We start from the raw sequence: 256,239 nt of genomic DNA, 5'->3' as shown, positions 1-256,239 counted from the left end.
TATTAAGATGAATACGATATATACAGCAGATTTGTAATTGTAGACACAAAGTGGATCATTTTAGGTTTGCAAGTTCCAAATCTAGTATTACCATCTGATGTTTACTTGATGGTCGATGTCAGATAAATCTTGTGATCTCCATTCAGTTCCTAGTGAAAAAGTTGTCCAAATCAAGAGTCAGAATGGAGGTAAAAAATGGTGGTGGTATTCTTTCATGCTCCACGTGTGACCAGAATGAGATACCTTCATCCCTACTGTAGATTGTGTAGATATTCAAAAATATATGATCCTAATATGGTCAGAGCTCTAGCCTGAAACTCAAGAGACCTGGGTTCAATTCCCTGCTCTGCTAGAGAACCTATGCCAGTATAGCTACTTAGTGTAGACACACACAGTGTACGCCAACAAGAGGAGTTCTGCCAGCATAGTAATACCTCCTCTCCAAACTTTATCAGCTATGCTGCCAGCAGCAGCAGCATGTTTTTGTCAGCATAGCTGTGACAACACTGGGGGCTTTGCCAGCATCGCTATGTCACTTGGGGGAGTGATATTTTTTCAGCATAATTTTGTAGTATAGACCATGAGTTAGCCCTGGCCTATACTTAACATTTAGATTGAGTTAGGGTATGTCTACACTACGAAATTAGGTCGAATTTATAGAAGTCGTTTTTTTAGAAATCGGTTTTACATATTCGAGTGTGTGTGTCCCCACAGAAAATGCTCTAAGTGCATTAAGTGCATTAACTCGGCGGAGTGCTTCCACAGTACCTAGGCTAGAGTCGACTTCCGGAGCGTTGCACTGTGGGTAGCTATCCCACAGTTCCCGCAGTCTCCGCTGCCCATTGGAATTCTGGGTTGAGATCCCAATGCCTGATGGGGCTAAAACATTGTCGCGGATGGTTCTGGGTACATATCGTCAGGCCCCCGTTCCCTCCCTCCCTGCGTGAAAGCAAGGGCAGACAATCGTTTCGCACCTTTTTTCCTGAGTTACCTGTGCAGACGCCATACCACGACAAGCGTGGAGCCCGCTCAGGTAACCGTCACCCTATGTCTTCTGGGTGCTGGCAGACGTGGTACTGCATTGCTACACAGCAGCATTAACCCCTTGCCTTGTGGCAGCAGACGGTACAGTACGACTGGTAGCCGTCATTGTCATGTCTGAGGTGCTCCTTGCAACGTCTGCTAGGAGCGCCTGGGCAGACATGGGCGCAGGGACTAATTTTGGAGTGACTTGACCAGATCATTCTCTTTAGTCCTGCAGTCAGTCCTATTGAACCGTCTTATGGTGAGCAGACAGGCGATACGGATTGCTAGCAGTCCTATTGCATCATCTTCTGCCGGGCAGCCGTGAGATGTGGATGGCATGCAGTCCTTCTGCACTGTCTGCTGCCAGCCAAAGATGTAAAAGATAGATGGAGTGGATAAAACAAGAAATAGACCAGATTTGTTTTGTACTCAAACAAAGGCTTCCCCCCCGTCTAGGGGACTCATTCCTCTAGGTCACACTGCAGTCACTCACAGAGAAGGTGCAGCGAGGTAAATCTAGCCATGTATCAATCAGAGGCCAGACTAACCTCCTTGTTCCAATAAGAACAATAACTTAGGTGCACCATTTCTTATTGGAACCCTCCGTGAAGTCCTGCCTGAAATACTCCTTGATGTAAAGCCACCCCCTTTGTTGATTTTAGCTCCCTGAAGCCAACCCAGTAAGCCATGTCGTCAGTCGCCCCTCCCTCCGTCAGAGCAACGGCAGACAATCGTTCCGCGCCTTTTTTCTGTGCGGACGCCATACCAAGGCAAGCATGGAGGCCACTCAGATCACTTTGGCAATTCGGAGCACATTAAACACCACACGCATTATATGCAGCACCAGAACCTGGCAGAGCGATACCGGGCGAGGAGGCGATGTCAGCGCGGTCACGTGAGTGATCAGAACATGGACACAGATTTCTCTGAAAGCATGAGCCCTGCCAATGCATGCATCATGGTGCTAATGGGGCAGGTTCATGCTGTGGAACGCCGATTCTGGGCTCGGGAAGCAAGCACAGACTGGTGGGACCACATAGTGTTGCAGGTCTGGGACGATTCCCAGTGGCTGCGAAACTTTCGCATGCGTAAGGGCACTTTCATGGAACTTTGTGACTTGCTTTCCCCTGCCCTGAAGTGCATGAATACCAAGATGAGAGCAGCCCTCACAGTTGAGAAGCGAGTGACGATAGCGCTGTGGAAGCTTGCAATGCCAGACAGCTACCGGTCAGTTGGGAATCAATTTGGAGTGAGCAAATCTACTGTGGGGGCTGCTGTGATGCAAGTAGCCCACGCAATCAAAGATCTGCTGATATCAAGGGTAGTGACCCTGGGAAATGTGCAGGTCATAGTGGATGGCTTTGCTGCAGTGGGATTCCCTAACTGTGGTGGGGCCATAGACGGAACCCATATCCCTATCTTGGCACCGGAGCACCAAGCCGGTGAGTACATAAACTGCAAGGGGTACTTTTCAATAGTGCTGCAAGCTCTGGTGGATCACAAGGGACGTTTCACCAAAATCAACGTGGGATGGCTGGGAAAGGTACATGACTCTCGCATCTTCAGGAACTCTGGTCTGTTTCAAAAGCTGCAGGAAGGGACTTTATTCCTAGACCAGAAAATAACTGTTGGGGACGTTGAAATGCGTATATGTATCCTTGGGGACCCAGCCTACCCCTTAATGCCATGGCTCATGAAGCCGTACACAGGCAGCCTGGACAGTAGTCAGGAGCTGTTCAGCTAGAGGCTGAGCAAGTGCAGAATGGTGGTAGAATATGCATTTGGATGTTTAAAGGCGCGCTGGCGCAGTTTACTGACTCGCTTAGACCTCAGCGAAACCAATATTCCCACTGTTATTACTGCTTGCTGTGTGCTCCACAATATCTGTGAGAGTAAGGGGGAGACGTTTATGGCGGGGTGGAAGGTTGAGGCAAATCGCCAGGCTGCTGGTTACGCGCAGCCAGACACCAGGGTGCTTAGAAGAGCACAGGAGGGTGCGGCACGCATCAGAGAAGGTTTGAAAACCAGTTTCATGACTGGCCAGGCTACAGTGTGAAAGTTCTCTTTGTTTCTCCTTGATGAAACCCCCCACCCCTTGGTTCACTCTACTTTCCTGTAAGCTAACCACCCACCCCTCCTCCCTTCGATCATTGCTTGCAGAGGCAATAAAGTCATTGTTGCTTCACATTCATGCATTCTTTATTCATTCATCACACAAATAGGGGGAGTACTTGTGGCACCTTAGAGACTAACCAGTTTATTTGAGCATGAGCTTTCGTGAGCTACAGCTCACTTCATCGGATGCATAGCTGGTTAGTCTCTAAGGTGCCACAAGTACTCCTTTTCTTTTTACGAATACAGACTAACACGGCTGTTACTCTGAAACAAATAGGGGGATGACTACCAAGGTAGCCCAGGAGGGGTGGTGGAGGAGGGAAGGAAAATGCCACACAGCACTTTAAAAGTTTACAACTTTAAAATTTATTGAATGCCAGCCTTCTTTTTTTTGGGCAATCCTCTGTAGCGGAGTGGCTGGTTGGCCGGTGGCCCCCCCACCGCATTCTTGGGCGTCTGGGTGTGGAGGCTATGGAACTTGGGGAGGAGGGCGGTTGGTTACACAGGGGCTGTAGTGGCAGTCTATGCTCCAGCTGCCTTTGCTGCAGCTCAACCATACACTGGAGCATACTGGTTTGGTCCTCCAGCAGCCTCAGCATTGAATCCTGCCTCCTCTCATCATGCTGCTGCCACATTTGAGCTTCAGCCCTGTCTTCAGCCCGCCACTTACTCTCTTCAGCCCGCCACCTCTCCTTCCAGTCATTTTGTGCTTTCCTGCACTCTGACATTATTTGCCTCCATGCATTCGTCTGTGGTCTGTCAGTGTGGGAGGACAGCATGAGCTCAGAGAACATTTCATCACGAGTGCGGTTTTTTTTCTTTCTAATCTTCACTAGCCTCTGGGAAGGAGAAGATCCTGTGATCATTGAAACACATGCAGCTGGTGGAGAAAAAAAAAGGGACAGCGGTATTTAAAAAGACACATTTTATAAAACAGCGGCTACACTCTTTCAGGGTAAACCTTGCTGTTAACATTACATACATAGAACATGTGCTTTCGTTACAAGGTCGCATTTTGCCTCCCGCCATCGCGTGGCTACCCCCTCAACCCTCCCCCTTCCCCGTGGCTAACAGCGGGGAACATTTCTGTTCAGCCATAGGCAAACAGCCCAGCAGGAACGGGCTCCTCTGAGTGTCCCCTGAAGAAAAGCACCCTATTTCAACCAGGTGACCATGAATGATATCTCACTCTCCTGAGGATAACACAGAGAGATAAAGAACGGCTGTTGTTTGAACGCCAGCAATGCTTTGTTGTACAATGATTCCCGAGTACGTGTTAGTGGCCTGGAGTGGTAAAGTGTCCTACCATGAAGGACGCAATAAGGCTGCCCTCCCCAGAAACCTTTTGCAAAGGCTTTGGGAGTACATCCAAGAGAGCCACGAATGCCAGGGCAAAGTAATCCTTTCACATGCTTGCTTTTAAACCATGTATAGTATTTTAAAAGGTACACTCACCGGAGGTCCCTTCTCCGCCTGCCGGGTCCAGGAGGCAGCCTTGGGTGGGTTTGGGGGGTACTGGCTCCAGGTCCAGGGTGAGAAACAGTTCCTGGCTGTCGGGAAAAGCGGTTTCTCCGCTTGCTTGCTGTGAGCTATCTACAACCTCATCATCATCATCTTCTTCGTCCCCAAAACCTGCTTCCGTGTTGCCTCCATCTCCGTTGAAGGAGTCAAACAACACGGCTGGGGTAGTGGTGGCTGAACCCCCTAAAATCGCATGCAGCTCATCACAGAAGCGGCATGTTTGGGGCTCTGACCCGGAGCGGCCATTCGCCTCTCTGGTTTTCTAGTAGGCTTTCCTCAGCTCCTTAAGTTTCACGTGGCACTGGTTCGGGTCCCTGTTATGGCCTCTGTCCTTCATGCCCTGGGAGATTTTGACAAAGGTTTTGGCATTTCGAAAACTGGAACGGAGTTCTGATAGCACGGATTCCTCTCCCCATACAGCGATCAGATCCCGTACCTCCCGTTCAGTCCATGCTGGAGCTCTTTTGCGATTCTGGGACTCCATCATGGTCACCTCTGCTGATGAGCTCTGCATGGTCACCTGCAGGTTGCCACGCTGGCCAAACAGGAAATGAGATTCAAAAGTTCACAGTTCTTTTCCTGTCTACCTGGCCAGTGCATCTGAGTTGAGAGTGCTGTCCAGAGCGGTCATAATGGAGCACTCTGGGATAGCTCCCGGAGGCCAATACCGTCGAATTGTGTCCACAGTACCCCAAATTCGACCCGGCAAGGCCGATTTAAGCGCTAATCCACTTGTCGGGGTGGAGTAAGGAAATCGATTTTAAGAGCCCTTTAAGTCGAAATAAAGGGCTTCACCATGTGGACGGGTGCAGATTTACATCGATTTAACTCTGCTAAATTCGACCTAAAGTCCTAGTGTAGACCAGGGCTTAGCTAGGTCACTTGGGTGTAAAAAATTTACACCCGAGTGGGGTAGTTAAACTGACCCGACCCCCTGTGTAGATGTGGTTCCTAGTTACTGCCGCTAGGAGGTGGATACCTACATAGACAGAAAAAACCCTTTCATCAATGTAGGAAGTCTAGGCAAGTAGGCTCTATCTGAACTTCAATAATTACCATGTTTAAACATACTGGTAGCCAAAATATATTGTATGTTTTTTCTTGTCTATTTGGACAGAAAATAATGCTCTAACTATGTTAGAGAACCACATTGTAGCCTAGTGATATATACAAACATGATTAAAAATAATTTCTTCCTGTCCACACAGGCAAAAATAGCCACATTTTAAAACATGGTTTGGACACCCATGTATCACTACTATAATTAATAATGGCAATTTTTGGAGCGCACACAGGGTCCTAGAAGAGAAAAATAGAAAGTTGCCATTTCCAATCACACTACCAATGAAAAGACAAATGTCTTTTGTTCCATGTCCCCCTTCTCCCTCCACTCCAGCACTGGCCTCCCCACCCACACCACACAGTTATCAATGCTAGATTTGAACAGAAAAAATATTTCAATGCTGTCTTCTAGATCAACAAAATGCCATCTCCACTCTTTAAAGACACTAAAGTATTTGGGTTTTGTATAATGTCTGGGTTTTTTACAGCTCTTTTTAGTTATACAGTATTTTAAAAATTGACGCATCTCAAGTGCCTTTTGAGGGAAGTACATTGTAAATATTTTTAGAACCACTGATAGGGTGAAAAAGCAAGGAAAGGGTTAAGGGCTACTTGTCTGTCACATGACTCACCAGGGGATTTAAGGAAGGGGTGTGTCTTCTTTCAGAAAGGCAAGGGGGAAAGCCTCCTCCTGGTGTTCAGGGGAATCACATTGTTTTTATGTAACTCATGACTTTCTGTGTTTGAACAGTAAATTGGGTCCTGAGGCCTACCATGTATTAGAGGTGAACCCTTTCCCACAAAACAACCTGCCCCTGCTGGCAGGGATGAGTCAAGCTCCTAAAATGCTAAAGGAATGCTTAGTACAATCCCCATTTAGTCAAAGTATTTGTGGAAGGTGTCCAAACAACTGGGTAATTGGTGTGTGACTGGGAAAATGACTCATGAGCAATGTGGTGTATTACCGTAATTTAGATATGAGAGGTTTTTAGCTGTTGAGGGAGGGGACAGGAGCTCAGATAAATGTAGCTATTCTGAATGTGTGAAAAGGTATTTTTAGGGTGGCTCTCGTTTGACTGTAAAATATATTGATATTGCCACCCTTTCTTCTGCACTGCTGCCTGCAGAGCTTGGCCCTCAGTCAGCAGCCACCACTCTCCAGCCACCCAGCAACCAAGGCAGCAGCACAAAATTAGGGTGGCATGGTATGGTATTGCCACCCTTTGTTCTGCACTGCTGCTGGTGGGGTGCTACCTTCAGAGCTGGGTGCCCGGCCAACACCTGCCACTCTCCGGCTGTCCGACTCTGAAGGCAGCGCAGAAGTAAGGGTAGCAATACCGCAACCCACCTAAAATAACCTGGCAACCCCCCTGCAACTTCCTTTTGGGTCAGGACCCCCAATTTGAGAAATGCTGGTCTCCCCCAGGAAACCTGTATAGAAAAGGGTAAAAGCACACAGAAGACCAGATTTCACAGGAGGAGACCAGATTTCACGGTCTGTGACACATTTTTCATGGCCGTGAATTTGGTGTAGGGCCCTAAGTATCTGGTTTCACCCACATAGTTATTATTGAGGCATTTAGTGCACTGGATGAAATATACCACATATTTTGATAGGCATGTGTGGGACCCATGGATCAAGAAAGCTGTGTTGGGGGATGAGGTTGTTGATCATTGTAGCAGTGAAGATGTGTCTGCAGGTTTTACATCTGTTGTTCTGGTAGGGTCTGGTGCTGCTTTGAGCTGATATGTTCTGGTCTGTGGGGAGCTTGCTTCTGATGATGAGCTTCGGGAGTTGGTTGAAGGCCAGAAGTGGGGGTCAGGCAAGATTTCTTTAAGGATTGGGACCCCATAGAGTATGGGTCATAACTGTTTGATGATACCCCATATGGGTTCCAGTGTGGGGCAGTAGGTAACAAGTAGGGTTCTAATGTCGGAGGGGGTTTTCTTTTGGTATTGAAGCAGGTTCTCACAGGATATTTGGGTGGCCCGTTCCAGTTATACTTAGCAAATTAAAAAATAATAATAATCAAAGCCGGTCTGATGAAATGTTAATATCAAGCATTCATCCTTTCAAGCATATGCTCCTCACACGGATATCAGAGACCAGAGATACCATTGAGACTATATATCATCTGTTCAAGCATTTATCAGAACTTACAAAGAAATGATAAAGAAAAGGATCATTACATAAATAACTAAGGGCTTGTCTACACTTAAAATGTTTCAGTGGCACAGCTGTGCCACTATAGTACTTCAGTGACACTATCTAGGCTGATGGGAGGCGTTCTCCCATCAGTGTAGGTAATCCACCTCCCCGAGAGGCAGTAACTAGGCTGATGGAAGAATTTTGTTTGTTGGCCTTGAGCTGTCTACACGGAGACCTAGGTTGGTTTAATTATGCTGCTCAGGCTTTTTCATATCCTTGATGAAAGTAGTGAAACCAACCTAATTTTCTTGTATAGACCAGGCCTTAGGTCAGGGGTGGCCAACCTGAGCTTGAGAAGGAGGTAGAATTTACCAATGTACATTGCCAAAGAGCCACAGTAATATGTCAGCAGCCCCCCATCAGCTCCTGCCCTCCAGCCTCTAGTGCCTCCTGCGCACCGGCAGCCCCACCAGTCAGCGCCTCCCGCCTGCCTCAATCAGCTATTTCGCATGCACAGGAGGCTCTGTGGGGGAGGAGTGAGGGCAAGGCAGGCTCGGGGGAAGGGGCAGGGGCCTTGGGGGAAGGGACGGAGTGGGGGCAGGGACTGGGGCAGAGCAGCGGGTTGAGCAGCGAGCACCACCCAGCTCATTGGAAAGTTAGTATCTGTAGCTCCAGCCCTGGAGTCAGCACCTATGCAAGGAGCCGCATATTAACCGCTGAAGAGCCGCATGTGGCTCCAGAGCCAGAGGTTGACTACCCCTGCCTTAGGTTATCATCAGCTCACTTACGTAGGCAGCATGTACAAAGGTGTTCTGTGTTGAAGTGAAAGGTTTTATTTAGCTGAATGTTTTCTTTAAAAGTCATGAACAAGAAAGAATCTTTTGTCTGTGATTATATCAAATACTGTTGAATGTGTGTGATTTTTAAGACCTGGACCCTTATTCAAATAATAATTGGATATGAATGTTTAGCTGTTGATTACTGCACAAGGAAAGAAAGTATTATATGTATAGTAATACTTTAGAGAGAAAAGGCACTAATTGTATGCACTGCTTAAAAAGAAATAGGGAAAAAGTGGTTCTTTGTATGTAAGATGTCATTTACTATTGCAAGAAGAACCAACATCTGTAACAGAACACACAGTCATAGTTAAAATAATCCGTGTGCAGAAAAGTTGCAGATGGAGCTTCAAAAGTGAAGAGGTAATCTTTGTCTCACCTTTATGGGCCTGATTCTCCTTTCACTTACACTAGTTATCTCCCAGTGCCTTTGATAAAGTTACCCCTGATTAAAGATATGGGAAAGGAAATTCAAGTCTTGTATGCTTAAAAGTAAAGAGTTCCCCATTTTTTGGTTTAGATTCTGCCTTCAGTTACACTGATTGTACATTGCACTGCCATCACTGGAGTTGCTCAAGAGTAATTCAAGGTAAAATGTCTCTAAGGGCCTGATTTTCAGTGAAAGATCATTGACTTCAATGAATTACTCCTGATTTACATCAATGGAGAGAAGAATTAGCCCTTTTGTCCTTGTTGCTTTCCTGCTAACCCAGTCCTCACTTTTCTAAGTGCAGTGGAACCAACAATGAACACCTTCCTTTAAAATGTATTGTTTCTGTGGGTATCCATTCATTTTGAGTTTATATGAAAGTTTCCTGGTCAGTCTCAATGATGATTCTAACACCTATTTTTCCTTGGCTGGAAAAATGTAGTAGGTCAGATTTTGCATTGACCTGCACCCCATGCAACTCCACTGATCACTCTTCATACATAGACTCCTTCCCTTTGTGGGTATCAGATCTTGGGACATCCACAAGGTTAAGGAGATTATTAGTATTCATTTGTATTATAGTAGTGTCTAGAAACCCCAAATGAGATTTGGGGCTCTATAGTGCTAGATGCTGCATAAGCACAGTGTTTGTGTTGTGTAAACCTGAAGGGTTTGCAATCTAAATGGATGACAGACTACGGTTGGGAAGGGAAATGGGCATAGAGAAGTAAAGTAACTTGGCCAAAGTCACACATCAAGTCACTAGCGGAGTCAGAAATAGAACACAGATCTTCTGACAGTCAGGTTTCCACCCTATCCAGTGGCCCACACTGTCTATTCTGCAGGAGGTGACCTGGGGGCAACTCTGTTCCCCAAAAAAGACTAGAAGGAATCCCACAAGTTGAAACTTGTTTCTTGGCTGCTATATTGGTTTCTCCAAATATGGGTGCGTTTCACTCGTGTCAGAAGGTTGCATACACTTTTGTCTGCTTAAATATCCTGAGTATTTAGCATAAAAATAATTTTAGACATTCAGATTGACTTGCTGGTGCATAGTCCAATTTTCAGCACTCCCATCAATTTCTTATGAAGTGAACTCTTGAAAAGGTAATGTTGCTGACTAGGGGAATTGAGAAACTTTTTATGCACAATACCTCAAATTTCTAGAATTTCAAATATAATTTGTCACCAGTTCTAGATACTTTTTTACCCAAGCTCAGAAGCACAGCACACTTTAATTCAATTTAAAAAAATCTGCTGGCAGTGAAATATCTCTCCTCTTAGTATTTTTTGTAAAAGCTTTTGATAGAGTTCAAATGTCAAAGTGTGAAATTGCAAAGTAGCAATATAGTGTAATATAGTAAGTTAAAACTTATCACAAACTTTGTTATATGGTAAAAATTAGCAAAAAGTGGAACTGCTGCCAGCTCCTGTTCAAATAAATGGAAGGAGAAGGTGGAATAATTCACTTGGATAGGTGGGATCACTGTAACAAACAAATAAACAAATGTAGAAGATCATTAAGTTTGGAACATAAACAGGCAAAAGAAAAATAATTATATATGTAGTATTGGTGACATTCACTCACTGAGTTGTGAGGATATTTTAATGTAGGCTTTTAAAAGATTGCAAAAACTGTGGGAGCAGTGTACTCTGTTTGTGCAATGCACAGAGAGCATAAATAGAAATCAGATAAAATCCCATGCTGAGCTATTTTTGACTAACTGGAGTAAAACTGGAGTGGAAGATGGCAGTCTTGACGCAGCCCACTTTAAGTGAGAATTCATGATGAATGCCATCAACTTGGTGACCAAACATCTCTCAGCGATTTCCCAGTCATCAGAGCAGCAACTCAACAAATCCTAAAGTTCCTGCTCTACATCAGCAATACGAAAGAAGAAGAGTTAAACTGAATTTACACAAACAGGCTCTGATCCCACAAGTGCTTAAGCACATGCTTAGCTTTATTTACATGTGAGAATCCTATAGGACTTAATCTAGTAAAGTGCTGAGAATGCTTATTGTGATCCAGCAAAAGCAAGCAAGCATGTGCTTAATTTTAAATAGGCATTGGGACTACTCGTGTACTTCAAATTTAAGAATGTGCTTAACTTGTAGAGCAGGGATAGAGCGCTCAGTGTAACCCACTGGTCAGTGTGCATGATGCATCCCTCTTAACATATGTGTGATCCACTGAAAATATGTCAGGTACAGCCCCCAGCTAAAACACCTACCTCTGTGACTCAAGTTGTGGAGTCCTGTATTTTTAGCTCCAGAGGTGCTAGATTCAATCCCCAGTGGCAGCCACAATGGCTACTATCAAATCAGCATCTTGGAGGATCAAGACCATAGTTCCTCTGAATGGAAACCAAAGCTGCTATTGTTCTTATGAAAAGAAAGTTAAATATTGTTGCTTTGAGTGAGGTTTGATCTATACTTAAAAGATTGCCATCATAGCTTTTTTGGTTAGGAATATATTAAAAAAAAAATCACATTCCTAACCAACATTTATATGCCAGCAAAAGCTCTAGTGCAGATACAGTTATACTGGCAAAAAAGTCCTTTTGCTGGTATAGCTTATTTTGTTTGGGGTATAAACCAACATACCCTTTTTACTGTAGACAAGGCATGAGATATGCTTCACCAGCATGGCAAAATTACATCAATAACCCCATTCTATTTTACACTAAAAAGCAACTGCTACACACTGCTCACTACTAGTGATCTGCTACATAAGGTCATTTCATATATGTGAAGCTTAAGTGATCAGTTCCAACACTTATTTGGATGCATCAACTACTTTAATTCTTATTTCCTTCTACAAACTTTTCCTCTTTGTTCAGTCAAGCCTCCCTTGAGTCTTTGACGCACAGCAGGAGGAGTCCAATCTCACCACCCAGGAGCTGCCTGAAAGTAGGTGAAACTCCAAGATACCTGGCACATATGTAATGGGTAATTATTTTTTGGTTCTGTATAAAAACAGATATTTAATTCAGATAAAGATCAGATAGATATGACTTCACTGTGCTTTATAAATATTGTGGAATGCTCAAATACAAATAACACAAACTGAAGATGTAGACTAATCCTGAGCATTTATCTTGGAATGATGTCCAAATTACCTCAGATTGTTTGCAAGAACAGAAGTGCCTTTGTGGCAAAATGCTATTTCAGAGTATGAAAATCCTCCCAGGCATCAAGAAGAGCATATTTATGCTAACAGACATACTATTACTAACACCGTACATGATACTGAAAAGCTCACTAGAATTCATTGAGACTGTAGCAACTACTGCTGAAATGCTCTTTTGCAAGGCAATTCATTTCAGTAGTCATATTTTCATTCCAGTCATAGAAACAGTTACTGGCAAAATGAACACATATCAAGGTCAGCTGTATAGCCCAGTGGATCTGTAATGGGGCAGGTACCTTTCAACTATAGGTTGCCAGTTTGAATTGAGTCCAAGTCTGTAGGGACTGGAAGTTGTTACTACAGAATGACAGTACATTGAGCTAAGAGAAATGAGTTGGTGGAAAGCAGCTGATTACCACAGGCAACATCACCAAAGAGGTAGAAGGAGCAATTGAGCATGGTGACTGAACTACATTATCCCTGGGGAGTCAATCCCTTCATTTCAGCATTGTGAGATTTTATGGGGTAGTTAGCTTTGCTGCTGCCCCTACTATGTGCACAATACATATCTATGGAAAATTTTAGTCACCACAATAATCACATTCACAAAATTTTAAAAAATATATATGTTCATGCATTTGATACTGTTCTGGACAAGTGAGATCCCTCCATTTTCAAGTGACTTTCTATTGATACTCTGCTGTACCTGTTCTAACTTCTTTGTATTCTGTTTTGTTGAAATATTTATTTTTTTAAATATAATTTAATTTTTAAGTCTGGTTTATGTTACATGATAGATATGTACATTACATATGCAACATGGACAACACTTCTGTAGTTCATAATCCATAGCAGAGTAGGAGACAAGGTATTAAACATGTATTGTCAAAGTAATACAAAAGGGCATCTCATTGGGGTAGGTTTTATTTTACATTATAGTTCAATTTATAATTACTTACACTGTCTCAGGTCTCAGTTTAGCAAGGAATTTAAACACATGCTTAATTCAGGCATTTAAGCAATCCCAATGAAGTCAATGGAACTGGGCACATGCTTAAAGTTAGATATGTGCTTAAGCTCCTTGCTGAATTAGCATCCAAAGCAGAAAAGAGTTTTCCTGCTACATTTGTTTTGAGATACAATTGATAAAATGTATGGGGTTGTTGCTATATTTTGTAGCTCATGAAACATATCAGACATTTGTTAAATATCTGAGGAAAAATAAGACTTCATATAATACTGTAACAAAAACAAACAGAAAAATAATGTCTGACGTTATAACAGGCCACTCTACATATTTCTAGATATTACTCAGAAAATACATTAGACTTTTGGAATGACTTCTTTAGTCTTTTTATAATCACATAGTGAAGAGCCCAAGGACTGAGCACTCACATATCCCATTTACTCCAATGGGAGTTGTGGTTGCTCAGCACCTCTAGGACCAGGCCCTTTATATGTGCAAATCTATGCCCAGTGAACAGATCTTACTCTCTATATCAAAAATTTTCTTCTGATAGGTACAGAAGATCATTCCCAAACCTCTCAAGCAGGTCAGATAGATTACTAAATGTGTTTGCTGTATTTTTCATTAATGTAAGTTACACCCTGCTTTGATGACATGTTCCAATGTGTAATAGTTGTCAAACTGGTTCTGTAAAGTAGGTCACCATGTATAGTTGTCCTGAGTGTCTGATGGAATATCTGTTAAAGGAAGCTTACAAGAAGTGGAAATTTGGACAGATGACTAGGGAGCAGTATAAAGATATTGCTAGAGCATGCAGGGGTGTAATCAGGAAGGCCAAGGCACAATTGGAGTTGCAGCTAGCAAGGGACGTGAAGGGTAACAAGAAGGGTTTCTACAGGTATGTTAGCAACAAGAAGAAGGTCACAGAAAGTGTGGGACCCTTACTGAATGGGGGAGGCAACATTGTGACAGATGATGTGGAAAAAGCTGATGTACTCAATGCTTTTTTTTGCCTCAATCTTCACAGACAAGGTCAGCTCCCAGATGCTGCACTGGGCAATACAGTAGGGGGAGGAGGTGAGCAGCCCTCAGTGGTGAAAGAACAGGTTAAGGACTATTTAGAAAAGCTGGGCATGCACAAGTTCATGGGTCCAGATCTAATGCATCCAAGGATGCTGACGGAGTTGGCTGATGTGATTGCAGCGCCATTAAACATTATCTTTGAAAACTTGTGGCAACCAGGGGAGGTCCCAGATGATTGGAAAAAGGCAAATATAATGCCCATATTTAAAAAGGGGAAGAAAGAGAACCCGGGGAATTAAAGACCGGTCAGCCTCACTTCAGTCCCTGGCAAAATCATGGAGCAGGTCCTCAAGGAATCCATTTTGAAGCACTTGGAGGAGAGGAAGGTGATCAGGAACAGTCAACATGGATTCACCAAGGGCAAGATATGCCTGACCAACCTGATTGCCTTCTATGATGAGATAACTGGCTCCGTGAATATGGGGAAAGCAGTGGGTGTGATATATCTTGATTTTAGCAAAGCTTTTGATATGGTCTCCCACAGTATTCTTGCCAGCAAGTTAAAGAAGTATGGATTGGATGAATGGACTATAAGGTGGATAGAAAGCTGGCTAGATTGTTGGGCTCAACGGATAGTGATCAACGGCTTGATGTCTAGTTGGCAGCCAGTATCAAGCGGAGTGCCCCAGGCGTCGGTCCTGGGGCCAGTTTTGTTCAACATCTTTATTAATGATCTGGATGATGGAATGAATTGCACCCTCAGCAAGTTCATAGATGACACTAAGATGGGAGGAGAGGTAGATGTGCTGGAGGGTAGAGATAGGGTCCAGAGTGACCTAGACAAATTGGAGGATTGGGCCAAAAGAAATCTGATGAGGTTCAACAAGGACAAATGCAGAGTCCTGCACTTAGGAAGGAAGAATCCCATGCACCTCTACAGGCTGGGAACCGACTGGCTAAGCAGCAGTTCTGCAGAAAAGGACCTGGGGATTACAGTGGACGAGAAGCTGGATTTGAGTCAACAGTGTGCCCTTGTTGCCCAGAAGGCTAACGGCATATTGGGCTGCATTAGCAGGAGCATTGCCAGCAGATCGAGAGAAGTGATTATTCCCCTCTATTTGGCGCTGGTGAGGCCACATCTGGAGTACTGCGTCCAGTTTTGGGCCCCCCTGCTACAGAAAGGATGTGGACAAATTGGAAAGAGTCCAATGGAGGGCAATGAAAATGATTAGGGGGCTGGGGCACATGACTTACGAGGAGAGGCTGAGAGAACTGGTCTTATTTAGTCTGCAGAAGAGAAGAGTGAGGGGGGATTTGATAGCAGCCTTCAGCTACCTGAAGGGGGTTCCAAAGAGGATGGAGTTAGGCTGTTCTCAGTGGTGGCAAATGACAGAACAAGAAGCAATGGTCTCAAGTTGCAGTGCGCGAGGTCTAGGTTGGATATTAGGAAACACTATTTCACTAGGAGGGTGATGAAGCACTGGAATGGGTTACCTAGGGAGGTGGTGGAATCTTCATCCTTAGAGGTTTCCATAGCCCGGCTTGATAAAGCCCTGGCTGGGATGATTTAGTTGGTGTTGGTTCTGCTTTGAGCAGGGGATTGGACTAGATGTTCTCCTGAGGTCTCTTCCAACCCTAAATTCTATGATTCTATGATTACATGCCCTGTAACTGGAATCAATTTTGACACAAACCCACAGGATACCTGGTCCTACTAGAGTCAGTGGCAAAACTCCCTTTGACTTCCATGGGAGCAGGATTTGAACCAATGTGTTCATGTTTGAGATAAAACAAAAAACAGCTCCAGAAGGGCTAGGTGGTCTAATGAATGAGTTCAGCTGGTGAAAAACTAAGTTCAAATACAACCATTGGTTAGTGACAAGTGAAAAGTCAGTTTGAAGGCTCTTACTGGGCCAGAACCTAATAAGTACTGAGCATCTCCTGGGTGCACTAAGCAACCTCAGCACCCACTGGCTTTAAGAGAGCTGAAGCTGCACAGCATTTTGTAAGATTATCTCTCTAATCCCCACTCTATTACCCGTCATGAGAGGCCCAGGATCAGAATGGCAAAGATGTTACACAAAAGCAGCAATATGCAAAATTGGCATAGCTGTATGGAGACACTTGAATTGCTCCTGTGAGTTGTTAGCCCCTTACATTCACAAAATTAATTCATAAATACTTTTAAATGATATATGCCTAATAATAAACCTGCTGAGCCAAATTAACTTGGCCAATCTAGGTTCTGATTTTCAGAGATGCTGAGCAACACCAGCTTCCAGTGAAGTGAATGAAAGCTTCGGGTGCTCTGCACCATTGAAAAACTGTCAGTGCAGATTTAAGCTGTCAGTCTAAAAAGTGCAAGGAAATCTGCTTTTCAAAGAATTCCCAACTCTATAGATGAAGAGAAAAGATAATTAAACCAGTTAAATATGTACACACAACTTGAGAAATAATTAGACAAAATCAGATTTCATTTTAATATATTTTTAAAGCCTATAATTTTTCTACTTTAGGACTTCGTGACAAAGTGCATTGTGCTACTTGGTCCCCAGTAAGAAAAAGATAACTTGACCTCTCCCCCTTCCTCTTCCCATACACAAATGCATACTATTAGTAATAAATGTATTCTGATAGTGTCCAAAGGCCTCAGAGTGGCTGCTTGATAGAGGAGGCTTATGGAGGAAAATTGATTTAAGAAAGGTGGTCTTAGATTTGGAGTGAACCACAGGCCAGAGAGATTTAGTTTCCTTTCTCCAGTAACCACTAACACTGGAACAGTCCTTACTGACTGGCTGGCCAGATTTTCAGTTGGGACGAAGAGCCAAGTTACCAACCAGATTCTGGCCATAAGTGGTCAGTAGGGCATTGCCCTGGCACAAGGCAACCCACTGCTGGTATTAAGATAGTGGAGCTGGCCTCAGCACCAGCAGTCTGAGGATCAGAAAGCCAAAACCAGCTCCCTCACTTCACTTCAGTCAACAGAGCTCAGACACAAGAGAGAATCTATAGCTTCAATGGAGATAATCATTTGTTCACTGGGGGACTAGGTAGCACTTTGCACCAAAGCATGTATTTATATTATCTTTATATCTGTATATTTGTATAATACGTTACATGTTTTTGTATTATCTTTACATTTCAACTGAATATAAAATTGACCAAAACTTATTTCCTCTAATAAATGTTACTTTGGCACAGATGGAGATGAGGGCTCATTTCAGAAAGCTGTTTTTACTTGGGAGTTAGTGTACTTTGGCCTGCAATCAAACAGAATTCTTGGAACTGATACTTTACATTCTTAACATATTACTTGCATTCAGCTCTTTGATCATTGTTTCAAAGTTCTTTGGTCTTTCAAACCAAACAGTAGTGTCATCCCAAAATTTTGAGTACGTTTAGTTTTTTGTACTTTTGTGCCCTCCTTTTCTTATTCAAATTTTGAATGTCTTTCTGACAAGATTCAGTGAGACAGTATCTCTTTGCCTAACCTCCCCACTTATAGAGTCACAGATACTAAGGTCAGAAGGGACCATTATGATCATCTAGTCTGACCTCCTGCACAATGCAGGCCACAGAATTTCACCCACCCACTCCTGCGAAAAACCTCTCACCTATGTCTGAGCTATTGAAGTCCTCAAATCGTGGTTTAAAGACTTCAAGGAGCAGAGAATCCTCCAGCAAGTGACCCATGCCCCATGCTACAGAAGAAGGCGAAAAACCTCCAGGGACTCTTCCAATCTGCCCTGGAGGAAAATTCCAAATATGGCGATCAGCTAAACCCTGAGCATATGGGCAAGATTCACCAGCCAGATACAACAGCCAGATACAACAGAAAATTCTTTCCTGGGTAACTCAGATCCCACCCCATCTAATATCCCATCACAGGCCATTGTTCATTTCCCTCTCATTAGCGTATTGTCACTATATTATATGCTTCAGGATTTCTTTTTAAAGTGTTTAATTTGTTTGGTGCTTCTTAACAAACAAACCATTCAGGATGATACTGGCATGATATGAGGAAAGATTAATATTGCTAATATTCTGCAGAAAAGGACGTGGGGATTACAGTGGACAAGAAGCTGAATATGAGTTAACAGTGTGCCCTTGATGCCCAGAAGGCTAATGGCATATTGGGCTGAATTAGTAGGAACATTGCCAGCAGATCAAGAGAAGTGATTATTCCCCTCTATTCGGCACTGGTGAGACCACATCTGGAGTACTGCGTCCAGTTTTGGGCCCCCCACTACAGAAAGGATGTGGACACATTGGAGAGAGTCCAGCGGAGGGCAACGAAAATGATTAGGGGGCTGGGGCACATGACTTATGAGGAGAGGCTGAGGGAACTGGGCTTATTTAGCCTTCAAAAGAGAAGAGTAGGGGGGGATTTGATAGCAGCCTTCAACTACCTGAAGGGGGGTTCCAAAGAAGATGGAGTTAGGCTGTTCTCAGTGGTGGCAGATGACAGAACAAGAAGCAATAGTCTCAAGTTGTAGTGGGGGAGGTCTAGGTTGGCTATTAGGAAAAACAATTTCACTAGGAGGTTGGTGAAGCACTGGAATGGGTTACCTAGGGAGGTGGTGGAATCTGCATCTTTAGAGGTTTTTAAGGCCCAGCTTGACAAAGCCCTGACTGGGATAATTTACCTGGGGTTGGTCCTGCTTTGAGCAGGGGGTTGGACTAGATGACCTCCTGAGGTCTCCCAACCCTAATCTTCTATGATTCTATAAACAATAAATGAAGTCTCTTCATCCTGCTCCCATTAAAGTCCACATTTAACCTTCATTGACTTCAATGGGAGCAGGACTGGAACTTAAGTGGGTATAAAATGATCATCTACCAGAATTTAAAGTATCACCAACAAAAGGAAAAGAATTGTTGAGGGTGACCTTATAGAGTAAAACAAAGAGTTACAATAATGATGAAACAGAGCATAGGAAAAATTAAGATGAGTGTTTAGAAAAAATGTCCTAACAGGGAGATTTACTTGCAAAATAGTCTCTTTAAGCAAGCAGTTTAAGAAATTGAGACCTCACTTGCCCATCACTATAATATGTATTATATGAAAAACAGATACATATATATTTCAAGGCAGATTGGACAAAAGATTCGAGGTGTAATCCTGGCCCCACTGAAGTCAATGACTATGACAAAACTCACACTGATTTTAGTGAGGCCAGGATTTTCCCTTAGAACTATACTGGAGGGGATGATGGGGGGCCATCCTTTCTGGCAGCAAGGAAAGGACAAGCTGACCCAATAATTTTTCCCATCTTTAGTTTCTATGATTCAGTCATAATTAACACCCAGTAGCACCTCCACAAGTAAAACCAGGTTATACAATAATACAATAAAGGAAGATATACACTAAGCTGACATTAATTTAAATAGGAGTAGGATCAGGCTCAAAAAGATGTAATTTTTGTAATAAAATACTGGTGGAAATTAATTTCCACTTCAGTCCATCTTCCAGTAGTGTAAGGAAAAAGGGAGGGAGGAAATATAAATATAGTTTTTCTACTTCACATCCTTCCACGGTGCACAGTACTGCATCTATTTCCACTTAATCTGTCTTTTATAATCTACAAAAGCTATACACATGCAATTGTTGTATTTTTCAGGTTTCTTCAGAATGGATTCACTGCCTACATATGAGAAATTACTTCTTTTGAAGAGATGTCTTTGGATCCCTTTTGCTTTCCGCTTCCCAAAAACCCTTCGTTGGCTGGACTTGCCCATCCAGCTGAAGAGGACTCATTTAGTTTCTGTAGGAACTCAATAAACCACCTCTGAGTTAGCTGGAGGGTATTACTACAGAGCAGAGCCCAGTGTGCTAGAAAAGCCAGCAAATATTGTACCTGTAGCCTTTGAAAGTCACCCACTCAAAACAGTTACTAAGCCCTTTCGTGTCCTAAGCATGTTCTGCTTGCTTGTAGTAGTGTCAGCTCTGAACGTGAGTCATGACCTCTCACATGCTCCCAGACCAGCGGGACACGTATTGAGCTAAGACCTAAACTTAACAACAAACTTTGTGATTTGTCAGATTTTTAACTGTTAGCAATATTGCCAACACTTGGTTAACAGAAGTTCAGAGGTCTTTCATCTTAAAGTTGTAACATGAAACCTTTACTCTTATCAAGATTGTACATCCTATACTGGAACATTTTGTTGCCATGGGTTCCAATGAAACTACATAGGCAGACTGGAACATGTCATCCCTGTCAGCCACACCTCCAAATTCAAGATGTGTCCTCATATTTGATCTCTGCCTGATTAAAGTAATCCTCTGCTAGGGTAGAATGTCAGCTATTTTTCCACTGAAACAGGTGCATGAAATGTTATAGCTCAGAGATCCATATCACCTACACAAGTTAGGCCAACTATGAGCTCCTGTAATTGCTTGTTTTCTTAGTCCATATTTGTGATCCAGGACAGGAGGCAGACCCTATCTGTAAATGGAAATAGCAAAGGCACAACCGGCCATGTTCTGAGTCATAATTCTAAAACATGATGGTGCTGCACTACCAAATTGTCGAAAACCTGAGGGAAGACCTAATTTGAATAAAATGAAAACCTCAGACTCATTCTGGTACTTGCTGCAGTATGACTTCTGAACTCTTTTGGCTATCTGTACTAGATTGTAAGAACTTTGAAGCAGGGATCCCCTGATGCCAATTCATGAAGGCAGTGGAGTTTCAAAATAAGGTGAACACAAGGCCGGCTTAACAGGTGGGCACTGTGGTCAGGGGAGCGCTGTGGTCAAGAAGCAAGGAGTGGGGTGGGCCTGGGATTCAAGACCATGAAAGGGAGCTCGGGGAAAGAGTGGGGGAGGCAGTGGGGCCCAGAGGTGATGGGGGGGATTCCTCTGCCACTTTGGCCTTAGCCCCTCTACTTTTACAAAGGTTCCGGTGCCCTTGGGCTCCCCACAGTGACTTGTCTGCCTGGGCAGGTGCTGCGGCTCTTACCACAGCCTGGCTCCAGCTTCTGGCCTAGACAAGGGGTGGGGCGTTGGGGGAGAGGAGGAGCAGAGGGCGGGGCCCCATAGTGATGGGGTTGTGGGGGGCTCAAAAGTTCTTTTTGCCCAGGGCCTCCATTAACCTTAATGCACCTCTGGGCATTATACATCCAGAATGTACACTTGTTCTGAGGTCCTGAAGCAGGTGAGAGGCAAACCAGTTGAAAGTCCCTGGGTGAAGATAAAAGGGGAAAAAACTGGGGCAATGTCATGGTAGGGGTTTACTATGGACCTCCAAATCAAAAGGAGGAGGCGAATGAGGCATTTCTAGAACAAATAATAGAAATATCCAAAACACAAAGCATGGGAGTATTGGAGGACTTCCACTACGCAGACATCTATTGGAAAAGTAATACAGCAAAACACAAAATTTCCAGAAGGTTCTTAGAATGTGTTGGGGACTTCTTGTTTCAGAAGGTGGGTGAAGTAAACAGGGGGACAGCCATTTTAGACTTGATTCTGAATAGCAGTGAGGAAGTGATTGTGAATTTGAAGGAGCAAGGCAACTTGGATGAAAGTGATCATAAAATGATAGGCTTCAAGGTTCTAAGGACAGGAAGGAGTGAGAGAAGCAGAATAAGGCCAATGGATTTCAAAAAAGTAGTCTTTAACAAACTCAGAGAACTGGTAGGTAGGTAGGGTCCCACCAGAAGAGAATCCAAGGAACAAAAGAATTCAGGAGAGCTGGCAGTTTCTCAAAGAAAATATTAACAGCACAGGAGCAAACTATCCCAATGAGAAGAAAAGGAAGGAAGACTAGTAAGAGGCCAATACAGCTGCATCAGGAGCTCTTTAATGACCTGAAAATCAAAAAGAAATCCTATAAAAAGTGGAACCATGGACAACTTGCTGAGGATGAGCACAAAAGTATAGCACAAGATGTAGGGAGAAAATCAGAAAGGCTAAGGCTCCTAGCAAGGGACATAAAAGACAATAAGAAGAGGTTCTATAAGTACATTAGGAGCAAGAGAAGAAAGAAAAATGTAGGTCCACTACTTAGCTGGGAAGAAAAGATAATAATGGATGACATCAAGAAAGCTGAGGTGTTTAATGCCTATTTTGTTTCAGTCTTCACAAGGTAAATTCTGACCAGATACTCAACAGAATATTAACAACAATGGGGAAGGTTAAAGAATATTTAGCTAAATTAGATGTATTCAAGTTAGCAGCACCTGAGGAAATTCACCCTAAGGATATGTAAGAAACTAACTGAAGCAATCTTGGAATCATTAGCATGATTATCTTCAAGAACTGATGGAAGACAGAGAAGACTCCAGAGAACTGGAGAAGGGCAAACATAGTATCTATCTTCAAAAAGAGGAACAAGAGGACCCAGGGAATTATAGACAAGTCAGCCTAAGTTTTATGTCTGGAAAACTACTGGAACATGTTCTTAAACAATCAATTTGCAAGCACCTAGAGGATAACAGAGTGATAAATAATAACCTACACAGACTGGTTAAGAACAAATCATGCCAAACCAATGTAACTTCTTTCTTTAACAGGGTTAATGGCCTAGTGGATGTGGGGAAGCAGTACATCCAGTATAACTTAATTTTAGTAAAGATTTTGTTGCAGTCCCACATGACTTTCTCATAAGCAAACTAGGGAAATGTGTGTGACATTGCATTTCATATTCCTTATGAAAATATGCTTATGATATGAATGACATAACTGAGATATACTTTATGCAAAATGGCGCATGTGAGATATCATTGGATAATCACATTCAGTAAATCATAACCTTTCCAATTTGTATGCCTATATAATTTCTGTATCTGAAATTAGGAATATTGACTATGTATCTGTATTTCAACTATGATACTTTGGGTGATGCCCACTGCTAACACTTCAGGTACAACAATGGAAAAGCCAGACAGGGCGGATAGCCCATTAGTGAGGACAATGGACTGTGAAAAGCCTGGCCTTCCAATGGATGCTCCATACTGCCACTTACTCATGGAAACTGTGGTCCGGTGGTCTTGTCAGCTGATACTAAAACATTACCTGGGACTTCTAGTAACTTTCCACTATGAGGGAAGGGGGGTAGGGTCAAGTTTGGGAAACAAAGGATTCCCGCCTTATGTAAATCCTATTTCAGGGTGGGGAGGAAGGCAACCAGGACTTCTCCTCTCCATGGCTGTCTGCCCAAGAAGAAAGACTGCAAAAGGGAAGGCAAGGGAGGAGTCCAGACTGAGAGAGGGGTCCAGTCTGAAAAGGTATGCAACTGGAACTCTGAACCACAGAAACTTTGCAAACTGCCTGCAACAATATCTAGGGTGAGAAGTACTATCTGTAACCAATTTCTTTAGTGAAACTAGCTTAGTTTGCGTGTTTAATTTCATTTGCTTAGTAATCTGCTTCGTTCTGTTTGTTACCCCCTTTACCACTTAAAATCTGCCTTTTATAGTTAAAAATTTGTTTTGTTTATTATTAAACCCAGTTTCTGTCATTTCTAACTGTGGGGGTAAGAAGTGTGCACACCTCTCTCCACATTGAGGGAGGGGGTGAATTTCATAATATATCTTTGGGTCTGCACTCCAAGGGAGGTGGACATCTGAGTGCTTGAGCAAGTCCTTTAAACTGAGTCTTCTCAGAGGTGATCTACAGCTGGGTGTGGCCCTGCCTGTGTGTGTGTTAGAGGAGCTTTTAAGAGCCTGGCTCAGCAAGAGAGGTTAAAGAGGGCCCATGTTGGCAGAACAGATAGACTCAGTGGTATCTCAGCACATCAGGTGGTTTCCCAAGGATTCCAACTCATCACAATGTAGTCTAGATGAAATTACTATAATATGGGTGTGATCCTAAGAGCACCCCAGTGCCAGAGGGAAAGGGGCTTCCTGGTATCAGCTGATGAGTTTCAGCTGACCTAACCAATTCAGCATACCCCAACTCCCTATGGGTTTATCTGGATCTAAAAGGTGTCATGTAGTATGTAATTGTAAAACTAATAACTCCTTGATCATTAATATTCTTGTGTGATGTATGTATGCAGTGTGTATTAAGTTATGGATACATGCTGAAATTACAACTAAAATGTATTTAAACCAGGCATACCATGAGGAGAACAGGTCTGCCCTCGACAAAGGAATGTGTTTGTGTCTCTGCCCAGCCCAGTCGTCAAGCAGAGACAATGAAGGTCAAGCTAACAAATGCGGGAGGAACAGCTTCCAGTAGGGAAGAGAAACTTTATCTGGGATATAAAGACTGGGGGTCTGAACCTCATGTGATAAGCAACTGAATCTACTGACTACATATAATCTTACTGTATTATAAAAGTTTATCAAGTGAGGTGTTTTATGAAAGCCTATGACACAGTGATGATTAATTTCATTGTAAAATATATGTATTAACACTATATAAGGAATTATGGATATTCATTGATATTAGGTTTTACAGTCTGTGTCCATACAAAGGGAGAAACTGGTCTCTCCCAGAGAGGAGAGAATATCACAGCTATTTACTTGTCTCCCATTTAAATTAAGCATGGGGTAATCAAAACAATGGAAGCCCCACTTACATACAGCATACAGGGTAACAGGAAGTCCACAGGGATAGAAAAAAGGAGTGAGGTCACCCTGCCTCTTGAAATAAGGTCATTGAACTTTGGAAGATATAAGAAAGAAAGAAGCCATCTATGGCATCCATCACTAGACAGACACAAAGGAACAGAGTACTTGCAAGCTGAGAAAGATGAGTCTTTCAACCAAGGGAGAGTTGAGGTCTCTGGCAACTGGATGTAAATGAGAAACCTGCTTAGGCAAACATATTTCATCTATGAAGACAAGGGAAACCAATCCTTTGTGCTTCTGTGGAAAGTCTTAACTGAGAGAAAGTCAGCCAGGGCTGGAAAGAAGAAAGATTGGCAAGAAATCTGGGTAGAACAAAGACTGTAGCTAGTTTAGTCTTAGCCACTAGAAAGGATATTTTGTTTTATTTCTCTTTCTGTCTTCATTCCTCATACCTGAACTCACTTAGTCCTATGTATATTTTGTTAATACATTTGTTTTATTTTCACTATAAACCAACTCAATGCTGTGTTTGAAGGTTTTACCGCAGTTAATAAGCTGTAATGTGCTTTTGTTTCTTTAAAGGAGCAACAAACCTTATTATTTCTCTGAGTGGTCCAGGTGAGGGCTGGACACTTCATGGCATATGGTTTTGGGAAAATCCAGTAATGGGAGCATGTTGGGGTCACCTTGCTGGTTGTAACCAAGGCTGGTGGAAGCCAAAGTGAGGGTGTGGAAATCTAGATGGGCTACTGGGGTCAGAGCTGTCTAGCACACATACACTCAGGGTGTGACCTGCACAGTTGTAGGCTGTCTATGAGTGTCCCATGCTGTGACCTAAATTAACAAAGCATGGTGAGGAACCCAGGGTTGCTGTCCAGTGATGACACAATCCCTTACTGCTCTGGATTGCACCCCAAAGTATGACGGTAAATGCACAACTGGTTGAAAAACTGTACTCAGAGTAGTTATTAATAGGGCTCCGTGTCTGTCATGGAGATCGCAGAAGTTACAGATTCTGTGACTTTCCGTGACCTCCGTGACTTCTGCAGTGGCCCATGTGGCTGGCCCCAGGGCCACCCAAGCAGCTGGCCTCAGGGACATCCACACCAGCTACTGCTGGAGCGGCTCTGCAGCCAGGCGCTTGGGTGGCCCCGCAGCCAGTCGTGTCGGCTGGAGCTGCCTTGGGGACAGCTGCATTGGCTGCTGCTTGGGCGGCCCCGAACAGTTGGCCCTGGGGACCACCCAAGCAGCAACTGGTGCAGCTGGCCCCAGAGATCAACTGAGCAGTGGTCCCAGGGGCGGCAGGAGCAGTCGCAGCTCTGCGGCCCCTAGCAAAGGTCCGGGGACAGCCGGAGTACCAGGGGGAGCAGGGTAGCCCTGAGGGGTGGCTGGAGCAGCTGCTGCTTAGTGGCCGCCAGCAGCTGGTGCCGCTGGCCCTGACATACCCCCCAGAGCAGCGCCCCCTCAGGGGCACCCCATAGAGCAGCAGCCTCCTGGTCCTTCCCAGCAGCACTCCCCCAGCAGTGGCCCCCTGTGTTGCCCCAGAGCAGCGGCTCCCCCAGGTCCCCCCAGAGAAGCAGTGCTCCCCAGCTAAGATTTAGTCAGGGGTATTTATAGTAAAAGTCATGGACAGGTCACAGGCAGAATTTTTGTTTATTGCCCATGACCTTCCATGACTTTTATTAAAAATACCCATGACTAAATCGTAGCCTTAGTTATTAGTGGTTCATTATCAAACTGTGAGGACATTATTTAGTGGTGTTCTGCACTAGTAAATGTTTTCATTAATGATTGGGATAAGGGGGCTAAAAGTATGCTTATAAAATTTATGGATGACACCCAGCTGGGAGGGGTTGTAAGCACTTTGGAGGACAGCATTAGAATTCAGAAGGACATTGATAAATTGGAGAACTGGAAATCAACAAGATGGAATTTAATAAAGACAAATGTAAAGGACTACACTTCGGAAGGAAAAAAATCAAATGCACAAATACAAAATTGGAAGTAACTGGCTAGACAGTAATACTGCAGAAAAAGATCTGGGGTTGTAATGGATCAAAACTTAATATGAGCCAGAAATGTGATGCAGCTGCAAAAATGGCAAATATTGTTCTGGGGTGCATGAACTGGAGTGTTGTATGTAAGACATAGGAGGAAATTTTTCTGCTCTACTTGGAATTGGTGAGGCTTCAGCTGGAGAACTCTCCAATTTTGGGTGCCACACTTTAGGAAAGATGTGGACAAATTGGAGCGAGTTCAGAGGAGAGCAACTAAAATGACTTAGAAAATATGACCTCTGAGGAAAGGTTAAAGAACAGGACATGTTTAGCCTTGAGAAAAGAAGACTGAGGGAGGGACATAAGTCTTTGAATAGATTATGGGCTGTTACAAAGATGATGCTGATCAATTGTTCTCCATGTCCACTGAAGGTAGAACAAGAAGTACTGTAATGGGCTTAATCTGCAGATTTACCTTAGATATTAAGAAAAACTTAAGGATAGTTAAGTACTGTAATAGATTAACAACGTGATCTTGTAGAATCCCCATTGTTGGATGTTTTTAAGAACAAGCTGTCAGGGATGGTCTTTCTAGGTATATATGTCCTGCCTCAGCATGGGAAGATGGACTAGATGACCTTGAGGTCAAGCTCTCTTTCGGCCCTATAGTTTATAAATTGCAACTACTTATCTAGGTGCCTGTAAAACCCTCATTAACATGGTATTTGAGCACCTTGTGACAGGTTGGATCACAGAAAGCCCCTTTGGGACTGCCACCTGATGTGTCTAGTGTGGAAGTAGATAAAGGGAATTTGGATGCAGGCCTCTGAAATGAGCAGGAGTCAGGCTAACTCTAGCTTTAATAACGCGAGATTTGTAGAAGCAGGGATAGTGCGAAGCGAGTGGGAAAAGAACTGTGAAAAAGGCTGTTGTGACCTTGTATTAGATAAGAATAGAATGTAGACTATAAGAGAAATTGGTGAGAAAAATAAGATCTAATGAAGGAATATGTATAAACAATATGCGGCTGTTGCTGATTGTCTGTAATAAAGGTATAAATGCTTGCTCTAATTGTTTATCTTTAGAGAGACCTGCCTAGGTGGGGGAAACCCTGTGTCCCAGTGCACTCTCTCCCTCTGTGCAATTGCTTGAGATAATAAAGTGTATCTGACTTGCTGCACCCAACCTGAGAGTGAGAACTGTGTTTTTCTGCGACACTAGACTACCTCTGAGACTGTTTCCCTGCCAGTTTAGGACTTCAGTACCTTGCCTTGTTTGAGCCAGACATGCTTGCCTGCTGCAAACACAGATCCAAGCCTGAACCACGTCCCCCACAAGCTGCAGGCTTAACTGAAAACAGTTTAAGTGCTCCTGTCTCCAGCACTCAGATACCCAGCTCCCAATGGGGTCCAAACCCCAAATAAATCTGTTTTACCCTATATAAAGCTTATACAAGGTAAACTCATAAATTGTTCGCCCTCTATAACACTGATAGAGAGATATGCACAGCTGTTCCCCTTCCCCCAGTATTAATAAATACTCTGGGTTAATTAATTAGTAAAAAGTGATTTTATTAAATATAAAAATCCAAGTAATAACAGACAGAATAAAGTAAATTACCAAGCAAAACAAAACAAAAACACGCAAGTCTAAGCCTAATACAGTAAGAAACTAAATGCAGGTAAAGCTCACCCTCAGATGTTCCAATAAGCTACTTTGACAGACTAGACTCCTTTCTAGTTTGTCCAGTCCTTTCCCCTGGTACAGTCCTTGTTCCAGCTCAGGTATTAGCTAGGGGATTTCTCATGACTGCAGCCCCCTTTGTTCTGTTCCACCCCCTTATATAGCTTTGGCACAAGGTGGAAATCTTTTGTCTCTTTGGGTCCCCAGGTTTAAGATGGATTCCAGTACCAGGTGACATGGTCACATGACCTGTGAGACCCCAAGCCTTCATTCTTCCCAGCCTGACTCACAGGAAGGCTTGCAAGTGAACAGAGCCATCTACAGTCAGTTGTCCTAGTTGATGGGAGCCATCAAGATTCCAAACCACCATTAATGGCCCACACTTTGCATAATTATAATAGGCCCTCACAGTTAGATTTCATATTTCTAGTTTCAGATGCAAGAACGATACATTTATACAAATAGAATGACCACACACAGTAGATTATAAGCTTTCTAATGATACCTTACAAGAGACCTTTTGCATGAAGCACATTCCAGTTACATTATATTCACACTCATTAGCATATTTTCATAAAATCATATGGAGTGCAACATCACACACCTCATAATTTTTTAATATATTTATACTCACAGCACCCCTAGAAAGTTCTATTAACTCCCTTTTTACAAAGAACTGAGGATCAGGAAGACAACTTACCCAAGGTTACAAATGATATCTGTGGCAGAGCAGGGAATCAAATCTTGGTCTCCAAAGTCCTATGCTAGTGTTCCATCTAGTGGTCTACCTTTCCTCTCCTACATGCACAAAATATATATTGACAGGTTTCAGAGTAACAGCCGTGTTAGTCTGTATTCGCAAAAAGAAAAGGAGTACTTGTGGCACCTTAGAGACTAACCAATTTATTTGAGCATGAGCTTTCGTGAGCTACAGCTCACTTCATCGGATGCATACTGTGGAAATCGCAGAAGACATTATATACACAGAGACCATGAAACAATACCTCCTCTCACCCCACTCTCCTGCTGGTAATAGCTTATCTAAAGTGATCATCAAGTTGGGCCATTTCCAGCACAAATCCAGGTTTTCTCACCCTCCGCCCCCCACCACACAAACTCACTCTCCTGCTGGTAATAGCCCATCCAAAGTGACCACTCTCTTTACAATGTGTATGATAATCAAGGTGGGCCATTTCCAGCACAAATCCAGGTTTTCTCACCCCCCCACCCCCCTCCAAAAACCACACACACAAACTCACTCTCCTGCTGGTAATAGCTTATCCAAAGTGAGCACTCTCCTTACAATGTGTATGAAAATCAAGGTGGGCCATTTCCAGCACAAATCCAGGTTTTCTCACCCCCCCACCCCCATACACACACAAACTCACTCTCCTGCTGGTAATAGCTCATCCAAAGTGACCACTCTCCCTACAATGTGCATGATAATCAAGGTGGGCCATTTCCAGCACAAATCCAGGTTTTCTCACCCCCACCCCACCCCCCCCACACAAACTCACTCTCCTGCTGGCAATAGCTCATCCAAACTGACCACTCTCCCCACACTGTGCATGACAATCAAGGTGGGCCACTTCCAGCATAAATCCAAGTTTAACCAGAACGTCTGGGGGGGGGGGGGTAGGAAAAAACAAGGGGAAATAGGCTACCTTGCATAATGACTTAGCCACTCCCAGTCTCTATTTAAGCCTAAATTAATAGTATCCAATTTGCAAATGAATTCCAATTCAGCAGTTTCTCGCTGGAGTCTGGATTTGAAGTTTTTTTGTTGTAAGATAGCGACCTTCATGTCTGTGATTGCGTGACCAGAGAGACTGAAGTGTTCTCCGACTGGTTTATGAATGTTATAATTCTTGACATCTGATTTGTGTCCATTTATTCTTTTACGTAGAGACTGTCCAGTTTGACCAATGTACATCGCAGAGGGGCACTGCTGGCACATGATGGCATATATCACATTGGTTAGTCATTTTTGTATTCCAGGTGAATTCCCTTTGGTTCAGGACTGCTCTTCAAGAAGGCGCACTAATACAGGCTAAGAAATGTCTTCTCTGCCAGTGGCGCCATTATATTCCAGATAATAGAGTCTGTATCTGCCCTGTCACTCCCCCATCCCTGTTCCTTTCCTACAGTATTTTAAATCAGGGGTATACAGTACAATCTGTGGTCCAATCCTGACAGGTGCACAATGCCCACACATCTCAATGTGCTGAGGGCATCTAGCTCCTTACAGAAGGGGGCCCTCATTTGTGGAGGGCAGGAGCGAGGTGAGCTTCCTTTGGGGCTGGTGAAACACTTCCCTCTGAGGGAAAATGGGGGCAGTTCTGCTCCTGTCTTGACCTGGAACAGCAGTCCCAACCCTGGAAAGATCTCAACTTCCTCAGTTCCCCAGAGCCCTTGGCTCCCATTCTGCACCCCAGCCAGAAGGAAACTTCTGGACTCCCCTGGATCTCCCCCTCCTCAGCCCCAGCCGAAGACACCTCCCTCAGACCCTCCCCTCCCCACCCTCCAGCAGGAGACACCTCCCCGAACCCCTCCCCTTCAGCCTCCAGCCAAGAGACACCTCCCCCGGACACCCCCACCCCCCAGCTCCCAGCCGGGAGACACCTCCCCGGACCCCCCCCTCAGCCCCCAGCCAGGAGACACCTCCCCGGACCCTCCTCAGCCGGGAGACACCTCCCCCGGACCCCGCCCTCAGCCCCCCGCCGGGAGACACCTCCCCCGGACACCCCCCCACCCCAGCCAGGAGACACCTCCCCCGGACACCCCCCCGCAGCCCCCAGCCGGGAGACACCTCCCCCGGACACCCCCAGGCCCCGCCCCGGAGACACCTCTCACAGACCCCCCCGAGCCGGGAGACACCTCCCCGGTCCCGGTCCCGGTCCCCTCCCCAGTCGGGAGACTCCTCCCCCGGACACCCTCCCGCCCTTAGCCCCCAGACACTTCCCCTGCTCTGGACCTTCCTCCCCTCCCTCCTCTCACCTATAAGCCCCGCCCCCTCAGTCCCCTCCCCTAGGCTGTGGGTTACTATAGCAACGGGAGGCGCAGCCGCCACCAGCCGAGCCGACCTGCCGCTGCGGGGCCCGGTACCCGGTGAGGTGCGCGGAGGGGAGGGAGGGTAGGCGCGCAGGGCTTCCCCCCACCCCCGCCTGTCGCGAGCAGTTCACCCAGGAGGGGAGCGGGGAAAATCACCTCCTGGCCCCGACCCCCGCCCGCTCCGGGGCCCCTCCTGCTCCCAGAGTTTCCCTGTTTCCTTTCCAGTCATTTCCTGGCTCCTCTCCTCAGCTCCAGACGCCGCGAGGCGTCCCGCTAACTCCGGGGCCTCTTTTATTTAGGTGCCTTTATTCTTTTTTCTAAAGCCATCAATTGTCGGGTTTTTTTAGTCCCTGCCCGCCCCCCCGGCCCCAAAGACAACTGCTTCAAAGGCTCTTTTCCTGTTTAAATAAAAATGTGCATATGTGTTGGAGGGAAACAAATTTGGATAATGCACACATTTAGTTTTCAAAATTCCCCAAAATTATTGTAAAGAAAACATAAGAACGGCCATACTGGGTCAGACCAAAGGTCCATCCAGACCAGTGTCCTGTCTTCCGACTGTGGCCAGTGCCAGGTGCCCCAGAGGGCATGAACAGAACAGGTAATCATCACGTGATCCATCCCCATCGCCCATTCCCAGCTTCTGGCAAACAGAGGCTAGGGACACCATCCCTGCCCATCCTGGCCAATAATCATTGCTCCACCTATCCTCCATGAACTTATCTAGTTGTTGTTGTTTTTAACCCTGTTATAGTCTTGGCCTTCACAACATCCTCTGGCACAGAGTTCCACAGACTGTGTGTTGTGTGAAGAAATACTTCCTTTTGTTTGTTTTAAACCTGCTGCCTATTAATTTCATTGGGTTACCCCTGGTTCTTGTATTTTGAGAAGGAATAAATAACACTTCCTTATTTACTTTCTCCACACCAGTCATGGTTTTCTAGACCTCAATCATATCCGCCCCTTAGTCTTCTCTTTTCCAAGCTGAAAAGTCCCAGTCTTATTAATCTCTCCTCGTTTGGAAGCTGTTCCATACCCCTAATCATTTTTTAAAAATGCGAGAAACAATGATCGCAAAGTTATTAAAATCGCCCATACAGTTTCCTGTCAAACATGGTAATTTTCTGTGGGGAATAAGGCTGCTATTTCTGCTGTTGCGTCCCACCCACTTTTAGCTAAGAACTAAAGCAGAGACCTTTTTAGCTCGGTTGCTCTGTACCTCCTCCTCAAAGACAAAATCTATGGTAACATGGATTGCACAGATGTACAACACCTTCAAAGGCTATTTGTATTATTCAACCTTTTTATGGCCAGAAGAACACAGCTGCTTTAATGGAAACATGCAAACTAACTGTAATCACTGTGAAGTCAGCATTTAAAAATGTAGAATAAAGTGAGTAGTTCAGCATGATACAGAGTATGACAGGTGTAGAAATGGAATCTAGTTTAAACTCAGGGAAGACGCTCATGCAGTTTGGCTAATGAGAACTCTAGCAGCAATTTAGAAGCCAGATTTTTATTTCTTAGAGATTGGAGGCAATATCCTTATATTTTGTAAATTTAAGCTCTGTACACTTTATAATCCATGAAAGATTATCACTTTCAAATCCAAATTTATGCTTGCAGAACTTGGCATATATTTTACTGACTTGCATGACTTGTGTTGAAAAATCAGAATGGATCTTTTCAAATGCATTGTAAATCAAAATGCAATAGTGTCTTAGGGGAAATTACACCCAAAATATACAGTACTACAAAATTTAAAGACATCCCTGAAATTAAACTTCAAAGATGTACTGAAATTCCTCACTTTAAAAGATATTACATGTTTTGATGCCAGTTCTTCAAGGTGTTGCGTACCTTCAATTCCACTGAAATCAATGAGTTGAAGGCAATCAGTACGGTCCAGGAGTTATTCAGCACCATTTGTGAGAGTGCTCTTTGCTTGGTCTTTTATTTTTGTCATTTGATGACAGATTATTATTGCACCAAATCAACTTTTCCAGAGGCAGCACTTCCTTTTACTGACGGACATAAGTTTTGATCTGTATAATTAGGTTGAGATAAGATAAATTGACTTGGTAATGTCAATTGGAATTTGCATTTAAGCATTGTGTTTGCTTTCCCTATTGCATGGTCCTAAGGCCTTGTCTACACTGCCACTTTACAGCGCTGCAACTTTCTCACTCAGTGTAGGTGCCCAGGCCCTGTCTCATGCCTAAACTCCACTGCAATTCCCTCATGTATCTCAGCTGCAGGGCCCAATCTGTCAGGCAGTCACAGAGCATGCCTGATCCCACATAAAATGGGGGTGGGGAAGGGGAAAGCATATCCTCCATTATAACTTTTAGTCTAATGGGTAGGGTACTTACACAGGATGTGGGAAATCGTGGTTCAGGCCCCTCTGACTGATAAGAAAGGATTTGAATGAAGGTTTCCCACCTCACAGATGAGTGCCTTAACCACTGGACTATAGTTATTTTTGCTCTCTTTCTGGCTAAGTGCATATTTAATTATTTTTATCCAGTGGAACACCTTAGAGAGAAACCCACTTCAGAATATCCCAGAGCCCAGTGGTTATGGTACTCACCTCAGAGGTGAGAAAACCATCTTCAAATCCCTTCTCTGCATGTGGAGGAGGGAATTGAACCAGGGTCTCCCACATCCTGGGTGAGTTCCCCAGCCACTGAATTAAAAGTTATAAGGGAGTCTTTCTCCTTCACGCATCACCACATGGCCATTTTCCATGGAATTGGGTTTTCCACTGCTGTTCTGGCAAGAGATAGCTTTGGTGCCTGTCACGGGAGAGGGTTCGTGGCTATAGATCCCAAATGGGATCCAGCCTGGACTGTTTGGCACGTAACTCCAGGAGAGAGTCGGGGCTTAGAACACTAGCTATTCATTAGCTTAGGCAGCTCCTTGTCTAGTGTGCTGGCTTTGTGGATCCCATTGTTAGGTGCTTATCTCTGCTCATGCATTTTATAAGGAGCCTACGCACTTAAGTCAGAGTCTCTGGCATCCACTGGATGGCTAGGTGCTTAAAAGTTAGGTGTTGCAATGCCAAAGTCCCTTTGTGGATTTTGGCCTTGGCCCCTAATAGCACCTAGAATCCAAGAGCAGATGAGGTACTAAAGTCAGTCCTAAATTGTGAGCCTTTAGGGCAGAGGATGAGACACATCTTTGATCATGAGGGCAAGAATCACTTGGCCATCCCTTCAAGCTTCTTCCCAAGTCTATTAGAATCACCTCTATTTTGTTCAGACTGACTTTCAGTTAAATTGCTGCCATGCATATTCCAGCCAGGATCAGGCACTGACAAAGCACCCACATTGCATCACCTGAGTTAGCTGAAATTACAAAAGTGAGCTGAATTTCATCCTTACACTGACAGCACTGCAGCCCAAGTCATCTCATAGTTCCCCACAGTGATATCTTACACCAACCTTGAAAAAAGAGGCATCAAGGTAGAGCTTTACAGAACCCCACATGAAAGAACCATCAGAGCACTCATTTGAGGGAAGCTGGTACTTTACTTATTACTTCTTTTGTTCTATTCTTTTAGGTATATAGGTCCAACTGACATGATGCAATTAGACACATGTTCTCCCATAACCTCTAAAACCTCAGGAAGTTAAACTGGCTACAACTCCTCTAGTGAGAGCACTGTCAGCAGAATTGCACAGTCCAACTTATTACAGTAAAGAGCTTTCAAAGGTGTGATGCTAAAGTTCAAAGCATGGTGATGCTAAAGATGAAGCAAATTTTCTTGTCTTCCACCATTGCTTCTGCATTCTTCATCTTTAGCATCACAATGCCATACAACTTTGAAAACTCTTTATTATAATCATTGGACTGAGTGCAATTGTGCTGACAGTACTCTAACCTGTTGGCCATACATTTCTACTCCTGACAGTCATCAATAAACCAAGTTTACCTATGAGGATCATGAAGAAAGAGAAGATGCTTAAGAATCATCATATAAATAGTTCAGGAAAAAATATCATAATGTCCTACCAGCCATTAGACAAATTGAGTCACCAGCTGCAGAGCATAGAGAATTCTGCCCTGATGATGACACTGTCTGAAAAAGGTGTAATTTCCACCCTGCTGTCACCACACATTACCAAAGACAAGATCCACATTATGCCCTGCTCTATGCATGACACCTGAAATTACCTGACAAAATACACATTTAGGATTTTGTGTTTCTCCTGCTATAGTGGCTGATATTACATCCAAAGCAGTGTGAGGAATACTTTTTTGATATTACATCCAAAGCAATGTCAAGGTCACATAGATGCCGACGCCATGGGTGCTCCGAGGCTGGAGCCAAGCTCCCCTCACCCACCGTCCCACCTCCTCCTCCTCCACTGAGCGCACTGTGTCCATGCTTCTCTGCCTACCTCCCAGCGCTTCCCGCCCTCCCAGTGCTTTAGCACACTCCGTAATGTGTGGGAGGAGCGGGAATGTAGTGTGCTCAGGGAAAGAGGCAGAGCCGGGGTGAGGATTTGGGGAAGGAGTTGGAATATTGGCAGGCAGGGTGCAGAGTTGAGGCAGGGACTTTGGGGAAGGGGTTGGAATGGGGGTGGGTCCTCATGGAAGGGATGGAGGGGGGGCAGAGAGGGGGTTGAGCACCCACGGGAAACAGGGGAATTCAGCCCCTATGGTGGGTCAGGCAGACAAAGAAAATGTAATGCAGGAAGGAGAACACAGGGGCAGGCATTTGGAAGGAGAAGAGAATTTTTGACTACAGGACCAGTCAAAGCTGAGAAACTGGCTGTAGGAGAGAGAGACTCTGGGCCAGGAGCAGATTTACCATGAAAGAAACCATGTGGTGGCATGGGGCCCCCAATAGGGGCCCCCCAAAATGCAGGACAAATCTCATCTGACAAACTGCCCCTGAGTCCCGGACGGTGGTGCAGCAGGGCTCAGGCAGGTAGGCTGCCTGCATGCCGTGGCCAGTGGCTCCACACTGCTCCCGGAAGCGGACAGCTGCTGGCATATCTCTGTGTGACCCTGGCAGCGGTGGGGGGAGGCTCTGCACGCTGCCCCAGCTCCAGGCGGCACACGGAAACCCATTTCCCCCAAGAGGCACGCAGAGATGTGCCAACAGCATGAAGGCAGCTCCCTGCCCACTCTGCCTCCCTCCCTCCAATAGCCTCCGGGCTGCCCAAGAAGCAGCTGATGCCGCTGGCCCCAGGGGCTGCCGGAGCAACAGTGGTCCCAGAGCAGCAGCGGTCCCAGGGGCCACCCTGGAGGCCATCGGAGCAGCAGCCCCCGGGGGCCTCGGAGAGCAGTCAGCCCCTGCCACCAGAGCAGCGGAATCCCAGGGTTCCCCAGAGCAGTGGTACTCCGGGCTCCAAGAGCTACTAAGTTTTAGTCGGGGTATTTATAGTAAAAGTCATGGACAGGTCACAAGCCATGAATTTTTGTTTATTGCCCGTGACCTGTCCATGACTTTTACTATAAATACCCATGAAGATATCTTAGTCTTACATATGAGAGAATGAGATCTACTCGTTCTAAAATCTACTAGTTCTACTAGTTCTAAAATCTTAAAGATGATAAGAAACAACCAGTTCAATTCACTATCTACAGTTAATAATTCCATTATTTAATAAATTAGATAGTTTTAATTGCAAAACATATTTTGATAAATGTAGCACATTTTTAATATAATTTGAATTTCCATCCAAATAGAGCTTGCCACAAATCACAAGTTAAAAAAATATCATCTAGTAAATAAGAAATGTATCATTCACCATTTTCTACATAATAAAAAATGTAAAAATTAAGACTCTGTATAAATATATGTTTAGCTCTATAATTGCTTAAATTAATGGAGATAAATATAGCATATTGTCCTGGTGAGCAAAAAGAAGCACCAAATTTAGTGTAAAGGCCATATTTAGTTGCAAATCCAACCAATGATAATCACCCTTTCTTCAGGTTTCCTGCTTGCTGATTTAAATCATGATTAAAATCAGTTATTTAAATCACTTTGATTTCAAGCAGTACACCCATGCTGAATGCAATTGTGCATGGCCATCTTTGAAAAGCAGGTATTGTTTTTTGTCTGTATCTGTATTTCACAGTTACTTATCCAAATTCTATGAATTATTTAATTTTGTAATTTCTACCTAAGATTACAGGTCTAGAGGGGATATAACTTAGAGAAACTAGTTATTGATGAGTAACCTATTTTTTCTCCATCTTAATTCAAGTCTTAAAAGCTAATGTGGGTGAGGTAACACAGCTACAACAACACTTTTAAAAGACACATTTTTTTAAAAGTGTTTTTTACCAGATACTTACTTTAAACTGGTTATAAAAGAAAAAGGCCGTGAAAATAGCAACTGAGGCAATATTGAATAGTTGTGAACAATAGCCTTATTGTTTTAGGCATTTGTAAATGCCAATGGAAGAAGACAAACGGAACCATGCTGCAAGAGTCATTCAGAGGTGCTGGAAAAGATGTATTGTGAGTGTGAAGCACTATTTTATGTTTAATCATTTTTTTAATCCTTAAACACTTAAGTAACAATTTTGATATTTTTCTCCTCTATAAACCAAAATGGTGATGAAAAGTTTGCCAGGAGCAGGAACTCCAGTGGTGTGAATCCCCCTTCCAGTACAGCTGTCCCCACACATAGGGCTGATGCTGGCCATAAAACTTAATAGAGAGTTAACGATCCACAGAAGCCTGCATATACAGTATATTACAAATTATATGTAATTTTATATTGTCAAAAGCAGGTAGAATTCCATAGCTGCCACAAGAAAAAAAAATCACATCACATTACCAAAGGGTGGTGGTGTATTAATATAGGTGGAATGTGTGGGCTTCCTTCAGGGGTGTTTTGGTCTTTTTATTCTGTGTTCTGCACAGTCTACAGTAGCGCATAACATGCAGTGAGGCACTGATTACAATAGCTTTAGGAACAGAGGGACAGCCCTCATCAGGAGGGTGGGTGACTACTGTATTACTGGGGAAAGTTGCCATTTAAAGAGTTATAAGTTGTTAATGATGGGATGATGGTAAAGAGAAGCAAAGGAGGAAGTTGGACAGAAATGGGAAGTATAAAAGGCACTTAGATACCACGGTGATAACCTAGTTCACAGAGAAAGAAATGGACAGACTTTTAAAAAGTTATTGTAAAGATAATCCCCTAAATCCAAAGCTGAGGAATAAAAGGTGGTGTCGTTGGGAGTCTTACCAAAGAGATCTTTTCAAAGGTAACTATGGTAAATTAGGAGATTTAGATGCTCTCCTTTAAAATTTCCCCTAGTATATGGCAGCAATTCCGTGCTTTTAATTTGTATCTATATGCATTTCTTTCTCTGAAAGCTCTCTCACTTTTAACTCACTCTGACTTAATACCAAAATAAACAATATAAATTTAGTTTTTCAAATATGTACTTTGTTACACACATTTGACTGAATTCAGCAGTGCTGTAACACTATTAACTTCACTCTTAAGGGCTGGGATGAGTACACCAGGCACAAGTTTAACTCTGTGAGGCCATTTGATGGATTGTGCCCCACACTGTCCTAAATTCTGTGTGATTTGGCATGGGGAAACCCTGAATAGTGTCATAACTATGTTCAAAATCTGGAAAAACTCCAGGGACAATAGTTTTTCTTGGTATATTTATACTTCTCTACAGAATGTCCGAGTCTTTCGATACTACAAAGAACTGATAGGCTTTAGAGGAGTTGGGGACCCTCATCTTCTGATGAAATGCATTGACCCTAGAGAGGTGAGCGCTGTATTTACTGATGTATTTTCATTGCTATATCTGTGTACATGTTACACACATACTGTACAATATAGTTCAGGGTGTTAGTGTTTTAATTTTAGTTTGTCTCAGTGTCGTTTATTTCGGGCATAGTATTGGGAGACAAGGATCATTACAGCATTATAAATCAAATACAGTTTTTGACTGTTCCATCATTTGAATTCCAAGATTTACTGATGTAGGATACTTTGTGGATTGAACACAACCGAAACTATGTGCCAGAAAAGAAATATATAGTAGTTACAAAAGAAAGTATCAGTAAATAACAAAAGTAAAAGCATATCCAAGCTAGAATTAGAGGGAAAAAGGAAAGGAGAAGGCTGAGCCCATAGAAGTCAGTTGTTTTCTAGGAATTGAGGACACCAACTCATTTCATGTAGAGAGGCCATTTAATAGCTAACAGATGGTAAAAGACATTTCGGGTCCAATCTGACTCATACTGTTTCAGGCCAAGCCTTGATTATTTTCAGAGCATGTTGTAAAAATCATCTTTCTACAAAAACCTTTGTGCAATAAATTGCCCCAAGGAATTAGTCACATATGAAATGCTGACTGGATAAAAACAGTGGCCCATCTAGACCAGTATCTAATGCTTGAGTGGATGTGCAAAAAAAACGTGCAGTAGGCAGTTATAGAAAAACCCAACCCTCAGGAAAGTTTCTTCCTCTCCCTCAATAGCTAGAGGCTGACTTGTGGTCAGATGTCTGAGAGTTTTTTTTCGCTTCCAGAACTCTTGCTTACTTTAAAAAAAATATTTATTGTTGTCACTCCGAATATTCGCATTATCCATATAAATGCCTTATTCCTCCTTGGAAGAAATACTAAAACAAGAACAAAAGTGAAAGACAAAATCTGCTCCCTCACCCTAAAAAAACAATTAAACAAAAAACAGTAATATAATGAAGAAGCGAGGAAGAGAGTCAATTATAGACAAAAAGAAAAGGAGTACTTGTAGCACCTTAGAGACTAACCAATTTATTTGAGCATGAGCTTTCGTGAGCTACAGCTCACTTCACCTGCTGAGTGGGGTGGGAGGAGGTATTGTTTCATGGTCTCTGTGTATATAATGTCTTCTGCAGTTTCCACAGTATGCATCCGATGAAGTGAGCTGTAGCTCACAAAAGCTCATGATCAAATAAATTGGTTAGTCTCTAAGGTGCCACAAGTACTCCTTTTCTTTTTGCGAATACAGACTAACACGGCTGTTACTCTGAAACCTGTCAATTATAGACATCACTCTGTGAACCCTACTTATTGTTTCTTGTCCTCAGATGCTATGGTGATGGATATCTTAAGTACATATGGAGAAAATTTAATGAAAGCCATTGCTCTCCCACCTTCACTTGTTTGCTTCTTGCATGCCACAGTATGATGTCCACACCATACTGCAGAGAGCAGAATGAGGCCCATTATTCTGCCTTTTAAACTTTTTACATACTTCAATTTATAGATGAAAGTCTTTTTCATCTAGAAAACATGGCACTTCCATAAGAATAAAATATCAACCTATTTATATTGTTTGCATCCCTATTAATATGATATTGGACTTATGTCAGAGAAGAATCTAAACACATCTTTATGTATGACAAACAAAGTTATTTAACTGTCCATTACTGTATCTTTCTGTCTTGATTTCTCAGGACTATGGAAGCTTTGTGGATTAATGTCTTTTTCTTCTTGCAGGCAGAGTTACTAGATGCTGCAGCAGGTGTTTATATCCGATTCAGACTAGGTGGTGTAAGTAGCGTTTTAAAGAATATTGAAATATTGACATTCATTCTATATCTAGGTAACCACAACTTAATGGACTTATATTAATTGTATTCTAACAAACTAGCAAGGTTAGTATTTTTTAACCAGGGTTCCTGAAATTAGCCTCCTAAATCCATTCTTAAGCACCTGACTAAATGATCTGAATTTTCAGTTGGATTTGTGGGTGCTCTCGCTGCTATGGAGGTGCAGGGGTGCCGTCCTGGCCTTATTGATGTCAAGGGGAGTTTTTCCAGTGGTTTCAATGGGACCAGAATTTCACCCCAAGACTTTATTTAAGTGACTTAATTGAAAATTTTGACCCAAGAGTCTGCTTAGATTTTGGCTTTAAGTATTTGCCTATTGGTATTATACAGCTGAACAGTCACTCTGGAATAGCACAAGCCCTGTGTAAGAGTCTCCTGCTTTCAAAATATCTAATACAGGATTGTAAATCTATTGCTACAGCACTTGAAATAGCTGGAGAGAAGCTAATTTATTGCTAGGTTTTAGAGTAGTGAAGTGAGCTGTAGCTCACGAAAGCTTATGCTCAAATAAATTGGTTAGTCTCTAAGGTGCCACAAGTACTCCTTTTCTTTTTGTGATTTATTGCTAACATTCTTCCCTGCTGTCTGGCTAACAATTTCTAGTAAATTGTATTTGGCAGACTTCTACCCTGTAATTATTTGGTTTCTGCTCCTGACCTACTCTTCCCTGGCTAATACCAACTTATGAATAATACAACATTAGTAAACCTCACCTTGATGACATATGATATTAATAAAACAGTTTGCTCTCTGGTGGAAGGCACAGTGTAGAGCTCAAGGTCCTGAGCTGATTTATTACTTACAGGATTATCCAGTTCAGTGAAAGTAAACATGGAGGTGGATGAAGTTTTTAGATTGGAATTATGGAGCCAACATATTCTTTTCTTTACTTACCAAACATTGGCACCATGACAAAATATAAATTTGAAAAATGGTTATTTTAATCAGAACTGTCCTAACATTTTAAGCTGTAGTATTTGCAATATATTTACAAGACAGTCCAACATGACCTTATATTTCTAGGTTTCCATCTCTCATGCTAGAGACACATACACGATTATCTTGCATCATAACATTTTCCATCTAAAAAGTAATATTAGCACAGGGAGAGAATGTATGCTTCAATTACCTATTACTCCTCTTTAAAAGTTCTTTAACTCCCTCACAGGTTGTCAGTCTTTCTCCATCCCCTCCATGTCAGTCTTCACAATGGGCATTCAGGAGTTCTAGGAAGAAAAATCATGGGTTAGACAGAATTTTTCCCTTTCTCATCTATTTACTACTAAGAGATTTAGACTATGGAAACAAGGCTGCTAATCTATATACTTCAACTGAGAACATACCAGATGGACCAGGACTTGTCAATGAAATTACAGCACCTCTGACTGAGAGAGTGGGTTGCTTGAAACCAAACCAACAAAAAAACCCTCTCAGTTCTTTAAAATCTATTTAGCCATCCACACAGCAAAATTAGTTTCACTGCAGAAATTATTACAGGTTATAATCTAATTTATTAATGTATTTTCTCATCTTTAGATCATCAGTAAGGTCCATTACGTAAAAGTATTAATTTGCATGTACCTAGCACCTTTTATCTGAGGTTACCAAATTGCTTTTCAGACTAACTAATCCTCAGAATAGGCATCTGAGAGAGAGGTAAATTATTATCTCTATTTTACAGACAGGAAAACTGATTAAAAGAAAGGTTATATGACTTATTAAATTCACACAAAGAGTTTGCAGTATATCTGGAAGTAAAACCCACAAATACAGATTCACAGTCCCTGTTATAGCTACTGTGCACGCTTAACTTTTCATTTAAAAATATTTTTTCTCTTCCCAATAAACTTCCCTCATTCAGTTCAGAAAAATAAACATTATAAGAGAAACAATAAATGCCCATAAATGTTGTGTATGCTTGTGACAACACACCAAAGACCTTGCACTCACTTAGAGTCAATGGAAAAACTCCCACTGATTTTACTGAGTTGAGGACTGGATCTTTAATTTCACTCAGAATTGTAATCAGCCAATCAAATCTAATTTCAGCCTATCCTGTATGGTGTTAAGCTATTCTGAAATGGGTAAAGGAACAGTTTCATGGCTTTTGTAAACCCATTTATGTCAACAGGGTTAGACAAGGTATTGATCTGACCATTTTTTAAAAAGTAGGAACATTTGTTTATAACAGGTTTCAGAGTAACAGCCGTGTTAGTCTGTATTCGCAAAAAGAAAAGGAGTACTTGTGGCACTTTAGAGACTAACCAATTTATTTGAGCATAAGCTTTCGTGAGCTACAGCGCATCCGATGAAGTGAGCTGTAGCTCACGAAAGCTTATGCTCAAATAAATTGGTTAGTCTCTAAGGTGCCACAAGTACTCCTTTTCTTTTTGTTTATAACAGACACTGTCACTAACTGGATCTCTCACTTTCAAGTGTGATATTTCTTTACAGACTAAATATCCTCCAAGTATATATTACAAAATATTCACTCATAGACCCATCGTGGATATGTGTGCTAATAGCCCTAAAGATTATACAAAGCCAGCATACAAACAGCTGCTGCCAGAGGCTATTCATGGAAAGATTTGGAAAGATGACCGCAATGGCTGGTACAAGCGTGTGGAGAATAATGGTTGGAGACTTCTTTCGATCAGAGTAAGCAAAGAATAGCATTTAAATTTTTTCTTTTAAAATGTTAACTTCTTTTTCTTACATAACCTACACATTATAGAGATTTAATTTCACTCACTATATGGATCACTTCATAATGTATGGGATCTTTATTTCCATTTGAAATAATGACCTATGGCAATAGTCAGTCCCTGTGAGATGTTATAATACTATCATCATCATTTATTTATAACATGTTCCTCATCACCAGGTCACTGAACAACATAATAAATAGAATATGATTGAATTACCATAAGTACCGTACTATAAGATCTTGTGCTGGGTATGAAATAAACCTGTTGATTAAAATACAATATAATACTTAAATATTAAAATACAATTTCATACTTCTCCATATTAAGGTATAATTTTGTTTGGATTAAAAATCTGTGAGAGGAGTCAATGTACTTTTCTCTAATACAATGTATAGCTTGAAATATAAAACATATTGAAATTATGTTATGTTAAAATTATGTCTTCTTAAATTCTTTTGGAAATAATTGGTAATATTTTTAAAGGTGAAAGGTTTGTACAAACATAACACAGAGTAATTACAGAATTTAATTAGTTATTCAGGGAATCATTTGCACCCCAAGAATGACTATGAAAAGAAAACTCCATTTCAAGTATCAATCATGAGATGATTTAGGGCTGGATTACTTGGTATCTGAAGGTTTGTGGAGGTAAAGGCAGGTCTAAGCCACCTTTCTGTCTTCCCTGTCCTGAGTCTGAGCTTGCAAGTTAGAGCAACCACAGGGCTGCACTAATGAACAGAATTCTTTTTTGGATATGATACACAGCATTACAACATTTAAATAATTTCTAATACACTGCATAATGACATGAAACATTCAATGTGACATCATCATATGTCTTCTCTAATCCTATTATTCTAACTTACTCCACTTCTCCACACCTTTAGCTCATCCTGTCCAGCCGCCTCTTCCAAGCAGACATTTTGACGAGGTTGTTGAAGACAGTATACCAGTCTCCTCATTTCCGTCTGTTCCTCCTTTTTTATTTACCAATCACTTTTCCCACTTCCTAAGCGCCTGAACCCATATAACATTAGACCAGTGGGTCTTAAGCGTGGTGGATTGAGGGTATGCCATCCAATTTACTTCAACCCTCCACCTCCATCCTTTCCCTCTTCAGGGACCACTCTCGCAAGATTGCCCTTCAGTGGGAGGTTCAATCTCTTCTTCAGACAGGGCCATAGAGGAAGTACTGTTGGACCTCAGAGGACAAGGCTTTTATTCCCATTATTCCCTGATCCCCAAGTCAAAGGAGGCCTCAGGCTCATCTTAGATGTAAGAGAGTTGAACAAATTGCAGAAGAAAATAAAATTCCGCCTGGTTACCCCCGTGACAATTATCCTTTCCCTGGAATAATGAGACTGGTATGATGCCCTCGACTTGAGGGATGCTTACTTCCATAGCACAATATGTCCCAACCATAGAAAGTTTCTCAGGTTTGGGGTGAATGGTTGACAATATCAGTTCACAGTATGTCTGTTCCGCCTGGCAGCTGCTCCTGAGGTATTCACAAAGTGCATGACAATGGTAGCAGGTCATCTTCAAAAATTAGGTGTCCATATGTTCTCATACCTGGATGATTGGTTGATCAGAGGTCAATCAGAATCTCAGGTCCTCTCCAGCATATCCACTGCTCTATCCATATTCAGTGCTCTGGAGCTCTTAGGGAGCAGAGAAAAATCAATACTGAGGCCTGTACAGACAATAGAATTCATTGGAGCAGTCCTCGACTCCACAAATCAGGTTTGAAACCATTCAGAACCTAGTACTTCAAATGAAAGCTTACCGCTCACAACAGCATGCAGGTTCCTCAGCCTGTTAGGTCACATGGCAGCATGTATCTATGTAGTGCAATACACCAGACTGCGACTCAGGATACTACAGACATAGCTAGCATCATTATTTGCCCCAAATTGTCACCACTTGGATAAGGTGGGTCAAGTGCCAGAGCTAGTCCTGTTGTCTCTGGATTGGTGGACAGACCCTCTAAAAGTTTGTGTGGGCATTCCCTTCCTTCCCACACTGCCAACACTCACTCTAGTCATGCACGCATCATCTCTAGGTTTGGGGGCTCATATTGGATCCCTGAAGACTCAAGGACTCTGGTCATCTCAGGACCTAGAGGCTCACATAAATGTCAGGGAGTTAAAAGCAGTACGTCTATCCTGCTCAACCTTCCTCCCCTACATATGGGGGGAAGGTATGTATAATATGACAGACAATTCAGTGACTATATTTTATATAAACAATCAAGGAGGGGCATGGTCAACCCAGCTCTGCAAGGAGGCAGTTCCCCTCTGGGTCTTCTGTATAACCAACTCGATTCACCTCAAAACTGTTTCCCTTCCAGGGAAGCAGAACACACTGGCAGATCAGCTGAGCAGATCTTTACCAAGCAATACAAGTGGAATTGACATGTGCAGTCACTCGAAGAAGAAACGGTTACCTACCTTTCTATAACAGTTGTTCTTTGAGCTGTGTGGCACATGTCTATTCCATGAGCCATCCACCTTCCCCTCTATATCAGAGTACATCCAGTATGAAGGAACCGAGGGAGGTCAGGAGCAGCTCCGCCCTCTTACATCAGCGTGCAGTCTTGCACAGCAACAGGAGGGCATTTGAGCCACCCCAATGGGTACTGCTGCGGGGGAAAAATTTCCAACATTTGTGCACGAGGTGTGCACACACCTACAGTGGAAAGGACATATGCAACACATCTTGAAGAACAACAGTTACGGAAATATAGGTAACCTTTTCCTTCCATAATAAGACAACTTTGCATATACATAGCGACACCTTTCACCCAAAGATCTCCAAGTACTTTACAAAAGTGGGCAAATGTTACTATCTCTATTTTACAAATGAGGAAACTGAGGGGCAAAGAAGTTAAGTGACTTGCATAGGTCACAGAGAGTCAGTGGTGGTGTAGGGAATAGGAATCAAACTTCTGACTCACGTTCTCTTATTCTAGGCATAAAACCATGCTGCTTACTTCCACCCTCTTCCCTATTACATCTATCCCTATGCCTTTTCCTTTAAGCCTGTCTGGTGGTAGCCTCTGAGTAATAGTTCTGGAGCTTCTCAGAGAAACCTAATCTGTGTTTGGCCATTATTTGTGTGATTATTATATTACTTCGCAGTATGTTATCCATGAGATTTTTCTCTCCACTATATTAAACAGATTATCAGCAATTAAAGAATCAGCACTCTTTTTATGCAAAAATTTACTAAGGCAAGGCACAATTACCATTGAATTAATGTTTGGAAGAGAAAGTATACTCCTTGCATGTTTAACCTTGTGTCTCTCAAGTTACCGATAAGATAATGTATCTTATGCTGAACAGATAAGCAAAACAGGCAAGTGGTAAGTCTTTAATTATTCTCAATGTAAAGGACCAATCATGGGGTTTATAAATGAGAAGACATGGCAAGGGGTGTAGTGGGGAAGAAAATCAGTAATGGTGTTTTTGTGAAACTAGTCCAAACAATACATCACATTTGCCAGTAGTTTTGGAGGACCATAGATCCTATAACTGCTGAGGACAACACAAAGGAAAAGGAATTCCATTACTCTAAGCTGAAGAGGAAACAAGACATTGACCAGAGAAGAAAAAGGAGAAAAATTGAATGGATGACAAAAATGTGAGTTGATGCAATTTTCAGACTTATGTTTCTGGGCATGATTAGAGTGGTATTCTGGTCATGGGTCTTTTCAGAAATCATTAGCTTTCATGGCTAAATTATCTTAAAACACCATGTAACTGTGTTATAAGTAATGAAGTTGTATATCACTACCAAGTCCTGTTGAACTTCCAAATGGAGCTAGTTCCATTTGGGGCAGCAGGATATTGCCTCTTCTATATCTGAGACTGGATAGCTCCTGCAGGAGCTATTATTTTATTGGCTAGATCCCTCTGCAGCTATGCAGTGGCGGCTGTGGAGGCAATGCAGAAGGAGGTGATGTGACCTTGGGCTGTACTATCTCCCATGTGGATTTCCGCATAAATATCTGGGAGCATAGAGAAAGACAGCATCACAGAGGGTGATAGTTCTTCCCAGTTCTATTCAGAAAAGAGGAACTCCACATATAGGCAGCTTCCTCTTCTGCTTGTAGATCACTGCCCCCATCATCTCTAGAATATAGCACCTCCTGCCCCCAGGAATTTTCATCTTATTTCCCAGAGAAGATCACCCATATCTGGAATGGCTGTATAAGCCACCAGGAGCAAGCTGAGAACAAGATCAGAAACATAACATCTTCATTCTAAGACACCAACCTATACATACAAACAATAGTCATTGAATCACTGAGTGCAAGCAGGGTCACCATCTGTGACAAGGACAACTGCTGTTGCTATATGGTAGGTTTGTATGGAATACCAGAGAGCATTCCTAACCGAGATTGCCAATACTTCATTTAATAAGAGAAATCTACCATGCAGCCTAAGAAGGGCAATAGTCTAACCGGAACCAAAAAAACATTGCTCAACACTCAAGACCTTGCAGCTATGGCCAGCGTCTAGCCTCCTTTTCTAAGCAAACTAATTAAGAAACTAGCAAAACACAGTCTCCAGTGGGTCCTATCAATTGCCAGAATCCTGGATCCATCTCAGTCAGGCTTCAGACCAGGACACAATACAGACACATCACTTGTTGCTCTATTAATGACATTCTTTGGGCCATAGATAAGGGAAGATCATCCATGGTCATCCTGTTGGACCTCTCTGACATTTGTTACTGCTGATCACTAAACTCTCTAGTCCAGCCTCTAAGAATGTGCAGGGTTGGAAGGTCACACCCTGAAATAACTCAGGTCCTTCCTTTTAGACCAAACCAATAGCTACTTATGGGCAATTGTTTATCCACCTCCAAGGTCCTGACCAGTGGAATCCCACAAAATCTCCCCTATATGATTTAACCTCTATATTGAACCATGTTAAATAGGTAGGAAGGCAGATAGAGCAATCGTCTCTAATGCTAACACAATGGAAGAAAAGTTGTGGCTCTCAAGCCAAATAGATATCAACATTTTTATAACCCCTGCTTGAGTAGGTCAAATTTTATAGTCTATTTTCTGAAGAGAGAAAACAAATTATTCCTTGGCATTAACCGTTGTTTCAGGATCAGGTGGGCATGTGTAAAAAGTACACAATTGCAATCCCAAGTGCCTCCATCACCAAACAGGCATACCACTGGATGTCATTTAACTGGACATTCATTTTATTTTAAAGATTACTACAAAATTAATTTATTAGAAAAAATATAGCATCCAGAGGTATGAGTTTTAAATGGGAACATATTCACAGATTCTAAGGGTCAGAGAAATCTCTATGATCAGCTCCACTAGCTTGACTTCCTCCATAACATAGGCCATAGATTTATACAAGCCCTTATTTGTTTTTTCGAGAGGGATAACAGTATTGTGCTGCACATCACCAGTTCCAAACACATTAGCTTAACACGGATTCATCAGAATTAAGCTCAGATACGTCTATATTGTAATGCAGTACCCACCTCATCACATCTAAGGCCTTGTCTATACTATGAAATTAGGTCTAATTTATAGAAGTTGGTTTTGTACAAAGCGTTTTTATACAGTCGATTGTGTCCCCCCCACACACAAATGCTCTAAGTGCATGTAGTCGGCTGTGTCCACAGTACCGAGGCAACCGTCGACTTCCGGAGTGTTGCACTGTGGATAGCACAGTTCCCGCAGTCTCTGCCACCCATTTGAATTCTGGGTAGAAATCCCAATGCCTGATGGGGCTAAAACATTGTCGCGGGTGGTTCTGTGTACATATCGTCAGGCCTTCCCTCCCTCCCTCCGTGAAAGCAATGGCAGACAATCGTTTTGTGCCTTTTTTCCTGGGTTACCCGTGCAGACGCCATACCATGGCAAGCATGGAGCCCGCTCAGCTCACTGTCACCGTATGTCTCCTGGGTGCTGGCAGACGCGGTACTGCATTGCTACACAGCAGCAGTTTATTGCCTTTTGGCAGCAGACAGTGCAGTATAACTGGTAGTCGATGTAGTCCAGGGTGCTCTTTTAACCGACCTCGATGAGGTCAGGGGCGCCTGGGCAAACATGGGAGTGACTCAGCCAGGTCATTTCCCTTTTAAGTTTCTTCTCATGGTGATTCAGTCCTACCAGCAGTGCACTTTTAATCAGCACCCAGGAGATGATGATGGCCAGCAGTCATACTGCACCGTCTTCTGCCGAGCACCCAGGAGATGACGATGGCTAGCGGTCGTACTGCACAGTCTGCTGCCAGCAAGATGTATAAAGATAGATGAAGTGGATCAAAACAAGAAATAGACCAGATTTGTTTTGTATTCATTTTCTCCACCCTCCCTCCGTGAAATCAACGGCCTGCTAAACCCAGTTTTGAGTTCTATCCTTGAGGTTTTGAGTTCTATCCTTGAGGGGGCCATTCTGTTTCTCGTAAGGCCACCCCCTTTGTTGATTTTAATTCCCTGTAAGCCAACCCTGTAAGCCATGTGGTCAGTCGCCCCTCCCTCCGTCAGAGCAACAGCAAACAATCGTTTTGCACCCTTTTCCCTGGGTTGCCCGAGCAGGAGCAGACACCATAGCACAGCAAGCATGGAGCCCGTTCAGCTCACCGCAGCAATTATGACCATTGTAAACACCTCGCATATTATCGTGCAGTGTATGCAGAACCAGCACCTGAAAAACCAGGCGAAGAGGCGACGGCAGTGCGGTGATGAGGACATGAACACACTTTTCTCTAAAACTGCGTTCCCCCGCAATTTGGAGATCATGGTGTTAATGGGGCGGGCTTATGCCATGAAACGCTGATTCTGGGCCCGGGAAACAAGCACAGAGTGGTGGGACCACATACTGTTGCAGGTCTGGGATGATTCCCAGTGGCTCCGAAACTTTCGCATGCGTAAGAGCACTTTCATGGAACTTTGTGACTTGCATTCCCCTGCCCTGAAGCGCAAGAATACCAAGATGAGAGCAGCCCTCACAGTTCACAAGCAAGTGGCAATAGCCCTGTGGAAGCTTGCAACGCCAGACAGCTACCGGTCAATCGGTAATCCATTTGGAGTGGGCAAATCTACTATGGGGGTTGCTGTGATGCAAGTAGCCAATGCAATCATTGAGCTGCTGCTATCAAAAGTAGTGACTCTGGGAAATGTGCAGGTCATAGTGGACGGCTTTGCTGCAATGGTATTCCCTAACTGTGGTGGGGCTATAGACAGAATGCATATCCCTGTTTTGGGACCGGACCACCAGGGCAGCCAGTACATAAACCGCAAGGGGTACTTTTCAATGGTGCTGCAAGAACTGGTGGATCACAAGGGACGTTTCACCAACATCAACGTGGGATGGCCGGGAAAGGTTCATGACGCTCGCGTCTTCAGGAACTCTCGTCTGTTTAAACGGCTGCAGGAAGGGATTTACTTCCCAGACCAGAAAATAACTGTTGGGGATGTTGAAATGCCTATAGTTATCCTTGGGGACCCAGCCTGCGCCTTAATGCCCTGGCTTATGAAGACGTACACAGGCACACTGGACAGTAGTAAGGAGCTGTTCAACTAGAGGCTGAGCAAGTGCAGAATGGTGGTAGAGTGTGCATTTGGATGTTTAAAGGGTCGCTGGCGCAGTTTACTGACTCGCTCAGACCTCAGCGAAACCAATATTCCCATTGTTATTGTTGCTTGCTGTGTGCTCCACAATCTCTGTGGAGTAAGGGGGAGACGTTTATGGTGGGATGGGAGGTTGATGCAAATCGTCTGGCCACTGAATATGCGCAGCCAGACACCAGGGCGGTTAGAAGAGCACAGCAGGAAGCAGTGCGCATCAGAGAAGCTTTGAAAACCAGTTTCGTGACTGGCCAGGGTACTATGTGACACTTCTGTTTGTTTCTCCTTGATGAAAACCCACCCCCTTCGTTGCCTCTAAATTCACTGTAAGCCACCCGCCCTCCCCCGTTCGATCACAGCTTGCTTGCAAAGGAAATAAAGTCACTATCATTTAAAAAACATGTATTCTTTATTAATTGATTATAAAAATAGGGAGATAACTCACAAGGTAGCCTGGGTGGGGTGTGGGAGGAGGGTAGGAGGGAAGGAAAAGGCCACTTTAAAACTTGTTGAATGCCAGCCTTCTGTTGCTTGGGCTGTCCACTGGGGTGGAGTGGTTGGGTGCCCGGAGCCTCCCACCCCGCGTTCTTGGGCATCTGGGTGAGGAGGCTATGGAACTTGGGGAGGATGGAGGGTGGTTAAGCAGGGGCTGCAGCAGCAGTCTGTGATGTTGCTGCCATTCATGAACCTCCACCAGATACCAGAGCATGTCCATTTGATCCCGCAGTAGCCCCAGCGTTGCCTCATGCCTCCTCTGATCTTCCTGCCGCCACCTCTCCTCATGTTCATCGGCCACTGTCCTGTACTCTGCTGTTGTGTCCTTCCACACATTCTGCTGAGCTTTGTCAGTGCCGGATGACTGCATGAGCTCAGAGAACATGTCATCGTGCATGCGTTTTTTTCGCTGCCTTATCTGAGATAGCCTTTGGGACAGAGGAGGGAGGCTTGAAACATTTGCAGCTGCTGGAGGAAAAAAAGGGAGTGAAGTATTTAAAAAGATACATTTTACAGAACAATGGCTATACTCTTTCATGGTGAACAACACTATTCACATTACATAGCACATGTGATTTTGGTACAAGGTCGCATTTTGCATCTTATATTGAGTGCCTGTGGCTTTGGTGTTAGAGATCACACACGCAGGGCCGGGCAACAGAATTCGGCGTGCAGGCGGCCATGGTAAGCCATAGTCTTTCGGCTTCTGCAACCTTCATAACAGCAGCCCCCTCCTTTCCCATGCCAAGCAAAGCCCGTTGAGTTGGCCATTTAGTGCTGCAGTTTTCCTGTTAATGTGCAGCAGCAGAAACCAAACTAACCCCCTCCCCCCATCCAATTTTCTGGGATGATCGCTTTTCCCCTCCCCCAACCTCCTGGCTGATATCAGGAAAGATCCCTGCTAGCCAAAAGTGAACAGCTCAGTGCCAATGCCCGCCCTCCCCGCGGCTAACTGTGGGGAGGATTCCTTTTCAGCCACAGGCAAACAGCCCAGTAGGAATGGGCACCTCTGAATGTCCCCTTAATTAAATTCCCCTGTTTCAACCAGGTTACCATGAACAATATCACTCTCCTGAGGATAACAGAGAGATAAAGAAGGGATGTTGCTTGAATGCCAGCAAACACCGGGACCATATGCTGCCAGGCTTTGTCACGCAATGATACCAGATTACTTGCTACTAGCATGGCATGGTAAAGTGTTCTACCATGGAGGACAGAATAAAGCTGCTCTCCCCAGAAACCTTCTGCAAAGGCTTTTAGAATACCTCCAGGAGAGCTTCATGGAGATGTCCCTGGAGGATTTCCGCTCCATCCCCAGACACGTTAACGGACTTTTCCAGTAGCAGCACTGGCCACGAATGCATCCCAAGTCCTCAGGGCTACTTAGTCATTAAAAAATGCTTGCTTTTATAACATGTATTATATTTAAAGAGGTACACTCACCAGAGGTCCCTTCTCCGGCTTCGTTGGGTTGGGAAGGTATTTCAGTCAGGGTGATAAAAAGATCCTGGCTGTCGGGGAGAACGGTGTGCTCTGTGCTCTCCCCAAGCTTGTCCCCCTCCTCCTCATCTTCCCCATCTGCAAAATCCTCAGCCATGGCGGGGAATATCCCATCATCGGAGTCCACGGACAGAAGTGGGGTAGTGGTGGCGGCCCCCCCTAGAATTGCATGCAGCTCAGCATAGAAGCGGCATGTCTGCGGCTCTGTCCCAGAGCGTCTGTTTGATTCTTTGGTTTTCTGGTATGCTTGTCTGAGCTCCTTAAGTTTTACGCGGCACTGTGTTGTGTCCCTGATGTAGCCTCTGTCCCTCATGGCCTCTGAGATTTTTTGAAATGTTTTGGCATTTCGTTTTTTGGAATGTAGTTCTGATAGCACGGATTCCTCTCCCCATACAGCGATCAGATCCTGTACCTCCCGTTCGGTCCATGCTGGAGCTCCTTTTTGATTCTGGGATTGCATGGTCACCTGTGCTGATGAGCTCTGCATGGTCGCCTGTGCTGATGAGCTCGCCTGGCCAAACAGGAAATGAGGTTCAAAAGTTCCCAGGGCTTTTCCTGTACAGCTGGCCAGTGCATCCAAGTTCAGATTGCTGTCCAGAGTGGTCACAACTGTGCACTGTGGAATAGCTCCAGGAGGCCAATACCTTCGAATTGCGTCCACACTAACCCTAATTCGAAATGGCGATGTCGATTTCAGCGCTAATTCCCTTGTTGAGGAGGAGTACAGAAATCGGTTTTAAGAGCCCTTTATGTCGAAAAAATGGCTTTGTTGTGTGGATGCATGCAGGGTTAATTTGGATTTAACGCTGCTAAATCTGGCATAACCTCATAGTGTAGATCAGGCCTAACATAATGCTACCCTCACTTTGAGGAGGAGAACACGACTCCACTTTCACCAGAGTTTCAGCAGCACAACACAACAAGCTGCTGTAACGGGAATGTTAAAGTTCCTCTTACCCCAGCCAAAGAAACAAGATAAGAAATTGATCCCAAATTACAGTCTATGAAGCAGGAGATTATTTCTGGGTGTCACAGGGTCACCGTAATGAGCTTTTAAAAAATAATGAGCTAAATCCTTCATTCCTTACTCAGGCAAAACGTCTCTTGGAGAGACAAGGCGGGGGAAGTGATCTCTTTTATTGGACCAACTTCTGTTGGTCAGAGAGACATGTTTTCGAGCTTACACAGAGCTCTTCTTCAGGTCTATTGAAGTCAATGGGAATTTGCCAGAGAAAGGAATAAGCCCACAGAGATAGAAGAAAGAAATACAGCTCTATTTTGAAAATTGTTGAAGTTCAGCTTTTGTCCCGTTCTGACCTGAGATATAATTCAAACAACATTCTTATATGTAAAAGGCAAGGGGACACACAATTGTTTTTGTAGTATAATTTTTAAAGTTACTTCCATTTATGTAGTATCATAACATTACTCACCACAAAGAGCTTGCAAATCATTTCAAAGTGTGATGCCCAAAGAATTTCAATAAGCCTAAAATAGTTGGATTGTTTGTGGTGTTTAACAATGTTTTCTTTAACAACAAAAATCAGTTTTTCCTTGTGGTTTCTTTCTCCCTATATTACTGGGAGATGGGGCAGGCATAAAGAATGATGATTCTTGTCAGAGGAAGAGGCAAGTTGGCCCATGTGGTTCTTGCAAGTATCCTCCTTCCTAAACAAAGGGGAATAATTTCCCAAAGACAAGAACTCAGAATATAAAGCATAAATGGGATACTCAGGTTTTCTTCTACTCATATATTCTAGGCTACTACTAGATTATCCTTCTCATAGGCATAGTTCTGACATAATTAATGTACGGGGTCAAGACAGGTGCTTTAAAATGGTAGGGAAATATTTATAAAAGTAGCTTCTCCTAGGAGTTAGGTCATTTTTTGACCCTCTCATGTGCCTGAAATGAAGATCTCTGTTTCAGTTGTATATCCAGTGTACAAATTGTTGTGTATGGTGTGGTGTACTGTTTAAAAAACCCAGAACTCACTCTATATGGTGGTTGAGAAGGTGATGCCTACATAATTGTTATATCATTTTGTAAAATGCTTTGAGAATCATTTGGGATAAAAACTCTAATATAGTTGATATTAAAATGATAAAAGAAAAAAATAGTAGAATCTATATTTAAATTGTGTACACACATACTTGATTCTCTTCCCCTCCTTACTATGTCACCATTAAATCACAATTAATAATGACTAAGGTACACAATATTTCAGTTCACAGAACACCCATGTTATCCTTAGTTGGTTCTGCTAGAATAAGACAATATGTTGGGATATAGTGCCCCTTACCGTCAGAAAATATAACTGTTCCAAGCAACCTGCAATAACAAATTCTTGTTTCACTATTAGGTATCATGCAAGAAGCTTGCGGGTCAAAACAGAGGACCCTACCACTACAATCTTAATTCAGAGAAGTGCAGAAGGCATCGTCAATGCTATTGAGAAAGGAGGAACAGACAATGTAATGGAATGGGAAGTGGATGAACTGTTGCAATGGACAAATGCACTTAACTTTGAAGAGTAAGTATGTGGTTTTTTTTGTTTGTTTTCTTTCCCCTCTGAAGGACTTTATGATAGAGCCCTGATGATCCCCAGCTTCTCCCATTTTAAATCTTCTCCCTCCATTATTCTCTATTGTGGCCTTGATCTTCTTGGAAATGTTTTAGCTTCCAAAAAGTTAACTTTCCCAAAATAATAAAATTGTGTTTAATTTTCAGGATTTTATTAATTGTACCTTAAACTGAATGTGTGTTTACTTAATGTGCTTAGATATATTAGCCAGTGGAAAGAAATTGCAACAAGCAACTCATCAGCTAACTACCAGGGTAAGTGGTGCCAACTATAGCTGTGGTAAATGGCTTCAAATACAATTTTGCTCTCAAAAATTACTTTAAAAATTGCAGCTATGTTCCATGTTTATTGTGTCAATTATTTTTTTCCATATCCACTATCTTTAGCTTCCAGGCAAAAATATTCTTTCTAATTCCCAATCATGCAAACTCACCAAGAAATCAGTATATTTATCAGTATCATCAAGATCTGGTAATCTTTGTTATGAATATCAAAAGTGTAAGTCATTTTTAACCTAATACTTGAAAAGGAAAATGGAATGTAGAATTCCAGAAAATATTTGCCTCTTCAAAGTCAAATCCTTTTTATTAAACTCAACTGTAACCAATTATGATTTACACATTTGCTTCTACAATCTGATTTGTTAATATTTCTCCAAACATCAGTATTGCTCATCTTTGAGAAAACAAACAAGTTCTGATCTCTCTAGTCTTTTTTAAATTGAATTTCTGCATCATCTTTATTAGTAATGCATGCGTCTTTTTACAATCAGGTTTTATATGCAGTAATTTAGTTTCTCTTTTTTTACATGTTTTTTCTCTGCTATTAGCAGGCCAGTAAACCTAAAATTAGACCTACCAGATATGTTGGTTCACAGGCATGTTATTTATTTGTATTATAGTAGTGCCTGGGATTTCCCAATTGTGGACCAGAACCCAACTGTGCTAGGCACTGTACAAACACAGAACAAAAAAGACAGGCTCTGGCCCGAATACCTTACTATCCAAGTAAGGCCTGGTTTTAAATATGCAAGAGCTATGCGTTCCAAGTTTTCCAGTGAGGAAGATTCTTGTATACTCCATCTATCCATTTGAAAGACTCAAGGGACTACTCTACTATTTTAAACTAAAAATACACAAAACAGAATCTCGTGGGATGATGTACTAAGATTTATTTTAATTTGTTATTGTGGCTTATTGCTGATATGTGACTCCATCACTAATGTATGTAATGCACTTGCACCCAGTATATTTTAGGACTAAATAAACCATATTCTTGGCTGTAGTTGTTAGGTGGGAGTTGACAACCAGACAAAGGCGTGTCTGTGTTCTGTATGGGCTTAGGTATCACAGTGTGTGTGGTACTTGGGCTATATCCATACTTAACACTTCCAGTACAAGGGATTTTACAAGTATCACAAAAGTTGATCAGCAGCTTGTCTGGAATAAAGGAATGAACTTTGCAAAAAAGTGCATCTCTCAGATTATTCCATAGTAATATTCACCCTAACGTATGAAAAAAATTTGCAGAGCACCTTATAAAAGTAAAGCATTTTCCACAAAGCCAGGGGATGTTAAAACATTTTCATGACACACTAACTGGGTTATGTTTAGAACTGGCATACCCAGTTCCAAAATAATCAATTATTTTTAAACAGGGGTGTGTCACATGTGGCAGCCAACCTTAAAAAATAAATGATTTATTTCATATGCTAAACACATTGTAACAGCATCAGTTGGTAGGTTAGAAGTGCTTGAGAAAGTCTGAAATCCCTGAGAGTCTTCAGTCAGTTGGATCTCTTGATTATTTGTAGATAAGGCCAGAAGGGACCATTGTGATCATCTACTCTGAACTCCTGTAGAGCACAAGCCACAGATCTCCCCCAAAATAATGCCTAGAATAGATCTTTTACAACATCCAATCTTGATTTAAAAATTGTCAGTGATGGAGAATGCACCTTGACCATTGGTAAATTGTTCCAACTATTAATTACTTTCACCATTAAAAATTACACCTTATTTCCAGTCTGAATTTGTCTTCATCTTCCAACCACTGGATCATGTTATATCTTTCTCTGCTAGCTTGAAAAGCCCATTATTAAATATTTGTTCCCCATGGAGGTACTTACAGACAGTAACGCTTTAAACCAGTCACTCTTTAAACTTCTCTTTGTTTAGTTAAATAGATTGAATTCCTTGAGTCTATCACTATAAGGCATGTTTTCTTTAATCATTCTTGTGGCTCTTCTCTGAACCTTCTCTAATTTATCAACATCCTTCTTGAATTGTGGGCACCAGAACTGGACACAGTATTCAGCAGCAGTCACACCAGTGCCAAATACAGAAGTAAAATAACCGCTCTACTCAAGATTCCTGTTTTATGAATTCCAGAATCACACTTTTGGCCACAGCGTCACACTGGAAGCTCATGTTCAGCTGATTATCCACCATGACCTCCCAGAATAAAATCCCCTATCCTGTAAATATGGCCTGCATTCTTTGTGCCTAGACATATACATTTACATTCAACCATATTAAAATGCACATTGTTTACTTGCTCCCAGTTTACCAAGAAATCCAGATTGTTCTGAATCAGTGATTTGTCCTTTTTGTTGTTTACCTCTCCCCCAATTTTTGTGTCATCTATAAACTTTGACAGTGATGATTTTATGTTAAATAGTGAAGGGCCAAGAACCAATCCCTGCAGGACTCCACTGGAAACAGACTTGCTCAGTGACAACTCTCTGTTTATGGTTACATTTTGAGATCTATCAGTTAGCCAGTTTTTAATTCATCTAATGTGTGCCATGTTAATTTTATATAGTTCAGTTTTTTTAATCAAAATGTCATGTGGTACCAAAGCAAACTTACATGGGTAGGGGGAGGAGACCCCTTCAGGGAGGCTAGCCCCTGGTTCTGCTCCTTCCATCCACAAGCCCCGAGACACCCTGCCCTCTTCTGCAGCCAGAGCCCCGAGACCCTCTACCCCCCTCCCGTGGCCAGAGCCCCGAGTTCCCCTTTCCCCCCACGTGGCCAGAGTAGCCCCAAGTCACCCTCTCCACATGGCCAGAGGAGCCCTGGGTCAAGTGGAGCCCTGAACCCCACCCCCAACCTGCTTGGAGGAGCCTTGGGCTGGCCAGAGCCCAGGCCAGCCACAGCTGAGCCTCCTCTCCCCAGACCCCAAGCTGCCCTGCTTCTTGTTCTTATTTCTGCTGCCCATGGAATTCTCCTTGTGTCCCTTGGCTTCCCTTATCAATTTTCTACAATTCCTAACTTCTGATTTATATTTTTTACTATCAGCTTTCCCTTTCTTCCATTTGTTGTATGTTATTTTCTTTAGCTGTCTTCACTTCCCCTCTAAACTTGGTTCTTTTTTAATCAGCACAGCCTTCTTTCTCAGTTGCGGGATTGTGGCTTTTGGAGCATCTAGTAAGGTGTTCTTAAATAATTCCCAAGAATCTTAACATTTTTCTATTTAAATTCTTCCTCTCAGCTGATTTGACTTGTAATTGTTTTCAGCTTTGTGAAATTGGCCCTATTAAAGCACCAAATATATATATTACTGGTCTGGATTTTATTCAGTTTGCACAATATAAATGTGATCAAGTCATAATCACTTGTACCTAAGCTACCATTAACATTTAGTTTGGTAATCAGTTCCTCTTTAGCTGTTAGGACAAAGTCTAATATAGAATCCTCCAGTGGTGGCTGCAACACTTTTTGAGTTAGGAAATTGTCATCTATAATGTTTAGAAATTACAAGGACATTTTAGTACTGGCAGCATTATCTAGCCATCAGTAAAGAGACATTGGATAGTGCAATGGGATGTATAAAAAATTAGATTTTTCTACTGATTCTGGAAGAGGTCAGGGTTGTGGGGTTTTTTTTTTAATGTAATTTGCTAAAAATGATGCCTAATATTAAAATGATTGTAGGACGAAAATAAAAAGCCTTGAGTATTTTTAATTAACAGTAATGCTGTCATCACAGAAAACAATGTAAAAATATCTCAGTTATGCTATCACTGCTCCAGTGACAGACAACACAGTTGCTGAAGTGGTAGGGAATCCAAAGCTAAATAAATATAAGCCATTTATAAGCTGATGTGTTCCCCGACAGGGGTTTGCATTGATTTAACAAAATTGATTTAAAAACAATTTTAGTTAAATCTGTGAAACTATTATGTGTAGACAATGCCTTAGTTAAGTCAGGCAAGAACCACTCTTCCGTTTATTGGCCATCTTGACAAAGCAGCTCTCACAATGATGCTCTATTTAGACATTATGCAGTGGTCTGGGCTGTATTAGTATGCAACATCTCATAGAAGGGTGGTGGGACTAGTCAAAAGAAGGCCAAGATACAAATAAAGGGCCAAATTCTGCTCTCATTTGCACTATGTAAATCCAGAATAACTCTGTTGACTTCTATAGATTTACTAATGAGTTACTCCACTGGGAAAGTAGAATTTGGCCCACAGTTTATTCTTGTGGAGGAGAAAAGGGGAATAACTTTCATTGTTGGAAAATTAGACTGTATTTGCATTTGATTTTTTAACAATGGTACAGAATAAAAGTAAAAATAAAGCACTGCTAGCAAGGTATGTTTCCTAAAGTTGTTTTTGTTCATTCTAATTTCCTCCATCTCACTAACACAAACAGAACTTTTTAAGCAGGTTTGTTCAAGTGTGCTGAGTTTCTGAGTTTAATCTTTGTTGTTTTAAAACAGCATTATATGGATTTTTTTCAACAAAAAGTTACGATGTGTGAATATTGTAAAGAGAAAAGAACTATGATAGGTCAAAGTATAACTGTGGGACAGTTAGTTTAAATATCTATATTAACTCTCACAGATTTTTCTGACCTATATTTCAATTTTTATTTTTATTTTTTTTAGGTTTCCAGTTTATTGTATCACAACATGATCCAGGTGAATTCTCAGAGCTACCCCATGGAAACATCCAGGAAATACCAATCCTTAATCCATTAATTTTAAATGAAACAGACTTCAAGTCAGGGACATCTATAACACCATTAAACTCACCTTGTAATCTCTCAATGGATAACAAATTCTGAATAATTTTGCTCCTATTCATTAGGATACTATTTTGCTCTACTTCAATTTGATATGAAATGGAGCTATAGTTTCAGTAGTTAGAGCTGACTAAACAAGAAATCTGCATGTAAAACATAAATGTGCTGCATGATTCTCTCCTCTATAAAAACAAATTACAACAGTATCCAAAACGGTTTTGAATCAGTCATAATGTGCTAATAACAATCTCCCCCTACTTTTATTCCTCTTCTAGAACACCTACATTCAATACATAAAATTATGCCAAATGCTTCAGCAAATATTATAGTGATCTGTTCTATCTATAGATTTTTTTTCAGCCTCTAAAATAAAGTGGATGCTTACAACTGATACTTATCACTTTCAGGACTTTAAAGCTTTAAAATGTTTTGAAAACACTTACGAGTCCATTAAGCCTCGCAGTACCCCTGTGAGCTAGCTATGGATTACCCCCCCATTTTAGCAGTGAAGAGACTGAAGGTTAAGTAACTTGCCCAGTGCCACCATCTTGCTTCTATTTGACATACACTGTTACAGTCAGAGTTCTAAAACCCAGCAGATCCTACACAGTACAATTGTGTCAATGGAATTTGCTGCTATCCTACTCAGGGTAAGATGAAGGCAGAGCAACTACTGAATAGTTATGTTTCAGAGCAGGGCTGAATGGAAAATGTTAACATTGGTCTGAACCTACCTGAAAATGGGTGGGGTGGGGGGGGGGGGGGGGGGGCTCTTTTTTGTTTTGAACCAGAGCACCATCATTTCACGTTTGTTAGTAGCGGGGCTACAGTGCAAAAAACCTCTAAAACAAACTAATGGGAATTGGTCTGAGATGGCAGAACACATAACAGCCATATTGGGTCAGACCAAAGGTCCATCTAGCCCAGTATCCTGCCTTCCAACAGTGGCCAGTGCCAGGTGCCCCAGAGGGAATGAACAGAACAGGTAATCATCAAGTGATCCATCCCCTGTCTCTCATTCCCAGCTTCTGGGAAACAGGCTAGGGACACCATCCCTTCCCATTCTGGCTAATACCCATTGATGGACCAATCCTCCATGAATTTATCTAGTTCTTTTTTGAATCCTGTCTTGGGATTCACAACATCCTCTGGCAAAGAGTTCCACAGGTTGACAGTGCATTGTGTGAAGAAATACTTAGTTTGTTTTAAACCTGCTGCCTATTAATTTCATTGGGTGACCCCAGGGTCTTGTGTTATGAGAAGGAATAAATAACAGTTCCTTATTTATTTTCTGCACACCAGTCATGGTTTTCTAGATCTCAATCATATCCCTCCCTTAGTCTTCTCTTTTCCAAGCTGAAAAGTCCCAGTCTTATTAATCTCTCCTCATACGGAAGCTATTCCATACTCCTAATAATTTTTGTTGCTGTTTTCTGAACCTTTTCCAATATCAATATATCTTTTTTGAGATGGGGCAACCACATCTGCACGAAGTATTCAACATATGGGTGCACCATGGATTTATGTAGAGGCAATATGATATTTTCTGTCTTCTTATCTATCCCTTTCTTAATGATTCCCAACACTGTTAGCTTTTTTGACTGCTGCTGCTGCACGTTGAATGGATGTTTTCAGAGAACTATGCACAATGACTCGAATACCTCTTTCTTCAGTGGTAACAGCTAATTTAGACCCCATCATTTTATATGTATAGTTGGGATTACATTTTCCAATATGAATTACTTTGCATTTGCCAACATGAATTTCATCTGCCATTTTGTTGCCCAGTCACCCAGTTTTGTGAGATCCTTTCGTAGCTCTTCAGAGTCTGCCTGGGACTTAACAATCTTGAGTACTTTTGTATCATCTGCAAATTTTGCCACCTCACTGTTTACCCCTTTTTCCAGATCATTTATGAATATGTTAAATAGGACTGTACAGACCCCTGGTGGACACCACTATCCACCATTCTGAAATTTGACCATTCCTACCCTTTGTTTCCTATCTTTTAACCAGTTACCAATCCATGATTACCTTCCCTCTTATCCCATGACAGCCACTTTGATTAAGAGCCTTGGGTGAGGGACCTTGTCAAAGGCTTTGTGAAAATCTAAGTACACTATATCCACTGGGGCTCCCCCTTGTCCACATGCTTGTTGATCCCTCAAAGAATTCTAGTAGATTGGTGAGGCATGATTTCCCTTTACAAAAACCATGTTGACTCTTCCCCAACAAATTATGTTCATCTATGTATCTGACAATTTACTTTCAACCAGTTTGCCCAGTACTGTGTTAAGCATCGGGTCATAACTAACCTTTTTAGAGAAGACTGAAGCAAAATAGACGAACACCTCAGCCTTCTTGGTGTCATCTATTAATCCTTCTTCCCTGCTAAGTAATGGACCTACATTTTATTTTGTCTTTCTCTTGCTCCTAATGTATTTATAAAACCTCCTCTTATTGACTTTTGTGCCCCTTGATAGGTGTAACTCATTTTGTGCCTTAACCTTTCTGATTTTTTCCATCCATCCATACTTAACTATTCTTTTGTATTCATCCTGAAAAATCTGTTTCCACTTCCTGGAGAATTCCTTTTTGATTTCCAGACATTAAAGAACTCCGAATACAGCCATATTGGCTTCTTACTATTCTTCCTTTCTTTCCTTCTCATTGGGATAGTTTGCTGTTGTGCCTTTAATATGGTCTCCTTGAGATATTGCCAGTTCTCCTGAACTCCTCTTTCCCTTAGATTTTCTTCCTGTGGGACCTTACCTACCAAATCCTCACTGTTATTCAATATCAAGTCTAAAATTCTAGATTTTGCATTTTGTTGTATTGCTTTTTCAACAGATGTCTGGGTAGCTGAAGTGTCCCATTACTCCCAGGTCTTGTGTTTTAGATATTTGTTCTAGAAGTGCATCATTGGCTTCTTCCTCCTGAGTTCATGGTCTATAGCAGAACTCCTAGCCTGTTTGTAATATCAAAACAAAACAGTTTTGCTTAAATAACCTTTACAAAGAAGTTTACCAACAGGATTTTTTGGGGGGTGAGACTTCCCTTGTTATACCTTACATTATGGAATTTATTCCAAAACAACTGTGGGGGAAAACACACACAAAAAGCTGACCTTTTTCTTGGACTAATGGGTGAAACACTGAATAAACCGAAGATTGTTTTGGCAACAAAAACAACTTACAAAAAGAGTGTTTTGTAATTATGGGCTGTAATCTGTTTCAGGACTTTCTATAGCTATTATATATATAGTGAAGGGAGGGGTTGCAAACACTTTGGCAGACAGGATATGTGTGTGTGTGTATATATATATATAGAGAGAGAGAGACAGACAGACAGACAGACAGAGACACACACACCTGCACTCATGGGAGGACGATGTATTATCTAGACCATTTAACCTAAGCAGGAGATATGGTATAACTCCTCTTATACATCAACTTCTGTAAATCAATTCCAAGTCATACTTGTGTGATAAAAGCGAGATATTTAACACACTCGTCTCTATGCATTCCTACTCTACAGCAGCTCCCAATTTTTCCAGCCATGGTCTCACTCCCTTGCCCCACCCCCTCCCACTAAAATGATCAGTTTAGTTAATAGTGACATTTTAAATATCATTATTAGGTTTTGGTATCAACATTCAATAGATCAGTGGAGCAAGGGGAGTTCATACCTTTCAAAGGCTTTGTTTCAGGTTGTCTGCAGACTCTACAAGACAACACTGCAGCAGCTTACACTAGGTTCAGACTTTGAACCGCAAAAGTAATAATAAAAAGAACATATACCTTCAACTTTTAACAGTCACGCAATTGAATTTCACTACGTTAACCCAACACTCATTGCTAACAATGATATCTTTATTGAAATTTTTTCACGGAAGCGTTATAGCTCTTGCAGGTACAGAAGATTAATATTCATACAGAAAAAACAGTCAGTCATGCAGTACCACATGCAAATATAAAATACATTTTATGAATTCATAACTTCTCAGTTTTAAGCAAAAAGTTTTTTGTGGTGAAATCAGATGTCTATTCTAATGTGTATTGTTTAAGCCCAAAGTTCCATAGCAACATAACTCACTTCATAACTACTGGGAAATTAATGAGAAAGTGTGTGTTGTTGGTCATTAGAGATCATGAAAAGGTTCCAGTTTGATAGTTATGGAGACTGAAGTCTTCACTTTCCCCAAACAGCCTGGCTTCCCCACACTACCCTGCCAATTTAGCTCCATTGCTGTTCTGGAGAAATCTTCTCTAGTGGTAGAAATGGTAGGTTCAGTCTCCACAGCCTATTGAAATCTGTGGCGTCTTTGCTGAGATTTGAGGTGGGGCACTTGTCCAACAGAAACTGCGTAAACACCAATAATTCATTTTACATATGCAACAAAGTTGTCACTGGCTTTAAAAAAATATAAATCTAAATCTGTTATTTAAAAAAAACAACCCTTCCCTTCATATCATAGGCTCACAAAGGTCTAATATTTTCCTTAGAAACAGTCTAAAAAATTCATCACATTTTTCAAGCATATAACAATTAACATACTCCAGAGAAATACTAGAATATAAAAAAATGCAATATAACATGGCTTCACATATTTTTACCTTACTAATATAGTAAATGCATATGGCTCTTCGATATTAATCTACCTTAGTTTCAACGCTACTGCACTTCAATTTCTGCCTAACCATTATTCAGAACAAAATGCCATTCACACTTCATGTATTTATTAAAGGTCTTTTCTGGGTCTCTCATATACATGTGGCTCAAAAATATACCGTTTAGAAGTCAAATACAATATTCACTTTTCCAGTTCTTACTTTTAAAAAGAGAGAACTACTGCAACATACAAAAACCGAAAGAAAGCTCAATGCTTAAATGGTCTCTGTTGGGTGGTGTGGCGTACTGTGGCTTGACACCGGTAACTTCACTGTAATTAGTTTAACAAGGTTAATGTAAATGCTAGTGTATCACACATTAACATCACTTAATTAGGTATTCCTCCACACAAGTAACACTGTCAATGTAAAATTAATACATGATCTTCCATTATAAATAACGAACGCATACATAATTTATATACATTTCTTTTGTACCATTAATGCAGTTTGGGCAATGAAAACAAATGGATTAATTTCATTTTCTGGTCCTCATGCACACTGAGTTCACACGTCACTATAGGGGAATGTTTAAATTTAAAACTATCTCATCTCTGAAGCTAAAAATTAATGAACAGTTTATTCATATTAGATTAATGATTTATTTTAACACAAAACCTAAATTTTGGGCCTACCTAGTTGACAGTGTCCCTTTCCAGGGGGATTTCTCCATAACCGGTGCAGTCAGGATAGAGTTTACCCAAACACTTATGTGCTACATCTATACATATAACAGGAGCTAGAACCCTGGCCCAATTAAACGTGAGTCCCTTACAGTGATTTTGGTGTTTTTTAGAGGAATGGTGACAAAATTGCAGGTCGTAAAACCAATAGCCCAGATTTTAAAAAATAAGTGCCTAAAGTTAAGACTCCTATTTCTGTATTTAGGCCTCTAGATAAGTTACCTGACATTCTGACATGCTCAGCATCCAGCAGCTCCCACTAAAGTCACTCACTACATTTGAAAATCAGGTCACACTTATTTAGCAACCTAACTTTAGGCACCTATTTTTGAAAATCTTGGCCAAAGGCTTTTTGCTCAGTGTCCTACTGCTTGCCATCCCACAGTTGCATGGCAAGACCCTTCTCCTTTTCCTAGATGATGTCATTAATACTTCAGTATAGTGGGGCACTTGTCCTATCAGACATGTTTAATTCTGAGGTGTAGCTACAAACTACTGTCCCCCTAAAGGAAGTCATTTTCACTCTTCCCTTACTCTGTAGAGTAGGAAACCCAAGATGCAATTTTAAGGTTGAATCCAAGACTGATGAGCGTCAGTATAAGTGTATGCACAGAGTTGTTGTAAATGTGTCGGTCCCAGGATATTAGAGAGACAAGGTGGGTGAGGTGATACCTTTTATTGGACCCACTTCTGCTGATGAGAGAGACAAGCTTTCACGCCATACAGCAGAGCTCTTCTTCAGGTCTGCAAAATGTATATTAGAAAGCTTGTCTCTCTCACCAACAGAAGTGGGTCCAATAAAAGATATTACCTCACCCACCATGTCTCTAACAGAAATGTGTGTCTGCAGCATCACCAAACTAAAAAAGACTTGTCTTAATTTCTACCAGAAGTCTGAAATAAAATGTGCGTAGAAAAAATAAATTTTAAAATTACAGTGAAATAGCAAAAATAAGGCAAACTAAAGTCAGCAAAATGCTAAATTATGCCAACACTCCATCATTAACTTACACTGCTATGAAAAAGGCAGAAAGTCCATATTAAGGATTTTGCTGAATTTTGTCAGACTTTGTATCTTTTATTTGTACTTTTTAAAATAAAACAAAAAATGTTTCAGGAAGGATTTCAAAAGGCATAACATGGACACTATGGACGGAACAGATTTCCCTATTACACATGCTTATTGACTATCTTACCAAAGTAGGCAGTTTCATATATTACAAAGGGGCAAGCAATGAAATGTAACTAGTAAAACTGCACACGCTCAATAAACAAGTTGTGCATTCAAAATATAACTTTAAAGCTTCCAAAACATATTTATGTCAGATATCAAAAGAGAGTTTGCTCTTGAACCAGACCCTGTATGTCAGGTTTCAGCCCAGGATCAGTCTACTTTAATAGGTGAGTTGGAGATAAAGTTAATGTCGTTACTTAAAATGCTAAAAATCATGGTTTATACAAGGAAGGTGTCAAAACAATTTAAGCTACAGCAGCACAAAAAGCAGCACTATATTCTACTTGGCTCAAAGATCATTTATCTAGAAAATACTGTGCAATAATGTCCCATTTCCTCATCATCACCTGTCTAATTAGGCTATAAAATACACAAGAACCTATCAGTTCACTGGATATGAAATTATTTTTAGCGCTAAACTTTTATATTTAACATTTCCCCTTTTGTAGTTTTGTCTAGTATCATTTCAACATCAGCTTTAAGATACAGTGTTTCTTCTTCTTTTGTAACACATTTAAGTGACTTATTTGATGTCTTTTAGCTCACAAATCATTCATTCAGTAGAAGTAATAATATAGTCTATAAATGTTACACAAATCAAGCTCTAGATGCTTAACTGATATCCAAGATTAGATGGATTTTTTAAAAAGGTTTTGCAAGAACATTGTACATGCCATCTCACTGCAAGCAAAAAGTATCTATTCCTGGAAGGTCACAAGATTTTCTTGGTATTGTATAGGAACACCAGAATACTGCACTTGGGGTTTTGTGTATGGTGAACACAGTTCTGGAGATCAACAATATAATCTGACAAAGATCATTTAAAAATTAAACACTTGTTTCAGGACTACTGCTTTATAATCTACACAGTTGATTCTGATATAATATTTCCATTAAGAAACATCAATATGAAATGCTGACCCAGCCACCCTTCCCCCAAAATCGAACAGGTTTCCTATTCACTCTTTAAAAATCTATTGGATACTTCAAGATCATACCCAGGGCTTCCACCCTGGAAAGAGCCGACTGAGGTTTTTGGGATCCATAGCCTGCTGTATGAGAAGGTTCACCTGTCCTCCCACACTGAGCACTGTTCCCTCCTCTACACCTTTCAGCTTCTCCTGAAGCCTCATCAGGACACGTTCTGCAACTTTGTTAAAACTCTGGTCATCTCTGATAACAAAATAAAAATGACAAATAATCAGATTATATATGGCGCCCCAATAGGATGAACAACTTTGGGTAAGAAGAGAAAAGTATAAAATCCAAGGCAAGAAATTAAGAAGCACCTCTTACCTGGCTTTTCTGTTACATTCCTGATCACTCGTATTGAGTGTGGAGTTGATGTCAGCCTCATCCTCTGGTCTCTGTTGCAAATACAATGCTTTCAAAGGATTCATGGTCCAGTCAAAGAGAGGATCATAGAGCAGCACCTACACAGGAAAGAATTATCTTTTTAAATTAAGTTTTAAACTACAACTAGTTTAATGCCCTAACAGGAAGACATAAATAAAACAGCTGAAGCCCATGCTAGACACATGGGTAAGAGCCTCTTATTTGGCACAATCCAGTAGAATCAGAATGTCTCAATTAAGCAGACATGGTCCAGAATCAAAATCCTGCACCTCTGACCATCCCCAGACATTGGAGAACTTCTGATCCAATCCAAATTTTGTTGCACTGGCCCATCTCTACAATTCAAAGGTCATTATTTTAATGATTAAATATTGTTATTGATTTTCAGTACACAATCTTATGCTCCTTTTTAAATTCCTTTTTAATTTTCAAATTATTAAGAAGCTTGTGTAGCAAAACACCATTGTTTCTCTTATTTTGTTGAGTGTTTGGTTGCGTGTTAGCATTGTTTTATGGTTGTGCCTTGATTATTACGTTCTTTAAAAGTAACATCATGTTGCCAGGGCAAAATACCCAAACTGATATTTTCTATTACACTTCATGAAATCACCACATTTTGTCTACTGAAAGTACTGTATAAAAGGGATTTAATTCCCATGGCACTGGTCCTGGTAGGAATGCTATAGTTCTCTCTGACTGGAAGTTTCTGGATACTGAACAACAGGCAATTTGTTTTAACAATTTATGTGCCTGAAATGGTTACCACAGTAACGTGAGTTGGTGACGGTTTAGAAAAAGCTCCATGCCTGAGTAAGTCTGGAAAACGCAATGGAACTACAACGGGAAAAAGCTTGTTACAAATATTCATCTGTAGCTGATAGTAAGAGTCATAAAACATTCCAGTCTGCATATATGAAGGCAGGGAATTAAAAGTTTTCTTTCAGTTTTCCATCAGGAAGCGTGAAGAAACATTTACCTCCACAATAGTCAGCAAAGCTTCTTGGGAATTTCTCATAACAGTCATAGTCTTCTCACAGCATCTACAAAAATTTTTTTTTTAAAATCACATTTTTGGATTTTCTCCCATTTTAGTAAAACCAAAGAGTATTTGTCTATCGTTTAAACAACTGGTATTCATACCCTTCTCAGAGATTATTTTACCACAAGATTATCCTCACTGAAGCTTCCATTTTAGAAAATGACTGAGGAATTTCTGACCTGATAATTTTCTGTTAGCATCTTCTCTCTCCATTCTTCACTAATGGGCTAATGTCCCACACCTGTGAATTTGTAGGGGGCCCAATGTTGTTGCTGGAGGCTTCAAGACTAGCCATGAACTTCAGCTCAGGCCACCAGACGAGTTCTTCCTAAACTGTAGTAACACTCCAGCAACCGATTATTAGCGACAACTTGACAAAAACCTGATATATTAATTAACCTTAACACAATTACACGTCTAAGTGTCCTATTAGAGAAAAAAATCAATTTGTAGTCCAGTCACTTACCAAACTGCCAGGGAGGGTTGAATGAGGAGAGAAACTGCTAACAGTAAGACTATTACCAGGTAAGAAATTTCTCATTCTGTTGCACATCTCCTCATTCATCACTAATGGGAAGTAGCGAGCAGCGAACCACAGAAGTAGGGAGGAAAAGAGAACAGATTTTTAATTATTATAGTAAAACAACAGGCAAGAATGGCTGTTCTCCCATATAAAGAAAGCAATATAAACTAAGACATTATCTGGGAACCAACCCAGTTGGCGGCATCATCATCATCGTGTTCCCATTACGCCTCTGGTGTTTAGGGCAGCGATGAAGCTCCTCCACTCTCGTGTGTTTCTGGCAAGGCTTTCAATGGTTCTCCAGCTGTGTTCCAAGTTTTTTCAGCTCAGCTTTCACAGCTCTTCACCATGTTGTTTTTGAGCAGCTTCATTTTCGCTTGCATTCAGGTGTCCATCTTAATGCTATTCTGGTGATGGAACCGGTTTCCATCTGAAGCACATGGCGAATCTGTCTCCAGCGCCTCCTGGTAATGATGGTGCTCATAGCTTCTTGGCTGCACTGTGTGGATAGGTCTTGGTCTGAGATTGTTCTGAGCCAAAAGATATGGAGGATTTTTCTGAGGTTGTATGGAATGAAGACAGTTTCAACATGTCAAAAGCCGAACCAGCCCAGTAGTATCTTCTTATTAAAGGATGCCTCTGTAGGGGAATGGACACTTAACTTTGCAAGTCTTCCTTTGATGAGGCTCATACACTTTTCCCCCATTGCTCCTAGATGCCTACATATTGACTCGTCATTGTCATAGACAGTTTACTGGACTCAAATTGCTGGTCTGATCCTACGTGGCCATGTTTGTGGTTTTCGTTCAGACACACCACTGACAGAGCTGTCAAAGTGAACTACAAGGATGTGTATGCTGAGATTTTGGAAATTTGTTTTCCAGGTATGTGCTTCCCCCCCCCAAATGAATCTTGATTCCACTGTGAGCATGAAAGGGTCCAGAGTGAAAACCGGCTCAACTGTCTGTATGTTGTTTGTATTCAGCTGCCCACAAAGGGACATTCAGATGTGATCTGAGAATGACACATAATTTTGCACTGCACTGCATCAGGTGTGTGGTTCCATGTCCTCAAAAGGAATTTCTACAAGTGCATCCACTCAAGGGATGAAGCCAAGGCATGGCACAGCAATCCCAGCCACTGGAGATAACTGGCTATGGATGAGTCCTGCCAGGACAATAAAGTTTTGGATCTCTGGAACTTTTTACAATGGTGATAAAGTTATGGCCAGAGCCATGTCTGTTTTGACCCTGGGTGAGCAATTCTCTGCATTGGCTTCAAAAGCTGTTCTTCATTTGAACAGGGGATATAAATCCTTTGGAGGCGTGTCCAGTTTGAACTAGCCTGTTCCCCTGGTCACTAATTGGTCACGTTGGGTATTGGTGTGTAACTTGCGACCTGAGTCTTGCTGTGACTCTGGGTGCTGAGGAACACCCAATGTTCCTAGGGAGTCACCCATCCAAGTACTAATCAGCATGGGCCTGTTTACCTTCTGAGAGCAGACTGTCCTGAAGAAAATCCAGAATAGCTGGGTATCAGGGTTCTTGGAGTTTTTGTTTTCCCTTGATACCGCAAGATAAACTTTATCCAGATTCAGGTTAGATCTTTCGTGTTCAAGCTTCTTGAAGAAGAGTAAATTCCCTGTCACTTTGGAGAACAGTGCAAGCCTGATTAATAGTTCTGTCCTAACAGCCAAGCTGTCAAGTGTAAATGGGCTGAATGGGGGATAGGACCTTGGTAAAGGATGTCTCGTCTCATTTCTAGATGCAGTGGAGGGAGGGGTTTCTAACATTATGTCTATTAGGTCAAAAACCATGTTCTCCTTGGCTAGTGCACAGCTAGATCTATCACAAGAAAACAAATCAAAATTGAAGTTATACAGAAGACTCTCAACACCAGTCTTACAAACGACCAGTTTTATATGAGCAAGTTAACATGCCTTCATACTGATGCCTTTGAAGCATTGGAAATGCCTTTGCAGTGGTTTGAAGGCAAGAAGAAAGCGATGCAGAGCATCATAATGCAACTTATGCTACGTATGTACAGTGATTTTGAGGTGTTCTATTTTTATGAACTACTCACTGTAGGCCGCACTAACAGCATAGGGTGCGTAGAGAGAGTGCAGCCCAAGGGTGAACTTTGCGGATCTGCACATGTGCAGAAGGGACTCCTGGCCAGAGAAGTGCGGGTCTCCAGGACCTGTTATGGTTGTTACTGCCTAGCACCAGTTTTTTATCTTACCAAGCAACAGTTTCTGATTTCGTAACATGTTTTTCTGTACTGATTGGTCAACTGATAATACATATATATATTGTACATTATTATCAGTTCTTTGGCAAGCAATCTGGCTAAGGGTGTGTGTGTGTTTGCCCTACCGTGATTCTGCCTGACCAACAGAGCTCCAGTGCTTATGGTTTTACTTTCTTTTTTTAATAAAGTTTATTATTTAAACTACTCACTGAGGACTCCAGAATTTGGATATCGGACCAGGCAGGTAGCAGGAGGAACCCACAAAGGGGTACTAGTGTCACAAAAGGGAAAGGCCTAGCAGAGTGTGCCCCAACACTCAATCCCCAGTAAAATAAGGGGTCTACCGTAAAACAAAATGGTCAAGAGAAACTGCACCATCAACGTGTTCCGTTGCCAAAGGGAGAAAATCTAGTGGCCTGCACTGATGGGAGTCTCCAGCAACAACAACTGACCACCTCTGAACTCCATCAATGGGCAGCCTTAACCCATTAGTGATAAATGAGGAGAGAAGCTGTGCAACTGAAGGACAATATTAAAGATTCCATAATTGATTGTTACATGGTACTAATTCAGGTTTGGTTACTCTCCATAGGAAGTTAAGTGTTCTCTCAACACTCTCTGCACTATATTACATACTATAAACAATCATAATTTAGGGGACCTTCTGCTGCCCTCTTACACCTAAGAAGCATCACTTACCTTCTAAAGACTCCCTCCACGCCAGTGATGCCCATCCCATCCACAATGTCTCTGGTTAACCTAAAGGGAACAGTTTCTGGTGTGGGAAGGATTTTGCCCTGTTCAAAAGCCACCCCTGAAGTAAGAGAGATAGTGAAATGTTACAAAAACGTTTAGGAAAAGAAAATTGAAAGTTTTTTTTTTTTTTTTTTACTTTTCCTCTTACCTAGATCTATGTGCACCAATTCTGCAGTTTGCTCATCTATCAGGATATTCTGTACATGTCTATCTCCAAGCCCAAGTATGTAGCCAACTGAAAAGAGATTATCTCAAAATGAAACTATCTGTATGTAATCATGATTTGTAAAACTATTTTAAATTTTAGTGTACGTGATTGCTCCTTAGCATACATGATTACGCCCACACATTCACCTTTGTAAAAATGTTGAAAATTCTAATAGAACATATTCATAGAATAAGCTTGATTTATGTAAACAAGTTAAAAAGAGAAAAATAATACATACAGTTCTATATGTATACATGTAGCTCCAGTATAGAATACCAAATGTCATGCAATACGTTTGCAAACGAAGAGATGGAATTAGATAAAATAGGTGAAAGTGTCTGCTGATGTAAATGCGCACAGCTCTATTTCAGAGGAATTCTTCCCATGTGCATCAGCAGACAATTTAGCCCTATGACTTCATAAAACTGGTCCAAGTAAGAAAGTAGATTCATGGTAAAATAAACAACAAGTCAAAAACATTTAATATGCAGTAGAACTCTCACATCTGGATTTTGCTAATCTATAAATTTTATAAATACGTACAAAAGAAGCCATCTTTCCTCACTTTTCAGCAAAACGATTTGATAGGAGATGCTGTAGTGAGTGACTACTAGCAAAGTTTCATATTTTTACAAAACAGAGTATTTCATAAATTCATTCTGGCATATAATAAATAACAACTACAATTGTCAAAATAAATGTACAACATGCATTTTGTGATGCATTATCTTTTTCTTATTAGCTGACAACGAACGCACTAATTTGTTAAATTCAGTCATTCACAAATAAGTCTCCGGGTCATATGTCAATCAGTAGATTCTATTGTACTTTATATAACATATTGAATTCAAAGTATGGACATCATCTTTGTGTGTGAAAAAGTATGAAAGACTGGTTCTGTATAGGGCTGTGTACACCACTTAAGCTGCATGTTGAGGTCTTAAACATGTCAGTGGGCTGTGTGCAGGTCTACTGCACAGGAATTTACCCTAAGAGAAGGCATACATGCTAGCCATCACCTTCAACCCCCAACTAAAACCTCTCCAACGCATCATAAAGAATCTACAACCTATTCTGAAGGACGACCCACCACTCTCACAGATCGTGGGAGACAGGCCAGTCCTTACTTACAGACAGCCCCCCAATCTGAAGCAAATACTCACCAGCAACCACACACCACACAACAAAAACACTAACCGAGGAACCTATCCTTGCAACAAAGCCCGTTGCCAACTGTGTCCATATATCTATTCAGGGGACACCATCATAGGGCCTAATCACATCAGCCACGCTATCAGAGGCTCGTTCACCTGCGCATCTACCAATGTGATATATGCCATCATGTGCCAGCAATGCCCCTCTGCCATGTACATTGGCCAAACTGGACAGTCTCTACGTAAAAGAATAAATGGACACAAATCAGATGTCAAGAATTATAACATTCAAAAACCAGTCGGAGAACACTTCAATCTCTCTGGTCACTCAATTACAGACCTAAAAGTGGCAATTCTTCAATAAAAAAACTTCAAAAACAGACTCCAACGAGAGACTGCTGAATTGGAATTAATTTGCAAACTGGACACCATTAAATTAGGCTTGAATAAAGACTGGGAGTGGATGTGTCATTACACAAAGTAAAACTATTTCTCCATGTTTATTTCCCCCCCCCACTGTTCCTCACATGTTCTTGTCAACTGCTAGAAATGGCCCACCTTGATTATCACTACAAAAGGTTTTTTTTTCTCTCTCTTGCTGGTCAATAGCTCACCTTACCTGATCACTCTCGTTACAGTGTGTATGGTAACACCCATTGTTTCATGTTCTCTGTGTATATAAAATCTCCCCACTGTATTTTCCACTGCATGCATCCGATGAAGTGAGCTGTAGCTCATGAAAGCTCATGCGCAAATAAATTTATTAGTCTCTAAGGTGCCACAAGTACTCCTTTTCTTTTTGCAGATACAGACTAACACGGCTGCTACTCTGAAACATGCTCAGTATGTTCATCTTATATTAAATAGGGATTCTTGCCATGTTGTTTAGACCGAAGATAGAGCCTACTTTAGCACTATTGGATGTCTTCCAGAACCTAAATATTTATTTTAACTCCAGAAGTAAATTATCCAGGAGTTAAGAAAAAAAAATCAATTTTATAGAACCTTATTAAAAACCCACTTTTTGCATTTCCCTGTTAACTGCAGCAGCCGTTAGGTAATTGAGTGTTTGACTGAAAATATATTTTAAATCTTCTAGGACTGAAAATAACCTTATAAAAAGCAAAACAGCAATGTTTGATACGGTCTTTCTAGTGAGATGAATGGAATCAGTGTTTCAATAAACTGGGTGCTGGAAGGCATCATTTAAACAAAACAAAACACCTGTTTTTGTTATTCTTTATTTCTCACCCAATATGTCTTAGCTTAATTGCTGTTACCGTAAAATGTTCTAATCTCCTTGTTTATAGTTATGCTAGTTTATACCAACATTAGGTTTGAAAATACATTCTCTTGAAAAGAATGATAGCAGTTGCTTTACATACCGATAGATGATGTAGCTACACTGCGAGTATATGCCAATCGTTTCTCAAACCAAACAGCTGGGTCCAGGAATTTTTCCATGCAGAAATAGCGAAACACAGGTTGAAAATTCTGGCAAACGTCCATAAAGATGTTGTATTTCTCTTCAGAATGCTGTTTTTGTGCATCCTTTAAACAAACCACAAATAAATTAGACATGTTTTCACTCATTAACTAGTTTGGATGGAGCCTACTCCAATCTTTGGAAAGAAATACACAATGTTCTACTCCCATATCAAATGCTCTCTCTCTAACACAGATACACAATCTTGTAGCTGTGATAAAACTTCTTTGTATTCATGTTAATAATTAAATTATTTTCTAGTTTTCATAAACTACTGTGTTCTCTCATTATGATGAGAAACACTGACAAATGTAAATTAATTCTGCAAAATATGGCATGCCCTGTTCGGCTTCCACAAAGGGTCCATTTTGAACTTCAACTGAGCTTTGATAATGGAAGGGATCATCACATGATACTATTGGAGATCCAACTATAGTCTGTTCCTTCTCATTCCAAGTTTTTACTTTATAATTTAGACTTTTAGTAATTAACCTCAGGTTATTGTCATATAAACCTGGAGACCTATTTAAGTAGTTCTATTTCATTGCCTATATTCTCAGTTTCTAATATTGTGCTTATAACAGAAATGTATTCATTAACACAATACTTTATTTTTTTTAAAAGGTCAAAACTCTAAAGAATCTCTGCACAACACTAAATGAGCAAGGTTTTTTGCTATTATGACTCACCATCATAGTCTTTTGGCAGTGAATACTGCTGTAGTCTTTTGGCCTGTATCTCCTGTGAGCGCCCTCTTCAGGATTCACAAGGAATTCACCGATGGGAGCTGTCCCTGAGCACCACTCCAGGACACCACTTCTCTGAGAAAGGGGGACCACCTGGGAAAAGAATACCAACACCACAAACATAACATGTATCTCTTAAAAAGGCATGTATATTGGAGTAGACTGTACAACTGAGTTCAACATACCTTGTTATGACCCAGCGTACTTGGGGCAGCCCTCACTGAAAATGCCAAGGTCAGGACAGGCTGCAAAAGGGAGAGCAGATACTCCCAAGACTGGTGGGTAACACTGAAGTTAAACTCCTCAACCAGTCACAAACTGTGCTTCTGATTCCCCACATTGGTTATCAAGAAGCAAAAAATAAATCACATAGCCTCCTTTATTGCATCCCAATTCTCTGTTTCCCAATCAGCACCTAGTGCTCACCTAGGTCCAGTACAGTGAGAAGCTATTTTAAAAAACCTCTGCTCATATAGACAAAATGTTCTTCTGACCCCAAACGGTCAGCCACATCACCAGGTCAGTATAGGTTTGGATCTTACACAAAATACCACGCTGACAGCCAGTCCTTTAGTGTCTAAAACTAAAGGTTTATAATAAAGAAAAAAGAAAGAACAAGAGAAATGTTAAATGGTAAAACAGTCACATACATAAAAAGAGGTAAGAAGCAGGACTGAAGACAAAACGGAGAAGATGCAGCTGCCTTTTATCGTCTTTTGCCATGCGGCTTTGTTTCAAACACAAGCTTGTGCCATACAGCATCACACTTGTTTTTATACAGCTTTTTCTAAGCACAACTGGAAGACCTCATTTTAGCAAAAGAAACTGCTAGGGAACCATTTACAGCTATTACTAATACTTCAATACAACATAATTACCCTGCTGAGTTTCCATGTTTGGTCAGGTAGTAAAATGATACAATGATTATTAATAGTTCAACACAAACTTCATAGGATTATTACAAGCAATTGCTCAGATTAAGATATCATGTAACAATTGCAATGAGCATATGTGAAATTGGAGATGCTAGATGACCACAGTGGTACCTTCTGACCTATCAGCCAGTTTTTAAATCATTATCAAATCTCACAAATTTAGTCTGTTCACTAGTACCTGGCAATAGATGTCCATATCACAATTGGCTCTAACTGCCCCCTCCTTGCTGGTAGCCTTAGCAGACTGAATTGGTAAGGAGACTAAACAATCCTCTGGCTATTGAGTGGTGGGTATCTCTTTTAGTTTTGATTCCTTCCTACTCCTTTGTTTTTTGTACATCTTCTGTCTTCTTGTCCTTGTTGTTTATTACTGATGGATTATGAAAGACTCGAAATCTCATAGTAAAGAGGGGGTTTGTGTTTTCATGATGATATTTTCCATTTATACATTTAAAAACCTTATTAACACTTTTCCTTCCTCCCTGTCCTCCTTCATTTTGCATGTTTACAAAATATACCAAGTTTGTTTGAAGACTATTTAAGCAAGACAGAGTGAAATCCACCTATGAGTTCTTGAAAGTATTATAGGATACATAAATAATTAGGATAAATCACTTCACAGACTGAAACACACAGTTCCAATTTGTCAAAGACAAAGCTCATTCAACCTCCATTTAAAAAAATTATCAGCTCATTTTAACTCTTTTTATAATAGTTTTGTACACACCATACACATCAAAGGGAAGAAAAAGGGGAAAAGCTTATGTCCAAACTAATTTTCTATATCCAGAAATATTAAATTCATTCTTTGTCTCATCAAATACAGTTCTGACTTTCAGATCCTGCATTTGCAGATTTAGGATTGGGCTTCTGGACTCAGTTGAACTTGTAAGGGATCCTATAAGACTGAAATTAAAGAGAAATCTTAAATGATCTTGTGTGCTGAAGCCTAATGGTCAGCAGCTTACAACTGAGTGGCAGTACATGGCTTTCTCATTTTACTGTTCCAAGTCTGTACAAAGAAAGCTTCCAAGAGTATTTAAATAGACATCAGGGCACCAAATAATTTTTCTGTGGACTTTTATCATCTGTGGAAAATTAAATGGTAGCCTTTGTTTTATCTAAACTCTTCCCCACTTGAGGACATAGTTAATTTCTTGACAACATACAGTACTTTTAGCTAGCTTTTGGGTTATAGAGATAAAAGAAGAGAGTAAAATTGTCACACTACGCAAGTGCCATTTATCACAACTCTGCTGCAGTAGCAGCTGGAGGCTACCTTATATCTTCGGATGGTGAGTTTTCTTTTTCTGGTTTCAGTGTTTTGCTGGAGCAGTGTATTGCACATCTGGAAAACCTGCTGCATGACAGCATCCTGTCTCAGGTCATCCCGGCCCTTTAGAATAAATACAAAAAGCAATTAAAGGACAATACTTCTAACATCCAACTTCCTCTTTATTGCAATAAAGGTGCTCTTAGAAGAGCAACAGCCTCCACAAAACATAAAAATTAAATGTTCTCCTATCCACCCAAGTCAAGCTATGCAAATGTAATTAATACTTGGTTTTGTAGTACACTTCAGAAGCTTGAAAATAAAGTTGATCTACCAGTTTTTATTCCTTCTTCCCATGTCAAACATTTTCTTTTTGATTTTCAGGGTTTCCAAAACCTATGTAACTTACTTACGTTAGCATGCTTTTAAAGATCTCATTTTATTCAACGTTATACCCTATCCCATAATTAGCCATGAGGACTGCAGAGTGCAGCTTTTCCAGGGGTCTCAGAGTACTATAACTGCAACACAGTCCTAGTTACCACTGCCAGAGATCTGTAAAACCTACATTTCCCAAGAGTAGTGCTATATCACTGTGCAATCAGACGGGCTAGAAATGAAGCTGGTTGAACTAATGCAGTCACTATTTTTAAAGCCACTTGGGAATGTATAAATGGAGTTAGAGATCATTAATCAAATCAATCCATTCTAAAGTAACTTTTCTAGACTCTTGTATATATGTTTGAAATTTCAAAGTCTCTGCTTTTAAATTCTCTCCAACTAGTAATCCTTTTATTTCTAAGAAAAACAAGACTAAGCACTTAGAATAAAGAGGGCTGGACTAGATGATCTCCTGAGGTCTCTTCCAACTCTAATCTTCTACGATTCTATCCACAGAATTCTATACCAACAAGCATGAACTTCTGAGCACATCTTTGCTTAGCAGTGTGAAAATAAAGTGCTTTATTTCAATACACACTCCAGCCACTAGAAGGAACATAAATAATCACACACTTCAGCAGGTCTCATATTCTATCCAGTACTGGGCAATAGTACATGTCCATATTGTAGGAGGACGGATATATACAAATTAGTATATTCTATAGATACTTAGTGATTTCCTTTTCAAAATACTTGTACAAACAAACACACTCAAAACAACCCGTACTGGGGAAACAGACAGAGATCTTAAGAGATGTACCCAAGCACATAGGAGGAGTCTGCTAGAGAGCTGGGATGAGAACTTAAAGAGCTTCAGGCTTTCATTCCTGTACTCAGATCACAACTTTCTCCATAGCCCTGATTTTTAAAGATATTTGGGCATTGCAATGCCTAACTGACCTAGGAGCCTAACTCTCATTTTCAAAAGGTGACATAGGCAAGTCTCGTTGAAGTCAGTGGGACTTAAGCTCCTAAATGCTTATGTCACTTTTGAAAATGAGTGAGGCTCCTAAGTCAGTTAGGCATTGAAACATTTAGCAACGCAACACTTAATACTTTTAAAAATTTGGCTCCATGTCTATGATTTGTAGAAACAGGACACTGCCTTCTGGCAACTACATCATATACAGCTCACCTTGACAAGTTGCCTCCTCTCTTTTCCATCTGATCCTATACAATCTATTATTTTAGGCAGATTCAGGCCTCCTGCTAAGCGAAACTCTGGCTTGAATGACCTTATTGTCACCAAATTTTCATATTTTCCAGTAGGGTCCACCTGAAATTATAATTAAAAATTACTATAAAATATCAGATTCATTACACTGAGGAAAAATGTTTCATTATCTATAGACCTGAAGCTTTACAAACTTCATTAGCAGCCTTTAAACAATGCAAGATTGTTACTATAGGATATCTGTAGTCTCTCAAGGTCAAGTAGTTTATTAATCATACTAGCACTAAAAATAAGCATATAAAAACCTAATGAAACAATATCTGTATTAAGAGATGAATATACAATATCACAAATATATATCAAAATCTATTGAAAAATATACAAATATGTAAACGTGTACTCATAAGCACATACATAAACGCAACAAAGGTGAGGAAAGAGGGCATTTAAAGCAAAGAAAAAAAAAGCAAAGGACCACACACCTTGACGTCCATTGAGAAGGAACGGATGCATATTAAATTGTAAATATATCTCAACTTTATTCACCTTAATTTCCATGGTGGGAACAACAACATCCTCCAAGTTCTTTAGTTTAGTAATAGGCTGGCCAGCAGGAATACTTATGCCTTCTGCAGTGAAAATCAATGCATTATTTTAAATCAAGAACTGCAGTTCACACTTATCAGTTTACCATTGTTTTCCCCCAAAAGGTTGCTCAGTCTGGATCCTGAGTGATATATACTCACAATATATATGAGTGAGGGAAAGGGCAGCTACTCTCATAAGCAGTCCTTGGGCCCTTTCATCTAAGGAGCCAGACTGAGGTAATGAAAACACTTCCCTCACAGTCAGGAGCAATGGAAGCTCCCTGAAAGTAGGGGGCCACCAGTGGCCGAACCATGGCCCCATCCCCCAAGCCGCCACCCTCACGCTGCCCCTTCTCTGCAAGCCCAGGTGCTCATGCTGCCTCACCCACCTGACGCCCCATCCTGCCCCTTCCCCCCGAGTCTCTGCCCCCCCGCGCTGCCCCTTCCCCGAGACCCCGCCCTCGTGCCGCCACTCCCCCCCAGACCTCATCCCCGCTCCACCCCTCCTCACAACACCCCGGCCTCCGCTCGTTCCTCTCTCCCCCTCCCTTGTTGCTTGCCCCTACGGCCAGTAAAAAGGGATGGGGTCATGACCCCCAGGCCTCCCCTGTTCCAGTGCCCTTGCTCCCAGTAGCACTAGGAATTCTCTGCAGGTCTCATATCCAAGAACCACTCCAGCTGAACCTCACAGTGCAAGTTGTTTCATGAGACTTCTAAACCAGAGTAGGTCTTATATTTAATATAATTAGGACATAGTAGCAGTACAGCAGCCCATCTGCATTTTGGTAATAATACTTAATATTTAAATAGCATCTTTCATCCAAGGATCTCAAGAAAACAATAGTTAACTGACCTATCCCCACCTTATGCAGTGTCATGCCTATTTTACAGCTGGGGGAACTGAAGGCTAGAGAGACTCAGTGACCGCCCCAAGATAAGGCAATGGTAGAGCTGGGAGTAAAGCTGAGTAATTGTAACTCTAAATACATTGCCTAACTACTGACCAAGAAGCCCTCTTTTCAAATACTTACTTCTTTGAGATTTCCATGGAGTGGCATCCAGATTTGCTAATGTGATGTATGCATCACAAAGTGCCTCTACACCTCTAACCATTTGAGGTCTCCTACTTTTTATGATGTTAATTATCTTGCTGGCAGCCTCCATTCGATCCTACAGAACAAAACAAACAAACAAACAAAAACCCAAACACGATGAAGTGAGCAAAGTGAGCTGTAGCTCACGAAAGCTTATGCTCAAATAAATTTGTTAGTCTCTAAGGTGCCACAAGTACTCCTTTTCTTTTTGTGGATACAGACTAACACGGCTGCTACTCTGAAACCTGACATTTTGCAAGTTACTTCTTGTCAGGTCAAAGTCACACAGTATATTGCCATCAAGTAGAACTGAAGCTATCCTGTGAAAACAGAGGAAACACAGGTACTGAATACCCTCTGCAATACAAACCTGGATTCATATAAATGCTAATTCAGTGTTTTCCAACCTGGGGTGGGAAGAACAATGAACTATTTGTGGGAGTGGGTATGTCCAAACAATGTGGAGAAGGAGTGAGGCTGCGAAAGCTGCAGGACACCAGATCCACTCTCCATCCTCCTGCAAACATGGGGCAAATAAAGGGGTTGTTGGCTCTTGGAAATCCACCCACCATCCCCCTTCCTGCTTCTGCTATTGTCCCTAATGTAGCTGGCTGGGGGAGCAGCTCACATGTACGAGGCTGAAGGCTCAAGCGGCTTGCCCGTCCAAGCTTCCCTTCTCTGCTTCCAACTTTGTGGCACTTTGCTCAACTTATCACACCACCAATGGGAGCCCCAAACCACAGCTACACGTAGACTACTGACGAGTTGGGGAAAGGGATCAGAACTATCAGAGAAGAGGAGAAAAGCCAGCGACAAATATGGAAAAAAGATAAGGAAACCCTCCCAGAAAAGACAACGGGAAATGGACAGAAAAAAGGAGAGAAGCCAGAAACTATGAGAGGACAACAGTGTGAGGGGACAAAGAAAGTGCCCAAAGAGCGCCACAGAGGGGCTCCAGTAATGAAAGGTTGGGAAAATCATCATAATCATAGCAATGATAATCATCAACCAAAACAATAATAATGCTAACTTAAAAAAGAAGCCATGATATAATGTTACAAGTCATTACGGTTTATAGCACTAACATTACTCTTTTTCTCTGGGAAAGAAATAAAGATATTAGAACCATGTTGCACAAACCCAAATACTTTTATCTTACAGATTTACATTAAACACTCACTTAACATTAAAACAGAAAAAACTTTGGTCATTATTGACTTCTCACTTATAGAATCATAGAATATCAGGGTTGGAAGGGACCTCAGGAGGTCATCTAGTCCAATCCCCTGCTCAAAGCAGGACCAAACCCCAATTAAATCATCCCAGCCAGGGCTTTGTCAAGCCTGACCTTAAAAACTTCTAAGGAAGGAGATTCTACCACCTCCCTAGGTAACGCATTCCAGTGTTTCACCACCCTCCTAGTGAAAAAGTTTTTCCTAATATCCAACCTAAACCTCCTCCACTGCAACTTGAGACCATTACTCCTTGTCCTGTTCTCTTCTACCACTGAGAATAGTCTAGAACCATCCTCTCTGGAACCACCTCTGAGGTAGTTGAAAGCAGCTATCAAATCCCCCCTCATTCTTCTCTTCTGCAGACTAAACAATCCCAGTCAAAACCCACTCAAGCTCTTGATGCAGCTAAAATGTCTTTACAATATCTCACAGAGTGAAAAATCCAAAAAAAATTTCCTTTATGATACTCTTGTAATAGCTGATTTGAATAACAACTGTCAAGGCTGGTAGGTCCCCCAATGTCCATAATTACAAGTTTTGATTTTAAAAATCAATATTTAATTTTTCCCCATTCTTCCTCATCCCACCAAAAAAATCAAGTAAATGAAACTCTGCGCTATAACATCCTTTTAAACTAAATTAACTTTCTGACATTATGATACTAAATGTGATTCATAACCCAGAACTATGTGATTCATAAACAAAATTCAGTTTGATTTGAGTACCATATCTAGCTGGGAGATTTCTTTCGGTACATTTTTTGTTAGTCTGTTTCTTCTTGTTGCCTCTGATTTTGCCAAGAGTTCATCCTTGTTGGCATTTGCCAAAGCCAATACTATAAACAAAGTATGATGTGGATGATCCAGTGAAATTCTAGATATTAGCTGTCAAGAAATATAACAAGAGTCAGTTATTAAAGATATTATAAAAATTAAAATGAATTACAAATCAGAGCAGTAAACTAAGATTTTAAACTAAGAAGCAAATGTTCAATAAAACACTATTCAACTCTTTCATATTATAATCAACATAGAAAGGACTGAACTTTTTTTTTTACCTTTCATGGTCCTTTACAGAAAAAAATAAAGTAACACCTTAGCTAAGTCTGTATTTTGATGTCTGTACTATATAAAGTATGTTTTTAATACAATGGTCTGATTATTCTAAGAAGACTCCTAAATCAGTGGAGAGAATTGGCAGAACAAAAACCAAGTTTTACATTTCAAGTTTGCTACATCTCATTCTGTAATGGAATAATGGAATAGTTTAGGCTACATGACTCAGTCAAGATAGAATTGTGCTAAAGAAGATGCATGTTCTCTTTAGGAGTTTTAACATAAGTAAGATGCATCTCTGTACCATTAATCTAATCACAATACTTATGATTTAGTATTAATTACATTATTTAAAACTTCATGAAATCCCAGACAGCCCATGATCTTGGTTCCCATTCGAGCAGCCAGCTGGTACATCAGAGGCAAAAACTTGTATGACGGAATCTTCTCTGCATCTGTCTGTTGAAAAATAAATCAGATGTAACGCAACAATGCACATAAAAGAGATCACAAACACAAATCAGTAGATAAGCACCAGTGGGTTTGTACTGACATTTTAAAAACATTTTAAAAATATTTATTGGCTGCCCTGGTGGCAGCATGCTGCACACCGCTCCCTCCTCACTCGTCGCTTGCGGGGTGCCACAAGTCCCCCTGCTTGCAGCTTGATCAGTATCCAGCAGCACAACTGCTCCTGGGTTTGAGCTATCAGGATCAGACTCAGCCAGCTTTGCTATTAAGTAGCAAATTCAGTTCAAAGTAGCCTTACTGGTTTCTAAAACGCTGAGTGGGACTGACCCTGATTATATGAAAGACCTCTTCATTCAGTCACTGCCTGATGGCTTTTTATTAATATTATTAAAAGTGCTATTATTGTTATTTTATTACAGCAGTGCTTGGATGCCTCAATTAAGATTGAGGCCCCACTGTTCTGGGTACTATAAAAACGGATGGTAAGACAGTCCCCAACCGGGAAAGCTTACAAAATAATTTAAAACAAGAAACAACTTAAGTGTATTAAAAAACATATAAAGGAAAGAAGGGAGGACAAGGATGCCTGTAAAAGGAACACATGATTACATAGACTTATTCAATTGTTCCAAGTAATTCTAGTTTTTAAAAATTAATTATAAGACAGAGAAAAGAAATAAGCTAGATATCAGCAATCACTATTGGCAATGTGTTTAACCCTTATCACTTAGGTATTTCCTTCAGGTATCATGGTAGATGCTTACAATCTAAATTAGGCATAACCCAGGAAAGAATGAGAAAGGGAAGGGTAAAAGGTAAGGGAAAGACAAGGGTACAACAGTGAAAGATCAAGAGAGGTGCTTAATGTTATGGACACTTTTGCTAACTTTTGTTATTAAAAATGTAGGGGACGGAAACAGAAAAGAGGACCACAGTTAATGATGAAGGGTGATAAATGAACAGTACATAAAGTGAGAGTTGAGGAAAGACTGAAGAAGGCTGGTGTACAGGTCATGTGCCAGACTCCAGGCATATGGGCACCTTGAGAAAGTGAGTAGAGTAGCTAATGGAAGGAGGCAGATGGAGAAAGCAAATAAGTGAGCTGTTTTGGAAGAGTGCAGTGCAGGACATAGTCATTAAGATACAAATGAGAGACGAGAGGTGGACACACTGGCAGAGCTGTGCAGGTCCTAGCATGTGAGAATGAGGAATCTGAATTTGATTTTCATGTAGAATCAAAAGGATAAGAAAAAAGTAAGAGCAGAAACTTACCTTCATCATTCCATTGACTTCAAAAACTCCAGAGTTCTCAAGCCAGAGGGAGCAGAGGCGGAAGATCCACATATCATGCTCCTCTCCACTAAGTAAGCAACTGATGTAGTTCTCTACCGCTTTGCACAAGAAACGTTTACGATCTTCACTCAGTGCACGAATTGCACATTCATCAAGTTCAAGCTCCCGCTGAACCTTCACTGTGTATCTATGAATGGACATTAACCATCTGTTAAAACACTGATGGGAAGGCAGGCTGGAGTTCTCTCACCTACAACTTTAAGAAATTTTCCAGCATTTTATACTTGCTTTTGTATCAGCAAAGAAAATCAAGCAATCCTTAGATCAAGTACCCTCACTGTCCTCCTCATTTGGGTACACTGGGCACCCTTGTTCTGTGATTAAAACACACTGAAAATCTAGTCCCATTTTTTTGTAATGACTGGACGTGAACACACCAATGTAAAAGTGAATTTCTGGCAATAGAAACAAGCACGAAGACTTGACCCACCTCCTACAGAAAACAGAGAACCACTAAAGCTTAGAGTTTTCCCTCACTTTCCCTTCCTCTTACTAAGGATAGAAGAAAAATAGTCAGATGAACTCTAAGATTCCATCAGCTCTCCTGCATGTGCAAATCCCAAATCTGGTTACACTTTGCTCTCCTCTCTGGTGCTGTATGGCAATTAGCTATAGTTACCTCCCCTCAATCTGGACACCCACCTGTTTGTCTGAACCCTGTGCTCCTTTAGGAGGCCAATTTCCTCCTTGGCCTTCTTCAGCAAAGCTTGCTTGTTTTCAAACTCTGAGGATTTCATGTAGTTCTCAATTCTTTGGTACTGAGTATCAGAGAAACGAGCTAAAGAAAGGAAAGCCTTCATCTTTCCACTCTTTAGCTCACCACTGCTGTCTCCACTGTGGCTCCCAGCAATTTCCACTGCCTAAGAGGAAAGTTACAAATATAGAAATGATATGACTGATGATCATGTTCGCATAATAGCTATAGCTAATGTCTACTCTCATACTGCTTGATTAAACAATTATTATTATTTAATGTTTGTATATACTAGCAGATGCACATACAAAATAAAACCAACTGTGTTAAAGTATTTTTTTCCTAAGTGAATGTAATCCTCAGAAAGGACTTGGATTTTTCAGAGCTAGCAGTTGATGCCCATTTTAGTTACAGAACCTAATGGAATTCCTCCAACACTTACTATGTATTACTCATATAATAACAGTTGTCCATGGTGCTTTACAGTACAGATAAAGAAAGATTCTCTGCCATGAAGAGCTTACAGTCTAAGAAGGGCAGTCTAACAAACGAAAGACAAGGAGATGACAACACAAGATAGAAGAGAGGCTGGAGTTACAAGTGAAACGGAGATGATGGTGAAGGTATTTGGAGAATATAAGAAAAGTCAGAAGGGATAACTACAACTGAAGAGTCACAAATTAGAGGGAGTAATGAAGTGAGTGGCAAGCAATACTGGAAGCAATGAGGCGGCTGCCGAGAGAATACAAGATGAGAGATCAGTGAGAGTGCAGACCATACTGAAGGCAAGATCAAGGGAGTAACCCCTACAGTGAGCGGAGGAGTACAAAAGTCAAATAATTTTACCTCCAAACAGGCTATTAAATCTAAGTTTCACTGTGGAGTCTACAAAATCATTAATAAAAATGGTATCTGCATCTGAGATGTTATTCTAGAATATATTGAAAATCATAGTATCAATATGAAAAAAATGAATGCGGCATTGTAAAATTTACTTTGACATTTTTACAAGGTATTATATACAGAAGAATCTAGTTAGTTGCATGTTTCCAAGAACCACCCTACCTTTTCTAAGTATTTCTGCATGATAACTGTAGGGTTTTCCAAACATGTTTCTGCTAACCAGTTTCCACATAACCTCAGACACTCTGTGTATATCAGTCTTAGGCTCGGATCATTCTCAACCTTTGGAGAAGCACATTTTTAGAAAAAAATATCAGACTTCAACTCAAAAGTAATTTTCTATATAAGATGGTCAACCTGTAAAACCTTTTTTCCCATCTAAATACAGCAAATTAAATTAATTAGGCCCGATGTCAAGGTTACATGTTGACACACACCTGAAACAAATTTGTATCCAATTTCTTGATCATCTCCTTGAGAATACTCAGTGCTAGACTTTCTTCTTTTTTAGCCCAGAAAACCTGAGCTTCCTCCAGTTGCCACTCAGAGACTACACACATAGCTGGATTGTATTGCTTGATCTGAAACATTGCTCTTTCAGGAAGCTGAAATAGAAAAACTAAATTGTCAATTATATTTGTAAGTAATGGACACATTTCATAACAGGCTCTCTGACACCATCAGTACTTTATTTTATTTCTTTAAGACATCCCTCTTCTGCCTGCTTCGTGTTAAGAATTGTTTTGTTGGGAAGAAGGCAAGGTCTTTTTACACGTTAGAGCACAGGCATAGGCTACCCTATCATTCTGATAACCAACAAGTTTCAAAGTATAGATTCTTGAACTGAGCTTCACAAAACATTAAATGAAGCATTAACATTTAACATTGTAATTACTGTGAGGTAATAAGACAATATGGGACAGTGAGCTGGCTTATATTCATAACCAAAAGACTGTTAAAAAAGAGGTTCAAAATGTGTTTTAATGGAGGCCAGGTAATCCACCAAAACAATATTACATTTTTGTTACAAACATTCTACACAATTTAAAAAACCCAAATGTCAGAATGCCAGTAAAGAACCGTTAAGGGCTTGGCTACACTTGCGAGTTAGAGCGCATTAAAGCAGCCCCGGGCACCCTAGCTCACTACCCGTCCACACTGGCAAGGCACGTAGAGCGCTCTGACTCCACGGCTAGAGCGCTCCTGGTACTCCACCTCGGCGAGAAGATTAACGCTTGTTGCAACTTGGCTGAAATGCCTGGGCGTCAGTGTGAACGAGGTGTTGCATTACTGCGCTCTGATCAGCCTCCGGAAACGTCCCATAATCCCTTTAAGTCAAGTGGCCACTCTTCTCATTGTTTTGAACTCACTGTAGGAATGTGGATATGCCCTTTGAAAGCTCCGTTTCTGACAGCTGGCATGCTTATCTGCTCTGAGACAAAGCAACCATTAGTGTGGAATGCTGTGTGAGAGAGAGAAAGGTGGGGGGGGGAGGGAAGAGGGGTCTGCTGCTGTCTGAACTTACAAGACAGCATGCTGACATGCTCTCAGCCCCCCAAAAACCCATTCTCTCTTCCCCCACATACACACAACACACTCCCTGTCACACTCCACCCAACCCTCCCCCCCATTTGAAAAGCACATTGCAGCCACTTGCATGCTGGGATAACTACCATAATGCACTGCTCCCTGTGGCCGTTGCAAGAGCTGCTAATGTGGCCATGCCAGTACGCTTGTAGCTATCAGTGTGGACAGACTGCAGCACTTTCCCTACTGCGCTCTATGAAGGCTGGTTTAACTCAAAGCACTCTACATCTGCAAGTGTAGCCATGCCCTAAGTGACCCAGCCCATTCCTGACTAACATATAATCCCTCAGCACTACTCACTTTATCCAAATATACACAGTCCCCTCAACCTTTCCCTCTAAAATTTGCAATCATATGCAAATATCAAAATAACAAAATTACCAAATTATTGGAAATTGATCCCTTAAGTAGGAAATGTGGTTTGACAATCTCCTGCATATATTTTTGCAAATATTAGGGGACAAAGGTGAGGTTTTTCTATTCAGGTTCTTATAAGGCACTCAGAGTATCTGAGATTAGGTGGGCAGTGTAAATTGGGTTGATGAGGTGATAAGGGTAAGATATGAAAGATTATATAGCAATGAATCTCTTAAGCCATGTTGGAGACGCTGAGTGCTTGTCTACTCTACAAAATTAGACTGACTTAAGTTAGGTCGACCTATAGCCATTGTAGCAATTAAATAGGCTGTTTGGTGTCCACGCTGCCCTCCTCCTTCCGGGAGTGTGCATCCTCATCAGAAGCGCTTTCACTGACTGAAGTGGGGCACTGTGGGGAACTGACAGCTGCAGGGCTCACATTTCAACTCCTGTTGGCCAGCTGGAGCTCACAAAGGAAGCCCCTCACCCTGGGGCTGACAGCTGGAGCTGACGGCTGGAGCCAGAGAAAAAATGGCCTTAGTGAAATCATGGCACCAGTGAAGTCAATGGAAGCTTTGCATTTGACTTTAATGGGCCAGGATTTCACCCACTATGTGCCTTAGAAACATTCTTAAATCAACTTCTAGAAAAATTTTAAAACATCCTAAACTTTATAATTTCACATGCCATGTCTCATTCCAGGGTCGATATTTTCTAAGACTGGTTTTATTTCAAGGAATAGGGATATAAAGAGGATATAAAAAGTATTGCAGCATCATAATTCTGGGCCAGAGCTGTTAACCAAGCCCCATATGCACAAAATGTATTACTGGTGCTCACACGGTAGCCAGAAATAGCCCAGGTTACCTTTCACATCCTACATTGAGTTTTCAGGTCAGACAGATGTAACCGAAAATTGAACACATTTGATTTAGAAGTCATTGGGATAAAAAAAAAATTGGAATTCTACAAGATAATTCATAGAGATTGACTTTTCAGAATATAATGGCACTTTAAGTGTATATATATTTGAACATGACACCAAGATGCTGATGTTGAGGAATTCTTTCTGCAACTCTATCCTGGAATGCTGGGAGAATCTATGGCACGATGATGAAGTTTTACATCTACCCAGTGTACCAAACTGGAGTTACAAAAGTTGTAGAAACATCATTTACAGGTAAAAATTCCAGTTTTATAACATATACTGCATGGAAAGGCGTGTAATTATGAACAAAAATGTGAAGATATGTGTGTAGCATTCATAAAATATTATGTAGGTTGACTCTCTAGACAAACAATTCAATGAATAAACTTAGACGGAGTATAGGAATTTAAGCATAGTTGGTCTTCAGCATTATAGTGAAAAAATTCCTTGTTAACTGGAGAAGTAAGTGTTTTTCAGACTGATTCTTGCTGGACCTACGGTAGTTACCTGAGTGTTTTTGGCAGTTCGTGCCAATTTGGACAATTCCACTAGATGTTTGGTGAGAATGTCTTTAATACATTCTCTTTTGGAATTCTCACTTTCCTTCTCAAGAAGGATCTCCAGAATTACAGTCCGTAAGGCCATGATAGGCTCCTGGAAACCAAAGTCACTGTCCTTGAGAAGCTGGGACTGTCTCTGCCACTTCAGATAAATGTCATTCAGTTGTTTGTTAGTAACAGATCTGAAATCACAGACATTAAGAAAGGAAAAGGAAAAAAGAGCTGCTATTACTTCTGACCAAATATTAATGAAATCTGAGATGTGAAGGAGCTTGTTTTACAAATCCCAGGACTATAAAACAATTGAAGTCAGTAGGTCACAATATATGGTCCAGAAAGCAAAAATAGTTCATGAAATCCTTCCTGGTCATGCGCAGAACAAACATCTTGAAAAGCAAGCAAGTGGAGGATAGGGATTATAAAAGGATTTTCAACATTTATAAGAAGTTACACAAAACAGCTGATTTAAAGCAAACCCAGGTTTGTGAGAGGAACATTTGGGAGGCACGACAATTCCAGTGTACACGTTCTTGAATACTTGTTTGAATTTAATTTGCTAAGTTCTAGTATGTGATAAGGCTGATAAAAAAGCTGGCAAAGGGAATCTTAATCTGTATCTACATGTACATGGCTGCATGACAGAATAAGGGTATATCTACACGTGGAGCTGTGGGTATGATTCCCAGCTTGAGCAGACATACTCACACTAGCTCTCATCAAGTTAGCATGCTAAAAATAGAACACGGCTGCAGCAGCACAAGCTACAGGATGGTGTGTTTTATATGGCCCATATTTTTATTATACTGCATGCCTTTCAGATGTACTGTTTTATCTTGTTAGAGTATAAGCTCTTTGGGGGGTACTGTATCCTTTTTTGTGTTTATACAGCACCTAGCACATTGTAGGAGCTTCTGGAAAAAAAATACTACTAAATCATTAACAAATCTTAGTCCTGACAATGTTTACAATAAACTGAAATAAAGACAGTCCATGCCCTGCAGAACTAACAGTTTAGAAGGTAAATAAATAGAAAACAGGATGCACTGGGAAATCCAGAAAAGTCCAATATAGTGGATTTTCATAATACCACCATTCTTTTCCTGTCTTTATAAGCAGGAAAATATTTATAGAAAAAGGCCTTTATTTATAACTAGAGTACCTGCGAAGTTGCTTGTAAAGGTGGTATCTATAAAGTATATTTGTTAAAGAAGGAAAACAGAGGGACTAGCCTCTAGTTACAGGTTGCTTAAAAATAGCTGAGAGGTGCAAGAACAACATCAGACTCATAGCTAGAACTGGAAGAGGAATTTAACATGAAGAAATAAAATACCTGGAGAAAAGCTGTCCTATGTTTTCCAACTCTCCAATGATCTGTAATCTGCAGAGTGTGGGATACAATGAAAACACAGACTCAAGACTGCCTTTGCACAGCTCCTCTACTTCGCTCACCCTAGGGATACAATACAACAATGCTAAATACCTTTATCTATTGACAACATAGTTTACATGTACAGAATAGATATCAAATATAAAGTATATAGCACCAACACATATTTTATATTTCAGTTTAGTAAGAATTTTGCATTATTATTAAAATCAAAAATTCAAGGTTTCTCCCTTAAGAATCTAAATGAAAATGCGACCAGGTGTACTGTCTCATAGCCTATATGACATTCAATTTAAAGGGACTACTCAGAAGTAACTTTCTATCTATTAACAGGAAGGGGATGTACACTAACAGAAGGTCATTTCTCCATAGAAAGTAACTCTATTTTTTAAAAAATTAAATTTGTCCCTTCCTCATAGCAACTTCTTGCTGCTCTCTTGAAAACTGCTGGTACTTTGGTGTAACAGGACCTGCAGAGACAAGGACTTGTTATGGCATAAAATGCCAGTAGTTTGTCTACAGCTGCACAAACACAACAAGGTTTTACACACAGAATATTTATAGGCATTTGGTTTTTACCTGGCATCTTTCAGGCCTTCATGGAAAGCAGAGAATTCTCTGTCTCTTAAAGACTGCAGAGCATTATACAATGATTCATGGTAGCCTGATCTTCCCATCTCATCTCTGTAAAAAAAAAAAAAGATTAAAAACAGCAAAATTATATTTACACTTAAGGTCATCAATAATCGTTATGATTGAAAACTACAGCATTAACATTCTCTTTGATATAGTACATTTAAGTCATTTTGGTGGTGTCTTCATAAAAGACACAAAATAACCTAACTGAATAAGGAGTACAGTCAGGAATTTTTTAAGTGGTTAGGTAAAGATTTGCCTAAAAAAATAAAAAGCAACCCTGTAACACAATACATTCCTGTAAGCCTAAGTTATTGTTTTCCAGTAAACAAAATAAAAAGGAAGTGAGAAATTATTAAAATTGTATTTTATACATGGAGTCAAAATTTCAAATTACATTAAAATATATGTAATTATTCCAAAAACTATCATACAATAAATCTACAAATTTAACCTAAACAACAAAATGCACGCATGTAAAGGTTCTTGTATTATCTGACTGCGTTCTAATGTGTACATCAGTATTGTATTAATAGCAATTCTGGATCTGGATCACCTTTCCAGGGCAGTGTCATCTGCCACTGAGCATGTCCATGAGGTGCAGATCATGAAAAAAACACCTTCCAAATATGGAGGATAACTGTGATATAAGCAGTCACAGACAATCTGACGGCAGTACCAAGGGTGCAGCAGATGGTGGTGCTGGCCCAGTAAAAGGGCAGTGATGCCTAAAGATGGTACTGAACATGGTGAATGTAAGCTGCCATCAAATAAGTCTGTTGTCAATGACATACTATAAAGGCATGCAATTGCCCCTCCAGAAGTAACTCTGGAAAGGCAGAGGAACTATGATGGGGTCAGTGGCATTTGCTAGGATAAGGATCTCTGCATCCTCATTTGTCGCCTAGTTGTTGCAATTTTTGCACTGGTATGGCACATGGCTTACATGGATGAGAAAGGGGGACTGGAACTGCATACACATTTTCCACTATTCACAGTGCAGGTGATTCAGCAATGCAACACTGACTCTACTACCTCTGAATCCAAGTCCCGTGGTGATGGTGACAGGCAGAGGATGCTGCTGGAGGTCCTTAGTCACAAATCCTGCACACAGATGGCCTGGGAGTGATGGTCACTCATCACAGACTGGAGCAAATGCCATGATCAGATCCTTCCTTGGTGTCAGAGTCATCCTACCTAGGGACAGTGCTGCTCTCCTCAAATGGGGAAGGGGATGGAAAAAGATCCCTAATAAATTCTTGCTCCAACCAAATTTGTCAGAGTGACATATCTTGGCTGGTCATCCAGCTTTGCTATGGTCTAAATATAAGAAAGACCCCCCCAAAGTTTTGCAGCTAGGAATGTTCACACACTCCTTGACAGAAATGATGGAGTTGAGTGTAGAACCGCTATATTTGTCAGAGTGTTGGTGCGGTATGATATAGATATTTTTGCACTCAGAGTAGACTTGCTGGCAGGACACAGCTACCAGAAGCGAGTGCTGGTTACACCTTTTATTGGATTGGCAAATATGATGATGAATGGAGATATGCTCTGGTGCGGGGTTTGCCACCTGCTTTTTGATTGCCCACAAACTTGAGCCACTGCTGAAGGGTGTTAATGACAGACTTGTGCTCTTCTGCATCGGTCTTGCTACAGGTCGTCATGCTTTTGTCATCATTGCATATGCACTGACAATGACACATCCAGATGACGATATGGACCCCTTTCTGGTCTCCAGGGTCTCCAAAGAAGGTTGCGTGCTGGTTCCCATACTCTTTTTCCTCCTTTTCTGGCTATGCTTATGGATGCATTTCAAGACACAGACAAATGAGTATTTATCCAGTTCCATACTGATGGGACGTTTTCAAGCTGCAACACTGCCATGCTCACACGAAAGTGGCAGATTTACTCATTAAGGAGCGATTATTTGCTGATGACTATGCATTGGTTGCTGACTTGATTGATGACATTAAATTTATACTTGATCACTTCAAATATGCAGTCAGTCATTTTGGTTTCATAGTCCACCTAAAGAAAACTGGAAACCGTACCCAGCATGTGCCAGGGGATACCCAATTATTAAGTTCACCAGTGTCCCTCTTCAGTCAGTAGAGAAGTTTTGCTACCTAGGGAGTATGCTGTCACACAATGCCACAACTGATCTCCATCTCACAATGCCATCTCACAGGGCAAGCCAACTCTGCATTTGATATGCTGTCTCACCACCTATGGCATGATAGGGGCATCAAAATAAGCACTAAGCTAAATGTGTATTGGGCAGTTGTGCTTACAATGCTTCAATGGTTATGAGGTATGGACACCATATCGGACACATATTAGGCAACTTGATCATTTCCACGTGTGCCATCTTCACTCTGTTCGCAGAGTCAAATGGTAAGACAAGATTCCCAATATAAAAATTCTTAATCATTGTTGGATGTCCAGTATTTATATCATGCTGATTAAAGATCAGCTGCGCTGGTCTGGTCATCTCATTCATATGGCCAACTGAAGAATACCCAATGCTATATTTTGTGGTCAGTTAAAGCTAGGCACTCTTTCTCATGGTGGCCAGTCCAAAAGACACACTGAAGTCAAACTTGAAGGCATATCAAGTTGATCTCGGCAACTGGGAAGCAACAGCCTTATAAGAGAGCAAGATGGCAGCAGATCTGTCATGTCGCCATTAACCGCTTTAAAGCAAAGTGCATTAACAACTTATATGAAATATGTGAACATCACAAAGCAATGATACAACAGCCTCCAATAGTCATGGACAATCTTCTCTGTCCTACATGTAACCATGCTTGTGGTTCTTGCATTGGCCTGACCTCACACACAGGTATTCACCTACAGTGTTTGCTGAATCCTTGCATGTCAACACTGGCATGAGACTCCACCTAAGTTCCTTTTAAGCTGTGAAGCCGCCCACCAGTCTATCAAGTGCTGCACACTTCAGGTGCTCCTCCCGCCACTGCTCCTGCCCTCTGCCTTGGAGCCCCTGGCCACCTGCTCCTGGGAGCCTCCTGCTAGCTGTGCGGGGGGGGGAGGGGAGGAGGAGGGTGTGTGTGTGTGTGTGCTGATCTCAGGGTGTCCCCCTCCCCTTGTTCTTCATCTCCACAGAGCTGGGGGGAGGGCAACGGGACATGACAGGGCTCAGGAGTGGGATGGAGCTTGCTGGTGGCTGCTGCTGTGTCTGAAGAAGCAGGCTTCAGACTGATGAATGAGGATCTACTTAAAGGGGCAGCATGTGTCTCTCTCTCTCTCACACACACAACGCACACACAGCTTGTGCCTTTCTCTCTCACACACACACACAGTGTGCCTCCCTCTCTCTCTCTCTCACTCACACACACACAGAGTGTGCCTCCCTCTCACACACAAAGAGTCTTTCACAGTCACCTCCCAACACATACTTTTATTATTATTATTGTTATTTCTTGATACTTCCTGCAATGCACATATATTCTCTGTAATTTTATTCTTTCAAAGTGCTGTCAAAGTGTTTAGTTTTTTGACTGGTCTATGCATTTCATAAACTTATTTCTCTCTTATGCTAATTCTTTGAGTAGTCGTAAAAAGAAAAGGAGTACTTGTTGCACCTTAGAGACTAACCAATTTATTTGAGCATAAGCTTTCATGAGCTACAGCTCACTGCATCCGATGAAGCTCAAATAAATTGGTTAGTCTCTAAGGTGCCACAAGTACTCCTTTTCTTTTTGCGAATACAGACTAACATGGCTGTTACTCTGAAACCTGTCTTTGAGTAGTGAGTTCTAAAATGCCAAACCTGTCCTGGCTAGAGTAATTATCCCTATGGTAACTTTAAAAAAAAAATTATATCTAGGTTTCTGGTTTCTGCTGGTGGTGCACATTACCTCGATATTGGGGCACATAACAAAATTAATTCCGCACATGGATGGAAAAAATTAGAGGGAATTCCACCATCAATAGTCCTAAACTCTCACTCTCTTGCCAGTCCCTTTTCAACAAAAGATTCCCTTTTCCTTAATTCTTGGCCACATATTTTATTTCCAACCTTTTTTCTCTGCCCTTTATTCCCCCTCTCCTTGATCTTTGTCTATTCCCCTTCTTTCCAGCCCAAATATCACTCTCTTTATCTCCCATACTGGACCTGAAGAATCTTTTTATCTAGGTTGTTATACCACACACATTACTGCAGCATTTTAGAATAGCTTGTCTCTGCTACCTTCCCTATACCAGGGCCAAGGGAGCCTCACATGAGTGAGAGCATCCTGAATGCGGCAGTTGGAAGAATGAGTGTCACATGGACTTCCATTAGACGGGAAACATGGAGATAAGCAGCAGCCTCCACAAGATGCTTTTAAGTGAGCACTGTTTCGGTGTAGCAGAAGAGAGTACTGCAGTCAGAAGCACCTCTTTTTCAGATCCATCTCCACAGAAGAAGCCAGGGAGAAAGTTCCCTTCCTCCTGCTTGCAAAATATCGGTGGAAGGACTCAGTGATGTAACTTAAGCCTTTACCAAGATGGGAGGGGATCTAGTCCCTTTTCCCGCTAAAGGGAATATAGGCTTGTTCTCCTCATCAGAGACAAGGTATACACTACTCCGTGCCCAGTACATCATGTCACCCTTAGGCATAAACTATTCCTTATGAGGGAGTAGCCACAGAACCAAATCGGACACTCTTTTCTTCAACTATTGGTGAAGTCACTCTTAAGGATCAAAGAGCAATCTTTTCATTCTCCTATAAATCAAAAATGGATGCAGGAAAGCATTTCTCTCACACTTAAAAAAAAAAGATTCATCTTATTGCTGAGACTAAAAATGAAAAGGCGATTTTAAAGAAAATTATCAGCAAATGAAAAGAGGAAATGCAGCTATAACAGTAGCATTTGCTATAATAGACTGATACACACACAAGACTAACAGGGTTTTTACATGAAAGGGGATTGCTTTTTGTTTTTATTTCAATTGTGCAGATAACTAAGATAAACAATACTGCACCATTTCTGTCCCACAGCAGTTATATTTTGAAGTTTTCCTTTTCCTTAAAGAGGAACAGGATTGTTAGATTAAGCCTTAACAGACTCCAGCTGGAAAAGATAAACAGAGAAGTTGGTTTACTTAGCAGAAGAGATGTGGTCCCACTGCATGTTCCTCCAAGCTGCCTGGTAACGAATCTCCCTCAGTTCAGCACACCACTCTGTGTTCTCGTATTCCAAGCCTTTTAAATAGGTGGAAAGAGTATGGCAGAGCCCAAAATTCTGCAAAGCCTACAATCAGTAAGATTAAAAAAAAAAAGGCAACATTTCACTAGTCTGGGCTGCTTTTCAAATGGATTTGCTTACCCTTTTGTTACCAAAGTAAGATTTCCAGGTGTGGAACTACCATTATTTCTAACCTAAGAACTCTTTAAGTGTAAAGCATTCACAAATAAAAAGGCTCCAGCCTCAGCCATCTCCCAAAACATCATCCACAGAACAAATCTTCTTGACACATGACAAATGAACTGCCTGTGAAATTTTTTCACTCCCCCACTCTTGGGCAGTGGCACCACAGCAGATCACTGACTAAAGGGCCTTCTGCACTTGTGACATGAAGGATTGGCAAGATTTTTCCCTAATTAAGCCTCAGTACTCCTGTGGAGTTGGTAAAGGATCTTTCTATATATTTGGATCATTTAACTAAGTAATGAAATGCAGCTACTCCTGAAGAGGAACATGACAGATGTTCAACAGTGCACAGCAGTAGCAAATGGTTTTGGGGCAGTAAAGGAAGAATCCCAGATAAAACTGAAATTGCAGGAGGAAATTTAGATAGGCAGAAATTAGTTATCAAAGTTGGAATTTAGCCGAATATTGGGGTGAACATCCCATGTCTTACAAAATGGGCCACTGTGTATTTAATGACCACATGTAGACAAGACCTCGATTTTACTTTTTATCTGAAAGATGGTACCATCCAGCAGGACAGTGTACTGGAGGATTAATTCTATAGCAGTGGTTTTCAACCTATGGTCCACAGACTATGTCTAAGGGGTCCACAAAAGGTTGTCATTGTCACAGAACATTGGTTTTCAACCTGTGGTTTGACACCTGGGAGTCTGCAGACTATGCCTAAGATTTCCAAAGGGGTCTGCACTTCCATTTGAAATTTTTTAGGGGTCCGCAAATGAAGCCACTGCTCTATAGTGATTCAGGTGGCAGCGCACTAACAATACCATTACTTCCTGCAGCACCTGTGTTTTTAGGAGATCTTAAGTTTGAGTAATGACTTAACTCTTCTTAGTCTGAAATATCTGATGAGTGTCATAGCACAAGGTGATATGGTTGCAGGCTTCCAAGACGAAAATACAACATAGCATCTCATACTAATAATACATAGTGTGGTCACAGTGAAAGTGCTACTATATGAAAATACATCAAAGACTAAAGCCCAGACTATTATGTTAATAGAATACCAGAACAAAATCAATTTCAGGTTTACTTAAGCAAGAATACTTCTGATCCCTAGAGGGGGTGATTCCTGTATTTATTTCCTACTAAAGGAGTGAATTACCTCTATTATTCCTGCCTGGCGAGTAGCTGGAGGGAGGCTTGCTTCAAGGTCATAGGTTACAAGGGCCTTTCCCCATATGGCCTCGTGTTCATATGTTCTTATCCTGTTACACATAAAGAGTAGTTCTGAGATTTCAAATGCTTCATAAATAAAATTATGTTTTTATAAAAAATGAATAAATTGTACCTAGCTAATGGCTGTAACATTCTTCCTCCACCACAGCCATAGAGACTATCAGGCTCTCCTATACTTCTGTATATTTCCATGAGAAGGTCCTAAGACATACCATCACAAAACAAAACATTTCATAAATTACTTTGGAACAACTTCAATTATAGTATCCATAAATATCTATATATATGCATTAGAAAATCATGTCCGAGATGGTTAACAATGTTTGACATTTACATCAAAAGCAGGAATACTGAGATCCAGTGCAATACTGTCAGACTGCCTAGACCAGACACACACTAAATGCTTACTGTTAAGATTTTTAAAAGAATTTAGGAAATTTGGCTAAAAAGCAAAAGTAGCATAAAATTAATCAACATAAGATGTGAAGCTGACAATTTGAAAGTTGGTGAATGTGATTTATGAAGAATGAAATATTAGTTGAGAGCGATTACTGACTCAGAATAAGTAGTAAACAGATTTGTGCAACATGACACACCATACTATTGTGTAACACCATAGTCATGCTGTTTTGATCTGAGAGAGCTGTTCTTGGTCATTCAAACTCACTACGATCGTCCACTTGCTATATTTTATTGATATATGTAGCATCTCTCTGGAACAAAAGCTCAGTCAACGGTGACCATATGATCAGTTCTTTCATGAGCAAAAATGGTTTCTCTGTGTTTTTATACAATTGCCTGCTACTGCTATTTCAGATGAGTTAGTGTGAGCAAGGGCTGATGTGTTCCCAAATACCCTATTCAGCTCATCAATGAAGGCAATTGAATGTTTTACTTTGAACTAGAGCTAGTAAAAAAAAAAGTTACTCAAAAAAGTTTCGAAAGGGGGATGGGGGAGCAGGAGGGAACATTCAAGAAAATATTTCTCTGAGTTTTGACCAGCTGGGCTCAAAACTCAGACAAGAAATATTGCTTACATTGGAAATACATATGTTGATTATTTCATTTCATTAGGTAGGTTTACTTTAAGATTAGATAATACTTCATATGAGGAAGGCACTATTCCATACTTGTAAGCTTATTCCAGTTTCTTCTTTACTTTTCTCATTCAATCTGTTAATAGTTGGACTTTGGCTTTCTTCTTCAAATGTTAGATTTTTAGATGCTTTGAAAGCAGATCTATAAGAAGGGGACAAACATGTTGAATTAATTGAAAATCAGTACAGGCCACAGAGATGCTGAAATAATCCCTAAAAGGGCCAGATCCCTGGTGTTTCAGAGAAGAGCTTGGCATACCTTGGAGTTGGGCAGTTTCCTACAACCTTTCTGCTTTTAATAGTGAATGCCACTAGATGCCAAACCAGCCCCCAAGGGAAGTTAGAGTAAGTCTTGTGGTTGCTCTAACTTATGCTGATGAATAACAACTTCCAAGGAGCTGCTCAGTTAGTCAATATGGCCAGTTGTTACATCTCCACCCTATCTGAAATGATGTATACCAGTGGTGGGCAACCTGCAGCCCGCGGGCCACACGTGGCCCATCAGGGTAATCCGCTGGTGAGCCGTGAGACAGAATTTACATTGACCGTCTGTAGGCATGGCAACCTGCAGCTCCTAGTGGCTGCGGTTCGCTCGCTGCTTTAATTCTGTGAAGTTATTCTGAGCCAAAATAAACAATTCACTACATTCAGTATTGTATCAGTGTAAAAAAAATAAAAATAATGCATTACATAGGAAAGTTATATGTTCATTGTATACATCATTCATGTCTACACTCAGTATATTATGAGATGCTGAACAGTAAAACCACGTAATTCTGGGCACCATTCTGTTTAAATTTCCCACTCCACTCCCCCATTTCTGATATAATTTAAGCAAGTAATTTGTCATGAACTGCTAGAGTTAAAATTTAATATACTATCCTATTTGGAAGTTGAGATTTAAGACTTTTGGATGATAGAACGTATTAGTTTTTAGCTCTAGTTGTTTTCAAGATACCAGCCACTAAAATCATGCTGGAACTGAAGTGATAAGAAAGCGTTCTGGTAGGTAATCAGAAAGATATGATTTTAACATCTGATAGCTATCATTCTGTCAGGGCTAGAGACACTTTCGTGGGCTAGTACATTTTTCTGAGCTTAAAAAAGGAAGATTTGTCTTCCTGATACATAATTCACCTTTCCTTCTCCAACAAAACACCACTGTACAAACATCCACAACATGGCCTGTTTTGACTGAAATGTGAAGAATTTTCACACAAAAAATAGTACCTTTTTTGTTGTTTGTCTAAGTTTATCTTGTCTGCGTAGATTTCTGTGTAGAGCAAAGCTGTGAAGTGAGCAGCACAAGACTGTGCTACCATAGCAACCTCAAGGTAATTCAACTCCAGCCAGAAACTGTCATCAAAAACTGTACCTGAAAGAGATCTAATTAAATACAGTATTAATACTAATGTAATAATACGAGGCCTGCCCTGTAACATAAAGCTAAACAAAAGAAATACACTGTAACAGTAAAGCCTATACCAACAGGTACTGTTTTATCTCTAAAAAGAAACACACCTACACCATGTAAGATATTTCCAGACAAAAGGTTTTTGGAAACTGCATTCAGTTTAATCTACAACAACCCTTCTGAGGACCCCTATTTTCAAGAGAGCAGATTTCCAGGTATTATATGCAATAAAATGTCACTAGTGTGACATATATGACAATATCACATAAATACACAATGTCTATCTATTACTTTGAATGTTTTGTTTTCTTATTACAGTTATTTAAGTGGCGTCCATGTACATTGCAACTCCTCCAAGGCGTCACCAAGTTTTAGTACAGAGAAAAAAAAGTAATCTTAAATCAAAGCTAATTTTAAAAATAGATACAACTCACCTCTTTTGACTTCTCAAGTAATCAACAACATCAAGCATTGTTCGTCGAGATATTTTATCTAAACCTCCACGAATAAAGGTTTCTGGTTCTACAATTTATATTAAGAGAGAGAGAAGTGTGAATACACATCATAAAATGTCTGATGGTAAAAAAAAGGTGTGGTTTACATTAAGATGAATGATTAAACAGTGAATAATTGCACAAACAAGATTTTCTAAATGCTGTCTGACTAAAACTGGTGTGTGTTTTATATCTAGTGTTAGAAACATAGGCTACATCTACACTACACACCACTGGCGGAGGCATGTAGCGTTCGTGTAGCTACATGCTGCAGTGAAAAGCACACCGTGTCCACACTGCGACGTGTAGCTACACCTCAGTGAAAGGCTCTGCAGAGGGGGGGCAGCAGGGAAAGGCTTCACCTGTGCTGTTGCCAGAGCCTTTCACTGCAGTGAGGAAAGGCTCCAGAAGCAGGAAGCTTTTAGAATCTTTCCCTGTGGCGAGGAAAGGCTCCAGGAGTGAGGAGCTGCCAGAATCTTTCCCTCTGCGAGAGCCTTTCCCCATTGCTGGAGTCATTTCTTGTGGTGGGGAAGGGCTCTAGCAGCTGGGAGCTGGCAGAACCTTTCCCTACTCCTGGAGTCTTTCACTGTGGCAGGGAAGAGCTGATGCAGCAGGACACTACACAGCTAAAACCAGACGTGCCAACAGGGAGGCATGGCTTGGGTGAGTAGAGAGCCATGTAGGGTACACACTCGAGTACATACCCACACCTTTCAGGTGTGTCTTTACTCCACATGCTTATGCACTGCCTCACTGTCTACACTGCTATTTATACCAGTGCTACTCAGGTATGTACACTACATGTCTGCCGTAAGAAGTGCGCAGTGCAGACACGCCCTTAGAGAAAGAGGAGGAAATCATCATTCTTTTCCATGACATTTTCATGTCATTACCTGAATTGGAATTTGCAGGTGTAGTTGATCTGCTCGATGATGAGGAGTATCTGCAACAAGCTGTGAAAAACCTCTGTATATGCATGGACAGAAGATTTCGCCAAGTTTCATTTGGATCATGAAGCAGGATATCATGAATCAGGTACGGGAGCAAAGTCTGACAAAAGTCTGTTTTCACCTGGAACCCACAAGCACACACAGTCAGCTGCTGGTAAACACATTTCTCAGCTCCTAACTATAGTCAAGGTCCACTGGCCAATATGACTCTTTTACTGTAAAACAAATAAAATAAGCTTTATCAACTCATCGATATCAATCTAGTATCTGAATGCCTACTAAAAGAGTGGTTTCAGAGTAGCAGCCATGTTAGTCTGTATCCGCAAAAAGAAAAGGAGGATTTGTGGCACCTTAGAGAGTAACAAATTTATTTGAGCATAAGCTTTCGTGAGCTACAGCTCACTTCATCGCATGCATTCAGTGGAAAATACAGGAGGGAGATTTATGTACACAGAGAACATGAAACAATGGGTGTGACCATACACACTGTAAGGAGAGTGATCAGGTAAGGTGAGCTATTACCAGCAGGAGGGCGGAGGTGGTGGTGGGGAACCTTTTGTAGTGATAATCAAGGTGGGCCATTTCCAGCAGTTGACAAGAACGTCCGAGGAACAGTGGGGGGAGGGGGGGAATAAACATGGGGAAATAGTTTTACTTTGTGCAATGACCCATCCACTCCCAGTCTTTATTCAAGCCTAAATTAATTGTATCCAGTTTGCAAATTAATTCCAATTCAGCAGTCTCTCGTTGGAATCTGTTTTTGAAGTTTTTTTGTTGAAGAATTGCCACTTTTAGGTCTGTAATCGAGTGACCAAAGAGATTGAAGTGTTCTCCGACTGGTTTTTGAATGTTATAGTTCTTGACATCTGATTTGTGTCCATTTATTCTTTTATGTAGAGACTGTCCAGTTTGGCCAATGTACATGGCAGAGGGGCATTGCTGGCGCATGATGGCATATATCACATTGGTAGATGTGCAAGTGAACGAGCCTCTGATAGTGTGGCTGATGTGATTAGGCCATGTGATGGTTTCCCCTGAATAGATATGTGGACACAGTTGGCAACGGGCTTTGTTAGGTTCCTGGGTTAGTGTTTTTGTTGTGTGGTGTGTTGTTCCTTCTGAGTATTTGCTTCAGGTTGGGGGGCTGTCTGTAAGCATGGACTGGCCTGTCTCCCAAGATCTGTGAGAGTGATGGGTCGTCCTTCAGGATAGGTTGTAGATCCTTGATGGTGCGTTGGAGAGGTTTTAGTTGGGGGCTGAAGGTGATGGTTAGTGGTGTTCTGTTATTTTCTTTGTTGGGCCTGTCCTGTAGTAGGTAACTTCTGGGTACCCTTCTGGCTCTGTCAATCTGTTTTTTCACTTGAGCAGGTGGGTATTGTAGTTGTAAGGACGCTTGATAGAGATCTTGTAGGTGTTTGTCTCTGTCTGAGGGGTTGGAGCAAATGCGATTGTATCATAGACTTGGCTGTAGACAACGGATCGTGTGGTGTGGTCTGGATGAAAGCTGGAGGCATGTAGGTAGGCACAGCGGTCAGTAGGTTTCTGGTATAGGGTGGTGTTTATGTGATCATCGCTTATTACTACTGTAGTGTCCAGGAAGTGGATCTCTTGTGTGGACTGATCCAGGATGAGGTTGATGGTGGGATGGAAATTGTTGAAATCATCGTGGAATTCCTCAAGGGCTTCTTTTCCATGGGTCCAGATGATGAGGATGTCATCAATGTAGTGCAACTAGAGTAGGGGCACTAGGGGATGAGAGCTGAGGAAGCGTTGTTCTAAGTCAGCCATAAAAATGTTGGCATACTGTGGGGCCATGTGGGTACCCATAGCAGTGCCGCTGATTTGAGGTATATACTGTCCCCAAATGTGAAATAGTTATGGGTGAGGACAAAGTCACAAAGTTCAGCCACCAGGTTTGCTGTGACATTATTGGGGATTCTGTTCCTGTCGGCTTGTAGTCCATCTTTGTGTGGAATGTTGGTGTAGAGGGCTTCTACGTCCATAGTAGCTAGGATGGTGTTTTCAGGAAGATCACCGATGGATTGTAGTTTCCTCAGGAAGTCAGTGGTGTCTCGAAGATAGCTGGGAGTGCTGGGAGTGTAGGGCCTGAGGAGGGAGTCTACATAGCCAGACAATCCTGCTGTCAGGGTGCCAATGCCTGAGATGATGGGGCGTCCAGGATTTCCAGGTTTATGGATCTTGGGTAGCAGATAGAATACCCCAGGTCGGGGTTCCAGGGGTGTGTCTGTGCGGATTTGTTCTTGTGCTTTTTCAGGGAGTTTCTTCAGCAAACGGTGTAGTTTCTTTTGGTAACTCTCAGTGGGATCATAGGGTAATGGCTTGTAGAAAGTGGTGTTGGAGAGCTGCCTAGCAGCCTCTTGTTCATATTCCAACCTATTCATGGTGACGACAGCACCTCCTTTGTCAGGGTTACCCCTCCACTCTCCTGCTGGTAACAGCTCACCTTACCTGATCACTCTCCTTACAGTGTGTATGGTAACACCCATTGTTTCATGTTCTCTGTGTATATAAATCTCCTCACTGTATTTTCCACTGAATGCATCCGATGAAGTGAGCTGTAGGTCACGAAAGCTTATGCTCAAATAAATTTGTTAGTCTCTAAGGTGTCACAAGTACTCCTTTTCTTTTTACTAAAAGAGTGCTTAATATTTTTTTCTAATTGAAAAAATGGTGATTTTATAACAGAAATTATCTGATATTAATAGGAGTCATGACTAAGTTTACCACAATTATCTTTGGCTGCTGCACATGGAAGCTATATATAAACTGAGCTCACCTCACACATTGGTTTCAGTAACTGAAGAACTTCATTTCTCACTCCTCCACTGTCCAGTAATGAACAAGTCAGATTCTTGATCCAGGTATCGTGACTTACACTCTGAGGAATCCACACACTTGCATCATCCAGGTTTTCTGAAGGACTCTCTCTTTCATTACTTGGTACTTCTAAAAACTACACAAAAACAAAAATTAAATAAAAAAATACAAGGATGTGTTCTTCTAAAAAATAACCAGCGTACACACAACTTGGTCCAAAAATTTAGATGAACAACAAAATTAAACACACACAATGCAGAGTCCGTCTGGATGAAAGCATTTAATCAGACTTAGTTTATATTATAAAATAAACGTAAAATGCTATAATAATGCATGGCTATAGTTAAAACCAAAGAAATCTGGAAATAGTAATGGTATATTTCAGAGTAGCAGCTGTGTTAGTCTGTATTCGTAAAAAGAAAAGGAGTACTTGTAGCACCTTAGAGACTAACAAATTTATTTGAGCATAAGCTTTCGTGAGCTACAGCTCACTTCATCGTGTTTGGGTTTTTGTTTGTTTGTTTTGTTCTGTAGGATCGAATGGAGGCTGCCAGCAAGTACTCCTTTTCTTTTTAGTAATGGTATAGTTTCTCCAGGAAGATCAAGGCCCCACTACACATCATATTTTAGGTTGCAAAGTCAAGTGCTTGAACGGTAGGAAATGCTTGATTTACAGTTGCTCATGCGACCTTAATTCTGCTCCTTTGTACTTCCATCAAGTGCACTGATTAGGCAGCAGTCTTGTGGAAAAAATAGTATGTGATCAAGTAAATAAGGACGTTCATCATAATGTATACATACAGAACATCCTGATAGCAAGGCTGTGGAGTCCTTTCGATGAAAAAGGTAATGGGAGCCCCACAGCTTGGTATATTTGGAACTAAACTTGATCCTGTAAACATTTCACTTAATATCAGGTCTTTTAGTTAATGGGATGACTCACTGTAAACATAAGGTGCAAAAATAAGCGTTTGCAAAAATCAGTCCCCCTGAGAAAGTACAAGAGGTAGGAAAGATGTACAAAAGGAACTAATACTGTACTGGCAGGAAGAGGGGGACTATCTTAAGGATCTTTTCCATCTCTAGATTCTGTAACACTGGTCTTCAGAAATGTTTACAGATCTATATTTGTTTTTATATTTTCTGTTCTCATTACCCTGAACTGCACAAAAATAAATAAAAGAAATACCTTCTTTCTAGACACTCTGAAAGGATGTAGATATATTAACATGGGATCAGCTTTGTTTTTGTAAATCTCCCAAAATTCGTTACCAGCCTTGGTGGCTAAAATGTTTTTCAAACAGGCAGCAGCAGCAGATCGAACACCAATACTGAAAGATAAGCATATCTGAGTAACAGATTCTTTAATAATTTAACATAACCTTATGAAGTCTATGTTAAAAAAGTATGTACATCAAAGATAATTCTAAAGGCACCTGATACTGATGAGCCATAGGATGTGCATTAAGGATGTGTGTTACAAAAGAGATTGCAAATATTTACTCTAACACAAAAAGGCCGCAACTGGCATTGGGCAACAAGATCATTTAGCTAGAATCCACATCCAGCCCCTGACTAAAAGCATTGTAGAACACCACAGATTGCTTGGAATCTGAGTAATCTGAAACTCAAAGTGGATCATTAGTGGAGAGTTAACAGATTGTTGCTTGTGTGCAGGTATTAAATAAAATTATGAGACGGAAGGCAGAAAATCTTTTTACAACAATAGCTACTTTTTTTCATTGGTGCTCGTTTAAGCACCAAATCAAATGTACACTTACCAATCATCTATTAAAGCATTATTTATTAGAATCAGCATTATGAAGACCCACTGAAGTTCTCTATCTTCAAATAAGTCAGCTGCCTTGGAATAGAATGCATTTTTACTATGTTGCAGAGTTATGGTGGAGAAATCTATAGGACCCAGTTCTCCCAAACAACTTCCAACAGCCTCTGCAAATGCAAATATTACTTTTATAGTCTCCAAATAGTAGAGGAAAAAGCTTTATTTTTTTTAGCTGTGTATACGTGTGTGTGTGTGTGTATATATGCATACATATTACATACAGTTTTATGTGAGCCGTCTTGTCCTTTCAACATCTCATGTTAGTAGAAACTAAGGGCACGTCTATACTACAAACTTAAATTTCTCTGTAAGTTTCTGTTAGTTGAGCCCAGAAAGCCTTGGAGATGCCGAGCCTCGGTGCAATGCCCAGGCTCCTGGCAGGAAGCCTCAGTGGCGCTGGGCTTCCCACGGGGAACCCAGGCAGCAGCCGGCTGGGAACCAGGGGGCAATCAGGCTCTGAGCGGGGAGCTGGGTGTGCACAGTCTGTCTCGGAGCGTGGAAACTGGGCAGCGGCATGGCTAAGAGCCAGGAACCTGGGGGAAGCTGGGATTTAGCTGGAGCCTCCTACCCGCCATGGAGTGGCTGCTGGGCTTTCTTGTCAATTTCACGGCTCCAGGACAAACACTAAGTTTCAGACAGAAGGAAATAGACAGACATATGTCTATTTCCTTGCTGCATTCATACAATCCATATTTGTCAGAACAGATTTTGGCTTTCAAGTTTTGACATGTCCACATTCAGCTGTAGCTATGAAAATTCTAGATCTTCTAAAACATATTGTGTAACATTTCTTTTACCATCATCAAGATGAGAAGAGACATGCTGCAGACATAAGGGTTGGGCTCTGGTCCAAATTCAGGAAGTATTTAATGGAAATATATTGCAGGAATGACAAATGTATAGTTTTGTTTTCAGAAGTGCTGAGCAATGCCAGTTCCCAAAACAGCTATTGCAGCTGTGGGTGCTCATCAGCGCTGAATACCAGGTTTTTAGTTTTTCAGATGAGTAAGATCTAAATGCCTGGTTTACCACTACATACTAGATGTTTAAGTGAACAGCACTAATTTTAGCACCAGAGGAAACATTTTGCAACTGCTAAAGATTAAAATAATTGTCATTTAGAGATATTAGTGCTAGTGTAGAAGATGTAGACACTCACAAAGCAAAATTACTTACCTAAAACTGCCTTTTCACCTGTATGATTAACTGCTGTCTTGGATAGTTGTAGCAAGCTCACCACCAACTTTACTATGACATAGTCCTGGGGGTTTTCTACCATTTAGAAGAAAAAAGGAAAGCATTAATGTCTCTTCCATGTGTATTTGTAACAGACAAATTACACTACTTGTAATTCTATTTCAACTAAGATCTCAAAATGCATTCTGAACATTAAAGGGGATAGTTATCGGGTCAAATTTGGTACACAAAAGCTTTTATAAAACGTAACACAAAAATAGAAATGTTTCCATATTTTTAAAAATCATCACTTCTTGAACCAACTCTTGTATGTTACTTGGTCCAAGTCATAGGATTCCCTGGAACTAAAATTTATATATATATTATTTCCAGGATTTTATAATGGCAATGCAAACAGACTTCTAATTTTACCTTTTGATAGCTGCATACATTAAATATTATCATGAGATAACCAAATGGTATTTGCAGCACAGCAGAATGTCATAACAACTGACTGCAAGAAAATATAGTCAAGGTCTGGGATCTTCTGGTACTTATTACCTTCCTCTACAGTCAGCCCTTTCTCTATTAGATTTGTCTGAAACTTTTCATGTTTTTTAAACAATGTATTGATTTTATATTGAGGCAAGAGTGACTCAAATAGGGAGGAAAAAGAGGAATTTATCCAACCATGGCAAACATATGGGAATTCAGGGCCAGATACAGAAATATGGGCTGGCCAATAATATTGAAAACCTACAGCAATTCAAGCTGCTTCTCTTCCCTCACCTCCTCGCATTTCCAGCACCCTTTTTTGTTACTTTTGGAGAGACTTAAAACATGTTAATAGCCCAAAGAACGAAAGCAGGGAGGTAAGGAGGAAGAAGGAGATGGCTGAAACATCAGTTAGGGAGAAAATGGTATAGACAAGGGAGAGGAATTTTTGAAGTTATTTTACTTCTTGAATCTTTTTTTATTTTTCATAAAATCCATGAATTACGTGGTACAAAGACACATTCAGCTGTTTCCTTTTTTAAAAAAGCATTAATTTAAAATTGTTAAAGATCACAATTCAGTTTTTAAAATTCAAAGTAGCTGTGGACAAACTACCAAAATGTCCAGTCCACATTTCTGCTCATAAAAGGACAGTTGGTTGATTCATATTTCAAACTTAACAGTAGTGCTTTTACATTAAAGTAGTGGTTTTATTAAGTTGTTATAGCTAGTTGTGGGTATGCAGTACATTCTATTATGGAACTGCACAGTGCCTAACACAACAGGGCCTTCAAGTCAGCTAAAGCCTCAATGTGCTTCTGTAACACGAACAAATTAATAACAAATAATCATCACTACAGAAATGTAGGGCTGGAAGGGCCTTGAGAAGTCATCCATTCCCCCATGCTGAGGCAGGATCAAGAAAATCTAGACCATCTTTGAAAGGCGTTTGTCTAACCTGTTCTTAAAAACCTTCAATAATAACCACAGTGATAATAATTAAAGTAGTAAGCCAGTTTCCAGTTTATCCCTGACCTCCCGTAACTTGCACAAAAAAAATCTGCTGTCAGCCTTTATTTTAGGCTAGAGGATTTAAAACAAACAAACACACACACACACACACACACACACACACATACACAGGAGGCTAATTGGACAAGCCATGGTTACCTTACAGGACTTTAAAAATGTGTTTTAACATTTTCTGGTCAACTCATAACTCAGGAATGGCTTGGGCTCAAAGATTTCACACTTGTATGACACACTCATGATGACCTCTGAAAACTAAGTGTTAGGTCTTGTTTAATCTTAAGGAATTCCAGTATTTTTATAAATGAATCCATATATTTTAAACACTGTTTTGTAGACCTTGTGAAATCTGTACTACCCACACCAAAGGTGACAATGTCCACAGGAAATCTTATACAGCCTGCAAACACAAACAGTCTCTTTGAAGTTTTAATGTTTCATAGTGCCTCTTGTAAATTGTATCAAACTATTATAGGCAGAACTGTTAGCACTGCCTATTATAAAGGCTGCCTGACATTTCCCATTATAAGATCCTATTTTCAATCACTCATAACTTTGCCAAACTTACCTGTTTGGGCTGCAGTTTTCCATGTCAGGTGTCTGCCTCAGGCTGAATGTTTTGGTGTTTTTTTGGGAAAATTTCACGCATAATAGTTCAGTCATTTCCAAGAACAAGGCTAGGGGAAATCTCAATGTCTAGTCCATGTAAAAAAAATTCTGGCAACCTTTTTTTGAACAGCTCTAGCGTCCCATATGCTTTGGAGCCAGGAACTTTGGCAAAAGGGTGACCTCTGTCTCCGTAACGTGTCTTTTGCCATCTCTGTGAAACTTCACTCAAATTTGGCCAAGTTATAAGCCTTTGAACAACTGCAGTTTACACATGCTTAGTGGAGATTTCTATTTTAGCAGCTAAAATCTGTAAAGATTCCATCTTCAATGAGCTTGCTTGAGCTGTTCACAGTTCTTAAGTGTGATCGGATTGTGCATGCACCATGCACAACGGCTGAGCACACTCCAGCATTGAATTGCTGCTCTGGGCCAAGGTGGGCACCAGAACTGAGCCTGTCTCTGAGAGCTCTTTGGCTCCCCACTTCTGGTGTCCAGAGCGTGGAAGAAGAAGTTGCCTGATTTTAATTCAGAGGGGAAAACAGCTGGACTGAGTCAAGGGAAAGGAAAAGATTGGGACAAGGAGCCTGGTAAGATGATAGTGAATATATCCTGCTCATATATACAAATATATCTACAAAAAAGTAGGTGTAGTTATATCACCCATATGGCATTATGTATTGTATAATACTCACTAAGAGAAATTTCACAATTTGCATCCTAATTTATACAGTACTTATCAGTCTGGTGTATGTGTGAAATTATAGTGGCGTTATTTTACTAAGCAAAAGAATACAGCATGCAGAGGAAGAAATAAAGCATGCTATCAGGAGTCTGTACCCTGGAAATGTTTCATGAGATCCTTCATCTGATCTTTATGTTGTTCCAGTTGTTTGCGTAAATCATTTAATCCTTCAAGTCTTGCAAATGGCAGCGATTCACAGAAACTTACCGATAAAAAATGGTTAATTTCCTGCAAAACAACATTTTTGTAATAAGTATACATTGCATATACTCGTTGCATCTGACGAAGTGGGTATTCACCCACGAAAGCTTATGTTCAAATAAGTCTGTTAGTCTAGAAGGTGCCACAGGACTCTCTACTGCATATACTATGTTTTAAGTGGTGAAATGGTCCTCAAAGGTATTTCACTGAACACCAACAGATATGAAATGTACACAAGAATTGAGAGACAAACAAATTGATTAGCTCCTGTAACTAGGGATAGAATAAAAAAAGTCAACATGTCTACTTTAAGGGGAAATAAATTTCTTTCTATACTGTATCATATAGCCAGTACATTTGCCTTCAGTTGAAAGGGACCTATTACCGTGACTGTGCCAGGGCCCAAATTAAATAGTTAATTACCTCCAAAAGTGAAAATGCTCCTTTACTGTATTTGATTTTCTGCTGAGTAGCACGCAAATCTTTAAAAGCAGGATGCTCAGGAAAAGGATCTAAATGTTTGATTGTTTGGTACAAGTTTTCATTATCCTTGTTATCGATCACTAGGTACTTCAACAAGTCTAGGACCTGTATATTAAATAAATTAAAAGGGAAAAAAAAACAGCTTAATAAAAAAAAAGGCTCCTCAAGCCAAGCACAATATTCTATGAAATAACATTTATGCATTCTGTACAGACTAAATTCTTCCAAACTGATAACTGAATATAAGCAAAAATTCATAAACTATGCGTTTTACATTATTGCATGTTATAAAGTGTTTAAAAAGACTTTGGCACATTCATGGACAATATAATATTTGTATGAGCGTTATTGTAGCCATGTCAGTCCCAGGATGCTAGAGAAAAAAGGTGGGTGAGGTAATATATTTTATTGGACCAACTTCTGTTGGTGACAGAGACAAGTTTTTGCGGTTACACAGAGCTCTTCTTCAGGTCTAAGTATGTTTCCCAGATCTGAAGAAGAGCTCTGTGTAAGCTCAAAACTTTCTCTCTCACCAACGGAATTTACTCCAATAAAAGATATTACCTCACCCATCTTGTCTTTCTAATGTAATATTTGTAATTCACTGAGGCTTAAAAATAGAGATAGGATAAGAATGAAGTAACTGATACAGAAATTCTATAATTTAACAATTTATTTGATTTTCTTACTGTTGAAAGCTATAATATTTTGCATGATTTGGTTGGCTTACTTTGCTGTTAATCTGAATGCCTAATAGCGTTACTAGAATAAATTGAATATTAATAAGGCTGGTATTTGCCATGCTATCACAGATTCTGCTGTTTTTATTTAAGTTTGGCTGCTCGGCTGCTTAAAAGTCCACTGCAGAACGTCTTTAAATATTTTTTTTAATTAAGTTGCTAGCTCTCTAAGTGCAAAGACATTCTTCCAAAAGTGACCCAAGTGTAACAAATTTGGTGCCGTTAGCCTAAAAATTACCAATATACAGTGCTTCTGCAGAGGTTCCTGTATTTTATATACAGATATAAGATGACAGGAGAGCTGTAAAGCCATGTAATTTAGGAATTTATAATATGCTTTATTACAGTAAGACCTAGAATTATTTATATGAGTTTTATTAACGTTTTATGTGTATTAGGGATTTTCCTATTTTAATGAATTTACTGGGGTTTTGGGTACATTTTAATTAAACAACCACATATTACATTTGAAAAAAAACTGTGCTGTTTTCTTAGGCATTTTTTTTTCAGCTAAATCATGGGCTGTATTTTTTGCCATGACAAAGCTGTAATTTCCCCAATTTATTGCCATGACAAGCCTTAAATATAAACAAAACTGTGAAGACAACTACAATACTGCTCTCTCTGTTGACCAAGAACTCGTATGCTAAATTTCAGCAAAAAGCACAATTTTACAGGAAGGCACAAACCCAGTAGACAGGGTTTTGAGAGCAGAACTGCTGCAATAAGCATAACTGTGGAGTTGCAAATGCCCCTCTACTGATAGTCTGCTTTAAAGCCACTGAGCTACCAATACATAGAACTGACTATTTGCCAGTCTGAAGTATCTAGGCCGGGGCAGTCAATAGGTGGAGTGCAGGCCAAATCTGGACCACCAGACACTTTTGAACGGACCCTGAAATCTTTTTATTTACTTATCATTATTGTTATTATTTTCTCTGGAGTCTAGACCTTGACTAGACCTTGACGAAGAAATTTGGAACTTGACAAAAATAACTGACTACCCCGACCTAGGCTAACAACATGTCTACATAGAAAAATGCAGTCTATACACATCTATATCTGAAGTAAAGTTCTGTCCATATATTCCCCTTCAACAGTAGTGTGTGCTATAGGGCTAAACAAAAGATGTCTAAGAAGCAGAAATGTAGTAAAAACTGTACTTTTCTTACTGAAAAAGGCCATTTAAAAAAAAATCTTATGAAATAACTGACAACTGGTAACAAATGAAAAAAATCGTGATGTAACCCTACAGAATATAGAAAAAGGTGACTAAACATTATGTTTAAAACACAGATATTTTTATAACTAATACTTTTGTTGATTTGAACTAACTACAAAAGCCAGGAGGCACATAATAAAGAAAAGCAACAAGCGCATCTTCTGAAAAGCTACCTGCTTCTGAATTTCAGGCTGGTCCCTGACGAGAGGTATTAACGTTCCAACAACAACATGAAGGTGATTCTCTAGGGCATCCTTACAATATGTGACTGCTGCGTGGCAAACATGATTTAGAAGGTCACAGCAGAGGGAAAAGCTGCGCATGGACATGTCTCTGCCAAGATTAGGTCTGCCACAGGGGAAAAAAACAACAAGTTTGAGGAATTAAATTAAAAAAACAAATATTTCCATTGTCAAAGTACTAACTAACCCTTTGCATGACAGGGAGGAATGGGGGGGGGGGGGGGGGAGAAGCATATAAACATATTTAAGAGGCAGTGATTTCAGTCTTAAAATGGTTGACCCAATCATCACAGGGATTTAGATTTCTGGATTTAATAGTACCAGATCCCCAAGTCCTTCCATCATTGTTATATATGCTAAATTTAGCCATTGTCAATATGGTTTAATTCAACAGAGTCAAACAAGAGTGAAAAAGAAACAGATCTCCTCTAGGAAGGAAAAAAATAGTATATAGGCTGCCACAGATGAAAGGTAATGGATTTTGTTGTAAGGAGCACCGGAGTGGGGAATTCTCTGATCACATCCCTCCCTTTTGTGAAGTGGATGTGCTGTTATAACAGCTCCTGTATTCCCGTGGAATTTGCCACAATACATTGAATTTGTCACATCACAGAACAATACTCTAGAACCTAGACAGTCCATGGGAGTTAAGGCACCCAACTCTCACTGAAATTCTTAGGGTCCCTTGAAAATTCCATACTAAACCATCACTAAGTATAAATATATATGCTTCTAGCCTTTATAAATTTGAAGATAATCATGCCAAATGTAAACTGAGTTTAAGCTGACATGGTGACAGTTTTCTGAGTGTGCAGAAAACCCAAAACAATGTTAATTGACTCCTACATCACTACGGATTGTTCCCTCTAAAATCTAAAGATAGCAATTAAATTATTGCCCTGTTGACCATTTTAGCTGAAACATCCAAATGTTGTGTTTAGTCCCACAATACCAAATTGCTTTCCTCACCTCCTCAGTTGCCAAAAGCATCAGCTGTTCCCTACTCACCTACTAAAACTTCCTGCTTAACCCTTAGCCCCTAGAATGAAGTTATATGTTGTCAACACAAAATTCTGCAGATATTAAAAATTGAAAATGTGGGAAAAGTGTGAAATAAGTATTATGGGCTACTGTACTGATAATGTATTCACTTTCAGAATTAACTGGTTAATAGTCTCTATTTTTAAATGTAAGGGAAGATGTGCAGCAGATTGCAGGGACCTTGTCACAGAATTTAGGTCCAAACTTGCAAGTTAGCAGTGCAGGAGTTCATGAGGGAGAAGAAATCATGTTATTTATTAAAGAAGAGGTCAGACAGAGAGAATAAATAAAACAGAAGTGATTGTAGGGCATGGCTACACTTGCATATGTAGAGCGCTGTGAGTTAAACCAGCCCTCCGAGAGCACAGCAGGGAAAGCGCTGCCGTGTGTTTACACCGTCAGATTCAAGCGCACTGGCGTGGCCACATTAGCAGCTCTTGCAACGCCACGAAGAGCAGTGCATTGTGGTAGCTATCCCAGCATGCAATTAGCTGCAACATGCTTTTCAAATGGGGGGGGTGAGGGCTGGAATGTGACAGGGAGTGTGTTGTGTGTATGTGGGGGGAGAGAGAGTGAGTTTGGGGGGGCTGAGAGCATGTCAGCATGCTGTCTTGTAAGCTCAGACAGCAGCAGACCCCTCCCTTTCCCCCCTGCCTCTCTCTCTCGCACACAGCATTCCACACTAATGGTTGCTTTGTCTCGGAGCAGATAAGCATGCCGGCTGTCAGAAATGGAGCTTTGAAAGGGCATATCCGCATTCCTACAGCTGATTCCAAAACAATGACAAGAGTGACCATTTGACTTAAGGGGATTATGGGACGTTTCCGGAGGCCGATCGCAGCGCAATAATGCAACACCTCATTCACACTGACGCTGGGGCATTTCAGCCGAGGCACAGCAAGCGTTATGCTTCTCATGGAGGTGGATTATCAGGAGCGCTCCAGCTGCAGAGTCCAGGCCCTCTAAGTGCCTTGCCAGTGTGAATGGATCGTGAGTTAGGGCACCTGGGGCTGCTTTAATGCGCTCTAACTTGCAAGTGTAGCCAAGCCCAGAGTCACAGAGCTTTCTCCAAAGGCTGTTGGGGTGCAGAAGTAGAGGTAAAGCCTGGGCATTAAAGAAGCTAACATGGTGGCAGATAGTGGGTCAAGAAAAGAAGGCAGAGTAAAAGTTGAGAAGTTGGCAGAAGGGAATTTAATAGACTGACATCATGGGGAAAGGGAGAGTACTGTTTAAATAGGGCAAGTGGTGGGCAGAGAAAGAATTCAGAGACAAACGAGTAAGAAAGCAGGGTTTGTTGAAGACTAGACTATAAAACATTTCAATGATCTGAATAATATTCTAGGTTACTGGAATACCCTTATACTTTGTTATATTAGCAGACAGCATTGTAATCTCAAACATTCCTTGGAGTAGCAACACTGGAAAATTTACAGAAAAAGGCAGAAGAGGAGATTTATCAAATGTTATGTTCACAATGAAGGTGCTTGCATAATACTCGCTGTTCTTTGATTAACTTTGTTTTGGTATCAAATAGCAAATCTTAGTTTTCGTTGTGAAGTTATGTGTCATTTCGAGCCATATACTCAATGCATTTATTAACATTCAAATGATCAAAAAGTCCAGGGAAGGCCGCCTACAGAAGACTTAATTTCAACAAAAAGACCCATCTTCTATAGTCCAATAAATAGGGCTGTGCTCAGGGAAGAAGACCTATAACTAGCGTGACCAGATGTTCCGTTTTTAAAGGGACGATCCCATATTTAAGCCCTCCTACAGGTGTCCAATTTTTTCTTTAAAAAGGGGAAACTGTCCCGTAGTTTTCTGTCTTCCCCCCCATCAGTACCGGTGGGTACTGCTTCTGCCCAGATCCCTACTTGCCAGCCGCCTGCCAACTCAGAGGTGAGTGGGGGGGAGTCCAGTGGCTGATGACGGGGATGGGTGTGCAAGACTGGTGGTGGGGCAAAGCTGCAGCGTGTGGGGGCGGCTGCTCCCCCTGCTGGTCCCTCAGCACAGCCTTCGCTGTGCACCAGCTTTTGGCCAGCAGGGCCCCGTCCCCCACCCTGTTTCTGGCTGGCACTGGCTGTATGCTGTGAGCTGCAGTGGCTGGTGAGTGCGGGCAGGCACCAGACAGTTACGTGTTGCCTCTGTTGCCCACCCATCAGCCCTTTATGTGCTTCTCCTCTTGTTATCCTCTTCCTGCTTTGCCCCTTCATCCCCTCTGCTCCTCCATATCTCCCTAGGCAGAGCCCGTCCTGCTCCCAGTGCTGTGCGGAGAACCAGCCCCTAGTCGGAGTGCTCAATTAACCAACAGCCTGGCCGGCGGGCTCTTCCCTTCCCCCACTGCCTCTGGCTGGGCCGGTGCCCCGGGAAAGCCCACGACCCTCCAGCTCAGGACGCTGGCCAGGAGGAGCTGAGCCCTGTATGTGCCAAAGCCCAGTGCAGCACTGGCATGGGGAAGCCTCTCTGCCCCCAGCTAAGCTCTGGAGTGGAGCAGGGGAAGTGATTTCCAGCCTTTTCATGCCCTGACCCTGCAGGTTCCACAGCAGCCCCGCAGGCAGGGGCTTAGCACCCTCTTCACCTGCCCCCCACCCTGGGTCCTGCCCCCAGGGAGCACGGGGCTGCTCCATCCCCTAGGCACATTTTCCTGCTGAGCCACTTCTCTGGCCGGATTTGCTAAAGCCCCTGCACTCAGGTTCCCTGGGCCCTGGTGCACAATGCATCCTAAAGGGCTTAACCCCTTCCAGCCTGCACTGTAGCCAGGGGATAGGAGGCAGCTGGGTTATTTCAGTGGCCAGCAGCAGCCTGGAGGTGATAGCTGCCTTTCAACACTGTTCGGGCTGGAAGCAGCTCCCGTCCTTTCTCTCCCGCACAGTGCCAAAAGGCTGCTGCTGGCCACATTCTGGTGTGAACCCTGGCAGAAATCTGGGGGGGGGAGGCATGTGACCCTTCATTCCTCCCCGCCCCACACGTGTTGCCTCAGGAAGACGCGGCACCAGGTACCAGGAGAGGTGGGTCCATCCCGGGGGCCCAGCCAGGTATGAAGCCTGAAGAGCACCGGGCAGAGAGGGTCGGGTTGGTCAGTCACACCCGCTCCCCCTGCCCATGTGAAAGAGGTGTACAGGAGTGTGTGTGTGTGTCACCTTTCCTCGTGTGAACCCTAAAGCCTTAAAGATAAGATGATAAATAAAAAGAATCCAACTAGCAGTATTTCTTTTTAACAGGGACTCAGGCAACTTGATGTTAATTTGAACATTTGTACCGCATAGGTCTGATTGATTGCCATTGAACTCGGCTTGAATACAAGTAATTTTATCAGGTGTGCCGTATTCAGCATAGGGAAATATGGTCACCCTACCTATAATCAATCGCTAGTGTGACACTAACATCAGTTTTACACTAGCTTCTACATAGATGATACAACAGCTACTAGTGGTACTAAAATATGTGGATAACAGTGAGAAGGTAAAAAAGGAAGAACTAGAAGACAATTATGTATTTACCTGCTGTTGATGTAGTGAATCAGGGTATATATTATATCTCGAAGAACAAAAGCCCACGCTCCTCCTAAACCATCCTTTATCTCTTTAAGTAACAAATTAACAAACAAGTAATAAATGGTAAGAATCCTGTGTTTTTTGTAAATATTGTTTGTATCAGCTGCCTGTTTGCAAATGGCTAGTAGAATTTTCTGGAATGAATCCTGTAAATGAATGAAAACACCAAGTGAAAAGCCGCCTTTCATATCATAACAGCAAAATTAAGTTATTTTAACTTTAGGAAAAAATGTAAACATAAGACAAGTTTTGTATTTCCCGAGTCATATATAAATGCACACGTTTATTTCAAATGCTAGAAAATGCACTGTAGAGACCAGTCGTACAAGGAATGGGGGGTGCAGACTGGAAATCCCTATAGGTTCCTTCTACTTTTAGTTTCCATGACTGTGCAAAAAACTGCTTTTTTTCCCCCTGAAAACAAAAAGCACTGAAGACAGTCTTCATCAATGATAAAAAAAAAAAAAAAAAAGTGGAAAAATGTAAAAATGCAAGATTGTTTTAACAGAACACATACATATAGTAAAAAGTAAATAGGCACACAAAAACAACATATGCAGAGCTTTTGTGATTTGTGCATGGCTATGTTACATTCTGGAAACACATACCCTCCCATTTAGTTATAAAACAACTAAATATTAGTATGTTTTTCTCCAATCTATAGACAACATAAAGGAGAACAGTCATACTTCGTGTGAAGCAAACGTGTCTAAGCATAAGGATGCAGAAGTCCACCCTGTCAGCAGGGGGAGAAATTATTTATACTTAAATATATCATGATCTGATGTAATTCTTTAGTTAGTATGTGATAGAAATATTGTGAATCTAACCTATAAAGTTTTATTCAGTGTATGTAAATCCCCCCCAACTTGATTTATTTTTAAAAATGTGGCCCTGTCTTTCTTTCACTTTTTTTTTTTTAAACTAATCTTTTATGCACGTAACATTCATAAAGTTACTGTGGCCTTTAACTTAGGGACATGTGTCTTTTTTCTGCTACTAATAGAAACATAAAGAGATTCCCTAAAATTATATTGGAAAGTTTTTCTTTGTTGTCATGCACTGACAATTTACAAATAAAAATATATATAATTAAAAGGAAATTTTCTAACAATGCCAAAAAAAAGGCAAAATCATATACTTACAGGATTTTTAGAAAGTACAGCTACAATACTTTTTAACTTGGTTTTATGACAACTGCTAATATAATCCAAGGTTGCCTTGATCACATAAGATGGAAAATGAGGAGGATTAGGAGCAGGGTCCAGTTCCCTGAATGAATTAAAAAACACAGTGAGACAAGACTTCCAAAAACTTGTTCAGAGATCAAGGATATGGATGCATATATAACATGTTGCATGGCTGATTTGGTTTCACCCTGATAAGGCAAGGAAAAACTGCTATATAGTAACTAGTGTGAAAAAAATATAGCAAAGTACAAATTCTTCCTACATAACAGTAATATTTTCAGCAGTAAGTGGAGAATTAGTTATACTTCCCAGCAAACTAACAAATACAAATAAAATGAGATGTAATCTCCAAATACAACATAAAGACTTCATTTCTATAGGGAAATATTTGCACTTGTTTTGTTTAATCCAATTGTAGGATGCCTTTGGCATGTTATCAAAGCACCGAACACCAAAATACAAAAACATGAAATTAAATACAAGCCAATCAGCCAAATCCACTCCCAGACCTTGTAAAAATGTAATTCACAAGAATAAATCACAGTCATCATGCATGTTACTCCAATCATAAAGGGATCAAACAGAAATTGGTAAGAATAAAGAAAACAGAAGGGTAGCAGATTCGAAAGCAAAGGGTTGGGGGTCCAGAAACAGTCAACATAGAAAAACAGGTCAAATGAAATAAATAAATCTTTCAGCATGCTCTGAAGTCAGCCAATGAGGAATTTTAGTAGACCAACTCTACACAAGAGAGTTTTATAGCTGGAAATCCTCTAAAATGACAGCCCTGCTCCCAGTTCAGTCCTGAATGTAATAAAGAACTAAGAGAACCAACCCATGCTTGTCAGGGAGAAATACGGCAAACGGCTAGGGTGACCAGACAGGAACTGTGAAAAAACGGGATGGGGGTGGGGGGTAATAGGTGCCCATATAAGAAAAAGTCCCAAAAACCGGGACTGTCCCTATAAAAAGAGGACATCTGATCACCCTACAAACGGCAGTCTTATTCAAATACTTAGTGCCTAAACTACACATAATGTTAGAAACTGATGGATGGAGGGAAGGAGGATAAACCTCAATACTGATGCAAAAATGGTTATTAATAAAATACAATTTATTACAAACTGCTCTTTGCCTTTGCTGAATTTCAGAAGATGCAGTAACTTTATACACATACATGATGCTTGAAGAATAATAGCTTACATGCTTGAGTTTATTAAATAAAATGTTTAGTCTCACTACAGAAATTCCCACAAAATCTCTGCTTTTTCTCAATAAGTGACAGATACGAAAATCATCATAAAGAATGATGGCCATAAAATTGTACTCAGCACCTCCAGGTCACATTGTACGGACTCTGGAATGCAGCTTTATAACTTGTATTTTGGCTTAATATTCTACACCATTTTAGAAAAATATATCTAAATGCTATTGTGATATTTGATTTGCACACCGTGTTTGGTAGGAGTCTTAATTGCTACTGTAGATTGTAATCTTGAGAAAAGTTTGAACACCGGTAAGTGTCTTTTCAAAGAATGGAAGCGCTCCCCCTTATTAAAGGATGTGAAGAAACTTTTTTTCTAGGATTGCAAAAGATGACCACTTGTATTTAAAAATTCTCTAAGAATAATTTAAGTTTAAAAAGATTATTTTAAAATCCGATTTTCATATATAAAATACGAGTGTTTTGACTCATTTGAGAAAACATGTCATCTCTTAAGCACTGATGAATTAAAGGAATCTCAGAAAATAAAATGAATAAAAAAGTTAAAATCAAGTTTAGAAATGTTCTGAGAATTTCCCGCTCGAAAGACAAAAACAATATAATCCCAAAGTTGAAGATTTACAACCCTGTTGAAGATGCATAAACAAGATTATATATTCACGAGCTGAAGATGCTACTAAGACCATCCCATGCAAGAGCTGAGCCAAAGTTATTTGGATCCAGCCAAACCCTTGACAGAGGTGTGTCTTTCACCCTCACTGAAACTATGGAAAGAGAGGGGTAATAAATCTCTCTGCTATTTTGCTCTCTTGAAATCCTAGAAGAAATTTTGAGAGCATATGCTGGGACGCACACACCCCACACATGCAAAATGTTGTACACAAGTAAAAAGGTATGAAATACATCTTCTTCTAAAAGTCTATATCTACATACCCTGTAAATTTACTTAGGTCACCTCCTTCTCCTGCCTTGGTGTTGACTGGCTCATGTAAGGTCATCAGCAGCTCCACTACAATCTCTGGCAAGTTACTGTGAGATAAATTGTCAATCTGCTAGAAAACAACATTAGATACATTTAATGTTTTCATATGAACAGCGTTAATACGGAAATATTTTAATTCTGAAGGTCTCAATTTCAATTTGTGTTTTTCTGAGGTAACTTCTTTTTCTTCTTGTCTGAGCTACCTACTTATCCTTTGAGTTGTCCATCTTAAAATTAAAGGGACACAATCAACTTAGAAATCACAATTCTTTCTAGAAATGTTTTACCAACTGTAATTACAACACCTAAGATTCACCATAAATTAAATGTTTCTCTATATTTTCAGTTTCTTTACATTCTGCATTTGACATAACATTATGTATAGTCATTAGTTCCCACGAATAGTCAGTGCCCCTGTTGGGGGATGGGAGAAGGCTTCACAGAGAATCAGAGAGAAAAAACTTAAAACATAGGCAAATGTGACTGCAAAAGCATAACAACTTTTAATTCATATTTTGAAATGTTTTAGATTTCCAGTTGACAGTGTGGCTTTAAGACAGCACAATTGACCTTACTTGAAAGATTCAGAATAAAAATACCAAATTTTGACTTACTCTATTGCAAAATATCCTAAGTTGAAGACCTGAATTATCTGACCTATTACTTACTATTTTCTCCTCAAGTCCATTACAAGTCATACACCAGTTTATGCATTTATAAAGGAAACAAAGTACATTAAAATAGGTACCTGTTTTCCTAAGCAGTTTTCATCCTTAAGCATGTCGTAGACTTTATAAGCTGTGTCTCTCTGTTGTGCTATTTCACTATCTCCATGGCTTTCATAAGCAAAATAGGGAAGGATATTTACAAGTATCTTCGGAAAGCAGCATGCTAGAAGCTGCCGCCAGTCTTTTTCAATCATGTTAGCAATAGATTTCACATCTTCAAACTGACTTCTAATCACCAGGTGTGGAACCAAAGCTTTATAACAAGCCCTACAAGTAAACAAATATATTTCAAAATTTTCCTTGAATTACAATGGAATTTTTGAAATACCCTACCTTTTAAATATAATATAGTTGATATGTTGTATGACTGTCTAGTTACATCTATAAAATAAATCTCCAACATTATAGCAGGTAATAGACATGATACCTGGAATTAATTTTAAAGACTTAACTACATGCCTTCTAAAGCAAAATCTTACAGTACAAGCAGCAAAATTACATTATTTTGATACTTGAGATAGCATGTTTCATGGTTTTAAATAAAACTAGTTTAACCTGATTTCGCATACATTTTATGTATAAACCTACCTGTAGAACTCCTCAAGGCTAGAGTAGTTCAAAACAATGTAAGGAAAAGCAGATAGGCTATATCCACTATCTTTCATTCTCAGCCACTCCAGCACCAGATAGTCTAATTGGGAAGTCATGAAGTCTTCTATACTTTTATAGCCAAAAATGTTCGATACTCTCTCCAAAACCTGTGCAATAAGTAAGACTGTGAGATAACATGCAGCGTATACGTTGCGCTGCAGCACCCTCAGCAGTTACATGTCTCAAAGCCTCACCTTCTAACATCCGTTTGCTCTTTTAATAGTATTTATATAGTGCAACTTCTAATTAGTACATAGTAGAAATAACCGATATTATACCACAGCACAGGGATGGGCAAACTTTTTGGCCCGAGGGCCACATCTGGGTATGGAAATTCTATGGCGGGCCATGAATGCTCACGATATTGGAGGTTGGGGTGCAGGAGGGGGTGAGGGCTCCGACCGAGGGTGTGGGCTCTGGGGTGGGGCCAGAAATGAGGAGTTCAGGGTGCAGGAGGGGGCTCCAGGCTGGAGCAGAGGGTTGGGGTGCAGGGAGGGGTGAGGGCTCCGGCTGGGGGTGTGGGCTCTGGCGTGGGGCTCGGTATGAGGGGTTGGGGTGCAAGAGGGTGCTCCAGGCTGGGACCAAGGTGTTCAGAGGGTGGGAGGGGGATAAGGCTGGGGCAGGGGATTGGGGCGTTGGAGGGGTGCAGGCTCCGGGCATCGCTTACCTCAAGCAGCTCCTGGAAGCAGCAGCATGTTCCTCCTCCAGCTCCTAAATGGAGGCACAGCCAGGTGGCTCTGCGCGCTGCCCCGTCCGCAGGTGCCGCCCCCGCAGCTCCCATTGGCCTCAGTTCCCAGACAATGGGAGCTGCGTGAGTGGTGCTTGGGGCAGGAGCAGCGGCAGCATGCGGAGTCCTCTGGCTGCCCCTATGTGTAGGAGCCAGAGGACATGCCTCTGCTTCTGGGAGCCGCACGGAGCCATGGAATACACAGAGCGGGACAAGCCCTCGACCCCGCTCCCTGGCTGGAGTGCCAGAGCGGAGCAAGCCCTGGACCCTGCTACTCAGCGGGAGCTCGAGGGCCAGATTAAAACATCTGAAGGGCCGGATGCGGCCCCTGGGCCATAGTTTGCCCACCCCTGCCATAGTATCATTTTCCCTTATGTGGAGAGGGATGGAATCTTTAATTATGGCTATCATTTGCCTTTTTTTTTTTTCTCATTTGTCAAATGTAATACCGAAATACACTAAGCTGGGGGGAAAACATACTATTAAATGACAAATACAAAGGAGCATTGCATTTTTCAGTAGAGCGCACTTATCATTTTACATGTTTTGCATATGGAAAAACTGACTTTACTTTGTTTGGTTGTGAGCATCTTTAATTGGGTCTAAAATCTAGGGTGGAGGGAGACAGACAGTCATTGCGAAGAGGGGTGGGGAATGGAGAGGGAATGAGGCGAGGCAGTGAGACTCAGCTGATGGCATGAGGGGAGTCAAGCCAGATCCTTCCCAGGCCTGTTCCAGACCCTCTGGGTCCCATTCCCTGATGCCTGGCCTGATCCAGGGCACCATGGCAGTGGCTCCAGCACCTCTGAGTGCTGCTCACTGCGTTCTGGCCAGATCCCAGGCATCACAGAAGCTGCTTGAGCCCCAGAAGGTCCCTGTCCCTGCTCTCCAGAACAATCTCAGGCTTTGTGGTGGCAGCTCCAGCACCTCTGGATTCTGCTCTCACCTCCTCCCTAGCCCCCTGGACATGTATGAATTTATGCAGGGACAGAGCCCCCACAATATTTCCACTTTGGGGGCCCTAGCCTCCTTTACCTGCCTGGTTCCACCATCCCTGGCAAAAATATTTACAGTGCGTGATCCTGATTATAGTTTAAAGATGTCCATGAAAATACAGGAGTTATTACAAAAATGTTAACCTTAGAATTATTGCATATTCTTTATTTTAACATGAGAAACTTAAAACAATCACTGAGGTATTTTAGTAAGTAAAAAAATTAATTAGCCAGTCTGTTTGCATACAATGAAAGAGCTGTAAAAATTTTCAGCATTAACTAAATACCCTTTATAGCACTTGTAGCCAATTAATTTATTTATCAGTGTGTTACCTAGTGTTATGGTCAATTCATTAGTTATTTCATATATCATTAACGTGTGCTAAATAGATTTCAGTTGTAGGTACAGATGTAAGATAGGATTCTAGAAGTATAAGATTGACAAGTATTTATGACTGATAAATGCATATTAGGCATATAAGCAAGGCCTGGTTGTAATGCAAGGCCTATAAGCTGGGGCCTATAAGATTTTAGCTTAGCCACACTATGCTGCAGGCTTAAGGAGACTTGACATGAGTGGGTGATCTAAGATTGACTCTATGCCAATAAAACCACAAGATTACTGTAAAAGATGTGCCAATAAGTGATGTTAAGGAAAAATAGACTGCAGTAAACTGCAAGACACCAAGCTGTAACATCACACAAAGTTCTGTTCTGACCATAGGTCACCCTGGAAACAGGTTGATGCTAATAAGGAAAAGGGGAACTAAGAGAACAACCTATGGGAAGTGAGGCACCCCAAAATTTATGGGTATGGAAGTACAGATAAGGAAAAAGAGGTTGGAACCCTCCTGCATATGAATAAGGTGTTAGGTGTGGTCAGAAAAACAATATAAATGAGGTTCCCTGGTTAGGTAAAAGTGGGAAGACACCGATGGAAGACCCCCTCTATCAATGGCCACCATTTAAGAGATCCACCAGACTCAATAATATCTTGGGCTATTGCTTGGAATCTCTCAGGTTGTGTAGACATTATGTGAGTGTAACATATGAATACAACCAAGACTGTTTTACATGTCACTGTGTTGTGGTCACTGTATTTGTTTTTCATGTGCTCCTAAGAGTCTCCCAATCTAAAAGAACTATAAAGGGTAACTTTCACCATATTAATCTGAAAAACTGTGGCCGCACGGGAGCTGAACTCAGAGTGAGGTAACACAGAACTATCAATCAATTCAATTTAAAATAAAGGGTACAAACTACAACTCTGCTTTACTTGTATAAGTTATAACCTAACTATACGAAGCATTTCTCCCATATACTTGCCTTTTTTATAAGGTGAGGCTCTAATCCATTTTCTTTCACAGACTGGCAAATAGCAAACAAAGCCTGCTTTTCACACACAGGACTGCAACATAAAACCATGGTTATCAGCAACAGAAGAACTGCTCTTCTATTACACTGCTCATCCAAGAGGTCTTCAGGGCTCATGCCACCACGTGCCTTCATCGATTAAGAATGAAATAACTGTTAAGAATGTTAAATGGGAGCCTCTGAACTCTGACATGAGCTAAAAAACTAAAAACACTCTTTATAACAATATAATGGAGGCAGTATGTTGACCTCCTGAGATGCATATGGGGAATGGAATGGATGGCTTAGGAATTCAACTGCCACCTCTCCCCTCCTATGGAACAGCGCTGCTGAGCTATCAAGTTAGTCTTATGCAATCATCTTACTTGGAAGGTTGGTGACTGTAATTTGAGGTTGGGAATACATGCTAAAACAAAGAAAAATATGAAAGGATCCTTAAGACTTGGAAGAAAAGTCAAGAAGCCATCATGTGGTGGGAAAGGAGAAGAAAAAATGAAGGATGCAAGGGAGAAAACTGTATGGATATCCCCCAATGGAATTCCAATTATCCTACAACATGAATACAGCTTATCCCTTTCTCTAATTCTCCCCCAGTCTTGTCATTTTTAAACCAAATTTGGGGTTTGTGAAAGTTACTGCACAGAACACGGAAATATTTCTCTTATGAAAATGTAAGCCCATTGTTTTTACACTACACAGATACAGTATTCATGGGCACAGTCTCTGGAAAGAGAGAGAAAAATGTTCTCTCTGTTAGCATCTATGTACCTCTGAAAGCAGCTGCATAAAATTGAGGTTACTTACCTGTAACAGAAGGTTCTTTGAGATGTGTGGTCTCTATTTGAATTCCACAGATGGCCACACATGGGCACCATGCACCTGAGTTTGGAGATCTGTAGCAAGTAGTGTCCATTAGTCTACACGTGTGCAGTTGTTTTCTTCATGCTAAGAACTGAGGGCACAAGGGGTAGTGTAGTTCCTCTTCTTTCCGCAAATCAGATAAGATTTGAAGCACAGGGGAAGGAGGGCAGCTAGTGGAATACAGCTAGGGACCACATACCTTGGAAGAACCTCTGGTTACATGTAACCAACCTCCATTTCTTCTTCAAGTGCTGGTCCCTATGTGTATTCCACATGAGGGTGATTAACAAGCAATATTTAAATGGGGGGGATGGGATGGGGAGGAGTGTCAAAGATGCAGTTGGTATAGATACTAATACTGCACTCCCAACAGCTGCATATGCAGAGGAGGCTTGAACTAATGTGTAATGCTTTGTGAATGTATGGATGGAGCTCCAGGTAGCTTGGTTGTAAATGTCCAAGAAGTGGAGAGCTGTTCTTCAACAAGTGTAGGGACTCGTCCATCTTCTTTCCGAATAAGCTAGGCTCTTCAAAAGGCAAATACTCTATGTATTTTGAACCTCCATTAGAAACCCCAAGGAGTGCAGCCAAGACTCATGCCTCATGGCTATGCCTGTGGCTATCCCTCTAGACGAAGTATCAACTGCATCCATTGCAGCTTGAAGGGTCATTCTGGCCAATAGTTAGTCTTCCTCAATGAGGGCCTGGAATTGGACTCTGTCTTCTTGAGAGAGTTTGTTCTTAAAGTCTAAAACCCAAAAATAATTATTGAAATAATATTTTGCTAACAAAGCTTGATAGTTAGCAATATGGAACTGATAACGTGTAGAGTCTTCTTCCCCAAATCAAGTCATTTTGAATCCTTACCTGTTAGTGTAGCCTTGAGATGTTGTAATCTAGACCACTCAGTGGCTTCTTGCACCACCAGGGAGTTGGGTGCTGGGTGTATAAAGAGGAACAGGAACTCAGCTCCTTTGGCTGATACAAAATAGCATCTCTCAGTCCTTGCACGGTGGGGATACAAGAGACCAGAGTGTGTCAGACCACCTCTGCTAGTTCCATCATGGCCTCCGTACTGGGAAGGTCACCCTACTGCGACCAGGAGGTTGTAAAATGTCAAGGAGACAATGCTGGATATCCTGGATTTCTTCTATTGGAATATGGAGGTCATACGCCACTCTCTGCAGAAGCTCCCGATATTGCCTGTGGTCACCAGGTGGAGATGGCGAAGATGGGGCAACTGCAGCTTCTGGTAAGGAAGATGAAACACCTATCGGTACCTGTGGATCCGGCTCAATCTCCTCTATCTCACGCTCCAATTGAGAGTGTAGGTGTTGCATGAGAGTGGTATGGTGGGTTGCATGGGTGGAGCCAGGATGTCTACTGTACGGATCCCAGGAGCCCTAATTGGGCCAGTAGGAAGGGTCGACCAGTTGAGGGTCACTGTACCATCAGTCCCTTCGGTAGTCATATTGGGGTGAAGGATGGACACTGGATCTTCTCGAGTATCTGTCCAGACTCACGTCCCTACACAGGGGTGAAGGATCGCCTGGAACCTCAAACTCCTCTGAAGAGAAGGCCAGTTCCCATTCCACCAGCAGAGCTGTCAGTACTGGTAGATGAAAGCTCCATCTTAAGGGGTGACAAGGTGAATGTTCCTGTCTCCTTGAAGTAGTTTTCTCCTCTGGAGTGACAATGTCTTTCAGAAAGGTAAGACCCAAAAGAAGATGAGACTGAGGATAAGGAAGGATGAAGATATCCACAGGTGAGGTGTAAGTTTCAGTCTGTCCTGGAGTCTGGGGCATTACAGTAGTCAGGATCAATGGATCTGGCACATCTATAGTCATCATGGATGGCAGGTTTTACAGGGATGAGATGGTACTGTACCACTGAAGAGTCTATATGTGAACTCTTAGATGGTGTCGGTGGGTGCCGATCCTCAGGCTTAGGAGCCAGAACAGGCGTTGGTACTGGAGGATTCTTTTTCCTTCATGCCTTGCCCTCATGGCCAGAGGGTTCAAGTAAGCCTAATTCCTTAGGACCAACACACGGGGACTCACCCAACTTGGACACAGTTGGGGAGGGATCCCTTCTCCTGGAAGCAGATCTGGAAGTAGATCTGTCCTTATGCTTGTGAGTGCTCCTTACTCTCATGAGAAGCCCTGGATGACAACTCCTTGGGCTTAGCAGCTCTGACTTCCACTCCTGAGTTAGTGCTCAGAGGGGTACTAGTAATTGGTTGACGCTGATGTAAAAAGGGGTCCCCCTGGCCTGGATTAGACTGAGGTCTCTTAGCCGTCTCCATCAGATGTTTTCTCAGCTGGAGCCCATGAGCTTTGCAGGTGGGGGAAATGAGCAGCAAATGCTGCACTTGGCCGAGGTACGTGCCTTTTCCAGGCAGTAGAGGCAGCGTTGGTGCTTGTTACTCATGGAGAAGGAGTGGGGGCAGGATACACAGTTCTTTAACTCAAGGACTCTGGGCACAGTCTTTGTGCATGGGGAAAGACACCCCGAGACAAGAAAACTAAGCTATACTAACTATGCTAAGATTAAAATATTACACTAAAATACTAAACCTGTTCACAATATATTTACAGTCTCATTAAGAGAAAGCAGCAAAAAGAAATCTGTGGACAGAGGATTCCAACTCAGGCCATGTGGTAATAAGAAAGAACTGGAGAGGTATTAGTCCACACTGCCCTTTAAGCCTTCAGTTCAGAACACGGTAACAACTGCTCATTTCGAGACCAATGGACACTACTTGCTAGAAATCTCCAAACTAAGGTGCATGATATGCAGGAGTACCCACATGTGGAATACACACAGGGACCAGCAGTCAAAAAACAATCATGCATTCTCACTCCTGCATCCACTGTCAAAGCTTTTTATTATTTTTATATATACCTATGACAGTGCTTAAAGCTGCAATGCAGGCTTCCCTACACCACATATACCATGAACTTAAACCCTGACTTCAAGAAACTACCTCTGGAGATGACAGAGTATTTCAAGTTCACTGTTTATTCAAAATGGTAACCTCTGAAACAGCCCACATGGGTGCCAATTTATGTCAATTGTGGTAGGGCTTTTTGAAGGGAGCACCTGTCTAGTAGTAACTATACTAAGACCACTATCTCATTTCTCAGGAACTATTCACTGGTAACGTCTTTAGAAAAGCTTGTAGAGGCAGATAATGGTTGACAGCGCTGCCTGGAAAACCTGCTTTTATCCCAGATGATGTTTCACATAATAGTGGCTGTGCACCAAGGAAACAGAGACAGAAAACTGTCTACATGCTTATATAATGTTTCTTATTAATAATAAAATATTAAATCAGTAAGTGATAGATAAAAGGAAGATCTAAAGTGCATCAAATTTACTAATCAAATGCTACGGACATAGGCACATAAATATTTAGACTGGAAACTCTTTGAGGTGAGACTGTCTACTATGATGTGTCTGTACAGTGCCTAGCACAATGAAACCCCATTTTTGGTTGATCCTTAGACTACTGTAATAATCATGATTATTATGATTAATAAGTATTCAGAGGGCTAGCAGTCTGGAAAATGGCAGCATTAAAAGAGTTTAACCATTTGTAGCACGGACAGGACAGTGACAAGGGAGGTGCCTAGTGAAAAATGTTGCCCCTTGGTTCACTAGTCATGAAAAATGACAGTCTTCTAGCAATGACAAAGTTCTTAGAAAATGAAGCATATGGCCCTGAACATTTACACATGCTTAATGATTAGATCTTATTACCAGATCTCTCATTCCTTCTTGAACTCTGAAGTATACATTCTCAAAGGCCTTTTGTTGGATCTTCAAAGGAAGAGCTTTTGGCAATCCAGAAGAATCTCTCTGTTTCACATCTTGGAACAAACTTAAAGTAAAACAAGGACAACAATTATTTAACCTAACAATTAATCTTCAGAACTGGTGTATATTTTACAAGGTATATATTATGGTTTCTTTGTTTTGAGGGGCAGAAGGTGGTGTCTGGAATCCCCATTTTTCAAAGGCCTTGTGTTGAGTCAACCCTTCCTCCATCCAAAAGTGTTCAGATGGAAGTATGAGCATTTGCTGGGTGGAAGGGAGAGGAATCATTTGAAAGTGTCCAAGTCCTCTCCAATCCCTGCCAACCAGGGAGCAAAGGACCCAAACTCTCATCCTTTGTCACTGTTGTCTTTACCTCATGGAGCACTGCAAGGATAAATTCATTAATATTTGTGAAGAGTTCCTCAGAAGCTCTCTTATTTAGGCAAAGGACAAAATCATTGCTTGTCTAGCACAAGCCATCACGTTATCTACAGTACTTAGTCTATTTTTTCCATGAAGATAAGTATATTTACATGAAGGGTCTACACACAATGGGTTTTACACAAGAGCTACATAGCACGCAAAAGAGAAAAACTGTCTATTATCCTTAAATACACTGATTTGATTACCTAAACAAACTACAAAAAGGTCTAGGTTATCACCTGGTTATTGACTTTGCAGCAAGCATGCAAACTTGATGGTAGCTATCTGCGAGGAAATGTGGGAAAGCATCACTCACAGGCAGATCTTTATCATTTATATTAAGCACAGCCCAATTTGAATGAGGATCAGCCTGAAGAAAATGAACATTTGTTGTTAAATATGTATGGAATTTATACAGAAATGAACACTGGACATACTTGTTACACTGATGTATGCAATAGCTCTTTCGACAGTACTTTCAAGCAAACATTGAGTATTACATTTACTACACCAGTAATACTCAGCCCCAGGCTCAAGAGCCAAAAGTGGCTCTTTAATATGTTACCTGTGGCTCCTTGCAGCACCTGACATTAAAGTTATCAACCAATCTGGATGCTTTTACTATGTTATTAACCAATTAAGGTATCAACTTGCACTAAGTTATTAACTTATTTGCTGTGAGAATAACATATCTATATAATTAATATAAACTAAATATTTCACCGTCATACTGTTTAAATATGAATAGGACTTATAGAAAATGAAACAATGAATTCACACTATTGAGGCTCTTTGGGAAATGCTGATTGCTAATTTGGCTCCTGAACCACTAAGATCTGAGTATCACTGTACTACACTAACATCACATAGGAAAATATGGTTCACCTCAAGTAGGGCTTTCATGCAGTTCAGTAGGGCCACTCTTACTGGAGCTGTACATCTCCCTTCCTTTGTCAAGTGCCTGAAACAGAAGCCATTTAAATATACGAAAAATACTATTACAAGCTTAATGTCAGGAAAAAAGTCTTAAGACATTACTCTCTGCTCTCTGTAATTCATTCTTAGATGCTTTTAAGTAACACTTCTGACCTGATTAGCAAGCATCTTTTGCCCCGAGTTTTAAAGGACTATTTATTTTCTTGTTTGTGTATCAATATAATAAACACTACTTGGAAGAGTGTTTGTTAATTATTGCCGTAAAGCCAGCAGGGAGAATTCTCTCTTTTTTCTCTCAGTGAATTTTATTTAATTATCTTGGCAATGGACTAAGGAATTTAAAAAACAACTCAGGATCTGGAAATCACTGCCCCATCATATTGATGTTTGGATCTAAGTTTACCTTTCAATGTGCCTTTAAACTATCACTTAGTGGCTATGAGGATCAGTGATCTAATTTTAATATAGAACAGACACCCGAAAAGATTCACATGGGAGAAGTGTATAAGTCATCAGTCATCAAGCCAAGAAATAGATTGCTGCATAAAATAAATAAAACATACCAAAATGCTCCCACCACAGTTAAAAACTGTCCTTGGACTTCCCCTGTTTCTTCCACATTTGGGTTGGCTTGGCCCAACCCCACTGCTACGGGAAGTAGATTATTTAGAATTGCTTGACAAACTTCTTGATCTCGACGATACAAGGAACACACATCACTGGGAAAGAAAGAAGAGATAGCTTTAGAAGCCAAACAGTAATAAAACCAGATAGTTGCTAAATAAAATATTTTTATTACTATATAATTGATGTTATTTCTTACGAAAGAGGCTTGAGAAGCATGAGAAGATCATCTTCTGGCAACAAATTTTCTTCAGTTGGGAGTTCCTTCAAAAGGACTAAATACTAAGGCATAATTAAAAATAGAACACAGTCATATTTTTATATACACACACGAAAACAAAATAACAAGGATAAGCATTTTCAATGGCTGCTAAATGCTTTATGTCAAATATTTATGTCAATATCTAGGACAAAGCATTATTGAAAATATTTATGTCAATTTTTACACTGTTAGATAATTTGACATTTGTTTCATTCAAATGAATTATTTGATGCACAATAATATGGGCAATTAAACCTTATATTTTGGCACGTAAACATATCAGCTCTAGTAGTCGGAAAGGAGTTCCTATACTCTGTCCCAGAGAATAAGACTGCACAACCTCCAAGCCACCTGCTAATGGTGAAAACTGAAGGAAGATACCATATGGCCCAATAGTCTAGTGTCTGGTTTCTCACAAATCCTATAAGCTATTTAAAAAAAATTTAAATCTTCAGAAGCAGACACTAAGTTTTTCTGAGTCCAAGAGAATGGCCACAGAATGTGTGTATGACTTTCAGAGATAGTGTTTATGTACAGAGAGATAACTGCTGAATCAAGAAGTTTCTCAATATCACACTCACCACCTGTAGATGCAGTGATTTAGCAGTATCAAATATACTTTTATCAATTAGCATTAACAGCTTCCGCCGTATGTCAGGAGCTCTGAAGCAGACTGTATGGATTTGTGCTGTAGTTACACATAGACACAAAAACCTCAGAATTTCAAGGAGGAGTAAATCCTGCTTTGTCAAATGATCTTCAGCTAATGGACTCATAGCACCTGAAAAAAAATTTCTTGTCAAGTACAAAAAAATGCTTCTTCTAGGAAAATAAGTTACACTAAAAATATGATAGAGTTATGTGCATTTATCAAGTTAAATTATGTTCTCAAAAAAATGTAAGATTGGCAGTCTTGAAGTCTCTTAGCTACAGAATAGGTACAGTATGGACAGCAGCAGCTCAAGCTTTCTCCATCCTAAGTGAGGCCCCTGTTCCAGAGTGACCACCTCTAGAAACAGAAGGGTATTTTTCACTCTCTATATCCAGACATACCCTAGGCCTCTGTGCAAAAACCGGCAACCAGACTATCAATAGAACCATTTGTTATGTGTTTTTTTGTGGACACTTGCCACTCAGAATTTGGTTGAGACCACAAACAAATTTCCACACATTTTACAAAGCCCACCCAACAAACCTAAGGTGATGACAACTGACTCTATGCTACTGACTGGGTCCAAATTTGTGACCCAGAGAGAATGGCTCCATATACAAGTCAATTTTCTGCAATGTCCAGAGCTGCTGCCACTGTCACCAACTCCAGTGTTTACTATTATTTATCAAATGGTCTGGAGGAACTAATTCCAGAGGTTCTCATTCAACAAAGTGGAATAAGCGGACAAAGAACAGTTTGAAGTATTAGCATAACAAAATGATCTTTCCCCTCCAAAATAAAATAGACTAAGGCATAAGGTGACCTCAGATTTCAAAACAAAACATTATACCACTGCTGGTGCCAAACCAGCCTGGTAGGAAGAAAAACTGGGTCATGGATAAGGAAAGTGCCATCTCTTTTGCACGTCTGGATATGTGAGAAAGTTGACCTTGCCAAAGAGGTGATAGACCTACTCTGCAAGAAAAGAGACAATTAGAAAACACAAGAAAATATCCTGGTACTGGGTATGAAGGGAAGCACGGACTAGTGATTAGACCTGGAGACCTGAGCTCTACTCCCTGCTCTGCCACAGACTCACTGTGTGACCCTGAACAGGTTATTTACTTTATCTGCTTCAGTTTTACCAACTGTATACTAAGAATAGTAGTTTCCTCCCAAGGCTTTAGTTAACGTTTGTACAACAATACGGAATTGCTAAGCACTGTTATTGTTCTGGGACGCAAATGGCTCAGCTACAATCCCAGCTACTGTAATGGTCCAATGTATTGCCTAACTGTGATGTGAGGCTAGTGGGCAGTGTAAGATTGAAAGAAGCATGTGCCCTACACTTATGCAAACAATTCTGGACAGAAAGCATACTTTCACTTACCAGTTATGTTTTGCATCTCCCCAGACTCATTTGCATCACCAAAGTCAGTGATACAGTGATCATCAAATCGGTCCATGGCTACATGGTTATCTACTTCCATTGCACTCTCTTCAATATCGTCTTCCATTACGTCTACGTCTCCAGCATCACTTGGTTTGCCAGTAAAGACCATCTAACAAAAGCATCACATTCTTGTAAAAAATTTTTGGTGGCTGAAGATGCCATATAGGTAACAGAACATGGAAACAGACCATCATTTCCTTGTGAACCAAAAAGGGTGAGAAAGAACATGGGATGCTAAGATCATGAATTTACTCACTTTAGTAGTGTGCACACCATGTGGGTCAATAAGTTTTTTTAAAAAATCATACTTTCTGCTATACAACATGTGTTCATTTTGCTGTTACCTGTCCTCACATTTTTCCACTTCTCTGTTTTCTCTACCTATCCCATCATGTCATACATCTAGTTCTTTGAGCTAAAGGGTGTCTTCCTGTTACTTGTTTGTATATTTCCTAGCACACAGTAGGGTCCTGATTCTTGACAGGGCCCCTTCAGCAGTATTGTACTACATACAGTAAGTAATAATTATAATTGTAGTTAATCTCACTGAAATCCCTGTTTGCACTTCTGTGCAACCTACCAACTTAAAGTCATCAACTATGAAGCATTATATTTACTTCAGCCTTTTGCGATAAACCCATCTTCTAGTTAGCTAGTGCACTGTGTGTGATTTGAACTGTTTTCTTTAGATGGTGAGCTCTTTGGGAAAGAGACTGCTTTCTTTTCGGGGTTTCGTAGAATGCCGACTGAATTGTTAGCACTTAAACACCAACGTTACTTTAGAAACTGGCAAACTTCTGATTAGAAAGAAACCAGAGCATGACACAAGGACTCCCTAAATAATTACCATTCAACCAACTGGCTGACAAGCTAACAGTCGTGAGACTGTCAGCTTCTCCTCACGCACAATACTAAGTATGTTATTTATTTGGATTGGACGCCCAGCTCAAGGTGCATTGGAAGTGGATGAGGATACAGTTTCAAGGTTTTTACTAAACTTAGTGATGCCACATTCTGTTCCCTTGCTACTAAGTGTAGGACAGAAGTGTACATATTTGAAGAATTCAGCATGAATATTTATTTTTCAAGCACCTTTAAAGAGTTACTTTAACAGCATAAAAATCCTTCATCTTTTCCAAACGCAAAAAAACATTTAACAAAAAACAGATGAGCTTAATACAATGAAAAAGAAATGGAAGCAAATTCTTACGTGCTTGCAGCTCCCAGATTTGACCTTGATTCAGATCTGTTACATGGACAAGTATTTCTGGCATTTATTATCAAATCAATTACTGAAAAGCACAGGTACAAGCTAGTGCAACAGGTGATGCTGTAAGATGTATGGCTGAGTAGTAAGATGTGTGTTTTGACAATCTTAAGCATAAATTAAGCTGTTTGTGGATGTTAAAATAACTGATCAAAAAGCCATCCAACTACTTACGTAAACTTTACAATGTGTTACTATTTTTCATTCACTTAATGAAAGTGGGGCTTATAATTTATTATTTCTATAGCTTTATCAGTGTGCTCTTTTCATTCATATAGTATCAAAACAAGGCTTAAACAATATAACTAAATTTTGGACACAAGATTAGTATAGTACTTTGATCAATTTGTTTTTTCATTGTTCACACGTGTAGGAATGGTCCAAACAAACACTACTAGTTAGAAAGGCCCTTAAGTCTGATATATTTTTATTGCCTAATTTGTTTTCTGTAATAAAATCACATTTGGTTTGTCTCTGAGTTATTTATACTGTATAAATAATCCTCATGCAAAGAAACATAGCATTTAGAGAAACATACTTACCAGATGTTTGCAAATATCTACAAAATCATTCATCGCCTTTGATGTTAACAAACTCAGGAATAAGCCTGATAAGATCTTACTTGGACTGCTCTGTCAGAAAGTAAAGTATACAGACCAGTTATCACAGTACATAACATATTCTGTTTTTAGAAAGGAATCCACACTGTGAACACATTAAACAGATAATATTAAGAATACAGGTCCAGATTCCAATCTCAAAGGAGTGTGTCATGCATTATAATTTATCTTGAAAAATCCAAAACGGAACATGTCTGTAAGCAAGTTCAAATATATTACTAATCAAGTAGAAAAGTTTTTTTTCTAAAATGTTATCATCAGTTTGGCTGTTTTTTGTGTCAGAGAGAGGTACTGTAATCTCTCTCATCTGTGTCATTTTGGATAAATGACTTTTTTAAAACTCCAATGAGAAAACAAAAAAATTGAATATTAATCAAAGATTTTTAAAAAATCACGATTTCTTTAAAATCCTCTCATATACCTATTTACTGCATTACCTTGAGGAACAGTCATAGAATGAGTAGCAGCCTCAAGGATATGTAAAAAAAGAAAACATTCTAGTAATGTATCTGTAAGCGGCAGCCACATCCTAGTGATGCTATAGTTAAAGCTGAGGTGGATTTCAATATTAAATCTTTATTTTCAAGGGTCTTTTTGGGTACAAATATTCATTCCAGGAACTGTTGCAAGGAGTGGCTACAACTTTAACCTTTATGCTAATGCAACACAGTGCACCTTATGTTGCATTGAACTTTTTTTACTGAATGATAGCGGTGGCAGTAAATATTATAGCTAAGGCTAGCAGCCTGCATTCTAGCCCCATTTCAGTCACTCATAACTTTCTGAAACTTTTTTTGATCAAAAATTGTGCTGTGCTTGGTCTCCGCACAGAGATTATTTTCAAAAAATGGGTCCCTTGTTTCTGAGCACAGGGAGTTTAAAAACCCCTCTCTCAATTATAACGATAATTCTGGTAATTTTTTAAAATAGTCGTAGAGCCAAACTGTGGGGACTGAAATATCCTGCATTGGTTTTGATCTGACAGGTGAACATCTGAAAATTACGCAAGGATCACATGCAGGAGATTTTTTTCTGATGAGTTCAAAAGCTGCACAGCTAAGGAGAGGTTTGCTTCACATGCATGCATAGCTAACTTAGCTGCATAGTGACAAGTTGAGAAGTGCAATTAAATAGAATATTGCAAACAGGAAAATACAGTGGGGGTTGGGTTTATGCTAACACTGCCATCGCCTAGCCTGGTTCTGCAGACTGTGGCACAGCTGCTAAGGTGAAGGAGAGGGGTTCCTTCCTGCATATATTAGAAGATTCTGGGATGTACATACAAATGTGTTAAGAACATACTAAAGTCCTCATCAAAATGAAGTTGACAGAAAGACTCTCATTGACTTCAATGGGCTTTGGATCAGACATTATACTCCCTATAATCAGGCTGGGTCAAGTGCACACTGAATTTGTAGCTCATCTTTTGCTGATCATGTAAGCAACAAAAGGGCTAAATAAAGGTTCCTGAAGACTTTGTAAGGTGTGCAGGAGGGAGCCTCATTTCTGATGTACCTCAGGATATCTGAAGCAGGGTGAGGTGCAAAACTGAGTACCAACTAAGGTGGATAGACGAGGGACTCTCTCTTATAGACTCTAGTCTTGTCTCACCAAATACTGATTTAGTTATTAAATTTATTCTCACCATTGTCTATTTATTGCTACCTAAAAGATCTTTCAGAGTAACAACCGTGTTAGTCTGTATTCGCAAAAAGAAAAGGAGTACTTGTGGCACCTTAGAGACTAACCAATTTATTTGAGCATAAGCTTTCATGAGCTACAGCTCACTTCATCGGATGCATCTTTCAAGATCTTTCAATTTCTAGAGAGTAAAGCTCCTTTTTATGTTTTATCCCCTCTTTTTTGCCTACTGTTTTGCCCAGGAAATTCCACATAAATCATGAGGGAAGTTTTCAAAGGGCCAAATGTAAGTTGGGAGTCTATTTGTGCCTTTGAAAATCTCCCTCTAAGTGAAGAGAATGTTAAAATTGCATAATTAATCGTTCGAAATTCAGGAAATGCTATGGGTTAAGGTTGCACGCTTGAGGTTCTAAATCCATTGTGAGCTCTGCCCTCTTGTGTGCATGCTCTACAATATGGTATTTAATTTCATGATAAAACACTGGGCCACACCCTCAGCTGAATCAAATCAGCATAGCTTTGCTGACTTCAATGACTTTACAATACAGCCTTTAATTACATAATTGTATACAATTTTCAACAACAGAATTTTTTTCCCCAATGCTGACTTCAACAGAGCTTGTAGCTGACTTAATGAAGCATCATCAGTTTATACCAGCTGAGGATCTGGTTCATTATTTCTCAAATACTACACCACACAATTTTTTTGTTACTTTAGATATAGGTGTAGGCCCTTGCAGTAACATGTACTACTCTGCATATGCCAGACAGGGATGATTGTAATATACTCTATCAGATATATATAGTACTCTACTTACTACAGAGTAAGTATAGGGGGGAGGGATAGCTCAGTGGTTTGAGCATTGGCCTGCCAAACCCAGGGTTGTGAGCTCAATCCTTGAGGGGACCATTTAGGGATCTGGGGCAAAAATTGGGGGATTAGTCTTGCTTTGAGCAGGGGGTTGGACTAGATGATCTCCTGAGTGCCCTTCTAACCCTGATATTCTATGATTCTATGATAAGAATATAAGAACGGCCATACTGGGTCAGACCATCTAGCCCAGTATCCTGTCTTCTGACAGTGGCCAATGACAGGTGCTTCAGAGGGAATGAACAGAACAGGTAATCATCAAGTGATCCATCCTGTCACCCATTCCCAGCTTCTGGCAAACAAAAGGCTAGGAACTTCAGAGCATGGTTTTGCATTGGAACAATACTGAATATATATTAGCATATACAGGCCTCCTAAATTCACAATTCATAGTCAACTGCCTGATCCTCTTAATTGTATCTAAGAAAGAACATTCTGCTGGTTGGAGAGAGAACACAGTAAAAAGTACATACCTTAGTGAGTAGAGAACTTATATTAAATAACAGTCAAAAAGAAACTGATTGATGATAATGAAATTCATGTAAATGTAAAATGATAAGGACTTAAGATTATGGAAAAAAGTATTTTATATTGTACTGTATTTGAGAAATAGCATGCAACTGAAAACTACTGTAATGCATGCTCACAAGGAGGTAGGAGTTGAAGTTGCATATCATTGCCTTAACTTTGGCATTTCCTGATATAAATATGCAACTTTAATGTTCGAATAGTTTTTTCCCTATGCAATACATAATTCAGTAAATATGAAAGAGATAAACATCTCAGAAGCTTACAAAATACATTATTATTGCTTTTTAAAAGTTACAGTTAAGTTAGCTATATATTACAGAATAGAAATAATGGACAAACATTTTTTTAAATATCCTACCTTGGTACAATTACATAAGCAGTTGGTACACAGGGTTATCAAAGTCCTCAACGAGATGATCCTAGAGTCTTCATTTAGTTTACTTTTAGACTGAGAAATGCTTTCTCCAACATAATGCATGAGAGACTATTAAAAACAGAAATACAAATATAATGTAGTAAAAATCTCTCAGTCACATATTTCCCTTATTTGACTGCATGCATGCACGTACACACAGACATGTGGTTCTGCTGCACATTTAAGCTTCACTATTCAGGTCATGAGTTAGTAGTTTTGGAGTGGAAGGTTTGCTTTTTTTTTCCATTTTAAACATTCATTGCTCTCTAGAGGTGCTGAACTGACCACACAGGCCTGATAGAAATTCAAATTTTCTAATCACTAAGGAAAAACATGGCATTTCTCCATATTGCCCTGATATTGTGCTTCAACTCTGAAGCAAGACACCACCTTTAGTCATGAAAAGATCATTCGATCTCCCTGTGTGTTCAGTCTTTGACCTACCTGCTCAGATTCCCAACAAAGAAGTTAAACAGTTTTAGTAGTGATGGTGGCTTTACAGATACATGGCTACTAGGGAATTAGAGCAGGACTACCAAATAAGTTCAAAAAGTCAAAGTGCTCTCAGCGACTCTAATTCACTACCAATATGGATAGACCTGCACAAGTGACCTAGAGGTGAAGGGTGCCATTAGCTTATTAACAAACCCCTTAGTTATCTGGACACTGATCATTTTGATTTTTTATATTTTCCCAAAAGCAAGTAGGCAAAATTTTAATAACTAGAGTATCTTTAATTGCAAAATAATTGTATTTTCAGTAGCGTGTATGTAATTTTAGTTATGCCTAGTTTCTGTTACAGTTTAATAAAGAAAATTCTATATAATTTTTTTAGTAATAGTGAGAAAATATTTAATCTAGTCCCCATACATTAAATACGCATTGAATTCTGTCACCTACTGTGACAGATTTGTTAAGCAGAAACCAGCAGAAACAATTGTTTTATGTTTTGAAAATATGAAAATACTCATTTTTAATAATTATTCATCATTTTAAAGTTACTGAATATTATTTTCTTTACAGTTATCAAACACACATTATTACTAACCTTAGCTTTATGGAACAATTCTGATTTACATGCATCCTCTTCAGTTATTGTGCCAGCATAGCAATAGCAGCTAAGAACACCAGTCAAGAGACTGGCACATCGGACTAGGTGTTCTGCAGTAGTAGACTTGGAATAAATCTAATACATAATATAAATACATCATAAATTTTACAGTAAATGGTGCTTCAGCAGCTTACATAGCTATTAACGGTTTTTTTAATGCTTTAACATTTATTACATTAATACTTCTCTTCTATACCGTACAGCCTTTCAACAAAGGATCACAAAGAACTTTACAAACTTTACAAACTTCATTACACTCCTGTAAAATAGATAAGTATTTTTATCTGTAATTTAAAGATGAGCAGATGTAGGCACAGAAGTTATGTGACTTGCTCAAGATCATTGGCAAACCCAGGAATAAGCCAGTTCAAGAACAGTAAGATACTAACAACAGTGCAACCTTGTCTAAGGAACTGGAACGTTCAAAATTGCAATTCCTTTTCTTCCCAGGCACAAGCTGATAGTCACCACTAAGGTGAAATCCTGGCTCTACTGCTATCAATGAGAGCTCTAACATTTACTGAATTGGGCCAGGACTTCACCTGAGATGTTTAATTAGGTACTTCAACAAAACTCCAAATTATGGAGGGCAGAAATTGTATGGAAAGAGAAAAATGGCCAAAATTGTAATTTTATGTATACTTCTTAGTTTGCATATCATGTAAATATTTCCCATGTAAGTTGTTTGGGGTATCCTGAAGAGCATTATAGGGAAACAAACATTTGTCTACTTCATTTTGTAGGAAATATTTAAAATTGCCTGCAATTCAATTTTAACAGGAAAACGGCTAAAATTCAAGGAAAAGCACATGTGACTGTGACTTTAAAATACAGAAATAAGCAGAACGTGGACTTCAATGTTCATTTCTAACTCACCTCAGAAGAGTAGCTGTTTAAAAGCTGTTCTGACACCACTAACAGACAGTGCTCCAGTGTTTCCCTATGGTTTTGGTTGACAGCAAGTCCTGAACCAGACAGATTTTTATCTGCAATGTTCACTGCAAGGCTGGTGAAAATAGCCATTTCATCAAAAGTTGTTTGTAGATACAGCTCTTCTATTTCCAAGAAACTGACTTCTCCTTTGTCTTGTGTGTGCTGCACGCTTGAAGAAAAACACATTACTCTTATTGTGACATCCTGTTTTACTACCTGTACCTTTAAAACCATTATTTAAACACAAGAAACATAAGCAGAAATAAAATGGAATTTTTATTTGTGCTTCTAGTCATTTATTGTGCTCTCTCATTTCTCAGGTGAATCTCACTAAGTTACTTACTATTTTAATCATAGTCTGAGATGATTATCAAGATGAATCTACACACTGTAGATCAGTGGTTCTCAATGAGGGGCAGGTTTCAGGGGGTCCAAAACGCAGGGACAGTGTTAGACTTGCTGGGTCCCAGGGCAGAAAGCTGAAGCCCTGCCATGAGGAGCTGAAGCCCAGGGCCCTGAACCTGAAGTCAAAGCCTGAGCAACTTAGCTTTGGGGGGCCCTCTGTGGTGTGGGGCCCTGGGCAATAGCTCTGCTTGCTACGCCTTAATGCCGGCTCTGTCTTTTACATGCAGCAAATAGTTGTTGTGGCACAGGTGGGCCATGGAGTTTTAATAACGTGTTGGGGGGGGGGGTGGCCTCCAAAAGAAAAAGGTTGAGAACCCCTGCTGTGGACGAAATGTGCTCACAATCTTGGTGCATGACCTCGGAGCATTCTGGAAAGCAGTGTTCATCAAGGCAGTGTGCGCCACCTGCCTATGTCCCCCCACAACACCCCATGATGTACAAAGGGGAGGCATTTGGAGCTGTGGCCAACTCCTTCCACTAAATCAAGTTTTAAGACTGTAAAGTAATGGTGAAGAAGGGTGGGTACTGTGGATCCATAAGGGCAATTTCTAATTAGTTGGGGGCTTTTTTAAAGGTTTTTTTTGTTTTGTTTTTTTGGTAATTGCTTTACTAAGATATATTACTGGTAAGAGAGACGTTATGTAACCTCTTCAGGGAGGAGATTTTGTCTTCATACCTGTCTAAAGCACCTGACCAGACTGTAGACGCTCTATTTTTACAATGCCCAAAAGTGTGCTAAATACTTTATAGAAATGAACATTCAAAGATATGAGAGAGACAGGAAAACATGTGTTCCATATCTTCAGTGCTTGCTGGAATGGCAAGAACCTGTAATGCTACCTTAGCCAAGTAGGGGGAATACAGAATATCAATGAGGATATGTACTATAAGTAAAAAAAATCCTGGTTCAACCCTAAAAATACTGCCCCTAAATATGAAGAGCATACTAACTATGTTCATTAATTTTAAACATACCACTCAGTAGCATTTTGGAAAAAGTTCATTGCAGCTCTGCAGTTCTTCATAGTCAGGCTCACAAGAATTTTCTGCAGCACTAGATGAGGAAAATCACTGTAAAGAAAATAAACTTTTTTTTTAAAAAACCCAGAGCTGAAATTCAGGTGAGAAACATCTATACTTATTAGGTGATTATGACTCCAAACTTCAAATCTCAAATCTAACCTTAATTTTGTACATTAAAGCAGGACTAGGTATCAGGACTCCTGAGTTCTACACACATTACTCCTGAGGGAATTCTGTGCCAAAAAATTAAAATGTCTATGCACAATATTTTAAAGTTATGCAAATTTAATTTGTCAATAAATAAATATGGAAGCTCCAGCATAACAGTGGGAAGCACAGGCCACTGGCTGCACAGAGGTGAGAGATCACCCTGCAGCTCCCCTCAGGACACAGACTCGGCGGTAAGGCTGCACCCAACCCTCACACAGCGCAAGGGCCGGGTCTGCTCTAGAAACACCCTGAGGCCCTGCCCCTCTGCACCAGGTGTGAGCAGGTAGGCTTAGCCTGGCAGGATCCTTAGTGTGGGGGGATCCAGATGTGGGGTGAGATGGTCCTGTGTGGTACAATCTGGATGCGGGTGGATAAGTGGGAGGTCCAGGTGCAGTTGGGATCTGGATGCACAGGGGCAATGGGACTCTGCAGCAGGGTCTGCATGGGGGGGGGGGGGGGGGGGTTCAGTGGGGGGGGGGAGGGGGGGGATGGGGCTCTGCAGAGGGGATCTGCATGTGGGGGGGGTTTAGTGGGGGGGGGGGGTCTGGGGTCCAGATACACCTGGCTGTAGCTCAGCAGGGTGGGGGTCCAGGGGGCTCGTTGGGGTGGTCCAGGTGCAGCGGGGGTATGGCTCGTCAGGGTGAAGGGGGCGGTCTTGGGGCTGGGGTGGGAGGCTGGATGTGGGGGAAGAGGGCGGGGCTCGGCGAGGGGGATCCGGATGCAGGGAGTGAGGCTCAGTGGGGTGGGAGTTAGGGCGTGGGGGACTCGTGGGGGGGTTCTGGGTGAGGGGGGCTGAGGCTCAGCAGGGGTCTGGGTATGGGAGGGTCCAGATGCACGGGGGCTGGGTGACCAGGGAAGCAGCTCCTCATACAGTGACCCTTCCCCCCACGGCTGAGGAGTAATGTGGGCAGAAAGTGGGATGGGGTGGAGTTTCCTACAGCCTGGGGAGATTTCTGGGGGTGGATCTGACCCGGACATGGCCACTCCTTGCAAGGGAAGATCAAGTCCCGCCCTCCCCTACTCCCAACACAGCTGGGACTAGCAGCTGAGCCTGGCGCAGGGCAGAAGCCACCAGCCGGATCTTCCCCCTTCCCACCTCCTGCCCCACAGTGCTCTACCTCTCTGCCAGTTGCTCTGGGTGCCGGAAACGATGCGCCCGCGCTGCTGGGGCTTTGCTTCCCAGTCAGAAAGTCATTTTTCTGTGTGGAAGCAAAGAAATCTGCGGGGGACATGAATTCTGTGTGCATGCAGTGGCGCAGAATTTCCCCCAGAAGTAACACATCTATGCCAGAGTCGCTGTGTGACCTTATGGAAGTCACCATCTCTGTCTCAGTTTATCAGTTTGTAAAAATGGATATACTACTTATCTACCTCCCTCCCGCAAAGTGGTATTGATAAATTTAATTATGGTTGTAAAACATTTGATGATCCTCTGATAAAAGGCGCTAAATGTACAGTAATATTAGTTATTTACCAAAAAATATCATGTATTAACCTAATGTTTTAAAAAGCAAGAAACCTTAAAATGCATGCACTGTCTGAAGCTACCACTTGAACAACTAAAAACTTGGATTATAATAGCACATCAGTTATACCAAGCAGCAACAGGGTTAACATTATCACCTGCTAAATGAAGATTAGTTTGATTCCAGTCATTCCTAAAATCTAAACATCAAGCCAGAAAACTTCAGGTATAAGAAGTGCAGGTAATTTTCATCTAATAGCAGTTTTATAAAACAAGGTGGTGGTTTGTTTTTTTTTTTACATTCGAGTAAGGAAAAATTAACCATTTCCAAAACAAGTGTTTTATGATACCCTACAGAAAGTTAACACGCAGATTTATAAACTCTACCAAAATATTAGCAACATATGAAGACTTCAACATTTCATTTTTTCCTGCCTGCTTTTTTTTGTTATGTTTTGAGTTTATACAAAGAGCGGATTATACTCCAAATTGTTACCTGCATAGCACAGGGGGTAACTCAATACATTCTTCCATCTTCTCTTCCAAATGACAGAATAGTAGCCATTTTATTATTGCCTCTTTTAACATGTACCCTGTATTTCCTTCACAATTATTCTGCATCATTCCTACTTTCAAAGTTTCTGGTATTACGTAGGCAGTCATTGCTAACGCCAAACAACGTGCAGCAGGACTACAACAAAACAGAGCAAAGAACAGCTTGTGGGAAATCATAATTAAATTTATATTCAACTACTATTATTATGAGGCAAAGTCTTTATTTTTGGATCTTGGACAGCTCTAAGAATATTGTCAAATGCATAAATAAAATACTTAAGCATGCATATTAAAAATTCCTTTATAAGAGTACTCACTCTGCATGCATTTTCAAACCCATATTTTAGACATTATAGATTCCACTTGTCTATTTTAAAACTATTTTGGATCCAATCTTTTGAAATTAGATTAATTGTAAAAGAACAAAAAATATGCTTTGCTTTGTTTCAACAAAAGTAGAATGAATCTATTTTGGCCAAAATTTGTTTTTAAGAAACTTGCCCCGGTCACTTCTCTTCCATGTCAACTTTCAGACTGGAGTGAGTTTTTATGGCTGAATTATAAATGTCTGAAAAACAGGTTTTAACACAAATATGTACACTACTTAATTAAAACGCCACAAGAACAAATTTAGTATTTCTGTTCACGGAGGAATCAAAGACACAAGATACACGATCCCTGGTTCCCATCTTACCTCGAAAGCTTGTATGCAGACCCTGAAAATATCTTCCAGAGTTCTTTGTCTATTACAACAAGGTTTCCTTGAATTATGGCTCCAAGTAACCCAAAACTTTCTGTTTCAACTTGCTGAAAACTTATGCTGCGAACTGTAAGAGACCAAACTTTTGCCCAGATTCTCTGCAACTCCAACTTTTGTGTGCTTTCCAAATCTAATTTTTGGCTCTGACAAACAGCAACCTCTGTAAGGCACCTTAGCACATATGGGGTCCTTTCCCCTTTTCTCTGCTGAGGTAGTAGCATGTGCAGTATAGTGAGTAAGGGAGATAATTCACGGTTAGGAAGACTCATAGGATACTTTGATATTAATCGGGCTGTAATCTGTAACCTTAAAAACAGAAAGTGAAGGCAATTAACTTGAAATGTACATAAATTCATCATGTGTTGAAAAGCAGTAAAATATAATATAAGCAGTTTCAGAGAATCATTTTACACTTCTATTGTTGCACATTTAACTGTGATTGTTTAAGTGTTCAAGATAGCTTGTTCAATCACCAATTATTCTGTCATTTTGAAGCAATTAAGTATATTCAGCCTCACCACATAAATGCTGTTTTACAAGTTGATTGTCAGATATCAGTGAAGCAAACAGAAAATTAATTTTCATTTCTGTAGTTTTATTTTTCATAGATAAGGCAAAGATTTTGTCATGGTTATTTTTAGTAAAAGTCACGGACAGGTCACACGCAATAACCAAAAATTCACCGAAGCCCGTGACCTGTCCGTGACTTTTACTAAAAATAACTGTGACAAAATGGGAAGAGAGGAGAGTCCAGCATCCACGGCTACTGGAGTTCCAGGGTCCAACCTGCACCCTGCAGTGGCTGGGAGCTGCGGGGACACTCCCCCGCGGCCCATAGTGGCTGGGAACTGTGGGGTTTCCCTGCCACTCGCAGCAGCTGGGAGCTGTTGGGGCCCCCCACCGCCCACAGCGACTTGGAGCTGGGGGGGGTCCCTCCCCCACCCGCTGTGGCTCCGTGCTGCAAGGTCTCCCCTGCCACCCGCAGAGGCTGGGAGCTGTGTGGTCCCTATTACCTGTCAGCTCAGAGCCGCTGGACCCCCCCGCCCTGCAGCTGACACCTCCAGCCACGCTGTCCTGGCCTGAAGCAGAAAATGTCTCTGAGCTCTCTGGCAGCCATGGATTCCGTGACTTCCATGACAAAATCTTACCTTTATTAATAGATTATAAAGCTGGAAGGAACAACTCTGATCATCTAGCCTGCCTCCTATATAAAACAGGCCATATTCCTGTTTGAACCAGAGCATCTCTTTTAGAAAAAAATCCAATCTTGATTTAAAAAATTTTCCAGTGGAGAATCCACCTCAGCCCTTTGTAAACTGTTCCAACGATTAATTCCTTTCGCTGTTTAAAAATGTGCCCCTTATTTGCAGCCTGAGTTTGTCTAGCTTCAACTTCCAACCACTGGATCCTGTTATACCTTTATCTGTTATGTCAAAGATTACATTATTATTATACTCTTCAAACCAGTTTACCCATCATAAAATGGTGAGAATAGAGATGAAGTTCTCACCCGAGGGCATTATTCTTATTGCAACTCCACAGCCCCTCATAAAAGCTAGTATTTTCATTCACCATCGTTTCATTGTCATACATTAGTCATATATCATGTCACACCTGAAGAAGACCCCTGTGTAGCTCAAAAGCTTATCTCTGTCACCAACAGAAGTTGGTTGATAAAAGATACTACCTCACCCACGTTGTGTCTCTCATATATCATGTCAGTTATCCAAGTCAGCAGTGTGAAAGTTCTGACTTCTAACTATTATGTGGTATTTGACATAGAAGCTTTTATAACAAGAATTTCAAGAACATTCCTCATGATTTTTCAAGAGTTGGGAAAAGCTAGGCTGATTCCATGATAGCCTCTCTGTGTGTTCTGTATCTGAGCACCTTACTTTGCAGCACAAAGCATTTGGGAGACAATTCAGTATAAAATGTAGGAAGTTACAGTTCACAGAATAATGAAATAACTGAATGTGAAACTAAAACCTGTTAATAAGTTATTGGTATTGATATCAGTTCCAAGGTGAAAGAAAAAAGATGTTTTTACCAAGGTATAACATCAAAATCATTCTGTGATCTTTGCAGGTTGTCTCGAATTATTTCCCAGCCCAATTCGATCCTCCTACGCTTGCTCGGTGCAGCTTCATCTCCAGGCTCTCTTTGTGTAACAGTGTACGACTGGGTTATCTCCAGGACTTTGGTGTCTTCAGTAAAGACCTTTCCAAAGATATAGTAAAAAGAGATAAAAGTATTCAAATGCTCATATAAGAATGGCCCTACTGGTCCATCTAGCCCAGTATCGTGTCTTCTGACAGTAGCCAGTGCCAGGTGCCCCAGAGGGAATGAACAGAACAGGTAATCATTAAGTGATCCATCCCCTGTCGCTCATTCCCAACTTCTGGCAAACAGAGGCTAGGAACACCATTCCTGCCCATCCTGGCTAATAGCCATTGATGGACCTATCATAGAATCATAGAATATGAGAGTTGGAAAGGACCTCAGGAGATCATCTAGTCCAACCCCCCTACTCAAAGCAGGACCAATCCCCAATTTTTTTTGCCCCAGATCCCTAAATGGCCCTCTCAAGAATTGAACTCACAACCCTGGGTTTGGCAGGCCAATGCTCAAACCACTGAGCTATCCCTCCCCCGTAAGGAAAGTTAAGCATTAGAGCAAGACATCTAAGTGGATGTAAGGAGACACAGGACTAGAACCCATATCTGTGAAGCATAGAGCAGCTGAGGTTCCCACACCACCACCATGAGGCTATCCTCCATGAATTTATCTAGTTCTTTTTTAACCTGTTATGGTCTTGGCCTTCACAACATCCTCCGGCAAGGAGTTCCACAGCTTGACTGTGCGTTGTGTAGAAGAAATACTTCCTTTTATTTGTTTTAAACCTTTTGCCTATTAATTTCATTTGGTGACCCCTAGTTCTTGTTATGAGAAGTAGTAAACAACACTTCCTTATCTACTTTCTCTACATCAGTCATGATTTTATAGACCTCAATCATATCTCCCCTTAGCTGTCTCTTTTCCAGGCTGAAAAGTCCCAGTATTGTTAATCTCTCCTCATACAGAAGCCATTCCATACCCGTAATCATTTTTGTTGCCCTTTTCTGAACCTTTTCCAATTCCAATTCATCTTTTTTGAGATGGGGCGACCACATCTACACACAGTATTCAAGATGTGGGCGTACTATGGATTTATATAGCTGCAGCATGATATTTTCTGTCCTATTATCTAACCCTTCTTAATCATTCCCAGCATTCTGTTCGCTTTTTTGACTGCCGCAGCACATTGAGTGGATGTTTTCAGAGAACTATCCACAATGACTCCAAGATCTCTTTCCTGAGTGGTAACAGCTAATTTAGACCCCATCATTTTATACGTATTGTTGGGATTATGCTTTCCAATGTGCATTACTTTGTATTTATCAACATTAAATTTCATCTGCCATTTTGTTGCCCAGTCACCCAGTTTTGAGAGATCCTTTTGTAGCTCTTTGCAGTCTGCCTGGGTCTTAACTATCTTTAGTAATTTTGTATCATCTGCAAATATTGCCACCTCACTGTTTACCCCTTTTCCAGATCATTTATGAATATGTGGAATAAGACCGGTCCCAGAACAGACCCCTGGAGGACACCACTATTTACCTCTCTCCATTCTGAAAACTGACCATTTATACCTACCCTTTGTTCCCTAACTTTTAACCAGTTAGCAATCCATGAGAGCATGTTCCCTCTTATCCTGTGGAAGCTTACTTTGTGTAAGAGCCTTTGATGAGGGAACCTTGTCACCCTCACCCTCTATTAAAGGCCATGAGATGTTTCAAACTAAGGGTATGTCTATATTTTGAGTTGGGAGTGTGATTCTGAGCTTGAGGAGACACGCTGGTACTAGTTCTAACTGAGCTAATGCACTAAAACCACAATATAACATCAGTGGCCCAGTGGCAGGAGGGGTTAGCTGCCCCGAGTAGTACATATCATCTCTTATGGACATGCACTCGGGGCAACTAGCCCCTCTCACTGCTTGCACTGCTGGGGTTACACTATTTTTAGTGAGCTAGCTCAATCAGAGCTATTGCGAATATATCTCCTCCAGCTGGGAATCACATCACCAGCTTACAAAGTAGACATACCGGAAGTTAATAATTATTTACCATCTATAAAGCACTCCAGAGAACTTTCTCATCTCCCTCTTAGCTTGCTTCACAACCTTCAAAGACCACAAATGGCAGCAACCTACATACTGGCAGAGGGCACAAGGATGCTGCTGTCTCCAGCACCTATCAATGCTATGCCTATCAGCCATTAGGATTTGATCAGAGATTTGCTTCCTGCTCTCCAGAGGCAAAGTGTCCTACTACCTCTGTCATCTGAAAAGCAAGAAGCCAAGCTTGGGATCTTCCTTCAAAAGCAAGGCTTAGAACTACGAGACCTAAGTATTATTACAGTACTTACACTCTCCAGTAATTAATCAATAAGGGTAGGATTTTCACAAGAGCCCAAAGTGATTTAGGAGCACAAAGTACCATTGACTTTCAATTAAACTTGTACTCCCGAGTCACATAAATAATCATATAGAATTGTCAATTACCCATTCTTTCAACTGCATACAGAATAAAAGTACTAACTAAATATGAACTTCTGCAATAACAAATAATTTTGCTCTATTTAGAATTCCTTGATATTATAAAAAAGTGTACCAGAAATATAAGGATGCTTCTCCCTTACAAGCCTGTAACCATGTTAAACTTTCAAATATAAAACATTCAAACACTTTCAGCAGCAAACAGAAAATGTCTGCTTCCATCTCTGCACTGTACCTTACACATGGAAATATTTTGGGGAAAGTTAATCCAAATATCACTAAAGCAATTAAACTTCTCTATAAACCGAACAGGAGGGCTCCTTCTGGAGTCTGTGTGCAGCCTCTATTGGACCTGAGTATTAGGATCTCAATTAGAATCTCAAGACTGTCGTTTAAATGAGGTAAAAAAAAAATATGTCTCTAGATCAGAGACTAAAGATACTGAAGTATAAGTACACAAATATGCAAGACATATTAATGGAACATTCAAGTGTGTGAATAGCATAGTACAGTATACATATCAACTTTACATTCACTTGGAACAATGTGTAAAAATGTCATTTACTTGATGACAAATATCAGCCATTAATTCAATCAAGTTTTCCTTTACAGCAATGTTGCGTGATCCTGAAGAATACTTTCCTCTACTGCCAATGAGACTTAACTCATTCACCAGCAGATCATACAAGTTGTATAAGGTTCTTTGCCATTTTGCTGAGTCATATGCACCTGTATATGAAAAGATAAAATTTAAGTTATATATGCAGTTTATTTGCCATAATCTGACTAAATAATCTGACTATACAATATAGCATTCTATGTTCACAGATGAGCAGAGAACGTTTAACAGCAATTAGTGTTGAATTTTTCAGGAGGTTTTATAATGCGAACATTTGCTATTTAAAACAAAAAATGTTTGAACATTTGCGAAGAGAGGATAAAGTCTGGATGCAAAATAAGAGGAAGAAAAAACAAAATCAAGAATCCCACTGTCATCTGTTCCAACCTAAACATCCAGAACCAAGCAACACCCACCGCCAGAGACTCAAGGTCCCCAGTGCAGCCACCCTTCCACTTGGCTGAGGGAGGGGCAAGAATACTTCCCCAACAGCAGCCAGGAAGAGCTGACCCATGTGTCTTCTCAACCCAAGGACACGACAGGTGTCACAGATTACACTGCAGAATTTTAATACCCAACATATTCTGGTTTGGCCCTGCTCTATACTCCTTGCCCTTCCAAAGCAGCAGATATAGCAGGACCACCAATCTCCAGCATCCCCTGTGCAAAAGAAGAACCCTGGTGTGAAGATGGCGTACACAGGCAAGATGCAAACATAGACAATGAAGTCCAAGGACCCTATATGCTGGGGATTGGGGACAGATGCTAAGAGAATGTAGGGGAATGTGGTCTAAGAGGGACTTCATATAACTGGAGATTAATGGTTAACAAGGGATTAATAAAAAAATTTAATGCGTTAAAAAAAAACACTACAATGGGTTGGATAGTAGTAAATACAAATCAGCAGTTAGGAAACAGAGTTGACAGGGGAAACTAAATGTATCAATCAAAAAATCTATGCCTGGTAGTGCTAAGCACAATAAAAAGGAATTTTTTACACGTATTAGAAACAAACAAAACCCTAGTGATGGTATGGGTCCAATACTAGACAAGGATGGTAAAGTTATCAAGTCTGATGTAGAAAAAGCAGAAGTATTCAATAAATATTTCTGTTCTGTATTCTAAAGAAAGCAGGGTGATGTATTCATGTCTTGCAATGATAATGAAATACGTCCTATTACATCAGAAACTAGGGAGGATGTTAAAGAACAACTATTAAAGTTAAACATTTTAAAATCTGCAGGACCTGAAAACTTGCACCTAAGAATATTCAATGAATTAACCGAGGAGATCTCTGAACCATTAATATTGATTTAACAAATCTTGGAACACTGGAAATGTTTGAGGACTGGAAAAAAAAAACCCTAATGTTGTGCCAATATTTAAAGAAGGGTGAATGGGATGGCAGGGAAATTATAGACCAGTTAATCTTACATCAATACAGGACAAAAATCATGGAAATGCTGATATGGCACACAATCAGTAAAATAAAAGATGGCAGCATAATTAATGCCAATCAACATGGTTTTATAAATAAAGGCGCTTGTCAAACAAACTTGGCATTTTTTGATGAGTTTGGTTAATAAAGGTAAATGTTGACATAATGGACTTAGACTTTTGCAAGGTATTTAACTTAGTCCTACATGACATTCTGATAAAGAATTACCCTATACAAAATCTATGTAGACGATATTAACTCATATCACATAAAGTAACTGTAAATGGGGCATCATCATCCCAAGGGAGTGTTTCTAATGAGTTCCCGCAGGTATCTATTCTCAGCCCATTGCTATTCAATATCTTTATGAATGATCTGGAAGAAAATATAAAATCATTGCTGGTGAAGTTTGCAAATGATACAAAAATTAGTGGAGTATTAAATAATGATGGGGACAGGTCAGTTATATAGACCAACATGGACTGCTTTGTAAGGGGGCTCACTTGAACATCGTATGTTTTAACACTGCCAAATGCAAAGTCATACAACATCTAGGTACAAAGAACATTGCTCACATTTATAAGATGGGGGACTGTATCCTGGAAAGCAGTGACTCTGACAAGGACTTAGGGATCATGGTAGATAACCAGTTGAATATGTGCTTCCAAGGAGATGAATGTCACTAAAAGGGCAAACAGGATCCCTGGATGTATAAGGCAGGGAATATGAACTAGATGGAGGTGGTATTTCCTTATATGTTTACAGTGAGATCGTTACTAGAATATTGTGTCCAATTTTGTTTTCTACTCTTCAAAAAGATGTTGAAAGATTACAGAAGGTTCTTAAATGAGAGGAAAGACTAATTAAAGGTCTAGAACAGCATTTCTCGAACGGGGGTCTACGAGGGTATTCCAGGAGGTCCATGGGCCCTGCTGATCAACTCCTCCCCCTCCCCCCCCCCCGCTCCCAGCGCCTCCTGCACGCTGGGGAACAGCTGTTCAGCAATGTGCAGAAGGTGCTGGGAGGAAAGGGAAGGAGCGGAGATGGGGTGCATTCGGGGGAGAGGGCGGAAAGAGGTGCGGAGCAGGAGAGGGACAAGGTGGGATGTGGGCGGGGTCATGGGGGAAGGGGCTGAGTAGGGGGGCTTGGGGATCTGCGAAAAATTTTAGATCTAAATGGAGGTCCTCGGGTTGCTAAAGTTTGAGAAATGCTGGTTTAGAAAACATGCCTTATAGTGAGTACCTAAAGAAGCTTTATTTCATTTATCAAAGAGAAGGTAATAAAGGTGACTTGATTGCAGTCTGCAAATACCTATCTGGGAAAGACATGGCTCTTAATCAAGATGCAAGGGCTGGAAACTGAAGCTAGACAAATTCAGATTAGAAATACGATATATTTTTAATTAGGGTAATTAACCGTTGAAAAAATTTGCCCAAGGCATGGTGTATTGTCCATCACTTGCAGTCTTTAAATCAAGAATAGACATCTTCTAAAAAACATGATATAGCTCAGATAGAAGTTATGGGTTGACGCAGAAATTACTGGGTGAGGTCCTTTGGCCCGTGTTTTCCAGGATGTCAGACTAGATGACCATAATGGTCACTCCTGGTCTTACTATCTATAAAATTAACAAGATGTGAACATGTGTGCCAATCTGCACTTTGCTCACACCTGTATGTTGTATCCATTCTCCCCAGCCTTTTCCCCCTCCCCCTCTTCTTTTTAAATTTTAAACTCTTTGACCAGATGCTGGGTGTTCCCATTCAGCACCTAGCGTATTTTGAGTGTTATTATAATACAATAATAGTTAAAAACACATATTCCCCAATTCAATCAGCTTTAATGCACAGTGTAAAACTACTGAGAAGCAACAGTTACTCCTGTGATTATTCTCCAAGCACACCAGTGACATCCAGAACTTCTGTGCTCGGGCAACTTGAACTCTGCCAAAGTTAAAAAAGCAAAAAAAAAACAAAAAAAAACAAAAGAAGCTTTTTATTGTGTACCTTTCTCCTGTGTTTTGGCTCCCTTTGGATGATGGACACGAACCTGCAGTTGAAGTAACTGAATTATTAACTCCTTTAGAGACTCTTTTGGTCTATACTGAGTCCATATATAAAGCACTGTAGGAAGAATTTCTTCTCCTAGCTTACAAATCCGCATACGACAGTTCACAGCATACACACTGAAGAAGACATTAATTGCTGCAAGAATATGATCCAGACCTGCAGAGGCGTTCTCCTGCCTGGAATATAAACCAAGCACTTCATCTACAGCAAAAATAGCCAACTTTCTGTTAATAAGAAGTATTAACAAATAAAGAATGACTTGTCTGGATTTTTTTTTTAAATCTATTCCTTGAACTCTAAATTGAGCACTCAACAAACCTAACTTAATAAGTAAGGGAAGAATACTCGAAAGACCTCACCTCTGCATACTTGCAGATAATGCAAAATATTTCCAAAATACATAAATAAATGCATAAAAGATTAACATTTCAAAGAGCTCTGAGTAAACAGAAAGATGTTGAAGGTCAGAATCACAGAAGTCAGGGATCGATGACCTCCACAGACCATCAAGTCCAACCCCAATTACCTAGGACAAATTATCCTCTGAAATACAATTTTGACACACAAAACAAAAAGCTGAAAATTACCTTGCACATCGTAGTGCTTTTTCAAAGAAGCAATAAAGATTTGAATTTAGTTCATCAGTTTGGAAGCAGCATCCTCTGATCAGTGTATGAATTATTCTAGCCACCAAGACTCTGTTAATATCTCTGGAAGGTTTGAGATACAATTTGCAGTACAGGGTCAGCAGATCTGTAAACATAATCCAAAGAATCAAAAATCATCTAAAGGTATAACTGTCTCCTTAGCCTGGGTAAAACAGTGATTTAATAGACCAGAACATACAACTCTAACAAGCTGATTAAATGCAGAAGTTACACAGGAAGGAAAAACAACCACTTAAACAGTAAAATTAAAATATTTTGCCTGAGTTATGAAAATATGCACTTGCTATTAACATCATAGACATTCGGATCATTGTTCACAAAAGTTAATTCCCTGTTTTGCACACAGAAACAGTACGACAATATTATCTAAACATACCACAGGTAGTTGAATGCCACAAAATCCAAAACAGAACAAAGAAACTGCAAAAACCCCCTAGAGACTACTAACTAACATTTCAGCTAATTCTTACAGAGAATTATTTCACTCCCTTTTAGCATGTCACCAGAGTCAGAATTTTCACTTGTACTATGATATGCCAGAGTGTAATGTTCCAATCAGTACCAGCAGAAAAATGGAAAAGGTGTATTAGGTACTATTAAATTTTGGTTTTTTCCATTTTCTAGTATTTTTATTTAACGGGTAATTATTAAACTAATACTTCATAGAGCTTTGAAGATGCAGTGCTACACTGTATAAGCATTATTTTTATATCTATAAAAAGAGCTTTAAAGATCAGCACTAAAACCTACAGGGACATCTCAGTAGAACCCTGTGCAGATACAAAATTTATATCCGTGGATGCTGATATCCACGAAGCTGCAGGGCTCTACCGGAGCCAGCGCCCCACGTGGGCAGCTCCTCTGGCATGGCTGTACCATCCCCTGCTCTGCCCCCAGCCCCGCCCACTGGGGTGGGTACCAGGCTCACTGGCAGCTGTCCCTGGTCACGCTAGTGTGTGCTAGTGGCTCACACTCTCCCAGACAGGAGTCCCTTCCATGCAGCGGTCTGTGTGTCCTGGGGTGGGGGTGGTACAGCCATGCTGCTTTTGCCACTGCGGTTCCGGGTGGAGCCCTGCAGCTCTGCAGATGTGAATTTTGTATCTGTGCGAGGCTCTACATCTCAGCACTAACTGGAATTTGGCAACTGCAGAATAGCAACTTCAGAAGCCTGCTAAAGAAATCACAATTATATTATTATACATATAAAATATATGTTAAAAGGATATTATTAAAGTTGCAAAGTCTAGAACTCAAAGTTAGGAAACGCCAGAATTAAGCTTGCCTGTGCACTTTTAACTCAGCCCTCTTGTGCATATGCATTATAATTAGGGCTCCAAGTCTGTCACAGAGATCGCGGAAGTCACGGATTCCATGACTTTCCATGATTTCTGTAGGGACCAGTGTGGCTGGCTCCGGGGCCAGCTGCTCAGGCGGCCCGCAGGTCAGCCATACCAGCCACTGCTCTGGCAGCAGCGGTTCCAGGGCAGCAGGAACAGCCGTGGTCCACTGCCCCAGGCAGCAGTCCCTGGGAGGGCCGCCCAGAGCAGACACACTCCACGGCCCATCCCCAGCCAGCTGGAGCAGTGGTCCCTGGCTGGCTGGAGCAGCTGCGGTCCGCAGCCCCAGGCAGCCAGCTTGAGCAGCCGTTGTCCACGGCCCCGGGCTGCCGGCCGGAGCTGTCGTGGTCCTGGGCTTTGGTCCCCGGCTGACCGGCCGGAGCAGCTGTGGTCTGCAGCTCAGGGCAATGGTCCCCATCCGGCCGGAACAGGATTTATACCACAGACCTCTGCCACCCGAGCTAATGGAGTAACTGATAGAGTTAGTAGGGTGTTGCCTTTTCTGTGGATCAGCACAGAGGGTGTGGGGAAAATGAGACACAGATTTTGCCAGCGGATTTCACAGATATCTGACAGCTTAAGAATAATGGGACTTGGGAATCTTCAACTCCATTCTCACCTCTGGAGGTCTCTAGTGGGCATAGACCAGGGAGCGGCAACCTTTGGCTTGCAGCCCGTCAGGGAAAGCCGCTGATGGGCTGGGACGGTTTGTTTAACTGCTGCGTCCGCAGGCACCGCCCCTGCAGCTCCCATTGGCTGCAGTTCCTGGCTGCCCCCACACTTAGGAGCCGGAGGGGGGCCATGCAGCTGCTTCCGGGAGCTACATGGAGTGGCCCCTGACCCTGCTCCCCAGCTGGAGCAGCGGAGCGGGGCAAGCCCCAGACCCCGCTCCCCAGCAGGAGTTCGAGGGCCAGATTAAAAGGGCTGGCATGCCAGACCAGCCACCGCTGGTCTAGTGGCTCAAATCCAATGAATTGTTCCACAAGTTGCCCCTCTGAACTGACAAATCTGCAAACAAAAATGAGTTGATCAACATGCAATAAATCTGGTGTTGAATCCACAATAACTGAAAAATATTTGGCTTGTTGAAGTTCTGCAGTTATTGTTTTTTTAAACTTTCTGGCCCATCTAATCAATGAATTCTTCACAAGTAGTAGATGGCAAATAAAAAGTACTGTCTTTACCCTTCAGCAATATGATCTGCTAAAAATGGATCAAATGAGCAATCAGCTCCAAAAACCCCAAATAGTTACTCTTATGTGGTGAACAGCTCGTTGTGGCCATGGAATGCAAGTCTGCGCTCACTTAAGAACTTAAGAACCGCTACAACATGCTTAAGGACATCCCTTCAGAACGGACACTCTGTCTGAAACTCTGAACTAGGTACCCATCAACTGCCATTGTATGCCATATCCATGTGAGGATTCAAATTCGGTGGTCCAAGTTTTTCTCATTTTCAGGAAGACGTTCAGGATGTTTCCAATCACTGAAACCTTCAATAAAGCAATGTGTTTTGGTTGAAAGAAGTTTGCAGGCAAAGCAGTAAACATTTCCAGAAGATGGTGAGTAAATAAGCCAGTGCCACATAACAGATTCACCACTGTGCAGCTGAAAAGAGCACAGATCTGCAGACAGCAAATGCGTCTTCCCTCCAATCACCCAAGCAGAAGCAGAGAATTTTTTAATATATTTTTTTTTCCGACAGGCAGCTGAATTCAGAGCAATCCAAAAATTCCTGAACCTTTCATGAATGTTATCCCACAATGCAGGATCACTGCTAAATTCATCTGCTTGTATTGAATTTGTCTCATCAGCATAACTCAGTCCCAGCTTGCTTGCCTCCCGCAGATCCTGACCTGTATTTTCCTCCTCTTGAAGGCCAAGGCCTCCATTGCCAGCAAGAGTGTCCGCTGAACAAACCTTGTTGGCTTTGTCCGCTGTTTCTCCTTTCACTCTCTCCTTGAAGTACTGATTTATTGTCAGTATTTTTTGTAACAAAGCTACTTCTTTAACCTCCTTTGCTTGTTTCAGCTTTCTCTTAGCACTCCTGCTTAATGCGGATCCATATTGTGGATTTCAAAAGCAAATATAGTGGCGGTAAGTTTTTTTTACTGTCAATTCTAATAGACACTGTTGGCACCTAACCAATCACACAGCAAGCCATTTGCATGTTGCAACAGGTATTATTTGAAAACACAAACTTCTGTTAAATGTTCCTGATATAATTAGTGAGATAAATGGATTGGGGGAGAGTGGGCGGGGGGGGGTTCTTGGACTTTTTAGTTTCTTAGGTTTGTTGCTGTAATGATATCCTCAGTCGCATCTTCAAAGCATGCTCCACTCTCCTGCATCACGTGGGGACCTGGCCATGTTTGAGATGAGTGACAATTTTACCCTGTTCATCTTGGTGGAGTGCCAGGAATTTGTACATGTGTGAGAGCCTGGTGGAGGGGATATCTAAAAGGTTATGAACCTTCATAGTTGGGACATGAGTCAACCTCTGTCGCTCCCATTTCGAAAACCCATAAGCGCACCTTCCTCAAATCAGGGCACAGCATGGCAGATGGTGGTGGTAGTGTGGGTCCCTGGAGCGAGGGGCTGGGCAAATTGGGGAACAGCGGGGAGGACAGGATTTCCTGCCTGTGGCCTGGAAGTTGGTACCTACCTCTCCGCCGGAATGGCTGGAACTGGATCCGGGAGCCAGCCAGTTTTTTCTGTCAGCAGCTTCTCCAGGCTTCAGCAGCAGCTGCTGCTCTTCCCATCCTCTTGGTGGGGACGCTGATTTCGGTTACTCCAGTAACCAGACTTTTAGCGTCCGATCAGCATTGCTGACCGGACACTGCCAGGCCTCCTTTTCAACTGGACTTTCTGGTCAAAAACTGGAGACCTGGCATTGGGTCCCTTGGTATTAAAAACTGTACCACGAGGGTGGTGGGGGGGGGGGGGGGGGAAGGAGGGAGGGGTTTGGACTTGGGGCTTCAGCCCCGTGGCTACTGCCACCAAGGCGTCTGCCCAGCAGCATCTGCCAGGACTCGGGGCTTCCCCCTGCCTGTCCCACAGTTTCTGCCAGTGCTCAGGGCTTCCGCCTGACCCATGGCTTCTGCCAGGGCTCGGGGCTTTCACCCCTCCCCAACAAATAGCTTCTGCCAACTGTTTCTGGGGTGCCCATTTTTCTGGGGTCCGTGTCTTAAACCGCCACTGGTTGGAGATATGATACTGGTCTAGATAGACCACTGGTCTGATGCAGTACGGCAGCTCTTAGGTTCTTATATTCAATATGTATGTGACTATTTTTAATCAAAACAAGACCAAAAGCATCCGTTGGATGGAGTATATCAGCAATCCCAAGTCTTTGTTTTGTCTTTTTTGTTTGAAATTATAGCAATATCCTTCAAACTACAGCTCAGAAGATGATTTTACATAGTGCTTTTCTCAAGTATGACATCTCCATTCCCAAGGCACTTTCCCAGTAGTGCAATTGTTTCTGCACTTTCTTCTACTTTTATGCATGCAATATCCACCGCCATCCTCTCCTTCAAATCTTTCAAGACCCACTTCTTCTGTGGTGCTTATAATAAATCTGCCAACTGCTAATGAGCAGGTTGAGGGGCTGCCATGGGCAGCACTTTTGTATTAATTCAGAAATTATGATGTCCCTCTCCTCCATCTTTCATGTGTCAAATGCCATGGAGCACTGCTTGTATGTTCTATCACATTCCCCTTCCCTTCAACCTTTTTTTTATTTTTTGGTCTTCTTAGACTGTAAGTTCTTTAGGGCTGTCCTTTACTATATGTCTGCACAGGGCTTAGCACAATGGGGTGTGCACATGGTTGAGATCTTTGGATATTACCACAATACAGGTAATAACACTCACTGGTAATACATGAACCACACCAGACAATACAGTCTCAATAATAAACTGGACATTGAAATTGATTTGATTGAGTCATTGTTCCCAGTACACAAGGGTTAATGTACATGGAATAACAGATAATAATAAAGGAATAATACTGTAATATCCACCTCTGCCCCCTTGTCTTGTCTATATAAATTCTAAGGTCTTTGGGGTAGAGGCTATTTCTTACTTTATATTATTTGTACAGTGCCTCATAGTGCTACTGAAATACAAATAAATAATAGTAATAATAAACAGTAAATAACAATCATATGCCTAAACACATTTCTATACTAGGAAATACATGTTTGTAAATAGACATTATTGAAATAGAAGTGTTATATACTAACCTGACCACTGTTGCTTAGATATCTCACACCAGTATTTCCTCACTGAAAGAATATCTTTTAGTAGTATGCTACTACAGTCAGCTCCATAAATAGCACAACTTGATGCATCTTTCACTATGTCCATGACATAATTCAGAAGCTCCTGACATTTTAATCTGGGTGCTCCTATGCAGAAAATAGCAGGAGATACAAACATGGGCTTTTTAATTAAACCAAGTGTTGAATAATGAAGCCAAGACTGGAATTAGTGAATTCATAAAATCTTAACACTACCATATTTATCTCAAAGTTATAGTATATTTCCTCCCATTGCATTCTTCCACTACCAACAAATATTTGAAGTTTTTTCTCGTAGCTTGCAACTTTTTTTTTTTTTAAATATTAGGAATAACGCACATACAGCATGTTTTCTGTATATGACAGATCACATTGCAATTTCTATCTGTTTTTGTTAATGCCCTTGTTTTTAAAGAAACCCTTTCTAATAATGAATTTACCTAAAAGACTGTGGAGACCTGAAAAAAGGGATAAGCCATACATTGGTTACATTCACAAGCACCAATAAACAGAGAAATAACACAAAGGGATTCTGAGGTTTTAGAATGTTAGCCTGAAATGAGAGTGATATTCAGCTGAAAAAATGCATGCTAACACAGGGGTTCTCGACCTTTTTCTTTCTGAGGCCCCGCCAATATGCTATAAAACCTCCATGGCCCACCTGTGCCACAACAAGTTTTTCTGCATATCAAGTAGATTAAAAGCCAGGGCAGGTGTTAGGCGGTAGCAAGCAGGACAATTGCCCAGGGCCCCAGACTACAAGGGGCCCCCGCAAAGCTATGTTGCTTGGACTTTGGCTTCAGCCCCATGTGGCAGGGTTCGGGCGTCAGCCCTGCATGGTGGCACTCGGGCTCTGGCTTTCTTCCTGGGCCTCAGTGACCCTTAACGCTGGCCCTGCTCTCTGGTTTATTTTGGCGGACCCCTTGAAACCTGCTTGCAGTCCCCCAGGGGGCCACAGACCCCTGGTTGAGAACCGCTCTGCTAACACATATAGGAATCTCAACATTTAATGGAGGGAAGAAACTTGGAGAGCAGTTATGCTGAAAGAAACATAAGGAAGAGGTTAGAAACATAAGAAACAAAGTAGATGAGCTTCCAATGCAACCTGGCAGCAAAAAGCTAAATGTGATTTTGGGCTGCAGGGAAGTGACAGTCCTCATCTACAAGGCTCTGGTGAATCTGTACTTGAATACTGTGTTCAGTTCTGAGCTTCTCAATACGAGAAAGATGTAAACAAATTGGAGGGACTGTAGACAGTGTGACACAAATATTTTACTGTGGAGAGCATTAACTGATGAGGAAAGATGAACAGAACTACATCATTTTGTTAGAAGATAATTAAGTGGTCAACACACCCTTTTACAAGTATTTGAAAGACGAGGAATTGTCTAGGACTGTCCAGAGGTATAGCTAGGAGAAATGGGATAGAATTCATAAAACGACAATTCAAAACCTTTCTGCTGGTCAGGGTACTTGGGTTATTGAATAGCTTCCCAAGGAAATTGGCAGAAACTTTACCACTTGAAAATTCTGCCTCAAATCATGTTTTCCTCTATGCTTTGTACAAGCACTGTCCATATCATAAGTGCTCAGTAAACAAGTAGACTATATAAAGCACTACAATTACCTGCAGGTGAAGAAACAATTCTCTATTACCACGGAGATGAACTAATACAAATTTTCCATCTAGAACTTCTAACACCAGTGAAAAAGGTTCACTGGGACATTCAAGAAAAATAAGCACTAATTTATAACCGTGTTCCTTGAATATTTTAAAATAAAATGTCACACCTCGTTCAGAGTAAACAGTTGAACCTGACAGTAAAGCAGTAAAAGATCTATAATTATATGTGGATATATAAATTACTAACTTTTATTAGCACATCTAATGAAGTATTTGACCAAACCGCTGATCTCTTGCATCTTTTTGTGCCTGGACGCTTGTGTTGCGGCAGATACATTTGGTTTTGCCAATCTGATACTGTCAGTTTCTTTCTGGATGTATTTCTGCAGAAACCTTCAAAAATACAAAATGGGTATTTGTCAGAACCAGGCTCCTGATTAAAATAAAATGGGTAAACATTATTTGTTGAAACTTAAAATCCAGGCACCAGTTGAGCAATTTTGGTTCTGAAACAATTAATAAACCCAGATATATATTACTGGTGTAAATCTAATGGAAATAGCTAGCAGACAGTGACAGGAACTGATTATCTAGTACCTTTTGCGTCTGAATTATTTTATCTATTTAGATTTTAAGCTACTTGGGGTAAGAATTGTATCTTCCTCTAAAATTTGTATAGTGTTGAGCATAAAGTAAGTGATTAAAAGGAAAATTATACTGATATGCATCTATTATTCATGTTACAATAAATATGTATAATTATTATAGCACAGAATATTTAAAAGTACTGTTTATTGTTCATAATGAAGAAAAATTTGAGTTCTTTCTAAATAAATGAGCTTCATATCAGACTTCACAGCATGTTTTTGACTGAATATTTTAAAATTATTCCTTGAAAAAGATGCATGATTCCCATTAATTTTAATGGGAGGTGGGTTAATCATGTACTGTTCTGAGAACAGTCTCATATCACTTAGAGTGAATATGTAGTGTAAACAGACTATTAGTTTGTATTAGATGTACTACAAGAGTACGTTCAAAGTTTTCATTACATCACTGATTTTCTGATCTGCAATATTTACTTGGTTTAGTGTCTGTATCTTTGTTTTCTTCTAGCATAAACCCTTTTTGTGTTAGTCATAGCAAAAGTAACAAAAGATAATATAAAAATCTTTTCGATTGTTATATTACATGGTAGAAATACACCTGAAGCTTCGTTTAGATCTATAGTTTAGAAGTATGTATGTATATATAGAAGCAGACTTCAGACACTGATTTTTAATATGGAAGCACATCATGCTATGCTCCATTTTCCTCTCAATGGAAGATTAAGATGCAACACACAGAATGTATAGAACAGTAATCCTAGGGGAATTCTGCACCACTGTGCACACGCAGAATTCATGTCCCCCACAGATTTATTTGCTTCCTAGCAGAAAAATGATTTTCTGACAGGGAAGCAAAGGGAAGCCACAAGAGTGGTCACACGCCCCTCCCCAGCAGCATGGACGCAGCGTTTCAGGCACCCGGAGCAGCCAGTGGAGAGGTAAATCACAGGTGGCTGAGGATCCCCCGCCAGTGGTGGGTCAGACCACTCCCTCTCCACCCAACCCCCAAATCCCTGAGACACCGCGCTGGCTAGCTTCAGCCCCACCCAAGGCTGGGGATGACCCAGCTGGTGGCTCCTACCCTGCGCCGGGCTCAGCTGCTAGCCCCAGCTGGGATGGAGGTGGGGGAGAAGCACACTTCCCTTGCATGGAGTGACTGGGCCAAGGCAGACCTACCCCTAGAAATCTCCCCCGGCTCTGCACCACCCCACACCCCCTTCCTGCCCCAACACTCCTCAGCCGTGGGGGGAGGGGTCACTGTACGGGAGCTACTCTCCCAAACACCCAACCCCCATGCATCCAGATCCCCCTGTAGGATGCCCCTCCCACACCCAACCCCTCCCCAAAGCCTAACCCCTTCACCCAGACCACCACGTGTTGAGCTCCTCACACTCGAACCCGCACCCTAACAAGCCCCACTTTTTATGCACCTGGACCATCCTGATGAGCAGCCTGCACCTGGGCCCCAAACATATGCACCCAGACCTCCACCCCCACCAAGCCCTGCTCCCCAGCACCCGGGCTCCCGCAATCAGCCCCCACAACCAGATTCCCCTGCTGAGCCCCATCCCCCCACATCCAGACACACCCTGCTAAGCCCCAACTACCTTCACCTAGACCCTCCTGCAGAGTCCCATTGCCCCGGCACACAGAACCCTCCCAATGAGCCTCTGTGCATACATATCCTCCCTGCTCCCACACCCTTATTGCCCCACACAGAACCTTTTCACTCCACACTTGGATCCCCCCCCCCAAGCTCTTCTACACTTGAATCCTGCCAGGCTAAGCCTGCCTGCCCACACCTGGTGCAGCTGGCGCAGAGAGGTAGGGCCCCAGGGTGTTTCTGGGGCAGTCCGGCCCTTGCGTTGTGCAGCCTCATTACTGAGTCCATGTCCCTGGCTGGGGCTGCACAGTGATCTCCCAACTCCGTGCAGCCAGAGGCCTGTGCTCCCCATTGCCATGCTGGAGCCTCTACGTTTATTTATTGACAAAAAAATTGCAGAATTTTAAAATATTGTGCACAGACTTTTTATTTTTCTGGCAAAGACTTTTTAATTTTTTGGTGCAAAATTCCCTCAGGAGTAAGAGCAGATTCCATATTAAATATGAGAGCCTCCACAGACCATACAGTATAACTCCTTTGGCCCATGAGCCACAATTCAGCTATCCTAGTTCAAAGGACTGATTAAAAACATACATTTCTAATAAGATGTCTATACCATATGTATAGTCCACAGTCCATTCAAAGAACTGCAAATTGAAAGCTGGACACAAACTGAAAATATTTATTAGAAAAAAGTAATGTAAAGTTCATACTTATTGTAAGATAAAATCTGAACAGGTGACTAACAATAACTACACTAGCAATCAACCTTATTTAATCAAGTTTCTGCTAGCATTGAAGCATGGTGTGACCGGGCCTTAGCATCCTCTGCAACTGGTAACTCTTACACTGAGCCATGTCACTTTCTTTTTGTGACTATCTTTAAAAATATGTAAATTTAAAATAATCTTTTAAGACATTTCTTATTTACAGACAGACAGACAAGATTCTGAATCCAATCTACAGCTCTAGGAAAAATATTGGTGTTTATCTGATAATCTATTAAACAAAACAGTGCTGTTTTGTACAGTGAGAAAGACCGCAATTTAGACAAAAATGATACCTAAATACAGCATCCCAGTTCAGTTGTTTTCCTTGTTTAGAGTCAGAATTACGATCCAGTTGGTTAATTGTTTCAGAATCACGGATGAGACGTTTGAATTTTTCAACTTCTTTCTGAAAATGTGTTTCAGGAAAAAGGTTATTTATTATGCATTCACTCCACTGTTTTACACACACAAAAAAGGATTTTAATTACCCTTCGCTCTGTAATTTTGTCATTTTCAAGTTGACGGCAGCAAACAAGCAGCTCATGTAGCACAAGACTCATGGTTCAACTTAGCAGCTGATAAATAATTTGCATCTGTAAATGGAAGTAAAGACAATCAGTATTTTAATTATGAAATAAACTGCCTTACTACTGTAGCTAGCCAACCTTCTTAAAAGATGGGAAATGCAACGCAAAATGGGATTCTAGCTTCAATTTTAAGTCTTTTAAAAAAATGTTACCTGAAGTGTTTTGATGTTTTAGTTGCTTTCAGTTCATAATTGTGGTCATCCTGTCTTACATGCATAGGTATTTTTAAAATTTATGTTTTATTTCACAGAGAGGATCACCAGAACCTGGATTGGTCTTGTGGGCCATCAAGAACAAGACAAGTAGAATCAGAAATAATCTCATTACAAGAATGTAACACATTCTCACAAGTAGTTGTTATGGAACAATTGACAACGAGGGCCATCTCATATGACTGTGGGTAGGTTTACACAGGGAAAAAAAAAAACCTGCGGCTAGTCCTGCCAGCTGACTCAGACTCACAGGGCTCGGGCTGCAGGACTGTTTCATTTCTGTATAGACTTCTGGGTGTGAGCTGGAGCCCTGCAGGCAGGAGGGTCCCAGAGCTCAGGCTCTTAGTCCGACGCCAGATGTCTACACAGCAGTGAAACAGCCCCACAGCCCAAGTCGGCTAGCACGGGCCAGCCCCGGGTTTCTCTTTGTTCTGTAGACATACTCTCTGACTTCTGCCCTGACATAGAGAAGTGAGAGCTGGGTAGACAACACAGACCAAAGCATCAACAGTGAACAAATGACACCTAGCTCTCCAGTTCTTTTGGATGACACAAAAAGCTCCATCCCTCAGCACTCAACCCAAAATCAGAAGCCGTCTAAAGCTCAGCCAAGGGAAGACTAAGGTAGTGCTGGCAGGGAAAGGGAATCATTTTGAAAAAAATTTTCCTCCTCTATAACATCCCCCTCTATCAAGAGCATCTACCTTCAGACTGGTTTCAGAGTGGTAGCCATGTTAGTCTGTATCAGCAAAAACAACAAGGAGTCCTTGTGGCACCTTAGGGTATGTCTACACTACATGCGGGATCGGCGGGCAGCGATCTATCAAACGGGGGTCAATTTATCGCATCTAGTCTAGACGTGATAGATCGACCAAGTGCTCTCCCATCGATTCCTGTACTCCACTGCCATGAGAGGCGCAGGCAGAGTTGACGGGGGAGTGGCAGCAGTCAACTCACTGCGGTGAAGACACCACGGTAAGTTGATCTAATTATGTCGACTTCAGCTACATTATTCACGTAGCTGAAGTTGCATAACCTAGATCGATCCCCACCCCCCTGTGTAGACCAGGGCTCTGAGACTAACAAATTTATTTGGGCATAAACTTTCGTGCGCTAGAACCCACTTCATCAGATGCATGGAGTGGAAAATACAATAGTAGGTATAAATACACAGCACATGAAAAGTTTGGAGTTGCCTTACCAAATGTGAGGTCAGTCTAACGAGACAATTCAATTAAAGTAGGATACCAAGGGAGGAAAAATCACTTTTGTAGTGATAATGAGAGTGACCCATTTCAAACAATTGACAAGAAGGTGTGAGTAACAGTGGGGGAAATTAGATTTAGGTTTTGTAATGACCCAACCACTCCCAGTCTTCATTCAGGCCTAATTTGATTATGTCCAGTTTGCAAATTTATTGTAGTTCTGCAGTTTCAACTTCATGAAAAAACTCATGCAGATACAGACAGACATCATCTTCCTTTCCAAATGCAATCAAATGGACCTCATACCAAAAGGACTGAAGGTAAAAAATCCATTACAATCAACATACCACACAGACTATGGTGAGAGATTGTGCCACATGCTCTCAAAGAAACTGTGGAACCACCTGATCAACATCCTATACAGCAAACAGGAGAAGATCAAGAATGAACTATCAAAACTAGAAACTCTTTAAAAAACCAGTCTTCCACACAAACACCCTCGTGTCTGGACTTTACAAAAACTAGACAAGCCATTTACGACACACACTTTGCTTCTCTACAGGGGAAAAAGGACACTAAACTATCTAAACTCCTACACACCACAAGGGGCCACAACAGTGGTTCCCTTAACTCATCCAACAATATTGTTAATCTATCCAGCTATGCTACTAGCCCGCCAGAAGAGTCTGTCCTATCTCGGGGCCTCTCCTTCTGCCCCACCACCCCAAAAACATGATACAGTTCTGCAGTGACCTAGAATCCTACTTTCGATGTCTCCAACTCAAGGAATATTTCCAACACACCACTGAACAGCACACTAACCCACAAAAAGCTTCCTACCAACACTACAAAAAGAAGGATTCTGTGTGGACTCCTCCTGAAAGTCGAAACAACAGATTGGACTTCTACATAGAGTGCTTCCACCGACGTGCACAGGCTGAAATTGTGGAAAAGCAGCATCACTTGCTCCATAACCTCAGCCATACAGAACACAATGCCATCCACAGCCTCAGAAACAACTCTGACATCATAATCAAAAAGGCTGACAAAGGAGATGCTGTAGTCATCATGAATAGGTCGGAATATGAACGAGAGGCTGCTAGTCAACTCTCTGACACCACATTCTACAGGCCATTACCCTCTGACCCCACTGAGGATTACCAAAAGAAACTACACCATCTGCTCAAGGAACTCCCTGGAGAAGCAAAGGAACAAATCTACACTGACACACCCCTAGAGCCCCAACCAGGGGTATTCTATCTGCTACCCAAAATCCATAAACCTAGGAATCCTGGATGCCTCATCATCTCGGGCATTGGCACCCTGACAGCAGGATTATCTGGCTATGTAGACGTTCTCCTCAGGCCCTATGCTACCAGCACTCCCAGCTATTTTCAAGACACCACTGACTTCCTGGGGAAACTACAATCCATCGGTGACCTTCCAGAAAACACCCTCCTGGCCACTATGGATGTAGAAGCTCTCTACACCAACATTCCACACAAAGATGGACTATAAGCTGTCTGGAATAGCATCCCCAATACTATCACGGCAAACCTGGTGGCTAAACTTTCTGACTTTGTCCTCACCCACAACTATTTCAGATTTGAGGACAATTTATATCTTCAAGTCAGTGGCACTGCTATGGGTACCCACATGGCCCCACAGTATGCCAACATTTTTATGGCTGACTTAGAACAAAGCTTCCTCAGCTCTCGTCCCCTAGCACCGCTACTTTACTTGCGCTACATTGATGATATCTTCATCATCTGGACCCATGGGAAGGAGGCCCTTGAGGAATTCCACCATGATTTCAGCAATTTCCATCCCACCATCAACCTCAGCCTGCACCAGTCCACACAAGAGGTCCACTTCCTAGGCACTACAGTGCTAATAAGCGATGGTCACATAAACACCACCCTATACCGGAAACCTACTGACAGCTATACTTACCTACATGCCTCCAGCTTTCATCACCACATGATCCATTGTCTACAGCCAAGCTCTAAGATACAACCACATTTGCTCCAATCCCTCAGACAGAGACAAACACCTACAGGATCTCTATCAAGCGTCCTTAAAACTACAGTACCCACCTGGTGAAGTGAACAGATTGACAGAGCCAGAAGGGTACCCAGAAGTCACCTACTACAAGACAGGCCCAACAAAGAAAGTAACAGAACGCCACTAGCCGTTACCTACAGCCCCCAACTAAAACCTCTCCAGCGCATCATCAAGGATCTACAACCTATCCTGAAGGATGATCCCTCACTCTCACAGACCTTGGGAGACAGGCCAGTCCTCGCTTACAGACAGCCCCCCAACCTGAAGGAAATACTCACCAGCAACTACACACCACACAACAAAACACCAACCCAGGAACCAAAACCTGCAACAAACCCCGGTGCCAACTCTGTCCACATCACCATCATAGGACCTACCCACAACAGCCACACCATTAGGGGCTCGTTCACCTGCACATCTACCAATGTGATATATGCCATCATGTGCCAGCAATGCCCCTCTGCCATGTACATTGCCAAACTGGACAGTCTGTACGCAAAAGAATAAATGGACACAAATCTGACGTCAGGAATTATAACATTTAAAAACCAGTAGAACACTTCAATCTCTCTGGTCACTCAATAACAGAGCTAAGAGTTGCAATTCTTCAACAAAAAAACTTCAGAAACAGACTCCAATGTGAAACTGCAGAACTGGAATACATTTGCAAACTGGACACCATCAAATTAGTCCTGAATAAAGACTGGGAGTGGTTGGGTCATTACAAAACCTAAATCTAATTTCCCCCACTGTTACTCACACCTTCTTGTCAATTGTTTGAAATGGGTCACTCTCATTATCACTACAAAAGTGATTTTTCCTCCCTTGGTATCCTACATTAATTGAATTGTCTCGTTAGACTGACCTCACATTTGGTAAGGCAACTCCAAACTTTTCATGTGCTGTGTATTTATACCTACTATTGTATTTTCCACTCCATGCATCTGATGAAGTGGGTTCTAGCCACAAAAGCTTATGCCCAAATAAATTGGTTGGTCTCTAAGGTGCCACAAGAAGTCCTCGTTGCTTTTACCTTCAGACTGTTAAATTTGCAGCCTCAGGGTCCTTTTGGACTCAATACCATAGGATGCCAAAGCAGCCATGGCAGGAAAAAATGACCACCTCCCTCTGTGACTAGCCAGAATATTGTGCTCCATCCTATTAACACTGACCTGGTCTTCATGAGCCACATATTAATTTCAAAGTGAAACTGAATTATGTTTTTCTCGCAATTACAAAAGTAGAAAAATTTTGGTTGGGTCAAACAAAATGTTTTGAAAATGTTGATATTTTAAAAAAAATATTGAAATGGGTAGTTTAGAAAATGCCGAAACATTTTGTTTTAACATTTCTGAAAAAAAATCAAGGTTTTTGGGGGCAAAAAAAATTGCTGAATTTGACCCAAATTCACAAAGTTTTGGTGCCTCTCACAAATGCATTTTTCAACCAATTAAATATTCAACAACAAAAAATGCTCAGCTCTGAAGTTGAGTGCCTTACACCTCAAACCATCAGACTTCTTTCCCAGCCCCTGGATCATTTTTAGGGCCTTCTTTGGCCCATATTTCCACATCCTTCTTGAAGTGTGGACACCAAAGCTAGACAATATTATAGTAGTGATCTTAGCTAAGTACAGAGGCAAGAACACTTCCTTATTTCTACTTAATAGTCCACTTTTTATACATCCAAGGATTGCATTCATTCTTTTTGCCAGAGCATTACACAGAAAGCTCATGTTGAGGCAAAAAGAAAAGGAGTACTTGTGGCACCTTAGAGACTAACTCGTGAGCTACAGCTCACTTCATCGGATGCATTCAGTGGAAAATACAGTGGGGAGATTTATATACATAGAGAACATGAAACAATAGGTGTTACCATACACACTGTAACTTAAGGTGATCACTTAAGGTGAGCTATTACCAGTTGGAGAGCGGAGGCGGAAAAAACCTTTTGTAGTGATAATCAAGGAGGGCCATTTCCAGCAGTTGACAAGAACGTCTGAGGAACAGCGGGGGTGGGGGGGAAGGGAAATAATTTTACTTTGTGTAATGACCCATCCACTCCCAGTCTTTATTCAAGCCTAAATTAATTGTATCCAGTTTGCAAATTAATTCCAATTCAGCAGTCTCTTGTTGGAGTCTGTTTTTGAAGTTTTTTTGTTGAAGAATTGCCACTTTTAGGTCTGTAATAGAGTGACCAAAGAAACGGAAGTGTTCTCTGACTGGTTTTTGAATGTTATAATTCTTGACATCTGATTTGTGTCCATTTATTCTTTTACGTAGAGACTGTACAGTTTGGCCAAGGTACATGGCAGAGGGGCATTGCTGGCACATGATGGCATATATCACTTTGGTAGATGTGCAGGTGAACGAGCCTCTGATAGTGTGGCTGATGTGATTAGGCCCTATGATAGTGTCCTCTGAATAGATATGTGGACACAGTTGGCAACGGGCTTTGTTGCAAGGACAAGTTCCTGGGTTAGTGGTTCTGTTGTGTGGTTGCTGGTGAGTATTTCCTTCAGGTTGGGGGGCTGTCTGTAAGCACGGACTGGCCTGTCTCCCAAGATCTGTGAGAGTGATGGGTCATCCTTCAGGATAGGTTGTAGATCCTTGATGGTGCGCTGGAGAGGTTTTAGTTGGGGGCTGAAGGTGATGGCTAGTGGCATTCTGTTATTTTCTTTGTTGGGCCCGTCCTGTAGTAGGTGACTTTTGGGTACTCTTCTGACTCTGTTAATCTGTTTCTTCACTTCAGCAGGTGGGTACTGTAGTTGTAAGAATGCTTGATAGAGATCTTGTAGGTGTTTGTCTCTGTCTGAGAGGTTGGAGCAAATGCGGTTGTATCGTAGAGCTTGGCTGTAGACAATGGATCGTGTGATGTGGTCTAGATGAAAGCTGGAGGCATGTAGGTAGGAATAGCGGTCAGCAGGTTTCCGGGATAGGGTGGTGTTTATGTGACCATCACTTATTACCATCGTAGTGTCCAGGAAGTGGATCTCTTGTGTGGACTGGTCCAGGCCGAGGTTGATGGTGGGATGGAAATTGTTGAAATCATGGTGGAATTCCTCAAGGGCTTCTTTTCCCTGGGTCCAGATGATGAAAATGTCATCAATGTAGTGCAAGTAGAGTAGGGACATTAGGGAACGAGAGCTGAGGAAGCGCTGTTCTACGTCAGCCATAAAAATGTTAGCATGTTGAGGCAATTATCCACGATGACACCTACGACCTTCTCTGAGTCACTGCTTTCCAAAAGCTTCTCCAATCCTGTAGAAATAATTTGCATTCCTTTTCCCCAGATGTAGAACCTTACGTATGGGTGTATTAAAACACATTTTGTTGGATTCTGACAATTTAACCAGGCCATTCAGCAGCTTTCTATTAGGTAACATGAGTCACTGATGAACACATCACCTTAGTGCTCCACTCTGCACTGGATCCTGATAAATACAGCATCCAATTCATGGTCTCTGTCCTGATATTCAAAGCCCTCCATACTGTTGGCTCTAGCTTCCCAAGACATAGTCTCTGTCTCTCCATCTATGATCATGAACTGCCATGATAGCTATATTGTACTATAATAATGAAATCTTCAACCAGTAGAGGAGGCAGAACTTTCAAAAGTCACATTAAATTACGGAACTCACTCCCTCAGGAATTATCACAGAACCAATCACTTTCAGAATGAAATGCAAAAAGTTTTTTCTCCCAGCTTTCCCTCAATATGTTCAAGCTACGACCTCTTACAGATTAGAAATTTATATGGATAATGCAAAAGTCCAGTTATATTACATAGGTTTTAAAAAACAATATAACCCTCATGCTTCTGAGCATAAACCAACCACTAAATGATGGGAGCTAGCAACAAAAATCAATTATTTTCTCAACTCTGCTCCCCATATGGCCATGTTATTCCATAATTGTCCACCACAGAGTTTCTTGCACTCTTCTCTGAATGATCACTGTTCAGAGACATAATACTGGACTACATGGACTGCTGGCCTAGTCCACTATGGCAATTCCTATGTTCCTAATACTTATTGTAAAATATACAGGAAGTGCAATATAGCAGCAATAACATTGCAGTAGAAAAACTTTGAAAAGACACTGTCAATTTAAGTGATATGTAAACAAACTTCTTGTTACTAATATGAATATCACAATATCACAGATTATTGAAACTGAAACAACTATGAAAATCCAAGTTATGTTTCACTATTTATGCTGTTTGTTTACTTTTAATCTCCTGAATCTAGGCAATGAAAATGCATTTAGTCTTTAATCAATTTCACTTTTATTTATTGTCAATTTGTTTGAAGCTCTTAATGAAGCAACGTTTAGATTACTGCAGGGAATATTTGTTTGAAGGCATTTTTTACTATTGGAATGTTTTTTTAAAAACCTGAACATGTTTTCATTGGTCTTAGGTTTAAGAAAGACCTGTTTTTAAAAAGATTTAGAAAAAAAGAATTTAGAAATCATAGTGTCACTTGGAATTTCCTGGCATTTAAATACTTTGCCTCCTATTTAGCATTATGTTAAGCTCATTACTACATTCAATATGTAATAAACAGAAATTAAGAATTACTAGAAAGAAACTAACACACCACTTAATCCTAGCAGGAACAGAAAAACAGTTTGTTCAGATAAAGCAAGACCTGACAAATATTCTTTCAAACACCTTTTCACTTTGCAATTGTTTTGATTTGATAAACAAAACTTACATTTTATCCTTTGAGATGTTTCATGTTTAACATTTGTACGCTACTTCAAAAAAAAAAAAAAAAACGAGTCTAAAAGAATGTAGAACTTGTAAAACCAGATGCTGCCTAGTATCAGATTGATCAGTAATACTTTTCTCACATTGACTTAAACAAGGAAGACTCAAAACAAAGAATACATTAGAACAGAGGTGTATGCAGGCTAAAACAGAGTCCTAAAATTCAACCTTTGACTGACCGTTTCCTGTAACTTGAGGCTACAAATAAAGTTGCACCACCCTAGGTTCCTATTGCCAGTGAACTTGAGCAATAAATAGGGCCCTACCAAATTCACGGCCTGAAAAACGTGTCATGGACCGTGAAATCTCGTCTCCCTCCATGAAATCTGGTCATTTGTGTGCTTTTACTCTACACTATACAGATTTCACAGGGGGAGACTAGTGTTTCTCAATTTGGGCGTCCTGATCCAAAAGGGAGTTGCGGGGGAGAGGTCACAAGGTTACTTTAGGGGGGGTCACAATATTGCCATCCTCACTTCTGCACTGCTTTCTGAGCTGGGTGGCTGGAGAGCAGCGGCTGTTGGCCAGGTGCCCAGTGCTGAAGGCAGCACCCCGCCAGCAGCAGCCGCGCAGAAGTAAGAGTGGTAATACGATACCCATGCCACCCTTACTTCTGCGCTGCTGTCTTCAGAGCTGGGCAGCCAGAGAGCAGCAGCTGTTGGCTGGACACCCAGCTATGAAGGCAGTGCCCCACCGCAGCAGTGCAGAAGTGAGGATGGCAATACCATGCTATGCCACCCTTACTTCTGCACTGCTGCCTTCAGAGCTGGGCGGCCAGAGAGCGATGGTGGCTAACTGAGGGCCCAGTTCTGCAGGCAACAGCGCAGAAGTAATACGGGTGGCAATACCATACCATCCTTACTTCTGTGCTGCTGCTGGACGAAGTTCTGCCTTCAGAGCTCTGCACCCGGCCAGCAGCTGCTCCTCTCCAGCTGCCCAGCTCTGAAGGCAGCACCGCCGCCAGCAGCAGAGCAGAAGTAAGGGCAGCAGTATTGCAACCCTCCCCCCCACAACTCCTTTTTCGGTCAGGACCCCTACAAATACAACACTGTGAAATTTCAGATTTAAATAGCTGAAATCATGAAATGTATGATATTTAAAATCCTATGATCATGACATTGACCAAAATGGACCATGAATTTGATAGAAATAGCTTGTTGCTAGGGTCCTATCTATCAAAGAGACTAGAAAAACAAGGAATGCAATGGCTGTGTACATTTATAGGTGTTATCATCAAGCATTTGGCAGTCTTTGGTGTGTGAAAGTGGGTACCCTATTTGCACGGAAGATGTGCTTATGTGCCATAAAGATGCAAAACTAATTTCTTCAAGTTAGCAGTCCCACAATAAAGTTTTTATATGTACGCTATATATTAGAAAACCTAATAAACAAATCAGCCTCTTTGTCCTATAGGCCAGGAAGAAAGAGAGCCAGAAACATTTTTTTTATCTTATTTTAAATACTTTGGCAGTGTTCATATGCTGTGGTGGTGGGAGGCTAGTGAACATGCATCAGATCTGCTCCTCGTTTTGTATTCAGAGAGCATTCTGCTTCTTCTGGTGAGAAATATAGGTTTTTAGCGCTTTTTACTTGCTAACCCCTCAACCTCCATACCAGCCCAACTACAGCAGAATGAGCTCGATTCTGTTGTGGTTCTGTGCATGAACAGAACTAAATTCCGAATGCAGGGGCAAATCTGTCCTCAGTTTTACCTGTGTAACCTCCCTGAAAGGAAGGATTTACATCAGTGTAACTGGGAGTCTAGTTTTACCTGCAGAAGCTTTATTAGAGACCATGCTCATGAGAGGGAAAAAACCCAGCTTAATTCTCAGATCCCAGCTTGACCCTGCAGGATTAATGGTTAGGGAGGAGTATAAAGATATTGCTCAAGCACGCAGTGATGTAACTGGAGTTGCAGCTAGCAAGGGATGTGAAGGGTAACAAGAAGGGTTTCTACAGGTATGTTAGCAACAAGAAAAAGGTCAGGGAAAGTGTGGGACCCTTAAGGAATAGGGAAGGCAACCTAGTGACAGATGATGTGGAAAAAGCTGAAGTATTCAATGATTTTTTTGCCTCGGTCTTCAAAGACAAGGCCAGCTCCCACACTGCTGTCCTGGGCAACACAGTATGGGGAAGAGGTGAGCAGCCCTCAGTGGTGAAAGAACAGGTTAAGGACTATTTAGAAAAGCTGGGCATGCACAAGTCCCTGGATCCAGATCTAATGCATCCGAGGGTGCTGAGGGAATTGGCTGATCTGATTGCAGAGCCATTGGCCATTATCTAGAAAAACTTGTGGCGATTGGGGGAGGTCCCAGACCATTGGAAAAGGGCAAATATAGTGCCCATCTTTAAAACTTGGAAGAAGAACAACCCGGGGAACTACAGACCACCAGCCTCACCTCAGTCCCTGGAAAAATCATGGAGCAAGTCCTCAAGAAAACCATTTTGAAGCACTTGGAGGAGAGGAAGGTGATCAGGAACAGTCAACATGGATTCACCAAGGGCAAGTCATGCCTGACTAACCTGATTGCCTTCTCTGATGAGATAAATGGCTCCGTGGATATGGGGAAAGCAGTGGACGTGATATAACTGGACTTTAGCAAAGCACAGTATTCTTGCCAGCAAGTTAAAAAAGTATGGATTGGATGAATGGACTATAAGGTGGATAGAAAACTGGCTAGATTGTCGGGCTCAACGGGTAGTGATCAACAGCTCGATGTCTAGATGGCAGCTGGTATCAAGCGGCGTGCCCCAGGGGTCGGTCCTGGGGCTGGTTTTGTTCAACATCTTTATTAATGATCTGGATGATGGGATGGATTGCACCCTCAGCAAGTTCGTAGATAACACTAAGCTGGGGGGAGAGGTAGATATGCTGGAGGGTAGGGGTAGGTCCAGAGTGACCTAGACAAATTGGAGGATTGGGCCAAAAGAAATCTGATGAGGTTCAACAAGGACAAGTGCAGACTTCTGCACTTAGGATGGAAGAATCCCATGCACCGCTACAGGCTGGGGACCGACTGGCTAAGCAGCAGTTCTGCAGAAAAGGACCTGGGGATTACAGAAGCTGGATATAAATCAGCAGGGTGCCCTTGCTGCCAAGAAGGCTAACGGCATATTGGGCTGCATTAGTAGGAGCATTGCCAGCAGATTGAGGGACGTAATTATTCCCTTCTATTTGGCACTGGTGAGGCCACATCTGGAGTACTGTGTCCAGTTTTGGGCCCCCCACTACAGAAAGGATGTGGAAAAATTTGAGAGTCCAGCAGAGGGCAACGAAAATGATTACAGGGCTGGGGCACATGACTTATGAGGAGAGGCTAAGGGAACTGGCCTTGTTGTCTGCAGAAGAGAAGAGTGAGGGGGGATTTGATAGCAGCATTCAGCTATCTCAAAGGAAGTTCCAGAGAGGATGGAGCTCGGCTGTTCTCAGTGGTGGCAGATGACGGAACAAGAAGCAGTGGTCTCAAGTTGCAGAGGGTGAGGTCTAGGTTGGATATTAGGAAACATTATTTCACTGGGAGGGTGGTGAAGCACTGGAATGGGTTACCTAGGAAGATGGTGGCTCCTCCATCCTTAGAGGTTTTTAAGGCCCGGATTGACAAAGCCCTGGCTGGGATGATTTAGCTGGTGTTGGTCCTGCTTTGAGCAGGCGGTTGGACTAGATGACCTGCTGAGGTCTCTTCCAGTCCTGATCTTCTATGAAAACACATTTTATTTTGAACTGCACATATATGACACACATGATCCTGAAGGACAAACATGGGTTTCCATGGCACTGTGTTCAAGTACACAAAGCACTGCATGGCAGAACTGAAAGGGGAGAGAAAATGACACCTAAACCCACACAACTAAGGGCAACACCACCAGCTAAGAGAAAGAGGGTGTGAGGCAGCCAGGGAGGGCCACAGGACCAAGTGGGAAGCAGGAGAATCTGAGGCAGCTGGGATGCAGGGAGGGCCCCAGGTCTGGGAAAGAGGCAGGAGGATGCGACGGCGGGGGAGAGGGTAGGTGAATGTGAAAGAGCCTGGGTACGGGGGCCTCCCAGGTCCAGCACGGACAGGAGGATGCTAGGTGGCCGGGGCAGTGGCCCAGTTCTGGGGTGGCGGCCGGGAGACAGATGTGAGGTGGCCAGGAGTGGAGGGCCAGCCAGGGGTAGGGAGATGGGGTGGAAAGACCACAGGTCTGGGAGAGATATGTGTGAGATAGACAGGAGTGGAGATGGCCGTGAGGGGCGGGGAAGAGAGATGGTCGTGAGGCGACCGGGGGGGGTGTGTGGAGAGGAAGAGTGCAGAGAGATGCCCGTGAGCCAGCCGCGGGCAGGGGGAGGGCAGGGAGACAGTTGTGAGGCAGCCGGTAGGTGGGGGGGCAGGGAGATGGTTGTGAGGCGGCCGGAAGTGGAGGGGAGCGGGGGGGACGGCAAGGAGACAGATGTGTGAGGTGGCCCGAGGGGAGGAGGGGCAGGGAGACAGATGTGTGAGGTGGCCCGGGGGGGGGAGGGGAGCGGGGGGGCAGGGAGACAGATGTGTGAGGTGGCCGGGGGGAAGAGGGGGGACAGGGAGACAGATGTGTGAGGTGGCCGGGGGGGAGAGAGGGCAGGGAGACAGATGTGTGAGGTGGCCTGGGGGGGGGAGGGGGGGGCAGGGAGACAGATGTGTGAGGTGGCCGGGAGGGATGGGGGGGGCAGGGAGACAGATGTGTGAGGTGGCCGGGAGGGATGTGGGGGGCAGGGAGACAGATGTGTGAGGTGGCCGGGAGGGATGGGGGGGGGCAGGGAGACAGATGTGTGAGGTGGCCGGGGGGGAAGGGGGGCAGGGAGACAGATGTGTGAGGTGGCCGGGGATGCCAGGAGAGCCCAGGCTGCGCGGCCGGTAGGACCCGGGGACCAAGGCAGCCCCAGAATCTGAGCTCAGACTCGAGGCTTGGAGCACCCGACTCCTCCCCCTGCGAGGCTGAAACCGCCACCCGGAGCCAGTTACCGCACGCGGCGTCCCCAGTCCCCACTCTGCCTCCGCGAACGCGAGGTGCCGCAGGGCAACCGTCTCAGCGAAGCGAATACACATGCGCCTCCCCTCCCGTCCTCGCCTGGTGCGAACCCGGAAGCGGAAGCCTGCTCGCTTCCGGCGGAAGGAATTGGGCGGGGCGGACGGCGGCTCCGAGTTTCCGATTCCGCGCCTTGGCAGTCGGAGGTCGCGGGGCCGGTTGGCTGCGCTCCCGGGGGCCGCCGCTGCCGCCGTGCCCCAGCCCCGCGGGGGCCATGCTGCTGCCGTCCGACGTGGCCCGGCTGGTGCTGGGTGAGTCCGGGGACCGGGCGGGTCACGTCTCCCGCTCCGCAGGCAGCGCCCGCCGTGCGGGGCCGGGGCTGCAGCCACCGCTTGTCTCGGGGGCGGGGGCGAGAGCCGCGGGGGCGCCGGACTGCAGCCGTCGCTCCCTGGCGTTGGGGCCTCGCAGGCACCGGGGCTGTTCGACCTGCAACCGACGCAAACCGGCTGCGTGCAGGAGGCGTGGCCCGACCGCGGCAGGAGCAGACCTGCGCCCCGTGCCTTTGGGGTCGCGTTAAGGGAGGGCCCCCTAGGGCCAAGGGCTGCTGCGCACGGCAGTTGCTTGTGCCGCTTCCCTGTTGTTGCTTGTTCGCCACTGACAACGTGGTCAGGGCTGTGTAAAATGCAGAAATACAGAGCGCCTCTGCCAGTGGCTGTTCCCTGCTGTGCCCTCGTGTTACAACAGAAAAAAGACTCGCGGCTCCCCTCCCACCTCGCCCTAAAGAAAGAGAGTAGCACTGACCTTCCCTGGATCTGGTTACAACACCCTAGCTGAGAACACGTTTATGCCACACATTTTACTGTCTGTGGCCCTGTCTTAACACAGTCGTGGTATGCAAAAAGACCTGTCAAAATGCAAAGAGACCCGTGAAACAACATTAACAGGCTGTGTCTGAACTTGGGGAGAGGGAGCCTGTACTATCCAAAAAGTGTAATCCAGATTTAGAAAGGTCATGTTTTCTTGTATCTTTCTACAAAAAGAAATCTGGTGAATGAGGTCTAATTAAACTTCGGATTACCAGAAGAATTATGTGGGTGACCCAGAATATTTAGACTGCCAAAGTTTCATTGAAAGAAAAGCAGTACTTGTGGCACCTTAGAGACTAACCAATTTATTTGAGCATAAGCTTTCGTGAGCTACAGCTCACTTCATCGAATGCATCCGATGAAGTGAGCTGTAGCTCACGAAAGCTTATGCTCAAATAAATTGGTTAGTCTCTAAGGTGCCACAAGTCCTCCGTTTCCTTTTGCGAATACAGACTAACATGGCTGCTACTCTGAAAAGTTTCACTGAGCATCTAGTGTCGCTATGATTTGGACTAAGGGTCTTGAAATTTGGAAAGACATTGTCTTGCTGTCAAGGACATGCTCTTTGCCATTCTTATTAAAATTATCATATATAAGCTATTATTGGGTTTTGTGAAGATAAATTGATTAATGTTTGTAAAGAACTAAATTAATAAGTTGAAATCACCATAGAAAAGCCCATGGGGACATAAATAATTTTGTATTCAGGGTTTGGTGATGTGCAGTAAATAAGGCCTGGAGCCACACATTGAACCACAAGGATAAAACAAAATATTGGATAGCTGCTCATTAAGTGAGCACTGTTCATCCAGTGTGCTGAATAAGGCAGGGGACCTGTAGAAAAAATAGTATATGATGTTTTAATTAGAGGTTGTATCATAACATCATCTAGCGACACCATCATAGGACCCAGCCACACCATCAGAGGCTCATTCACCTGCACATCTACTAACGTGATAGATGTCATCATGTGCCTTGTACATTGGCCAAACCAGACAGTCCCTACATAAGAGGATAAATTGACACAAATCAGACATCAGGAATGGTAACATACAAAAGCCAGTAGGAGAACACTTCAGTCTCCCTGGACACCCAATAACAGATTTAAAAGTAGCCATCCTTCAACAAAAAAACTTCAAAAACAGACTTCATAGAGAAACTGCAGAACTACAATTCATTTGCAAACTTAACACCATCCATTTGGGCTTGAATAGGGACTGGGAGTGTCTGGCTAACTACAAATCAATTTTCCCTGTCTTGGTATTGACATCTCTTCATCAATTATTGGGAGTGGACAACATCCACCCTGACTAAATTGGCCTTCAGCATTGCTTCTCCACTTGTAAGGTAACTCCCTTCTCGTCATGTGCCAATATATATTTATACCTGTATCTGTAACTTTCTCTCCGTTTATCTGAAGAAGTGGGTTTTTTACCCACAAAAGCTTATGCCCAAATAAATCTGTTAGTCTTTAAAGTGCCACTGGACTCCTTGTTGTTATCATAACACATGTATGCAATTTGGGCAAGGGCAACCTTAATCCTGGTAATTCATAACTTTTGAGTGTTTGATTTTGCAACTTTAATGTTCTTTGAACATAGCTCTCTGTGTGTGTATTACTGTAAGCATATTGTCGTCCTATGCAGCTATGGGTATGTTTATGTTGCATTTTAAAACCTGTGGCAGTGAGGCTCAGAGCTTGGGTCTACATACGTGGGCTCACGCTGCAGTTCAGCTCAGGCTTTGAAACCCACCCCCTTGCCCAGGATTCAGAGCCCAACCTCCAGCCCAAGTCTGAATGTCTACAGATCTGTTTTTAGTGCAGTGGCACAAGCCTGAGTCTGTAGACAGACCAGGGCTCTGAAACTCCCTCTTGTGCATTTTAAAATGCAGTGAAGACGTACCATGTGTTTCAGGAAGTCATAGAGAGAGCAATGGTGTGGCTGGATTTTTAAAAAATATCTGAATAATTTTGACATCAAAACATGGGTACAGAATTACAGGCTGTGCCAGTAGTGTTACACAATTCTTCATGATGTTAACTATTCATCTTAAGGACCAAGTACAAATATTTCCATGATGTATAGCATTGCAAGAACTAGCTTCAGTGAATTGTGGGGTTTTTAATTTTTATTTGATGCATCATGTGTTGAACACTGATGTGGACCAGAAAGAGAAGAAGGCTTTGATTTGATCTGATCTTTTTGTCAGTTCTAGGAATGGTATTTTATAAGAGACTAATTAGAGGTAGATATTTGGGACTGGAATCCCATCAGAGACATTTAAAATAGAGTGGCTAAAGCACCATCCAGTGTAGCACAGGGGCAAGTATGCTCCGGCATGGAATAGACAAAATGACATATTATCATGATTCTGTGTTCTGGATCCTATATACAAATTACTCCTTTTAGTGCCTGAAGGAATTTCAGCATTAAAATGGAAGTTAAATAATTATACACACTTCCTAAAGGTTGGAAATATTTTTGGGGTAGGAATTTCTGTCTATTTCACATTAAAGTAATTAAAATGGGATCTGAGGTGCAGAGGTGCACAAGAGACTGTTGGTATCTCTACTGAATATGAAGTTTACAGCATGGAAATATATTACTTTTCCAATTATGCCATCTGCCAGTAATGTTAATGTTTTTGAAGAAATTTGAACATGTTTTAACGTTGCTCATGTTTTTTCTGTTTTGGAACTGTTATATATGCACACCGAATCTTGATTGTTGTATGGCAGTGCATTTTATAAAAATGTACTGTAGAGTTCCATTTCATTTAAAACTGGAATTTCTGGCTCATGTACAGAGCCCTGGATATAAAAGCAGATATCTGCAGATATGCAGGGCTCTAGATATAAAATTTGGATCCGCATCCATCCACAATCTGCAAACGTGGTCCACGGATATCTGCAGATTTGCAGGGCTCGATTATATATTGCTCAGATTGTCAATTTTTTCTGGCAAGAATTGTATTTTTTTTGTCTATCGAGAGATATGCACAGCTGTTTCTGTGTAAACAGTAATAGTTCTTTAGGTGGTACTAATAGTTTTAGCCTTGAAAGTAGCTTTGTTTGGATTTATGTAGCACAGCATCAGCAATGTTATGTGCAATCTTTTTTTTTTTTTTTTTTTTTGACAATTAGAGAAATGTATGGAAAAGGAGCTATTCTTTCAAAATATAACTTGTTTTCTTTAATTTTTGTCAATTGAGTCCATAGATAGTTGTTATATGAGTATTCTTAATTAATATGTGTAGTTGTATCGGAACGTTGACATCTACCACGTGTAGCATGGAGAAGCAAGTAACAAAACTGCAAAACTTTCTGTCTTGTCTGTTACAGGGTATTTACAACAGGAGAAGCTTTTAGCCACCTGCCGTGAATTTATATTGGAAAGCTCAGATTTAAAGGAATATGCTGAGCACTATACAGAGGAAGGATTTGTTCCAGCCTGTTTACTGGTGAGTTCATCTTTACAGCACACAAGATAAAGTTACACTGTGGTATAGTCTGAAAATCTCTCCTAAATAATTTATTTTTCCATCCACACAGACTTCTGCACTTTTAGAATGTGAGTAAACTACACAGCATCTACCACTCAGAGGCTGTTTGAAATGTTTGAATAGTTTGAAATAGTAACCTCTCTCTCTCTTTTTGGCATCACATAAAGCACTGTATGTGCCCAGCGGCCTCTATCCTACATTGCTGATAATACTGAAGGGTAGATATCTAAAAACTTTACAAATTCAAGAGTAAAATATGCAGAGGGTATTGAAAGTGTTTAATTCAATCTGTTTTGTAGCTGTGAGCAAGGAGTTACTTTTGGTAAAGTATTGCAAGAAGCTACATTGATTACAGGGCTGCTACAGTTATTTAAAGTAAGAGTACTTTATTATGAGTATGACAATCTTTGTATCGTGTAGATGTAACATTTAATTACAGTCTGTTCCACGTAAATATTAACTTGAATTAGATAAATCAGTTTCACTTAAAGATCTGAAATTTGTGCATGCTTACTAGCACAACTAGAAGTCTGGTGAATGCATGGATTCTTTCCCAGTTTGACAGCTGTAATGGCTTCCTCACTTACTACCCTTATCTATTCCAACTGAGGTGTAATTTGTCTATAATCTTGTCACTCATGATTTGTTTATTAACTATGCATGTAAACATAACTACGTTAACTCTCTCACTTCAGTGGCTGCCCTTTCTAATGCACTCGAAATGAGGTTTTGACTAGCATTCCAAATGGCATGGCTTTGATTATTGTGTGTGCAACTTTGATATTCATATTTGCACCGACTCACAGCTTTCATTCTATTTTTCTAATACACCATTTGATAACTATGAATCCTTGGCCTGCAATATTCGAGGTTGGTGGAAATCTCTCCCTTGTGAGATCCATGTTTCTGACTCACCAACTCAAAAAAGGACTTAAAATGGTTTACCTAGTTATAAGCATTTAATCAGTCATGTTGCTAGTAGCCTACTGGGCTGTCTGAATTTCAGTTCTGAATTCAGCTGCGACAGTAAGAATTAGATAAATAAACAAAAGGGAGAGAAAGAGATTATGTGGGTTATTAAAGTAAATTATAATGACATATTCTTTTATTTTATAACTTTTAATATGGAAAATATATAGACTGTTTTCCTTTTCTTGGCAATATTTTTTTTTCCTGTTTCTAAATGCAAGTGATGTTAGGAAATTCCATAGGACCAAAATCTCATTAGAATTCACATGCTTTATAATTCAAGAGAGCTTTTAACATGTATCAGAGGACTATAGGTGATTACCAATATCAAACAAGACAAGAAACTGAAACTAAGGATAGTGGTAATTTGAAAATCCTAATTCTCTGTGTGTCACCTAAAATCATGGTGTAATGGGACAGGTGCAGATGGTTTGCTGTAAAATTATTAAAAACTCTCACTTTTGGCAGCAACTCTCCTGAGGTGTCTGTTCTCTTATCAACATGTTGTACTGCCTCAGGCTGATGGCCTTCATTTGCATGCACGTTGCAGCTATTCCCTAACAATCAAAAATGACACTGCCTAACTTTCTCCTGCCTCTAACTCTATCATCCCCTAATAACAAGAGCGAATTAAAGCAAGTTAACATATTCTTGGCTGATATATCCTGGAATGGCTACTCTGCAGAAGGCTGTATGCTTAAAAATTTCTGTTATTGTTGAGGAATGCATTTTGTCCCCGAATTGCACTTTTTGCATCCTCAAGAGAGCAGCGTCAGCAGGGTAATCTACATCTATTTGTGTCTGGGTCTACATGGTGTAGATCAGTGGTTCTCAAACTTTTTTACTGGTGAACCCTTTCACATAGCAAGCCTCTGAGCGCGACCCCCCCCTTCTAAATTAAAACCACTTTTTTATATATTTAACACCATTATAAATGCTGGAGGCAGAGCAGGGTTGGGGTGGAGGTTGACAGCTCGTGACCCCCCATCTAATAACCTTGCGACCTCTTGAGGGGTCCCAACCCCGAGCTTGAGAACCCCTGGCATAGATCCTAAAAAACTACAAGAACTGAATGCGTTAGGACTCAGTCTTTTTCATAGTTTGAGTAATGTAATAGAAGAGGTAACGTGCAGGCTGCTGCTGAAGATTCTTTAATCTAACACTGATCTTTTTTTTTTTTTTTTCCTTTCAGTCTTTGTTTGGAAAAAACTTGACAACCATTCTTAATGAGTATGTAGCCATGAAAACAAAAGGTAAGCACTGAGGGTCAGACATCTGCTGTATAGCACTTCATTTTCATTTATCTATTTAGGTTGTAAACTCTTCGGAGTAGAGACAGTGTCTCTCTCTCTCTCCGTACCTAGCACAAGCCCCAGTCTAGGTTGGGACCTTTAGGTTCTATCGCAACACAAATAATCGTTAATTTGATCAGAGTTTTAAAAGAAGATGTCTGCTATCGTAGCTAGTAATTGTGTGCATGCTTTCTCACTGAAAATTTGAACAGACTCTTTAATATAGTAATGGACAGAAGTGTATCTGAGTCATAAAGTAAATGTAGGTTCATGATTATAGAGTTGTACTGTTTGTATATAGAAAAATAACCAGAGGAGACTTGCAGTGCATGTGTAAAATTTGGCTTCCCTGTCTTGATTTCCTTAACCTTATTTAAAAAGTTCAAAATGAATTATTAACATTTTGTGTGGATAGGAGAGAGAAAAGTGCAACTGTTTTTTAAAAAAAAGCAACTAATGAGGGTCTGTCTTCCACCTCGTTTTGTTCACCGTTGACCTCTGTGCAAGTGACCAGACTTTGCTCTGCTGGTGCTTTGTGAGACTTGGGGTCGGAGGGCGTACAGTGTAGTTAAGTATATGACCTTAGATCGCTATGTAAAGAACTGCCATGTCTTGAATATTTGTGTAATGTTGTTTTCCTCACTTATTTATGTTTAATAAAAATTTTAGCTATAAGACACAAATTTAATTGCAGCAAAATAACATTTACTTGGCATCTTGAAGAACATTATAAAGAGGTCTGTCTAAATCTGGGGAAGGTGACATGAGCTTCTCTGACTTTAAACTCAGCTAATAAAGTGGGTGTGAAGAAGGTATTTTAATGAAGTATGGAATTAAAAAAGGTGTGGACTTGATCCTGAGAGCTGTTTAGTATCTACATTAAAGTTACTGGGAACTCCAAGTACTCAGGACCGCCAACTCAGACCTACTATGCACAAAAATCTAATTTGGATTTTTAGTCTTTTCTATAATCGTAGCTGCTTGGAGATTCTTCCCTCTGTCCATTTGTTTTTTAAAGATTGTGTGCTCCCCAAATTTCAAGCATATTAACTTCCCTCAGTGATTTCTCAAAACGAGCAGTGATTCCTGTAACAGGCTATACGTATAGGGTACATTTTTCCAAAATGAGCAGTTAAATTCCTGTTAAAGGCCATACATATACAGTGAAAAATTCAAAAATACTTGAACAACTTAAGGGCATAAATCCAATTTTCAGAAGTGGCTTAGGCACTAAGACTATAGACTTGCAATGCCTAAGTCACTTTTGATAGTGAGACTTAGGCTCCTAAGTTGCTTAGGCATGTCTGAAAATTTTACTTAATGTTTACCTCTTGACTATATTACACTAGGTTTCTGACACAGCTTCTCTCCAGCTACCTGTTTTAGCTCTCTGAAGAATGCGTTCATGTTTTTTTTTTTGTTTTTTTTTTAGAAACCACAAATGAAGTTCCAGTAATTATGTCATCTTTGTGGAAGAAGTTAGACTATACTCTTTCTCAGATCAGGTAATTTGTAATGTTGAAATCAAGAATAGAGGATTTTCCTTTAAAGTGAGACTATCTACCTCCTTGCTTTCCTTTACTTCATTTTCACATTTTACAAACATACTGTTGACACACATTGACTAAGGGTAATGAAGATATTTTTTATGTTTATTTTTCTCTGTGGATTGGCAGGGAAAGAATCTGCATTTGACCGTAAAGTGGTTGGGTGGGAATCTCAAAACTGTTCAAGCTCCATTTATGCTAGTCAGAGAAATCAGATAGGGAGGTGCTAGTGTGGTTTCCTTGGCCTATGTAGACATAGCCTTAGTGTCATATAACGTGGTACTGTAGTTGCCATGGTTATTGGTTCCAAAATTCAACCTAATTTCACAGTAGATCTCACTTAAAGAATTTAATCTACGTTAATCATTTTAACAAATCCATGCCTCATCCAGAAACATTGCCAAATCAGTATGTGACTAGCGCATAAACTAGTAAATGCATAACTATAGAATGATCCTTCTTCTGTTTAGGTGTCTGTAGTGTGTTTTCTACTTATTTTGACTGGCTTATCTTATTTTGTAGGAGTATGCAGAATTCTGCAGGATTTTCTGCTAATCAAAGGAGTAGGTATCTAATTGAATCATATAGATGTAATAAATGGGGTTCAAGTTCAGAACTGATTTTGATTGAGGCCTGCCTCTCCTGAAAAGAATATCAACCTTGTGGTTTTGATAATCTTTGTACTCACTCCTAAAACTAGATTTTAATTTTCTACTCCCTTAAGCTTATTTAATTGACGGTTCAAAGGGGAACTGAAAACATGACCAATCCAGTTGCAGTCTAGCCTCACTAGAAAGTGGAAAAACAATATGAACAGATAGCTTGTCTAGAATTATTCACCTCTTTGGAAGATCTACCAAATGAACTTCTAAACGGCAAAATTATTTTATTTTCACAATCACTAGAATAAATTCCATGCCTTACAAGTCTTTACTCAGAAACTTTCGTGAGAAAACCAAATGTTAAATACAGGTATTGTTTGCTCTTGAATCTCACAATCCCATTGCCTGTATTGGACACAATTACAACGTTTATTGTTCTGGGAATCTCCTACAGCTTAAGTTTGTCAGGCTTGGTTTACATACAGTGTACGTACCTGTTTCACTATTTCAGTTAGAGGTGTGGGTTTTATACAGTAAAATTGGTACAGCCCGTAATGTGGATGCAGTTATGCCGCAATAAAAATGCCCATAAACTTACAGGAAAAACGACATTGATATAAGCACCTTTATACTGGTTTAATTGTGCCTATATTAGTTAGCTGTACTGCTTTAATTATACTGGTTTCAAACTAACATAGTGAAAGCCGTACAAAAATTGTGTGCAGACAAGCTCTTGCAGAAGCTATTGTACTTGTGGCACCCATTTCTTGTCTCCCTCCCTGCTAAAAGAGCAGTTGGCCCTGTTGGGGTGCCCATAATTACATCTTCAAGTAATGGTGAATATTGCTTGGAAAAACAACTGCCTCTTGAAAATATCCAATAATGGATCTCATTGTAGCCTTAACTTTCCTCAGCACGTACAAGAAGTGGAATTGCAGAAATGAAAAGGCAGAGAATACTTCAGTCAGCTCCTCCAACCTCAGGATTGTTGTCTATAGCCCACCAGTCAGGACAACTTAATTCCTCTTGTATGACAACTACCCCAATTATTCACAGACCAACAGTAAATCAAAATGCGTCACAGCCAAGATTGAATATGTTGTTTGCACACCAGTCCCAAACACAGGAAAATAATGTCGGCAGTAAGTAAAATGTGTTACTGATTTTTTTTATTTATTCGATGTATGTATACAGGTGGAATTATTTTATAATGTATAATAGTCACCTTATACAAATGATAGCTTGCTTTGAGAAATTCCTGCTTTGCATATTCTTACTGGTGTCCAGACCAAGTCAGACATTAAGAATAAGAAGATTGCACAATGAAGAGATTGTTTGTTTTTAATTTCCATATTGGCTATGGCTCCATGTATGTTGGTGGCTCAGATCCTTTGTGTTCAGATCCTTCCACATGCGCCTAACATCCCCAGAAAAGAAGGTTAGCAACTTGAATCGTATCTGCATGTTTTTGTCAGGATTTTGTAAATAGAATGCTGTGCTTTGTATGGTGATACCAAATGACATGTAATCTATTCACAAGAGGGGTGGGGATTGGAAATTGGATACTGATTGGGATATTAATATGCAGTCCCAGTTTTCTTTAGTGCCTTAAGAAGCTTCATTAGAAAAGATGTTGGTGTCACCCATATTCTTTTTTAAAGCAGGAGATCCCATACATATTCTAGTTCCTGGACCTCAAGAACGAAAATTTAATTCAAGCTTGCTATCTCCAGGAAGACGAAAAAGGTGAATGTTCCTTTTATAATTTGTGCAACATGCTTGACATGAACATGAGGTTCTTTGGGACATAAAAATTGCAATACTGGATCAGATCCAAGGCCCATCTAATGCTGTATCTGTCAGTAGCCAGTACCAGATGCTTCAGAGGTAGGTATAACAACCTCGCAGTAGATGGGTGTGGGGAAATCTGCCCTCCTACCCTGCAACTAGGTCTCATTCTGATCTCTAGTAGTTAGAGAAGCTTAAACCTTGAAGGATGAGGTTTAATATACTTTCCAAAATTTGTTAGCATTAATTATGATAACTGGATATACATATAAATATCCAATCGATTTTTTTAATCTAGAGAACCTTTTGGACTCAGCTTCCTGTGGAAATGAGTTCCACTGTCCAGTTAAATATGTGGAAGTGTTTCCTTTTATTGGCTTTGTATTTCCCACCTTTTAATTTGATTGAAATGGCCTCTTGTTCTTGTGTTATGAGACAGGGAGGACGGAAGTTCTCAGTTTTCCTCCTCTAGACTATTTATTATTTTATATGCTCATCATGTCTCTTTTCTAATGTAAAGAATCCCAGTCTTCTCATTCTGTGTGTATAAGAGGTTTTCCAGATCCTTGATCTTCCTCGTCACTCTTCTCTGAACCCACTCTAATTCTTCAATAACCTTTTAGAGAAGGGATGATCAGTGCAGCACACAGTGTGACTGGATGAGGCTTCACTATTGATTAAATATAGACATTAGAATGTTCTCTGTATTATTCTCCATCAAATTCCTTATGTAACCTAACATCTTGTTGCTGTTTTGACCAGAGTAGCTCATTGAGCAGAGGTCTCCATTGAACTGTCAACAGTGATGCCCAAGTCCCTTTCTTGAGTTAATACAATTAATTTAGAGCCCTTTAAGGTAATATAAGCAGTTTATTTTTTTCCCCTCCAACATGCATTACCTTGCATTTGTGGACATTAAAGTTAATTTCTCATCATGTTGCCCATTCGTCTAATTTATTTATGTACTTGATAATTGACCTGATATCCTAGATTAAGTATAGGGTGTCTTGTTTAACATAAGACAGATAGTTGACTACGCAGAGATAACACAATTAAAATTGTTTTATTTTTTGTTTTTCATTACAAATATGCAGTTCAGTTTTTATTGGTTAAAATTTTCTACTTGCAAGGTTGGAAGAGGAAGTATTTATTTATGGCATGAGTCAGTAACCTCTTGTGGACAGAACCTTTTCCCAACATTGTTTACAAAGAATGCATTTTCGCAAAATATGGCATAAACTTCCAAAAATGTTTCAGTGAATCTCAGAAGAAGAAAAGTATTGCATCACCTGGACCTCATTCAACAAGTAGAAATTTTCAGGACTCTAGTGTGGTGGTAGTGGAAGAAGAGAGTGAACCCCTCCAGGAACTCATAGATGGCAATTTCCCTGTAAGTATAAAAACAAAACACCACAGTTTCATGTTAAGGACTTGTATGGTAAGGATAGAGTAGAAAGGAGTGCTCTATGTCACTGTGTTCTGACAACTTAAAAAGCTCCATGTCTTCTGTAGCCAAGCCAGTATTCATTCAAAGAATGTCCATGCCATACTCACTAGGTAGTTAAGTGCATGATGACCCAATTCAAAATCATCAGTCTTACATCTTAGATCCAAAGCACTGAATCTGCTACCGGATTTTCAGAATACAGTAACTCCTCACTTAACGTTGTCGCGGTTAACGATGTTTTGTTAATAGGTTGCTGACCTATTAGAGAACATACTTCTTTAAAGTCCTGCAGTGTTCCCTTATAATGTGGTTTGTCTCTCCCTGCTCTGCCTGTCTGGTGCTACTACCAGGGACCAGGTTGGGGCGGGGGGCTTGCCCTGTTCTGCCTGCCCAGCATTCCAGCCGTGGAGCGGGCAAGACCCCGCGCTCCCACCCTGCTCCCCAGCAGGAGCCCCGGGCGGGCAGAACAGGGCAAGCCCCCACGCTCCAATAACGCTCTCTCGCTGGAACGCCCGGCAGGCGGAGCAGGCCAATCCCATGACCCCACTACACCCCTGCCTGAACCAAGCTTCACAATCATCATTGGTTAGTATGGTATTAAATTGGTGGTTTAAAATTATTTAAAACTTGTACTATATATGTCTATAAGGTCTTTTGTCTGGCAAAAAAAATTTCCCTGGAACTGAACTCCCCTTATCTACATTAATTCTTATGGGGAAAATGGATTTGCTAACTTCATTTCGCTTAAAGTTGCATTTTTTCAAGAATATAACTAGGACGTTAAGTGAGGAGTTACTGTAATTATGATAAGCAACGTATTAAAAGACTGATTAGTCCTCCCTGTTTGACTGGGTTTCTTAAAAGTACATATCTTCCATAAAGGATAGAGTTTGATACTAGGTTAAAAATAGGAACCAGAATCAAAATTTTGATTCTGACCCCAAACAGCTTTCTCTTAAAGTAATTATAGCAGGAGCCACCACTATAGTTAAGGTTAAACAGGTTTCCACTCTGACACTAGGTTTCAGTCATTCATAATCGTTTGATGCTTTCAGGCTGAAATTTTCCAGTCTTGATAAGTCTGCTCAAAGTTCAAACTTTTAGTTGTTTTTGAAAGCTTACGCAAAAATGGTTCAGGCATCTGAATATGAAGGAAGTACGTACGTTTGTGTGGCGGGGGAGAATCCTGTTCCATGCAGCACAGGTCTGTAGGAGAGATCTCTTTCCTGCACATTTCTGGAGGTTCCTAATGTGTGTCAGAGAAGGAGTTCCTCAGACTTTATAAAGTTCAGTGGGGCCACAGTCAAGGGTTCTTATTAGAAAGGTTGTCACAGCCGATATGCTTTTCACTCTGCAGCTGTTGTTGCACATGCATATACAACACAGGGTTTTTTAGCTGTATGGTTAATAAGTTTAGTGATATAAACCCTCTGCAAAATGTACTGTTCATGTGCAACATGCAATTTCTAAAGGGTCATAACTTGGTCAAAGTAAAACTAAATTTCTCTGCGACACCTAGTGCCAACTTTCAACATTATTCTTCAGTCATTTTGGCTGTAAAGTGATTCCGTAAATAAAAGTTGTAGGAAATTTTCTTTTATATTTGGGAAAAAAGTATTCTGGTGGTATCAAGAAAAATAGTTTCAGACTTATGGGCATTATTGCTACTTTTTGCAAGCAAGCCATACTTTGAGGTCCTGAGAGTGAAACTACTTAAGTTCCTTTCCCCCTCCCCATCTTTTTAAAATGAAACAAACCAACCTAGTAATTTCTTACCAAAAAAAAAAACTATGTTGAGGTGGTAAGGTTACGTGGTAAGAGGCTGAAACTCAGGAAGTACAGTTACAGTTGTATGCACAATCATATCTCTTCCCTTTGATCATATACTCTACAATAATCCTCAATTACACAGTGGGGAAAAAAATACTGGGGCTTCTGTTGGTGGAGTTTTCAATGCTTTCCTTAGAGAGGACATGTGGTAACCCTTGATGAAGCACTTTTAGCCGCTGTTCAAGAAACCTCAGCATTAACAGACAAGTCAGTTATTAGTCTGGTTTAAATCTGCCCTTTCAGGGCAAGATGAGACAGTGCTCAAGGATGCCATGTGCTGCCCCAGACAGATCTTTGTCAATGAGTGCTTAGTTAGGCCTGGATATGGTCCAGACACTGCACTTGTCATGTAGGCATAGATCTGGGTGTCTCTGGGCAGCATGTGATGTTAGATGGCCAAGGAGATAAACTTTTCTCAAGGGTGAGTTTGTATGGGTGACAGGTGGTGTCTACCATGAAAAGCAGTTGGAACAGATGTCTGCATGGAGAAACTCCAAAGGTCTCTCTGATCTTGTTGTCTCTGGAGGATGGAGTTGGGCATGGGTTAGGGTGGGCTGCTAGGATCCTTCTCACTAGATGTCTGTTACAGTAGTAGTTATGATAAACTTCCTCATTATTATGAGTCTTTTCTGTGTATTCAAACTGTTAGTGTCCTGAACATGAAGCTGATCTTACTAGTAAATGGGAAATTGATGTTCCTTTTCTAGTCATTATAAAAAATATAATTCTGACCACTTTAAAACTGTTTTGTAGCAATTGGTCATTGAAAATGCCAGAGAGAAAATCCTGAGCAACAAATCTCTTCAGGAGAAGCTTGCAGAAAACATTAACAAATTTTTGGGCAGGTAATAAATTTATGCATGAAATATCCTGATCTTGTGTACCTGTTTTACTTCTGAATGCTATACTAACTGTTTTTAATTGTGTTCCAGTGAGGGCAGTGTTGCTCAGATTCCTAAACAGACAGACTGTGGTCCTGCAGAACCGGAGACCTCAATTGATGAAATCTTTGGACTTCAGGTAGACTCGCAATGTCTCACGTTTGAGCTGGTAAAGCCACAGCTGCTATGTATAAATGCAGGCTGACACACATACACAGTGGGATGCTGCTAAAACCTAGCTTAAATACCTTGCTTTGAAGTCAGTGCTTTTTTCACATTTGTCTTATGAAAGCTACAAAGTTGTCAGTTAAGTAACTGTCATGGTAATGAGGCTAAATGTCCCCTTTCTTGTTTATCTGAGTGCACTCTCCTCAGGTGGTCTGCCTCTTGCCCTTCTCTGTCTCAAGGTGGAATGTTTTGATTCTTTCATTCTTAGGCCAGGAGCTGGGTACACTCCCCTATGTATACCAACTCCCGTCACCTGGGTTTTGGGTCCCAGGGACCCCTCCCTTTGGGAACCAGTGACCAGTTATATTTACCAACAGCCTCCTTATGACAGGCTTTTTATTTAGAGTTGGAACAAAACAGAGAAAAAGGAATTAAAAACAACATAGGTCATACAGTCAGCTGCCTGCATATTTAGTCTCATCTAATCCTATGCTTCACTACCAGCTGATTTTCCTCTTCAGTTACTGGGACAGAACAGAATTGTAGAAGGGTTGACTCACCACTGGGGTGCCCCCCATATGGGTTGGCAAGGTGTAGCAATTGTCTTTTCTAGTGCCCCGATGATGGTTGCTTGATGATGGTTGCTCCGCTCTCATGGTTGGAAGGGGCGGGGGTGCCAGCTGTCAGACCTCTGACCGCTGGAGCCCCACAACCAAGCCCCACACAGTTAAGTAGGTGGAAGCACACCTGGTGAAGACGCACACTGCCAACAGAAGGAGCATAGTGTAGACATGAAATACCGCTTTAATTACTGCAGTAACTGTATGGTGACTTCACTGAAGTTGACTTAGTTTTGTAGTGTAGACATGCCCTTTGTGATGAGCAACAACTCCTAGGGCTTCTCTCAGAGGTTTGGGTGTCGGGGTCAACCACAGGAGCTCATTTCAGTCTTGTGGCTTCCTATTGTCTTGTTTATTTTACAGTAACTCCCCACTTAACATCGTCCCGGTTAACGTTGTTACGTTGCTGATCAATTAGAGAACACGCTCGTTTAAAGTTGCGCAATGCTCCCTTATAACGTCGTTTGGCAGCCGCCTGCTTTGTCCACTGCTTGCAGGAAGAGCAGCCCGTTGCACCTAGCTGGTGGGGGCTTGGAACCAGGGTGGACTGGCAGCCCCCCATCAGCTCCCCTAAATTCCCTGTGCTGTAGCCTCCCAGCAGGCTATCAATTGCCGGGCAGTTCGTCTGCCCCCCCCCCCCCACTGCTGTGTGCTGCTCCTGTCCTCTGCCTTGGAACTGCTCCCGGGAGCCTTCTGCTTCCTGTGCAGAGTGGGGGGGACAGAGGGGTGCTAATGTCAGGGTGTCCCCCTCCCCTGCTCTTGTACCCCATCTCCACAGAGCAGGTGGGGACACAGGGAGCTTGCTGGCAGCAGCTGCTGTCTCAACTTGCTGATCTACTTAAAAAGGCAATGTACTTAGAGTGGGCTCAGCGTACTTAAAGTGGCAATGCGCGTCTCTCTCTTATACATGGTGTGTGTCTCTGTCTCCCTCTCTCACACACGGTGTGTCTCTCTCTGCCATGCTGTGTCTCCTCCCTCCATTCGTGCTGCCTTGTAGAGCGTGAGGCTACATTAACAACATGTTAACCCTTAAGGGCTCAGCTGAGTGCTAGTTCATCATTTAGCAGTAAGGCTTCCCCTAGGAAATATCCTACCCTCTGACTCCACCACCTTAACCAAGCTTCACAATCATCATTGCCGTGTACAGTATTGTTTGTTTAAAACTTATAGTGTGTGTGTGTGTGTGTGTGTGTGTGTATAGTCTTTTGTCTGGTGAAAAAAATTCTCATGGGGAAATTGGATTCGCTTAACATCATTTTGCTTAAAGTAGCATTTTTCAGGAACATAACTACAACGTTAAGCGAGGAGTTACTGTACTCATTATTTAGTATGTAAATGACTATGTAAATCAGTTCTCTGTGACGTTACCATTTTTTCAGAATGAAATCCACATGTCAGAAGAAGCAATACAGGACATCCTGGAACAGACAGAGTCAGACCCAGCTTTTCAGGCACTCTTTGACCTGTTTGAACCTGGTAGGTTAGGGTTTTCGCATCTGTAAAGGATGGGGTAGAATGGTGACGTGTTCAAAACTTTGCTTGGAAAGCAGAATTGATTCAGCAGAGTACCTTTGCAGACTGGGAGAAGTGGACTTTATACTGTTATTCCCCTCAAATCTGATTAGCCATCATGTAAATATCTCTTTCGATTTCATATGGATCGCTTTCAAGTATTTCAAGTAAATATTATTTTTATGTAGTGTGTCAGTGGTTACACATTCGTCTTCATTTTAGCTTTCAGTTGACAGGGGAGGATATAGATCATGTTTGTCTTGCTATTTTGTTTTTTATTCAACTGGAGCTTTTATTTCTTATGTCTGCTCAGAATGGTTCCAGGAATGCACTTAGTAAAAATGGAAATGTTTTCAAGTTATCGATGGATCTCTAGTGAGAATCAGTGAATAGTTCTTCTTTGTGTCCTCGTATACTGAACATTTGCAAATTTTTATTTAAACTGTGCTCATTTAATCTTAAACAGAAAATTTTATATACTTGAGACAGAAATGTCTATTTGAATTTTTTTATTGCTTTAATTTGAAATAGGTAAAAACAAGACTAATAAAAATGCACCTCATGCCATTTCCAGTCAGAATGGAGTAGAAGGTACAATGTTGGTGGATGAAGATAATCTGGAAACAATTGAAAGTTCTTTAGAAACACAAGAAGCTAGTAAGTGTATTCATATCTATAAAATCTGTTCCAGTATCGGTTTTCTTCCATTACAAAAATACCTACACAGTTGATTGTCTACAATTCATGGCTTTATATTTTAATTAATAATCCCTCAGTCCTGTACTTTACAGTGTATAGGGAGACTGATGCACCCATGCAGAGCCTTGTTGAAGCTGGGGATACATATGAAGTCCACCTATGCATTGTAAATTGAAATATGTGTGCTTGCAAAACTGTCTTCTCATCTAAAACAGAAATGCTCCCAGTTTTTATGTGAGCATCTTAGTTCCATAGTAGAAACTGCTGTATAATATCTAGCCGTGGCAATCGTTTCCCCCATTCTGTAGTGTTCTGGTTTAATGACGTATTTACTAGGGTTTCATCTAGCGATCCCCTGAAATACCACTTGGCGTATTTCTCTAGGGATGTAGAGACTTTGTCACTCTTATAACTCCAGCTGCAGACCTGTAGTGTTAATAGACTTGGCATCTAAATCAGGGTGATTGGGGTACTGACAACACAAATAAGAGAGATGGAAGGAAATGATTGTACCTTTGAGTTATTCAGTCTTAGTTTTAAAACAAACAATTAACTTAGTAAAAAGCAACTTTGCAGCTTACAAGTTCAGGTTACTTCCTGATACAGGTAAGTGATCACCAGTAATTTTTAATAGAATTTTGTTTAAAATGGATAGCGTAGTTTCTATGTGTGGGTTTAAACTGATATTGAATGCCCTAACTGCTATCAGATATTCTAAGTAGCATTAACCTGCTGCTGAATGTATCATATACATCTTCCATTCAGTGGAGTGCTACCAGTTAACATACAAGATACTGTGAGGGACAAGCAACAAAAGGGATTAAATTTGCCTGGGGGATGGGGCTGTGAGCCAGATACTTATAACCAAGGAATTAAATAAAATGTTTATACAAACTAAACATTTGACTGCCTGACCTCTGCACTCCAACTTTCTGTTTCATATAACTTGTAATCAGTTTTAAAATTGGGAGAGAGGGGAAAGTACATTGCATGGGAGATGAAGGAAGGTAGGGGAAAAATGCCCAGAAAGTTGGGGTCAATTTCAAAATAAATACTGAAAACTAGAAGTCATTGTTTTTGCTGGCCAAGAATTATGCTGGAAATATTGCATTCAGTATGTCGCTTATGAAACCGTTTGTCATTGCAGTGACTAATGGACAGTTAACACCTTGTAAGAGAATAATTTGCTGAAATAATAAAATTTATAGAAATATTGAAACAACCCAACTGCTATTTTGCAGGTGATCATTCCAGAGAGGCTCCGTCCTGTACAGATTATCATTCAGAAGAAGCATTGTGTGCCTCGAAGAACAACGATGATGATGATATCACTAAGAAAAGTGTAACTTGTGAACAGTCCCATGGAAGCGGTGAACAGAAGAAACAAACTAATAACCTTAAAACAGTAACTGATGAACAAATTGGTGAGCTTGAAATTGCCTTTGAATCTGTGCCTGATTTGACTGACTCTAACCAAAGACAGAATTCTGGTACTGAACAAAACGAACAGTTTGTGGAATCTTACAGTAATAAAGAGTCAGCTGAATTAGTATCCCAAAGTCAAACAGCTATGGAAACTGAAAAAGACACACTAAATCATAATGGTCAAATTGCACCCTGTTTGGAGTATGATCATTCTGATATTCCACAGAGTTCCTTGGCTTCACTTGATGAAGATACTATAACTATTGAAAACAGAACATATCCTGGAACAAGTGAGTGTCCTTTATCGCCAGATACTTCGTTATCTGAAAAAACAAATATAAGTCCCTCTCACAGGAGCCCTGATCACAGTGTGATGCTAAAAAAAAGTAATGCATCCAAGCGTAGTCAATCAGGAGATTCGAGTGAAAATGAAAAGGATAGAACAAAAGAAACACCCATGTTGCCTGTTGCTTTACAACAAAATTCTAATCACCTTTCTAACGGTCAAGACCTAGATAAAATGGTGTTGGATTGTGTTGAAAGATCTGTAAATATATCAGCTCCGACAAGAACGGAGTTGCAGCTTGAAGTTGTAGATACTTCCAACAAACCTCATCCAGGTGATCAGTATTCACTTGATAAGCCTTCTACAAAAGATTTAAATCTCCGTTCAGGGTCATCAGACTCTGGGAGAACACAAGTGGACACACAAGAACCTTCATCGTCTACAGAAAGAGATGCTGAGACTATATTTTTCTCTTCAGGTGATGATGGATGTACAGAAATTTCTGTAGTATCCACTGAAAGTAACCCTACTGTATCTGAAGCATGCCATACCCCTCCACTAGAAACTGCATGCTTGAGAGAAGAGTCTAGCACTGAGTTCAAAAGTATTGGTGGTGTTTCTTCTAGCAGTCAGCTCATGGATGTAGATCCTTCTAGTATAGTGTCACTCAAAATCATCATCAGTGATGACCCATTTATTTCATCTGACACTGAGTTAAACAATGCAGTTTCCAGCATCACTGGAGAAAATTTGCCAACTATAATACTATCTTCTCCAGCCAAAACTACGGGGCTGTCCAAATGTGTAACTTCAGAAGAGACTGAAAGAGCTGGGGACTCGGCTTTGGCCGAGCAGAATCTTCATGTGCTCAGACCTAAAGACCCTGTTGTGTCCACAGCTAATATGCAGAATGAAGATTGCACTGTTTTTTCAGTTGCTAGTGCAACTAATCTTTCCAAGGATGGGGGATTTATACAGTTGATGCCGGCAACGAGCACAGCTTTTGGCAATTCAAATAACCTTTATATAGCAACCTGTGTGACCGATCCAACCACATTGGGCACTACTGTAACTCCATCTAACGTAGTTGTGTTGCCTGGCAATTCTGTGCCACTTGCTGCCCAAGCTCCAGCAACACAACAGTTACAGACTCCTCCTAGATCAAACATGTTTACAATGAATCAGACTGTATCTCCAAACTTTTCACAAGGTAACTTGGTTAAAGCATTCATTGAATATGTACCTAGTGCTTACTTTTTCATTTGTCCTTGTAAATGTATTAAACTGATTCTTAGATACCCCTTTACTTTTATCTACCACTTCAAACTAACTAGGCATTTAAATAACTTGTAAGTATATTTGTGTCTTTATTATTTCATTTACTTCCAGCTACAGTATATACTGCTTTGAAAAGTTGGACTGACCTTTCGGGGGCAAATATCACATAATTATAGAAATGATAATTCTGGAAAGGGATCTTTTGGTTTTTTCAGGCCAGAAGGATTAGTTAACTTTTCCTTAAAACATCCCAAGATAAAACAGTGGCACTGTCTACCTCACTGGGCACAATTTTCAAATGTCGGATTATCTGCCTTTCAAAACACTTATCTAAATATCCCAGATTATTATCTATGCTCCCTCTCCAATAGAAAGGAAGCGGTAAGAGAACTGTTAATTCTGAATACTAAGTATAAAACAAATGGGCTGAAATAGAAAGGACACATTTAATTCAAATAGAAAAACGAGGGTCATATATGCTTCTGATTGATTTATCCAGCAGCAAATCAGAAGATACATCTTTTAATAATAAGTTATTTGTAAATCTCTTAGGTGTCCTTTGTAAGACTCCTGTATTTTAAACTATTTTCCTGCATGGTGTTGGTACTTGTCTTAGACTGAATGACTAGCTAGTTATATCATAGTAATTTTTTTCCCTTCTCAAGTGACTGCCGTATTTCAATAATGTTTTCTTTAAAGCCTGGTCTACACTCAGAAGTTGTACCAGTACAGTTATTTTGCTTACGGGTGTGATACTTTTACCAAAATAGTTATACCAATAAAATATACCCTAGTGTGGGTGCAATTATACCAGGATAAAGGTGATCTATATTTATACCTGTACAGTTAAAGTAGTACAATGTTTTTAGAAAATATTTTTAAAATGTCAAATAATAACAATAAAGTAAGTCCTGTCTAGATAATAAAATCTAAAACTAACTTGCTACCATCAACATACATTTAGATAGATATATTTGCAAAAATGTAAATGTAACTCATGGTCATCCCTTCACTGGTCTGCAGCTATTTCTGTGTGGGCAGACGTAAGTGTAAAAATATCTCCAGTTTGCAGAATTTCAGGGTGCTGTTCATCTGTTTAACTAGTGTTTGTTTTTTGAACTGTGTATAGTCTGTGGTTTTGCCCTATTCAAAATCTGCATGTTTTTCTCCATTCAAATTTTGTATCGTATGTGCAGTCACTCAACTGAAGAGGAAACTCTGCTCTACATAGTCTTTATTTTACAGTTAGTCTGCTAAAGTAATTTTCCGATACTATGTGTCTTGCACATCAGGCAGACAGAAGCTTCATAGCCTAGTATCTATAATGCATAGTAAACATTCCTAGCTTGGCTGTGAAATAGCGTCCTCCCCACTTGGGTTTTACAAAACTATTCAGGGGAAAGACCAATTTCAGGAGCCATTTGTTCTGTTCTGACTGAAATATTTTAATTTTTATTCTATAAAAATAATTTTTTAGGTTCTGCCATTATAATTGCATCTCCAGTGCAGCCTGTTCTACCAGGAATGGTGGGAATGATCCCCGTATCAGTCGTGGGACAAAGTGGAAATACTTTCTCAGCACCTCCCCACCAGGTAAAGTGTTACTAGTAAATCTTCATGTTCTCAAAATTTTCAAACAAACCCTAATGTGATACTTTGATTCTTTGAAGGTTCTACACATGCCTATAGCAAATCCTATATGCAACAGAGGTGTTCCTAAAATACCCATCCCTCCCAAATCTCAGAAGGCCGCCGGAGCAAGAAACAAGTCAAATACAGGTACAGTGCTTAAACTACTTGAGCTGTATAGGGCTCAACAAAAATTGGAATTTCTAGAGCCATTTAATTTGACTATGTGAAATTTTTGAAGTGGTGTTCTGGGAAAATCAACTTTCAAAGTGGCATTGAGGGAGTTCATGTTTGTTGTTTTATGACTGCCTATCAGGTATGCTCAGTTCACAAATAAAAAACTGCCAGCCTTACAAAATCTTTGTAGGCTCAAAGTCTAGCATGGATGGTTTTTTCCAGCTTTTTATTGTAGCCATTCAGTATGTTTCTGTCGCATATGTGGTTGCGGGGGAGGAGAGAGGAACCCACCTGTGGCCAAAATAACTCCTCTGAAGAGTGAATTGATTGCTTCATGTTTTACGCCTGTTTGACTGCATTCACAGTTGTAATTTGAATTATTTTATAAAACCAATTTATTCTTGCCATAAATATTGATCTGATCAAAACCACATTGAAATAGAAAAGGTAAAGCAGAATAGCCAGCAGCTCTGAGCACACTGTACTCCTGAGGGAATTTTGCGTCAAAAAATTAAAAATTATGCGCATATTTGAAAATTCTGCAAATTTTATTTGTCAATAATATGTGGCTCTAACTTGGTAGTGGGGAGCACAGGCCACTGGCTGCATTGAGATGGGAGATCACCCTGAAGCCCCCACATCTCCCTTACAGGGACTCGGCAGTGAGGCTGCACCCGACCCTGACACAGTGCAAGGGCCAGGCCTGCCCCATAAACACCCTGGGGCCCTGCCCCTCTGTGCCAGGTGCACCAGGTGTGGGTGGGCAGGCTCAGCCCAACAGGATCCAAGTGTGGAGAGGCTTAGTGTGGGGCAGTCTGGGTGCAGTCAGCTCAGTGGGAGATCTGAATGCACAGGGGCTTTTTTGGGGGGGAGGTTCCAGATGCAGGGGATCCAGGTGAAGGTGATTAGGGCTCAGCTGGGAGGGTCTGGGTGTGGGGGGAGGATCATCGGGGGGGTCCAGGTGTAGGGGGGTAGGGCTTATCAGGGTGAGGTTTCGATGGGCCTGCTTACTGGGGGAGCCCAAGCTGCTGCTCAGGGAATGCCACATGCCAGGCTCCCGCTTCCCCCTGTAATTCCCCATCCCCTTTTCTTCCCCATCTCATCCCCTTCCCCTCGCTTCAGGGGTGCTGGAACAATTTGTATAGTGGGGGTTCTGAGAGCCATTGAACCAAACTGTAAACGCTGTATATAATGGAAACCACTTCAAGCCAGGGGGTGTGGTAGCACCCCCAGTTCCAGCACCTATGCCTCACCCCCACATTCCCCTCCCCTTGCACCATTCCACCCCCTGTTCCTTCTCCATTGCCTCTTCCCCCCGCGCCCTCTTACCCAGCCCCACCGCAGGCTCTCCCTGTTGCACAGAAAACAGGAAGGCTCCCAGTACACAGCAGCGGAGCACAACTGGCACTAGGACCCAGGAGGATGCAGTCTCCTTCAGCTGGGCAGCTCTGGGCTCAGTGGCGCATAACCCTGTGTGCCCCGCCATGTCTTGCCTCTGGGGGGGCAGTCCCCCCCAAAACTGCAGCCATGGTCGTCCCCCTGCCCACGCAGCTTCCCTGCCGTTTTCTGCGGGCACACAGTCTGCAGAATTTCCTCGGGAGTAACGCTATCAGTTTTTATTAAATAGCAATAGTCAGATGTATACACTGTAAAAATGTAATGTACCAGTGCAATCCCCTTCCCCCATTTTATGTATAATTATATATTTAAACATGTGGATAAATTCTCTCCCTGGATTACGAAGGATTACGTCTTTAAATGGCAAATTTTAACAAGATAGTTGAAGGTAATTTAATTTTTTCCCTGCCCCATCCTGTACATTTTACATTTATACATCCAAGTTGTTTTAACTAAAATGGTATACTGGGAGCTGTATGTTGGCACTTAATTGATCGACCTGTGCTATTTTTCCGTTTCAGATATTTTCATAATCCAGTAACTATTAAAACTATAAAACATACTATGGAGCTGTTATCACCAAGTTGCTCTTTTGATTTTTTTTTAACATGTGAAGTGGTGTGAACAAGTGAGATATTCCTATGCTACCAGCTCTAAGAAGGTTAGTTTGGATATTTTTAGTTTATTAACTGTTACACCTCACCATTTCAGGAAAGCTGGTAACCTGTACAGCAAAGCCTGTGAACCATCCAAGTTCTCGAGTACAAAGGTTAGCACAAATACTTCTTCAGTCTTGTTTTGTTTCAGCTTCTGCAGATTCCTTCGTAACTTAATTTGGGAAAGAAACTTCACAAACACTTGTGAATTAACTATTTGTGATTCTTTTCCTCCTTTCTTGTACCTACCAACTCTTGACATTTTTTGTTTTTAAACTAGAGCCTTGGTCCCAGATACAGAGGGTTGCATGCCAATCGGTGATAGCCATAGGCTAGGGCAGGGGTGGCCAACCTGAGCCTGAGAAGGAGCCAGAATTTACCAATGTACATTGCCAAAGAGCCACAGTAATACGTCAGCAGCCCCCCATCAGCTCCCCACGCCTCCCAATCAGCTGTTTCGTGGCATGCAGGAGGCTCTGGGGGTGGGAGGCAGAGAGAAGTGAGGGCATAGCAGGCTCAGGGGAGGGAGCGGGAAGGGGTGGAGTGGGGGCAGGGCATGTAGCAGAGCCAGGGGTTGAGCAGTGAGCACGCCCTGGCACATTGGAAAGTTGGTGCCTGTAGCTCCAGCCCCGGAGTCGATGCCTATACAAGGAGCCGCATATTAACCTCTGAAGAGCCACATGTGGCTCCAGAGCCACAGGTTGGCCACCCCTGGGCTCGGGCACTGTTTTTCAAACCGTGGGTCGTGACCCAGTAGTGGGTCGCGGCATGTCAGGCACTGGGTCGCTTTGCTCTGGTCAGCACCAGCGACCGGGAAGTTAAAAGTCCCGCCGGCGGTGCTGCCCAGCTAAGGCAGGCTAGTCCTTACATGTTCCGACACTGCGCTGTGGCCCGGAAGCGGCCAGCAGCAGGTCCGGCTTCTAGGCAGGGTATCCGCAGGGGGCAGTGCCTGCAGGCGAGAGTCGCGTGAAGCCACTTGTGTGCTGCCTAGGAGCCGGACCTGCTGCTGGCTGCCTCTGGGGTGCAGCACAGTCTGCAGTGCCAGGACAGGCGGGAAGCCTGCCTCTGCACCCCGACTGTGCTGCTGACCGGGAGCTGCTGGAGGTAAGTCTGTGCCCCAACCCCACACCCCAGCCCTGAGCCCCTCCCAAACCTGAAACCCCTTCCTGCACCCCAAACCGCTCATCCCCGACCCCACCCCAGAGCCTGCAACCCCAGCCTAGAGTCTGAACCCCTCATCCCCAGCTCTGTTGGGTCACGGGCATCAACAATTTTCTTCAACTGGGTCCCCAGAAGAAAAGTTTTAAAATTACTGGGCTAGTGTTATACTATTTGTTTCTCTGCTAGTTTTTGCTATCCTGATTTCTCAAAGAAAATTTTCAGATTTTAAAAAAGTCTGAGGTAGGAGAGAGTGCCAGATGCATTTATTGGAGGGTTTTAAACATACAGTTGATTTTCTAGACTATACTGAGATGTTAAAGGATGAGGGGAAGGAATGTTAGGCTGGTCTTGGAGGAGAAGGTGTTAATTTTGTATTTCTTAGGATAAAACTGGTGTCCATTCATAATTATACTGGATGCTAGAATCAGGAATGTTCCTCCTTATTTTAGTCAGGTAGAGGAGAAGAGGACCAGAGTTCAATATTAGCAGCAGGGTAGATAAAAATTAAATTTAAATAATTTTTCAAACAAAAATCATTTTTTTCATATTAAAAATACACCTGTTTAAAAAGAAATGTGAATTTCATACAAATATGTTAAGGCTAACTTTATTATTATATTTTAAATAAAAAATAAATATGCTGAATCCATGAGCCTGTGTTAAAGGTTTTTAGTTAAAGGCTGCTTTTCTATACAAAGCAAAAAATCAGGGTAAAACATCTAACTTTTGAAATCAAGCTTTATAAATATGCCACAATAGGTCAGCCTAAGTAATTTAGGAGGCTGTCTCATTTTCAAGAGATTTAGGCGAGACTAGGAATTTGTTCCCATAATATAAGAACTAGGGGCCACCAAATGAAATTAATGGGCAGCAGGTTTAAAACAAATAAAAGGAAGTTCTTCTTCACACAGTGCACAGTCAACCTGTGGAACTCCTTGCCTGAGGAGGTTGTGAAGGCTAGGACTATAACGGGGTTTAAAAGAGAACTAGATAAATTCATGGAGGTTAAGTCCATTAATGGCTATTAGCCAGGATGGGTAAGGAATGGTGTCCCTAGCCTGTTTGTCAGAGGGTGGAGATGGATGGCTGGAGAGAGATCACTTTATCATTACCTGTTAGGTTCACTCCCTTTGGGGAACCTGGCATTGGCCACTGTCGGTAGACAGGACACTGGGCTGGATGGACCTTTGGTCTGACCCACTATGGCCATTTTTATGTTCTTATGCCTAAGTGACAGTGACGGCAGCTTATTTGAACATTTTCCCAGGCTGACCTGAATTCAGTTTAATTCACTGACTATAGTTAATCTCTCTATTTAAGAAATCATTTAGTTGTAAATGTGAAACACGTTTTGGATACATAAACCTGTCTTATCAAAACATTTAAGGTGGTTTTGTTTAATAAAAATAAATTTTTATGCTGTTTTGTTTGTTTAATTAAATTCCAGGTACCATCTTAATGCAGCTTGACACAAATCATGTACAAAAAGTTAATTTAGTAAATAAGCAGCCTCACTCATCATTTTCTAACATACTAAAAATGTATAATTAATAAGAGTATGAAAATATTAAACTGTATAATTGCTTAGATAAATGTATGTAGTTACAATGTACCTTCCTAGGTAGCAAAAAGATGTACCCAATCTATGGTAAAAGCTCTCTAGTTGTAAATCAAGATGTTTTAATGGTTTTATCAGCCAATGGGAGAATGCTCCTTCCTTTTGAAAATAACTGAAGTATAAATGGAAAAGCTGATGATTTAAATCAAGTCCACCCTGATTAGCCTTCCCTATTGCTACTCTTGCAGGGAGGAGTTGGAAAAGACCACCTGGGAAAGAGGGAGGGAGTAAAGGAGGAAATTAGGAGGGCAGTACATTGAGAGTAGAATCAGAAGAAAAAAGTCTTGGAAGTGAAGAGTACTCAGACTAAATTACAGAACGTGCGTGTATATAGTGTGAATTCGCATATAACGTGGTCGCGGCCATGGATCCCAAATTTAATTACTTTAATTGCAATTCATTTTAACGCAGTCCCCGCTATAACGCGGTACTACGCATGGATCCCAAATCCTGCGTTCTAGCAAGGGTCTGGTGTTCTAAAGTACTGAATGAAGAGAAAAATTAGACAGTTAACACATTGGAAAGATGGAGGAAAACCTATAGGAAATGGAGTAAGTTAAATTTTCTATTTCATAGAAAGTTTGATGTAAATAAAAGATTACAATGAAATCCATATATACCAATGTATACACTTCTATTATTGTACATTTAAAGTGGTGGGTGCTTTCTTCTGTATCTGATGGAGAAATAGAGAGGCAAGATTTGAGACCCCCTTGTTTTGGAGTATTCAACCCTCTGCTAGTCTTAATCCACCTTAGTCATATAAATTCTACTTGCACCCTGCGAAGGGGGCAGTGTGTTGCTGTTCCTGAAAGGAAGAGTGAGAGTTTCCACAGTGTGTCCTGTACTTCATCTTAAGTTGAACTGAAATGACAAAAGAACTACAATGATCCACCGAGTTTCTCTCTGTTGGATTCGTCAGCCCATTGATTAATCATGCCCTTCTTTTCCTTATCCAGTCATTTCAGTGTTCGTATAAGAAAAGGAGTACTTGTGGCACCTTAGAGACTAACCAATTTATTTGAGCATAAGCTTTCATGTAGCTCACGAAAGCTTATGCTCAAATAAATTGGTTAGTCTCTAAGGTGCCACAAGTACTCCTTTTCTTTTTGCGAATACAGACTAACACGGCTGCTACTCTGAAACCAGCGTTCCCATAGTAAAACAAAGGACATGCTACTGGACAGAGCCCTTAGAGGGTTCATATGTGCTCTCACCCAAATATGCATTTTCATTTGCAATCTGAGCAAATGTTAAGCTATATTTACAACAAATAGATTTAAAAGGACAGAAAATAGATTGAAAAACTTGCATAATATAAATCAAAATTATGTTCCTGAAATATTTCTATCACATTTGTCAGGACTGGAAATTCAGACAGGAATGCCTGTGCAGACCTGGGAAGGAAACTGGAAGAGAGTTCACTTACTGTACCAGCAGAGACCACGAGTTCAAATTCCAAACAGAATGAAAGCCACAGGAGAGTTCTTTGCTTTGATAGCGCTTTATCTACTCCAGGAGGAAATACTCAAGTTCAAAATACTAAGAGCTCATTACAAAAAGAAAGGAATGAAAATCCTCCAAATACTGCATCTGCCTCTGTTAAAACACAGTCCAACAAAAGAGAGAAGGATAAAACTTTGCCTAGAATTCTATGTAAGGCTGAGGTTGGCGGTAGTAGAAATGCAGCTGTGAAAGAAGCCCAGCCTGAGAGAAGGCCTGTGGCTGCGGGACTCACATTAGATCCCTTTCACAAGACAACAGCGAATAAAGAGAATGAATTAAGAAGGGATGTTGATGAAAAACAAAAGAACCAGGATGCTGCAAAACTGTCAAATGGCCAAAAGAATGTCGGCCTTTGGAATGAGAAAACTGTTGCTTTAGTGCAGGAACAGAACAAAAAACAAGGATCACTGTCGAATGTGAATAGCAAAACTTCCGGATCTGTTTCCCTATCTTCAAAGGAGCCAAAAAGAGACCAAACAAAACCTTCCAACCATAGCCTTAGTTTGGCAAGTCCATTAACTAAACAAGCTGTGGAGATGCTACATGGCATTCAGTGGCACAGCCCTGCTAGCAAAGTGGTTGAAAATGGGGATTTACTAGTACCCCGTACACCATCAGGAGTTGGGGATACACAAACAGAGGATATCTCAGACAGTGTAAGGACACCAACTTGTAGACGTTATATTGAAGACAGCACAACCCCTAGAATAATGGTCCCTCCTGCTACTCCAGACTTGCCTGCCTGCAGCCCGGCTAGTGAAACAGGTAGTGAAAACAGTGTCAGTATGGCTGCCCACACATTGATGATTCTATCAAGGGCTGCTATTGCAAGGACTAATACTATGACTCCCCTGAAAGACAACAAACAACAATTCAGGTCAGTGAGAAGCACAGCAAAAAAAAGGAAACTGGAGGACTTGAATGAATGTGAGAGAAACTCCCGTTCTGCTAGTAAAAAGGAACTTCAGAGCTCTACAACACCAGTGAAAAAGAAGAAAATAAAGGCAAGTACCTACATTTTTCATTTTAAAAATGTCAATACTTAATTTTTTTTAGCCCCAATATGTATCTAGCATTGGATGGTACAGATCTGTGAGCTCAACACCACTAAATGAATTCCTTAGTGTCAGTAACATAGCTCCTTGAGTCCGCTTTTCCTCATCATAACTAACAAAATATTTCTTAGGATTCAGACGACCTCACATACATAGTTGCAACTCCCAGTAACTTTGTTGGCAACTGCGTATGAAGGTCAAATTAGCCTGTTAGAAACGTACTCATCATAAAAAGAGAGATCTGGAATGCAGTCCCTTTCCCACAGCCTCGGTGCAGTGATAGACCCAGGAGCGGACATACTTTGTCTATTTGAAATATTATCTTTAATAAAACTTGGGAGTTTAAGCAAGCCAATGGTGAATTTCAAAGGCATTACTCTAGATCAAGTGTTAAAGCAGTCCATGTAAATTGTGATGGGACAAGATACATTCTGTAGCTTTTGTAATTCGTAATACTTAGTCCTATAATATTTTTCATCCAGAGGTCTCAAAGTGGTTTACAAAGTTGCGTAAGCATGGTCCATATTTTACAGATGGGGAAACTTAAGGCAGAAACAAAGGGACTTGTCCAAGGCCACAGAACAAACAAATAAGAGTTGGAAATGCAACCCACTCTACTCCCACAATCCCTGAATCATACGGTGCATAGTCACTACTACACTGCTCAATTAAAATACATGTATACAATAATTTAATACAAGGATGTGGCACTTTCTGAGTAAGTGCCTTGTATTTACCTCTTCGGCATGTGGATGGGGAAGCACGAAGCAAAAGAAAGAAATTTTCAAACTTTCACCTCCATGATTTTAGGGTTTAACATGAGCCTTTCCTTCTCCCAACAGAAAAAGAAGCTGCCACATTGTTTTCCAGCTGGAATGGATGTGGACAAGTTCTTGTTATCTCTGCATTATGATGAATAAAGTAGTTGAACTATGACTATTTAAAACAAGGTGTCGCTTTTGTAAAGGGTGAGCTGCACTTTCAGTGCACTGAAGTTTCACTTTATAGCAAAATCATGCTGTTTCTGAAGCAGGTTGCTAGTTTGTAAATAGAATTCTAAGTTGGTATATTTTATTTTTGAGAAAGCACTTACAGTGATGTAGAGCCATTTATTTACAAAACTGTACAGGTAGACTTGTTTGGATAATGTAAGTATTGTACAAATGTATTGTGAGAAGAGTTGTAAACAACCAAATGTTCTTAGTTTGTTTCCTATAACACCAGATGTTTATGTTCTGCAGAGTTCTTTACTTACCATCTAAATTGCTTCGTCATTTTGTGAATTTGAGGGCAGTGATTCTGTAGCTCAGCATTTCTAAGCCTTGCAGCACTGCTGATTTTAAACAAGGCAGTTGAGAGAAGAACTGGGAAATTAAGCATTTGGATCATCTTTTACAACAGGTATTGGGGGTTCTCAAATCAGACTGTTGTTAATTTGTTTGTAGAGTTCTCTCCTACCCCTCCACACCATGTTCTGTCAAATGCTTTTTTACTTTTTAAAAGTGCATGGGTGATGAAAGATACCCCGAAAGGAGAGAGTAATAGGCACAAACACACGTCTCTTCCGCCCCTCCACCAAAAAGGTGTACTATCTTCCAATAAAGGTGCTTAAGAATTTTACAGAATCTTAAACAGCAGTTACCAGCTTAGCCAAATGCAGATCTTGCTAGCTACGATGGTATCTTTTGAAGTGCAAAAATTATTTAAAATAGTGAAGTTTTAAATATTTAAAATTTTAATAGCCAGACTATATGTAGTTTTTCTCAACAGTGAAAAGGGGTTTGGTTCACATGGCTCAGTTCTGTATCCATGTATATCATTTGGAGATCAGCAGTGCAACATTCCGCATTATGTTGGATAGGAATGGAAGTTTTGCTCACTGAAATCCAAATACCCTAGCTAATTTAATAAATGTCATGTAGTTACAGGACTCAAATGAACACAATCGTTGCTGGGGGAAAAAAAAATCTCTCAAAAAGGTAGTGAGTTTGATTTAGGGCCTACCAAAAGGAAAAGAGGAACGTTCAATGACAGCTTGAGTGAAATATTTCACTGGTGTAGGTAGTGAGTTTTTAGAGATCCTTAACAGTATTGCCAATCAGTGAACAGGGCACTCGCTCTCTCCTGGGTCTTCCACTGTAATTTTACTTTTTGGTGGGGGATCTGAGTTGATGATGTAGTGAGACTAAGAATCAAAAATACTCTAATGGGAAAGATGATTCTTTCAACACTATTTTGCATTGTCAAGAGGGTAGCTTCCTGTTTGTTCTACTTGAAAGGCTTTTAGCTTCACCTTTAGTTCAAAATGAAGGTAGATCGTGGTGATATCCAGTAGGGTAGTTCAACATAGTGATTAACAGAAGGTGCCAGGACAAAGCCCCTATGTATCCTGCATTTTGATAGGAATTGGTATATATACAAATTAATAAAACTCCTCTCTTCTGATCACTAGTCCTAATCCCAACTCCAAATGGTATAAGGTCTAACTTGTTCTGCAGAATTTTCTTCACTGGCAGTGGTGTGTTTCCTCTTTGTTCTCAACTTGTTGATATGTTACTGAATAATGTAATAGTTTTCTTGTAAGATCTGTATGGTGACATGGCAGTGTTTCAAATAGCATCCAAGGATTCCTAAGGAACCAAATATTATGCAGTAGATGTTTATATTAAACCTATCCACTAACTTAATACTGCATAGCATTTAAGGCTTGAATAAATATTTTGGTTTTAATCCAGAAGTTTGTCTATTGATTTTGTGTACCAAACAGCCCTTTCCCAGTCCTATGCTGGTATGCAGTTCACTTTCATTTTTGCTCTGCTTTACATCTTCAGAGGACTGGTAATGCTAAATTATCAGGTCTGTTTGCAGAAATATAAAACATGAAATGGCATAGCTGAATTTTCTTTTTGTGGAAGATGTTTTAAGTGAGTAGTCATCTTTGAAAAACGCTACACCTTTCTTGCACCAATGACTTGATATTACCTATTTTACACAAAGCCTTCAACTTCTTTAGCTATCATTTTTCCAGTATTAATGTTGCCATAGAGAAAGAGGCAGGCTTGGACTGAGGTTAAGTAGAAATCCTTAACCCATACTATTCTTCCTCTGAAGTCTTACCAGTTGTATAGGCTTTTCTGAGGTGCACATGAGCTAGCTATAAAGAACAGTATTCAAAGAACCCCCAACAGGTTAGACTGCAAGACTTGTGAAGCTAATCAATTTAAAGCTGCTGTAAGGAAGGTAGTGTAGTCATGACAGAATGAAATGTTGCTGTGTAGAGGAGGGTTGAAGTTACTTCTGATTTTAAGTTTCATGTGTGCTTGCATCAATGTCAAAAACACCAATTTTGTGTCTGGAAATTATGTCAAGAACCTTGTATACGATAACCAGTTACCTGCCTCACCTTTGAGTGGTTACTGCCAGAGTATGTTTCTTGACAAGACCAGGGTACTGCCAAAAGTGAATTAACAACTTCAGGACAACTTCTGAATCAAAAGACCAAATCTTTTCATATGGGTGTTGACTTCTAGGAAATTAAGGAGTGGAGACTGGTAGTATAACATACACAGAGCCTTTAAAGAAGCAGGCTGCTGCTAGTTGCAGTGCATTGGGCTTGTGTAGTACACATGTTGGCTGTGATTTTAGAAATCTTTTTAAAAAGACCTGTGTGCGAGCAGGTCTGGGAACAGAGGTAAATTTAAGAATATCTAAATACCAAAACTACTCATTCAGGTTAACATTCATTGGTGCTGTTGCCAATTTGGTAGATTATCTGCTAGTGACTGCAAGTTTTCATACATGATGAAAGACCACCACTGGGGAAAAAAAAAGTGCTAAGAAAGACTTTAGGTAATCAGCTAAAACACCTGCTTAAAGAACTAAAAGTTTACATTACTGCTAGTACTATGAAAACTAGAGGAGGATTGGTCATTTCTTTGCTTCTTACACCCCCTCAAAGCTGCACTAGAATTGCATCCACCTATTCTACGGACATTGTTTTCAAACCATATACAGAATCTTCAGTGAAAATACATATTCTGATCTTTCTACATTTCTAAGTTTGCATCTGGATATATCTGTTCAGCTCAAAATAGTCCTCAAAACTGTAGCACAGAATCAGGCCAGAAGGCAAAATTTTTAAAACTGCTCCTGAACTAGCGCAAAGGTGACAGTAGTTTACTTGAACATAAGCAATTGTCAGCCAGTTTTTTCTGGATACCACAGATTGATGGGCTTGTCTCACAGGAAGCTGTAATTGTATAAAGTAGGGTGTGAACTTAACGGGATATGGTTATACCAGTTAACTCTGCAAGTGAACACTTCTCTGACTAAACTGAAAAGGCCCTCTGACAAATGAGAAATGCCAATTATCTGTGCATAATCTAAAGGTTAAGTATTTTTAGCTGTAGCTGACAAACTTGTCTTCTATGAGGTCAGTTACTATTTTGTAACAATAGGGTTAAAGCTAATCAAAGTGCTGCAGAAATCCTGAATGAAAAGCTGGTTTAAAAACTCCTCCAGCATTGTAGTTAACCATAGAAGTCTAAACAGTTGATGGCAAGCTAGGCTCATGCTCTTGTTGTAAAGATATGTTCCAACAGCAAGATTCAGGTAACTGCCAGGTGATTTTCATGGGAAAAAAACTTGAACTAGATATTACAGGTTTAAATAAAAAATTGAGCACTTAAGCTATGTGTCCATTTTAAAGATTTATGAATGATTTAATATCAATTCATTACCCACCAAAGAAAACAATTTTCATTCAAATAATTACTTGCAGGGAGATCATCCACAGAACAGCTACATCCCAAATAGGCATACAGTCTTCGTCTAGTGACAACTTGTAGTTTACCATAATCTGACAAGTTTTAGTTCACACTATGTAAAAAACTGCACTAAATTAGTTTAAAGTACAAAACAGATGTGAGCATGACTGATCAAGGTTTTAGAGAAATACTATAGAAAACCAAGTTAAAGTGGGTGTTAACTGCCACCACCACTCAGATTATTTTACTCAGATAATTTTAAGGTTTGGTATTTTCAACAGCCAGCCAGCCAGACTACAGCTTTTGGATCAGAATCGCAGAAGCACCACCTCCTCCATTACAAATTCCTGCAAGACCATACTGTCCTTGCTTCAGCACATGGGCCATGTGAGCAACAATTCTCGCTCCAGACATTCTATATAATAAAGAAAACAGGTTAGTTTTTAGGAAGTCATCTTGATTTTACACAAGTTTCTCTAAGACAAATCAACAGATTCAAATGGCAGTACTGCTGTAGCACTGCATCCTCGGATTAAGTATCTAATACCCATACTTAAGAGTAATAAAAGCAACTTTCCACCAGTTTTTCCATTTTGTCTTTATGTAAATAGCATTCTAAACATAGCTCTTTAAAATACCAGACTTCCTGTTCCCTGCTGGAACTGAATTAACTGGGCTGCACTGCAAAGCACAGCTCTCTCAAAAAGACAACAGGATGCACATAAGTCTCTTCCATGCTGCCACCACCGCAGGAAGAAAGAATTTTGAGAGCAGCTGCTGGTTCAAGTGGTGGTTTTGTGCACCGATTTCTTCATCAACTACAAGTCTGAGGATGTACAATGAGGTGCTGCTTTTGCTGTGATTAAGACCCTAAGCCATCAAACACAGCGGTCTGGTCTACACTAGGAAATTGTCAACATGACTAAGTCACACAAAAAATCCACACCCCCTGATCAACGCAGTTAAACTTACCTAATCCCCCCTGTAGGCAATGCTAAGTCAATGGGAGAATTCTACCATCAACCTAACTACTGCCCATCAGGGAGGTGGAGTATCTACACCAACAGGAGAATTCCTCCCACCGGCGTAGATAGCATCTTCACTGAAGCAGTCCAGCTGCACCACTGCAGTGTTTTAAGTGTAGACAAGCATTCTGGCACAAAAGTCAGTCATTTAGTTCATAAACATTTGCAGGATCAGGGCCCAACATACTTACAAAGAGACGGACTTTTAAAAATAACCTATCCAGAGAAGACTATGGTGATGCTGATTTGGTCAGAGGACGCCAACAGAATATGGCAAGGAAGATGTTAGGACCACTCCTGAAATCACAGGGGCTAACATCTTTACCAACAAAGCTTGCAACTCAAGGGGCACTTCTGGATCACCATTTGCTCCTGGAATCCCCGATGGTTTTTTCCAATCTGTATTTAGCTAGACGATTGGGGCTATTTTTCTTCAGTAGATCTGCACAATGCCAGTTATCACCTCCAAAGTAGATTACTGGGAAAGACTTAAGACCATTCAGAAACTACAGCTGCTTCATAATGGGGGACAACTTTTTCTTTTGGGGGGGAGGGGGTGGAGAAGGGGAAGGGAGGCTAGGTGGGTTAAACTGAAGAGAGCACATTATATCAGTGCTCCAATGACTGCACTGGCTTCTAACTGCAATACTAGGCATTCAGTAAATGTTCTGGATCCACCTTACACAACAGCGGAGATCAAATGTGAGGGGATTTTCAGTAGAGGGCCCTAGACCTGGAGTTTAATTGCCTGTTGGTCTTTACACTATGCCCTGAAGGTCCTCCATTTAACTTTGGCTTTTTGTAGGAGGGCTTAGTCAGCATAACAAATACTTAATAGTACAATAGATATTGAAAGCATGGCAGAAACATTAATTAGTGGCTTTACTGTTGCAGTTCATTCTGATCAGAGTAATGTCTATTTCCTGGTTAACGCATTAAATAATATGAAATTTTTGGAAAAAAATGGTATATGCACCAAGACAACAGTGATGGGAGCAAATAAATGAACTGAATAAATAAATTTCGTGGGGGACAAGGAAAATTCTTCATCCAAGAAAAGGTTCCCAATCTTGCTCGTCTACTGCATAGAAGAGCTAAATACTGAGGAGAAAGGTGAACCTCCAACCAAGCCTGATTCACAGCGCCCTGTAAGTTAAGCCTTGGATAAAATTAAAATGGACTTGCTACCAAACTGCCATCATCAATTCTTGTTCATGGTTCTTCCTACTGACTGGCTCCCTGTGACAGTTAGCAAAAGCCTTTGCCCTTGGCTTAAAAAACTAAAGACAAAATGGAAGAGTTAAAAAAACATGGCCCAAGCACACAAATGCAATGATGTGTTTAACAGATACTGTCCAAGAATAAGACCTACCCTAAAGTGCAAACAAAAAATACACAATGGAGTACTTCACCTACCCTATTGGATGTCCCAAAGACACAGCGCCTCCATGTATGTTCACCTTCTGTGGATCAATATCCAGCATTTTAATATTGGCTAAGACTACAACGCTGAATGCTTCATTGATTTCCCACATCGCAATGTCTTCCTTTTTCAATCCTGCATCACTAAGAACCTAGAAATAAAACATTGTGAAAGTTATGTAGCCAAAAGCACTTCCCGGTGGTCCTTTTTGTTTTGAATTCAATGTTACACTTCCTATAACTAGTTGAAAGTTACCCAGTGAAGCACTCAGCCTGGATCAGAAGCTTCCCCTTGTCACAGGGCTTTTCACCAGTTTCCCAGCTCGGATACACATTATTCAAAAGTGCTGTTAAGACTATTTCCTGCAAAGAAAGGATTGTACAGAAGACTGCACATCTCAGCAGTTGCCCCTGTAAAAACAGGGCTACGGTGGCTCTAGATCTGGCTTTAAGTCACAATTGAAATGAGCTCAAGGGAAGCCCAGCAGAGAAAAAAAGAAAAGAGTACAGAGCCTCTACTTTGAAGGTGTCAAACACAAAGCCTACTTGATGTACTTTTGCGGGTTGTGTAGCATGTTCAGATTCTGCAGAATCTAAACTGTCTTCTTTGCCCTCATGCTTACAAATACGCTGTGTTTCATTTGGAAGGTTAACTGACACATATCTTCCCCATTTGCAGACAGCTCGAAACAACAGCTCTGGAAATTCACTCCCCCTTTTCCATTAGCCTCAATCGAGTGATGATGCTTCACATGTCAGCAACTATTTATTAGCTGGAAATGGAGTGGAAGTGAAGCCCATGGATGCAAACTGGGAGTTGATGCAAAGAAGAAAATAGAAAGGGGGGGGGGGGGAAGGAGGCAAGACAAGCCATTTAAAAGTTTTACCGGTGTCACTACTGGTTAGGGGGCGATTTTTTTTTGCTGCCAGTTATACTGGTATGGTATAATACCAGTATAGCTTCTTTGAGTTCTTGAATTGGAATAAGCTATACCAGTATACGCACTTTTCTACTGCTATAACTATCTAAACTCGGGAGGGATGCAAAACTTCTAAGTACAGACAAGACCAAAGCCAGGGAAGCAGTAGAGATGTAGAAGTGAGGACAAGAAGAGAAATAGTGGTAGGTCCTAAGAGTGAGAATATTTTCCCAAGTGATGCAGAATGCAACTGACTTAAAAATATGTTACATAAAAATCTTTTTTCTAACCTTGATCTTTATGCAATCACCACAACATCATCAGTGAGAGATCTGTGGATCAAGGGGGATTATATAGATGTAAATTTATGCCCCAGCCCAAGCACCATAATTAAAAATATAAATTTGGCCTTTCCTACACAATGAATTTGACACCCCAATCTAGTTATTAGCATTAATGTTAACACCTGAGGACTCAAGCCTCCATTTTAATATTTATACCTTGCAAGCTAAATTGGTTTTAACATATCAATAATTCCATCAATGTAATTCAATGAAGTGGGTTAAGTTTTAAGAAACAGCTACGGTTGTATGGACATAACCTTTTCTACTGACCAAAGCCATAAATCAGCTCAAACAACCAACACATTTGACAAATGTGACAAATATTTTCCACAGATTTGGGTTAATCTGATGCTGCCAAATACACATTTCCCCACTAGTCTACAAAGGAACATTTTACCAATTACGCCAGTATACCAGCCCTGTACCCCACCATGTAGACACACTTATTCTGATGACTTTTTTCTGTTTAGATCAAAACAAAAGTGCCCACATGGGGGGAGGGGGTGTGTGTTATATACTAGTATAGCTATATCAGTTTAAATTAATACCTTAGATTGTATTAAAAAAAATCCTTCCAGTGCAGGCAAGGCCTTAGTTACTGATAATTGCTTTGATATGCTCAGAATAATTTAATAATTAACCACCCAGCTAGATTCTCTCTCAAGCATTGAGATTAACAGATCTGTCTTAACTTCAACTCAGGCAACATTATTAATCCCCCAGTCTGGCACTAAAGGAGTCTGCATAGTAAGTGCCAATACAGAAGAACATGGAAAGTTGTCAGTTTTATTTTACCTACTTTTGTCATACCCACAGAGAGAGCCTTTATTTAATACAATGAACAGCATCATTTAAGTAGTTCCTTGTTGAGACACTAACTCAAATCCCATCACACTTCTGTCTAAAATTTTTTTCACTTGTTACTTATAACACCTGAAGTTACTATAATGGCTAAATAAGAAATATTTTTTTCTGTTTTCTAATTTGTTTACTTTGGGTATTTGACTTGATAGCCTATTTATGTTGTGTTCCTGTTTGTGAGGATTTTTCAGACAGCAACAGGATGACTAAACCACAAAAAACTGGCAGAGGTATTGAGGGGCAAGGAAGTACCTGTAACTACTTTCAACTCTTTTCTTTAAGCCGACTAGATTTCAAGGGGACTGTGTTCCTTTAATAAAAAAAACCCATCTAGAACAGAAAACTGCATGCACACTTTGCGTGGGAGTTATTCTTGTGGCTAAGCAATCATAATATAAATACTACTTTACACTTTATCTACAAGGTCCAAAAGTACTTTATAAATGATGCAAATATTGTCTGTATTCCAATCAGAGGAAAATGCATGTTGGATCACTGGAGCAATTTAGGCAAGCTTACAATTTTTTTTTTATATTCAGCAATGATCAGTTTTGTTCCTACCTTGGGAACAGCATACGCAGGTGCAATTGGAAAGTCAATAGGATCAACAGCAGCATCTGCAAAAGCTGTAAGACCATAAATATTATAGAAATCTTTTATCACTTTTCACAAAGGAAATATTCACCTATACAGAATACATGTCCAGTACTCCCCTCCTCCACCAATCAATTTTTCTATTCATTTAAATAAAATGACTCCTGAAAACAGGCTGTAAACTGTGTGTGCTTGTATGCAAACAGTATGGTAATATTTTCAGATTTTACTTTTAAAATGTGTTAGACATAATCCCATTTAGGAAAGGTTGGCTATGATCAGGAGTCAAAGCACGTTTGGCTCCTCAAATTTAAAAGAACAGTTCAAGTTATGTTACAGCTGCACCTTCCTAGCCAATGAACCTATCCCACGTTCCCCCATGAAAAAGACGACTGGTAAAGCAAGATTCCAAGTCACATGGCAAATCATAAGAGTATTTTCCAGCACAGTACTTGAGAGAGGCATTTGGAAAAATTCCTACCCACTATTCTTGCAAGTGGTGTGACATTAAGTCTCTTGGCTGCCTCTGCAGTCATCACAACCAAAGCAGCTGCTCCATCATTCAGTGTGCTGGCATTGGCAGCAGTTACTGTTCCTGAAAAAAGTAGACCAGTATTTAAACAGAAGAAGGAAAACGCAATAGCTCAGGTATCTCTTTCCAATGCATTTATCTGGCAGAGGGGCCCTGAATCTGAGCTCGTCTATACAAGTATGGGACACTGGCTTAACTAAGGCTACATCTACACTACAAGCCTGGAATGTGATTTCCCAGTTCGCATACAAATTCTCATGATTGCTCGATGAGAGCTAGCATGAGTATTCGCAAAAAGAAAAGGAGTACTTGTGGACCTTAGAGACTAACCAATTTATCTGAGCATGAGCTTCCGTGAGCTACAGCTCACTTCATCGGATGCATACTGTGGAAAGTGTAGAAGATGTATATAAAGTCTTCTGCAGTTTCCACAGTATGCATCCGAAGAAGTGAGCTGTAGCTCATGAAAGCTTATGCTCAATAAATTGGTTAGTCTCTAAGGTGCCACAAGTCTTCCTTTTCTTTTTGCGAATACAGACTAACACGGCTGTTACTCTGAAGCACGAGTATTATTAGTAGTGCAGCTGTGGTAGCATAGGCAGTGGCTGCATGGTTTAGCTGTGCTGAGTACATACTCACAGGCTGCAGGAGTGTTTGTACTTGGCATGGCTAGACCATTCCAACACTGCCAGTGCTACTGAAGCTACACTACTACTTACACAAGTGCTAGCTCTCACTGAGTTACCTCAAGTACGTGTACGTGAGCTGGGGGATCACACCCCTAGCTTGTAGTATAATGTAAACATAGTCTCAAGGTGAGCTTTTAAATTGAATTGGTGCAAAAACCCGTGTGGACACTTACACCAATTTAAACCTGGCTTAAATTGATGTATCTTACTTAGGTAAGGTAATGGCTTCCACATTACCAATAATCAATTTAACTCCAAATCGATACAGGGCTGCAAAAAAGTGTGGCAACTAAACGGATTTAGCTTCAGAGATCCATCGACTGGAGACAGATGCGTGTGAAGGCGCACATGCTCCCACTGGAATAAGAAGTTACACTGTTGTAAACTGTATGTGTAGACCAAGCCTGTAACCATATTGATTTATGCCAGATTTAAAATCAATTTAAGTGTCCCGATATAAGGTTTTCCATCAGATTAAACCAGATTTGAAAATGAAGGTTGGTTACTTATAACCAGAGTTCTTCGAGAAGGCTCTGCATATTCCCAACTTACGGGTACTGCGCCGCATTGTGGTAGTGCCTTCTTTAGCAGTGTCAGCTAGAGCACTGTCATGCACCTTACCTCTCCCCTTCCCTCAGCATCACCAATGTTCCAAGGGAGAGGCTATATAAGAGAGAGCGTGCCCTCACTACATCAGAGCCAGAGATCAAGGACTCCGACAAAAAGGGGAAGGCCGGTGGGAGTGTGAACATGCAGAGCAATCTCTAACAACTCTGGTTACAAGTAAGTAACTTCCATTTCTTCTTCAAGTGGCTCTGCATATTCCCACTTACGGGACAGGCTGATAAGCAGTGCTGAAAATTAACTAGAAGTAGGAACAGATTCTTAACTGAATAAGGGCCGAAGTAGTGCTTTACCAAATCCAGCATCTGCCCTACAGGCCAAGTCCAAAGTACGGTGCTTAGTTAAGATGTGCGCCAAAGTCCAGATTGCAGCTCTGCAAATTTCAGCAACTGGCAGAACTGACAGGGGAAAAAATAATCGCTAACACTAACTATCCTAACAATAAAAAGGGCTCTGACTCCAAAGAGACTAGAGTTGTTCACATCCATCCAGGCACACGGTGAGAAGGAACTGAGGTACTGAGGGCACTCCAGCCCCTATACAAGTCTTGCTCTCAGAACATCGGTGAGACTGGACAGGAGGGGCAAAGAGTGCAAAAGCGCTCTAGCTGACCCTGCTAGGTGGTTCTGTGGCTAGGTACCACAAAGCAGCATAGTACCCGTAAGTGGGAATATGCAGAGCCACTTGAAGAAGCTCTTAGTTAAACAAGTTCAACTTATAATTAAAGCCTGAAGAGAATGAAAAATGGACTGGATCAGCACTCAAAGCAATAATGTTCCATACTATACAACAACAAAACAGATACAGCTCCCAAACTCATGTACCACTTCTCCAGGAAAGACACTCATCTTGACGTCTACTTTTCAGTATTAGCACTCCACTTACAAGAACATTTGGGAAACTGCAATTCTAGACCAACTTTGCTGTTTGATTCCCCCACAATTATCACCTGTTTCAAGTGAAAACCATTAAAGCCTGTCACTAAACCAGGCCTTGCATTTCTCCAGGAAACACTGCTGCACATTGTCCAGTTATAAGAACAATTCTCCAGGCAACAAAGGGTGCTGCTGTAATTGGTGCCCACTGTATTCCTATGTTTTCTATCTGGAAATCATTCGTCTTTACCTGAAAACAGCTTATCTGGGTCAAAATACATTGGGTGGAAAGAATATGTTATTCACCCTCCTATCAACGTGGTCCAACTTGAAAGAGTTTTGAGATTTTATTTTTTGAAATTAAGTACCATAAGAATACACAGCTCTCAAAGTTAAGCCCTGAACAAGAGCAGCCTACCGTGTTCAACTGAAGATAAGCATGGTCCTCCTGCTAACATACTTTGGAGGAACTCGGTCAAAAAAGACAAACACCAGAGTCCCTGTTTCAAGTAAAGCAGTTCACCTTTAACTGCAACTAGAGCTGTGGAAATCTTTAATTTAAAATTTGATACATCCCTTCCTCTCCTGCAACACATCAGTAACATATTGGTAATCAGCACGAAGTCTGTGTTTAATAAAATAATGACATATGTCCCAGGAATTTCAATTGGAAACTATTCTTCACTACTTGGCTTAGTGAGGAGAGACTTAAAATATTGTCTACAGAATTTGCTCTGTAAAAACAAATAAAAATTTAAATAAATAAATAAATAAATAAATAAATTGCTCCATATACAGTACTTACCATTTTCTTTTTGAAAAACAGTCTTCAGCTTTGGAACTTTACTGAAATCAACACGCTTGTACTCTTCATCTTCTTTCACTTCTATATCTGGTTTCCCTGAAATACAGATGCCAAATCAAAGCCAACTCAATCAGTTTTTGGCATTTTAGCATGAAAAGCTGCACAATGATGCACATGACACTTCACCAGGTTATTGTTGTTATGATTTATCCAAAATGTAACCCTTAAGACAGAGGTCCCCAAACTGTGGGGCACACCAATCTAGGGGGGCGCAGAGGAACATTCAGGGGGGTGTGGCGGGTCCGGCCCAGCCCCCACAAGGGGTGGAGAAGGAGCACCATCCATCCCAGCTCTGCTCTGGCCCCGCCCCCAGCTGCAGCTCCATTCCCAGACCCAGCCCTAGACCTGCCCCCAGCCTCAGCTCCCTTACCCCATCCGCGTTTACACACACACACACACACACACGAGCCGCGTCCCCGCTCCCAGCCCCGAGGGGGAGGCAGGAGACAGACAGGAGTAAGGGGAGGCGCAACCCTGAAAAGTTTGGGGACCACCGACCTAAGGTATTCTGCACTCATTTATTCTATGCTACATTCCATTTTTAGACACCCTGACGTATTATTTCTATAAAAATGTGATTTAATTTAGCTCTGAAGAGAGACACAAAAATTGACAAGCTTGCTCCTTTATCCTATTGATCCACATCAGGTTTATTGTTAAGACAAGACCTTTATCAATTCACCTCCCAGGCTGGTGGAGAGAGAGAAGAAAAAAAAAAAAATCACAGATCAATTAAGTGTATTAAAATAGTAAAAAACAGATTGAGATGAATTACAGGCCACATTACCTAGCGCTTATTCTATGTTGTAACACTCATGCAAGTTACAAGAGAAGGATGGATAACTCCACTACCTCAGTAAAAACAAAGAGGAAAAAAATTACCATAAACAGTCACCAACTGTGTTTGCCAGAATGCAAGCTAAGAATATTTTTTTTCTACAGAAATGTAAAAAATAGTCCCAAAATTTGCACATTCCAGCTGCAATGTTAGTATTCATCACTGCACAATTTAACACCTTTTAACATGAAAAAAATTTTAGAATGTATTTCCATAATACCTTTTTGTGAAATAGTGACAGGAACAACCTCCTTTGTCAGTTCTCCTGATTCCCAGGCTGTCCTGCTCCTAGTGTAAGAATTTATGGCGTAAGTGTCTTGCTCCTCTCGTGAAACAGTAAGCTTCTTAGCAGTATTTTCAGCACAATTACCCTAGGGGAAAACAAAGACCATTCTGAGAACATGAACCAGAAACATAGATGGGAAGATTAACTCCTATCTTTTTTAAATGGATATGACAGAACTTTTGAAGTGAATTTTTAAGTGTTACAGTTGCCAGGAGGTTCTATTGTGACAACTGCTACAGGAATCTGAACTTCACAACAGAAGTTAATGAGCAATTTTCTGGACAGATGTAATTTAAGCCAGAAAGCCATGATCGTAATGACGGATGCAGTGTAGTTGTAGCCATGTCAGTTCCAGCATATTAGATAGACAAGGTGGATGAGGTTAATAGCTTTTATTGGACCAACTTCTCTGTTGGTGAGACAAAAAAGCTTTTGAGCCACACCAAAAAGCTCGAAAGCTTGTCTCTTTCACCAACAGAAGTTGGTCCAATAAAAGCTATTACCTCAGCCACCTTGTTTCTCTAATGTTCCTAATGAGGCCTTTATAATTTAAAAAATATATATATATATATATATATCAACCTGTGTGAATTTAATGCTTTTGAAATGGCTTGGATCGACACTCTGAAGCCCTGTTTAGCCACATAATAGTACATCCACACAGTTCTCACCAATGCACATCATTGCTATACTGGTGGGACTGCCTTAGAGGCTTGAAAGGGTACTTCAATCTCCAGATCTTACTCAGTCCTTGGATTCTCAGCAGTGCATGACAAATTGGCAAGCAGTGTCAATTTTTCATCCAACAACTGAACTGAGACCACCTAAGTTTTTGCACAGGTTACTGAACAGTGTGATAATTTCTCTCTCTCTCTCTTTTTTTTTTAAACTGTATACGTAACTATCCTCTAACTTGACTGTGACCACCTAACTCACTTCACACAGGTTACTGAACAGCCATAGAACCAACAGTTACAAATCTTGTTCACTACGAACACGGGCTATACATTCACTGATGACAGAGGTGAAGGGTAATATATCCCATTACCAATTCCATGAGATACACTAAGTCCACCTGGGAAAGTTATTCTGAAGATGAGAGGGAGCTAGACCCCTCCTCCTTGGTCACCAGGCTAACTTCCTAAATATCTGCATGCACATTTGGTTAAACTTATACTGTTTCTATAGCAAAGTCTACGTATAAAACATTGCTTAGAGATCAGTCTGCGTTAGTTTGATTGCAGCATTCCTCTAATTCCTCACACAAGTGAGTTAATTTCTATACCTCTATCTAGCCAAATAGAGGGTGACAGGGGCTTGTCCTCCTCCGCAGTTCTGGCTGGGTGGGGAGGCTCTGCTCCGTCGGAACTACAGCCACCCCTCCACTTCCCCCCCTTAACTTTGCATCCTCAGGGATTGCATGTCACTGACCCTGGGGCCGCGCAGGAAGCCCTCTGCAGCTCTTCTGTCATGGCCCTGCTCACTCACTCCCATGGCAGCGAACCTGCAGAGGGCTCCCTGTACTGGGCAGGAACCATTCAGCAGCAGGGTGGTCTCCCTTGCAGCCAGTGGATCTTTATCCTCCTCTTCCTCACAGTCCTAACCAGTAGTCTCAGCTCGATTATCCAAAACTCTGCATTAGCTGAATCTCTTCCTTGTCCCCCAGCATGGCATATATTCCCCCTGCAGCATGTCTCTCATGCTAGGGGACAAGGAAGGGTTTCAGATAATAGAGTTTCAATAGGGAGTAGACTGTGTAACCTTATGCAGAGTACATTACTACTCCAGCCTGGAGGAGGACAAGGTATGTATAACAAAGGTGAAGTCTGTATCAGTGAAGAAATGTTTTAATCTATAGGCCAGACAAAGATTGTAAAATATTATTTGGGCAACTGCTACTATTTAGGAAGCAAGGAGTAGAAACTCATCCAATAAAGACTTTGGGTAGGAGAATTCCTTCAGTGGGGAGAACAATCATTAGTTCCTCAAAATGCCCACCAGTCTCGCTTCAGTCTTATCTGGATTCATCTTAAACCAGTGAGCTATTGTCAGGATGCTAGCTGACATGGAACCAGGAGAATCAAATATTATGAGGTGCTATCAGATGAGAGAGAGAATACAGATAGTCTCAAATCTCATTCTCCTCTAGGAACCTCACATATATATTTTGAAGAGGAGGTAACAGGGAAACCGTGCTGGGCCACACAAGTGGATGCCCTCAGGGAGGTTGAGCAGTTTTATTGGTCCCCCCCTGGAAGGAAGGAATAGTGAGTTATTAGTGATCAACTGCGCATTCTACAGCATACACCAGGGTCTTGAGTCTCTGTCTACCACTGTCCTGGACTCTTGAGAAAGGCCTCACACACAGCCACACAAAACAACCACTTTGCCTGCTCCTGAATTTTGATCTGCCTAGCCTCTCCACACCACTCACAATAAGAATCATGAAAGTGGAAGAACCCTTTCTTCAGAACCAGTTCTGTCCCTCATTTCCCAGGCATGCCAGAACCAACATTTAAACAGTTACTAATAAACTCCTGAGTTCGGTAGTAGGCTCATGGTAGGCAAAAAAAAAAAAAAAAAAAAAAAAAGAAAGTTGCCGTATGTTTCAGTATTGAACAGCAATAATTACCATGTGGATTTTGTTGTAAACATCAGTCAAGCCATCTTTTACAATCAAATCTTCCAGCTTCACTCCTCCATAAGGTGTTGCCCCTCTGCTCATTGTATAGGGAACATTAGACATGCTCTCCATCCCACCAGCCACCATCACATCCTTCTCAAACAAAACAAGCATATGTTAAAGTAAATTACAATAAAAACCATTTTATATAAAATTTCTTACCACATAACAAAAGATTAGAAAACATGTTACAGATGTTTCTAACAAAATTGCTTCTATTTTTTGTGTAACAGGAAAAAAGTGAAAACAGTTAATTGGTGTTGGCACAGGAAGTGAACGTGACCAATGTTCTGTATCTGAACTGTAATTTCAAAAGATCTGAGAAGCAAAAAGCCTTGAAGATTAGTTACAGGAAAGTTGCAACATGGAGAGTTTCTGAGGGAAAAAAAAGATCTGACAAATTTCTTAGCCAGTATTTCTTTTTAATCTTTCATTCGCTGCCCTGGTGCTCTGGCCACCTCACATCAATTAGCATTTTCTTTCTCCTACACCTCGATTGTTGAAATGCAACTGCCTCCAAGATTAAAGTAGAATTTTCTTATTAAAAAGTCTTAGTTTTGCATATTTGTTCCATTTCAGTTCTCCATTAGCAACATGTTACATCTACAGGACAAGCAGCTGTTTCAGAATTTAAGACACTGGCAAGAGAGAGAGAGATCCGTTCACATGAAGTACTAGCTGCTCTATACAGTGTTGTGTCATCTCACAGTGTGGAAAGATCTGACCCAACTTCAAAACACAGTTTACCATGTTGTCTGTTAATAAGCTGGCAACAAACAGGAGTCTTTAAACAGTTTTATCATTGAACCCAAAATTCCATTTAATTAGTATGTGCATTTATTAATATTTCTACATGGTTTTCAAGAAGTAGTTCCTGCAGTTTTATCATCCTTTGTAAGATGTGGTTGACCATTCCCTGGGGCGTCACACATGAAGTCTCTAGATTCTCAGCATGAAGAATAGATGTAACCATTTTAATGCAGTGCATTACATATGGGTAGGGATAAGAAAAATTGCAAGTTTAATGCTTTTCTGTAGTCTATAGAAAAGTTCAGTAAAACACTTTTATATTGCGTCCTCATAAAGGATACTTTACAAGGAGTCAGTCACGGGATTAAGAAAAGGAAGGTTTTTTTATGGTAAGATTTAAAGTAATGATGCTTTGTTCAGTATTAGGTATACACTGGATCCAATAAAAACAACTGAGAATCATGAGGATGAGATGGGCAGTAGAGAGAACTCAAAGGCATTTATGACTAGAAATCAGAAATGGGAAGCCAGAGAAGGGAACAGAAGATTTCTTAAAAGTGTTCTTTTTTTTAAGCTTTGTTATTCTGATCCTATATAATTTTAGGTCTCCAGCCCTTCCAGTTTTTTAAAAAATAATCTATAAATCCAGTAAAGGCTCTAAAACAGTACAAATCACACATCCACTCAAGTCAATGGGAGTTTTGTCATTAACTGTAATGGGATCAGAATTACTGAGTGTGCAGCTGGAGAAAAAAATCTCTAATTATATAGTTTCTAAGACCTACTTACAGTCAATTAGGGCTGAATCCAGCAAAGCGGGTAGAGAGACAGTGACATACTGTGGGAATCAGGCATGCATAATCACTTCAGGTCAAATCTCTAATTCTCCGAAATATGAGAGCCCCTACAAAGTGTGTGGCCTGCATCCATCAAATGTAAACCTAAGGTATGAATATTCTTTAAATGTGAATTACTAATCCCAGCAGTAGCTACTGAAATAGAAGTACTGGACCTGTTCCTGATCCCACTGAAGTTAATGGCAAGAATACCATTTAGGGCCTGATCAAAGACCAGTACAGTCAGTAGCAAAAGATTCCCCTTGACTTCAGGCTCTACACCAAGCCCTTAATACTAGGTCAGATTGGGTTTGGTGTGAATTAAGCAGTGGGCCTAAATCACTGATATCAGTAACTGTACGAAGGAGGAGGGGAGAGAGAGTACATATTTTAAGAAATGAAAGAATACTTATGTCAGCAGGTAGGTTTTCCAAATATGTACCATAATTGGCAGATAAGATTTTTTTTCTCCTAATCTAGGCCTGGTCTATATTAAAAGGTTACATCAGCATAACATGTCAGTCGGGGGTAAAAAACAAAACAAAACAAAAAACCCACAAATCACACCCCCACTGATGTAGCCATACTAACAAAACCCTGAGACACAGCTATGTTGACAGAAGAGGGTCTCAGACAACACAGCTAACTTTGTTTGAGTCGGGTGGTTTTCCTACAACAGGAAAAACTCTTTTGTCAGCATATATTGAGTATTAAAGGGTTATACTAGAGTAGTCTCTAGTTCTGACTACCAGTATACGTCTACACAAGAGGCACGAGTCAAAGAAACCTGGTTAAGATCTAGGTATTTTGCTTCTCTACCTTCTCTTCCCCTTAAAAGGAAAAGCTTATAATACTGACCACAACTACTTCCACCACTATTAACTGTGATTAATCCTAAAATATATGCGAGACACATTTCTAAATAAACAAATTTGTTAACTATGTATCTACAAAATTAGGATTTATGTAAAAAAATATAAATTCTTGTTAAGCAGTATTAGCACAAAAACAAAAAGTAGTATATTATAATGAGCAGGAAACCACCACATTAGTCTCGTATTTCTCAGAGATCAGAATTTCCACATTTTGGCAATCAGATCTCATGTTTGAAGTTAACGGGCACTAAAATTCACATACCTGATTTCCACACATCAGATTCTGTGCTGCCATCATGACGGACTTCATTCCAGAAGCACAAACTTTATTGATAGTTGTAGCAGGAGTACAGTTTGGTAAACCTGAGAAAAGTAAATATAATAATCAACCAAGACAACAACATTATTCTATTTATAATTTAATTACATCATCCATTTTTAACATTTAACTATTAGCTGCTAATCTCGTTGCACTGCCCCTCATTACAAAAAAAACTGCCTTTCACCATCACTAATATTTCATAAGGGGCTAACTTTCATCTAAAGTAAAATAGTTATAATCTGTACCTACAGTTCTATAGCAGCTCTATATAGTATAAATTCTCTAGATCTTTAAGCACAGAAACAAAAACATGTTAATACCTGCACCCAGTAGTGCTTGTCTTGTTGGAGCTTGTCCTTGTCCAGCCTGCAAGACATTACCCATATACACTTCTTTCACTTCTTCTGCAGGAATACCTATAAAATAAATCAAGAGGCTTTTTCTAAGGGAGACAAGCAATACACCAGTATTTTTACCTTTTACATAAAGTTTTCAATCTAACACTGGCAATAAAATGCACTGATTTTACTCCAGTGAGGCTAAAATACAGCACACAGACCTACATCGAGAGCCTCGCAGGTTTCCACACTTATGGTTCATGAAAAAATGCTGAAGACTGCTCTAGAGACCAAAGTCCTCTAGGCATCCACAGAACAAAAACAGCACAACCACCAGGAATGCTGCCTTCAACAAACTCCTGGGCAGTGTGTTTCAACCCATTAGAGCAATTCCATCTCCATGTCTTAGTACTGTAAATCAGTGTTTAATGTGGTGATAGGTTTTGGAAGGTGGACACCTTACCAGTAGAAACCAGATTAACATTTTATTTCACATCACATAGGCCACTGATTAAAAGTCTAATCTATTTTTAAAAGCAACACTAAAACAAAAGCACTCAAATCAGGCATTAAGTGCTTTACACATTTCATGCTTAGATTTTGTTTTTTAATTGTATCAACTGATAAAAAAGTATAAGATATCAAAGATTAAAAACTCACCCACCCACATACACACTTATTTTTTTTCAAAACAAGATACAAATTGATACTGTTCACTGGGGCAATGTGTAACTTTGTTTTGTTAACAAATATTTACACATACCTGCTCTTTCAATTGCTCCTTTTATTGCAATGGAACCAAGTTCAGTGGCTCGCAACGATGAAAGGGATCCTTGGAAAGATCCAATGGGAGTCCGTGCTGCACTTGCTATGACCACTTCCTAGCAGAATATAATATGTGGTAAGAGTTACAGTATTTAAAAACATAAAATTTCTTTTAACTTGTTCACACTTTGTTTTTTCTTTGAAACAGTGACTCATTTGTACAGTATACAATTGTACAACATGATGTGGGAGCCAAACTGGTCATGGACTTTAGGTGCCAATGCAGTACAAACATTTTAATAATTTTTATGTCATATTAATTGAGACACCTGCCCAAGAAACAAGACATTAAGAATGTCATGATAATTTAGCCAATGTCAGAGATCTTCTTGTGGGGCTAACCATAAATTAACTTCTGAATGAAACAAGGTATGACTTTCAACTCCTTATCGAGGAGCTCACTGCATCTGACTATTTTGAATTACAACATAATATGGAGTTATTTTAAGTATTATGATGATTTGTATTGCTTTTACCCCTATTTTTACTCAGCTCCCCCCGCCCCCATGAACAAGTCTGCCTGTTAAGCTAGCCCATCAATCTGATGGCAGTATGATGTACTGACATTGAAGGGATTAAAGTCTGTGTCCCCCACTTGGGGCCTGTTCATGAATGCTTCCTCAATGGTGTTGATGAGCACCTTCAACCCCCACGTTTCAGTGGGAGTCAAATACACTCAGCACCACGTTGTGTCAGGCCCTTGGTTCTTTATTTACTGAGGTAGGCAGGATTTTGGATGGAATACCTTGTGTCACTTGATTTACTTTCCTCCCACTCCACAAATAAACAGTAACAGGATTAACAAAGAGGCAGACAAATTCAGATGCCCTCAGTTACAGACCAGGTCAGACACAGGTAAGTGCTGAGTGAAATTTTCAAAATGAGAGAGAAAGAGTATTGACCAGCTCCCTGTAAATTTAACAGAAGCATGATGCCCTGCCTTCCCAACCTCTCTGCGGCACTGTGCACTTTGAAGTTATCTGACATTTTGATACAGACAGATCTTAGAAAAAATCTAAACACTGTTCTGATACTAGGTGAGAAACAGGTAACAAGCATTCTTATTCAAGCTTATCACGTACCAAGATGTCTTACCATACGTACTGGTCCGATTACAAGTTGGGAGGGTGGGGAAGGGAAGGGTTTCTATGCTTTTTTTAAGTAATCTCTCTCAAATAGAAGTCCTTGCAATCCCAGTGGTTAGAGAGCAGGGCACTGGGAGTCAGGAGACCTAGATTCTATTCCCAGCTTTGCCAATGACAAGCTGTGTGACTTTGGCCAAGTTACACATTCTTTACATTGAAAGCGTGTTGCAATGCTCAAGTTTTTAAAGATCAGACTCTAAAAGCAGGCTAGTAGCGATGGTTTATCATAACCAATGCTTGTAGCCAGATGCTACTTAATACTTACATTTAAAGTGCGCTGTGATGCATAACCACGGTTTGTATATTTCAAAACCTAAAAACAAGAAAATTATTTTCAAAATTTTACTTCCCAATTTTGGTGACCTGATGTTTCAGCTCAGTAACAGATATATTGTGAAAATTGGGCATTTCTTACAAGTGACTGGGAAACACTGAGAATTACTGAATTTTTCAAGTTAAGAAACATTGGAAAAAATAAAAAACTAATACATCACAAAATGGACTTGGTTCATTTAGTTGACAAATGTGGTAAACATTCTGTAGTATATTTTCCAAAAGTAATAACATCTCAAATATGAGAGATGAGATCTCACTACATCATCTGTGATTAAATCTTTCCTGAGAAATTAAATATCTTTTTTTAAAAGCAATTTGTGGAAAGTAAGGATTAAAAAAGTTCTGTCAGTTTTAATCACTTAATAGCTACTTCTCAGATATAGGAGCTCCAGTATTTCTCATCATCATTACATGCAATGAACCGGTAGGGAATGCTGCTACAAGTTTTGATTATTCAACTCCATTGTTCCTTTAGTCTTTTCACTGCTATCACTAAATTTAGCATTACAAAGGTACCTAATTTCTAAAGCTCAATTTCACTGGCATATGTGATTTGCAATATGGGTGGTGAACATAGGATTCAGCATCAAAAGATGACAACAGAACAACTAGAAAAGAAGTACTTGTGGCACCTGAGAGACTAACAAATTTATTTGAGCATAAGCTTTCTTAAGCTACTGTTAACTTCATCTTATTACTAGATGTACTCACAGTGGGGTGAAAATTCATTATATTTTTTTAAATAAAAAAATTATTTTAAAAGATACATTATCTTAAGAGTTTAAGTCAGCAGCTTAAAGTAATAAAAAAAGTAAAATTATTTCACTAGACAGTGTATACATAGAGTACAGACTGCTAGCATTTTACTGAAATAATATATTCAGGTAAGTTAATTAAAATTAATAGTCACTTAAGGACTTTGAAGGAACACGATAAATTATATTCTAGTCATTTTAAGAAAAGTTAAAAAGTACTTCCAGGTACTATGCCCACCTTGAGTCCCCATGCCAGTTCTGATGATTTTTTAAAATTTTAGCTTCACAACAGGAAAAACAAATTCACAAGCAAGAAAAAGGAAAACTGCCTATATAATTTTATGCATTTAACAACGTTCAATGAACAAAAAGAAAACATCTCCTCTAGTCTTTCACTTATAGTCAATTTGGGTAATTATCTAACAATTTTAGGTGTGAAATTTTCTGAAACATGGGTAAACTTTAAAGCTGACTGCATCCCTTTAAGGTTTTATTTGAACATCCCAGAGAGTAGTTTATTCTTAGAACGGCCTGACCACTAACAAGGGTAACAGCCTTTTATCTTAAACTATCTACAGTTCATGTTATTCAGTCAATTGTACAAATACGCGAACACCCAGCAAACATAGCTGATTGCAGCTCGCACTGCCTGTGCCGCGTACCTGTATGTACAGATAACTGATTTTTTTTTAACCCTGGCAGCTGATAAGATCTCAACTTTGGTTCTGTGGACATACCTGACCCCTTGCGTAAACCACGAATGTCCGTCTGGGTGCTTCACCTGCCTCATCCCCTTCCCAAGGCAGAGGCTCGCAACACTGGGCCGCCCCGGGGGCTGGGGCTGTCAGGCTCGCTCGGCTCAAAGCGGCCCGCACGCAGCCCCGCCTCCCGCAACAGGGGGCGGGCGGGCGGCTGAAAGACCAACGTGGCTGACCTCTGCTGATCCTTCAGCCTTTTGCCACGGGCGCTTTCGGCTCCCTCGACCCAAGGAGCAGGCTCGGCGCTGGCGAGGCAGCGCGCCCCGATCCCGAACCCCCGCCCCAGGCTCTCCAGGGCAGCCCGGTCTCCGGGCAGCCCCGCCGGAGATTGCGGGGGGGGCTGCTGCTGGTGGCGGCGAGGAAGAGGGTCGAGGGTTGGCGCCCCCGCCCGCAGCACGAGGGTGGCCTTGGGGGGTCAAGGCTCCTGGCTGGGCCTCGGGCCACAGCCGCCTCCGCCTGCCCTTGGGCAGGTCACCCCAGGCCGAGCTCCCCAGCGCCCGGGAGGCGCCCCACGCTGGAGCCCAGGCTGCGCTTCCCTCGCCCGACCCGGGGTGGATTCCGGGCCCCGGGCAGCCCGCGGCGCGGTGACACGCCCCATTTCCGCGGCGGGGGCTTCGTGTTTCCCACCGACCCCCCCCCCGCCGCTCACCTGCAGCAGCCTCGCGACCTCCCGGCCGCCCAGCATCGCCGCCGCCGCCATCCCCGCCCGAGTGTCACTGGAGAGGGCCCCGCGCCTCACCTTCAGCGCGGCCGCCCCCTCCCTCAGCCAACGGGAGCCGCTGCTCCGCCCCCCGCCCGCTCCCATTGGCTCCTGCTGATTCCATTGGAGGAGAAGGCGGGGCTTGTGCGGTGGGTCGGAGGGGGCTGGGGGGGGAAATAGGCTACTAAGTGCCACAGGCCCCTCCCCCCCAGGCTCCTCTCCCTGATTCCCACTGCTACTAGGGTCGCCAACTTTCTAATTGTGCAAAACCGACCCCCCTTGCCTTGCCCAGTGTCCCGCCCCTTCGCTGAGGCCCCACCCCCACTCACTCCAGCCCCCCCCCCCCCCCCCGTAACCACTCTTACTCACGTTCACTGGGCTAGGACAGCGAGGGGAGAGGGTGAGGGCTCCAGGTAGGGGTACGGGTTCTGGGGCTGAGGGGTTTAGGGCTCCGGGTAGGAGTAAGGGGTCTGGGGCTGAGGGTTTTAGGGCTCCAGGTAGGGGTACGGGTTCTGGGGCTGAGGGGTTTAGGGCTCCGGGTAGGGGTACGGGTTCTGGGGCTGAGGGGTTTAGGGCTCCGGGTAGGGGTACGGGTTCTGGGGCTGAGGGGTTTAGGGCTCCAGGTAGGGGTACGGGGTCTGGGGCTGAGGGGTTTAGGGCTCTCAGCTGGGGCCAAGGGTGTGGAGTGAGGGAGCAGGCTCAGGGCTGCGGCAGAGGGGTAGGGTGCAGAGGAGGTTGGGGGTGCAGGAGGGGGTTCTGACCTGGGGCAGGGGGACTGGAGTGCAGGCTCCAGCAGGGAAGCGCTTACCTCAGGCTCCCTGGCTCCGCCCTGCTCCCAGAAGCAGCCGGCATGTCCGGCCCCTAGACGAAGGCACGGCCAGGCAGCTCTGCGCAGCGCCTGGTGCCTGCGCCAGCAGCACCACTCCTGCAGCTCCCATTGGCCAGGGTGCCTGTCCAATGGGAGCTGCAGAGCCAGCACTCGAGGCAGGGCATGTTGGGTGCTTCCAGGAGCTGCGTGGAACCCGGGCAGGAACGAAGCCTGCCTTAGCCCTGCTGCGCTGCCGCCTGTACTTTTAACAGCCTGGTCAGCAGTGCTGACCAGAACCACCAGGGTCCCTTTTTGTCCAGGCTTTCCGCTCAAAAACTGGATCCCTGGCAACCCTAACTACCACCCATGGTAATGCAGCAGCCAGCCTGTCACCCCTATCCTCTCTGCACAAATTGTGTCTAAATCCTTTCCCACCCAGCTCCTCCTCTCAGCGCCTGTTCTCCCCACACAGGGCATGCCTACGCTAGAGAAAGGCACAGTGCCGTAGCCACAACCCTGCAGAAGCTAGAAGCACAGGCATTGGTAAAGGCAGGGCTGCGCTTAGCCACACTTTGGTCATCGCCCACCTTGGGGTCTGCAACATATCTCTAAGTTCCCACCTTGCTCCATGCGCTCCTCATTACAAAAATCATCTCTCTCCTGCCCCTCAGCAACCCTGCTCCTTCTCTAACTCCCTTTGCCAACTCCCTCTCCTTGCCCTAATCTTTCCACCCTCACAGCTCAAGCCTTTGTACATGTCTCCCCTTTTCATCTTGCCCTCCTCAGCCTATCAAAGATGCAGCCTCACAACCCTTCCTTCCCACATCCCACTCCCCTCTTTATAGCATCATGCCCTTCCACATGAACACACCTCAAATGGCATGCCTAGTCCACTGTCCAGACACTGCCTCCCCTTTACAATTTCCCACATCAATTTACCACTACTAGTTTCAGGTGTAGCATGACATCCATTCTAACCTGTCACCACTCTGTTGGCTATACACATCTATATTATAGTGATAATAACTACCCACACTACACCTATTTTAATTATTCAAGTATATATATTAAGATTAGTATAGCAGTTTTTAGCCTAGACTGGCCTGAACCTTTATTATAATCCTGAACACTTAAGCATCCCAGAATACCATGCATTAGTTGAACTAGTTTAAATAGGAAAACTGTCAGTTTTAGGACAGAGGATTATTTCCTCGTAACTACAGGAAAAAAGTTGCCCGCACCAACCTAGGAGGTGCCTTCATCCCTAGCAGCTGGAATGTATGTACTCAAAGAGAAGTGTGCATCATAACCTGGACTGCATAGGTCACAACATGGTACCAGAACAAACAGGGCAAAAATCTGACTAATTAAATGATTTATATGATACCTTTTTCTGGTAAACAAATAGAGTATAAAAGGATGGCTTTAGGGGAGTAGCTTGGGAGAGCACACCATCTTCCTAAGTTGAATGTAACCTCACAGCACGGGACTGCTCTTGGGAAGCTGGTATATAGCACCTTTTTCCTGCCCCATATTAATAAACCTGACTGACATTGATTATTTGGTCTCAAGTATATTTCATAACAAAATAGCAAACCAAAATGTAGTTAAGCAATTGACTATACAATTTATCAACAAATTGGTGAGCCGAGCCAGGAGCCATCTAGCCAAAATTGCCATCAAACCAAGAGTCACAGTATGATTGGAGGGGGATCATAGTAAGCGGTAGGACACCAGTGTTTGTGAATCTCTGGTATACCTGTGCAGCAGCCCAGGCCAAAGTGCTCAGTCATTTCCAGTATGCACAGGAGGTGCTACTGGAACTTTTTAAATTGCTACTAGGGCAAAATGCCTTGTTAAAAGTAACCAGTTTTAGAACTAGTGCATAATAAAGCACTCGAGGTGAAACGCCCATACTTTAGGAATTCTTGGGCAAAAGCCACACTGTAAATGTGCATAGACAAAGAGTTTCCTTGGCAACAGCTGTATAAAGAAATCACAGCTATGCCTAATAAAATGGAAAGATAGTAGGACTAGAATCCTTTGTTGTACAATTTATAAACCATGGCAGTGCATTGTTTGGACTTATTGTAAACAAACACCATCCTTGGAGTCATCATATACTCTGTTTAAATCAGAAATGGAGGAAAAACAAAGTAAAAAGGGAAGAGATAAAGAGCAAAAGGGCATGGCTATACAAGGGCTTTACTTAACTTGCTTAGTTTTAAACAGTAAAATAAAACCTTTAATGGAAAACAAATACAGAAAAGGAACAGAACAGATAGTTCAAACAACACTTGGAAGGTGTTAGTAGTCTAAACACTGCCTTAGCCCTTAGCATGTGACTTGCCAGATCTAAGAGATGCACTCAAGGAATGTCAAATTAACAGTATAGTCAAGAGAAAAAGGAAAAAGCTGAGTGGATGCAGCAAGCACAGGATTTAACGGGTATATACACCATGGCACATAAACATTTAACTCAGGCCCACGTGAGTGTGCCAAGTGACCACTCTGAATGCAGACAAAAGCAGCAGGCATTCAGAGAACAAACTAGACTCCTAAGGGGACACATGGCAGCTTTAAAACCAAATGCTAACCCTAATGCTCCCTTCCCCACCCCCACACGCTGCCTATGGGGATGAAGGGGACCACCAAGATTATAATAGGGAATATGAATTTGATGAACCCTGAATAAAAGATAATGAAAATCAAAAGGGTTTACCAGTACCTTCCAGAGGGGGAATGGTCACAAGACAATGGGCTATAAGCAGGGGATTAGCCATAATGACCAAGAAGAGATGGGAGAATTAACAGAAGGGGAAGCCTCCCCACCCCCCATGGTAGATTACGGGAATCCTCTGATTTGCATAAATCCAAAAGTCCAGGGAAAGAGACTCAATGACCTGTTGACACAAACGATGCTACTAGGGAGCTCAGGGAAACTCTTCATGATTGTACAGAACCATGCCCCTAAGACAGTTCTGGAGAAAGTCTTTTTAGGGGTGGCCAAAATGGAGTAGAGTTTAAAACAACTAAATGACAGGAAAGTGTCTCTGAGGTACTAAAATCTAGCATTAAAACTTACTTTCATGGCACAAAATGTTGGGTAAATGCAAAAAGCAAATTCCGTAACTCTGCATGGCAGCTGAGTAAGGTCCAACAGTGGGCTGCACTGTCTCAGTGAGGAGAATGATAAAGGTTTTGCAATTAACGGTTGATAGAGCATCTTGGAATGCTATATCTTACTGCTTTAAAAGGACAGTAAGCCTTTGACAATATTGTGGCTCAGGAAATAATGTGCCACGGACAAGCAGGTATAACTAACTGCTGGCAAATATTGACCAATCCCCTGGAAAACAATACACTAATTACCATGAACATTTGTCATCAGCTTGGGATATGGATACTAATTGGAATAAACAATCCTCAGTTCATCTATTTGCTTGTAAACAATTAAGTTCCAGGAATCAAGCATTGGGTAGAATTGGTTGTAAACAAAAATATCTCCCTAAATGAGGTTCTGGGGCTAATAATGAAACCCCACCAGGGAACCCTGGTCACTAAAGCAGAAAAACAGAAACATGCAAAATTGCAGTAGCCATGGTAGAGGGACAAAGGTCATGAGCTCAGAGCCTCCCAAATAGATGGGGCAGTAATTTTAACCAATGGGGGCGAGATATGGTATTGGTGCTAGTGGAAGGGAATGGTCCACCAGAGGAAAAGGATCTCTACAGAATAATAGGGGTATAATTACAGGGGCAAATGTTGATCTATCAGTTTGTCTGCAATTTGTGCCTTCCATGACCTGAGAGGGTGAACAAGAAGGACCAACTGACCCTTACCAGCACCTCAGACAGCAGGTCGTGCACCTGTCAAATAAATTGGACGCATTGGCCAACATCCAAAAGCAAACAAATACAGCCCCACCAGTGGCTCAAATAGCACCCATTCCATTACGGGAATTCCCACCTTCTCAAATGAAGGTTACAGGCCTTGTGTAAAGTCCTGTGTTCCTTACAATTGGACATTGTGTCCATCACTGTGTATTAGTACTGATCAGAGGCAGTCAGCTAAAATTTGCTAATAAGGGTGTGGCTGTGTCAATTCTTTATGAAAATAACCCCTCAGTCTCTCCACCTTCATTTGGTACCTCTGCCCTTGGAAACATTTGCAAGTAATCCTGTCCCCTTGGTTTTATCACAACCTTTCAGTGGTGTTGGGCTCTGGTAATATTGTGTTAAATAGAAATTATGTCTTTGGTCTCATGTGTTTGCTGGATCCCCAACATACACTGGGGTCTGATTTTATGGCACAATATGACTGCATTACTGATCTTACTAACCATTTGTGCATTACCATTGTAACCCTTCTGCCAGGCCGAGCTGATAGCAGCAAGGGCGGGGTTCAGTACACAGAGGTTCCCTCTCATCAAAGCAAATGCAAAACTGGCTTGAGCCCCCACCCAGTGACCTGGGAAGATCTTACACACACTCCTGGGCGCCTCAAAGAGGCAATACTTCTCCTCTCGCAAGCACAGAGTCTCGGTGTAGCAGAGAATCTTTAATAACATGAGGTAAACGACATCAGCATGAAATTGGGAAAACACCGTAACTAGTGTTCATTAACCAAACCATGAGCAAAGACCCACCCCAGCAAATTGGGCCACATCCTTTCCCTCAGGTTCTTGAGTCCCACAACCCAAACGTCTCGAGTCCAGCAATCCAAAAATCACCCAAAATCCAAAAAGTCCAGCCCCAGAGTACAAAAGTTCATCTGCAGAGTGTTACTCCCCAGTCTGGGTAAAAATGTGCATGTGTGGGGGGAAAGAGATAAGGGGCACCTTACGTGACCTGAAGCTGACTGCCCCACAGGGCTCCACTCCGCTCGCCGTCTCAGGAACGGCTCCGCCAGCCCATCCACGAACAGCACCACTGCACTCTAGATCTTCAGGCTCCCCACTACTTAACACAGTGCTCAGTTATTTCAGCTTTTAGTAATTTTAGCTCTTTAGTGATTTCAGCTTGTAGTAGTGGGAGCCTTAGTGCTGGTATACCATAAGGCCAAAGTAACATTCCACAGTGGAGAGAGACAGAGGTGCAATTGGTGTTTCAGGCCCTCACAAAGGGGCCCACACCACCAGGTACTAGTACCTGTCTCAAGCCTCTCTCAATTCACAGAGTTTTGGAACCCATGTTCCTTGCCTAGAGAGTGCTACTTAGTTGATAGTGAGTCCCTCCATCATACAAAAGGCCAAGTACAGTTCCACTGTCCTTGATTCCCATAATCAGGGTAATAATTCTTCCTGCCCCAATAACAGAGACACTGGGGATCCCACAGCAGCCAAAGTGACCATTTGGGCAGCTATGGCCTCATTCTAGGCGGGGTGGGTGTGCCTATGCAAATGAGATCAGCCTCTGAAGTTCTTTTCCACAACTTGCCACACCTCATCACTAGATGTCAGGGTGGAGCTCATCCTGACTCTGCTTACACCATTGTACCACTTTTTAACAGCAACATCATTGTTGTAGACTCAGACTTTAAGGCCAGAGGGAACCATCATGATCATCCAGTCTGACCACCAGCACACTGCAGGCCACAGAACCTCACCCACCCACTCCTATAATAGGCCCCTAACCTCTGGCTGAGTTACTGAAGTCCCCAAATCATGTTTTAAAGACTAAGTTCCAGGGAATCCACCATTTACACTAGTTTAAACCTGCACGTGACCCATGCCTCATGCTGCAGAGGAAGGTGAACCTCCTCCCACCCCCCGTCAATCTGACTCGGGGGAAAATTCCTTCCCAACCCCAAATATGGCAGACAGACCTTGAGCATTTGGGCAAAATCCCCAGCGACACACCTGGGAAAGAATTCTCTGTAGTAACTCAGAGCCCTCCCCCTATAGTGACCCATCCCCAGCCACCAGAGATATTTGCTGCTAGCAGTCACAGATTGGCTACATGCCATCATAGGCAGCCTCCTCACACCCTTCCCTCCATAAACTTATCAAGCTCAGTCTTGAAGCCAGTTAGGTTTTTTTGCCCCCACTTTGGAAGGTGTTCCCGAACTTCACTCCTCTGACGGTTAGAAACCTTCATTTAATTTCAAGCCTAAACTAGCCCTGACTCGCATGCTATTGCAGTGGAAAAAAAACCCTGAATGATACAACTTGTCACTTGTATACAGCACCCAACCCTTGCAAAGCATGTTGCAGCCTTTGATAGAATCAAATGCTGCAGCCTGTGCTCAACATAAACATGACTGTATGAACAGTTGTAACTATAATGACCTGATCCATCCCCTCAACATGCCTGGATGGGACCAAGCCTTATATTGCAGAAACCATTGCTTCCATTACAGCCAGGAGTACTATGCTATTGCATCTCTACTAACAATTCACCAATATGACCAGTCATCAAACCGGTTGTGGCAAACTATATATTACCACAAGCTTAATCAAATATCATCAGCTTGCTTGCCCATAGTGGCCACCACCCTTTATCTAATTAAATCTTTTACCCCAGACTTTCAATGGTTTCCTACCCTCCATATTTCAAGTGTTTTTTTGTTAATACCAATGGAACCCAAACCTCAGTACAAATTTGCTTTTACATTTGATGGTCAACAGGTCACTTGGACCTATTTACCCCAGGGTTTCCACAGTCCCCCTTTCATTTTTCACAGGCAAATGAAGTGTGTTGTCATTTTCTAAACCCTCTGCTCTTTTCCAGTATGTTGATGACCTTTGTCTTGCTATAGCTACGTTGGAGGAACATCTAACCTTGTTGCAGCAGCTTGAAAGTTCATCCATCAATCTGGTCTCAAATGTAACTCAACAAAGGTGCAGCTGTTCACTCAAATGATGTCGTTTTAGGCATTACTTTATCAAAAGATGGGGACATACAGCGGCTCAGCAGAAGATAGAACTAAATCTCTCTGCTCCTTTTCAGGACTTGTTGGCTATCACAAAGATTTCATCCCAGAATATGCCTCCATTACACCACTTTGTATCACCTTTTAAAAAAAGATGCCACTTGGCAATGTACACAGGACCACACACAGGTGGTTATGGCTCTTTAAGCAAACTGATTAGTGCTTCCACTTTAGCCACTCCTGCTAAAACGTTCCACTTGGAAGTGACAATTTGCAAAGTGGCTATATCTGCTGTGGTCGCATGAGAAATCCAGAATAAATGCAGATCAACTGCATATGCCTCTAAAATGCTGTCTCTGGTTGTGCTCAAATATTCCTTGTGTGAGCACATTTGGGCTATTAAGCATATCACATTTCTAATTGGCCTTTCCTCAATTATTCTTCATTCTCCACATAAACCTACCAACTTTCTTCTTTCTGGTAAGGTAAAAGACAGACAGGCTCCAACACACTATTAGCACATTGATCTTTGTTGCTACAAGATAAGAACATCAATGTCTGACACTCACCTACCCCATTCCTTCTCCCACATGCGCTTCTGAGCGGTGGCCTTCCTCATAATTGTTCTTTGCCGGCCACATTACCTCAACCATCTGTTTTTCCAACCTTTACCTCCATCAGTTGACATTTCTTCTTTAGTGGGTATTTTTATAGAGAGTTCTAGCTTTTAATCATGGCAACCCACATGCAAGTTTTGGTTTGTACGTCCTCTCCCCCATCCAGCACTCCTCGTTCCCTCTCCTTTTCTTGCACCCCCCATTCAACTCCACATATCAAACTTGCTGTTGTGGCATATGCATTGGAACACTTTGCATTTTCTACAATACCTTTACTATTCACTTTGACTCTGCATGGGTCTGAAATGTGCTTACGGAACTTTTTCCATTCTGGTATTCTCATAATTTTGTCTCTTCTGATGGGTCCCCTTTGACTCACATTTCTCTACTTGATAGTGTCACCTGCCCTCTGCTGCTTCCTTCCCTCCTTATGTTCTCAAGTATAAGGGTCAAAGCAAAACAGCTCCTTTTCATAAGGAAATCTCCATGGCAGATCAGCTTGCAGAGCAAGGTGCTTAAGTGGGGGACAAATGGACCTTTTCTCATAACCCTGTGAGCACTACTGTCTCTGCAAACTGTGCCACGAACCCCCTACCCAATTTGTGCATGCTGCAGTGTTATCTAAAGCATTAAGGCTAGTGCAGGAAGGGGGGGGGGGGAGACTGCCACAAGATTCACCTTTAAAACTGTATGAATCAAGGTTAACCCCTACAGCAGAAGGTCATTTGCTCATATACCATACAACCAAGTCATCCATCTGGGTGGTGCTGGAGAAAATTTGGAAAGATTTATTTTACTATGTGCATGATATTCCCTCAGGAGGACATCGAGAAGCTGATAAAACCATGCAAAGATTGGAAAACTTGGGTTGGTGGCAAGGTATAAAAAATGATGAAAGGGAGTACTGCAACAATTGTCTAGCCTGTGCACAAATCAACCTAATCAGTGGTAAAAATAATGCTCCTCTCAGACCACAATGAACATCAGGAGCCTGGTCAAGGTTACAAATAGATATTGTAGGGCCACTGCCCACAACACCAAAAGGAAATAAATATATGTTGGTACTTGTGGATCCATCCTTCAAATGGACAGAGGCTCTTCCAATGCACAAGAGCTTGTGTACTGTAGAACAGGTATTCTCATGTTGTGGCTTACCAAAGAAACTGGAATCAGGTCAAGGAACTCACTTTACAGGCTAGGTTCTAAAAATTGTCTATTGTCCTCAGGTATTAAACAAAAATTCCATTCTTTATCTCCCTCAATCCTCTTGCCAAGTGGAAAGAACAAACAGAACCATCAAATTAATGTTTAAAAAGTGTGTGAAAGTAAATGGGGGGTGTCAAGGTTCCTTCCCCACTCTGAACTCTAGGGTACAGATGTGGAGACCTGCATGAAAGACCCCCTAAGCTTATTCTTACCAGCTTAGGTTAAAAACTTTCCCAAGGTACAAACTTTGCCTTGTCCTTGAATCCTATGCTGCCACCACCAAGCGTGTTAAACAAAGAACAGGGAAAGAGCCCACTTGGAAAAGTCTTCTCCCCAAAATATTCCCCCAAGCCCTACACCCCCTTCCCTGGGGAAGGCTTGATAAAAATCCCCACCAATTTGCATAGGTGAACACAGACCCAAACCCTTGGATCTTAAGAACAATGAAAAAACAATCAGGTTCTTAAACGAAGAATTTTAATTAAAGAAAAGGTAAAAGAATCACCTCTGTAAAATCAGGATGGTAAATACCTTACAGGGTAATCAGATTCAAAACATAGAGAATCCCTCTAGGCAAAACCTTAAGTTACAAAAAGACACAAAAAGAGGAATATACATTCCATTCAGCACAGCTATTTTACCAGCCATTAAACAAAAGGAATCTAACGCATTTCCAGCTAGATTACTTACTAACTTCTTACAGGAGTTCTGAGCTGCATTCCTGATCTGTTCCCGGCAAAAGCATCACACAGAGAGACCCTTTGTCCCCTGCTCAGCTTTGAAAGTATCTTGTCTCCTCATTGGTCATTTTGGTCACGTGCCAGCAAGGTTATCTTAGCTTCTTAACCCTTTACAGGTGAAAGGGTTTTGCCTTTGGCCAGGAGTGATTTTATAGTTCTGTATACAGAAAGGTGTTTACCCTTCCCTTTATATTTATGACACGCCCCCCCAAACCACAGACAGGGTGAAACAGTGGCTATGATTTCTTTCTGGAGCTCTAGGAGAAAACGGAGTTAATAAGACACATGCACCTCTAAATATACTACCAAGTGTATAAAGACTAACAATATTTTCCACATCTCAAGGACGATTTTAACCAGTTGATTCTGGGAAACTTTCAAGGGAAAGTGCATCAGCCACTTCGTTAGAAGTTCCTGAGATGTATTGTATGTCGAAATCAAAATCTTGGAGAGCTAAACCCACTGAATAAGTTTGTTATTTCCTGTGTCGGTATGAAGCCACTGTAGCGCAGCATGGTCAGTTTGCAGGTGGAAACGCCGTCCCCAAATGTATGGGCGTAGCTTTTCCAGAGCATAGACAATGGCGTAACATTCTTTTTTCACTGACTGACCAGTTGCTTTCCCTCTCAGACAGCTTCTTGCTGAGAAACACAACAGGATGGAATTCTTGATCCAGTCCTTCCTGCATTAAAACTGTTCCCACACCATGCTCGGACGCATCTGTGGTTACTAGGAACAGTTTGTCAAAGACTGGGGCCCTTACCACAAGGTCAGACATGAGTGTCACTTTAAGCTGATTAAAGGCCTTCTGACACTCTTCGGTCCACTGAACGGCATTTGGCTGTTAGTTAGGTCTGTCAGTGGGGCGGCAATTTGGCTGTATTGTGGTACAAATCGCCTGTAATATCCGGCCAAGCCTAAGAAGGATTGGACCTGTTTCTTTGACTTTGGGACAGGCCACTTTTGGATAGCATGCACTTTGGCCTGTAGGGGGTTGATAGTTCCTTGACCCACCTGGTGTCCAAGGTAAGCCACTCTGTTTGACACGTCTTAGCCTATTTGACACGTCTTAGCCTTAACAGTTAGTCCTGCCTCCCTTATGCGCTCGAAGACTTTTTGTAGATGTTCCAGGTGTTCTGACCAGGAATCCGAAAATATGGCCACATCGTCAAGGTAGGTGACTGCATAGTCTCCCAATCCTGCTAGGAGACCATCTACAAGTCTTTGGAAGGTGGCGGGTACATCCCGCAGCCCAAAAGGGAGCACATTAAATTCATGCAGCCCAACATGTGTGGTGAAGGCTGACCTTTCCTTGGCGGAGTCATCTAGCAGTACCTGCCAGTACCCCTTGGTTAAGTCCAAGGTAGAGATGAACTGGGCCAGTCCCAGTTTCTCCAATAGCTCATCTGTGAGTGGCATTGGATAGTTATCTTGGAGAGTTACTGCATTTAGCTTACAGTAGTCCACGCAAAAACGTATCTCCCCATCTGGCTTGGGAACTAGAACCACTGGAGATGTCCATGCACTGCCAGAGGGGCGGATTACACCCATCTGTAGCATATCCTGGATCTCCCGTTCTATAGCAGTTTTAGCTTGAGGAGACACCCGGTAAGGTTGGACTTTAATTGGGTGAGCATTACCTGTGTCAATGGAGTGGTATGCCTGTTCAGTCAGTCCTGGGGTGGCTGAGAACGTCGGCGCGTAACTAGTGCACAGCTCCTTGATCGGCTGTCGCTGCATACGCCCAAGGGTCATGGAGATGTTTACCTCTTCTACGCCACCATCACTTTTCCCTTCATAGTAGACACCTTCAGGCCACTCAGCGTCATCTCCTCCATGGGCTGTAAACTGACAAACCTTTAATTCTCTGGAATAAAAGGGCTTTAGAGAATTAATATGGTACACCTTAGGCTTTTGGTTTGAGGTGGGGAATGCTAGGAGATAATTAACAGCTCCCAGGCACTCTTGGACCGTGAATGGTCCTTCCCACAACGCTTCTATTTTATGGGCCTGGAGCGCCTTTAAAAGCATGACCTGGTTCCCTATTTTGAAGGAACGCTCTCTGGCATGTTTATCATACCAGGCTTTTTGCTCTTTTTGAGCATCTTTTAGGTTTTCTTTAGCAAGGGCTAAAGAGGTTCGGAGGGTGGTTTTTGGTTGATTACAAAGTCCAGAATGTTAGTTCCTGGAGAAGGTGTAAACCCCTCCCATTGCTGCTTCACCAACTGTAATGGCCCCATAACCTCGTGGCCATATACAAGTTCAAATGATGAAAACCCTAAACTGGGATGTGGTACAGCTCTGTAGGCAAAGAGCAACTGCTGCAACACTAGGTCCCAATCATTGGAGTGCTCATTTACGAATTTATGTATCATGGCCCCCAAAGTTCCATTAAACTTCTCCACCATGCCATTTGTTTGATGGTGATAAGGAGTGGCAACCAAGTGATTTACCCCATGAGCTTCCCAAAGGCTTTCCATAGTTCCTGCCAGGAAATTAGTTCCTGCATCTATGAGGATGTTGGAGGGCCAACCAGCCTGGCAAAAATGTCTGTTAGTACCTGGCACACACTTTTAGCCCTGGTGTTGCTTAGAGCTACTGCTTCTGGCTATTGGGTGGCAAAATCCATGAAAGTCAGTATGTACTGCTTTCCTCTGGGTGTCTTTTTTGGAAAAGGACCCAGAATATCCACAGCTACTCGCTGAAATGGAACCTCAATGATGGGGAGTGGCTGGAGAGGGGCTTTGACCTGGTCTTGGGGTTTTCCCACTCTTTGGCACACCTCACACAAGACCGGAGGTAGGTAGAAACATCCTTGCCCATTCCCTCCCAGTGGAACGACTTTCCCAAATGGTCTTTGGTTCTGTTCACCCTGGCATGGCCACTAGGATGACCGTGGGCTAAGCTTAATAGCTTTTCCCGGTACTTAGTTGGAACTACCAACTGTCTCTGAGGATCCCAGTCTTCCTGGTGTCCACCAGAAAGAGTTTCCTTGTATAAAAGTCCTCTTTCTACAACAAACCTGGATCGATTAGAAGAGCTGAGAGGCGGTGGGTTGCTCCGTGCCGCCGTCCAAGCTCTTTGGAGGCTTTCATCTGCTTCCTGTTCGGTCTGGAACTGTTCCCTTGAGGCTGGAGACATCAATTCCTCATTGGATTGTGGATCTGGGCTTGGTCCCTCTGGAAGCGATGTAGGGGATTGGGCTGTTGCCGTTGACTGTGAACCGCTTTCCGCTGGTGCACTATGTTGGGGTTCAGGCTCCGGCTGAGCCTCTTGGGTAGGGTTATCTGCTGCTGCCAGTTCAGGTTCGGTGGGGCCCTCTGGTGTTGTGGTTGTAAGTACTGGATTCAGTGCTGGCAATGGTTCTGGTGCTGGTTGTTCTGCTGGTTCCGGTTCTGGGACTGGCTCTGTCTGGGTCTCTGGGACTGGATCTGCTACTGCCGATGCAGATGTTGGCATGGGGTGCGGTTCCATTACCTCTGACCGGGTCCTGGTAGAAGTTTCCGAAACAGAGCGAGGCATGACAGCTTGCTTAGCCTGCCTGCCAGTGACCATTCCCACCCTCTTGGCTAGCTTCACATGATTGGCCAAGTCTTCCCCCAACAGCATGGGGATGGGATAATCATCATAGACTGCAAAAGTCCACGTTCCTGACCAGCCCTTGTACTGGACAGGCAACTTGGCTGTAGGCAAATCGAAAGAGCTGGACTTGAAGGGTTGAATTGTTACTTGGATCTCTGGGTCGATTAAATTGGGGTCCACTAAGGAAGCATGGATAGCCAACACTGGCGCTCTGGTGTCCCTCCACGTGGTGACCTTCTTTTCGCCCACACTCACAGATTCCCTCCGCTCCGAGGGTATCTGTGAGGCATCTGGGCCTGAGGGCCTCTGGTGTGATTCCGGTGCAATGAACTGTAATCTGTTGGGGTTCTTGGGGCAGTTGGCCTTTACATGCCCCAGCTCATTATATTTAAAACATCGTCCAGCTGACACGTCACTGGGGCAAGGTGGGTTGCTGGAGAACAGTGTGGCAGGACGATAAGGTGTCTGGAGTGTTCCTTGGTGTGTAGCTGGGGCCTTGGGCTGTCCCCGGTAGTAGGGTGAGGTTGGAGGTTGTCCCTTCTGGTCTCCACTCCAACTGCGACCAGGATTGTTCCTCTCTCCTCCCTCCACCCGTTTTGTTCCGGTTTGCCCCTTCTGATATTTGCCCCAACTGCTACTAGTTCTTTTCTTTTCTGCCACCTCCACCCATTTGGCTCCAATCTCCCCCATCTCGATTACAGTTGTGGGCTTCCCATCTAGGATGTATCTTTCTATTTCCTCAGGAACACCCTCTAAGAACTGTTCCATTTGCATTAGAAAGGGCAACTCTTCTGGAGATTTAACACTTGCTCCTGATATCCAGGCATCCCAATGTTTCATAATGTGGTAGGCATGTCGGGTAAATGACATGTCTAGTTTCCACCTTAGGGCTCTGAACCACCGACGGGAATGCTCAGGTGTTAGCCCCATTCTGACTCTTGCCTTGGTTTTAAACCGTTCATACTTGTTCCTTAGGCATTTCAGCCGCCACCTCTGCTAAGGGTCCACTGAGCTGCGGCCTCAGCTCTACCATGTACTGGTCTGTAGAGATGCTGTACCCAAGGCAGGCCCTTTTGAAGTTTTCTAAGAAGGCCTCGGTATCATTGCCTGCATTGTAGGTGCGGAACTTCCTGGGATGTGAGGCGGTAACTGGAAAAGGATTGCTAGGGTTTGTTGGTATATTCTGCTGAGCCTTTGCCTTCTCCATCTCCAGTGCATGCTTCCATTCTTTTTCCTTTACCTCCATAGCTCTCCTGTGGGCAGCCTCCATTTCACGTTCCTTGGCCTCCATTTCTCTCCTGTGGGCAGCCTCTTTGGCTTTTTCTGCCTTGGGTTCTGTCATCTTTGCCTCTCTGTTTTTAACTAACTTTACACCTGAGAGTTAAAAAAAAAAAAACTGGCTTGTGAAATTTAGTTGTGTTGTAACCTGATACCTATGTTCTGTGATAGCTATTCTCAGCCTACAGAAAAATCCTCTAGCTGTTCTTAGCTTAAAAAAAAAAAAAAAACCAACCTCTTCAGGTCTGTGAAAAACTTGTGAATTTCCCTGCAGGAGGTTAACTTCCCTGCCTTTAGGTAGAGAAAACTCCAGCTCACAAAAGGAAGATCCCTTTGTTATACTTGCTGCTGTCCCCTTTTACAAAACCCTTTTAAAATCCTGTTGTGCTTCTGGTTCAAAATGATCTAAAAAAAAAAAAAATCTCAAAATGATCCCACCACTACCACCATGTCAAGGTTCCTTCCCCACTCTGAACTCTAGGGTACAGATGTGGAGACCTGCATGAAAGACCAAGCTTATTCTTACCAGCTTAGGTTAAAAACTTTCCCAAGGTACAAACTTTGCCTTGTCCTTGAATCCTATGCTGCCACCACCATGCGTGTTAAACAAAGAACAGGGAAAGAGCCCACTTGGAAAAGTCTTCTCCCCAAAATATTCCCCCAAGCCCTACACCCCCTTCCCTGGGGAAGGCTTGATAAAAATCCCCACCAATTTGCATAGGTGAACACAGACCCAAACCCTTGGATCTTAAGAACAATGAAAAAACAATCAGGTTCTTAAACGAAGAATTTTAATTAAAGAAAAGGTAAAAGAATCACCTCTGTAAAATCAGGATGGTAAATACCTTACAGGGTAATCAGATTCAAAACATAGAGAATCCCTCTAGGCAAAACCTTAAGTTACAAAAAGACACAAAAAGAGGAATATACATTCCATTCAGCACAGCTATTTTACCAGCCATTAAACAAAAGAAATCTAATGCATTTCCAGCTAGATTACTTACTAACTTCTTACAGGAGTTCTGAGCTGCATTCCTGATCTGTTCCCGGCAAAAGCATCACACAGAGAGACCCTTTGTTTCCCCCCCCCGCTCAGCTTTGAAAGTATCTTGTCTCCTCATTGGTCATTTTGGTCAGGTGCCAGCGAGGTTATCTTAGCTTCTTAACCCTTTTCAGGAGTGATTTTATAGTTCTGTATACAGAAAGGTGGTTACCCTTCCCTTTCTTTTTATGACGAAGGGGAAAAAAGGAAGCCTCATATCAAATTTACCTCTTTCAAAGTAATGACAGGTACGGAAATGGGAACCCCAGAACATTGCTTGTGGAAAGCTAGTGCTGAAGAGGGAATTAAGATAGATGCATTTATGCACAAGGTACAGGAACATATCAAATATGTGCATCTTTGTGTGGGGAAAAAATTGGGAAAGGCAAAAGCCTATTTTGACAAAGAGGTAGCAGAAAATGACTGGAAAGTTGGGGTCCAAGTTATGCTTCTGGTTTATGCAGTACCAGAGCATCGCCTATGTCACTAATGCCTTGACCCCTTGTATATTAAAAAATGCATATATAAAATTCAAATTACTGGAAATAAAAGTGAGTAAAATGTATCATGCTAACCATCTTAACTTTCTCCCCACAAAAGCTACTTTGTGTTAATCACATCATCATGAACATGCTCCACTGCAATTCATGTTGAAAATGGATATAAACTTGCAATAGCACCTGACAGTGAAGATGCCAGTTCAGGTAATCCACAAGAATGAAGGGGATGAAGTAACTCTGCAATGCCAAGCAACGTATAAGAACATAACGTAAGAATGGTCATACTGGGTCAGACCAAAGGTCCATCTAGCCCAGTATCCTGTCTTCCGACAGTGCCCAATACCAGGTGCCCCAGAAGGAATGAACAGAACAGGCAATCATCAAGTGATCCATCCCGTCGCCTATTTCCAGCTTCTGGAAAACAGAGGCTAGGGACCCCATCCCTGTCCATCTCAGCTAATAGCCACTGATGGACCTATCCTCCATGAACTTATCTAGTTCTTTTTTTAACCGTGTTATAGTCTTGGCCTTCACAACATCCTCTGGCAAGGAGTACCACAGGTTTTCTGTGTGAAAAAATACTTTCGTTTGTTTTAAACACGCTGCCTATTAATTTAATTTGGTGACTCCTAGTTCTTGTGTTATGAGGAGTAAATAATACTTCCTTAATTTACTTTCTCCACACAGCTATGATTTTATAGACTTCTATCATATTGCCCCTTAGTTGGCTCTTTTTAAGATGAAAAATCCCAGTCTTATTAATCTCTCCTCATATGGCTGCTGTTCCATACCCCTAATCATTTTTATTGACCTTTTCTGGACCTTTTCCAATTCTAATATATCATTTTTGAGAGGGGATGACCACATATGCACACAGTATTCAAGATGTGGGTGTACCATGGATTTATACAGAGGCATTATGATATTTTCTGTTGTCTTATCTATCCCTTTCTTAATGATTCTCAACATTCTGTTCACTTTTTTGACTGCCGCTGCACATTGAGTGGATGTTTTCAGAGAACTATCCACAATGACTCTGAGATCTCTTTCTTCAGTGGTAACAGCCAATTTACCAAGATGCATCCCAAGATAAAGGACTTGTGAACACGGAGTGAAGTCCCCAGCAAATTAATGACTCTAGCCTAACCTATGCTGAAACCATAGGGATTGTATTCACGGGAAATAAAGTCTATACAGATGGGAATTGGAAAGAAAGAAAAAATTTTAAAAATCCAAATTTAAATTCTGGAGATGCATCTATCAAAATTATCAATCTGGCTGAAAGCGACACTGGTATAGATCAATGTGTTGTAAAACAGGGACCTGGAACTGGAAAACAAAAGTTAATTTTAATGGTAGTGATCCAAGCTTCGTCCTACCATAAACAAACCACATAGTACCAGGGCACCAACACAAATAGCCGCACAGTGTCCCCAGGTAGATCCAGAGCCACTCAGTGACTTAACTGCCGCATTGGTACCTGGAACTTTGATAAATAACATACAGTTTATGCATATATCTGTAGTTTTAAATCTCTCATTGAAATATGGCTGAATTTGGCTACTGTGTAAAATCAAATGTATCACTTCTGTATAATTCTTTGTTAATCAATATAATAGCTTCTTATCAGGAACATGCACACAACCCAGCAGCCAGGCAAGAGACTGTCCTAGCCTCTGGAATCTTCCAAACTAGAAAACTTCAAAGCTTAGGCTCAATTTCAAGACTATTCGGATCTGGAATGTCCATTTGGAACAGGGCTGATATGGAAAATATAAAAAGGCACATTAGCTATTCTGTTCATCGGGTGGCAGAAAGTGTCTCGAACCCCATAATTTATGGCACTGAAGGCCTGGCTACTGAGGAACTTTATATAGGCTATAATATGCATGACATTGCTCAACTGTTTAACCAAATACAAGTAAAAATTAATGAATTC

At 41.4% G+C, this 256,239-nt stretch overlaps 4 protein-coding genes across 11 annotated transcripts; 2 read left to right on the top strand and 2 right to left on the bottom strand.

Annotated features, from left to right (window-relative positions):
• The first annotated feature begins 31,510 nt into the window (after nucleotides 1-31,510).
• On the top strand, nucleotides 31,511-61,637 carry C1H11orf65 (chromosome 1 C11orf65 homolog). 2 transcript variants are annotated; one of them, XM_037889669.2, is made up of 9 exons: nucleotides 31,511-31,577; nucleotides 37,923-38,001; nucleotides 39,189-39,281; nucleotides 41,004-41,057; nucleotides 43,571-43,774; nucleotides 47,333-47,466; nucleotides 55,790-55,960; nucleotides 56,210-56,265; nucleotides 60,905-61,635. In XM_037889669.2, exons 2-9 carry the CDS (start codon nucleotides 37,933-37,935, stop codon nucleotides 61,081-61,083), a joined length of 960 nt encoding a protein of 319 aa, XP_037745597.1. In that variant the 5' UTR covers nucleotides 31,511-31,577; nucleotides 37,923-37,932; the 3' UTR covers nucleotides 61,084-61,635. The 2 variants fall into 2 exon arrangements, with proteins under 2 accessions (XP_037745597.1, XP_037745598.1); XM_037889670.2 differs by lacking the exon at nucleotides 41,004-41,057 and having other exon boundaries at nucleotides 60,905-61,637.
• Nucleotides 61,638-64,892: 3,255 nt separating this feature from the next.
• On the bottom strand, nucleotides 64,893-182,906 carry ATM (ATM serine/threonine kinase). 5 transcript variants are annotated; one of them, XM_037890308.2, is made up of 63 exons: nucleotides 182,773-182,906; nucleotides 169,444-169,548; nucleotides 169,249-169,361; nucleotides 166,222-166,367; nucleotides 164,294-164,458; nucleotides 158,630-158,795; nucleotides 157,980-158,218; nucleotides 154,482-154,645; nucleotides 151,367-151,536; nucleotides 149,251-149,622; nucleotides 148,498-148,692; nucleotides 146,279-146,374; nucleotides 144,842-145,067; nucleotides 143,903-144,040; nucleotides 142,798-142,923; nucleotides 139,319-139,408; nucleotides 137,447-137,618; nucleotides 135,986-136,185; nucleotides 135,342-135,424; nucleotides 135,082-135,237; nucleotides 134,468-134,543; nucleotides 133,822-133,952; nucleotides 133,103-133,223; nucleotides 128,432-128,608; nucleotides 125,321-125,490; nucleotides 124,753-124,999; nucleotides 123,956-124,074; nucleotides 121,753-121,879; nucleotides 120,554-120,753; nucleotides 115,944-116,118; nucleotides 113,749-113,913; nucleotides 113,220-113,352; nucleotides 110,250-110,345; nucleotides 109,009-109,180; nucleotides 108,417-108,558; nucleotides 107,187-107,363; nucleotides 104,333-104,510; nucleotides 103,380-103,467; nucleotides 102,762-102,917; nucleotides 101,565-101,673; nucleotides 100,547-100,635; nucleotides 100,361-100,463; nucleotides 98,927-99,075; nucleotides 93,760-93,864; nucleotides 93,124-93,243; nucleotides 91,741-91,975; nucleotides 88,799-88,966; nucleotides 88,524-88,643; nucleotides 87,407-87,624; nucleotides 86,684-86,891; nucleotides 85,286-85,399; nucleotides 84,611-84,769; nucleotides 82,588-82,726; nucleotides 81,516-81,598; nucleotides 80,931-81,071; nucleotides 79,361-79,477; nucleotides 77,090-77,239; nucleotides 76,300-76,465; nucleotides 73,701-73,787; nucleotides 73,496-73,610; nucleotides 69,961-70,024; nucleotides 68,925-69,061; nucleotides 64,893-68,801 (listed from the first exon to the last, which is right to left on the bottom strand). In XM_037890308.2, exons 2-63 carry the CDS (start codon nucleotides 169,513-169,515, stop codon nucleotides 68,621-68,623), a joined length of 9,216 nt encoding a protein of 3,071 aa, XP_037746236.1. In that variant the 5' UTR covers nucleotides 169,516-169,548; nucleotides 182,773-182,906; the 3' UTR covers nucleotides 64,893-68,620. The 5 variants fall into 5 exon arrangements, 4 of the variants coding, with proteins under 4 accessions (XP_037746236.1, XP_037746240.1, XP_037746246.1 ...); XM_037890312.2 differs by having other exon boundaries at nucleotides 123,956-124,071; XM_037890318.2 differs by lacking the exon at nucleotides 164,294-164,458.
• LOC102935973 (protein NPAT) lies at nucleotides 182,784-215,424 on the top strand. Of its 2 annotated transcripts, none has more exons than XM_037890338.2 (18): nucleotides 182,784-183,087; nucleotides 186,986-187,104; nucleotides 189,308-189,368; nucleotides 190,840-190,912; nucleotides 191,477-191,517; nucleotides 192,471-192,698; nucleotides 193,218-193,302; nucleotides 194,602-194,734; nucleotides 197,375-197,466; nucleotides 197,554-197,641; nucleotides 199,670-199,766; nucleotides 200,334-200,459; nucleotides 201,743-203,422; nucleotides 204,968-205,083; nucleotides 205,161-205,269; nucleotides 207,406-207,463; nucleotides 211,493-212,639; nucleotides 213,533-215,424. In XM_037890338.2, exons 1-18 carry the CDS (start codon nucleotides 183,051-183,053, stop codon nucleotides 213,608-213,610), a joined length of 4,368 nt encoding a protein of 1,455 aa, XP_037746266.1. In that variant the 5' UTR covers nucleotides 182,784-183,050; the 3' UTR covers nucleotides 213,611-215,424. The 2 variants fall into 2 exon arrangements, with proteins under 2 accessions (XP_037746266.1, XP_037746275.1); XM_037890347.2 differs by having other exon boundaries at nucleotides 182,865-183,087; nucleotides 193,221-193,302.
• Nucleotides 215,425-217,386: 1,962 nt separating this feature from the next.
• On the bottom strand, nucleotides 217,387-237,900 carry ACAT1 (acetyl-CoA acetyltransferase 1). 2 transcript variants are annotated; one of them, XM_037890358.2, is made up of 12 exons: nucleotides 237,604-237,900; nucleotides 235,371-235,418; nucleotides 233,899-234,016; nucleotides 233,118-233,213; nucleotides 232,738-232,838; nucleotides 229,964-230,107; nucleotides 227,266-227,416; nucleotides 226,148-226,243; nucleotides 223,104-223,217; nucleotides 222,590-222,654; nucleotides 219,898-220,055; nucleotides 217,387-217,871 (listed from the first exon to the last, which is right to left on the bottom strand). In XM_037890358.2, exons 1-12 carry the CDS (start codon nucleotides 237,757-237,759, stop codon nucleotides 217,751-217,753), a joined length of 1,368 nt encoding a protein of 455 aa, XP_037746286.2. In that variant the 5' UTR covers nucleotides 237,760-237,900; the 3' UTR covers nucleotides 217,387-217,750. The 2 variants fall into 2 exon arrangements, with proteins under 2 accessions (XP_037746286.2, XP_037746292.1); XM_037890364.2 differs by lacking the exon at nucleotides 237,604-237,900 and adding an exon at nucleotides 236,934-237,028.
• Nucleotides 237,901-256,239: the final 18,339 nt, after the last annotated feature.

Source organism: Chelonia mydas, chromosome 1 (genome assembly GCF_015237465.2).
Source record: "Chelonia mydas isolate rCheMyd1 chromosome 1, rCheMyd1.pri.v2, whole genome shotgun sequence".
Classification (NCBI taxonomy): domain Eukaryota; kingdom Metazoa; phylum Chordata; order Testudines; family Cheloniidae; genus Chelonia; species Chelonia mydas.
The sequence above is the reverse complement of the archived record's forward strand: the minus strand, read 5'-3'. Positions and strand labels throughout refer to the sequence as shown.

Coding starts and splice junctions, on each gene's coding strand:
- C1H11orf65 (XM_037889669.2), top strand. CDS start 37,933: ATGCCAATGGAAGAAGACAAACGGAACCATGCTGCAAGAGTCATTCAG. Junction 43,775..47,332: donor GGAGACTTCTTTCGATCAGA/GTAAGCAAAGAA, acceptor ATTTGCCAGTAG/TTTTGGAGGACCATAGATCC. Junction 47,467..55,789: donor ATTGAATGGATGACAAAAAT/GTGAGTTGATGC, acceptor TTTCACTATTAG/GTATCATGCAAGAAGCTTGC.
- ATM (XM_037890308.2), bottom strand. CDS start 169,515: ATGAGTCTTGTGCTACATGAGCTGCTTGTTTGCTGCCGTCAACTTGAA. Junction 93,865..98,926: donor GACCACATCTCTTCTGCTAA/GTAAACCAACTT, acceptor TTTTTTTTACAG/AGATGAGATGGGAAGATCAG. Junction 82,727..84,610: donor AAATCTCCCAGCTAGATATG/GTACTCAAATCA, acceptor TTTGTTCTGTAG/GATCGAATGGAGGCTGCCAG.
- LOC102935973 (XM_037890338.2), top strand. CDS start 183,051: ATGCTGCTGCCGTCCGACGTGGCCCGGCTGGTGCTGG. Junction 189,369..190,839: donor TGTAGCCATGAAAACAAAAG/GTAAGCACTGAG, acceptor TTTTTTTTTTAG/AAACCACAAATGAAGTTCCA. Junction 190,913..191,476: donor TATACTCTTTCTCAGATCAG/GTAATTTGTAAT, acceptor CTTATTTTGTAG/GAGTATGCAGAATTCTGCAG.
- ACAT1 (XM_037890358.2), bottom strand. CDS start 237,759: ATGGGAGCGGGCGGGGGGCGGAGCAGCGGCTCCCGTTGGCTGAGGGAG. Junction 233,214..233,898: donor AGGAGCAATTGAAAGAGCAG/GTATGTGTAAAT, acceptor TTTATTTTATAG/GTATTCCTGCAGAAGAAGTG. Junction 226,244..227,265: donor TGTCACTATTTCACAAAAAG/GTATTATGGAAA, acceptor TCTGTATTTCAG/GGAAACCAGATATAGAAGTG.